At 37.7% G+C, this 285,621-nt stretch overlaps 12 protein-coding genes and 1 non-coding gene across 15 annotated transcripts; 7 read left to right on the top strand and 6 right to left on the bottom strand.

Moving 5' to 3' along the window:
• Window positions 1–2,168: 2,168 nt before the first annotated feature.
• On the top strand, window positions 2,169–46,234 carry LOC125239218. The gene is made up of 10 exons (XM_048146741.1): window positions 2,169–2,334; window positions 36,185–36,374; window positions 37,303–37,422; window positions 39,913–40,737; window positions 41,061–41,179; window positions 41,907–42,041; window positions 42,665–42,779; window positions 44,352–44,476; window positions 45,326–45,439; window positions 45,977–46,234. The coding sequence occupies exons 2-10, from the start codon at window positions 36,189–36,191 to the stop codon at window positions 46,056–46,058; spliced, it is 1,821 nt and encodes a 606-aa protein (XP_048002698.1). The 5' UTR covers window positions 2,169–2,334; window positions 36,185–36,188; the 3' UTR covers window positions 46,059–46,234.
• A 5,190-nt stretch (window positions 46,235–51,424) lies between these two features.
• On the bottom strand, window positions 51,425–52,984 carry LOC125239470. Its single transcript, XM_048147081.1, has 2 exons — window positions 52,946–52,984; window positions 51,425–52,406 (listed from the first exon to the last, which is right to left on the bottom strand). The coding sequence occupies exons 1-2, from the start codon at window positions 52,962–52,964 to the stop codon at window positions 51,487–51,489; spliced, it is 939 nt and encodes a 312-aa protein (XP_048003038.1). The 5' UTR covers window positions 52,965–52,984; the 3' UTR covers window positions 51,425–51,486.
• Window positions 52,985–56,063: 3,079 nt separating this feature from the next.
• Window positions 56,064–91,880, bottom strand: LOC125239508. Its single transcript, XM_048147121.1, has 35 exons — window positions 91,750–91,880; window positions 90,400–90,518; window positions 89,848–89,853; window positions 89,685–89,690; window positions 89,461–89,466; window positions 89,355–89,360; window positions 88,682–88,862; window positions 86,144–86,229; window positions 85,616–85,621; window positions 85,520–85,525; window positions 84,199–84,305; window positions 82,689–82,760; window positions 82,036–82,157; window positions 81,726–81,736; window positions 81,587–81,607; window positions 81,446–81,472; window positions 80,586–80,594; window positions 76,874–76,954; window positions 75,597–75,777; window positions 73,490–73,575; window positions 72,572–72,577; window positions 72,435–72,440; window positions 71,019–71,122; window positions 69,376–69,438; window positions 68,574–68,701; window positions 67,910–67,986; window positions 66,141–66,336; window positions 65,451–65,536; window positions 61,999–62,004; window positions 61,830–61,835; window positions 59,832–59,929; window positions 57,987–58,037; window positions 57,036–57,163; window positions 56,284–56,291; window positions 56,064–56,158 (listed from the first exon to the last, which is right to left on the bottom strand). The coding sequence occupies exons 1-35, from the start codon at window positions 91,878–91,880 to the stop codon at window positions 56,130–56,132; spliced, it is 2,262 nt and encodes a 753-aa protein (XP_048003078.1). The 3' UTR covers window positions 56,064–56,129.
• A 7,548-nt stretch (window positions 91,881–99,428) lies between these two features.
• Window positions 99,429–121,882, bottom strand: LOC125239410. The gene is made up of 18 exons (XM_048146981.1): window positions 121,809–121,882; window positions 119,190–119,279; window positions 118,541–118,579; window positions 116,717–116,897; window positions 114,798–114,965; window positions 109,867–110,021; window positions 108,576–108,702; window positions 106,527–106,535; window positions 105,463–105,468; window positions 105,303–105,311; window positions 105,194–105,202; window positions 105,067–105,072; window positions 104,948–104,959; window positions 104,744–104,752; window positions 103,942–104,037; window positions 102,620–102,672; window positions 100,973–101,123; window positions 99,429–99,606 (listed from the first exon to the last, which is right to left on the bottom strand). Exons 1-18 carry the CDS (start codon window positions 121,875–121,877, stop codon window positions 99,431–99,433), a joined length of 1,365 nt encoding a protein of 454 aa, XP_048002938.1. The 5' UTR covers window positions 121,878–121,882; the 3' UTR covers window positions 99,429–99,430.
• A 1,593-nt stretch (window positions 121,883–123,475) lies between these two features.
• On the top strand, window positions 123,476–148,726 carry LOC125239509 (GDNF-inducible zinc finger protein 1-like). The gene is made up of 11 exons (XM_048147123.1): window positions 123,476–123,887; window positions 125,099–125,251; window positions 125,867–125,998; window positions 128,101–128,376; window positions 130,089–130,151; window positions 132,118–132,218; window positions 133,055–133,250; window positions 139,130–139,272; window positions 139,701–139,841; window positions 141,172–141,308; window positions 148,665–148,726. The coding sequence occupies exons 1-11, from the start codon at window positions 123,711–123,713 to the stop codon at window positions 148,724–148,726; spliced, it is 1,581 nt and encodes a 526-aa protein (XP_048003080.1). The 5' UTR covers window positions 123,476–123,710.
• Window positions 148,727–149,676: 950 nt separating this feature from the next.
• Window positions 149,677–153,373, top strand: LOC125239510 (probable serine/threonine-protein kinase roco9). Its single transcript, XM_048147124.1, has 3 exons — window positions 149,677–149,692; window positions 151,089–151,216; window positions 151,619–153,373. The coding sequence occupies exons 1-3, from the start codon at window positions 149,677–149,679 to the stop codon at window positions 152,930–152,932; spliced, it is 1,458 nt and encodes a 485-aa protein (XP_048003081.1). The 3' UTR covers window positions 152,933–153,373.
• A 4,006-nt stretch (window positions 153,374–157,379) lies between these two features.
• On the bottom strand, window positions 157,380–178,335 carry LOC125239313 (general transcriptional corepressor trfA-like). Of its 3 annotated transcripts, XM_048146854.1 has the most exons (20): window positions 178,245–178,335; window positions 177,124–177,255; window positions 175,515–175,603; window positions 173,879–173,971; window positions 173,593–173,703; window positions 172,965–173,051; window positions 171,726–171,842; window positions 171,016–171,117; window positions 170,875–170,913; window positions 170,564–170,596; window positions 170,393–170,488; window positions 169,620–169,727; window positions 167,712–167,741; window positions 167,048–167,080; window positions 165,852–165,947; window positions 164,652–164,756; window positions 163,738–163,854; window positions 162,729–162,954; window positions 162,264–162,387; window positions 157,380–157,926 (listed from the first exon to the last, which is right to left on the bottom strand). In XM_048146854.1, exons 1-20 carry the CDS (start codon window positions 178,327–178,329, stop codon window positions 157,395–157,397), a joined length of 2,355 nt encoding a protein of 784 aa, XP_048002811.1. In that variant the 5' UTR covers window positions 178,330–178,335; the 3' UTR covers window positions 157,380–157,394. The 3 variants fall into 3 exon arrangements, with proteins under 3 accessions (XP_048002811.1, XP_048002814.1, XP_048002812.1); XM_048146857.1 differs by lacking the exon at window positions 172,965–173,051; XM_048146855.1 differs by lacking the exon at window positions 167,712–167,741.
• On the top strand, window positions 165,268–165,341 carry Trnas-gga. The gene has a single exon. It is a non-coding gene; the product is annotated as a tRNA-Ser (tRNA).
• A 6,519-nt stretch (window positions 178,336–184,854) lies between the features above and the next one.
• On the bottom strand, window positions 184,855–192,666 carry LOC125239312 (RNA exonuclease 4-like). Its single transcript, XM_048146853.1, has 4 exons — window positions 192,577–192,666; window positions 192,227–192,290; window positions 191,698–192,122; window positions 184,855–185,555 (listed from the first exon to the last, which is right to left on the bottom strand). The coding sequence occupies exons 2-4, from the start codon at window positions 192,255–192,257 to the stop codon at window positions 185,400–185,402; spliced, it is 612 nt and encodes a 203-aa protein (XP_048002810.1). The 5' UTR covers window positions 192,258–192,290; window positions 192,577–192,666; the 3' UTR covers window positions 184,855–185,399.
• A 1,900-nt stretch (window positions 192,667–194,566) lies between these two features.
• On the top strand, window positions 194,567–216,241 carry LOC125239311 (mitochondrial ribosome-associated GTPase 2). The gene is made up of 8 exons (XM_048146852.1): window positions 194,567–194,901; window positions 199,442–199,568; window positions 200,799–200,926; window positions 204,126–204,204; window positions 207,997–208,104; window positions 209,176–209,262; window positions 209,833–209,978; window positions 215,702–216,241. Exons 1-8 carry the CDS (start codon window positions 194,632–194,634, stop codon window positions 215,864–215,866), a joined length of 1,110 nt encoding a protein of 369 aa, XP_048002809.1. The 5' UTR covers window positions 194,567–194,631; the 3' UTR covers window positions 215,867–216,241.
• A 5,467-nt stretch (window positions 216,242–221,708) lies between these two features.
• On the bottom strand, window positions 221,709–223,602 carry LOC125239108 (RNA exonuclease 4-like). The gene is made up of 2 exons (XM_048146601.1): window positions 222,682–223,602; window positions 221,709–222,419 (listed from the first exon to the last, which is right to left on the bottom strand). Exons 1-2 carry the CDS (start codon window positions 223,510–223,512, stop codon window positions 222,237–222,239), a joined length of 1,014 nt encoding a protein of 337 aa, XP_048002558.1. The 5' UTR covers window positions 223,513–223,602; the 3' UTR covers window positions 221,709–222,236.
• Window positions 223,603–224,587: 985 nt separating this feature from the next.
• On the top strand, window positions 224,588–227,382 carry LOC125239107 (UDP-N-acetylhexosamine pyrophosphorylase-like protein 1). Its single transcript, XM_048146599.1, has one exon. It carries the CDS (start codon window positions 224,838–224,840, stop codon window positions 226,308–226,310), a length of 1,473 nt encoding a protein of 490 aa, XP_048002556.1. The 5' UTR covers window positions 224,588–224,837; the 3' UTR covers window positions 226,311–227,382.
• A 24,712-nt stretch (window positions 227,383–252,094) lies between these two features.
• On the top strand, window positions 252,095–283,917 carry LOC125239414 (regulator of G-protein signaling 7). Its single transcript, XM_048146985.1, has 17 exons — window positions 252,095–252,194; window positions 254,025–254,169; window positions 255,430–255,516; window positions 262,413–262,570; window positions 267,365–267,423; window positions 267,755–267,897; window positions 268,648–268,728; window positions 270,279–270,392; window positions 271,197–271,281; window positions 271,848–271,897; window positions 273,410–273,519; window positions 277,178–277,291; window positions 278,837–278,965; window positions 280,279–280,407; window positions 280,839–280,902; window positions 282,010–282,102; window positions 282,996–283,917. The coding sequence occupies exons 1-17, from the start codon at window positions 252,136–252,138 to the stop codon at window positions 283,056–283,058; spliced, it is 1,683 nt and encodes a 560-aa protein (XP_048002942.1). The 5' UTR covers window positions 252,095–252,135; the 3' UTR covers window positions 283,059–283,917.
• Window positions 283,918–285,621: the final 1,704 nt, after the last annotated feature.

Here is a 285,621-nt window from a genome sequence, read left to right on the forward strand (position 1 = left end):
CAAGGGGGCAATGGCATTTCGGTCAGATAAAATACATTTTTCTCAAACATGCAATGAAATATTGTCTTTACGTTCCTTAAAATGGGCTGGGAAGTATCGCTTTTTGGGCGCAACAACTCGAGAGGACTGTAAAGGGATTTCATATTATTTTTCAGGCCTAGGCCTGCAAAGTAACTTTTTTTATAAAACATTGTCCTTTAGAGCATTTTTTTTTATTTCATTGTATGTTTGAGAAAAGCACTATACATGCCTCGGCGTGAAAACGGATTCCCGGCCTCGTATCCCTATATACCCACTTGGCCGGAAATCCTCATTTTCCCGGCCTCTGATGTAATGTACTATTACTAAGAAAAACACGACCTAGTTGCACTTTTAAACGGCCCACTATCAGTTCGCCAGACGATAACGCAACAGCGACAACAACTGACATTGCCTGGCTCAAAAATAGTAGTTCTTTACAAAATAAGTGTCTAAAACTAATTCTTGGGCGATGGGATAGTAACCACCGTTATAAATGGCTATTCGGTATTTTTCTAGTCAGAAAAAGTTGCAGCATTTGACGGTAACACTTCAGTCACTTCACTTTTTTTTTGAAGCACACTTGTTTTAGTAGAGTACGGAACAAAAAACATGTAAAGTTCCAGTCCATTAATACCTGTTTGAAATGAAATGAAAATATTATTTGAAACATAATTTGTACAATATGACATTTATTAAATTGTTCCAAAAAGGATTCCACTCAGCATGTGTCACTTAGTGCCTTAGTGATTTCAATGGACCCTTAAACTTATATACTAAGAAATACCTACCTACAATAAAATAGGTATTAAATCATAAATATTACTAAGTACAATGTTAGTTAAAATTGTTGTTTGCACCCTTAACTGTTGTTTTAAAGCGCACCGCGCCACCGGGCCTTTCTAGGTCACTCGGGTCATCTTAGCAGCGCGCTAATAAGACCGTTACGGACCTAGATCTGCCGCAAACAGCCAAATTCACACATTAGCAGGTCTACTTACAGTTCTAGGGTTACTGCAAGTCAGCAGTTCTCGAAAAGTTTGCACAAAAATTAAGGAAAAAGTAAAAAAAAAAATATTCCTTTTTTTTGTTACCAAGACTTATTTCATAAATTGAGATTTGAGTAAGTTTTATTTGGTCATTAAGGTTGTCTAGTATCCTATATTCTCTTAAGTATTACAATTATCAATTACGAAAGTCGACTTATATCACTAAATATTGGTAACAAAATAGGACATATTTTTTAGAATGGATGTATGTATACATATTATGTTAATGTATAAGTTAAGGCCGGGTAACTGCTCGATCAAAATGCCGAGAGACGGTAACAGTACATTACGATACAAGTGCGTAAAAAAGGAAGATCGAAACGAGTGGCGATAAATTAAAACACGACCGAAGGGAGTGTTTTAAATCGACACGAGTTACGAATTTCCTTTTCGCACGTGTGTCGTACGACGTTTTTCAGTGCAGGTGGCCGTCCGAAGTTTCGACATGTCATATAATGAACCACTTCTCGCACTAGTGCGTAAAAATACTCCATCTATACCTACTTAAAAATAAACTTATTACCAAGTTAGCAACATTGAAAATTGCTTGCAAATATCTATGATGTTTGAAAAAACGTGACGATCGGTCTGGCTCAGTCGGTAGTGACAGTGACCCTGCCTGCTAAGCCGCGGTCCTGGGTTCGAATCCTGGTAAGGGCATTTATTTGTGTGATGAGCACAGATATTTGTTCCTGAGTCATGGATGTTTTCTATGTACATTAATATTTATATATTATATTATATATATCGTTGTCTGAGTACCCACAACACAAGCCTTCTTGAGCTTACCATGGGCCTCATGGTAAGAATGTCCTATAATATTTATTATTTATTTATTGTAATTGTTTACCTCATTCAAGTTCAAGAGCGCCATTGTGCATATAATTAGGTAATTTACGTTTGAATTTCTAACACGACTGTTAGTTTAAAATTACCCTTTCTACCTGTAAATATCACACCTAAACGTTTAGCGAAAACCACACGGAGAAACGGGCACAAATAAAATGGATAATAAACTAAAATTATTCACATAAACACAAACAGTACGACATTTCTTTACTTTCGCCATCGCGTCGCGAACTAACAGTTCTTTAGTCGGCCAAAGGCTTGCGTGCGCATCAGACGCTGACATTTCAATTCGCGCCAACCTTTATTATTTTTTAAAAAAGCGCGTTCGAAAATAAAAGTGTAGTGATGTGACAGTTATTTGCCGATTCGGTGACTTTCATTTTGTTAATCTGTTCCAGATTTCGGATTAAAAAGTTTGGTGGGTACTTTTTGTTTTTATTTAAAAGTATTGTCGTATCAAAACAAAACAATGTGATTGTTTACTTATTGCTAGTTATTCTTATTTGAATCTACTGAAATATGGAATTCAAAATGGTCTTGTGAATTCTATAAAATTATTCTGATATTTACTACCTACATAGAATGGTTATACTTATGTTACTTTTAGTACCGACACAAATTACCTAAATAATGTATAACTTCCCGGTAATTGGGCAAACTGAGGCTGTCTGTTTGCGATACATATTTACAAAAATGTTCAATAAATAAGTAGACGTGTATTACGTTTACGGGTATTTATTTGAAAGATGTTATAGTTGCACCTATGGCTATGGTTGGTTACCTACCTTGCTGTCCTGTGCTTGTCAGATTTAAGGGTTTGCCGGTCTGTCGGGTCATCCGATAACCGATATGTATTTTTACCGAGTTTTAAATAATTTATTTGTAAAAGGGCATTTTCGAGAGAAGGGATAAAAAAGCCTTTTTTTTTGAAATAGCTAAATTTAATGTTTTTCCTTTAATCACCAGGCCTTTCGATCCTATTAGGTGAAAAAAGCGTCCCAATTTTTTTTTCTACTTCGTTAACACTTGGAACAGCGGTTACAAAGTGGAAAGTATGTATGCAAAATAATAGAACATTTTGGGACCATTTCTTAGTCCCTTGTTTTTTGTTATAGATCTTAAAAAAATTACCTACCACAGAAAAAATATTATTGCTATCTCTTCTCGCGAAAATGCCCAAAAACAAATGCTTTATGCAAAATGATAATATAACATTTTGGGACCATTTCTTGGTCCCTTGTTATGACATAGATCGAAAAAAAAATTACGTATCTCAGAAAAAATATTATTGCTGTCTCTTCTCGCGAAAATGCCCAAAAACAAATGCTTTATTTAAAGTAAAATACTGACCCGTCCTACATATATAACGTAATGAAAAGACGACCGCGATGTATGTGTATTGTGTATGTATTAGCATAATTTATGACACATACTTTACATTCACGTTGTATTGACACAAGTGTGCAATGTATGCAAAGAAAACATAAGTGGTTCGATTCGTAAGACGGACAAACAAACAAACACACTCTTTCCCATTTATAATTTTAAGTATGGATTACTATTATATTCCGTGGGCCTGAATAACCCCAAGTATTTTTGATCTAAAAACAAAAAAAATATTAAAAGTATTTTTTTGTATTTTTTTTACTATTTTTGAATGTATTTTTTTATAAAAACTAAATGTTATTCATAAAATTGGCACTTAAAATGAGTTTTAAGTTTTTTTTTTCTAAAACCTCATTTGTGAAAGGTTTTACTTCTCACTTTTTGACATCTATCAATGAGGATAGTGAGTTGATAGTGAGACTATTCTCCATAATGGTATCAACGCCGTTAAAGATTTTTTTTTTCAATTGGTAATAACTCTGGAACTAGGCGATATACAGAACAGTACATTACGATACAAGTGCGAAAAAAAGGAAGTCCGATACGTGTGGCGATAAGTACAGATGGCCATCCGAAGTTTCGACCTAACATGTAATGAACCACTTCTCGCACTAGTGTGTAAAAAAACTGCCATCTGTACTGAAAAAGTTATTTATAATACCATGGATGCATTAAGTGAATATGAAAGTTTATATGATTATTCAGGCCCACGGTGTATATATCACTATGGACGCGTTGATGTCTTTTTTACTATTAATCCAGGAAGGCAGGTTGACTAACCACCAAGTCAAACCGATCGTATGCCTAAATATACCTAATTTTAGGGTTCCGTAGTCACCTAGGAGCCCTTATAATTTCGCCATGTCTGTCTGTCCGTCCGTCCGTCCGCGGATAATCTCAGTGACCGTTAGTGCGTTTTCACATTATCCGATCCGATATCGGATGTCGGACCGATATCCCATACATTACAGGCGCGATCTTGAATTTTTTCTATTGAAATCCTTCCGACATCCGATATCGGATCGGATAATGTGAAAACGGTCTTAGGACTAGAAAGCTGAAATTCGGCACCAATATGTATATCAATTACGCCGGCAAAGTGCAAAAATGAAAAGTGATGATTTTTCATTTCAACCCTAACGCGTGATATATTATTCGATATTTAAAATTGAATAGGGGTTTACTGAAATAATTTTTTGATAATGCTCATATTTTCTGAAATAATCGCTCCTAAAGTAAAAAAAAATGTGTCCCCCCCCTAACTTTTGAACCATAAGTTTAAAAAATATGACAAAAATCACAAAAGTAGAACTTTATAAAGACCTTTTAGGAAAATTATTTTGAACTTGATAGGTTAAACAGTTTTTGAAAAAAAAATACGGGAAACAGGCTAGTCCTTAGGTCCTAGTCAAATCAGCTTCTTTTTAAGAACTGTCAAAACGAATTTGAACGACTTGCTAATATGGAATTGAATATGAAATCGAATTGAGTGACGTCACGGTCAACTCAGTTACTTTATATATTTCTACCTGACTTATTAAATAGAAATTGGGGTATAAAATATTTTATTTTAACTACAGTCAAGTTCCCTACTACGGAACCCTACAATGAGCGTGGCCCGACACGCTCTTGGCCGGTTTTAACAAATAGGTATTTGCCCATGACTTCTTGTTTCGTTACGCAATCATTTGATTCACAAAAGAAAGTGGTCGCAATCGTATAAAATTATAATAAATTACATCGATTTTTACAATTCTACGCCGATTTGGTCAGGAAAAGGCCCTTTCAACCTTTCAATAGGCTACTTTCCTTTTAGTCAAATCAGCTTCTTTTTAAGAACTGTCAAAACGAATTTGAACGATTCAGTTCAGTTCAGTTTTTAAAATTAAATGGCTTCAGTCCATTGGGACTATTTCGCCAGTGTCAAGGTGATATGAGCTAATATTAGTAATTTTTGTACAGTAAGTACGACATTGTACGGTGACTTAGCACTTGTAAATTGATAGCTAGATTTTACAAGAGCACGTGGACTACCGGCCGTTTACGACAAAAAAGAGGCTAAACGCGTTTCGAGAACAATTCTTCATCAGCTTCTCACTACACCATTAGTTTACTGCATAATAAGCTATCAATATTACACTTTAAACAACATTAATGAGTAAAAGAAAAATAAATTATTCACGACACGAAACCGCTAAGATGGCGTCCCAACCGGAAGAAAATTTGAACGATTGGATTTGCTAGTATGGAATAGACTAGTTTCCTACTAGTCAAATCAGCTTCTTTTTAAGAAGTGTCAAAAAAATTTGCTAGTATGGAATTACTATGATATACGTGGAAATACTGAGGAGTGACGTTTACTAACTAGGCCGGGATTAGTCCGGTTTCCTCACGATTTCCTTCACTGAAAAGCGATTGGCAATTAGACTTATCAAATGACATTCCTCTCATAAGTTCAGAAAATCTCATCGCTTAGTACGGGGTTCGAACCCGCGACCTCCGGATTGAAAATCGCATTTTCTTCATCAACAGAAGTACCAAAGTACAGACACACCTCGGACACTGGCGATCAAATATATTGAAAGAGGCGCATTCCTAGCACACAGTCTTAGCTCGTGTAGGTGAACGCGTACCATGCTTGTATGAGTGAAATATGACAGGTCGACTGTTCGTGTTTTTGACAGGCGGTAACTGTGAGGTAACTGAGAGGGGGTGGGCTGCACTTTCAGCGGGGAGCGGGAGTGGCCATACTGTACGAGAGTACTCTTTATTATACTGTGGTACAGATGTGGTGCGAAAAGGGTTTCCTTCGGAAACGTTCGTATTTGTGATGCTAGTTCAGTCAATGTCAGTACATCTTGTACTGAGACTGACTGAAATAGCATGACACGTTCGTACGTTCCGTAACAATACGAAGGCAAATCTTTTAGCACTACATCTGTAGTCAAATCAGCTTCTTTTTAGAACTGTCAAAACGATTTGCTAATATGGAATTACTATGAAATACCAAAGACCTATGTAACTTCGTATTCGAAGACTACTCTTTTTGGAAATACTGAGGAGTGACGTCACGGTCAATTCATTTACTTTATATCTTTCTCTTTGACTTATTAAACAGAAATTATGTTTAAACATAACAACTGTCCGTATTTTTCTTCTAATTATAGGGTGATTTATTTCGTGCATTGCATAATAGTTATTTGTTATACAAGGGGGCAAAGTTGTATTTTAACGCCGAGTGTGGAATTGAAAAACGAGCAAGTGAAAGGATTCTATAGTTGAACCACGAGCGAAGCGAGTGGTTCGAAAATAGAATCCTGAACTTGCGAGTTTTTTAACACACGAGAAGTAAAATACATTTGCACCCGAGTGTAACACAAAACTTTTCCCCTCACTACAGCGAGGAAACTACAACGCAAAAAATGCGTTTATCACTGCTTCCAGTAGTTCCACAGGTGGTAAATCATCGTCATCACTAGATTAACCCACTTTTATCAATTTCAAAGCAGGAAATTTGCCTATATTGAAGGTCAAATTACTTTACCCACTAGTGGATAAAATGCGTTTTTACCCGCTGGTATTAAAGGACAAAACACGTGTTTCCGAGCTAGTGAGGGGAAAAATATTTTATTTGGCACGTATTTAACCGGTCGAACTGGATACATTATTCGCTCGTATGGAATCCACACGCTGTATATCATGAGAAACTGACACTTTATCTCAGAAGTCCTCATCATCCTCCTTGCGTTATCCCGGCATTTGCCACGGCTCATGGGAGCCTGGGGTCCGCTTTGACAACTAATCCCTAGAATTGGCGTAGGCACTAGTTTTACGAAAGCGACTGCCATCTGACCTTCCAACCTGAAGGGTAACTAGGCCTTATTGGGATTAGTCCGGAGTTTCCTTCATCGAAAAGCGACTGGCAAAAATCAAATTTAATAACATTGCTCATAAGTTCAGAAAAACTCATTACGATCCGGGATTCGAACCCGCGACCTCCGGATTGAAAGTCGTATTTTCTTTATGAACAGATGGGTCGGCAACGCGCATGTAACACCCCTTGAGGTGCAGGCGTCCATAGGTTGCGGTTATCACTTTCGATCAGGCGGGCCATATACCCGTTTGCAACCGACGTGGTATTTAAAAAAAAGTAAACAAAGTAATTTCAGCAATTCCCGTCAGCTTTGTACAATGCCACGTCAGCAAATTTTAATTGATCCTATTTTGTTACCAACATTTAGTAATATAATTCGACTTTCGTAATATATATACAGGATAATTGTTGTAATTAAGAAAATATAGATACTAGAGAACCTTAATGACGAAATAAAACTTAAAAAAATCTCAATTAATCAACAAAATCTTGGTAACAAAATAGGAATTAATAAAAACAAATTTAACTTTTCCCTTAATTTTTGTACAAAGTTGACGGGAATTGCTGATTTCATGCAAATCGTTGTAATTTCTTCACGTTGAAATGGAATTGACTTTTAAATGATGACTTGTGAATAATGTATGTTTAATAGCGATTTCGGGTTGATTTGGCAATTTTGTAATGAATTGGTTACTGTAGTATTTTCTTTGCGTTAGAGAGGGAAACATTTTTTCTCAAACATGCAATGAAATATTGTCTTTACGTTCCTTAAAATGGGCTGGGAAGTATCGCTTTTTGGGCGCAACAACTCGAGAGGACTGTAAAGGGATTTCATATTATTTTTTAGGCCTAGGCCTGCAAAGTAACTTTTTTTTTATAAAATATTTTCCTTTAGAGCATTTTTTATTTATTTCATTGTATGTTTGAGAAAAGCACTATACATGCCTCGGCGTGAAAACAGATTCCCGGCCTCGTATCTCTATCCCCACTTGGCCGGAAATCCTCATTTTCCCGGCCTCTGATGTAATGTACTATTACATCACAAGCAAGCAAAGTGGCCTTTTTTCCCTGCTAGGAGAAATCAAAGTGACAGTTTTCTGTTCTAAGATACAATTTCTGTACTTTTTTTGCAAACTATTTTTTTTATTAAAATATAATATTTAAACATAATACTTAATCTTTTCATATTAGTTAATTTTTGACGACCGGTCTGGCGTAGTTGTTAGTGACCCTGCCTGCTAAGCCGCGGTCCTGGGTTCAAATCTCGGTAAGGGCATTTATTTGTGTGATGAGCACAGATTACTTGTTCCTGAGTCATGGATGTTTTTATGTACATAAGTAAGTATTTATATATTATGTATATCGTTGTCTGAGTACCCACAACACAAGCCTTGGCTTACCGCGGGACTCAGTCAATCTGTGTAAAAATAGTAAGAATGTCCTATAATATTTAATTTATTAATTATTTCATTTATTTAATGTGAAAAGCAGCTTGTGTCTCATGTACTTAGTAAAACAGCTCGTTACGCCCATGAATTTATTTTAGAATCCTGAGCACAGTGAGAGATTAATACACAGATGTCATATATACCATAGATCAAGCAAACGTATCTACTTAGCGTGTCAAATGAACTCAGTGAAATCCACTGAGTTCTCCGTCTTTACTCGCAGCTTGCAGCTTTCGGGCGTCAATTCTTGTAAGTTGAAGTCAACCAAAACATTAAAAATGCCTCGTTACATGATATTCAATTGCAACAACACAAAAATTATGAACAATCAAGAGCCTGAGACATATTTAAAATTACAGGCAAGAATCAACTTCAGTACAAAATTTGACACGCTCGGCCCCTATACAAATATATGAATTTGTTTCTTCTATCTAAATTAAGTTCTGTGGATTAATAGAATAATTTGCTTAGATCACAATTCAATGAACGCCTTCACCGAGATTTTGTATTTTTAACCCGTGACGCAAAAACAACGGGGTGTTATAAGTTTGATGTGTCTGTCTGTGGCAGCGCAGCTTTGAAACGGTTGAACCGATTTATATACAGCGCGTAAACCTAATAAGGGCGATAAATGAAACCAGGCAAATAATTCAATATTGTTATTATTAATTAAGAGGTGTTTTTGAGTTACTCTTAATTTTCACCCCATAATGAATTTTTGAAAAAAATCCCAGCAGCAATGTACTGTAAACGTGGTTGCGATGACAATCAATGACAACTGTCAACGAGCGTTAAACTCGAGTGTGAATGCATTACGTTGCGGGCCGAATTAATTTGTATGGATAAAAAAAAATATTTCAATTTTAAGTAAAAGTTATCTAATTCCATTTTTTATGTCCTATACTCACCACCGTTAAGAGGTTCGCCCGTATTAGGTTTACACCCTGTATTTTTTTGTTTGAAAGCTGAATTAGTCGAGTGTTCTTAGCCACGTTTGATGGAAATCGGTGCACTGTGTCGGGGACATATCCCGGTTATTAGTTGAAAAAATGCCACATTTATTTAATTTTCATTATGTATCCCAAATGTGCATCCTTTATCTCTTATATAAATAAATAAATAAATATTGGGGACACCTTACACAGATCAACTTAGCCCCAAACTAAGCAAAGCTTGTACTATGGGTGCTAAGCGACGATATACATACTTAAGTAGATAAATACATAATACATAGAAAACATCCATGACTCAGGAACAAATATCAGTGCTCATCACACAAATAAATGCCCTTACCGGGATTCGAACCCAGGACCGCGGCTTAGCAGACAGGGTCACTACCGACTGAGCCAGACCGGTCGTCCGTATATCTATGTTAAATCGGTTTATTTTTAAGTTATTTTCTACTGGCCTGTGTGGTGACGGGTTAAGAATTTCACCACCCCGTTTCTTCCCGTGGGTGTCGTAGAAGGCGACTATGGGACATGGGTTAAATTGTGGCGTAGGCGAGAGGCTGGCAACCTGTCACTGCAATGTCACAGTTTCGTTTTCTTTCAACCCCTTATTTGCCAAGAGTGGCACTGAAGCTTTAGTAGTTTCATGTGTTCTACCTACCCCTTTATGGGATAGAGGCGTGAGTTATGTTATTTTCTACTGTATAGAGTATTATTTTAACTGGCTATAAGCAAGAAGTAGGTCAGAACGTTCCGTGCAAGTTTTCAAGGAAGTTACATAATGTTAGACGACGATGAACGAGTTACCATAGCTTCATCAGTGTTACCTAATCTAATAACTGCATCGTGGCAATAATTTATTACCGTATTTTGACGTAAGGCCTAGTTACCCTTCGGGTTGGAAGGTCAGATGGCAGACGCTTTCGTAAAAATATACTCCTATTTTTAATTAGCCGGAATTATTGTAAACAAAAGTGTGGCCGGTGCTATAAAAAATTTGCACTATTCGAGGTAATTACAATTGCCGATATTTTACAAGTTTAATAAAAATCTTTACATATTCCATTACACAAATAATGACTCTTTTTAAACGAAAATAAATTGAAACACTAAACGTTTTGGTATATTTATTGAAATTAAAAAGCCGCTTTTGCTGGGTAGTTTGTATATTGCACTGGTATTACTGTGGAAATGTACCTGGGCGATCAAGTAGCGGGCCGCTAAACATTATTTTTAGCAACTTTTGAGACTAGGTGGCAGTGAATTTTAATTACTAATTAAAACCGTCTTCTTCAAATGCGATGGTGGTAATAAGTTGGTTATAAATTAAATTATTGGTTTTGTGAGTATCTGATATGACAGGACATCGTCTATTTTGGACCGATTTCTATATTGACTTGCATGGGATCATAACATAATATAACAGTCATTGTGTTCGATCGCTTCACGATTTTTAAGTATGTAATAGACTGATCGTTAATAACTGGTTAAAAGTAATTTGATTTTCTCTCGGCCCTTACTTTGAGAACCCCTGACTTGAGCTGCACGTTTTACTTTGACAGTGACAGCAGTTTGTTTACGTTTATTCCGTTCAATTCGTAATGGGAATATAGTCTACGCCAAATCTTGGGATTAGTTGTCGAAGCGGACCCCATGGCCCCTGAATGAGAATGCCGGGATAACGCAAGGAGGATGATGATGATGTATTATGTAAGTAAATACGGGTACTGGAACAATAGTTCACTCGGGTCGCGATCTGAAAGTATAATGAGTATTTGTAACTTCGTAATACTTCAGGTTGCCAGCATGGTCGCGTGATAAATGATATAACGTCAGGCTGTCCTTTTCGCACTAAGTATAAATAAATAAATATCGGGGACACCTTACACAGATCAACTTAGCCCCAAACTAAGCAAAGCTTTTAGGTACTATGGGTGCTAAGCGACGATATACATACTTAAATAGATAAATACATACTTATAAACATAGAAAACATCCATGACTCAGGAACAAATATCTGTGCTCATCACACAAATAAATGCCCTTACCGGGATTCGAACCCAGCAGGGTTAGCACATGATTGCCGCGAGAGTATGTCGCCGCGATATAGACTACCCGTCCTTATGTCATTAATACAGTTAGAAGAAGACGTGTCATCTATCTCGCGGCGACATACTCTCGCGGCCATCATGTGCTAGGCCTACAGGAAGTATTTGTAGGTAAGTGCGATAGGGACGCACTGGTGCGATAAAGTTTATCCAACTAGTATTAACTGTTAGTTTAGCTGTTAACTTTTAGTTTAGAATAGTTTTAATTTGTTTTATTTGTAGTACATTTAACCCCTGTTTTATACTACGTCTTTTTTTTTATACTACGTCGGTGGCAAACAAGTATACGGTCCGCCTGATGTAAAGCGGTCACCGTAACCTATGGACGCCTGCAACTCAAACAGTGTCACATGCGCGTTGCCACCCCATTAGAAACTTGTACACTCCCTTTTGCTGTGTTAAGTATTACACAGCAAAAAGGAGTGTACAAGTTCCAAGGAGGGTTCGGGTTGCCGACGACTCAAAGGACAATAGACGGAACAAGTTAGTTCCGTAAGTCCTCCCGTCATCAGCACACCGCACCCTCGTTGAGCTCTGGCAGCCTTACTCACCGGCAGGAACACACCACTATGAGTAGGGTCTAGTGCTATTTGGCTGCGGTCTTCTGTAAGGCGGAGGCCCTGTTTTAATAAATAAAGATCTTTGTGTTTACTAGTGTGCTACGCCCGCAGGTTGCCTAGCCAAGGTGATAATCGCTTGTGCTACGGTTAGCAATGTGTCGTTCCCGAAATTTTCCCGAGATCAGAAAAAATCTATCAGAAACGTTCTCGGGTATTGTCGTTCTCTGGGACCAAAGAGGATCGAGTATTATAGAGAGTTACTGTCAAAGTAAACTGTGTAAGCACACAAGCACAGTGCATGGACTGCCTTCTTTCGACACAAGCTTAAAACTTATCTAAACACAGTTTTGACAATTTGGTCCATATTCTTAGCTTGAAATGTTAAAATGTCAAATATCGCCAAATAAACGCCATCTAGGCCACCGTACCTTTTTCTCTACGGCTTTCAGGTACGTTTTTTTTCTTAGACTTTATCCGTCTATACGGAGTTACATATAACTTTGTCTGGGACCTAGAACCTTTTTATCGTTGACGAGTATTTATGCTTCTGAGCCCTGTCAGTAAGCAAAAAAAACAGTTTTACCATTTTGTCATCACAACTAGGCCACGAAATAAGAAGTCGTCCGGGCAGTGCCCCCGGACACGACAACTGGCACGTGACGGCGACGACACGCGAAACGAGACGAGATTAGTAGCGCGGCGCGATCTTCTCTGGATATATCAATTAAATTGATTATAACTATTAAGACGATACAGGAGGGGTCAATTCTCCATACAAACGCTCTCGACTATTTCCTCCCTGGTTTTTGAAGATAGAGCAATGATTTTTTCAACACAGATGGAGATGGCGCCACTGCCACGCGCAACTACAGCTCTGTGTATTTTAATGTAAATAAAATAGTTAACCATGACTTTTAAGTGAAAAAACTGTACCGTTCGCCTGGTTAAGGTGCAATTGTGTGTGGATAGTGAATGCAAGTGTATATAACAATTAATATAAAAACAGGACAGGACCTTTTGCATGTGCTATTTATTATTAATTTGACGTGAATATAATTACTTAAATAGTGACAAGTTATGTGTTTGACAATTTATAGTATCAAGATAAAGGATTTTATGTGGTTTAACAGTGAAGAATTGCTACAAAACCAGAAATATAAGTTATCGGATTCCGTTAATCCATTCAAAAGTAAACAAAGGACAGCTGATTGCCGATTCATGGTCGTCAATTATGTGCGACATCTATCGCAATACCCGTTAAATACACACTGAGCATCGAACACTAAATAGTGCCATCTACTGGTGAGGTGACAGCTTTCATTACACAGGAAGCTACTTGGATAGTTAGAACGGGAAATTTGCGCGCCATCTAGCGGCATACTTTTGAACTTCTACGGCACCAAGATATCAAGGTGCGCGTGCGTCCATATACAGTATACCTACCTAGGTTAATTACTCTTCAAAAATTCGTAAGATGGCGCTGGCATGCAGTAAGTGCGGCGAGAATCTACAAGATAAAGACACACTTAAGTGCTTTAAATGTAAGAACTTATATGACCTAAAATGTGCAGGCAGATCTCTAAAATTATTTCAATTGATGTCTACGGAAAGCAAGAAATCATGGGTTTGTTTACAATGTCGCCCCAACACAAACACTCCTAACCAAGTGCTGACAAAAAAACTTACTGTGACTAAAAAAGCAGATGAAAGTAACTTAAAAACAAAGAACCAAACTGCAAACAGGTCATCACCCATCCCTGGCACGTCGTCAGTTTCACTCCCACCGGCACAATCATGCAGTGAAAGAACCGAGCCACCTGAAGAAGCTCCACGGAACAATGACTCTCCCGCTGGCCAGCTTTGTGTGGACACGGTCACCGAACCCACCATGCCCTGCGATCTACTAAGTGCACTCCATTGTGCTAATAGCACTCCGTCACAAAATAACATAACGCATAGGAAAAAAATTCAATTACAAGAAGTAGAGCCAAATTCATTATTAGAGCACGAATTTGATACTTCACATTCTTATGATTCTGACTATTCAAATGAACCTGAAGTTGACACATTAAAGGAATCGAATCTTCATAACAGAAGCCTGCCATATATAAAAGACAGTGCTGCAGAAATATTAGAAGAATATAAAGTTAAATTAAATAGTTTAGAACTAAGATTACAATCGGCGGAGCTTGAAATTCAAAATTTAATCTTAGAAAATGGAAGCCTGAAAAGGGTTATACACGAAAACGAGCAAACAATAAAAAAGCTGACTCAGATATGCTCATCCACTTCATCAACATCCAAAAAACATAAAAATAAGTTACCTACAAAAAGATTGAGCAGTCTAAAGTTAGATCTTAATCAGTCACAAGAAAAAGAAAGTGACAAGGAAAACTCATGTTCACAAACACAACATTCAGTGGAGCATGGCGAGGAGTTACAGGACAGGTCTTCAGCCGCAGCGGGTCAGCGCGCGAGGACTGCACCTGAGCCGGACAAAGCCACCACGACGTCCACGACTGCCATAGACAAGAAACAAATCAAACTATGTATTTTAAGTAACAAACAGAACAGTGGTATTCTGAAGGCCATGAATAATACTTTTGAAAATAATGTTAAATATTGTCACTATACCACGCCTAATACTAACATTATAGGCCTGCTTAATAACTTAGAATATAAATTGGAGAACTTCACTATGAATGATTTTTGTGTAATTTTTATAGGCGAAGAAGACCTTAGTGAAACTCAGAACAGCATTCAATTAGTAAACTCTATTCGTGAATCTCTCTTAAAAATTACTCACACAAATAAAATAATTTGTCTGCCTACATATATCTGTGGGGCACTTATACACAACTACAAAGTGGAAATGTTTGGAAATTTGTTGGCTATGGATATGCAGAGTAATAATTACGCTTATATATTTGACACAAACCGTGACTTGACTTTAGATATGTTTTCCTACCAATCAGGCAAGTTAACACAGTTTGGCATGAGAGCTGCATTTCTAAGTCTTAAGCAGTTCATGCTAGAAGTTGACGAATACTTGATAAATGTGCGAAATAAATCGACATCGCCACTTAATGTACAAGTTGATAATAGCAGAGTGGATTTATGTACTAGTAATGATCTTTTTCGTGACGAATAATATACATGTACTGCACCAAAACATTAATGGTCTTATAAGTAAGATGGACCTACTCTCCGTCCACATACAAGAGTTAATGGATTCTAGGAAACGCATGGATGTCATTTGTATCACAGAACCATAGACTAAACTAAATAAAGGAAGACGTGTAACTCAGTACATCGTTTTATATGTTTGACTCGTAAAACAATAGATGGCATTACTATACTCTCGCGACAAATGGTATTGTTCAATTCACGAAATAATTTCATTTAAATGACCTAAGTCGTATTATTTCAAAATTTGGAACATGATCGTACAACATTATCACTATATAACACCGAAATTAACAAAAACAATTAAGTCATTTTTTACCAATCGGGTACTTGAATCAGATTCAATTCATGGGAAGTGTTTTGTACGTTTGATGACTAATAGCAAACATTATAATCCGGTAGATGGCGCGTATGCAAGATGCACAACACTGCATGCTAAACAAAGTTGGCATATTGAAGATAAGTTTTAAATTCAATTTATTTATTGTTCGAATGTGAGTAGTTAAAATCGCTGTCAATAGAAATTGCCAACAATGTAAACAAACCATTATACAAAATATCAATATTTTAGCACAATTTTATTATTTCAAAGGTTGGATTTAGCCAGTATCTGATGAGTTAGAATGAAAATTAAAGACATTTTGACAACGTACAAGGTTTGTTTACATTGTTCACAAATTCTATTGACGGCGACTTTATAAATGATGAATTGATGATAGGGTTAGTATTTTGTAACATCACAATCTGCCAGAATTTGGCGTACTCTTGACTCTCAATATGCACATTCATTATCATTAGTATTTGTTTTTTTTTTTTGCACAAGTTTTAACGATTATTCTAAATTATCTTAGACGTACATCCCAGAATAGGCAAAATATGCTACGTAAAATATTACAACCCTAAGTGCGGATGTCAGGAAGGATTTCAAAGGCGAAAATCAAAAATGGCGGCTTAAATATATGGGATATCGGTCCTGCATCCGATATCGGATCGTATAATGTGAAAACGCACTAAGACGGAAGTATTACTTTCAGATTATTTTATTTTTATTACTATAAAAATGTTTTACCACAAACAGCTACATATATCAACACGACAGAGTCAGATGGCACTATTATCAGAATAAGACATAAGTTGTACGATTTGCGGCTAATTTATGATCAACATTCATCATTTCATCATCGATTTTTTTAAATATATGAATGTGGAATAAAACAATATATTTATAAGTCAATTTTATTAATTAAATTCTTTGAAAAGTTTCTTAATTATCATGCTAAGTGTTGAAATGCATTGAAATATTTATTTTCAGTACAGATGGTGTTTTTTTTTACGCACTAGTGCGAGAAGTGGTTCATTACGAGTATATGTCAGGTCTAAACTTCGGAGGGCCATCTGTACTGAAAAACGTCGTACGATACACGTGCGAAAAGGAAATTCGTAACTCGTGTCGATTTACGCACTTGTATTGTAATGCACTATTTCCAAGTAGGCATATTACAATGATATGAACGTCAAATAAAGCTACGCCGGCTTTAACCCTACGCCTCAGCCACTTTTTTTCAAAATACACATGCAAAAGTATTCATAAAGAAAATATTAACAGACTGCTCTATGGAAATTAATTTCAATAAATTATACAAAGTACAAAGCTACTATGCTTAATAAGAGATGTTAGAGATACTGTATAGAGTCTCTAAGTGTCAAGGTATATCTAAAAAAATAAAAAAAATATACATGATGAAGAAAAAAAAAAACGAACTGATACAAATAAAAAATAACTAAAATAACTTTAGAGTTTTAAAAGACTCTTGATGTCTCAACTAAAGAAAAAAATATATATAATGCCGCCGCGGGGCGGAGCGGCGGCAGGGGGCCGGCGGCCGAGGCTCAGGCTCGGCGATCAGCCACGACAGCGCCAGCTGCAAGAGGCTCGGCGGTCAGCCGCGACAGCGCCAGCTGCAGGAGGCTCGGCGGTCAGCCGCGACAGCGCCAGCTGCAGGAGGCTCGGCGGCCAGCCGCGACAGCGCCAGCTGCAGAAGGCTCGACGGCGACGGAGCCGGCGCGACGGCGCACGGGCGCGGGCTTGTGGGAGCGGGGCTAAGCCGGCTCGGGCGCGGCTCGAACAAGCGGGCGCAGGCGAGTCCATGCACACAGGGTACACGCTCGATGGATCTAGAACGTTATTCACAAAAGATGTACTCGTGTAATGCTTTACTTGTCAGTTCATACCTATTATTCAGGTCTTTTAGTTTCAATTCTAATTTGTGAAATTCATCGGAGCGATGGTTCAACTCCTGTGCTGTCAGGTCAAGTTGGTATTGACAGTTTAGAAGCTCATCGCTTAAGGCAGCTGTTACATTCTGATGTATTTTGAATTTGCTTAGCTTTAGATATTTTTTAATTTTATTGACCCTTTCAACGTCACTCTGGGATCACTGCCGCCCTCTATGTGCACAGACTGTTTTAAATCTACAGGGTCTTTCATTGGGGAGCATGATGCACTGTCATGAACCACATCTAAATCAAATATATTAAATTCAGCAAATATACTTAAATTGTTTTCAGCCAGAGCGGAGTTCCCGGAGCAATACTTGCAATACCATTTTGAATCCGACTCCTGCAGTTGCTGCTCGAGGTCCCGGATGCGTTGTAATGCCTGCTCATGTATCTCTTGGCATTGCTGGAACCGATCAATGACTGCCTAGAGGTCATCCCGTTGTCCTTGCAGGTCTTCATACTTGACATCTTGGTTGGCTGATTGCTGATTTTTGAGGCTTGTGTTACTTGACATCTTGGTTGGCTGATTGCTGATTTTTGAGGCTTGTGTTTGTTTCATTCTAGCCACCATCACATCCCGGTGTGTTGTAACCTTGCTAGTTTGTTCTGTAACATTATTCATCATGTGAGATATTGAAGCCTAAATGTATTGTTAAAATATATTAAATAGGGCTTATAACAGGATATAATGTGATTAAGATACAAGAATATGGAACCACAGCCTTGATTTTGTTAACAAGATTTCATATAACAAACTTTGTAATTCACTTTGTTGCAAGTTACACGGGATAGCAGTGAGTAAGGTTTTAATATCTCGAGTTGGTTTAACAAAGAAAATGTAAATATGGAAGTTAAAATACTATTATGTACTTCAAATGTTTACAAACAGAAAACACAAAAATAACCTATGACAGTTACTAGTTCTAGACAAATAATCTGAAAAACTACACTTAAATATTAAGTAAGCTATACCCATCTGTAAAAAACGCTAATTAATTATAATTTTAAATCTTGAACGCTACTCCGTTGACGGTTGGCGTAGTTTTTTCGTCAATATTTGGCTTCTTAGGCTGCATGAAAACTTATGATAACACTTTCTCATTTTAATTAAAATACGATACATCACTGTAATTCCTTATATTTTACATTTTTAATATTTATAACACATTATTGAAACGATATACGCACGAAGCTTGAATTTGACGTTTAACCCGGTCGGTGTTGCCAGTCCAGGCGTTGGTATCTCCTGCGAATTGCAAAGTATGCGTTAGGGCCCGCACAGACGGGTGACTCAATTTTTTTGTCTGCGGAGATCGGTCTAAGGGCTAGTATGAAAGTGCGCACACGTTGCGACGCAACCTTTTTGTCTGCGGGTTCGACGAGTGACGACAAGCCTGCGACGTAACTGTCTCATTCTCTATATGTTTCAATGCAAGTGCGCACACGGTGACAAAATAGTCGCCGGTCGGTTGTCATTTTGACAGTTATCACTCAACCGCCTGGGCGAACGTATGTTATTATTCGAAAAAAATATAATTTTAAATGCCGATTGTTGAAGTCGACATTGATACATGTCGTTTAATTTCAATTCTTCAGAAGTAGAGGTAAGACCAACTTTATATGACAAGAATTTAAAAGAATAGTCCTACAATATTGAGGAAAACGATGCCGGGTTGTAAAATTCTAACGAGTTCATCAAAACTTTTAAACACTTATTTTGAAGTACCAAAAATGTTTTTTGGGTAGGCTCTTAATTTCATGAAAAAAGAAAGTTGCGTCCGTAGTATCTTCATAGTAGTCTGTGGTTGCATCGCTGTCGTTCCCGTGTGCGCACCATTGAAATTGTCGCAAGGAGTTACGACAGAGACAAAAAAGTCGTCGAGTGACTTTGTCGCCCGTCTGCGCGGGCCCTTATAACAAATAGTTTAATGTTTTGTGAAGATTAAAGAAATATTGTTTGTTGATAACAATGATAACTATGACGGGAACTATTCCTCTCACTTCTTGTCACAGACAAAATTATGACGCGCCTTGGCTAGCTATCAATAGTGAAACAAAAACGAAAAGAGATATAAGGCTTACGGCGAAACGAAATTGTGGTCAAAAAAGCTGCACTTTATGCAAAAAGCAAGCAACTTTGTACAGTGATACTAGGGACCAATATAAATGATTTCTTCCGAGGAAACACAATTTTCATCCACTATAATTCAAGATGGCGGACATTTTCTATATTTCGTATTTTTAAAAATTTATAGAATCACAACGGCTGCACCGATTTTGATGGTTGGGGTGTCAATCAGTTTGTATTAAAACGCTTATTTTTTTTATACTACGTCGGTGGCAAACAAGCGTACGACTCGCTTGATGGAAAGCGGTCACCGTAACCTATGGACGCCTGCAACTCAAAGAGTGTCACATGAGCGTTGCCACCCCATTAGAAACTTGTACATTCCCTTTTCCTGTTTTAAGTACACAGTAAAAAGGAGTGTACAAGTTCTAAGGAGGGTTCGGTTTGCCGACGACTCAAAGGACAATAGACGAAATAAGTCAGTTCCGTAAGTCCTCCCGTCATCAGCACACCGCACCCTCATTAAGCTCTGTCAGCCTTACTCACCGACAGGAACACAACACTAAAAAAAAAAAATTAAAGATGGCGGGCGAATAATAAGAAAAATATAAAATTTTCAAACTTTTTTTTCTTTCTAGTGAAATTTTCATTTTCTATGATATGGCCACATTTTTATATATTCAAATAATAATGAAAATCCGTTAAGTAGTTTTTGATCTATATATACTCATTTCAAAGGAACGCGCGGATTTGAAAGACGTTTTTGCACGTGATGTAAAAATTTATGGAATCACGACGGCTGCACTGATTTTAATGATTGGGATGTCTATCAGTTTTCATTGAAAAGTTTATTCATATAAAAATCAAAATCATTGAAAAAATAAAAGACGGCGGCCGAAAAATGTGAAACTTAAAAAAATCAATCTCGTGAAATTGACTAGTAAATTTTCTAAGATATGGTCACATTTTTATTTATTAAAATAAAACCTGATAATGTCATCTGCAAAATAAAACAAAAATCATTTAAATCCGTTGAGTAGTTTTTGAACTATACGCAATGCAGATGAAGCGCGCGGGTTTGAAAGACGTCTTTGCACTTGATGTGATGCATCGCGTGTGATGTATCGTGGTTTTGGCTACGCAAGACGGTTTATTTATTTTGGTCACAGCTCACTGTATTAGTGTTTTTAGTATTTATACTAGTTTTTTAAAGGTGAGCGGGGCCCGAGGGCCCCGCGGTGTTCTTTTTGGGCTTTTGTGCTTTGCTTTTTTGTTTTTTTGCTTTTGCTTTTTGTTTTTGAGCTATGCTTTTTTGTTTTTTTGCTTTGCTTATTTGCTTTTTTGCTTTAGCCTTTGAGTGCTTGGGAGCACTCTCTGCCCGCAGCTCGGCCTGCGGCCTCGCGTGCTTGGGAGCTTGTAAGACACGCCCGGGCCTTCGGCCCTCCGCGTAGTTACTGTGAGGGTTGTAGGGAAGTTGGAGCTTAAACACGACCCAATCCCGTCGTTTCGCTTCTCTAAGACACTTTTACTATTGGGTCGTGTTTAAACTCCAACTTCCCGATCCGCCGGCGAGCCGATCAGCACTTTTAAGCTTTTTCCTACCGTTACGGATCTATGGGGATTAAAAAAAAAAGACCTCCATACAAATTTCAATTGGCCTTCAAAGGGCGCCATTTTGAATTTTTCAAAATTTTCTTATTGTATACTAATCTAAGGGCGGCTGTCCACCCGTGTGCAAAATTTCAGCGCGCTCAGACCGTTTTGAAATTTTTCAAAAAAAAAAGTCGGCCATTTTGATTTTTTTTAAATGCCATGCTATGGACCTTGGATGACGGTATAACATTTGTTCGAGCACCTTTCACTTCTTTGTACCGTTACGGAGCTATGGCGATTAAAAAAAAACTTCCATACAAATTTCAATTGGCCCTCAAAAGCCGCCATTTTGAATTTTTCAAAATTTTCTTTTTGAATATAAATCTTGGGACTACTTTCCACCCGTGTGCCAAATCTCAGCGCGCTAGGACCATTTTGAAATTAAAAAAAAAAAGTCGGCCATTTTGAATTTTTTTTAATGCAACTTTTTTCTACTCGGATACTTGTATGACATTTGGTCGAGCACCCCCCCGGCTATCTCTTACGGTTTAAAAGTTGCCATACAAAATAAAAGTGGCCAGTTTTCCCACATTTGTAGCATTTTTCAATTTTTTTTTATTTCATTCGAATCAAGGCCACTTGGAGATTCTATGACCAAAATTTGAGCTCTCTACGACAAACTTGAAAAATCATCAAAAAAAACAGTCGGCCATTTTGAAAAAAAAAATGGCGGCGTCAAAAACTGCCCAGGGTCCTCTATGACATTTGGTCGAACACTCCCCGGCTAACTCCAGCCGTTTGGCCAGGCCGTCCAACATTTTTTTACCCGGAACCGGTAGACCGACGGTCTGATCTATCCGGGGTCGCAGGACCAACCTCTATACGACCACACCAAACTGCCACCTGCGAAAACTCACGCATTGCCTCGGCCGAGGCACATCTACATATCACGACTGCCGCGCGAGAGAGGATTGAACATTTGCCATAATATTGGGATATACCTACTAATAAAAATACCCAGTACAGTCGAGAAATACATTTCTTACTCATCTAAGTGCGTATTCACATTATCCGATCTGATATCAAAGATATATTGAAATATTCTATTTTCTCTGCTGATATGGACAGTGGACCTATACATCTTTGACATCCTTCGTACATCCAATATATCTTTGGTACATCCGATATGGGGTCGAATAATGTGAAAATGAAAACCCAAGTGCGAAGTGTTGAAGTGTGTTTTCCCATTATCCGATCCGATATCAGATTTCGGACCGATATCCCATACATTACAGTCGCCATCTTGGATTTTTTCCATTGAAATCCTTCCGACATCCAATATCGGATCGGATAACGTGAAAACGGATTAAGGTTTAATATATGTAGTACAGAAAACTCACCATAAGATCTAGCTAGATGAAGACGTTGCTTTGATGATGTTGATGCATAAAACATTAGCAACGCTACTAAATTAGAAACACGTGTTTAGTTTCGGACGACACGCCTATAAGCAACCTACATAATTTGGTCGAGTTAATTTGAAATGTCAAAAACAGTGCTAAGTAATTTGACATTTCAATACTAGGTAAGTATAACCAAAGATATATATGGAATAAAATAAAATATTATATACGTATTTCTAACAACGATTCAATTAAATGGGCAGGGAATCAAATTCCTTGACTGTATAGCTGTAGGTGCCTAAATAAAGATTTTTAATACTTATGGGTACCGATAAATTTATATAAATACAGTAAAGGGCGATAAAACTTGCACATCGGTCTTTGGAAAGAGACAACGTCACATAAGTGATTGGAGAGTAGAGTAGGTAGATAGGTACCTCCCTATGGGCCTATGGGTTTTATAAACACACAACAAGTAGGCGCGAACAATTCATACTTACTTTTCTATGATTCAAACACACAACAAGTAGGCGCGAACAATTCATACTTACTTTTCTATGATTCAACTTCACATCATACTTATTTTTCTAATATTCAACTAGAAAAAAAAAAAAAAAAAAAAAGCGAAAAACAACAACATAATTCTTTTTAAACACATTAAAAAAAAACCGGAGCTGGGTCTCGAACCTGAGATCTCAAAAATGCAAGTCAGATACTCTAACCCCTAAGCCAAAAAACGAGGTGCCGCCGGCTCAAAATATTGAATCATATTCAGATGTGGTTACTCGGCAATGTAATTAATTATTATCTCACTAGGTGGCACTTTTCAACATTGAAAACAGCGCCATCTGTAAATAACTCGAAAACTAAGAGGTACCAGCGACGATAACTCGCGTTAAGTAGGTCGCTACACGATGTACTGAGTTACCAATCTTTCTTTATTTAATTAATCTATGCACAGAACACAATATGAAAACAGGTGACGAAACGCAACTCTCTTTGCCTAACTTTAAATTAGCTAGTCACTTTTGTCGAGAGAATAGAAATGGTGGATCGTGTATTCTGATAAGAAATATTTATAAATTTAAGCCTTTATGTGAAATTGTAAACCTGTCTATTCCTAATTTATTAGAATGTTCGGCTATTGAATTAATTGACTTAAAAATAATAATTGCTTGTATTTATAGAGTTCCTAAAAATGACAGTACAACTATGACTATATTTTTTAATAGATTGGAATTAATTTTAGATAAACTACGTAGTAAGGATATGAAAATAATTATTTGCGGGGATTTCAACATTGACATCTTAAAAAGAACAAAATTTTCAACTGAATTTCAGAATCTTCTCACTGGTTACAATCTTAGATTTAGCGTTAAAGAGCCAACGCGGTTGCATAGCAATACGTGTATAGATAACATAATCCATTGTATCCGGGGTGCCAAAACCGAAGTTATCGACTTCGCCATGTCAGACCATACTGCACAAGTTATGAATTGCCCTGTCAAAAAAATTTGTCTATTATCACACTGGTATGTAAAAAGGAGAGACACATGTATAGAAAATATAGTTAAGTTCAATGAGTGTCTACAAAATTTGAGCTTTAACTGTGTGTATATGGCGAATACTGCTAATGAAGCTTATAATCAATTCTTAGATTTGTTTCAACTGTTTTATGACTTGTGTTTTCCTCATACTAGATTAAAAATTACCTCAACAAAAAAACCAAGATGGATCTCATCAGGAATAAAAAAATGTTGTGTAAAAAAGAGAGCCTTACTTTGGAAATGTAGAGTATGCCCTGACGAAAATAACAAGAGGCGTTTTAAGCAATATTCTAAGCGTTTGAGAAAAGTGATAATGTTGACGAAAAAGTCCCAAAATGATTATTACATAAAATGTTCATCAAATAAATCTAAAGCTACTTGGAATATTATCAACAGCACCAAAGCTGTTAATCCCAAGGAAAATATAAACCATATAAGATGTAACGGCAACTTGATAACAGATCCTCAATTAATCGCACAGGAATTCAATGATCATTTCATAGATCAAGTAACATTGATTACCGATTCTAATGATTATAATACTGCTGTAATAAACAATAATTTAGATAAGCAATATAGGCATAGTACATTGACATTTAATTCATCACGTTCCTTATTTATGCAACCAACAAGTCCGCAAGAAGTTTTAAACATAATATATTCTTTGAAAAATAGCAATAGTACCGGTTATGACGGAATATGCACCAAAGTCATTAAGAGTGTTGCACCTATATTAGTATACCCAATTAGTTATATTATAAATTTATGCATAGAGCAGGGTACCTTTCCAGAAAAACTGAAAATAGCAATTGTGCGACCGCTTCATAAAAAAGGGGAGAAAGAAAATATTGATAACTACAGGCCAATTGCACTTCTTCCAGTATTTTCTAAAGTCTTTGAAAGGGTATTTTATAGTCGCATTAGTTTATATTTTGAATCTAATAACTTATTTGCGCAAGAACAAAAGGGATTCCGTAAAAATAAGTCCATAAACATGGCTATTTTTGATTTATTAAAAGTAATCGTGTCGAATATGGATAAAAGACAACCAGTTTGCGCCCTGTACATGGATTTAACTAAGGCCTTCGACTTGGTAGATCACAATATTTTAATGCACAAGTTGTACTGTTATGGTTTACGCGGAAATACCTATGATTTGATACTATCATACTTAGCTGGTAGGAGACAAATGGTTCAAATAGACTACATAAGCTTAAAAACGAAATGCGAGGTTACCTTTTCATCTAAATACAGAGATGTCACACGTGGCGTTCCACAAGGAAGCGTATTGGGGCCACTACTATTCCTCATCTATATAAATGATCTCCCACAGTCCGTTGAGCACCCAATGGTTCTCTTTGCCGACGACAGCACAGTTATATTGACTGGAGAAAATCCACAGCAATGTCAAGAGAGTATAAATCATACATTGGAATTAATAATCAATTGGTTGAATTGTAATAATCTACATATAAACTTGGAAAAGACGAAAATTATGAATTTTTACCAAAGAAAAAATGATATGATTAATAATCTTACTGTGACATATAATAATCGTTTAATTGAGGAAACCGATTGTACAAAATTTTTAGGATTAAATCTAGACAATAAGTTGACATGGGAAACCCAAATTGACATTATTTGTAAGAAGTTAAATAGTTTTTCGTATGCATTGTATAATTTGAATAAAATCGTAAATCGCACTCAAGTACTTACTGCTTATCACGCATATGTAACATCTACACTGCGCTATGGTATCATGTTCTGGGGTAACTCAACTGATAGGGAATTGGTATTTAAGGCTCAGAAAAAATGTTTGCGCTCTGCATGTGGGCTAAAGATACTTGACTCATGTAAACAATATTTTGTCAATTTGAAAATATTAACTGTACCGTGTTTATATATTTTTGAAATAGTAATGTATGTAAAATTAAATATAAATCAATTCCCTGCTTACAATAGTGCGCGGCAGCGACATAAAATTGCATATCAGCAATCCAAAACAGCCTTGCGTGCAAAGAGTGTTTACGGGATGGCGCCTAAAATTTACAATAAGTTACCTAACTCAATAAGGGAATCTGAAATGCCGCTATTTAGGAAATATTTATTGGATTTTTTGGTGAAAAATGCTTTTTACTCTATAAAAGAATATTTAAACTATATGCCACACATGTATTAATTAAGTATAAGTAATTGTAGGATGTTTATTATGCATGCTGCATGATAGTCATAAATTCTAGTCATAGTTATAAGAAACGCTGTATGAAACTAGTTTTCTATAAGATTTTGCATGCCCTCTAGCTGGCTGAATACACTGCACTTTACATTTGTTTGATACCATCTACTTGACTGTATTCTTGCAAATAAACGATTTGATTTGATTTGATTTGATTTTAGATTATTATTATTTTTATCTGTGTCGGACCGTTTTGATTTTTGTGATATTCTTATTTTTAAAGACGCTAGAGCCAATCAAAAATTTCTAAAAACGGCCTTTTTCAATATGGCTCAAAAAAAGGTGTGATACTCAAGATCGGTAACAATTAGCCAAAAAAACTAAACGGCCCGACACAGATTATTTCATTGTTATTCAGATTCTCAAATTTCGTTATGATTGATTAAGTTTTGAAGGAGGAAACAGTCGAGAGCGGAACCTCGATTTTAAAGATTTTTTCGCAATATCTTTTAACTGAGTTGTTCTGGATGGACAATTTTTTTTCGATAAATCTAGTTAATAACATTAGTATATTAAACTATAATTACCTACTTGAAAGGGTTCCTGTATCGTCATAAAGGAATATTTTTATTTTGTTGTCGAATTCACTTTTTTTATTTCTGAAATTTTTTGAACTTTTTCCATTCAGAATCATTCAGAGCTTTATCGATTCTAGTAGGAGACAAAAAAATGTCCCAACCATACATTTTTTGCCTTCCTCTGAGTTACGATTTAACTCAGTGGAAATAAAAATGTGAGACATTTTTTTTTCACCTGCGGAATCGAAAGAGCTCATATCCTGAGCAGAAAAAGTACAAAAAATTCCGCATTAAAAAAAAGTAAAACAACAAATAAAAATCTGCCCTCACTTAGTATTGTCAAAGACCTATATAACTTCGTAAAGACCGATAAAGTCTATGAAAAAAACCTACCCCAAAACCATACAGAAAAAGGTACGGTGATCTAGATGACCTTTGGGGTACGCTCGGCTAGATGGCGCTAATATTAATATTTGACATTTTAAAACATATCAAGTACCCACTTCCCTAAATTGGGGGGTGGAAGTTTGGCAAATTGGCTGGAATTTGCAGAAAATTGGCGTTTGTACTGGTCAACGTTAGATTTTTTCATGGATTGCTCCTAAACGGGAATAACTTTCTGGCACCACAAGGTGTAATAACTATTTATTAACTTTAATTAATAGGTATATGTACATAATTAGCTAGGCTGACCCAGCCTTGATGTACACAATGGTGCGGTAGCTACTGTGAGACCACACTACAATAAGATTTTAAATACGAGAGACTTAGGGCCCATTTAGACGGTACGAGAACTCGCATACGAGTTTTATTACATTGCGGTATTTGATGGCTGTGCAAAATTGTATGTACCCTCAACAGCCCGCAAATGTAACTAAAATCGCATGCGAGTTCGCACCCCATCTAAATCAGGCCTTAGGGCCCATTTAGACAGTACGAGAACTTCCATACGAGTTTTATTGCATTGCGGTATGTCATGGCTGTGCAAATTTGTGTGTTTCGGGTGTCCATGGGCGGCGGTGATCGCTTACCATCAGGCGACCTGTCTGCTCGTTGGCCTCCTATCCCATAAAAAAAAAAAAAACTGTATGTAACCTTAACAGCCCGCAGTGTAACTAAAATCGCATGCGAGTTCGCACGCCGTCTAAAACAGGCCTTAGGAATAGTTAGGTTAAATAAATAATAATAATAATAATAATAAATAAATATTATAGGACATTCTTACACAGATTGACTGAGGCCCACGGTAAGCTCAAGAAGGCTTGTGTTGTGGGTACTCAGACAACGATATATATAATATACAAATACTTATATACATAGAAAACATCCATGACTCAGGAACAAATATCTGTGCTCATCACACAAATAAATGCCCTTACCGGGATTCGAACCCGGGACCGCGGCGTAGCAGGCAGGGTCACTACCGACTGCGCCAGACCGGTCGTCAATATATAATATTATAATAATTTATTTATTTATTTATTTAATCTTTATTGTACACAAAGAAAGAAAAACTTATAGTACAAAAGGCGGACTTAATGCCAGACAGCATTCTCTACCAGTCAACCTTTAGGCAAAGCAGAGATATTGTGGGCGGTGATATTACTAAAACTTTACATACTTAGTTACCTACATAAGAAGTTACATAATAAATATACATACAGTACATACACCTAAATATATATTTCCAAAAATACATACAATACGAGTACATACATACATACATATATAAAAACAACTAGGAATCCTGACTAAATTATATAATGAACTACTTTACTTACTTTGCCCGTGTGGTGACGGGTTAAGAATTTCACCACCCCCTTTCTTCCCGTGGGTGTCGTAGAAGGCGACTATGGGATATGGGTTAAATTGCGGCGTAGGCGAGAGGCTGGCAACCTGTCACTGCATTGTCACAGTTTCGTTTTTCAACTCCTTATTTGCCAAGAGTGGCATTGAAACTTGAGTAGTTTCATGTGCTCTGCCTACCTCTTTATGGGATACAGGCGTATTGTATATGTATGTAACTACTTTAATAACTAGGCTTGAAACTTGTATACAAAAAGACCGATATTTTTGTATGGAGAGAACGCACCAGAATATATAATAACTATATACCTAGTACTACATTACGATAGAAGAGCGGAAAAGAGAAAATTTTTCAATTCCAAAAATAGTTGGCGTTTCTAGGGTTGCAAAAAACGGTTTTTTTTTCTGGCTTGAAAAAAACCGTGAAAAAAAAACAGTTTTTTTTCTGGAGTATGTTTTTTTTCTAAAATACGAAATCTCAAAATTTGCAAAGCAGTTAATACTTTTATACGGTTTTTTAGATTTAATGTTAACTATTAAACGAATTTAATCAAATAACTTTAAGTACTGGTCTTATAAAAGTAACATTTACGAAATCTATACTTGGTAGTTATCACTATTTAGGTACCTACTGTTGGCAACACCACCGCCTCTCCACGCTGCACGCAACATCGGGGATTCCTTAATAAACGTTTGTATACTGAATGTTAATCGAATTAAAATGTACGATATTGTTATTGAAACACGTTACAAGTCACGAAAAACCGTTATTGTCGAATTATTTGTTCATCTGAAAAAAAAAAAACATATTTAGAAAAAAAAACCATGGTGCTCGGTTTTTTTTTCTTAATTCTGAAAAAAAAAAACATTTGTTTTTTTTCTATTTGCAACCTGACAAGAAATGAACTACTGTGCACTAGTGCATGCAAAAAGCACCATCTAGATGCAGGTAAAAGTGCCAAGCCTAATAATTGCTACGTAGCAATGCAAGCCCAACAGAGCCAAGTTAACTGTTACTAAAGTAACTGTCATTTTAATGTCTAACTACTAATAATTAAGTACTAACTACAAAGTGTGTCGTGTGAATATCTCTTAATATTGTCATTAAAGTTGTCCTCAGACGCCATTATTTTTAATTACCACATACTTAACGTATAATGATACTTCCTATGCGTGTTAACTATGGTGATTTGTGTAAATATTATCTTTTAGCACAATGACTTTCTATCTTAGGCCGTTTTCACATTATCCGATCCGATATCGGATGTAGGAAGGATGTAAAATGTAAGATTTATGTGCTTCCAGGTTTTTATTTATGTATTTGATAGATCATTATTACTAAAAAACGATATAAAACGCAAAAATTGCGGATTTAATGCAGATGGCACTTTCCTACAACAGTTTTTGTACGAGGCACCATCGAACTGCCGATATCGGCAGGACGCTTCCGACATTTTTGGCATGCCGGACCCCCCGCCAGCTGTCGGCCAATAACATTTGTATGTGTGCTTATATAATGTAGGTATACGTTTGTAGTAGTGTGCGTGACAAAAATGGCGTCTATTAAACAGCTGTTAATGATGAATTTCTGTTGAAAAAAAAAAGATTGTAATTCATCGGTCCGAATTGCGGATACTAATTTTTCCATGTTTTAGTAGATATAGTTAAATGTAAAATTATTTATTTTACCTGCACACACTTGAGTATTTTTATGCTCGTTATTTTAATTTTACAATAAAATATTTGAAATATAGTGCTTATAATTATTAAATATAAAACTTTTTAAAAATATTTTTTGATACAAAATCATACTTCATTGATTTGGAACAATGCGTTTTATCGGACCGACATCCGACACTATCGGAAGCGTTTATCGGGTGTAGGATGTCGGTCCGACACCCGATATCGGATCGGATAATGTGAAAACGGCCTTAGGTGTTTGTCTATCTATTTCCACGTCAGTAGGCCTAACACATGATGGCCGCGGGAGTATGTCGCCGCGAGATAGATGACACGTCTTTGTCTAATTGTATTAATGACATAAGGACAGGTAGTCTATCTCGCGGCGACATACTCCCGCGGCCATCATGTGCTAGGCCTGCAGGTACCTACATATATAGTTTTGTTGTGTGACGTGGATGTTTTTAGTCAAAGGAAATAGTAAATCTGATTTACTTAGGATATGTTTAGGAAACTCCACGATAGAGGGCGTGAAAAACAATTATATGCCGTAGTGCAAATTGTTCGCTAGATATATGTCACTGTTACCCCCGCAAACTGGCTAAGGACTTGTCGTAAAATGTATAAGTATTTTTTGATGTCCAAAGTTTTCGCTAGATGTCGCTGTACTACCTGCAAATTAGCAAACAACATTCTACGGTTAGTTATATGTAATTAACTGAAATAGATACCATACACTAAAGAAAAAGCGACCAAGCCCACTGGTGGCGAAGCCGGGAATCGAACCCGGGTCTCCAGCTAACGCGGCTGACGTGATAAACCGCTACACCACCCCGACCGCCGAGGTACCCGTTGAAATTTCTCTAGTGTATGTTATCTCTGAAGGCTAGGCGCCTTTGACCAACTCTAAGGGCGAGCAACGTGTGCTTGCACCTCCTATATGAATCATTTTGCAGGATTACGATATAGCGAGAGAGATGGAGAATATTTAATAAAATAATTTGATTTGTTCCTTGTAATTAAATTGTAAATTTATTATTCTCTTTATTTATTTTCTTTCTTAGGCTAGGCTGTTTATAATATGAATATAAAAGTAAAATACAAAAACACATACAAAACAATATAAAACACATATAAACACATTATAAAAAACCTAACCTAGGGTGCCGCCAGCAGCGGGGCAGGGCCCAAGCTGCCGGTGGTTAGGGCTGCAGAGAGAGGAACCGTCGAACTATCCGTGCTGTGTCCAAGATCACCGCCTTCTGCATCTGGCCCTTGATCCAGCCACCTAGCGAGAGTCTCTTAAGATGTTGGTCGAGACTCTTCGCTATGAGACCGTTCGCTGAAACGACTATCGGAACAATGATCGTTGATTCAACATCCCACATGGCGGTTATCTCGTGAGCCAAGTCTAGGTACTTACTGGACTTGTCCTTCTCGGCTTTCACGAGATTCTCATCATGGGGGATGGTGATGTCAACGAGCACTCAAATTTATTATTGTTATCTTTTTTTCCAAATAAGTTCGTGTAGGAATAGTTATTTATGCGACTGGTTAATGGATGATTACATCAAACTTAAAATAATTAAAGATCCCGCCATAAATACGTGGCGTTCAATGTTTAAAGGGTCCACATCCTTTATGTGCTATAAGGAACCTTTAAGCATGGAAAGTCACATGAAAAGTTGTCGTAACTTAATAATAGATGGCGCTGCATTTAAAAATCTTGACTGATAACTCTATACCATACTATTTAATACACTCTATGTTTATACCCATCGTCCGTTTGAAACTTTGCTCCGTGATCGTTAGTATTAGAAAGCTGTAATTTAACATGAATGTGTAAAACTCAGGTTCATGAGGAATTTACTATGAATGTGCTACAAGGAAATACTGTTTATTCTATGGGCAATACCACTAGTACCTATTTAAAAATGCGTGATCAGGCCGATTTTTGAATCTCGGCCATTCGATTTCGTGAAATTCGTTCAATAATATCTCCACTACTAGCGATTTAAATTCTACTAACAGAATCAAAAACGAGTGGTCATTACCACTAGTTTTAAAATTACTAGCCGTCCCTTTTCAAAAAAAACATTACGTCGTTTTCCACAGACTTTCAAACGGCGAATTTGTGCCTTCGAAATTCAAAAATCGATTCTAGGAAGGCGATTTTTGAATCTCGCATACGGGATTTTGTCACTAAAATACCGGTTGAAAACGGTGACTTGCTTATTATTTTCAGAGACAATTTTCTGAATTCGAACGCGTGAGACTCAAAAATCGGCCCGCAGAGCTAGGTATTATGATTTTATGATGAATATGAGAATTAAAAATATTTACTGAAACCAAAGATTATTCATATAGGATTTACAATCTTCACACTAAGAATCGTACCTCCATTTTTAAGCGCCACCTATTAAATACTATCATTAACTACCAGTGGCGGGGCGTGAAAATTTTCGTTGTAAAGCCGGAGGGGTTTTTGGAATCTGTTTTGTATGGACTTCTACAGATACTAGAAAATTTTAGGGAACCCGTTGGGAATCGAGTTGTATCGACGCTCCGCCACTGATAACTACACTGATGATGCCCACAAATTTATTTTTTTCAAAATGTGTATTTACGTGATGTCATTATATGAAAATAAAGAAATATGTCTTTGTTTTTCAAAAAAATTAAAAACGCGTTATAGGTATTTGGGGAAAATATGATTTTGGCCACTTCCAGGCTGCGAACAGCGCCATCTAGTTTTAAGCTTAAAAAGTCCATACATTTCAGTGGTACGCTTTTTTGTATGGGCTGATGTGCTTGAAACGAGCACAACGACCCTGCCTATGTAATAAATACTTGTAATACTGTCATGGAAGCCTCTTTCCCTTTACATTCTCACGTCACTTAGCTCAAGTTAGCTCGTCACGCTCCGCTCACGATACGGAGCCGACACGGCGCTGGGCCCTAATGCTATTGCATGGGAAAACTTGAGTTCTAGTACCTAAGTGACCTAGATCACAGTATAATACAGAGTACTATTGTACAGTATGGCCACTCCCGCTCCCCGCTGAAAGTGCCACCCGCCCCCTCTCGGTTACTTCACAGCAAAGGGGATTGAGTATTATAGAGTTACTATCAAAGTAAAATGTGTAATCACAGTGCATAGACTGCCATCTCATGACACAGGCTTAAAACTTTTGAACCTCAGATTTGACAATTTGGCCCATATTCTTAACTTGATGTGTTAAAATGTCAAACATTTTTATTAGTGCCATCTAGCCGAGCGTTCCCCAAAGGTGTAACGCCATCTTCGCCACCGTACCTTTTTCATTATGGTTTTGAGGTACGTTTTTTTCTTAGACTTTATCCGTTTATCCGGAGTTACATTACATATATGTCTTTGCCTCACAGTTACCGTCTGTCAAAAACGCGAACAGTCGACCTGTCATATCATACTCATACACGCATGATACGCGTTCACCTACACGAGCTTAGACTGTGTGCTAGGAACGCGCCACTTTCATGTATTTGATCGCCAGTGTCCGAGGTGTGCCTACATTATATTTCTGAACGACTGATTGACTTCTGATTGAACGAATAAAACGTGAAGTTTTTGATCAAAAGATCCATCGATCTTATCGACTACCTATCGACAATGTGGTACCTACCTACATTATAGTTAGTATTGCAATAATACTTGTAACTAGAATTTTCCAAATTTCTGATGAAAATGCAGCTCTGAATCCAAATGGTATATTAAATTAGGTACTATCTTTTATTATTCTCTGTCAAACAAGTCTGTCAGTAAATAAGAACAAAGAAAACTATAGGTATCCTTTTCTATAGCACCCTAAAGAAAAGGATGCATATAGTTTTCTTTGTTATAGCTCGCGTTAAATTCGACAATTGCGGAATGCTCTATACATACGTCCACCCCCCCCCCATTTTAGGGTAGTGGGGGTTAGAAAGAGACAAAAAGTAGCCTATGTCGGCTATGTCACTCTCCTATCTCCATTTAAAAATCGCGTCACTTCGTCGCTCCGTTTTGCCGTGAAATACGAACAAACAGACACACACATTCCCATTTATAATATTAGTATGGATGTGTGATATTTGACATTTGCGGTATCTATGCAGTCGGCAGAAGAATTAGAGCGTGTCATTACCTACAATTGAAAACTTCCAACTGCATTCATGTCAAAATCGCTAGAAATACAATCGGCAGTGTATTTTGTATTGCAATAATAACTAGAATTTTGCAGATTTCTGCTGGAAATGCAGCCTTAATTAATGTAGGTGTCGTCTGAATACGAATGGTATATTAAATTGTACCTACTGACAGAGGTCTGATGTGACGTCTAATACAGAAATATGTCTGCGACCAGCAGTTGTATCTTTAGTTATCTAACAGTACATAAACGGTGGTAAACGAGGCAACGGTAGACACGATGGTTAGGTTCGCGAGACTAGGGCACACAGTCCAGATCTTTAGATAAGTTGTCTAGCAGTTGTTGTGTTATTTTCATGGGCAAAAAGCACTGTACGAATACCATGGGTTTAGGACTGACGTGACGTGTTGGCACAGGTCAAACTCGTGGTAAACGTGCTTATTAATGACCGCTTAGTATATAATTATGGAGAAACAACTTATATAATACTAGATTTTGCCGCGTGATATAGTCAAACTAATCTTGTTTTACCATACAAAATTTTAGACCCCCATTTTACCCCCTTAGGAGGTGAATTATGAAAAATCCATTCTTAGTGCTCCTCTACACTTTATAAGGAACCTACGTGCCAAATTTGGAATCTCTAGGACCAGGGGTTTCTGCTGTGCGTTGATATGTCAGTCAGTCATTCAGTCAGTTTCTTCTTTTATATACTGACAAAGGGGATCGAGTATTTATAGAGAATTACTGTCAAAGTAAAATGTGTAATCACAGTGCATAGACTGCCATCTCTCGACACAGGCTTAAAACTTTTGAACCTCCGTTTTGACAATTTGGCCCATATTCTTAGCTTGATATGTGTTAAAATGTCAAATATTAATATTAGTGCCATCAAGCCAAGCGTACCCCAAAGGTGTATCGCCATCTAGCTCACCGTACCTTTTTCTGTTTGGTTTTGAGGTACGTTTTTGTCTTAGACTTTATCGGTCTATACGGAGTTACATAAGTCTTTGATACTGATTAATACTATTGTAATATTAGCTAAAAATTGGTAAGCATTAGACTCTTCGTTCGTCGCGACATCTATTGACAAGTAGCAGTACTGATAATTTTCGCTATTTGACGCGTGATTGTCGCTAGATGTCACTATAAATAATCCGCATTTACTGATGTATAGAGTTACAACTCTTCCCTTACTTATTCATCTTGCTTTTAAATATGCACTGGACAATAATTTCATGCAATAATTTCCGCTTCGACATACTTTAATACGTTGTCAAACAAGTCTGTAAGTAAATAAGAACAAAGAATACTATATGCATCCTTTTCTTTAGGGTGCTAGAGAAAAGGATACCTGTAGTTTTCTTTGTTCTTATTTACTGACACACTTGTTTGACAGAGTATAGTTAGTTTATTTTGTTTTAATTCATTTCATGTATTAATTTTCTAAATATAATTTCAGCAATATGTTCCACTACGAATACGAAAAGCGTCCGCCTTCGGCGTCCTCCTGCGCCAGCCGAGCCACGACCACCACCGAATACAGCCGATCTTGCCCGAGCGAATACCGACGGGCCATGTCGAGCGCCGAGCGAGCTAGACGGCCTTTACCACCAACACCAGTCACATGTAGATTACCTGCGAAGACCTCTGTGAGTTGTTTTACCGAATACAGCCGATCTTGCCCGAGCGGTGCCGAGCGCCGAGCAAGATAGACGGCCTTTACCACCAAGGCCAGTCGCTTGTAGACTACCTGCGAAGCCCTCTGTAAGTTTTGTTTAACGAATATAGCCGATCTTGCCCGAACGAGTACCGACGAGCTATGCAGAGCGCCGAGCGAACTAGACGGCCTTTACCACCAAGGCCAGTCGCTTGTAGACTACCTGCGAAGACCTCTGTAAGTTTTTTTTAACGAATATAGCCGATCTTGCCCGAACGAGTACCGACGAGCTATGCAGAGCGCCGAGCGAACTAGACGGCCTTTACCACCAACGCCAGTGGCTTGTAGACTGCCTGCAAAGACCTCGGTGAGTTTTACTCGTATTTACCGAATATAGCCGATCTTGTCCGAGCACCGACGAGCGATGCCGAGCGCCGAGCGAGCTAGATGGCCTTTACCACCAACGCCAGTGGCTTGTAGATTACCTGCGGAGACCGCTGTGAGTTTATTTACCGAATACAGCCGATCTTAAGCAAGGTAGAATGCAAGTTATTTGTAGTGGTAACTGGCGACAAATAGCGTAAACTATCAGTACCACTACCCGACACTAGATGCCAACAGTGTTGCGTCTGCCAAAAATGTAATATTAAAACAGTTTACAACTAATATTACAAGCAAAAGGAATTGAAAACAGAGTACTGATTAATACTATTATAATATTAGCTAAAAATTGTTCAGCATTAAACATTTTGTTCGTCGCGACATCTATTGACAAGTAGCAGTACTGATAATTTACGCTAGTTGACGCGTGGATGACGTTAGATGTCACTACAAATAATTTGCATTTACATACAACTCTTCCCTTACTTATTCCTCTACGTGCATAATAGATGAACTTACTGACTTTCTTTATTCTTCAGGTTCCGTTGAAGGTGTGGATCATCGCGAGCGCCTCCTGTTTTGCTGTCTGTGCTGTGCTAGTGCTCGCCACCGTGGTCGTCACAAGATGGGGCTACAGCCACCAAGTCTATGAGGCTCCGGTACGATACAACAAAACAATAAAAGATTGTTCTTTTACATACACCCCAAAAATAACAGCAACTACAAAAAAAAAACATATTAATACTCACACAACAACACACATAAACAAACATAACACATGAAACATATGAAAGACATATGAAGAGATGCGGAATTGAACCCTGGGAGTGCAAGGCAGCGCAGCGGTCAGAATGGCGGCGTCTCATACATGAGCGAGTCAGTGATTTTGAGACCGTACGTCACACTGAGCTCGACACAAAGCGAGATGAAGTTAAGGCTCGGCCGCCAACCTCCATTCCAACTATGTTGGTGGTGTGCTCACGTGTCCTAAATGCGCGCGAGTATTCAGCAGAAAGATTATCGAGCCATCTTAGGGCACACCAGAGAGCGGAAATAGTTATTTTCCCCTCACTAGCTCGGAAACACGTGTTTTATCCTTATGCGTTTTTACCAGCGGGTAAAAACGCATTTTATCCACTAGTGGGTAAAGTAATTTGACCTTGAATAAAGTCAAATTAACTGCTTTAAAATTGATAAAAGTAGGTGAATCTAGTAATAAAGATGATTTACCACCTGTGGAACTACTGGAAGCAATGATAAACGCATTTTTTGCGTTGTAGTTTCCTCGCTATAGTGAGGGGAAAAGTTTTGTGTTACACTCGGGTGCAAATGTATTTTACTTCTCGTGTGTTAAAAAACTCGCAAGTTCAGGATTCTATTCTCGAACCACTCGCTTCGCTCGTGGTTCAACTATAGAATCCTTTCACTTGCTCGTTTTTCAATTCCACACTCGGCGTTAAAATACAACTTTGCGCCCTTGTATAACAAATAACTATTGTTTTACAAGGGGGCAAAGTTGGTGTTTAACCGCACGTGCCAATATTGATACCCGAGCAACCGAAAGATTCCAATATTGAACCGCGAGCGTAGCGAGTGGTTCAAAAAGTGGAATCTTGAGCGTTGCGAGGGTATCAAGGCACGAAGGTTAAACAAACTTTACCACCGAGTGAAACACAACATTTTTCACCACACCAACACTATGAAAATATGAACTGTGAAACATTAAAATAAATAAAGTACTTCAATTTATTTAACATTTATGATTCAAAATCATCATTTATACGTGAATTCCAACACCCCGCTTTAGACATCAAGTTAAAATTTGTATGAAATTACTTTGCACTCATGCGGATAAAATGCAATTTTGCTATCAGTTTTCGAATAGCAAAGAACGCCTTTATCAGTTGGTGTGGTGAAAATAATAATAATAACCCAAATTAAAAACTGCTAGCACCAGAACTTACAGTCTCTGTGGCCGAAATCGGTCAGGAGAATATAACAGCAACAAAAATAATAAGGGTTCCAGTGTGCTGTAATGTAAAGTAACGAAAAACGCTGAACATACTGAAGAGGTCTAAAAGTAGTACACTACACTAGTGCATACTTACTTACTATATTCTATAATTTTGCTAAGCCGTCGAGTCTAGAAACCCTATTAGCCATGCTCAAACTTCCACATTCCGAATCAATCACTACCCTGGCCGTTCAATATTGAAAATGTTCACTTCACTTGCTTTAACAAACGTAGGCTTTGTTCGCTTGAAAAACCAAGAGCCATTTTTGTTTACACTCTGGTGATATTGCATACTTGTAACTACGCTCTTGGATGAAGATAACTGAAAGAGAGTGCTTCGTGGAACGAAGTCCATTTATTTATGGAGAAAATATTTTTCTTTATAATATGTATTTTATTTAGGTAAGTACTTCTTTGTGGTCGAGATATTAATCTACACAAATTTTACCCTTACGTACCTTCGCCATGGTGTGTCTAAGGCTCAAGTTTATTTTGATTTCCTAAAGATCGCCCACCCAAGCGCAGCGTTGTTAAACAAAGCATCAATAATGGTACGTACAAAGTGGTACCCACAAATTGGTACCCACGCATAATGGTACGCATGATACCGTAATAGTCCGTCATTTGGCGACGCATATGCACCGGTGCATTCTCAGGAAACGGCTATTATTAGAAAGCACAGTCTTCCGATATTTACTTGCAATCATAGTTCTCAAGGCTGTGCAAGGCTTTTCCCATAGTTTTAAACCATGTGTGACTATTTGACTAACAAGCACACCGGCCCATGGGAACCGATTTCTATACCTAGCATTTAATTTGAAAGTATCATCCGTTCTAAAAGGGTTTGTTTTACCTGCTATGAGTGATCCATCAATGTAGACACGTTTCTATTCTAAGACACATTTTTAGGCTTCCGTTCCAAAATAATACAAAAGGAACCCTTATGGTGCAACCCTTTTCGGTCACATTACTAATTATCTCGAGAACTACTTATGCTATTGCTTTGTTTTTTTTTAGTTTCTTGCATAGCCACTTTAATGTTAAAATAAAAAGCATTAACAGAAAAAAATCTACTATTAGAACTTCTAATAATTTGCGCAGAATATTCTGACATCAATCTTTTCTATTTTCACAGGAGTCAATATATTCTCAACCAATACTGCAGCCAAGAAAGCTACCAACATCTACCGAATCAGATATTTCAGATATTTCAGACATTTCCAACATTGATAACGACAGTTCAGAAGAACAAGAAAACGAAATCCAATTCCCGATCCTAGAGAAACTATCTATATTCAAGAACATCGTTGCGAATAGAGATAAGAAGAAAAACCATAGTCTCCTAACAAAACCTCAAATGCACCCAGTGCATGATATTATTCATCACGCTGAAAGAAAAATTGAAAAGAAGGATCACGCAAAAATGCCAGAAGCAACTGAAGTTGCAGTCACAGAAAAGAAGGATATACCTGATTTTAAACCTACTCTACCTGATGTCTTCATTAACAAACAAGATATAAAACTGCCAGATGGCTACGTAGCAGTTCTAAAGAAAAACGATAATGATTTCTATGAAGAATATTACAATGATGAGAATCTATACGATGATTACATGCAAAGCAATACTATGACAAGTTATTTAATAGAAAAAGTTCAAGAGCTACACGATTGGATAGTATCAGATCCTGATTTCGAAGTTGCTGGTAATCATTCAAAGAAAATTAAGTCTGGTAATGATTTTGGACAACTTTTGAAAGCTTTAAATGAGAGTTTGATAGAAGGTAATGTAAGCATAGTGATGAATAAGCTTAAAGACATATACTTTGGTGATAATTATACTAGTACGAATCATAGTAGGAAGATCATTTTGAGTAACAGTACAGATTTGCTGTCGTTTGGGATTTTGACTCTGGATGTGATGCTCCTCCATAATATTCAGTTGATGGCGTGGGAGAATCAGGTAAGCGCAATACGCTTAGTTATTTATAGTTATAACTGTATTATTTGTGGCAGACGTGAAAAAGTTATAGCACTGTAAATTATATCGGTTCTAATGTTAAAATCTCCACATGCATCAATTTTTTTCTTGCTTACCTGTAGGCCATATAGGGCCCCGTAGATAACTAAATGACGACATGATGACCAATCACTCACGTTTCGTAGCGAATGACTCTCTCTATCGATATTCCGTATTAGTGAGACACAAAATCATACGTCCTGTTTTCTATAAATTCTGATAAAAAGATCTGAAATAAGTATTTTATTTCACGATTGTTATTACAGGAAGGAGTGAGAAACAAGATGCTGAAGGACCCAGATGTGTTCGCGTTCAACGCATTATTCCTGGACCCCAGCAAGGTGGAATCTAAACAGAATGAGATCTATAACACAGCTGCATTTTCGTAAGTTAAGAATCCATGGTGTATACATTTTAACATTGAGAACACTGATGTCATATAACTATACCATAGATCAAGGAAACGTATCTAAGTACTTAGCGTGTCAAATGAACTCAGTAAAATCCACTGCGTTATCCGTCTTTAATCACAGCTTTCGGGCGTCAATTTTTATAAGTTGAAGTCAACAAAAACATTAAAAATGCCTCGTCACGTGATATTTGATTGTAATAACACAAAAATTATGAACACTCAAGAGCCTGAGACATATTTAAAATCACAGGCAAGTAACAACTTCAGTAGAAAATCGGACACGCTCGGCCGCCATACAAATAGATGAACTTGTTTCTTCTAAGGTACAGCGGGGCAAATCTCGACTGGGGGGCAAATATACTGGTCAATTTTTTCCATATTTTACAATATTTGCATTATTAAATAGAGTGTCCACCGGTTATACATGGTAGGCTTGTTCAGTGGATATATGTAGAACTCTCAACATCATAGTGTAATAATGGAAAAAAATGATTAGTTACAATGGCCCCCCAGTCGAGATTTGCCCCGCTGTACCTTATCTAAATCTAGTTCTGTGATGGATACAACTCCCATGTGTGATTAAGTGTTTCTAACACTAACCTCCGATGTTTCAAGGACGGCATTGTTCCCGTGGTCTTAGATAAGGCGCAAATCACGCAAAGCGTTTTCGTTCCTTAACCGACGAATTCTTATTTTACAGTAAACGCCAGAACCTTCGGCAAGAGAACGTGGATGACTTTGACATTGGCAAGAATTTACTGGAGAACGTTCTGGAAGTGGGCATGAGTACCGCCCGTGCCGCCATTCATCTTGGACGAGCTTATAAGAATACCAAGTAAGTCATGAGCATCGAACTTACTGGAACTTAACCATATAGGAATAAGTAAGGAAAGAGTTGTAACTCCATACATCAGTAACTTCGAGTTTTTTGTAGTGACATCTAGCGTTTAACAGTCAAACACTACTTGTCAATAGATGTCGCGACGAACAAACAGTCTAATGCTCAACAATTTTTAGCTAAATTACAATAGCGTTCTGTTTTCAATTCCTTCTGCTTGTAATATAAGTTGTTTTAATATTATTTTTTTGGCAGACGCGACACTGTTGACACCTAGTGTCGAGTAATGGTACTGATAATTTACGCTATTTGATGCGTAAATGACGCGTGTTTGACGCTAGATGTCACTACAAATAAGTCAAATTTACTGATATATGGACTTATGGAGTTACAACTCTATTGCTTATTCCTCTATGAACTAACTTACAGTTCCCAATAAGGACTACTTACCCCTCGGGTTGGAAGGTCAGATGGCAGTCGCTTTCGTAAAACTAGAGCCTACGCCAAATCTTGGTATTAGTAGTCAAAGCCAACCCCAGGCTCCCATGAGCCGTGGCAAATGCCGGGTGACGCAATGAGGATGATGACATTGATGATGACATTTACTTTATTTTTGACAGAATCGTCCTCAACCAGATATCGAACCGCGAGACCCTGAACAGCAACATCCAGCAACAGATCTCCAGAGATATCGACGGCAACACGCATGCGCTCAATCATCTGAGCAGTCAGCAGGTACAATACTGACTAAAAAAAAACTGATTTAAACTTAAACGATTATTATTGGTAGCGGTCGCTGCTGCCCACCCGAAACACCAGAAGTATTGGAGGTGGGTTGCCGGCCTTATGGATGTACGCTATTTTTTGAAGGTTCGAAAGTCGTATCGGTCCGGAAATACCGCAGGCGATAATTTATTCTACAGTTTAGCGGTGCGGGGCAGGAAGTTTCTGGAGAAACGCACAGGTGAGGACTGGGTGATTCTTGAAAGTGTCAATTTTCCCCGTCCTGGGGAAAAAAGTACCCAAAACATTGAAATAAATCATCAAACTATTTTTTTATCATTATAGTACCACGTAATCTAACTGGGGCATGAATGCATTTTTATTTAAGGTTAGTAGAATTAACTTAAAAAAAAATCAAACACCTGAAACATCATTACCCTGGTGCGTCCATTCGTCTTTTTTGAGTAAACTACTACAAAAAGAATAAGTAAGGGATTGAAATCAACTATAGTTTTAAGTTAAAATCGTTACAGCATTAGTTTATGATTTCAATAAAAAAGTGGTTCCTGTGTTTACTGTATTTTCTTGAGCATCTATAATGAAAGGTTTGTCCGGAGCTTAGCTATCATTCCCTTGGTGCCTCACTAAACAACGTGCATACCCCTACTTAAACACTTTTCAAGACTTTGAGCCCACCGTGCCTAATAAGCGTCCGTAACGCTCCCGACACCACGGGGAGGGGACATGACAAGTCGTAAGAGTTCTGAGCTATGAAGGTAAATATATCATTTCCCTGGCTGTGGTTCACTGTGATTATCATTACTCTGTATTTTTTTATATAAAATGTATTATTTACTTACAATAAGCGTAGCGTTTTTAGTGATAATAATAGTATATGGATGACTGCATGTATTGATTATTTAGCTATTTTCATATTAATTACAGTTTCTGCAAAATTGAGAATAAACATACTTTTTTTCTCATTCCCTTGGTTCTCATTCCCTGGGATTTTAAGCAGGGTAATGATAATTTTCCTAAGCTTTTTGAACTGAATTAATGGAAAGTGATGCCTATTCGATAAATATGCTTATTATTAAATATAATTTCATATTTTATTACAACTATAAAGAAATTTGTATAAAAAATACGCCAAGGGAATGACATCAAGAATCGAATTCTCAAGAATGACACGACTACCAGCCATCTAAATGATGGAGACAGAAATGTTGTCGCGTAGGGCGATGGCGGAAAGAAGCGGCAGGGATTAATAATAATAATAAATTTAGAGAAGCCCTTTTTTATTCAGAACTAGCTTCATCTAGCGGTTTCGCTCGTGTTAGAAAGAGACAAAAAGTAGCCTATGTCACTCTCCATCCCTTCAACCATCTCCACTTAAGAATCACGTCAATTCGTCGCCCCGTTTTGCCGTGAAAGACGGACAAACCAACAGACACACACACTTTCCCATTTATAATATTAAGTATGGATTATTGATTGATCCTAGGTTCGGGTCTAGATTTTGCTAAGTACGCTGTTTGTCTTGTTTTGTCGAAAATTATGTCTTAGCATTTGTTTTGTTGCCAGGCAACGCAAACGAACGCTCACGGCACTTACACGGAGCTGGATTGCGTGTGGCTGTTGTACTGCAGAAACTTGGCAGCCACGGCCAAGCTGAATGCACCTCTTGCCACCATGGCTAGGATAAACGGGTAAGTCCTCATACCCTGTTTCACCACTTCTACTTCTGCTAGGGGCGGTTCACTCCGCGATTCTAACGCGGCGCTACAAGTACATGCCGGCGGCCGCGAGTTCGCGGCCCGTTCAGTGGTGACGGCCTTCGCACAGCGCAATAGAATTCAATGTCGGCTGCTCGCGTGCGGTCCGTTTCTTAATGTAGGTAGGGATTTAGAACGGCGGCGTTTTGTGAACATCAAAGGAGTGAGCCTTCTGTACTTGTACTATTATATATTCTGTGCTTCTTGCGAAAACCCTTAGCAGCTTTCAAAAACATCCGACGGGCTGGCTTCAAAGAGCCCCTTTGGATGTGGTCAGCTCATACCCTTTTTAGATCAGGATTTGGCATCTTCAGACACTAAAAACAGGGTTAGTGTATGGCTTAATAAATAGTAAACAAAGCAGTCCGTGTTATGTCCGAAGTCCGTTTTATGTCTGCATTATGTCCGATGTCTGTAATATGTCCGTAATATGTCTGTGGTATGTCTGAAGTCCGTGTTATGTCTCGATTAAAAAATCTGGGGTATCGCGGTTCACATCGAGGGGTTCTACACGATCACTAGACGATTATGAGGTTAAATTTTCGGGGTACAACTTAAGGGGGCGTTAGCTATATTAATGGTTAGTCAAGTAAATAAGTAATAAGTAAGTGGGTGAGTCGGTTTAGTTACATTGCATGTGGTGTGATTTAATTGGCTTGCTCAATAACTTAAAATTAGTTAAATGCTAAGTCCGGTGTAACACAGATTTTTAGCAAACCACACCTTTACCAGTAAAAATTCCCTAAAAAGCCTTGTACTCATAGAACTATTTTTATTTTATAGGATCGCGCTTCGAATGCTGACAGGCGAGCTACCAGCTGACAAGGCTTTGGACACGATGGTGTATGAAGCTCTTACTGGTTGGACAGAACTACGCTGCAACGATATGTTCCCGAGGTAAGGGGTCTGATTTTTCACTTCTGCTGCCTTTTTCGTTGCATCTGTCGTATCCATTTAGAAACAATTAGTTTATCGTTTGGCGTTTCAACGTACCTATGAACCTGCTTGATGGTAAGCGATTTTATGAAGGGTGGAACTTCTACCAATTAGGATTTGCTCCAGGACCCGTAGCCGAATGGCATTTTTGCACAAAACGCCACCGAAACGCTGCAGAAATATAGTCTGGCTCTGTCGCGCCAATACGCAAGAGCGATAGAGATAGATAGCTACAAAAGAGATATTATTGTGAGCGTTTCGTGAGCGTTTGTGCATTCTGCTACGCATACAGATCAGTTATAATCATCATCGCCAGATAGATCTTCTTATACGACGATCATGATGAGAAGATAAACATAACTTTGGCATGTAACAAATTTATAGTGTAATTTTTATCATGAAATAAAGAAATCTAAATCTAAATCTTATATACGCTTGTGTGAACTTGTTTTCTTCGTTTTATTTGTGAAATTAATTTACTGTTTTTTTGTCCAAAAGGTGCAGTAACGTAAACGCGGCGACAGTAGTGTTAGACAGTATTTTGCAGCCAGTGAGGAAATCTCAAGCCAACAGAGTATAGTTACATATATAATATTACATATTTCTAGGCAGGTACCATAAATTGTACAAGAATAGTTTATATCAAACATCATAACTTAGCTTTTGACTTTTCAGATGTGGCTAGGTAAATTAATATGATGGCTAAATCATAATACAACAACCTCAAATAAGAATTCATCATTTCATAAAGAATTATATTAAGAGGGCTTTCGTGTGAAAAACATTGAAATCGCAACCGAGCGCTTGATCATACCGTGTGTGGTATTAAATTAAAGGGCTTTGCGAGTAGTTTACAAATATATATCACATTATAGGACTTTTTCTACTTGGTCTAACAAAATATGAGAAAATGTCCAAAAGTGGTAATAATTGTACCAGTGAAGGCTCGTTTTCAAAAAATTGCCAAAAATAAATAATAGCAATTTATAATCACTAAGGCATAACAGCAATTTAAGTAAACGTTGCAGATTCATTAAATACAAAAATTATTTCGATGTGATGTAGATTTTCAAAGAAATTGTCACTTAATTTTAGGTAATTTCTGAAAAAAATTGATTTCGTCTTAGCCTCGTTTACTCTTTTTTAAAACCTTATAATAAAAATGTAGTCTGAGAAGTTTGTAGTACAGGGTACACGAATTATAAATTTACCTGTTTTAGTAATCAAAATTGTCCAAATTTTACAAATAAGATCGACTAATTCAGCTCTATACGCGAGTTTTTCTAAACGTGCTTTAGAGAAAAATTCATAATTAATTTAGTGACTTGGTTTTCAAAAATCCAGTCTTATAAAAATCAAGATAATAAGATGCTCTAACTGAAATTTGAATCAAATAAATCTATTAGATAACGGAAAGTGTAGTATTTCACCGACTAAAACGATCAATTTTACATTATTTTGATGTTTTTTTTGAAAGCAGCCTTAACACTTACAAAAAATATGTATGATAAAATAGTTAAGTTTGAACTATAAAACATCCGTGAGACCCAAACATATCCAACCTAATATTATAAATGGGAAAGGGTGTGTGTCTGTTTGTTTGTCCGTCTTTCACGGTAAAACGGAGCGACAAATTGACGTGATTTTTTTAAGGGGAGATAGCTGAAGGGATGGACTGTGACATATGCTATTTTTAGTCTCTTTCTAATCCTCCACTTCCCTAAAATGGGGGGTGGAAGCTTGTATGAAGCACACCGCAATTTTCTAATTTAACGCGAGCAAAGCCGCATGCAAAAGCTAGTTAACAATATTTTAAAAGGAAGGTACTTTAATATTTAAATAATCATGCTCAAATTACATGTAAGATATATTAATATAGACCTTGGGATGTTTTTAAAGTAGCAGACATGAAAACAGTGTATATACAGCGTGTGGATTCCATACGGGCGAATAATGTATCCAGTTATAGTATCTGATCATACGAATCGTATAGCATAATCATTTTGTTAAAAAGTGCTTAATTAAGAGTAATTATTTTTTTTAATCTGGCCAACCAGCAATGTACGCCGTCCAACTTAATTTGAGATGACATAAACGTCATGTCGTAATGACGTTTAGGTAGGTACGCTAATTGATGTGGACTTAATACATTGCGTGTTGAATTATTATGTATGAAAAAAAATATCTCATCTATTAAAAAAAAAACCATGTAGTTAGGCTCCTTGTTCGATACTAGTCGTTATTAAGATATTCGCCCGTATGGAATACACACGCTGTATACACTTAAAAATATATATAACTAATGAGAACAACCGTTGTACATTGTTATGTACAAAAGCATTTACAAAATGTAATATATTTATAGGCTAAATATATTTAGATGTAATTTTAAGCATTGACTGTTGTATAGAGGCTTATTTTAAATTTTAAGCAAAATTTTCTGACCGCAAACTTTTATTGTAATAGTTTTATAAGTTTTACTTTAAAAGTACAGTCAACCAATTGGAACCCTAGGTCACTGTAGAACTACGTCACAGTGACGTTATAAATCAGATTGTAAGAAATCTCTTGCTGCTTGTCATTTTGACATGGTTGTAGAGTGACCTAGGGCTCCAATTGGTTGACGTACATACCAGTGATTAAAATATATAGACCGTCAACCAAATCTTGTCACTAGAAATAGGCGGCAAATTTGAAAAATCGCGGGCTAGCAACACTAGTTTTGAAAATCGGTGGATATTCACGTGTCATTTGTATCTTATCTGTGGAAACCTCCACCCTACGAAAAAGAGAAATAACTACCATATATCCGTCCCTTTTTAATACATTATCTAATTCGTAAGGAAGTAAAGGATGAGTATACGCATTTCATATGCTTTTTTTATTTGGGAGGCATTCCAATGCTGCAGGCCCAATGAGCCCCTTGAAAAAAAAATATCTGTGGCTGTTCGGCGTACATTGCTGGTTTTTGTTCGTTTTATAGGGATACCATACTTTAGTTCGATGTACATTGCTACTGCCAAACTTTGGTTGACAGGCTATAGGTATGCCAGTATTTTTTATTATTTAATAATTAGCAATTCACAAAAATAGAAAAAAATGCAGGTAATTAAAACCTATTCTACAAATATTATTGTTCTCATTATCTATTTGATATGATATAAGTATGTGGTCGGATTCTATATTTGTTAAAATAATGATTGTTATAATAATAAGTGTGATGTATTCTAGTTAGAAATAAAACGAACAAATTATAAATTAGTTTTATTTATTTTAACACATATAAAATCGTTTAAATTGTCGCATCCTAATATTGATTGCAATGGGGTAGGTATTAAAAATGAACATCCGGTTCGAAGGACCATAAAATGAAAATGAGAGGCCCCGCAGCCAACACCACCGTAACGCCGCATAAATGTAGTCTGGCTCTGTCGTGCCAATACGCAAGAGCGATAGAGATAGATAACTACAAAAAGCGATAATATCGGAGCGTTTGTGCATTCGGTTTCGGTTACGCACACTGTTGCAGTTTCGGTAAAAAAAGATTTTGTTTTAAATTAATTATGTGGTTAAAAAAAATGTGAATGCATTTATATATCGCATGGCTTACAGGTTTTCTACTTAAATTCTTAAAATACTAGATTTAAAATATTCAACGGCATTTGTCGATAGTGTTTTAAGATCAGCCCTTTTTCCGCTAAACTTGGTGATGGGGCACTCGAAGACTATATGGTGCACCGTCTGATCTGGGTGGTCACACTGGCACTCCGCAGACTCGCGCCATCCCCACCACTGCAGAGATGCGCAGTTTCCGATGCCTGTTCTGATCCGGTTCAGCCGACACCAAACCTGTAGAAGCTCCTTAAATCCCACTGGTGGGACCCCAGTATCGAACTCGAACAGCTCCGTAGGTCTCTGGCTACCCAATCCATGCCTCTAAGGGGCTTACTTGTGACCCACTTTCGTGGAATTTAATTGCGAGGGGTAGTCGAGACTTCAGTCTGAGAGCCTTTAGCGCGTCGAGGTCTCGGTGGATGGGTAAACCTGTGTCTGCTTGTGAATGCATTGAATAAGACTTGGAGTCATAGGTTATTGAGTGACAGCTGTACAGTAAACGACCATAAAGAATGGACAGATGTAATGCGAAAAGGGTTTCCTTCGGAAACGTTCGTATTTGTCATGCTAGTTCAGTCAGTGTCAGTACATCTTGTACTGGACTGAAAGAGCATGACACGTTCGTACGTTTCCGTAACAATTCGAAGGCAAATCTTTTCGCAATACATCTGGACATCGGTTTTCCGTCTTCGTAGAGCGTTGTCTCTTTCTTGCTTATCGTTAATATTATTGTCTTTTTCCAAAGACTGATATGCATTTATTATGGCCGTCTACTGTAAGTCTCTCCTATATACGCTATCGGCAAAAATGTGAAAAACCTATAATTAGTTGATACCTAGAATACCTAGATGACACCTAAGTGAAGTAACCTTACGATAACTTAATCACAAAATTAAAATTTTTGAAATAAACCCCGACCGCGACATAGTGGACCGGCTTTCATGAAACATGGCTAAGAACACTCTCGACTAACTTAGCTTTCAAATAAGAAAAAAACTTAATCTAAATCGGTTCATCCGTCCGGGAACTACGATGCCACAGACAGACACACACACACACAGACAGACAGGTCAAACTTTTAACACCCCGTTGTTTTTGCCTCGGGGGTTAACAAAGTTATACAATTATGACGTTTGACGACCGGTCTGGCTCAATCGGTAGAAACCCTGCCTACTGAGCCGCGGTCCTGGGTTCGAATCCCGGTAAGGGCATTTATTTGTGTGATGATCACAGATATTTGTTCCTGAGTCATGGATGTTTTTTATGAATATAACTTATACAACGTGTTTCCGGTATCACTCAAAACCTCAGACACCCCAACAGATTTTTATTTTTTTAAACTCATCTAGAGTATTCATCTTTTAATCTGATGGTTACTTTTTTTTAAATTGAATTTTTAGATTTCTGTACAGCTCTACTTGACTTTTAGCTCTACACTCAATAAAATAATTGCTAACTACCATAATAAACCATAAAACTATTTATTTGTGTACGTCACTGCAACGACATAAGGTTTACCAATAGACAGCTAAGATGTCATTGTAAAACACTTTAAAGCTTTGTCACAGTAAACTTCAAATTGGACAGGTAATCGCAGTAAGCAAATTTAAACCTAATATTCAGAATGACTCAAGGTTGTAATTAGGTACGAGTTCAATTTGTTATGACTTATGATAAACATTAAGATTAAACTGACAAACAACGTCAAACTCGTAGCGGAAAAAATAATCGCCCAAGTAACCAGCCAGTATTAATACCCCTAAATACGGAAAAAGGTATACAACTTTTAACTTCTGATTAGCAGAAACGTCTGCAATCGATGCCACTAGGCTTAGAATAAATTTTTTTTAAAAGTGGAAAATGTCTGCCTTGGGTGAGACTTGAACTCACGGCCTCTGGAGGCCGTGAGAGGATGGAATCCAGAGGCCGTGAGTTCAAGTCTCACCCAAGGCAGACATTTTCCACTTTTAAAATTTATTCTAAGGTATACAACATCTAGCAATGCGATATACACAATGTTGTATTACGAATACAATAGAATAGGAACGTAAAAAATAACTAATCATACCAATTTAAATAAAAATATTACCCCCATCAAGATATAGCTCAATCGATTCTACTCTCGATTCTGAACAAACAGTTTTCAGGTTTTTAGTGTTAAGTGAAACACGGTGTATAAGTAAGTGTATTTATCTATTGAAGTATGTATATCGTCGCTTAGCACCCATAGTACAATCTTTGCTTAGTTGGGGCTATGGTGATTTGTGTAAGGTGTCGCCAATATAAAAAAAAAATGTATCAAATCAGCAGCAGAAAAAGACAGCATAATAAGAGTTAATACATTTATTCTAAAATAACATAATGAGATTGTGACCATATTTTCATTTCTCTATTCATTTACCATATACGCCTTGTAAATTTTCAAGAACTCCATTATTCGGCGTCGCATTAAATATCGACTTCAAAGCAGACATTAAACTTGTCATCACATTATTAGTATACTTCACTTTATCAAACACATCTAAAATGTGAGCCTCTGCCCAGTCCTTATTACTTTCATTTATCCCTTCTCTCAATTTCTTCAAATTCTTCTCTATGAGATCGATATTAGCCATTATGTATCCTATATTAAAAATGTTGTTTGTAGCGTATGCGTTCTTTACACTTTTAAGTGAATCGATTTTATTCATAGTATCGCTTATATGTTCATGGACATAAGACAGCAGTCTTGTTCGTACAACTTTAGCTATTTCCATGTCAGAGCTGAAACTTCTTCTTCCACTAACTTCTGTAGTATTACTAGCTTCTGTAGAATTATCAGAATTACTCAACCAATCATATGAATCGTCGTCAGCATCTGTTACATTATTTTTCTCGATGTTCGCTTCAGTAACATTTTCAACATTCTTTTCTTTGTCCATTTTCACATCAACATGAATCATATTACTATCATTCCGAACGCCGGTAACATTTTCTATAGCTCTTCTTTTTCTAAGAATTTTTGGAAAATAATTATAAATACTATCTTGTATAGATTGATGAGGTTTTGGTGTTGTTTTCGTTTTTTCTAAATGTTCTATTAGATTTTCAACTGTTGTCTTCAATTCTTTTATTAACGCTGTTGTGTTTTTATTGAATGATAGTATAACTTCAGAATTATTTTGATTCAGTTGTAAACTGGGCTTCTTTATTGTTTCATCATTTTGACTTGTTGCTGGTGAATTTGTATTTTTAACATTTGTATCATTTAACGTTGTCTGAGTTGTTGATTCGGCTTGAACGCTAATTCTTGAATTAGTGACAAGAGCCAAGCCTATAGAAAAGATGAAAAAACTTAAAACATGGTTCATAAGTCACGGACATGAAAAACATGTTACAAAGAAAAGGTATAAAGAGTCTTAGTCCTGTTATAAGTATTTTGACTTAGTTACGTACTCCGTTGGTTCTGTGACTCAAAATAATTATTCGCTTTCTAAGTAGCTTAAGTTTATTAAGTAACTTATTCTTCTATGCTTTCGAATCAAGCGACACTTTTATTGGTACTACGATACAATTAGCCATTTTTTTACTAGGAGTAAGAACTGTGAAGTAAATTTTTGATGTATGGGATGACAGTTCAGTATACTTAATGAAATTCCGCAAGATGGCGGGTAGTCATATATTTTTCTGTAGGGCAATCATGGTCGCCCGATAAACGATAAAACATCGGGCCGTCCCTATCGCACTTACAAATAGTGCGATAGGGACGGCCAGATGTTTTATCATTTATCGAACGACCATACTTGCCTGCCTGGTCAGGCTTTAAACTTCTTGCAAGAAATGTAACAATTTTACAGAAATTCAATAACTTACATAGTAATAATATAAACATCCTGGCTGCCTATGAGTTTCAAAATGAAACTAATATTAATTTCCTCGAATTCCTTATTGGCTGTATTCGTAATGATGTATTGGAAATTAGAAGTAGTTTGCAATGTTCCAATTAATATGTACGGTCAACAAAAAAACTTATTTACTTAAATATTTTCATGTTTGTTTCTTTCTTTATGTTAGCAAAGAGCTTCCAGACCTTCCTAATGTTGTCAATGATTTTTCCCCTCACTAGCTCGGAAACACGTGTTTTGTGCTTCAATACCAGCGGGTAAAAACGCATTTTATCCACTAGTGGGTAAAGTAATTTGACCTTGAATAAAGTCAAAATAACTGCTTTAAAATTGATAAAAGTAGGTGAATCTAGTAATAAAGATGATTTACCACCTGTAGAACTACTGAAAGTAGTAATAAACGCATTTTTTGTGATGTAGTTTCCTCGCTATAGTGAGGGGAAAAGTTTTGTGTTACACTCGGGTGCAAGTGTATTTTACTTCTCGTGTGTTAAAAAACTCGCAAGGTCAGGATTCTATTCTCGAACCACTCGCTTCGCTCGTGGTTCAACTATAGAATCCTTTCACTTGCTCGTTTTTCAATTCCACACTCGGCGTTAAAATACAACTTTGCCCCCTTGTATAACAAATAACTATTATCAAATAGGATAATGTAGAGTTACTTAATGTGTGCATATTAGTTAGTTTGGCCCGATGGCCATTTTTTTACTACAAGGTTTAAAAACATACTTAAGTACCTTCCTGCTGCTTGCTGATTTTTATATGGTAGAAAATACTGCAAGAAATTGATAATCATAATTTCCTGACCATTTCCGCCGGCCGTAACTTATATCAAACGTTTGAAATAAAGTCTCTCTAACTTACCCTAATTTCTCAAGCAGCGGTCGGCGAAAACAGTCACCCCCAACCTAACCTAAGGCAGTTTTCCAAATTAAAATTTATTCTAAGCCTAGTGGCCTCGATGGCAAATGTAGACGACAACAACGTACACTGAGAGAAATTTGGATTGTGAATTTAACAAGTTCGACTTGTTGCGGTTTATCCGTTTGAATCAGCCAAACGTATGTTTAAAACAATATGTGTCAGGTTGTTTTTATAAAATCGACTTGTTGATTCAAATATATTGCCGATTCAAATGACAAGTAGCTTGTTGTTTGAACCAAAGAGCACGTAGGCGCTATTTTAACCAAAAAACTTGTTGAACGAACATGAAAACTGGTTGTATTTTTTCTCAGTATACAAGGTTTTTCTTGTAGCAGATAGCACCTTGTACGTTGGTGGGTAAGGTGCAATTTTCTAAAAAAAATTGCAGATTGTACCCTATACGTTGTTGTCGTCGATTATTTGTTTCTGCTGGACAAAAAGTAAAATTGATACATGTTAATTACATGACACTAACTCAAACAAATTCATGATGTATTTTTGCTGTCGGTTCTTACCTTTCTAGGTGTTAATGTGAACTATGTAGGCATTCGTCTCGCGATATCGAGCTATTACTTATTTATAAACGCCCATGAAATGACTTATTGACGTTTATTCAGCGGATTAGAAGATAAAGCTAAATAAATAAATAAATATTATAGGACTTCTTACACAGATTGACTGAGCCGAGTCCCACACGATACACATAATACAAAGACATATGTAACTCCGTATAGACGGATTACGTCTAAGAAAAAAACGTACCTCAAAGCCTTAGAGAAAAAGGTACGGTGGCCTAGATGGCGTTACACCTTTGGGGAACGCTCGGCTAGATGGCGCTAATACTAATATTTGACATTTTAACACATATCAAGCTAACAATATGGGCCAAATTGTCAAAACTGAGGTTCAAAAGTTTTAAGCTTGTGTCGAGAGATGGCAGTCTATGCACTATGATTAGGTACACATTTAACTTTGACAGTAACTCTCTATAATACTCGATCCTCTTTGTCATAATATAATGTACAAGTACTTATATATATAGAAAACATCCATGACTCATAATCATCATCAAATCATGATCTTGTAATTTGAATGAATTCGGTAATTGTTATTTTGAGATTTGTCAGTCGCTTTTCGGTCAAGGAAAGCGGAAAATATTGTGAAAAAAAATCAGTTTACGCTGTAAGTTGAAAGATCAGGAGGGCGATTTTTGAATCTCGCATACAGGATTTTGTCACTAAAATACCGGTTGAAAACGGTGACTTGCTTATTATTTTCAGTGACAATTTTCTGAATTCGAACACGTGAGACTCAAAAATAGGCCCGCAGATGGCACTAGCTTTAGCCTACGGCATATTCTGGGTTTAGTTGACAATGTGGACCCCAGTCTCTTATGAGCCGTGGCAAACCTAAACAAGCAATTACTGATTAACAGGCCATGCGGCTTAGGTTGTTTCAAACCTAAGCCACATGGCCTGTTAATCAGTAATTCCACGGGACAGGCTCCGCCTAGTGTGGGACCATAGAACTAATTGTCTGTAAATCGTTATGTTAAATAATTATTTCATTTAAAATGCCGGGATATCGCAAGGAAGAAAAAAAAACACATAACCAAAATTCAGCACATTTCCTACAGTTTCAAAAATTATCAAAACTATATCAAGATGTTAGTGGCCGAACCCAATATCATCGGCGAAACGAAAGCCTTCGCTGGTTCGGTCACTAAGGGCCCATTTAGACGGTACGAGAACTCGCATACGAGTTTTATTACATTGCGGTATTTGATTACTGTGCAAAATTGTATGTAACCTCAACAGCCCGCAATGTAACTAAAATCGCATGCGAGTTCGCACGCCGTCTAAATCAGGTCTTACTTAGAATGGGAAACGATCGGGCTGTCAAGAGAGCGTTCTTGGGTCGACCGGCTGGTGGCCCTCCGGCGGGTCGACCCAGGTATCGCTGGGAGGACAGTGTGGTGGCGGATCTGCGTCGGCTTCAAGTCAGTGACTGGCAAGAGGCTGCGCAGGATCGGGACAGGTGGCGATCTCTCGTTTCTGAGGCCAAGATTAACTTTGGATCACTGAGTTTTTTTTAGATTTTATATCAAAATATTTATTGTGAATCGGCGTGCTTAATACAGAATGGACGAAATAAAAGAAATATTATATTTTAAGTTATGTTTATTTCAGAATGTAGTTTTGTTTAGATGTAGGTAGAAAGGTATTATTTTATCCTTTACGACTACGTCGCCGTTTCGCTGAAAAAAAAAATATCCGTAAATATTAATATGCTTTAGAAAATAGTTAATAATTTGATTTTATTATTCAAATTTTATGTATATTTATATTATATTATAGATAAATGAAGGATAACTGAACTTACCGGCACCTCTGCAATAATAATAAAAAATACATATTGAACATGTGTCGTAATAGAAACAGTGACTACCTATTGAAAAATTTAGTTCATTTTTATTTAATTTGGTTTGATTTTGTTGCAATATTTGCACCCGTGTCTAACACAAAAATTTTCCCCTCACTATAGCGAAGGAAAGTACAACGCAAAAAACGCCTTTATTACTGCTTCCAGTAGTTCCACAGGTGGTAATTCATTTTCATCACTAGATTCACCCACTTTTATCAATTTTAAAACAGAAAATTTGACTAAATTCAAGGTCAAATTACTTTACTGGCATTAAAGGATAAAACACGTGGTTTCGAGCTAGGGGAAATAGTTATTTGTTTTAAAAAGGGGCAAAGTTGTTGTTTAAGCGCACATGCCAATATTGATACCCGAGCAAGCGAAAGATTCCAATATTGGAATCTTGAGCGTTGCGAGGGTTTCAAGGCACGAAGGTTAAACAAACTTTGCCACCGAGTGAAACACAAAATTTTTCACCACACCAACACGAACAAAATATTAAGTATAAAACATCAAATTAAATCAAATCTATCAATTTATTCAATATTTATTTATGATTCAAAATCATCATTCATAGGTAAATTCTACCAGCCAGCTTAAGACATCAAGTTAAAATTTGTATGAAATTTGGTAATATTGTATGAATGGTATCAATTACTTAGCTGCGAAATCCCCTCCCAAGATCCTGTTAAGGTTGACAGATGAGTACTTACAGTGTGACCTCCAAAATGTTCTTGGTGATTGTGCCAGCCTCGCCCTTGAACTTGGCCTGGTAGTGACCGGCGAAGGCCGCGGACATCTTGGGAATGTTAATAGTTATCTTCTTTCCTGCCTTGTCCACCTGTGACAACATGGAACATTATTATACGGGGTGTAATTTTATAACATACAATAAACAAATAAATATTATAGGACATTCTTACACAGATTGACTCAGGCCCACGGTAAGCTCAAGAAGGCTTGTGTTGTGGGTACTCAGACAACGATATATATAATAAATAAATACTTATATACATAGAAAACATCCATGACTCAGGAACAAATATCTGTGCTCATTACACAAATAAATGCCCTTACCGGGATTCGAACCCGGGACCGCGGCGTAGCAGGCAGGGTTACTTACTACCGACTGCGCCAGACCGATCGTCAATAAATAGATACTCTAAGAACAAGATGTGGCCCGCTTTGTTTCTTGCCGGTCCCATAGTGAATATCTCCTCCTCCTCCAACTGAGGGGGGACTGAAATCTTCTCGAGGCTGAGGTTAGAATTAGAGCCGGCGTAGCTTTATTTGAGGTTCATATGCGCATTGTAATATGCCTACTTGAAAAGTAAATATTTAAATTTCATTTTCATGTCTTCATTTCATTCTCATTTCAACAATTAAAAAAAAACTAAACGTAGAAAAATTAAATTACTATTTTAGTAATGTACTTAAATTATTTCATGTTAATAGATAGATAGAAAGCTAGAATACCTTCTTTACTGGCACACCTCAGCAAAAGATACAGAAAAAAGATAAAGTGGAGACAAAACAAATGATAAATGATGATGAGAATGGTATGACAATATTTAAGGAAGTGATTATATAGACACGGAATCCAAATCGTTTAAAAAACCAAATACTCTATGCTCATACAAAACATATGCAGTTTTAAAACATACGTCAAAACCATCATCCGCTTTCTTGGCTACGACGTTTCCGTTAACATGAATCTGTAAAAAAATACATGTTAATTATTTTGTGCAAAGTATAAGTCAAATAATATTGTATTTTAAGGACAGCAGCTTCCCTACAACAGGCAGGAGGGGGGGGGGGGCAAATCTCGAATGGGGGACAATTGTAACTAATCCATTTTTTCCATTATTACACTATGATGTTGAGTTCTACATGTATCCACTGAACACACCTACCATATATAACCGGTAGACACTCTATTTAATATTGCAAACATTGTAAAACATGGAAAAATGGACCAGTAACATTTGTCCCCCAGTCGAGAATTGCCCCGCTGTACCTTAAGTAGTTTGTAAATTGTAAACTTTGGGCTTAGACATTTAGAAGCTTTTTTCTATATGAAATCTGATAGCTTGTTGACAGGCGAATCATATTTTTATTTCTCGTCTTGGCAAAATTTTACATGAAAATATTTTTGGTAGGATATTCGTTTGAAGGGCGTCCTTCCAATGTCTCTTCTTAGTCGTATACTCTTGTCAGAGTAGTCGTGGTCATTGGGGTCGTTATGCTGCCTTTTTAATGGTTTCCCGCCATTGCTCTATTTGCAGCGTTCCGCGCGCAGAGATTTAAGGGTGACCCGGTGAGAGCCCTCACTTGGTCTGTCCATCGCATTGAGGGGCGCAGTCTGGGTCTTGTACCGCCCACTCTTCCCTGAACAACAAGTCTCTCTATGGCGGAGTCTTCCCTACGTGTAACGTGACCGAAATAGCTAAGGGTGCGAGAGTGAACGACATCTGACAGTCTTTGTTTGACTTTGAGCTCCTGAAGAATAGACACATTAGTGCGCCGCTGGGTCCACGATATCCGGAGCATTCTTCTCCAGCACCACATTTCCAAAGCGTCAATGCGTTTTCGTTCACTCTCTCTTACTGTCCATGTTTCAGCCCCGTAGAGAAACACTGGGAAAACGAGAGATCTTACGAGACGAGTTTTCGTTGCCCTTGTGATGTCACGGTCTCTCCAGACCTTGAAGAGTTTCTCCATTGCGGACCGAGTGATGGCCATGCGTCGCTTGATTTCGTCTTCGGAGCCTCCGCCATCTGAGACCAGTGACCCTAGGTATATGTATGAAGATACAACTTCACAGTTCCCAATCGCTTTTGTCTTATTTTCACTATTGCGGCTCACGACCATCATCTTCCAATGTCACTAAAGTGTTAACTCGTTGACACTTGTATACTGCCTGTCCTAACCTACGGTGCCCAAACCTGGTCAGTCACCGAGAGTCAGAAGTCCCAACTAAAGGTTAGCCAGCGAGACATGGAGCGCAGCATCCTGGGTGTCACAAGGATGGACCGCATCAGAAACACTGCGCTCAAAAACTCGCGTAGCTGACGTAGGGGAAAAGACCGCCAGGCTGAAGTGGGACTGGGCAGGCCATGTCTGCCGCATGCATCAGGATAGGTGGACTATAACCACCTCCCACACCTCGGACACTGGCGATCAAATATTATGAAAGAGGCGCGTTGCTCAGCCTATGCTCGTGTACTATGCTTGTATGAGTGAGTGGGGGTCGACTGTTCGCGTTTTTGACAGGCGGTAACGGTGAGGTAACCGGGAGCGGGTGGGCGGCACTTTCAGCGGGGAGCGCGAGTGGCCATACTGCACGACAGTACTGTTTATTATACTGTAGCCTAGGTGAAGATGGCGGGACGACTTGGACACCTTTATGAGTGACTGGCCGGAAAAAGCACACCAGAGGGAGTTGTAGAAATCAAGGGCCTTTGCACATCAGTGGGACACTAAAGAGCTAAAAAAAATAAGTTAGGTACCTCTTCTACATCGAATTCCTTCTCAGCCTTAAATGTGATTTCCTCCTTGAACGCTGCGTCTGGTGCGGCACTCTTCTTTTGAACATCGACCGTTACATCTGAAAATTTAACTTGACTAAGGGCCAGTTGCATCAACTACATTTGACAGACACATCATCGTCACACAGCAGATGTCTATGGAACTCCCCATACAATATTTAACGAACGCTTTAACGGTGACAGACGTGATGCAACCGGCCCTAAATATAATAAATTACTTTTTAATGACAGTCAAGCAAACTACGGATACCTTTAACCAAAGACCTATATAACTTCGTAAAGACCGGTAAAGTCTAAGAAAAAAAAACATACCCCAAAACCATACAGAAAAAGGTACGGTGAGCTAGATGGCGATCCACCTTTGGGGTACGCTCGGCTAGATGGCGCTAATATTAATATTTGACATTTAAAAACATGTCAAGCTAAGAATATGGGCCAAATTGTCAAAACTGAGGTTCAAAAGTTTTAAGCTTGTGTCGAGACATGGCAGTCTATGCACTGTGATTACACATTTTACTTTGACAGTCATTCTCTATAATACTCGATCCTCTTTGCTTCAACACTATAGTTGGAAGTGCGTGCGTTTATTTTATTTTCTTTATTTGGTAAACAACTTCGTATATGAAAGTAGGTAAACTAGATTTTTTTTAAATTACAAATAGGTCCACTCTTGGCCACAGACTAGCCAAAGGCAAAAACGTAGCCTACAATGTTCATCTAGTCTATAAACCGGGCAATTCCACGTAAGTGTAATGTAAGTGACCACTTCATTGCATGTTTTTAGGGTTCCGTAGTCAACTAGGAACCCTTATAGTTTCGCCATGTCTGTCTGTCCGTCCGTCCGTCCGTCCGTCCGTCCGTCCGTCCGTCCGTCCGCGGATAATCTCAGTAACCGTTAGCACTAGAAAGCTGAAATTTGGTACCAATATGTATATCAATCATGCCAACAAAGTGCAAAAATAAAAAATGGAAAAAAATGTTTTATTAGGGTACCCCCCCTACATGTAAAGTGGGGGCTGATATTTTTTTTCATTCCAACCCCAACGTGTGATATATTGTTGGATAGGTATTTAAAAATGAATAAGGGTTTACTAAGATCGTTTTTTGATAATATTTATATTTTCGGAAATAATCGCTCCTAAAGGAAAAAAAAGTGCGTCCCCCCCCCTCTAACTTCTGAACCATAGGTTTAAAAAATATGAAAAAAATCACAAAAGTAGAACTTTATAAAGACTTTCTAGGAAAATTGTTTTGAACTTGATAGGTTCAGTAGTTTTTGAGAAAAATAAGGAAAACTACGGAACCCTACACTGAGCGTGGCCCGACACGCTCTTGGCCGGTTTTATTTTATTTATGATGCAAATTGAAGTCTTAATTTATCTCTAGATAAGCCTACTTTTAATCCTTAGATATATTGATATTTAAATTAGCACCATGAATAAAAAAACATGCAAATAATTGGTCACTTACATTACTCTATTACATGGAATTACCCAGCCAGTTACTCCGTAGTATCTTCTTAGTAGTTTGTGAGTTACTCGACGTCAGTTAGCTCGTCAATAGCGGTCAGTTTCCCTTTCATCCCGAAATCGACAGTAAAGTTGTTAGGGATAAGTCACTATTTCTATTAGAACGGGTCCCAACCCCCAAAATTGTAATTACAAGTGTACCCTGGGGGCCGATTTTTGAGTCTCACACTAAAATGCCGGTTGAAAACGGTGAATTGCCCATTTTGAGTGACAATTTTCTGAATTCGAACGCGTGAGACTCAAAAATCGGCCCCCTGGTACGGGGATGTGCGTAACGGTGTTGCGCAATTTATATATCTCCTAAATTGCTTTTATACTAAGAACTAAAACTAAGAAAACTTTCAAGATGTGAGTGCGCTTTTTATCCTAAAGGTATACACACATACAGTTTAAAAGGAAATATTAATATTTTTACGAAAAGGGAACTTACCCGCAGCTAAAATGAATAATCAATTGAAATCAGTCATAAAATGAAAATAAATTCGATTAAACATATGAATGAAATGAATAATTAAATTACTTATATGTATATAATTTAATTAATATTTTTTATTGTTACATTTCATGTTTTATTACTACATCAAAAGTTAGGTACTTACACTCGGCTACAAATAAAAAAAAACAATAAAACATATGATCAGATTGTAACAGAGTTGGCTAATCCGATTAAAATTAACAAAAAAACATAGTAAACCTAATCTAAAAATATTAAATAAGTATGTAAAAAGGGTTCACTATTGTCTCGCAGACACTTTTTTCGCATATATTTGATTCGTATAAGTCACGTTTGGCAGAAACACGTTACGCAGAATATGCTTTGGCATAAATAATTTCGCAGATTTTTATAAGAAGTTGAGAAAATCCGTACAACGCCCGATCTACCTATCAACGCAGACTTAAACATATTCAAATCGCCTAGACTTAAGTCTCGCAACCCTCCAGCCTTGCTTGCGCACGAATTCCCAACTGACTGGAACGTCCAAACCACCTGGATGGAGGAGTGGTCAGCAAAAGGCGTAACGTCAGATCTATTCCACATCGAGCCCCGTAAGTTTCCAAGTGGTTTTAAAGAAACGCGTCGTGTCTGGTGTTCCCTAAATCGCATACGAACCGGAATTGGTCACTGCGCCTATCTGCGGAAAAAATGGGGTTGGGCTGACACTGAGAAATGCGACTGCGGAAACCCTAAACAAACTGTGCACCACATCGTTTTCGAATGCCCCTTAATTAAGTACAAAGGGCCACCCTCGGACTTCAAAAACCTAACGAGCGACGCTATCGACTATTTACGGAATGCTAAATTTAAGTTGTGATTTGCATGTAAGATTGTAAACTTGCCATACGATAAATAAATAAATAGATTTTTATAATAGCGAATCGTATGTTGTCATAATGTTGATGAGCATAATAGTCTTCTAGTCGAATAGTACTGTCGCAGATAATATTTGTGCATAATATTTAGGCGGCATAAACTTGCAATTTGCTTTTTCATAGTGAGACGGACGTGTTAGGGATGCAACGATGCAAGATACCTAACACTCCTCGCTTCGCTCGTCGTCGTACCTAACGGTGGCTCTGGGACAGTGTTTCCTTTTTGATGGCGTGTCATAATTCTGCTCTTGTAATAGTATGCTATACGATTATTATGGTTCATAAAATTATGCTAAATCAAAATCGACCAAAGTAATGTTCTGTAAAACAATATTCTGCCAACAGTGTCGTATGCGTCGTAGTAATACTGCCAACTAAGTTTGTGTTTCTGCGAAACATGTTATGCCAGATAAGGGTAACTGGCCCCAATTTCATATAGGTGACAGGTGCGACAATTGTCACAAAATATTACATATGTAGAATTATTGGTTTCACCACGCTGACAGGTGCGACAATTGTAGAATACAATTGTCACGACTTAACCATAGGGATAAATGTATCAAATTATGAATAGTAGTTGACTCAAATGGCAATAAGTAAATTTATTTAATGGATATTTTTATGTTTATTGGCTGACTATAAATATAAATGCCTTTGTTAACTTCGATAAAACTTATTTAAAACTATTCATTACCTAAATCCTCTCCCACCATTATATAATTTTCTTCGGTAACATTATTTATGTGTATCAAGTAGGCATTGGTTATGTGTTAGTTTTTTGTTTCAAAAACAAATATTGCAGTATGGATATAATAAGAAAGATGACTATCTTAAAATTGATTTCCGACCGCAAATTCGTGTTATTTGATAAATTTTATAACAAATTAATACCCGCAATGAAAGAACAATAATTAAATATAACTATTCCTTTATATGAACGTTTAATTGAAACGGGTGTATGGCAAAGAAATAGAAATATCTAAGATATATATATACCTAACTTGGTACTATACTAAGTATTTAATAAGTTTGAATTATTAAGATATATAAAATGTATTTCTTATAAACGTGAATAAAAGAAGAAGAAGTAAAAACATTGACCATTAGGTACTACAATTAAAATATACAAATAACAAATTAAACAAATTAAAACTATTCTAAACTAATAGTTAAAATGCTTAACTAAACTAAAAATATTTGAATTTGGAATTCGGTGTTCCTAAATACGAAGGTAACTCGTTCATTTAAAAACGCTCAAATTAATTTGAGGGTATTTGTATCAAATAATATTAATGATAGCTATTTAGACATAGGTATGTAGTATTTTTTTATGATACATAAGTTTAAAAACACAATTTAGTATAATAATATGTATTAACGCAGAAAAATCTCAAAAATATACCTAAGTACTAATAATGTTACGAAGGGCCCAATAGCGTTTACTAACAGCAACACTCTTAACTAATCATCGGTAGGCTTTATGCCCTTGTAATAAGGTACTAACATTGCTGCCGATGGTACAATGATAAAAATAAATTGAGATATCCGTAGTTTTCTACAAATTTAATTTCATTCTTACGTAGCATTATTGAAACTTATATCGACGGCGAAGTAACAGGAACTCAAAACTAAGTACGAAAACCTAAGTATATAAGTAGGAATTACTGTCACTATCACTAATAGTGTCACTATACCACTCGCATGGGCAGCCATTTTGAACAACGCGTATGTCAACCACAAATTACTACAATTGTCACACAATTCGACACATCTTAATCCTCCTGTCGAGATTCACCGACAATTCTACAAATATGTCGCCTAGAAATAATAATTATTGTTTCACAACATAATTGTAATACATACAATTGTAGCAAAATGCCTGTCATGTTTGTAAGCAATTCTATAGAAAATATTTTATAAAATTGTAATTTGTCACCTGTCATCGACAATTGTCGCTCGACATATGTCACTGACAATTGTAGCCTTTTTGAAATAGGGGCCAGTAAAAAGAAGTAGAATTGTAATTGATCGACGCATCAAAGCATGTCTTAATAATGCAAACATTGTAAAACATGGAAAAAATTGACCAGTTACATTTGCCCCCCAGTCGAGATTTGCCCAGCTGTGCCTTATACCTTTTAATTTTTTTTTCTTTTGTCGTGAGATTACAGCTCCCAGGGTCTAGCTACTATTACTATACAAGGTGCTCGCGAGGAACCCATATAACTTTAACGGCATATTCTTGGTCACATTTTAAGATTAAAATGTCATATAAACTTTTCTAGATTTCGTCTAGTTTCAGAGTTATTACCAATTAAAAAAAAACATTTCGGTATTGTTACTCAGTAGAAAAGGTCTTCTTAACGGCGCTGATGCGCAATTGTGGAGCATAGTCTCACAGTAGTCATTGATAGATGTCAAAATGTGACAAGAAAAACTTCCAAAAAATTTGGTTTTTAGAAAAATTTATTAAGGAACTCATTTTAATTGCCAACTTAATGCATAAAAATTGCTTTTTATGTGAAAATACGTCCAAAAAAGTTGAAAAAAAAAAACATTTTTTTTTTGCGTAAAATTTTAAAATTCATATAACATTTTTTCTTTCTTCTTGCCTCAGAAACGCGTGGTCCAAGTTATGCGGGTTCCTCGCGAGCACCTTGTATATTAAAAGAAAACTTACTCTCTAAAATAGCCACTGGTTGGTTGTGTTCCTTGCCGCCTACGTCAAACGTTCCCATATACACACAAGCGTCTGTATCAGCGTACCTGAAAAAACAACGGGTTTATAGCATAGAGGAATAAGTAAGGAAAAGTTGTAACTCCAATGAGTAAATGCAAGTTATTTGTAGTGACATCTCGTCGAAAACAAAACGCCGCGAAAGGTAGTCTGGCTCTGTCACGCCAATACGCAAGAGCGATAGAGATAGATATCTACGAGCGTTTCGTTTCGTGAGCGTTTGTGACATTCGGGTACGTACCATGTTCTGTCACTCATAAAGTAATAACACACAGTCTTAAGTTTCATAATCTTAAAAAATCTTAATCAGATCGAGTGCACGGATTTCCATACAATTTCGCAACTGTCCACACACAGTCTTATTTTTTAAGATTATGATTTTTTTCAGATTGATCTGACAGATTGCGAATAATGTGAATTTTAAGAATGTGTGTGGCAAGGCAGTCGATCTTATTTTATAAGATTATGATTTTTTCAGATTATGAATTTTAATACTGTCTGTTGCCGGCCTAAGTGATCATAATCGCGGCATCGACCTAAACTTTACAGTCTTCGCAGTCACAAGACTTTGTATATTATGAATAGAATAGAATATAATTCATTTATATTCATTTATGCTACTCAAGTACTCACTTTTCAAACGCGAAAGTGATCTTCTTGCCCGCCGCATCGACTTTGACCTTATCCTCAGCTGCAGCGGCAGCGTTACATTTGACGGCCTTGAGCTCGCATCCTTCGCAGGTATATGGTGTTTCGGGAACATCACACTTGTCGTCTACTTTGCAAGTCTTCGCTGCGATTTCTAACTTGACGTCTGCGCCTCCGGCTGCTATAATAAAAAATAGAGCATTATAACACACGTGCGGAAAAGAGGAAATTTGAAACGAGTGGTGATATATTAAAACACGACCGTAGGTGACACGAAATTTTCAATGTCCCTAAATCGAAAACCATTTCGAGATATACGCTTGTAGATCACATCAATAATTTTTTAATTTTTTTTTCGTATTTTTAGTATAAAAAATCTAAAAATAGTTTAAAGGGGAAGTGACGTCAAATGGCTGATTTAGAGCTGCCACTATAACAAAAAAATCTTCCAGTTGGGATGTCACTTGAGTTTGACAGTAACACTTATCACAGTTCGTAGCAAAGATATTAAAAATTTCATGGCTTAGTCTAATATGGTTCGTAGTCATTCACTATTGGTTGACAGAGACACTTGACAATCAGACATACCGGACTGTTTAAGTGTTTAAGCTGACTGTTAAAACTTTTTTTTTAGGAATTATTTTGTAGTTTTCTTGGGTGTATGAAACAACACATGTGACGTCATAAAGCTGTGTCTTGACGTTTGTAACTTACGCTCTTTCTGCTCGAAGTAGTAATAAGAAGGGATTTTCTCATTAATATAGCAGTTTTTGGAAAAATAAAAAAATACGTGTATCTTTTAGTATTGAGTTCTTTCAAACCAATCAATAAAAAGTAGTACTCAAAAATATGAAATGTTGTCAAACTAAGTGCATGGTCGTAGAAAAAGTATTGTATGCTTAGACTAAATATATGTGTGCAACGGTGTTTAAATGAGTCAAAAAATACTCGTGGCGTCTTTTCCACGCCACTCGTCTTTTTTGGCCTCCTTTAAACGTCAGTTACATAAAATACTATTGTGTCTATCAGTGGCGACGCGTGAATATTTTTGTTTGTAAAGCCGGAGGGGTTTTTGGGATCTGTTTTGTATGGACTTCTACAGATATTGCAGAATCTTAGAGAACCCGTTGGGAATCGAGTTGTATCGACGCTACGCCACTGGTGTCTATAGTAAAAACCGGCCAAGAGCGTGTCGGGCCACGCTCAGTGTAGGGTTCCGTAGTTTTCCGTATTTTTCTCAAAAACTACTGAACCTATCAAGTTCAAAATAATTTTCCTAGAAAGTCTTTATAAAGTTCTACATTTGTGATTTTTTTCATATTTTTTAAACATATGGTTCAAAAGTTAGAGGGGGGGGACGCACTTTTTTTTCCTTTAGGAGCGATTATTTCCGAAAATATTAATATTATCAAAAACAATCTTAGTAAACCCTTATTCATTTTTAAATACCTATCCAACAATATATCACACGTTGGGGTTGGAATGAAAAAAAAATCAGCCCCCACTTTACATGTAGGGGGGGGTGCCCTAATAAAACATTTTTTTCCATTTTTTATTTTTTCACTTTGTTGGCGTGATTGATATACATATTGGTACCAAATTTCAGCTTTCTAGTGCTAACGGTTACTGAGATTATCCGCGGACGGACGGACGGACAGACAGACATGGCGAAACTATAAGGGTTCCTAGTTGACTACTGAACCCTAAAAATGCCGAAAGTAAGAATCAGTGTTTTATAATATAACTCAACTTACCGGGTGTCTCGCCTCCGCCTTCGCCCCCACCCTTACCCCCACCATCCGGAGCTTTCACATCAGCAGCCGCAGCTTCCCTGCAACCAAAAATGAAAAATCCATACTTATATCCACACTAATATAATAAATGGGAAAGTGTATGTCTCTGTTTGTTTGTCCGTCTGTCACGGCGAAACGGAGCAACGTATTGACGTGATTTTTTAAATGGAGATAGTTCAAGGGATAGAGAGTGACATAGGCTACTTTTTGTCTCTTCCTAAACCCCCACTTTCCTAAAATAGGAGGTGGAAGTTTGTACGGAGCATTCCGTAATTTTAGAATTGAACGCGAGCAAAGCCGCTGGCAAAAGCTAGTTTAATATAAATTGTGATATGAAGCAAAACAACATAATAATAAATAAATATTGGGGGACACCTTACACAGATCAACATAGCCCCAAACTAAGCAAAGCTTGTACTATGGGTGCTAAGCGACGATATACATACTTAAATAGATAAATACATACTTATATACATAGAAAACATCCATGACTCAGGAACAAATATCTGTGCTCATCACACAAATAAATGCTCTTACCGGGATTCGAACCTGGGACCGCGGCTCAGCAGGCAGGGTCACTACCGACTGAGCCAGACCGGTCGTCCTACTGAAGATTAGTACATACATTTCGACCTCCAGAACCGTTTTCGTGACCTCTTCTGCGTCGATCTTGAACTTGACCTGGTAGTGACCTGCGTACTGCTCCGACAGTTTGGGCACCGATATCTTTATAGTCTTCTTCTCGTCGTCTACCTATAAAAAAAAGTTTTTAAAACATCATAAATACTAGCACACAAGCACATCTCGGACACTAGCGATCAAATATATGAAAGAGGCGCGTTCCTAGCACACATTCTAAGTTCGTGTAGGTGAACGCATACCGTGCTTGTATGAGTGAGATATGACAGGTCGACTGTTCGCGTTTTTGACAGGCGGTAACTGTGAGGTAACCGAGAGGGGGTGGGCGGCGCTTTCAGCGGGGAGCGGAAGTGGCCATACTGTACGATAGTACTCTTTATTATACTGTGACACAAGCGCGGATCTAGCTTCGTGCCCAGGGGTGGGGGGGGGTCTCGTGGTAAAAGCGTCAAATATTACCGCCATTTATGCCACCGTACCTTTTCCTGTATGGTACCTACTGAGGTACGCTTTTTTCTCAGACTTTATCTGTCTAGATGGAGTTATATTTATGTCTTTGGTTATACCTACCATATAATGTTTCTGCTCGAGTATTTATGGTTTTTTTTTGTTAAATATAAACATATTTGGGCCATTTTTTTCAAAGTTGTCCACCCCACTTTTTTTGTAACATGGGTATTTTTACGCGACTCATACTCAGTGGAAGTCGAGTGGAAAACACATAAAAATTTCCAAATCCAATAAAAAAGTGGGGTGGACAATTTTGAAAAAAATGGTCCATAAATTACCTCATAAGACGGGGCTTCTGCTTTATCTCCTTTCTTTTCTACAGGCACCCCGTTAACGCGTACCTGAAGAAGAAAATAAAATAATTAGTAAGTACCTAATAATTACATTAATTGCCAGAAAAAATAATGGAATGAAAAATATCATCAGTCCTCATGTAACCGACTCCTGCATGCTCTACAAAACCTATTTTTAATCCCCGACGCAAAAACGAAGGGGTGTTATAAGTTTGACGTGTCTGTCTGTCTGTCTGTGTGTGTGTGTGTGTATGTCTGTGGCATCGTAGCTCCCGAACGGATGAACCGATTTAGATTTAGTTTTTTGTACGGGAGTGTACTTAGACTTCTTAACCATGTTTCATGAAAATCGGTCCACTATGTCGGGGCAAGCGCGGATCCAGCTTCGTGCCCAGGGGGGGGGGTCACGTGGTAAAGGCCCAGGCCCCCCGGAGGGGGGTCACGTGGTCTATTTGTATGGCCAGTCTAGGCTCCATGGGGGGGTCATGACCCCCATGACCCCCCCCTGGATCCGCGCATGTGTCGGGGGTTTTTTCTAATTTTTAATTATATCACGACCGGTCTCGCCTAGGGGATAGTAACCCTGCCTGCTACGCTGATAGTCCCGGGTTCAAACTCCCGTAAAAGCATTTATTTGTATGATGACTTGATGAGCACAGACATTTGTTTCTGAATCGTGAGTGTATTGTATAATTAATATACATCGTTGCCTGAGTATCCACAACAAAAGCCTTCTTGATGTTATGTAAAGGTTAGTCTTGTAAGAATATCCTATCCTTGTAACGCCCACCAAATAACATTTTTGCTAGGGAATTTTTATCCTAATTGTTGTTGGAATTGAGTTGAGTTTCATTTGTTTGTAAAATATTAGAAACAAGAGAAATGCTACCTTATTTGTTTACATGAAAGTTAAAATTCCATTGAATCCCAATGTACATCTGAATGCACGTTTGGCGGCAAGAGGCTATAGTATTTATTTATTTTATTTCAACTACAAATAAAATGTGGCATTCTACTGAGATATGGCCAGACGGAAGGCCCAGGTACCGATAGATCGCGATCCCGAAAGAATTAAGCGACTGTCATCAGATCGCACATGATAGGATCGCTCCTATGAATGGCGGAGTCTAGCGTCGGAGGCCAAGGTCCAATTCGGGTCGCTGAACCATCGCCGTAAGTAAGTAATTTTAACTACTAACACTCTTAACTAACCATCGGTAGACTACACCTACCAGCACACCTACTCGCAATGTACACCTGCTGGCACTCCAGATGGCGCTGAACACCGCCTCGCAATTGTGGCCGCGTTCAGGTGTTTTAGAAGGGTCGTAAGGTCGTATTTTTAAGTGGTCGTACAGTTGCGTTCGTGGCCCACAAACTGGTCTCGCCGGAAGATCAGCGCAGGGGTCAGCGTTTTTGCTGAGGCGGGACCATTTCGTGGCAAACCCGAGTTACATTTATTTTTTAAATCTCATCACTTATTAGAATTTATATAATACTTATGTGTATAATTGTGTTTACCATTGAATAAATTATTGAATCTGAATCTGATGCGCTTGTAATAAGGATTACAAATGTACAGTTATCAGTGTTGCCGATGGTACAAAGTCTATAGTTTTATTTGATACCTCCGCCACTTCAGGATTCTTTCCTTCAGCCGGTGTGAACGTGATCGTTTCCTCGACAGCCTCATCTGCTTTCGCAGTCTTCTTCTGTTTCTCCACGGTCACGTCTGAAAATTAAACACGTTAACGCTTAAATGCATAGTGACTATTGATAACTTGTCAAAATTCAAATTTGAACAAATCATTATCAAGGTCATGCATTTAAGGGTTAAGGGTAGGTTTTTATGTTTTTCCTATTCAGAAAATGTGGACAAACGATACACGACTTAAGACTTTATTACGACTACGACTTACGACTTAATTAAGACATAATTAAGACTTTATGGGAACCGATAGAGACCCGTCGAATTTGTTTTGGTTTAGAGCTTAAGTACTTACGGACGTGAACTGCCACTACACAATAGGGCATTTTCGCGAGAAGAATCACCAAAAATATTTATTCTAAGTTGGTAAATTTCATGTTATTCCAACTCAGAATTATGAGCCCTTTCGATCCAGGACAAAAAACTAGAGACAAAAACAAAAAAAATGGTCCCAAAATGTTTTATTATTTTGCAAACTTTCCTCTTTGTAACCATACAAAGTGTTTAAAAATGGTAACGAAGTGGAAAAATTAAATTTGGGAGGCTCTTTTTTCCTCCTAGTAGAACGGAAAGGGCCATGATTCTGAGTAGGAAAAACATTAAATTTGACTATTTTAGAAAAAAAAGTTTTTGAATCTTTTTTCGCGAAAATATCTACTGGGCATTATATCGTTTGACATCATAAAAGTAGGAATTTTTTATTTATTTTAGTCGGTTTGATTTCGATTAAGAATCGAAGCAAGTAATTGTTAGAAAATCATTGAATGCAAAGTTACTGACTTTTAAAAATAATTTTAAGTCTTCTCTCAGCAAAATTCCCTGTGTTCCATACTTTGGGACTTCATGTCCCATATTCTTGGGACGCCCTGTATATTTACCTATTAAATACCCTGTCTACGATATTAAAGATACCTTACTTCCCTTTCATGTGCCATATTCTTGGGACGCCCTGTATATTTATCTATTTAATACCCTGTCTACGATATTAAAGGTACCTTTTACTTCCCTTTCATGTCCCATATTCTTGGGACGCCCTGTATATTTATCTATTTAATACCCTGTCTACGATATTAAAGGTACCTTTTACTTCCCTTTCATGTCCCATATTCTTGGGACGCCCTGTATATTTATCTATTTAATACCCTGTCTACGATATTAAAGGTACCTTTTACTTCCCTTTCATGTCCCATATTCTTGGGACGCCCTGTATATTTATCAATTCAATACCCTGTCTACGATATGAAAGGTACCTTACTTCCTTTTCATGTCCCATATCCTTGGGACGCCCTGTATATTTATCTATTTTGTGGTTACAATAAATCTAAGTTTCTTTTACCTTTAGCTGAAATAAAAAATAATAAGGTATTAGTTGCACATAAAAAGTAGTAAGGATATATTTGTTGAACTTATCTCAATTATTTACGTTTCCGATATTTTTATTTAATAACGTAGCCAACGTAGGTAGGTACTTACAATCGTCTGTAAAGTGAACAAACAGTTTGTTAAAATTCAATAAAGGAAAATAAATTCATGTATGATTTTGAAATAAATTGCGCCCTAGTCAGTGACGCTGACTGGTTGAAAAAGCCGATAATTTTAGGAGAAAATTGAAAAACAAATTTTCTACGTACAGTCAACCAATTGGAACCCTAGGCCATTCTACAACCATGTCAAAATGACAAGCAGTAAGAGATCTCTTACAATCTGATTTATAACGTCCCTACGACATAGTTCTACAGTGGCTACAATTGGTTGGTTGTCTGTCCAAGCACCTTCTTAATGCGATTATTAAATGAGAATCATTGCACAGATTCTACTAGTAGGTACGATCAGTCAAGAAAGTGGTTTACCACTTTTCGATTCTATTTTTTAACACAAGGGCGAAACCACTTTTTTGGCTGACGGTATATCTTTAGGCCTGATTTAGACGGCGCGCGAACTCGCATGCGAGTTTAATTACATTGCGGGCTGTTGAGGTTACATACAATTTTGCACAGCCATCCAACACCGCAATGTAATGAAACTCATATGCAAGTTCTCGTACCGTCTAAATGGGCCCTTAACCTGCAACGTAACTTTAACTGGCCACTTTATGCTTGCAATTTTATAACCTATCTACGTAGATAGTGATAGTGACAGGGTGGCTAGCCGAATGGCACAATCGCTCACGAAACGCTCACGAAACGAAGCGCTAGTAGATATCTATCTCTATCGCGCTTGCGTATTGGCGCGACAGAGCCAGCGGCGTATCGCTTTCGTTTGGCGTCGGAGAAATGCCATTCGGCTACGGGGCCTGGTGTCTTAAGTATCCTCGTTGTTAATTAATAAAATTGGAAGCATTTACCAGGCAGGTCGATAAATTAACCATAAAATATATCGTAAGTAACTCACTGTCTATAACGGCGACAGGTAGGTTATGCGGTTTGCCGGCTAGATCGAACTCTCCCATGTACACACAAGAATCTGTGTCTGCGAACCTAGAACCAAAGATAATAAGAAACCGTGAGTTCAAATCTCATCCAAGGCAGGGGCGGCTCACTCTGCGATCCTTTCGCCGCGCTACAAGTACATGCCTGCGGCCGCGAGTTCGCGGCCCATTCAGTGGCGACGACCTTCGCGCGGCGCAATAGAATTCAATGTCGTCTGCACGCGTGCGGTCCGTTTGTTATTGTAGGTAAGAATTTAGAATGGCGGCGTTTTGTGAACATCAAAGGAGTGAGCCTTCTGTACTATTATATATTCTGTGTCGAGGGCTGCCAGTTAACGATAAATACCTAAATCACCTAAGGTTTGCCGACGACATCGTCCTGCTCTCAGAACGTTTTACGGACCTGGAATATATGATACACACTCTACAGGCTGCTAGTAGAGAGACAGGGCTAGAAATAAATCTCAGCAAATCAAGATTAATGACTAATAGTACGGAAAAACCACTGTATATCGATGATACAAAAATGGAGTACGTTAAAGACTACATATATCTCGGAAAACAAGGGCGAAACAAATAACCATATGGCCAGGACCGCAAGGAAAACGTGCTAGCGGAAAACCATACACGCGATGGTCGGACGAGATAGTTAAGGTGGCAGGAAAAAACTGGATACAAAAAGCCCAAGACAGATCCAACTGGCTTACTCTGGAGGAGGCCTTCACCCGAGAAGGGGTTCTTGCAAACAAATGACGTATGGAACTATATTTGACATAATTAATTATATGTAATAAATTAGTAATTATAATTATAATAGACCGAATTTAAATGAAATTAATATAATCAAATCTTTAAGAATTATTGACGTTGTAAGAATGCAAGAAATAAAAGGCTTTTTTATTTTTTATTTTATTTTATTTATATTCTGTGTCCAAGGCAGAAAAGTAAGACTGATTTAGCTTCATACTTCTTATTTATTATGAGCCTATTGTGTCCCACTGCTGGGCAAAGGCCTCCTCCCTCTTTTTCCATTCCTCTCGGTTTTGTGCGACAACTGACCAGTCTCTCAAAAAGGAGTCTAAGTTATCCCGCCATCGCCGACGAGGTCTGCCGGATCCTCGATTTGTCTCGAGGGGCTCCCACTGCGTACTAACTTCTTACTGCGTTATACTTCTTGTTTTTAATAAATAAATAAATAGAGGTAAATAAGCTTAGTTATTGTGACGTGGACTAGACGCCCTGCCGGCGTATTATGCTTCCAATTTTATCACTTATCCACGTGGATAAAGTATCCGTCACGCTTTGGCAAGTATGTCAGTGTGAGAGTGACAGATGTCTTATCCACGTGGATAAGTGATAAAATTGGAAGCATGATACGCCGGCTGCTAGATTTTTCTTTTGATCCTGTTACCCCTGGGGTGTAGGGCTCGATTCCATATTCTCCATTGACTCCGGTCTTTGGCAGTATGGGTAACCTCCTCCCACTCCCCTATTGTCAAAGATCTGCCCAACATGCTATTTTCAGGACATCATTTTGTGTTCCAGCAGGATTCTGCACCTGCACACTAAGCCAAGACCACTCAAGCCTGGTTTGAGCGTCAAAACCGAACCCCATCCCTAACACCCTTTTTTTTTATGGGATAGGAGGCAAACGAGCAGACAGGTCGCCTGATGGTAAGCGATCACCGCCGCCCATGGACACCCGAAACACCAGAGGTGTTGGAGGTGCGTTGCCGGCCTTTAAGATGGGTGTACGCTCTTGAAGATTTGAAGGTCGTATCGGTCCGGAAATACCGCAGGCGACAATTCATTCCACAGTTTAGCTGTGCGGGGCAGGAAGTTTCTGGAGAAACGCACAGTTGAGGACTGCCAGCCATCTCAATGATGGCGATGGAAATATTGTCGCGTAGGGCGATGGCGGAAAGAAGCGGTAGGAATTAATCATTTCGTCAGCTCTTGTTGTACATACAGACCGAGTAACCTCCTCCCACCCCATCCCTAACACCCTAAGCTCTTGCTGGACAGACCGACGCCAAGTCCATTTAGGTGATTTATACCTGCTAGACGTACCCTTTGAAGTCGAAAGTGATCTTCTTATCTGCAACCACGACTTTAGCAGCGTCGGCGGCAGCGTCGTTACATTTGACACCCTTGAGCGTACAGCCTTCGCATTCGAATGTTTTCTCTTCTTTACACTCTCCCGCTAGTGTGCAGGATGCCACGTAGGCCTCTACTTTGACGCCTGTGGCCGCTGGAAGGAAGAAAATGTATTATTTTATTGACCTTATCAATATATGTGATAACTATAGAGGAATAAGTAAGGGAAGAATTGACACTCCATACATCAGTAAATACAAGTTATTTGTAGTGACATCTAGCGACATACACGCGTCAATCACGCGTCAACTAGCGTAAATTATCAGTACTACCACTTATCAATAGATGTCGCGACGAATAAAAAGTCTAATGCTCAAAAATTTTTAGCTAATATTACAATAGTATTAATCAGTACTCTGTTTTCAATTCATTCTGCTTGTAATACAGGGTGGGGCCTGTAACAAGAGCAAAAAATCAAACTGTAGGCTACACTCCTTAAACTGACCAACATTTGTTCAGTGACTTTTAAAAATTATGAAGTCTTTAAATTTTTAATTTTTCATACAAAATAAATATTAGCTTCAATGTACGCCATTATTGTTGTCATTGACGTTGTCTGTCACACTTTAGACTTAACAGAATTCGCAATACATTACCTCTTAGAAAAAACTTTCAAGGGTGATAAAATTCAAAATACAAGTTATTTTTAAAAGTCGCTGAACAAATGTTGATCAGTATAACGAGAATAGCCTACAGTTTAATTTTTTGCTTTTGTTACAGGCCCCACTCTGTATAAGTTGGAAACTGTTTTAATATTACATTTTTGGCAGACGCAACACTGTTGGCCCCTAGTGTCAAGTAGTGGTACTGATAATTTACCTTATTTGACGCGTGATTGACGCTAGATGTCACTATTAGATAATTTTTACTTAAAATTGAAATTTTATTTTATCTATACAAATTAATTCGGCCCGCAACGTAATGCAAACACACTCGCGTTAAACGCTCGTTGACAGTTGTCATTGATTATCATCGCAACCACGTTTGCAGTACATTGCCGCTGGGAAATTTTTCAAAAATTCTCTATGGGGTGAAAATTAAGAGTAACTCAAAAACACCTCTTAATTAATGATAACAATATTGAATTATATGCCTGGTTTCATTTATCGCCCTTATTACGTTTTCGCGCTGTATTTCAATAGACGTTAAGGCCAATGATGATGATGATAGTAATGTACTATTTCCCGTACCATCACCACCACCGCCGCCACTGCCACCACCGCCGCCACCACCGCCGCCGCCACCGCCACCTTCTTCGTGTTTGCCGCCATCTGCAAACACACCCAAAAATAATTGTAAGGTCAATACGTGTGTCATATGGAGCGGAGAAGTGTGTCGTATGTCCCCGAGTATAAAAGGCTACTTAGACTCTTTTTTTTTTTTTTTTTTTTCTTTCTTTATTAAGGAAAACAAACAGCATTATATAATACATTGTAAATCGTACATTTAGGTGGATCATAAGCCAATGAAGTTTTCACTAATAGGTAACACTTATGTGTAAAAGTATGCACAAAGTTATAAATTTAAGCTAGTGTAACATAAGTTACTTTAGTACAAAACGTTACAAAATTATTATTTTTTGATACAAATGCATGCAAAAACTTAATTATAAAGTATTTCTAATCGTGTTTACATAACTATGCCGGCTGATGCGTACCATCCACCGCTAGAAATTAAGCTTGCGATACCGCGAGGACATCCGCCTCCTCCAGAGCAGACATCTTCAGTTAATGACTCGTTGAAGCCTGAATTTAATTATAGAAAAGCAGACTTTCAGCAACTTTACGCAAGCCTGTCGAGTATTGACTGGCGTGCTGTGATGGAATTGGATGATGTGGATAAGGCTACGGAAGTATTTTACTCAAAATTAGAGGAGTGCATTTCTTCATGTGTGCCTTTGAGAAAGCAAAATGGGCATAAACCTGGCAAATACAACTATCCTCCATGGTTTACTCCCATAATAATTAAAACAATCCAAGACAAATACTTTCACTTAAAGAAATACAAAGAATTGGGGTTAGAATTCAACAAAGAACTTTATAAGTACTATAGGGAATGCGCCAAAAGTCGTATCAATGTAGCTTACGAGGAATATATTCGTAACATTGAACGTAATATTAGCGAAAACCCTGCAAAGTTTTGGGATTTTGTCAAAAGTAAACGCAAAGATGGACGTCAATGTTGCGAATATCACTACAAAGATGAGACTTTCAAGGGACAAGCGGCTGCCGATGCGTTTGCTGAGTATTTTAGCTCCGTGTTCTTAAAGAAAAAACCTCTGTTGGACGCAGTGGCAGCAGCAGGTAGTTCTGGTGCTGATGCGACGCTAGTGACTATTGACAGCGTTAGTGCATCGGAGATAAGGCAGGTGGTTCGCGGCCTCAAACCACGCTCTGCTCCGGGACCGGACGGCATTCCACCATACTTAGCCAAAGACTGCATAACATCCTTCGAGAAACCACTTCAGCACATATACAATTTGGCTCTGCAGCGAGCTAAATATCCCGAGTGCTGGAAGGTGTCATGTGTCACCCCTGTTCCAAAGGGCAAAGCTGAGTCAGATATAACACAGTACAGGCCTATAGCTGTGATGTCAGTTTTTGGTAAAATATTTGAAACTGTAATAGCGTCTCGTATCAATCAGCAAATAGGCTTGAATCTCGATCAAGCCCAACATGGATTTCGTGCTGGTAGGTCTACGACCACAAATCAGGTCTGCTTTGTAGACTATGCGGCAGCAGCAATGGATCGCCGCAACCAAGTTGATGTAGCGTATTTTGATTTTCAAAAAGCGTTCGACTTGGTTGACAACGATTTGTTGCTGCGAAAATTCGCGAAGTTAGGGTTCACACCTAAACTCCTTCACTTTTTCGCTGATTATCTTCATAACCGCAGACAGTATGTTAAACTTGCAGGGTGTCAGTCGAAGCCATACTATACGCTATCGGGAGTGAGCCAAGGCAGTACACTGGGGCCCACTCAATTTCTGATAATGATAGATGATCTACCTAAAGTTGTAAGTTTTGCTGCTTGCCTTTTGTACGCGGATGACCTTAAGCTCTGCATGGAGGTTAGTTCTATGACCGACTGCAATATGCTGCAGCATGATATTGATGCCGTGGCCGAGTGGAGCGATATTAACAATTTACATTTTAATATAACCAAATGCAAGGTCATGACGTACTCCAGGAATAAGTCACCCATCCATTATACCTATAGTCTCCAAGGTGTCCAGTTAGAAAGAGTAGATGAAATTCGTGACCTGGGGCTGACCTTGGATGCTCATCTGAACTTCAGGCAGCACATTATTAACATATGTAAAAGTGCTTCTAAGACCCTAGGCTTTATCATTAGGATGAGTTCTCAATTTAGAAATGTGAAAATAGCTGTAATATTGTACAACGCATATGTCCGTAGTAAGCTTGAATTCGGTTCGGTGGCATGGGATCCCTGCGAGTGCAAATATATTGTTATGATTGAAAAATTACAAAGAAAGTTCGCACGTTATTTGTACAGCAGGTCCTACGGCTACTACCCGTATCTTTACCCTTCTCGTTTCGTTTCGGGGATGGTAGGCCTCCATTCTCTAGAACTGAGAAGAAAGCTACTTTTGTTGATACATTACCATGGTATTGTGCACAACAAAGTTAATAATTCATCCGTGCTGGAACGTATGAGTTTGCACGTGCCGGTAATGCGGACGGTGTCGGATGAGGTGAGTGCGCTGCCGCCGCGGCGCCGCCGTCGCCTGTTCGCCTGGTTGCGCGCGCGCACCCGTCAAGCCGACAATGCGCCCACGCCGCGGGCTCTAGCCCTATTCAATGTGATGGCTATCGAGGGTCACGATATTGATGTATTTGCGGACAATGTTGGTGAATTTTGCAGAAAATGTCTTTTGTTTTTAAACATATTTTGTTTTGATTAATTTATTTTATTGATTTCATTGTATCTTTTGGCATTTTATTTTTAATCTAATTACTATCAATATACGCTTAAATATTTTGGTGACATTGTTGTTTATGAACAAGATTTTATAGGATTTTATGTTAATTTGAATGTTTATTTTATTTTGTACTGTTTCTTTATTTATTTATTTTTCTTATGTGTGGTTAGTATTTTAGTTATTAATTCTTTAACTCTCATGTAAACGTTTTGGTGTTTAACTGTAAGTTTATATTGAAATAAAATAAATGAAATGAAAACTAGTATACTTTTGATGAAAGATATCGGTATGGCTATACATAGTATTATGGGTGGAGCAGGCTCTTATAGTAAAACGATTTGTTGAGTAATTATTCCTACATGGCTTTACAGCAAAGGTATTTTTGGAGCGAGTACGCAGACCGGAGCATTTAAGAGATATGTTACTTAATAGATATGGAGAATCAACAATATTATTGATAATTTTATAAAGTAAGATCTGGTCACTGTGTTCTCTACGTTTCTGCAAGGGTACAATATCGTTGAATGTAACATTCTTAAATTTAGTTTTCAGACGATTTATGAATTTCTTTTGAATGCGTTCAATTGAGTTAATATAACAATGATATTGTGGGTTCCACGTCGTAGATACATATTCTAATTGAGACCGTACAAGTGTTTTATATAAAATTTTAAGAGTATTACAGTTTTTAAAATCACTTCCTTGTCTAAATATGAATGAAATTGTTAAATTAAACCGGGACTTACAGAACACACTGCCTGTGACCACAAACGTAATGTTATAGGTACCTAGATATTTTTCTGGCAGGAACGTCAAGTTGTTAGTGCTTGACAAAATAAAAACATCGACAATCCTTTTATCGATAAATAGTCTTACTTAAGGTTAATAATTACCCCTAATAATAATCTCTAAACTCATGAATAATCATGTAAGTAGTATAGGTATAGTTCAGTAAATACCTGCTGCATCTGTAAACATCAAACATTTTTGAGAATTGTATATTAATCTATAATTATTACGTGGCTATATAGTCTACCTCAGTCCCCTCTGTTCTAGTTACAGTTCTCTACATATGTACCTACCATAGACAACATCCTTATCTTAGATTGAAGGTACACAACTATAACCATCTATTTGTACATAATTCTAAAACGGTTAACTTTCAGGGTTTTCATGAAAGTCATAGATAACCTAACCTAGGTTCGTTAGGTTTATTTTACGGCAATCCTGAAAAGTTACGCGTTTTTACGTAAAACCAAATTATGACTAACGAAAATGTGAACAAACGATACACGACTTAAGACTTTATTACGACTACGACTTACGACTTAATTACGACATAATTAAGACTTTATGGGAACCGATAGAGACCCGTAGAATTTGTTTTGGTTTAGAGCTTAAGTACTTATAGACGTGAACTGTCACTACACAATAGGGTATTTTCGCGAGAAGAATCGCCAAAAATATTTTTTCTAAGTTGGTAAATTTCATGTTATTCCAACTCAGAATCACGGCCCCTTTCGATCTAGGAAAAAAAATAAGACACAAAAAAATGATCCCAAAATTTTCTATTATTTTGCATACTTTCCACTTTGTAATCTCTGTATAAAGTGTTTGAAAATTGGTAATGAAGTGTAAAAATAAAATTGTGGACGCTTTTTTCCGCCTAGTAGGATCAAAAGGGCTCGTGTAGGAAAAACATTAAACTTACCCATTTTAGGTTTTAGGTTATTGTAGTTAGGTTTAAAAAGTTATTGTATCTTTTTTCGCGAAAATGCCCAATAGGATAATTTAAAAAAAGCAGAAGGTAAATACAAACCATGTTCAGATTTATGTGTATCGTCATCTGAATATCAAACAAAAAACGATTATTTAATATTTAATTAATAAAAAAATAATATAAAATAATACACTTCATATCATGCGTAAATTTGGACAAGCAAAAGACACAAGAACATACCCAAACTAGATCCTCCGCCACCTGAAATTGAACACAAAAAAGATAAAATTGGACACAAACATAATGCTTTAGACATACGATTTTTTCTGGCAAAAATACAACGACATAATATATGTGATGATTGTGATATTCGACCTACCGGCATCTCCCCTGAAAAAAATAGCCATATCAACATAGGTATAAAGTTTTATAATTTATAACCTCACTTAATGTTAAATTAAAACTATCTCACAAGATAAATAGGATAATGATTAAAAAAAATATTTTTATGACAGGTATAATAATTATGTCAAGCCCTTTCCGTTACAAAAAAAAGCGGATAGTAAAAAAATAAGCGACAATATTTGCATTTTTTTTAATTTCACGCCTTTTTCTTATGGCAAACTTATTTGACCGGCTATATGTTCAGTTCAAGGTATTTCTAGAAAAAGTTCTTAGACAATACTGACCATGAGACTTCCATAATATTCTTCGTGATGGTTTCCTCTCCGCAAGCAAACCTGGCTTGGTATGTACCAGCATACGCCTCAAGGAACGGACCTATGTGGATGTTTATAGTATTCTGGTTCACCTGTGGATGCAAAATATTAGGTAAGTTAAATCATAGAGGAATGAACAAGGAAAGAGTTGTAACTCCATACATCAGTAAATGCGAGTTTCTTGTAGTGACATCTAGCGTCATCCACGCGTCAATCACGCGTCAACTAGCGTAAATTATCAATACAGCGGGCCGATTTTTGAGTCTCACGCGTTCGAATTCAGAAAATTGTCACTGAAAATAATAGGCAAGTCACCGTTTTCTATCCGGTATTTTAGTGACAGTGAGACTCAAAAATCGGCCCCCTGCTACTTGTCAGATGTTGCGATGAACAAAAAGTCTAATGCTCTAATGCTCAACAGCTGAATAATATTACAATAGTATTAAACAGTAATTATTCCTTTTTCAATTCCTTCTGCTTGTAATATACCTACTTTTACCTTACTTATTCCTCTTAAGCTACGGTGCCTTCTTTCCCTTTTGTCTGCAAGTGCCACGGAGGTCTCATCGGCAAACTTGCGACTATTTCCTAAGCACTTACGCCACTCTTCAAGTTCAACTTACTTGGAACATGGCTTGGCTGGGTGAACCTGATCTTCTTGCGGATTGCTCCAAGTTGATCCCATTGACGATGACCTGAACATAATAAAGAGGAGTGAGTTATGTTGCCAGCAGTGCTCAAGAAGGGCGCAGAGTACTAGGCTCGTCACTCATCACCTAAGGTATTGCAGGTGCCTATAGGCTACGCAGTCAGCTTACCATAAGGCGGTGTTTGCCTCCGATGTCATTCTAATCAGGGGGCCGACTTTTGAATCTCTGCCATTCGATTTCGTGAAATTCGTTCAATAATATCTCCACTAAGTAAGTACTAGCGATTCTACTAACAGAATCGAAAACGAGTAGCCATTACCACTAGTTTTAAAATTACTAGCCGTTCTTTTTCAAAAATAGCATTACGTCGTTTTCCACAGACATTCGAACGGCGAATTCGTGCGTTTGAAATTCAAAAATCGATCCCCTGATGTCAAATTTGTGAGGTTAAAGTAGTATCGCTGCTTATTAGACGACCGGTCTGGCGCAGTCGGTAGTGACCCTACCTGCTACGCCGCGGTCCCGGGTTCGAATCCCGGTAAGGGCATTTATTTGTGTGATGAGCACAGATATTTGTTCCTGAGTCATGGATGTTTTCTATGTATATAAGTATTTATATATTATATATATCGTTGTCTGAGTACCCACAACACAAGCCTTCTTGAGCTTACCGTGGGCCTCAGTCAATCTGTGTAAGAATGTCCTATAATATTTATTATTTATTTATTTATTCTACCGCCAGAGTGAAGCACTAGCACAAATCGTAAAATTGGTGATTAAATTGATATTGACGCTAATTTATTTCCACATGTCAAAACAAATAACAGGAAACAGGAAATGGTAAAGGTCGTCACAGACTAGTTCAGAAATCTAATTAATTTTTTTAATAACTCGATAACAGTAAAAGTTAAGACATTACTTTCTTAGAGAAAATAATTGTATTTGATCTAAACATGTTGTTTATAACCAATGATCGGAACTATGGGAGCAAAACTTTAACAAAACTTGCAAAATGGACATTTTAGAGTACTCACAGCCATGAAAATATTAATATCCTTGTAGTAATGTATTAGAAATCTTGTATTCAGGTATAGAATCAAATTTAATACGTCAACCGGGGTGACTTTAGGAAATTTTGGGTTTACTTTGATGGTATTTGAACGGCTTTAAAATTAACATTATTCATTATTTAACTGAAACTGTTCATATAACTAGTTAGATCAAGAAATGTTCTTGTAAATGTACCATAGGAAATCTCGAATTTAGTTACAGTATGACTTTAAAACTAAATTTTCAAAGTAGCCCCTGCGTTCTAAAGTCACCCCAGTTGACCGTACTAATCTGAAAATAATAATCTTGGTCTTATTTTAAATTTATGTCAGCTCTAAGGTTTTGTTAAAGTGTTGCTCCCATAGTTCTGATCACGGTTTAAAACCACCGTGTATTTGCCCTATTTCTTGACACCCTGTATACGCTGTTTTACCTCTCTGACGTCACAGCTGTCATTGTCTGCCTCAAACATGATTTCTTGATCCAAACTGTCATCTTCTTTAGGTGCCGGGATTTTCACAACCTCAGGAATTTTTATAGCTAAACAAAACATTATGATTAATATACGAGCCAAGAATTTTTGAAGATTTACATTAAGGAACAGAGGGACAAATCTCGACTGGGGGGCAAATGTAACTGGTCAATTTTTTCATGTTTTACAATGTTTGCATTATTAAATATAGTGTCCACCATATAGGTAGGCGTGTTCAGTGTATACACATGTAGAACTCAACACCATTGTGTAATAATGAAATAAGATAATAGTTATTTGTTATACAAGGGGGCAAAGTTGTATTTTAACGCCGAGTGTGGAATTGAAAAACGAGCAAGTGAAAGGATTTTATAGAATAGAATCCTGAACTTACGAGTTTTTTAACACACGAGAAGTAAAATACATTTGCACCCGAGTGTAACACAAAACTTTTCCCCTCACTACAGCGAGGAAACTACAACGCAAGAAATGCGTTTATCACTGCTTCCAGTAGTTCCACAGGTGGTAAATCATCTTTATTACTAGATTCACCTACTTTTATCAATTTTAAAGCAGTTAATTTGACTTTATTCAAGGTCAAATTACTTTACCCACTTACACTAAACTATAACTAATTAATACATGCATAATGGAAAACATGGATCAGTTACAATGTCCCTCAGTAAAAATTTGCCCCGCTCTATGTACCTTATTTGATATTAGCGTACAGTTCATGGTCACATCATTACGTTACAGTACATTACGTCAGACTCCGGGAAAGAAGGGCTTACATGATGTAAGGTAACGTTTTAACCGTTTCATTACATTTACGGCATTATTGTCGGGCAAAAAAGAGTAAATAGAAATGAATAGGGGGCAGCACCGTCTATGTAAACCGTTTTGCATGTCTTTTCCTGATAATGGCGCTGTCGTGAGTATTACTTATTCTGTGGCGTTGTGTCAGTGGTGTTTGGAATCAAATGACTGGTGCATTGCAGGCTTAGGTATGCAATGTATTATGAAATTCCATTACATTCCACACTCTGCTCACCAGATTTAGTACTTCTCGACCTAATTTGAATTACATTATGACAACATTTCATTGCAAGTTTGAGAAAAAATATGTACCTATTTAATTTATCTCACCCCCATTCGTGCCTTTTCTTCCCATTTGTTCATAACCCAACTCTCCGCGAACCCTACTCACCCCAAACTACAGTATTGCCGCAGTGTGTGTTTAATTCAAATATTTTCAAATCAAAAGTAAAATAAAACTACTTACCGGAAGCTACAAATTATTAAAATGATTTTTTTTTAATTAATGGATACATAATTAAGTAATTTAGTATGTAATATAATTAATTAAAAAAATACTTACAGTGATCTGCAACACAAAGTGGTTTATTAATAAATAATATGTAAATAAATAATATTCTAAAAATAACAAAAAACCCACAGAACTTAATTTAGATAGAAGAAACAAATTCATATATTTGTATAGGGGCCGAGCGTGTCAAATTTTGTACTGAAGTTGATTCTTGCCTGTAATTTTAAATATGTCTCAGGCTCTTGATTGTTCATAATTTTTGTGTTGTTGCAATTGAATATCACGTAACGAGGCATTTTTTATGTTTTGGTTGACTTCAACTTACAAAAATTGACGCCCGAAAGCTGCAAGCTGCGAGTAAAGACGGACAACTCAGTGGATTTCACTGAGTTCATTTGACACGCTGAGTAGATACGTTTGCTTGATCTATGGTATATATGACATCTGTGAAAAAACCGGTGTTTCGAAGGAGAAGGCAAAGCTTGTTACGAACATTTCTATCACTAGAATAGAGTAGAAAATTATATATCAGTGTGCCTCTTTATTTCTGGAAAAAATTAATAAATATTCAGGACTCACTTTCAATGACTGCAACGACTTTTTTGTAAACTGTGTCTTTAACTTTGAAGAAACCCATGTACACGCAGGAAAACTGATCCGTGAAACTGAAAAAAAAATCTATTAAAATAAAGTGAAAAATATTCATTCAGTTTTATTCAAACAAATTCTAACCTTACAATCATTTACAATCACAAAAAGCTCTTCCATTTTGTAGCAAAATAAATAAACATTCAGGTTTAAAATTAGTCTGTAACTCCACTAACACGAAAGAAAAGAAAGAGACAAAAAATAGCCTATGTCACTTTTCATCCCTTCAACTATCTCCACTTCAAAAATCACGACAATTCGTCGCTCCGTTTTACCGTGAAGGACGGGGTAACAAACAGACACACACACTTTCCCATTTATAATATTAGTATGGATGTTACTAACAGCTATGGATTTATATCCGAAATATAATTGTTTCTTATTTATTTTATTTACATACATGCAACATACATACATACAATCACGCCTGTATCCCATAAAGGGGTAGGCAGAGCACAGGAAACTACTAAAGCTTCAGTGCCACTCTTGACAAATAAGGGGTTAAAAGAAAACGAAACTGTGGCATTGCAGTGACAGGTTGCCAGCCTCTCGCCTACGCCACAATTTAAGTGTGATACTATACAGCACGACCACGGATGATTTTATTAATTCTGATGCGGTACAAATTCACGAATAAAAATGTACTTTTTTGTACTGACATTTAAAACAAATGTACCCTTATGATTTTGGAGTTTCGACATAGGGCCCGTGGTCGTGCTAGGTAGGTACTCCCTGGCACGACCACACTATATTTAATGAGATTTTAAATTTCTGTTGCAGTACAAATTCACGAAAAAAAATGTACTTTTTTGTACTTACCTTTTAAAAAAAAATACCCTTATGGTTTCGGAGTTTTGACATGGGGTGTGGTCGTGCTGGATAGGTGGTACTTCCTGGCACGACCACACTATATTTAATGATTTTTTTAATTTCTGTAGTGGTACAAATTCACGAAAAAAAATGTACTTTTCTGTACTTACCTTTTTATAAAAAGTACCCTCATGGTTTCGGAGTTTCGACATGGGTTGTGGTCGTGCTAGATAGGTACTCCCTGGCACGACCGCACTAAGTTTTCGAAGTAATTTACATAATACAATTTCAAAACACTTGTTTAGTATTCATTTCACCATCAAATTAAACATAAATATAGTGTGGTCGTGCCAGGTAGTACCACCTACCTAGCACGACCACACCCCATGTCAAAACTCCGAAACCATGAGGGTATTTTTTTTTAAAAGGTAAGTACAAAAAAGTACATTTTTTTTCGTGAATTTGTACTGCAACAGAAATTTAAAATCTCATTAAATATAGTGTGGTCGTGCCAGGGAGTACCTACCTAGCACGACCCCGGGCCCTATGTCGAAACTCCAAAATCATAAGGGTACATTTTTTTTAAACGTCAGTACAAAAAAGTACATTTTTTTTCGTGAATTTGTACCGCATCAGAATTAATAAAATCATCCGTGGTCGTGCTGTATAGTATCACACCTAGTTAACCCATATCCCATAGTCGCCTTCTACGACACCCACGGGAAGAAAGGGGGTGGTGAAATTCTTAATCCGTCACCACACAGGCACTATTGCACTAGGCTTTATTTTATTTATGAATTTTTAATTTCGCAACGCTAGCTTGATGTACATGTCATATGTCAGTTACCTTATAACTGATTTGCTGCTACTGAGGTATGATAGTGACCCTCCCAGCTGACAGCACTGACTGCCCGTTACACAGTAAGTGCGTTTTCAGATTGTCCTATCCAATATCGGATGTCGGAAGGATTTCAAAAGCAAAAATCAAAGATGGCGGCTTCAATGTATGGGAAATCGGTCCTACATCCGATATCAGATCGGATAACCTAAGTCAGTCAGTTGGCAGCCAGCACAATAGTATTTGATAGATACCTCTACAATGATTTTTGACGTTTTAAAATACGTAGCACAGTTCATCGGCTTATCAGTTACCTTGGGAATAAATAAGTCTGCGGTTGCCGAGCATTTGCTAGAGTCAGGACCAAACCACTGGATTGAACTGCATAATCCCAAAGTCCTTTCAACTGAACGTCTTTACTATAGCAGGAAAGTACGTGAAGCGATTGAAATCAGGAAACATCGTAATTTCAATCAAAGTGAAGGGCAAGGGATTTCATCTTCGTGGAATCCAGTGATTAGCAAGTGTAAACGTGAGAAAACTTCCCGTCCCATACCATCGGATGTCGTGAGTGTTGTATGTAGGCAGAGTGGCAACCCTAGTGTAAAAGTGACTGATGACAATCAAGTGCGGGTAGTTCGAAAAACTCGTACAGCTAGAAGATGTTGATACAACTCCCAGCCAGTCTACCCGTGACCACGGACGTAATGTCATGTCTGAAACGTCGGGTTAAATATAAAACGTAAGTTTTACGCGATTAAGTCCCGTTTTAATTTAATAATATGAGTGAAGATCGTGTTAGTTTAAATCAATATATTTACCTTGGGAAGTTGTAACTGATCTGCTGCGATTGAGGTATAATAGTGACCCTCCCAGCTGCCAGCACTGACTGCCCGTTACACAGTATGTCAGTCAGTTGGCAATCAGCACACTCGTATTTGGTGATGTTGTTGTAGTTGCCTTGCAGATCACAAGCCACTTCGAAGCGGTTCAGTTGAATCACTGTAGAATTAATAACGTCGATTTTATAAATAATTGCATATAACGTCGATGAGCATACGGCGAAAAGTACTGGGTTTATTTCTCTAAACTGAAAGCTACAAGATACAAGAAGTTTCTTTCCAACTTGTCATATTAGACATTGACGACCACTTGTAAATTGTAACTTGTAGCTCCGAGAAATGGCCCCCTGGTAGCCTAGTGGTAAAGCGTGCGATGGTTGCGGGTTCAAGTGCCGGCTCGTATCTTTGGAACTTAGAAAAGCGAGCGCGCATTAGGAAAGCACAGGCGAACGAAACGCCGCAGAAATGTAGTCTGGCTCTGTCGCGCCAATACGCAAGAGTGATAGAGATAGATAGCTACGAAAGAGATATTATCGTGAGCGTTTCGTGAGCGTTTGTGCAATTCATTCGACGTTTTATCAACACACTTGAAACAGGGAAAAAAAACTTATAAGCATATTCATGAATTAATAGCATATGAGAATATACTTACAATTATCTGTAATATAAGAATGGTAAATTATTATCTATTACTTTTCTCATTTTGATTTGGTTGTAGTAAAACATTTTCATTTGGCTATTCGGAATAAAATACGTACCCAGATCTAAAAATAAATATATCACAATTTAATTATATTTTAATAATAGTTAAAAATGTGTAGGTATATACTTGTATGTACTATGTATGAAGCATGATGATTCTACTGGTAATAATATAACATAATAACGTAATTATTAGCAGCACGAGTTATTAAAAGAAACACTGAAGTCTTTATCTCACACAGGTGTCACTTAAGTACATTTAATTATTCAAGTAACTTACCGTTTTCTGAAAACAAGTATAAAACAAATCCATGAAAATTTTTAAAAATAATATACGAGATATTATAATGTATTTCTCTGCCTTAGCATATTAAATAACAGTATGAAATCTAATAAAAAGAGGGTAGGCTCAAATTACAATAACGTATTTTGTATATACAAACCAGGAGCTGGAAAAATCATTTCAAAAATTAATACTTTGTGATACTTCTTTATTCTGGCCTTAAAAGGTTCAGTACCCCCGGATCTGACAAATTTGACGACTCCGGTCTGCTTACAGTTTTTAGGTAAGAACTTACTTAAATTTATAAATGAATAATTTTAACAGCGTATTCCTCGGAATAGTAAAATATCATATAAACTTTTCTGGATTTCGCCTACTTTCAGAGTTATAAGCATTAAAAAAAATAACAATTACTTATTATTTCTCAGAACAAAACGCTATTTTGATGGCGATGATGCCGTTATACATAATCTAACTACTTATCCTCGTTGATAGATGTCACAAAATAATATTTTTTTTTTTTTAAAGTAAATATTTATTTTAACTGCAATTTTTACAGATAACTTTTTATGGGAAAATACATCCAAAATAACTAAAAAAAAATACCCATTTTTTTTGTTTTTGGTGGCTTTATCTTTATTTTGCCCTCAGAAATGCGTAGATAAAATCTTTCGATTCCCTCATGTTACACTGTATATGTAATTGTACATACCTCTAACGGTGAGCACCTTATGCCTTTCCTCCTGCCCCCGACTGTTCTCGATTAAACCGAAGTAGTCACCGAAATCCTGTGGTTGCGGGTCTTTTACGTTTATTTCTATCGTTAGTTGCCTGTAAAAATCACATAGGTACAGTCAACCAATTGGAACCCTAGGCCACTGTAGAACTATGTCGTAGGGACGTTATAAATCAGATTGTAAGAAAACTCTTACTGCTTGTCATTTTGACATGGTTGTAGAGTGGCCTAGGGTTCCAATTGGTTGACTGTACTGTCACCGGCATAAATAAGTGATGATTTCTGGGAGCCGATTTTTGAGTCTCATACATACATACATACATACTATCACGCCTGTATCCCATGAAGGGGTAAGCAGAGCATATGAAACTTCTCAAGTTTCAGTGCCACTCTTGGCAAATAAGGGACTGAAAGAAAACGAAACTGTGTGTGTGTGTGTGTGTGTGTGTGTGTGTGTGTGTGAACTGTGTGTTTTGAGTCTCACTGTCACTAAAATACCGGTTGAAAACGGTGAATTGCCTATTATATTTTCAGTGACAATATAAATCATCAGATCTTTATGCCGGTGACTGTATTTATTAAGTCATCTTTATTATACACACTGTACTTTTTTTGAACTTAGACAATGTTTTATTTGGTTATTTTTATAGCCCTTTGTACATATTTGAAAATAGTCTCATTACTTACCTATTCGGTAGTCTGAAATTTAAAAAAAAATGCATCTTAGTAGACTTATTTTAATAACTTACTGTAAAATCTTCGCTGGGCTCAGGTGTTGCAGAGGTGTTAAATGATAAGCGGACTGTAGTTTAAAGCTGGTTTACTCCGAATTATGAGAAAGAACAAAGAAAGTGGTACAGTGAATTGTCGTTGGAGAGCGGAATAACGAACAGTAACAGTAAGTTTTTTAAAAAGCTCTAAAAGCTGTCAAATTTGAATTTAAACATTGCCATAGGTAAAATTTGAATATAGAAACTTGAATTGCATATGTGATTTTAAACAATATTGATATTTTATTTAACAAATATACAAATTGAATAAATAATGAATTATTGAATTATGAATGCTAATGAATTAAAATTATAAAAATAAAACAAATGCTTTATAAAATGCGTAATGTCAACTTCGATACAATATTGAATATTTGAATTTAAAAAATATGCAAATTGAATATATTTTATTTGACAATTATTATAAATTAATTAAAATTATTAAATGAAAATTACTGAATAATTAATAAAATGAACTAAAGAAAATAGGATCAAAAACTTGAGCGTTTTTGAACGTTTCTGAACATGCTCCCGCCTTGAAGTCTATGACTTCAACCGTATGTTGATAGGGAGAGGGTAGCTGATGTTGAGAGCCCGTGTGATGCCGTCGCTGCCATGGATGCCTTCCGAAGTGTAGCTGCCACGAACCGGTGAAGACTTGAAGGCGGCAATCTGTGCATAACGCATGGAAATAGTGGATCGCCCTAGAAGGAAATGGGAAAGGAATGAAAAGGACTGAATTTACATTGAATAATAATTGCCGTTATGCGAATCAGTAGGTGAATGTGCTTGTGTGAATGTGCGTGACTAATGTGTAAATACTGTAAATAAATCGGTGAATCTCCTAGCCCCTCACGCTCTCTTGATACGTTGCCAATCAAGAGATGCACCGTTTCAATGTTCAATAGAGGCCCTGAATGCAAGAACGTGAGCCGGTAATATTTAAATATGTACACAATGATGTGATGTATGAAACTGAGCAACCCTGATCTATCAATGACATAATCGTAGACGGGGTTGCTCGGTGTTCCCGCCACACGATTGGGATTGCATCTGTGAATTATGAATGAATTATGAATTATATAGCCATCTGTCAGCGGCTCATTCAACTTGATGGATTGCTCGCCAGAATCAGCTATTGAAAACTGCTCCTCACAAGCGTTTTGTTCCGGCGCCAAGCTGTGCCTGTGAACAACTGAATTTGTGGGAATTTCAGGTGCATATGTGCACACCTGTGTGTGAAATGTAGACCGCAGATTACGTGCTTTGCTGTCTACATTATTTTTCAAATCCTGAGTGGACACTTGGATGGTAGAATTAGGCTGTGAGTATTTCTGAATTAGTACTTGAGCTGATGACATGCATGCGAAGTAGGCATCTTCAAAGAGAGCCAGCTCCTCTCCGATATCCTCTTCAACTGTGAACTCGGACAATATCCCAATATCTGTCTGAATTGAATCGAATTCATTGTATAAAGTCCTTACTCTGTGAAATCGTAACTTCAATTCAGCAAGCTGCAATTCGCTTAGCTGTTGTTCGGCCGCTAATTTAAAAACAAACTGCTGAAAGGCCGTAAGTTTGCCTCTAATAACCTCACGCTTGTAATTAAGTTTGAATAAATTTTGGTTAGAAGACATTGTGACATAATAAATTAATTTAATTGCCTAAATATATTTAAATAAAATGTCATGAGTATAATTTTGCCATTCGAAATTGTCAGGCGCTCAACCTTAAATGCAACGCTGATATGAGATGCACTGATGGTTATGTAATCACTTAATGATCTTGTTTACGTTACCGGCAAACGGCAGTTCGACATAAAATTGACCTAAAAACGTGTTCGCGTGAGATTAAAAGTGTTTAAAATTGAAATTAGACGTGTGAATTATAGAAATGACTGTATGATTAATGAATAAAAGTTAGGTATGAAGTTAAAAGTGAATTTGTGAATTTAAATGTTATGTATTGCTACGGAATGTGTTGAAAGGTTAGGATATGCCTACAAAAATGAATATTATGTGAATAAGTGTGAATATCTACTGTGTACCTACTGACCAAATTATGGCAATGAAAACAATGAATTTACTATTATGTGAATTTGATAGAATAACTGTTAATATGAATATAATTGAAATGTATGAATGGATGGAGCAGTTGCAAAAAAAAACAAAGGAATGTGAATGGAATAGAAGGAAAAGGAACGATCTCACTATTTCGTGCTTCCTCCTTCTGCGCTGACTGCTCCTGAATATGAATATGGATGGCTGCCGCTGTTCTCCACTGGATTGCTCCTGGATTGGTCTGGTTGGTGCTGGATGGGCTGGATTCCGTAACTGACTGACGGTTACGGTGAATTCCCACTGTTGTGGGATGCTCCGTGTGTCCGGTGGATGCTGTGTATGAATTCACTCGTCGCTCCTGACTGATGGGACGCGATGAGTGGCAGCTCCGGAACTGGCACGTAGCTGGATGTGCCCTACGCCAACCTGGATGACCCACGGCTTTGCTGATGAAAGTCCGTTGAATTGATGGAGCTCGACTCGGCGCCACAATCCTGCCCCCTCACAATTTCGAAGGTTCGAAGGTTATGAATGCTAATGAATTAAAATTATAAAAATAAAACAAATGCTTTATAAAATGCGTAATGTCAACTTCGATACAATATTGAATATTTGAATTTAAAAAATATGCAAATTGAATATATTATTTGACAATTATTATAAATTAATTAAAATTATTAAATGAAAATTACTGAATAATTAATAAAATGAACTAAAGAAAATAGGATCAAAAACTTGAACGTTTTTGAACGTTTCTGAACACTTACAGTTTCCTTTTAATACATATAGTACTAACTTTTGCCCGCGGCTTTGCACTTCGCAAAAAATCACGTCAATTCATCGCTCGGTTTTGCCGAGAATGACGGACAAACAAACAGACACACACACTTTGACATTTATAATATTATTATTGAAGTATGGATAACTAAAGGCAGTAGTTTAGATCCCACCGACAGCGCTAACTAGAGGTCTCCATTTTAAAGTAGAATATTTGGTGCTAAAACTTACAGTTTTAAAACTCTAGAGCGAGAAGAAGGGATATTATAAACGTTATTGTCTATCACTCGCACCATGAAGCCATGCAATTTAATCTACGGTTATCGCAGTTGACAGGTTTTACAATCATGTTACAAGTAAATTAAAAGATCTTTAAGATTTATTATTTTTGCCTTGATATCCTACCGACCGCGCCAGTTAGAAGTATATATTATATAGAATCCATACTAATATTATAAATGGGAAAGTGTGTGTGTCTGTTTGTTTGTCAGTCTTTCACGGCAAAACGGAGCGGCGAATTGATTGGTTCGTAATACGGGCAAAAGACAACGTTTATAACATCCCTTCCTCTCGCTTTAGAGTGAAACTGTAAGTTTCGCATCAAATATATTATACTAGCATTTGCCCTTGGCTTCGCTCGCGTTAGAAAGAGATAAAAAGTAGCCTATGTCACTCTCCATAATTTCAACTATCTCGTCGCTGCGTTTTGCTATAAAAGACGGACAAACAAACAGACACACACTTTCCCATTTATAATATTGGTATGGATAATATATTTGGTGCAAAACTCACAGTTTAACTTTAAAGCGAGAGGAAGGCATGTTATAAACGTTTTTGTTTCTTATCCGAATTATAAACCAATACACTACTTCATAATGTAGGCAGTGGTTTACATCCTACCGACTGTGCCAGATATAGGTCTACAGTTATCGCAGTAGAAGGATTTTGCAGAGCTGTTTTATTAAATAACTACCTTTTCAATGGAATTTTACCAAAATTTGAAAACCTTTTTTGAATATATAGTGAAACTAGACTTATAGTTTAACTCTAAAGCAAGAGAAAGGTATGTTACAAACGATTTTGTCTCTTGCCCGCATTAGGAACCAATACACTAATGTAGCCAGTGGCACGTACAGTATAATAAAGAGTATTATCGTACAGTATGGCCACTCCCGCTCCCCGCTGAAAGCCCCCCCCCCTCTTTCGGTTACCTCACAGTTACCGCCTGTCAAAAACGCGAACAGTCGACCTGTCATATCTCATTCATACAAGCATGGTACGCGTTCACCTACACGAGCTTAGACGGTGTGCTAGGAACGCGCCTCTTTCATATATTTGATCGCCAGTGTCCGAGGTGTGCCAGTGGTTTACATCCTACCGAATGTGCCAGTTAGCCTTATGTACGACAGAATATATTTGGTGCAAAATAACTTACATTAATTGAACTAAACTTACAATTTAACTTTAAAGCGAGAGGAACTCTACAGTTATCGCAGTTTACGGGTATTACTGAGCTTTTAATAACTATAGATTAAGAAATCTTTAAGTTTTATTATTTTCCCTTGATATCCTACCGACCGCGCCAGTTAGAAGTTTTTTTATAGAATATATTTGGTGCGAAACTTAGTTTGACTGTAAAGCGAGAGGAAGGTATATTGTAAACGTTGTTGTCTCTCACTCGCACCATGAGGCCATGCACTCTACAGTTATCGCAGTTGACGGATATTACTGAGCTTTTTTAACTGTAGATCAAGGACCATTTAATACTAGACTGATATAGCCCATACAAAAAAGCGTACCCCTGAAAAAAGCTTAGTTTTTGCTTTAAAACTAGATGGCGCTGTTTCGTAACCCGGGAGTGGAAAAAAACATATTTTCACCCATATTTTTACTTGTTTTTATATTATACTATGAATAACTATCAAAAAACTTTATTTTAATATCAAAATATTGGCTCAAAACACAATTTTTACAAATTATATTTTTTGGTCGGCCTCGACGTAGTTGTGATCGCTTCGCTGGCTAAGTTTGTTCGTATGTTGTCTAATTATTGCCAAATAAAATGACTAGATGACGTTGGTGGACTAGGAAAATGTCACATCCGTTTCGTTGTTCATTAATATAATATACTTAGTGATAATAAACCTATATGTTGAGCTCAAATACGTTCAACAAAACGCAATCATTGTGCCAACAGATGTGACATCCATGTCACATCACAAATGTCATTGTATGATTTATTGAATATTCATAATATGGATATTAAATATTTTAGAATCGCAGCAGCAATGCGAGTAGAGATACAGAATTAATAACTGTATAAATAAATAATAGTATGACCAATGACCTCATACATAAATTTACCAGTTTAGGTGACAGAAGGCGAATCCAATTTGTAAACATTAAATGTGCTAAGGAAATAGTTATTTGTTATACAAGGGGGCAAAGTTGTATTTTAACGCCGAGTGTGGAATTGAAAAACGAGCAAGTGAAAGGATTCTATAGTTGAACCACGAGCGAAGCGAGTGGTTTGAGAATAGAATCCTGAACTTGCGAGTTTTTTAACACACGAAAAGTAAAATACATTTGCACCCGAGTGTAACACAAAACTTTTCCCCTCACTATAGCGAGGAAACTACAACCCAAAAAATGCGTTTATCACTGCTTCCAGTAGTTCCACAGGTGGTAAATCATCTTTATTACTAGATTCACTTACTTTTATCAATTTTAAAGCAGTTAATTTTGCTTTATTCAAGGTCAAATTACTTTACCCACTAGTGGATAAAATGCGTTTTTACCCGCTGGCATTAAAGGACAAAACTAAACCTAAACTGAGATAATAAATGAATAAAAAGAAATAATTAGTGATTCCGGTTCGTTTCAACCAAAAATCATAATGCCCTTTTACATATTTGACTAAATCTCAAATTGTCTTAGTTCCATAATGCCTTAATTCCCAAATTGACTTATTTTCATTGCAATAAAATGTCATAATACCATGTACACATTACACCTAATATCCAAATTGTATAGTTGGTAAAATAAACAATTACTACAAATACCGAACTATTATTTAGACTGAAAGTCAAAATATATTAGTTTCATAATCACCAAAATTCAATTTGGTGAACGTTCCAAATGGCACTGTCACATAATACCTAAAATAAAGAAAATAAATTTTGTGGTAATAGACTAAGAGCCCAGACTATTCTCAAGGATGAAACTTTGGGATAATGTAGAGTTCGTATCGACGTTAAATGTCTGCATATTTTCTAGTTCGGCCCGACGGCCATTTTTTTGCTATCAAGTGCTGAAAGTGAAAAAACCGGCCAAGAGCGTGTCGGGCCACGCTCAGTGTAGGGTTCCGTAGTTTATGTTTTTTTTTTCAAAAACTATAAAACCTATCAAGTTCAAAATAATTTTCCTTGAAAGTTTTTATAAAGTTCTAGTTTCCAGATTTTTTCATATTTTTAAAACTTATGGTTCAAAAGTTAGAGGGGGGGGACGCATTTTTTTTTGCTTCCGAATCGATTATTTCCGAAATTATTAACATTATCAAAAAATGATCTTTGTAAACACCTATTGATTTTTAAATACCTATCCAACGATGTATCACACGTTAGGGTTGAAAGTAAAAAAATATTACCCCCCAATTTACATATAGGGGAGGTACCCTAATAAAAAAAAATCCACTTTTTATTTGTGCACTTTGTCAGCGTGATTGATATACATCCGTGTACCAAATTTCAGCTTTCTAGTGCTAACGGTTACTGAGATTAACCGCGGACGGACAAACGGACAGACAGAGCGAAACTATAAGGGTTCCTTGTTTACTACGGAACCCTAAAAAGTGCTTTTAAATACTCGTATTTTAGACATTTCGACAATGTGACGTTTTTGTATCAAGTTAATTTGAGTTTTAGACATTTTGGGAAATGGTATAATTGAAAATTCATCAAAACATGATCAAGTCAAGTTTTAGACATTTTGGGAAATGGTAGGAAAGAACATTTATCAAAACGCGATAGAGTCTTAATGAATTATAGTCATATTAAAAATACGGTAATATGAGAAGTAGGCTTAAGTCATTTCGAACTTTAGACATTATGAGAATAATCTGTTTTGACATTCTGGTATTCTAGGTACACGTTATTATGATATTTGGCTGGAACGAACCGGAATCTTTGCTTTTTCTAAGGAAGTGGGGGATATAAAAAGAGACAAAAAGTAGCCTATGTCACTTTCCATCCCTTCAACTATCTCCACTTAAAAAATTACGTCAATACGTCGCTCCGTTTTGCCGTGAAAGATGGACAAACAAACAGACACACACACTTTCCCATTTATAATAATTAGTATGGATGTTGTGTGACTTGGCCGTTGAAGTGTAGTGGTGCTGGCGACAGATTGGCGCAATGGTGTCATGGAGCACCTGGTTATAAACTTCTTTATACCCTTGTGTATAAACAAGTTTAGGTATAAGTTTCATATTCGATGGTCCGAGCTAAGGTTCGTAAAGCCGTGAAGCCAAGCTGATAATTATTGACGCTAAACGCCGATCGAAACGCAGTCTGAAGTGGGTGATAGACGTACGATACGAGCAAGTATGCGTACTTATGGCTCGACGACCTTTTTCGATTGTGTGTCACCGTAAGTACGCGTAAAAACCGCCGCGCATAGTAGTCGACCATCCAACGCGTACTTGCTCGTACGCCTATCACCCACTTGACGTCGCGCCAACACTTTATGGAAAAAGCGGGTTTTCGACAACTAGGTACTTACCAATAAGATTTTAGACATTCAAAAATCTTCAATAATACTCAACTGTTTCGGTCGCACTCGTTCAAATATAGGGGAATATATTTGTGTGAGCGAGACGGTCAGGTGATTGATTGTCAACATGATATCTATCATAAACACCGTTCGAAATGGCCTCATTAAAATCTAAATTTTAAATATACTGAAAGTAATATTACTAATCATTGACGTCACGCTCTAAATGAAAGAGATAGAAAATTTGACAGTATGGTACTCTTTTGCATGATTGTCATAATTCAAAATAAGAACGATGGCTTGCGTTGTAAACAGGGACTGAAACATGACACGGGCCCCTAGCGTCATCTATATACTTTTCACTTCATCACTTGTAATGCCGTTGAACTACCGCGTGCGTATTTAAAAAAAAAACGACATTTTTATTCAAATGACACTCTTAGTGACATCTAGTGACATAGATTTACGGCTGCCAACGGGGTACGGTATTTAGTATGGACTCTGCTGGTCCTTTATAATCGTCCTTGCTGTAGATTAAGAAATCTTTAAGTTTTATTATTTTCCCTTGATATCCTACCGACCGCACCAGTTAGAAGTTTTTTTTATAGAATATATTTGGTGCGAAACTTACAGTTTGACTCTAAAGCGAGAGGAAGGTATGTTGTAAACGTTGTTGTCTCTCGCTCGCACCATGAGGCCATGCACTCTACAGTTATCGCAGTTGACGGGTATTAAAGAGCTGTTGAGTTTCTGTCCGTGGAGGGCGTCGATGGTCTTAGCGGCTACTTCTATGTTGCTTGGTACTGAAAAAGATAGAATAGTAACATTACGATACAAGTGCGTAAAAAAGGAAGTTCGAAACGAGTGGCGATAAATTAAAACACGACTGAAGGGGGTGTTTTAAATCGACACGAGTTACGAATTTCCTTTTCGCACGTGTATCCTACGACGTTTTTCAGTACAAATGGCACTTCGAAGTGTCGACCTAGCATATAATGAACCACTTCTCGCACTAGTGCGTAAAAAAAATACCATCTATACTGAAAAATTATTTAACAGTTCAATAATGACATGTCTTAAGTATAATAAAGAGAACTATCGTACAGTATGGCCACTCCCGCTCCGCGCTGAAAGTGCCGCCCACCCCCTCTCGATTACTTCACAGTTACCGCCTGTCAAAAACGCTAACAGTCGACCTGTCATATTTCACTCATACAAGCATAGTACGCGTTCACCTACACGAGCTTAGACTGTGTGCTAGGAACGCGCCTTTTCATATATTCGATTGCCAGGTGTGTCATGTGTGAATTTATAAATTTTGTCTTCCAGGCAATTTCGAGGTAACTAAAGATTACGTAGAAACTATCTTCTGCCTGCGGCTTTGCTCGCTTTAAATTCGAAGATGCGGAATGCTAAATACAAACTTCCATCCCCCAGTTTAGGGAAGTGGGGAGTTAGAAAGACTAGCCTATGTCAATCTCTATTCCTTTCAACTATCTCCACTTAAAAAATCACGTCAATTCGTTGCTTCGTTTCGCCGAGAAAAACTGACAAAGACACTTATACACGGTGTAACATTAGGAAACCGAATAATTTTAACAGCGTATTCCTCATCATATTAGAAGAGTTAAATGTCATATAAACTTTTCTAGATTTCGCCTACTTTCTTTCTTAATAATATAGGCTACTAGACTCATTTCTAATTTGGCACAATAAATGATTGTCTTCTGTAATATTTGACATAAGAAACCAATATTTAATGATTTTCGGTATTAAAAGTGCACATTTTTGAATTAAAAATACGTAGGCATGTATTTTTAATTCAAAAATGTATTTTTTTTATTTGGCCGCCGAAAACGCTGTCGGCCGTGTAGTGACGTCATAGAATTCATGTCAAATCAATCACTGACATAATTTTATGCCTCGTACTTAAAGTGTCAGTAAGTGTTATTTTCGCACTGAATTCATTCACAGAAAATCTATAGATGAGATGGCTGATGTTGTTTTTGCTTGATTACGTGAAAGTATTCTTTAAAAATATTTTTTGCGGATAAGTCATAATAAAATATAGTGATATTTTATTCGGTTAATTGGACAGTAAGTAATAATATAAGACAAACTTTAAAAAAGGGTCAAGTAGCCTATTAGTATGGTTTTAAATGGACTCACTTAAAGCCAAAAACCTTATAGGAGTGAGTTTGTTGTTGACACTACAGATGGCGTAGAAGGTTCCGAAGAACTTCGGAGTGAATTCCTCGAAGGACAGCGTTATCGTGATGCTGGACAGGCCGATCTTCACGGAGTAGTCGTTTTGGTTGATCTGCAATAAAACAGTTTTAAGAAACCTTCTCCAAACACCCTCATACAATAGGAGTTATTTAATTTTAAAATCTAGATGATTATTTTGAAGTTGTATGCTGCCTTACTATCTGGACCGTTTTTTTTTTTCAAGGTTGTCCGCCCCACTTTTTCTGTAACATGGGTACTTTTTACGCGATTCATACTCAGAACCGCACGATCCTGATAGGAGAAAAAAAATGTAACAAGATTTTCATACATTTTTCAAACCTTCCATTCCGTTACCGCCATACAAAATGTGTGAAAAAATGGTAACGGAATGGAAAAAAAACCTTGGGGCACTTTTTTTTCTCCTATTAGGATTGAAAGAGCTCGCGATTCTAAGTGGAAACCACATAAAAATTTCCAAATCCAAAAAAAGGTGGGAAAAAAATGGCCCATCTATATCTAAATTGTTCATGGAAATATCTAAAATGTGGAACACAACACAACAGGTCTTGGGATGAGACATGAACTGAAACTCAGATGACAAAACGCGGAAATAGTGATCGAGGGAAACCCAGGGGCTGTGAATTCAAGTCGCGGCCGTGACAGTAATTTTCCAGTTTTAAATTAAGGCCCCCTTTCTTCCCGTGGGTATCGTAGAAGTCTACAGTGGGATATGGGTTAAATTGTGGCGTAGACGAGAGGCTGGCAACCTGTCACTGCAATGTCACAATTTGGATTTCTTTCAACTCCTTTTTGCCAAGAGTGGCACTGAAACTTAGTAGTTCATGTGCTCTGCCTACCCCTTTATGGGATACAGGCGTGATTATATGTATATATGTAAATTAAGGCTGGTTTTTGTGCCACGCGGACAAATCGCGCAATCCCGTCTGCTTTAGTTTAAAATGCTAGTCTGGTGTGGTTGGCTCCGCGCGGTCGGATCGTATGACATTCAAACCAGACCTCGGTCATTCTTGATGATCTGTGTAAGGAGTCCCGACAAAAAAAATGTTTAGCAGTTTTATACCTACAACGAGCTTTGCTTAGTTTGGAGCTACGTTGATCTGTGTAAGGTTTCCACCAATATTTATTTATTTATTTTATTTTAGGGGCTTTAGGCGCAGTTTTCCGATTGGCGCTTTATTGATTTTTTAATTTTAGCGTCATGATAAACTTCTCGATACCACGAAACACCAGTGTAGAGTTACTGACTTCATCGTTGTCAGAACGGTTCATACACTGCTACCTATACTGCACAGTATAATAAATAGTACTATCGTACGGTATGGCCACTCCCGCTTCCCGTTGAAAGTGCCGCCCACCCCCTCTCGGTTACCTCACAGATACCGCTTGTCAAAAACGCGAACAGTTGACCTGTCATATCTCACTCATACAAGCATGGTACGCGTTCACCTACATGAGCTTAGACTGTGTGCTAGGAACGCGCCTCTTTCATATATTTGATCGCCAGTGTCCGAGGTGTGCTGCTACTTTTGCATAGTTTCTTGTAAGTATACTAGGGAAGGAACTTACCTTTCTCGATTTACCCTTGCCGTTCTTGACTTGGATCTTCTCTACGCTTATACCTAGACAAAAAGGGTTATTAGATTTATTAGTAGGCAAACTTATAATACTCTTAATGAATATTGATTGACTTTTGTAGAACAGAATGCTCGAATTCAAGTATTTCATGTTGTCTACAAACTAGCATGTAAGTGATGTATTAAGTCATTGTCAAGTGTTTGACGGCACATGTCAAAACAAATAACTCTAGGAAGTGGTAAAGGATGCCACGCACGTGTTCAGTAATTAAATTCATTTTTTTAATAATTCGATAACCGTAAGCGCATTTTCACATTATCCGATATCGGATGACGGAAGTATTTCAATGGAAAAAATTCAAGATGGCGCCTGTAATGTATGGGATATCGGTCCGACATCCAATATCGGATCGGATAATGTCAAAACGCACTAAGAGTTAAGTTAAGAGGCTAGTTTCTTAGATAAATTGATTGTATTTGAACTAGAGAATCTTCCCTTAAAGTTAACGGAATTAAAAAAATCAGTGTGTAATTTATGAAATCGTGAAAAAAATGTGGTAGAACAACCACATTTTTTTTCACGATTTCATCATTAGTCCCATAATAAAAATTGTTCATTATGTGCTGGTCCTTTTTATTTCACCCTGTATATATATACCCCCCCCCCTATAGGTCTACATACATACCCCCCCCCCCCTGTCACACGTCGTCACACTAAACTACACCCTTCCCTCTTAGTGTGACGTCACATAGAGATATTTCAGAATTGAATGACTTAATAACACACACAGAATGTCTTAATAACAGCCACATTTCACTATCTGTAATAGGTATTGAGATTGAGATTCACCGACGTGAATTGCGTACATAGTTACGTTATTTTTAAGTGATTTGGGCTGTTCAATGTCCAGGGGGCCGATTTTTGAAACTCACTGTCACTAAAATACCGGTTGAAAACGGTGAATTGCCTATTATTTTCAGTGACAATTTTCTGAATTCGAACGCACGGCAGATTCAAAAATCGGCCCCCAGATCGGTGTTTTTTGGTGAAATGTACCTATACGATCAACATTGAAATTGAACTCAAAGAATTGAAATTGAATTTTATTTAACTTAGATTTTGCAAATATTTTGTATGTGACTCGCAAACATGGAACTCCTCCCTTCCCCCTGTCACAACATGTCACATTTTGTGGACCCCTTCACCCCCATCTAGGTGTGATGTAGTTAACGGATGACCCCTTACAAGTTTTGGATTGTTATGAAATAGGCCCTAGGGAATAATTATTAAAAAAAACTAGCATGTTTACTTACTAGGGTTGCGCCTTCCACTGTGGGGTATGGAGATAGTTCGGGGACTGCTGGTGTAGGAAGGCATGCTCGGATGTACGTATTCGTCTATACTGTCCTCTGTCAACATGCAACACATAGATTATCATACTGTGTGAAATCAGGGAAGGTTAAAGTGTCAATTTTGTTAGATATACAGTCAAGCAATTGGAACCCTAGGCCACTGTACGAGTAGAACCATGTCATAGTGACGTTGTAAATCAGATTGTAAGAAATCTCTTATTGCTTGTCGTTTTGACATGGTTGTAGAATGGCCTGGTGTTCCAATTGGTTGACTGTACTTTGACACTTAAAGACTCTATACATCTCTTATTAATCATAGTAGCTTTGTACTTTGTATAATTTATTGAAATTAATTTCCATAGAGTACCTAAGTAGTGTGTTAATATTTTTTGATGAATACTTTTGCATGTTAAATTGTATCTTGTTTTTAATGCATGTTAATTAAAAGATGTAATGTTTTGAAAAGAAGTGGCCCGCCGAGTTTCTTGCCGGTCCCATAGTGGATACCCCCCTCCAACTGAGGGGAGACTGAAATCTTCTCGAGACTGAGGCGTAGGGTTAGAGCCGGCGTAGCTTTATTTGACGTTCATATGCGCATTGTAATATGCCTACTTGGAAAATAAATATTTCATTTCATTTCAATCGTTTACAGGCAGAATTATATTCTTCAAATGAGTAAGTTCGTGATATTCTTGAGTCGGTGTGACTGTTCGTTTACTTTATTGTACCTACATTTTTTATTAATTAGGACAGTTCAACTTACCAGGTATTGCTGAAATCAGGGTAAAATAAATTATTGGTGACTTTTAGGTAGCTAGAAAAGCTTTTTTTTTTTGCTTTTTGAAAGCAGTGAGCAAAACCACATTTCATGTAAATTATTCATGTAACATTGGCAGGTTTTCGACGCGTATCAATATTGTTAATTTTGGTTTTTTTTTATTACAAAACTATTATGTTTGTAACTTACGTGGAACGATTTCTGAAAATATAACATTATAATTTGTCAATGTTGTTAAATTAAATACAAAATATTATTGACTATTGTGTACGTAATACTATTTGAGTCTTAATAATTATTGTTCTTACCGTCTTCTGCAATAAGGATTTGAAACATTTATTTAAAAAATAAAAATTTGGTACTTTTAATGATTTATTATATTAAAGTTTATTTATCGAAACGAAAAACAAAATTACACAACGTGTATTCACTTACTCTCGTAATCTAGAAGAGAGAGGAAACAATTAAAATATATTCCCAACGTAGAAAATTGAATCGAAATAAAAAAGACGGAATAAGTGGAAAATAAATCGTTTGCCCTCACCTTCAAATGCTGTAAGATATATCAAAATATTAGTTTTATACGGAACCATAATATCAATTATTTTGAGTGACGCCAAAATATAAAAAAAAATATAGGACATTTTTACACAGATTGACTGAGTCCCCATAGGAGAAAAAAAACCATAGGAATTTATACTTACTGTCAGCTAAAAAAAAAAAAAATTATAATTAGTATAGCGCAGTGGGTGGCCTAGCGGTAAGAGCATGCGACTTTCAATCCGGAGGTCGCGGGTTCGAACCCCGGCTCGTACCAATGAGTTTTTCGGAACTTATGTGCGAAATGTCATTTGATATTTGCCAGTCGCTTTTCGGTGAAGGAAAACATCGTGAGGAAACCGGACTAATTCCAATAAGGCCTAGTTACCCTTCGGGTTGGAAGGTCAGATGGCAGTCGCTTTCGTAAAACTAGTGGCTACGCCAAATCTTGGGATTAGTTGTCAAAGCGGACCCCAGGCTGAATGAGCCGTGGCAAATGCCGGGACAACGCAAGGAGGATGATGATAAATTAGTATAACGCAAAGATTTTTAAGGAATACATATAATTTAGTCTGAACAACGAAAACTCTTGCTGCAGGGAACAAATACAATTATTTTATTAAATATTTTTTGATTTGATTTTTAAGTAGTAACATATATAAATTATATACTGCAATAGATACCATACACTAAAGAAAAAGCGATCAAGCCCACTGGTGGCGAAGCCGGGAATCGAACCCGGGTCTCCAGCTAACGCGGCTGACGTGATAAACCGCTACACCACCCCGACCGCCGAGGTACCCATAGAAATTTGTCTATGTTATCTCTGAGGAAAACTCTCATTTGGAGGAAAAATATCACTTAACTAACTATGCCTATACAAACTCGCATTTACTGATGTATGGAGTTACAACTCTTCCCATTCTTAAGCCAGGAACATACTACGCGGACATCCGTCGTCGATCGACCGCGGACGGGAATCTGGACAATGAATATACACTTAACCGTGCAAACTATCGGTCGACGGACGTGGACGTGGCCTTGAGCGCATGGACGTCCGATCGAAATCTGGCTCGCTGGATGTTTTGTTCCGTGCACACTGATCGGTCGCGGTCGCGGTCGATTTACGACGGACGTCCGCGTAGTATTTTCCTAGCTTTATTCCTCTATGATTTCCATGTAGGAACGAGACGCAAACAGACGAGGTGAAATTCAGGTAGGTACTTACGAGCATCAGCTGCAATAAACAAAATATAACTTTACAAGAGGATTTATTAAAGTTTGGACGACCGGTCGCCATCTTACATTTTGTATACGCTCAAATTGAGCACTCACTAATAAAGTATGAAGATTCAGTTAATAAAATAAAAATCCCTCTAAGGGATAACTTCGCGTTTGTACTTCACATCTCAATGTATGTTATTTTTAATTTTCCCCTCACTAACTCGGAAACACGTGTTTTGTCCTTTAATACCAGCGGGTAAAAATGCATTTTATCCACTAGTGGGTAAAGTAAATTTGTCCTTGAATAAAGTCAAATTAACTGTTTTAAAATTGATAAAAGTAGGTGAATCTAGTAATAAAGATGATTTACCACCATCATAAATCATCTTTATTACTAGATTCACCTACTTTTATCAATTTTAAAACAGTTAATTTGACTTTATTCAAGGACAAATTACTTTACCCACTAGTGGGTGGAACTACTGGAAGCAGTGATAAACGCATTTTTTGCGTTGTAGTTGCCTCGCTATAGTGAGGGGAAAAGTTTTGTGTTACACTCGGGTGCAAATGTATTTTACTTCTCGTGTGTTAAAAAACTCGCAAGTTCAGGATTCTATTTTCGAACCACTCACTTCGCTCGTGGTTCAACTATAGAATCCTTTCACTTGCTCGTTTTTCAATTCCACACTCGGCGTTAAAATACAACTTTGCCCCCTTGTATAACAAATAACTATTTTGTACAATAAAGAGCCACTACTACTACTACTACTGCATACGCCACGCTACTGGCTGGGGTCGCATCATCAGGCGAGGGTAGACTGAAGATGTCAGCATGTAGCCAATCTGACAGGGACTTCAGCAGTCACAAACCTCTCGGTTCATTGTATTGTTATGTATATTGTTTTCTCACTACAACGACCAGGCCCCGTAGCCGAATGACATTTCTACGACGCGAAACGAAAACGAAACGCCGCGAAAGGTAGTCTGGCTCTGTCGCAACAATAAGCAAGTGCGATAGAGATCGATATCTACGAGCGTTTCGTGAGTGTTTGTGCATTCAGATACGTACCCAGGGGTCGTCAACTACAGTTGTAGCCGTTCTGACCAGAGGTCGCTCACTTCTCGGTGCGGAATTTATATCGTCATTTATTTTGATATATGTGTCGTTGTTGTAATACTTACGCCAAAGCTCACTGGCAGGGGTAGCCATGTCAGGCGCGGTAGACTGAAGATGTAGCCAATCTGACAGGGGTTCCAGTGGTCGCAAACCTCTCGGTTCATTGTATTGTCGCGTATACTGTTCTCTTACTACAACGAGCAGGGGTCGTCAACTACAGTTAGCCATTCTGACCAGTGGTCGCTCACGTCTCGGTCCGGATTTCATACCGTCATTTATTTTGATATATGTGTCGTTGTTGTAATACTTACGCCACAATTCGCTGGCAGGGGTAGCCATATCAGGTGACGGTAGACTGAAGATGTAGCCAATCTGACAGGGGTTCCAGTGGACGCAAACCTTTCGGTTCATTGTATTGTCGTGTATACTGTTCTCTTACTACAACGAGCAGGGGTCGTCAACTACAGTTAGCCATTCTGACCAGAGGTCGCTCACTTCTCGGTCCGGAATTTATATCGTCATTTATTTTGATATATGTGTCGTTGTTGTAATACTTACGCCAAAGCTCGCTGGCAGGGGTAGCCATATCAGGCAGACAATTATGGTCGCGCGATAAGTGATAAAATAGCAGGCCGTCCCTATCGCACTATTTGTAAGTGCGATAGGGACGGCCTGATATTTTATCGTCTATCGCGCGACCATGCTTCCCGTGCAGGTGACGGTAGACTGAAGATGTAGCCAATCTGACAGGGGTTCCAGTGGTCGCAAACCTCTCGGTTCATTGTATTGTCGTGTATACTGTTCTCTTACTACTTACAACGAGCAGGGGTCGTCAACTACAGTTAGCCATTCTGACCAGAGGTCGCTCACTTCTCGGTCCGGAATTTATATCGTCATTTATTTTGATATAACATGTGTCTTTGTTGTAATACTTACGCCAAAGTTCACTGGCAGGGGTAGCCATGTCAGGCGACGGTAGACTGAAGATGTAGCCAATCTGACAGGGGTTCCAGTGGTCGCAAACCTCTCGGTCCGGATCCAACTCCGTTACGTATTTGTACGTCTGTAACATAGATGATAGTGCGTTTTCACATTATCCGATCCGTTTCAGCTAATAGGGGCTTTAACTATTAGATTGTAACATTAATTTTGATTACATTGAGGCACTCTGTTCGGTCCTTGATTGTTTATTTTCTTTCTGACTCTTGGAGACCATATACATCTCCAAGGAAAAAAGTAGATTAAGTATATCTATTTTTTTTCTTTAGTTGTGACATCAAGAGTCTTTTACAACTCTAAAGTTATATTAGTTATCTTTTATTTGTATCAGTTCGTTTTTTTTTTGTTTTCATCATGTATATTTTTTCTTTTTTTTTATGTACTTTAACACTTAGAGACTAAACATCTCTAAAATCTCTTATTAATCATAGTAGCTTTGTACTTTGTATAATTTATTGAAATGAATTTCCATAGAGTAGTACCTAGTCTGTTAATTTAATATTTCTTTTTTTTTTGATGAATACTTTTGCTGATTAAATTGTATCTCGTTTTTTAATGCATGTTAATTATAAGATATAATGTTTTGAAAAGAAGTGGCCCGCCGAGTTTCTTGCCGGTCCCATAGTGGTTACCCCCCTCCAACTGAGGGGGGACTGAAATCTTCACGAGGCTGAGGCGTAGGGTTAGAGCCGGCGTAAGCTACTGAGCTATTTGACGTTCATAAGCGCATTGTAATATGCCTACTTGGAAAAATAAATATTTCATATTTCATATTTCATATCGGATGTCGGAAGGATTTCAAAGGCAAAAATCAAAAATGGCAGCCTAAATGTACGGGATATCGGTCCTGCATCCGATATTGGATCGGACAATGTGAAAACGCACTAAAGATAATAGTATTACTTATTTAAAAATCTTTTCGAGGTTGCATTATTTCATCTGTGTCAAATATCAAGAAATGACACAAGCCATCTTGAGCTCACCGTGGGCCTCAATCAATCTGTGTAAGAATGACTACAATTTGGATTTCAAATGTACCCAAATTATAGCAGCAATATGCGACATTCCATAGTAAATTCATGTGATTCATTCGATGCAATACATACGTATGCCCACAGGTCGACACATATATTCTAAATTAAATCCAGAAATATGAGCCCCGCCTTGCGGGGCTTCGTCGAATAAGGAACGAGACAATGATTTCCAAACTACATTTTTTTTCACTCACCCGATCTGGGTAATACCGGTAGTGCACAACAACATCCTCAGTGTCCTCCAGCGAACATTTGGTGGTGGTATAGTTGAATGAAGTCCGCTCTATGGGCGCACAGCCGTATACTGTGGTGCCGTTGCGGGGCAGATCTGGCCCTTCTATCTTGTGACCTGAGAATGTAAATACACCCTGTTTTTATTGAGTTCCGTTAACTTTAAGGGAAGATTCATTACATTAGATACAATTAGTAATGTAGAAATTGCAGAACATTCCCAAAAAGCGGAAACATTCTTGAGAATGTTCGCAGAACATTCTCGTAACATGCAATTTATTATTTAAACAAGAGAATATACTTGAAATAATGTTTAAATGGGCATAATATAAAACTATATGTTATTATAGGTATAATATTGTCTATTACAGTTAGCTATTTTGTTGATAAGTGATAAGTTACCTAAATCTCACTATACTTCAGGGAACATTTCGACTTTCAGACTTCACAGTTATAGTCCTGACTTTTTTAAATTACTTAGGTACCGAACTTTTATTTCTTGATGCCTGTTTTTGGTCATGCCTATATATGTATATACAAAAAAAACAAATAAAATAAAAACAAAAAGATCGCTGTCAGGATCGAACCTGAGAACATCGGCATACGAAGCCAGCGCACTACCACGGGACTACGTCTTGACTTGCTGAGTTCGACGAAATTATGGTTACTACGAAGTTACTAAGTTTTCTGATAAATTCTCGTTCTCGAGAACATTCTCAGAATTTACCGAAAATTCTCATGAGAAATGTTCTGCAACTTTGGAAACTTCTCGACCGTGCATTGCTAGATACAATTCATTTCTCTAAGAAACTAGCGTCTTAACTCTTGCGGTTATCGAGTTATTGAAAAAAATAAAGATAATTGCTGAACACGTGTGGCCCTTACCAATTCCTAATATTATTTGTTTTGACATGTGCCGTCAATCACTTGACACTAACTTGAATGTTATTCTTAAGGGTTTCTCACACTAATAAATTCATTTATTATGTATGAAAATGATGAAAAAATTATATTTGCGAATTTAACTAAAACTGATATACAGGGTGGTTCCTGATAATGAACCTAATGACGTGTCGAATTTAACGGAAAACAAAAAGAACACGGTGTATAGTAATTTCAGTTTCCAGTCGAGTACCTAATGTGTTGGGCCATGTAGACCATGAACATAGTGGTCAGGGGAGGGGGGAGGGTATGAGAAAAACTTAAACATGGACCATTTTTTTCAAAGTTGTCCACCCCACTTTTTTGTAACATGGGTATTTTTTACGCGATTCATACTCAGAATCGAGAACTCTTTCGATCCTGATAGGAAAAAAAAATGTCCCAAGATTTCCATACATTTTTTCGAACCTTCCATTCCGTTGCCGCCATACAAAATGTATGAAAAAGTAGTAACGGAATGGTATAAAAGCCCTGGGAAACTTTTTTTCTCCTATTATAGTAATAAATTTTTCAGCATTCATATTCATTACAACATACTAGCAGTAACGGTAGCGCGTTGATGTCTTTTCTCTTTACTTCCACGACACGTCTTTGTATTAAGTTTACTAGTACTTACGGTTACAGAAGAAGTATTTAATTTGCTCTCAGCATTATACAACTTTGTCCTCAGCGCTGAGATAGGCATCGTACATGATGAGTCGGCGTGACGTCATCCTCGCAGGAACACGAACCGTCCCGTGTATATCACTATTTCGCGACTCAAGTGACAAAGCGTCGGAATAGTAATCGATTTTTTACTTTTTTCTATAAAATAGTAGTACCTAACGATAGCGCGTTGATGTCTTTTTCCCTTTACTTTCGCGACGAGTTATTTCTTCTCTGCCTACTCTTACTGATATTGTGTAATGAAAAAATATGGATAAGATCTTCTTGACTCTATTAGCAAAGTGCTGGTAAAGTAATCAATTTAAGGTGGCTCGCTTAGGTTACCCGAAGCTCAGGCTGCGTTAGATGGCGTTAATCTTCAAATTACCAGTCTTATTTTTTTTGTGGAGTCATACAGGCATTTATATACTTTCAATTATGCTTCGCGAACATTTAATATTAAAATTGACGTATTACAACAAACATTCAACTTCTCATTGTAACGTTAATCCCCTTAATGTAGATAAATTTACTATTTTACACTATTTCTAAGTACCACTCACACATACAAACAGTGTTTTTGTATTCCTTCTAGTCGATAATTTCACGCGGCGACAGCTTGTTTAAATAGCCTTGCGGTAAATACGTGCCATCGCATGATTTGCATGGAAGTACTGGGTTCGAATCCAGGACTTTTTCTCTTTTTTTTTTTTTAATAATACGTCGGTGGCAAATAAGCATACGGTCCGCCTAATGGAAAGCGGTCACCGTAACCTATGGACGCCTGCAACTCAAAGAGTGTCGCATGCGCGTTGCCGCCCCATTAGAAACTTGTACACTCCCCTTTGCTGCGTGTGCACAGCAAAAAGGAGTGTACAAGTTCAAAGGAGGGTTTGGGTTGCCGACGACACAAAGGACAATAGACGGAACAAATTAGTTCCGTAAGTCCTCCCGTCGTCAGCACCCCACACCCTCGTTGAGCTCTGGCAGCCTTACTCACCGGCAGGAACACAACACTATGAGACACTATTTTTTGTTTTATTATTATACATAAATGTATATGTACTCGTACAGTAGTTACTGAGCGTTTTCCACAAAAAAGATTAAAAACCTATTCTCTTACATGGTAATAATTTTTGGGTTCGTCGAACTCAGAATTTCTAACATAATTATCCTAATCTGATATTTTTAAAAATTCCAAAAAAGTATAGATAAATTTTAGTTTCTTCGAATGATTTTTTTTTCTAATTGTTTATTTTCGATGGAGCAAGGGTATTCAAATCGCTTTTGAAATCTTAAATTAGTAAATGAAAATGCAATAGTTAACTGAGTAACGTAATGCTTTAAAAACTCAAGTGGACTTTTTTTATCTAAGGAGTAATTTCGATAAAATATTATATTTAGCGAGGGTATTAAAAGTTGTGTTTTATATCTCAACTTAATAAATAGAAAATCAAAATGACAATAAAAATATCAATAGGTTCTCTAAGATAAAATTGATACCTTCGGCTCTCCATTCTTGCTCGGTTAATAAAAAATACGAAATTTATATCCAAAAAAATACAAAAAGTTAATAGAATCCTGGGAATCGAACGCACCTTCACGGCGTGACAGACGACTGTACACCAACGACGCCATTACATAACACGCTGTTCCCGACGAAATTGGGCTATACATATATAATTAATTAAATATAAATAATAATGTCAAATCCATACTAATATTACAAATGGGAAAGGGTGTGTGTCTGTTTGTTTGTCCGTCTTTCACGGCAAAACCGGAGCGACGAATTGACGTGATTATTTAAGGGGATTTAGTTGAAGGGATGGAGAGTGACATAGGCTACTTTTTGTCTCTTTCTTACGTGAGCGAAGCCGCGGTCAGAAGCTAGTTTATTATAAATGGGAAAAGCTGGTTACTCTATAATCTGAAGTGGAAGAATTCGTTGTTTCACCAAAGATAATGTGTGTTTGTTTGTTTGTCCGTCTTTCACGGCCAAACGGAGCGACGGATTGACATGTTTTTTAAGTGGAGATAGTTGAAGGGATGGAGAGTGACATATGCTACTTTTGTCTCTTTCTAACGCAAGCGAAGCCGCGGGCAAAAGCTAGTACAGCACGGGTAGCATGGTCGCGCGATAGACGATAAAATATCAGGCCGTCCCTGTCGCACTATTAGTAAGTGTGATTATAGGGACGGCCAGATGTTTTATCATTTATCGCGCGACCATAATTGCCTGCCTGGACCAGATTATATTGATGATAATTATTATTTGTAACCATTTAGTTAATATTGTCTTCAGTTACCGCGATAGTTACTCATGAAATAAAAACTATGAAAACGGATTAAATCGCGTATAATGAGTTTAAAATTCATCCCGATGTTTCAAACACTTTACAGCGTTCGTGGTCAACGGGTGACTGAGGAAAAATTACAATGTGCAAAAGCTACTCGTACCCATATTATTGTATATAACCATTTAGTTGTTGAAGAAAAACATTCACACAACAATAACATAGGTCAACCAGCTCAGTAAATGCAATACTTTACTAATACTATGCCCACACTATGACCTATGTATAATGTATTATACCAGACGTGTAATATTTTATTTTATCAACAAAGGCATAATAAAGGATTGTATTGTATTTTTGTATGAAAATAAAAAATAGGAAAGCAATATAGTAATAGTCAAATATTCCATTAAAAAAATAAAAAATACTTAATAAATCCATAAAAGTTCAAATGATTAAAAAAAACTTCGGATTCGAACCCACGATCTTCTGCATCATAGTCAGTCGTTTGACCGAGACGCCATTTCGATTTACATTAGCAGTGTCGAAATACACGATATGTATCTTTGTTGACAAAATGCGTCATTATTTCTGAGTCTGCTTGAGTTAACTAAACCAATATCTTTAAATAATTACTTGTCAAGAGCCAAATGTCACTGATGACAATGTCAACTAAAAATGCGCGAAATATGACGGCTCTGTGTCTGTACACAAAATTTGGCACGCACATTTACGTAAAATTAATAAAAAATTCACAAGGATTTGTCCATGATTTCTGTATGAAACAATGTATTTCATTCACTACCGCGACGACGGATAATGTATAGTAGATGTATGCGCATATTTTTATTTAGTTGTAGTGTGCGGTGACTAAATAAATGGTAGATGTTTTTTGTATGGAAAGCGAGCCACCTTAACAGCATTCATCTTCATTAGATACTAGTAGTAACGGTAGCGCGTTGATGTCTTTTCTCTTTACGTGACGTATTTATACTCAGGTTACAAATACTTACGGTTACAGAAGAAGTATTTGTTCTCAGCATTATACAGCTCTTTATCCTCAGCGCTGAGACAGGCATCGTACATGACCTGAGTCGGCGTGATGTCATCCTCGCAGAGCAACACGCCAGAACCGTCGGGCTCTTTCGGTGCGCGGTTCGCTGGGCAGCGGTACATTAGACCTGGTTTAAGTTATTAAATTAAAACACATATTAACCGAACAGGGGACCGATTTTTGAATCGACGACGTAATGCTACGACTTTCGAACGGCGAATTCATGCGTTCGAGATTTAAATATCGGTCCCCAGCTGGCGATTTCCTCGTACAACGGTATAGCGAGTAAATGTCGCCAGCATCCTTGGTACAATGTTTCAAGGGCCTATTTTAGATATAAGCTAGCTTTTAAAAGCTTAGTATGTAAGTTATGTAAATTAAAGCATGGTCCCAGGTACCGATGGATCGATGAGGTTCAGAAAGACCTGTGTGACCTTCAAGTGACCGAGTGGCATTAGATCGCATAGGATAGGAGCGAATGGCGGAATCTTGTGTCGGAGGCCAAGATCCACTTCGGGTCGCTGAGCCGTCGCAGGAAGTAAGTAAGCAACATAAAGCATAAAATATTTAAAAACATATAGAATTATAAACTTGTTAAAACTAGTTACGCAATTGAAAGGTTGTCTGGAAAAGCTTATTAGCGATAAGACCTGTCGTTTTATTTCTTCTTGAGTGGCCGTGTATGCTTAATGTAATATTTCTGCAGGTACCCGGTGTGCAATAAAGATTATTTATAAATAGTATAAGGTAAGTATATTATTTTTATTGTCTTAAGTATCCACTAGAAAATCTGCATTTAAATAAGTATATTTTCGAATAATTTACTACTTGTTTACTACCCTTTTAATCAAATTATCTATAGAACAAAACCACATACCGATTGTAGCAATTCTTTTTCACACACCCACCATAGCTTTCTGTTTTGCCCAGTGGTTGAATGGTAGAAAACGTCTCAAAATCCGCCTTTTGTATTAATTCTTGTTGTGCAACTGTTTAAATAAATGTTTAGAAATGGAAACTCAATAATTAATGAAATAAATTTATTCATTCTAACCTACCGCCGCCGCCGCAAATACTAATACATTTTTTGAGAATATTCATGGATTATTTTCTATAAAGCTTGATGTGGTTGTACTTGGTGTAATGTAATCTTTATTTTCTTGATATTTTTGCTTGAGTACCTGAGGTGTGTGTTTCTGTTTGGTGCATTTATTTTCGCAAACGGTGGCCTGTGAAAAAATCCTCATTATTGATTCTTTCCAGCGACGAACGAGCAATGCAGTTGCTTATTTTGTTTTTTGAATGAAGAATTCATTTTATAGCATAGATATATCAGCAGATACAATCTAGCATGAAGCAAGTTTATTTAGGATGTACATTTTTGCTTATTCATAAATTATGAATAACGGAGGACATGCAACACTCCCTTGAGGCACGCCATAATGATTACCTACATTTCGAGATTCGGCGATCGGAAAATATCTTACGATCTCGATCGAGGGTCGTTTCATTATACCTATTTTAGTCAAGAATGGGTTGAAGATTCAATATTGGTACAATATAATATTAAATGAAGAGCCCCTGAGGCATACTCAATCAAAAGCTTTACTAACGTCATTAAAATACAGTGTAAGCAATCATAGTATCAACGGCGTGTTTTATACTACGTCAGTGGCAAACAAGCATACGGCCCGCCTGATGGTAAGCAATCTCCGTAGCCTATGGATGCCTACAACACTCGAATTATTGCGCGTTGCCGTCCCTAACACTCCGTTCTCTTCTTGATCCCTGGCAACCTTATGCTATGCATGTATGTGTGGTCATGTACTTTCTGACATGTTCACTACATTATAATTCCTAAATTTTAAAAAATCATACCTTTTCTAATAATAAGCGGCGGCTTATTCCTCATCTCAGCTATAGTGACTCCCTTCTCCCCATTCTGTATGGCGGTCATCACGCGTTTGTGCAGTGTTGTTCTTCGTTCCTGCTCCGCTATGATGTACGGGAGAAGCTCCTCGGATAGGACGTCCACTTTCTTCTTCGCTTCGGCGTTCATCTATAAGATTACTATCATCATCATCATCATCCTTCTTGCATTATCCCGGCATTCGCCACGGCTTATGACAGCCTGGGGCCAGTTTTTGACAACTAATCCCAATAAGATTTGGCGTAAGAACTAAGAACTAGGTTTACTAAAGCGACTGTCATGGGACCTTTCAACCCGAAGAGTAACTCGGCCTTATTGGAATTAGTCCGCCGGTTTCCTCGCGATGTTTTCCTTCGCCGAAAACCGACTGGCAAATATTAAATGACATTTCGCACATAAGTTCACATATACTTGTATCGCGGGAAGAATCTATTTCCAAAAGTTTTACTACGATCATGAATCTTACATCATTGATAGGTAAGGAGCATTAGGGTAATTCCGAATGATAAAAATGATCAGGTAATTCCGAAAGAGGAATCTTGATATGATGGAAATAATGGTGATTTTTGTTGCGACTTTCGAAATTAGACGACTTTCGGAATTACCCTAGTGCACCTTACTTATATTATGCAACACGCCACATGTGTTAGACTTCGTTATACGGAAGATTTTTCATCATAAACCCGATTCACGAATTTCACGATAAACCCTTAAATCTTTCCCCACCTTACCTTACATTACATACACATTTTTTTAAATTTAAACAGATATTCCAAATCGAATGTTATGTTATTCTCTGGTCGAAAGGTTCAACCACCACCTTGCATGGCTAACTTTCCAATGACCATGTGCGAAGAGAGTAAGTTTCTAGGGTTCCTGATCGACAATACTCTGAATTGGAAGTGCCATGTAGACAATCTTTGTGATCGGTTGGGTGGTGCGTCGTTTGCGTTGAGAAAACTGAGGCCTCTTATTTCGGCAGAAGCCTTAAAGCAGGTGTACTTTGCGCATTTCCATTCTATCATGGCATACGGCTCACTGCTCTGGGGCAATTCTACTGATGCAAAAAGAGTCCTTATAATTCAGAAACGCGCAATACGTACACTTGCCGGTGTAAAAGACAGGTACCCTTGTAGAGAGCTCTTCGGTTCTCAACGTATAATGACGCACTACTCACAATATCTGTTCGACGTACTGCTGTATGTTAGACATAATATATCCCAATTTGCACGCATAGACTTTCCGGGCAAACAGCTTCGATCTACAGGCCGTCTGAGAACAGTCCCCCGTCGCATGGCACTTTCAAGAAAGAACCCTCGAGTCATCGGCCCTACTTACTATGAGCACTTACCTGCCGATCTGAGAAATGAAGCCATGTGACGAAGCATTTAAGCGCAAATTGAGAAACCTTTTGTTAGATAACCCCATGTACTCTGTAAATGAGTACATGGATTTGAATTTTTAATGACCGATGATATAATTATACCTATATTTCTCTGTTATATAATATTTTCTTGCTCCGTGATAATTTCATGATATTGTAACTTAATTTATTAATTTTATTTAGCTTGGCATGTGTATTTTCTTTCTTTGTAAATGACGATCCTCATTTGGGAGACACAATTATTTTTATTTGGAATTTATTATGTAATTTTTGACGATCATGATGAGAAGATAAACATAATTTTGACATGTAGCAAATTTATAGTGTAATTTTTATCATGAAATAAAGAAATCTAATCTAATCTAATCTAGGTAATGTTTAAATTTACCCGATCAGCGTCCTTGTTGAATTTGATTCCAGTGCCATCCTGTAAAAAGTATTTTAAGTCAGTAAGGGCCACTTACACCAACGAAGATGAAGGGTTAACCCGAGAGTTAACCCACCTTTTTATATAGAATTTGACAGATGACAGCCCACTAACCCCGAGTTAAATGTTTGGTGCAAGTAGGCCTAAGTTTCATCATCATCATTCTCTTGCCCTTTTCCCATTATATGGGGTCGGCGCAGCAGATTTTCCTCCTCCATTCCTCTCTATCTGCCGTCATTTCCATACTAACACCTTTCACTAACTAGGCCTAAGTTTCATCCTTGTTAATATTAAGGTCTGGCGGCTCTGTGTGCGTAAATAGCCGAATGCACTAACGCTCACGAAACGAAACGATCGTAGATATATATCTCTATCGCACTTGCATATTGCCGCAACAGAGCCAGACTACATTTCGCGGAGTTTCGTTTTCGTTTTGCGCCGTAGAAATGCCATTCGGCTACGCACGCTGAGCTGGAGTCTATAAATAGAGTGTTCTCATTCTCAATGTTCTCAGTTTCAATTGTTCGTAATTTACGGAAATTTAGAATGTTTAACAACTTGTTGACTAATAGCGATCTAGTCCCACGAATGTTACGAATGATTATCTTACCACAGCTTGGCGTCGGACTATGTTGGCGAGGTACCGGCCTCTTCTTGTGGCTGGCAACAAAACGCTGCCGGGTATCACTTCATCACCCGTCTGAAATACAAATAACATATCTTAAGTGCCTTTTCACATTATTCTAGTTCAAAGTCGCGATGGTTTGTCATTTATTGACAGTGATGTTTGACCGCGACATTGTCGCGGCTCTCACGCGTAAGTTGTGCTGCAACCCCGCCACACCACATTAAGGCATGCAGTCGCGCCGATCTATCACTTCTCGCGGCTGTCGCGACAAGTTGTGCTAGAGGTGCAGATATATATATCGGATGTAGGACCGATAGACCATGCGTTTAAGCCGCCATCTTTGATTTTTACCTTTGAAACCCTTCCTACATCCGATATCGGTTCGGATAATGTGAAAACACACTAACAAACATTTGAAAAATATAGACACCCGCGGATACGTGGTAATCGGTTCATAAATAAATTCCATTACCGCTATTCGAACTCAGGACCTTCGGTATCGAAGGCAGTTGCTACTAACTGGGCTAGACATTTAGTATTCTTCTTAGGTATGTAGGTAAGTAGGTTTAGTCACTAAGGCCACATACTAACATAGCATAATTAAAATCAAAATGTTACTAACAATACCTATACCTAAGTTACTAATGAAAAAAACCCCCGACCGCGACATAGTACTTAGACCGATTTTCATAAAACATGGCTAAGAACACTCCCGACTAACTCAGCTTTCACACAAAAAAACTAAATCTAAATCGGTTCATCCGTTCGGGAGCTACGATGCCACAGACAGACACACACATAGACAGACAGACAAACAGACAGAGAGGCAGACAGACACGTCAAACTTATAACACCCCGTCGTTTTTGCGTCGGGGGTTAAAAATATGTAAAAAGAGTGTCTCTTTTCGCCTACAAATTACTATGAAGTTTGGCGAAGATTTAAATCATGATTTGTGTAATATGTTTTCTGTTCTGTAATAAATCAATCCATACTTCCATACTCCATACTTCCTTACTTACTTACTTATTAATATTATAAGTAAATGGGAAAGTGTGTGTGTCTGTTTGTTTGTCCGTCTTTCACGGCAAAACGGAGCGACGAATTGACGTGATTTTTTAAGTGGAGATAGTTGAAGGGATGGAGAGTGACATAGGCTACTTTGTCTCTTTCTAACGCGAGAAAAACCCCGGGCAAAAGTTAGTAAAAAATAAAATAAACTGCAACTGTATTTGTCACCTATGTCATGTCATATATAATGTCACTGGGGTGTTTTCAGATACCTACTGTTTTAACACAATAATAAGTACGTATGCGTTTTGTTATGTTGCTCTTTCCTCTTTTTACTGGGCCCATAACCTGATAATTATCTTAGGGTATGTTCCCACGGGCAGTTCTGTCGCCGCAATGTAGTGACGCGTTACGCAACTTTTCATAGATTCAATAGATTGGATGTGAAAAACAAAATATAGGCACCTAGACGGTCAACCAAATCTTGGCACTAAAAAGGCGCGAAATTCAAATGTCCTATGGGAATGATTTCAACAACATCAAGGTTTAGGAAGCCACGCGTTTTATGAAGACAATGAGGAGGCACACTGACATTTTATCCCGCTAGGCGGCGCCTGTGCAAGTGTCTAGGCATGTCACTGTCATTCGTATGTGAGAGAGAAAAAACATATTATCTTTTCGCTCTCACGTATGGATTAATAGGATGGCGCCATCTGTTAGTCATAACCTTTGAGTGTGCCTCCTCGTTGGCCGATGAGCACTACCTTTTCATTTTGTTGACCGTCTATATAGGTAATACACGGTAAGTTTGCAACGATTTTTACAACCTGATGAAATTATGACGTTTACTTAACAGGCAGGGCTATTAAAATCTATGCAGACTTATCGTGGGACGACTTCTATTGCGGCGTCAAGCCCATGGGCCCAGTAGATAGCAAAGAGGATAAAGTATTACAGAGAGTTACTGTCAAAGTAAAATATGTAATCACAGTGCATAGACTGCCATCTCTCGCCACAAGCTTAAAACTTTTAAGCCTCAGTTTTGACAATTTGGGCCATATTCTTAGCTTGATATATGTTAAAATGTCAAATGTTAATATTAGCGCCATCTAGCCGAGCGTCCCCCAAAGGTGTAACGCCATCTAGGCCACCGTACCTTTGTCTATGTGGTTCTGAGGTACGTTTTTTTCTTAGACTGTAGCTGTCTTTACGGAGTTACATATATCTTTGGTAGATACATTTGTCCATTCTAGCATAAATTAAATATAACAAGATCATACCATCCCATACATTAAAATGCGACCGCCTACGAACGCGCTTACACTCCACCACACATAGATGGCGCCACAAAAAATGCCCTGTTGCCACCGATTATTTGTAGATTGGCATTAAGTGTCAATTCCAAGCCGTAAATCTATGTCAAAAGTGACACTTAACGCCATCTACAAGTATAATCGAAAGCTAAAAGACATTTTTTTGTGGCGCCATCTATGTGTGGTGGAGTGTAAGCGCGGTCTTAGGCGGTCGCATTTTAATGTATGGGATGGTATGATCTTGTTATACATATTTAATCTATAATTCTAGGTACTCACCGGTGGGTATCCGCATTCTATCAAGTTCACTATACTTAAAACATATAAAACTATGTACACCGTCCCCATCGCGTTTCGCCCGATGACTAGCAGGCGGAAAAGTGTAAAACGCCAATCATAACTAATTGGAACGACGACTTGTTATTTTTTACGATATATTTTAGATATGACGGAGTAATAAAATATAGCCTACGTGTTCGTCAAGTGGGTATACAAGACTTTTCACGCAACTTTGAATAAGTACCTACATTTTAAACTACAAACAGGTGGTATTTGAAAAAGAGTGGAAGGGTTGTTGGAAGTGGAAGACCTAGGCGAACTTTTCTCTACCAAATCGGGGAAATATTGCAAAAAGGTCAGAAGTACTCGGAACCGAGTTTGAGAAACGTTATGCAAGTGTGTAATTTGTGCGAAGCGAAGGTGGTTTGTCAGGATCGTAGTAAATGGAAATCCGTGATTTCTGCCTACCCCTCTGGGGAACAGGCGTGATTGTATGTATGTATGTATGTACAAACAAGGGCGGCTCAAGTACATGCCGGCGGCCGTGAGTTCGCGGACCATTCAGTGGTGTCGACCTTCGCTCGGCGCAATAGAACTCAAAATAAATGTCGGTTGCTCGCGTGTGGTCCGTTTGTTAATGTAGGTAAGAATTTAGAATGGCGGAATTTTGAACATCAAAGGAGTGAGCCTTCTGTGTTTGTACTATTAAGTATATATTCTGTGTTATAAATTGTCTGTGTGTTACAGAATGTCTACCGATATACAATATTAGTTAGGTTGTTGTTTAACCGCACGTGCCAATATTGATACCCGAGCAAGCGAAAGATTCAAATATTGAACCCGAACGTAGCGAGTGGTTCAATAAGTGGAATCTTGAGCGTTGCGAGGGTTTCAATTCACGAACTAAATTAGGGAACAGGACAGTACAGTGGAACTATTGAAACACACCCAAATTGTTAATAGAAAAAGAAAGATGTTCGGATAATTTATTAACGATTTTTTTCATTGACAAGTTCGCTGCGCCAAACTGTATTTTGATAAAAAAGATAAAAATGTTTGTCATTAAAAAAAAACGCGAAATTTGTAATGTTCTATGGGACGATAAACATTCCCTCATACTTTTTTTTATTTTGCTACTATTTCCTTGCGCCGGAAATGGATTGACAGCTTGACGGCCCAGCCACGACATTGGTCTAAGCGCGACAGCGGTGAGCCGCCCCATACGTGGGAATGAAAAGTCCCATCGCTGTGTCTCGCTCCAATGTATGACCGCCGCTCAACGCTGTCGCGCTTAGACCAATGTCGTGGCTGAGCCGTGACAGTCTTTATTGTGCGAACACGTATTCTATCCAGTCCGCGCCAAGGTCCACCCTTCCATCCGCCTATTATCATGTAAGAGAGAGCGAGAAAGAGTTATTAGTATCTCGCTCTTACTTACGTGAAAAAGTTCCAAGGTCGCGGAGCGGTGCGGTCGTATGTTGTTTGGGTATTTGGTTTGTTTGTTACTTTATCAAAATTATAATTTAATTCAATATTTAATATAATTTTGTGTGTTCACGACCTTTCCAATACTTATAACTTTGATGTGAAACTAAACGAAACTTGCGGCGATATGAAATGACAGATGAGATGAACAATGATGGCGTCCACAGACTAATAAGAGATACTATACCATGCTTTAGTTATAAACTTCCGTGTACTATACTACGTATATTCGATGTTTGAAGATTAAAGCCCGTGGTCATTTGTAATACTAACCATTCGAAATTAAGGCTAGAATTCGATGTTTGAAGATTAAAGCCCGTGATGGCGTCGTTTCGTCGCAGCGGCATGTAGAACGTAGCAAGTTTGCTTTATGTTTTTCGTGTTATATTCTTATATGGAACTACAAAAACCGCAATAATGGAAAGGTTTACGATATCGAAGTTTGAAAAGCAGACTATTTATGAAATATACCGGGCTTGTCGGCTATGCGGCGCCGGCGGAGGCTACCGAATGCCTATCATCCAAAATATAATCGATGTAGACAGTCCTGAGCTAGAATTAAGACAGAAAATACAAGAATGCCTACAATTAGAGGTAAAGTATTGTATTTAGAATGAATAGAGAACATTTCGCTGTTAAGAACTTTACTTTTTGTGTGCTTCAGGATCATAACACGTATGCTGTAGTCATTCGAATTTTTATGTTATTTGGTCTGTAATTTCCACCCAAAACTTATTTTGGTGCTTAATAATGCCTTTTGTACTTTAACCAAATATGTTAAAGTAGGTTTTGTTACTATATTTTCCTTTTTATATAAACTGGGGTTTCAACATGCAGTGTATGTTCTCTGGAAGTTTATTTCCCTTTTCAGTTAAATTTAGCATATTTTACAATACAATACAAATTCACTTTATTGCACAACCTCAGAAATGTACATAGGAACACACACATTACAACAAATTTTATTACAGAGGTAAACAACAGGCGGCCTTATCGCTAAAGAGCGATCTCTTCCAGGCAACCTTTGGGTAGTGGAAAAATGGTATTCATAACTTTAACTAATTAGGAGGTGCAAAAAAAAAACTAAATTAAAAGTAATTAATAGTAGCTAAAAAGCATATACCTACATAATACATATAATACCTACACATACATATACATACATACTGCTTACATATTATATACCTACATACATATACTACATATATATTTTCAGTGTAGTGTTATTTATTTACATAATTATTCATCCTTCACTGAAATAATTGTTTCCTAAACTTTGTACTAAAGTTACATGTACTTTATTATTCAATTCAAGACACTATAATGAGGATTGTCTTTTCAAAAGGATGTATCCATACTAATATTATAAATGGGAAAGTATGTCTGTCTGTTTGTTTGTCCGTCTTTCATGGCAAAACCGAGCTACAAATCGTCGTGATTTTTTAAATGGTGGTACTTGAAGGGATGGAGAGTGACATAGGCTACTTTTTGTCTCTTTCTCATCAATCACCCAGGAACTTTAATATCCATATAATATGCAAATTTACTTAACATAGAAAAGATTTATGACTCAGGAACAAACATCTGTGCTCATCACACAAATTAATGCCCTTCCCGGGTTTCAAACCCAGGACCGCTCTTAGCAGGCAGGGTCACTACTGACTGAACCAGACCGGTCGTCAACAAACTTTATTGGCTTGATAACTGTAGAGTATGTTTATGAATAGGGCTGTAAGCCTACTGGCATCAAATGTAGACGTTAATGCTTGCCAAAAAGTTCAATTTAGTGTTGTTGTTACTTCCAGGTGCGTCCAGACGACAGAATGCCTCCTCTCATATGTGAGCTGTGTGTCGACAAGGTTAACGAGTTCCACCAGTTCTTGGAGCTGACTCGTCAGACCAACATCAAGACGAGGACCCGGCTCGGGCTTCCCATACAGGATACTAAGAAAGGAGAAGTGCGTATGGTCTTAATAATTAGAGATGGGCCGAATATGGACTTTGCCAAATACGAATATTCGGCCGAACATTCGGTTCAGCTCTTACCGAACCGAACATTCGGTTACGCCATATTTTTTAAGAGGATTCATTAAAACTATTAAATGATTGATAATCGTTACAAATGTTACTACAACCATCTACAACTATGTTTTTATGATTTAGTGGATAACTAAAACTTAGTTAAAACAACTCTGAATTCTTCTCAACTCTTAAACTACGGTTTTTTAACTTTTTTAAAAAACTTATATTTTGACACATAGGTTTCTCTTTTTTTAACAGTTCCGTAAAAAGCTACTAAAATAGGAGCATATTATCCAATGGAATACGGAAGATCTTCATTAGTTATTTACTTTGTTTATTCGGTAAATATTCGGCTATGCAACCGAATAATTCGGCCGAATACGAACAATTAAAAACTTGCCGAATATGCCGAATACCGAATATTTACCGAATATTCGGCCCATCTCTATTAATAATGTACCTATTAGAGATGGGCCGAATAAGGACTTTGCCGAATACGAATATTCGGCCGAACATTCGGTTTACAACTTTAAAAATTTATATTCTTCCAGCCTGAACAAAGTAACTGTATCCTGGGTGTCACGGAGCCGGTTTATACTAAGGAAAATGAGCCAGCAAAGAAGAGTAAAGCCGGTCCCAAGAGTTCTAAGATTAAGAAGGAGCCAGATGTTGTTAATGTTAAGGTAACATGTTATTTATCATGAATTTCTGACCGGCCTAGTCGGTAGTGACACCTGGGCATTATCGTGAAAAAAGATTCAAAAATGTTTTTTTCTAAAATAGGTAAATTTAATGTTTTTCTTACTCTGAATCACGAGCCCTTTCCATTCTACTAGGCAGAAAAAAGCGTCTCAAATTTATTTTTTCCACTTTGTTACCATTTTTCGAACACTTTGTCCAGCGGTTACAAAGTGGAATGTATGCAAAATGATAGAACATTTTGTTACCATTTTTTTGTCCTAGATCGAAAGGGCTCGTGATTCTGAGTAGAAAAAACATAAAATTTACCTACCATAAAAATATTTCTTTTTTGTGATTGTTCTCGCGAAAATGCCCACCTGCCGACTAAGCCAACGGGTCTGAAATATTGGGGACACCTTACACAAATCAACGTAGCCCCAAACCATAGTAAGAGGAATAAGTAAGGGAAGAGTTGTAACTCCATACATTAGTAAATGCGAGTTATTTGTAGTGACATCTAGCGTCAAACACGCGTCAAATAGCGTCAATAATAAACATACTTATACAAGGTGCTCGCGAGGAACCTATATAACTTTAACGGCATATTCTTGGTCACATTTTAAGACTAAAATGTTGTATAAACTTTTCTAGATTTCGTCTAGTTTCAGAGTTATTGCCAATTAAAAAAAAACATTTCCGTATTGTTACTCAGTAGAAAAGGTCTTCTTAACGGCGCTGATGCGCAATTGTGGAGCATAGTCTCACAGTAGTCATTGATAGATGTCAAAATGTGACAAGAAAAACTTCCAAAACATTTGGTTTTTAGAAAAATAAATTAAGGAACTCATTTTAATTATAATTTTAGAACAAAACGGGACTTAATCGCGTAAACACTTACATTTATATTTGGCCCGACGTTTCGAACATCACATTATGTTCGTGGTCACGGGTAGACTGGCGAGGAATTGCATCAACATCTTCTAGCCGCGCGAGTTTCTCGAACTACCCGCACTTGTTCTTGATTATTCACTTTTGCGCTAGGGTTGTCACTTTGCCTACACACAACACTCACGACATCAGCCGGTGTGTCCCTCGGTGTTTTTTCACGCTTACATTTGCTAATCACTGGATTCCACGAAGAAGAAATTCCCTGTCCCTCATTTTGGTTGAAATTTCGATGCTTCCTAATTTCAATCGCTTCACGTACTTTTCTGCTGTAGAACAGACGTTCCGTTGATAGAATTTTGGGACTATGGATCATTTTAATTGCCAACTTTATAGATAAAAATTACTTTTTATTAGGGATATACCGACTATTGATTTGGCCGACTAGGCCGACTACCGACTAGTCGGCGCTTGGGTGGCCGATTAGTCGGCCGACTAGGCGGCTAGTCGGTCAGAACATAATTTTCGATAAATTCACATTTTGAATTTCATTTTTGGTCCTTCGTTCGCGCTTTTCATGTTTTTTTTACAGATGTTCAAAGGTTCATGATCATGACAATATTTATATACATTTTTCATTTTTAACAACCGGCTTGGCTTAGTGGGTAGTGATCCTGCCTATGATGTCGATAATCCTAGGTAGGAAATTTATTTCTGTGTATTTCTGTGTTGATAACAGATATTTGTTGTTTTGACAAGAAAAAGGAATTACTGATAGCTACATAATACAACCATAATTTTCAGCTGGTAATTTAATTTTGTACTGTTTTTCTATCACTAATGAAGTGCCGACTAATCAGCCCTTTTTGCCGACTAGTCGCCGACTAATCGCCGACTACAAATGTGGCCGGATAGTCGGCTTTCCCGACTAGTCGGTACATCCCTACTTTTTATGTGAAAATACGTCCAAAAAAGTAAAAAAAAAAACAAAAAAAATTTTTTTTTCGCGAAGCGGTTCCTCGCGAGCACCTTGTATAGATAAATACATAGAAAACGTGCATAATTCAGAAACAAAATAAATATCTGCGTTCATCACACAAATAAATGCCCTTACCGGGATTCGAACCCGGGATCGCGGCGTCGCAGACCGGGTCACCAGACCGGTCGTCAATCTACGTTAGAATGTCCTGTATCATTAATATTTATTTATTATTTCCAGGCAGAGAATGTGTCTGACTCGTCCCGCTCGTCTAGCGTGTCGAGTCGCTCCTCCCGCCCCGCGCCCTCCCCCGCGCCCGCTACCGCTACCGCGCCCGCGCCTCGCTCGCGCCGCTCCCTACGAGACGATACTATAGTTCCACCCGTTACACGGAAGCCGGAGACAACTAACGCTAGGGAAGCTAAGAAGGCGGACACACCTAAGAGTAAAGAGGGTAAAAAGGAAACTCCTAAGAGTAAGGAGATTAAGAAGAATGAGACTCCTAAAGACGCACAGGTAAGGCCTCTAACTAATAGTGCTAACACATGATCATACCTGGATATTTTTGTGGCACGAACGAAGTGACACTAGTGACATTGTAATATTTCATTAATTATTATAATAATGTCATTAAATATGCCGTGGCACTGAATCTTGAGTAGTTTCATATGCTCAGTCTACCTCGTTTATTAAATTTAGGCTTTAATTTATATGTATATAACATCTAGACACGCGGTAGCGTGGCAAGCCAAGTTTAAGCAAAATAACTGGCGAGCAGCACCGTGTGTAATATTACACGAACCATTTGGAGCCACCTTTGACCCCCTCATAACTCCAAAACTATTTTACATAAAAGTGTCAAATTTGGCTCATATATTAACACCTGTGAGATATATATGTGCTCCAAATTTCATAAACACATCTCAAACGGTTGTTTAGATAATAAAGTCTAAAAATCGTCAATTTTTATCATATACGAATATATACCTATAGACATAAATTCTAACCCAGTTCCAGATGACCTAGAAAGTTCAAATTTTACATGAAGATAGATAATTATGTGAATACACAGAAAAAAAAATCAAAAATTGGTAATTTTTTATAATTTTCGAAAAGTGATATGTTCAGTAAAAACATGTTTAGTTCAACCAGGGCTTACTAGATGGCGCTAGTAGTCCTAGACTTTCCAGTAAACTTAGTGAATATTAATAAGCGTTCCCGTAGCCTTAAAATACCTACAAAAAGTAATGATATCCCATCGAAAACATAAATGTGAAATGAGAGCCAAGTTCAATAATATGATATATCGTCACTACTTTTAAAAAACCGGCCAAGAGCGTGTCGGGCCACGCTCAGTGTAGGGTTCCGTAGTTTTCCGTATTTTTCTCAAAAACTACTGAACCTATCAAGTTCAAAACAATTTTCCTAGAAAGTCCTTATAAAGTTCTACTTTTGTGATTATTTTTTAAACATATGGTTCAAAAGTTAGAGGGGGGGGGACGCACTTTTTTTCCTTTAGGAGCGATTATTTCTGAAAATATTAATATTATCAAAAAACGATCTTAGTAAACCCTTATTTATTTTTAAATACCTATCCAACAATATATCACACGTTGGGGTTGGAATGAAAAAAAATATCAGCCCCCACTTTACATGTAGGGGGGGTACCCTAATAAAACATTTTTTTCCATTTTTTATTTTTGCACTTTGTTGGCGTGATTGATATACATTATTGGTACCAAATTTCAGCTTTCTAGTGCTAACGGTTACTGAGATTATCCGCGGACGGACGGACGGACGGACGGACAGACAGACATGGCGAAACTATAAGGGTTCCTAGTTGACTACGGAACCCTAAAAACTTGTATCTTCGTCTGTCAATGAAAAGAAAATTGTAGTAAGTATGTATGGAATGCATATAGACTTACTGCGTTTTAACTTTGAGGAACAGCGTGAGATACGAGATTTTTTAAAAGTAGTGACGATATGCCTTGCTTGTTCACGTCAACGAAAAAATAAGTGATATCTAAATGGGTGCCAAGTTCAATGGTCAGTCCTGAAATTTATTAATAACAACATAAAATACTTTTATTTTGGAACCAATGCCGAAATTGCGAAAAAAAATTGGCTGTTCGATAGAAATGATTGGTATCAAGACAGTCGAAATGTATGAAAGAGCCAATATTTTTTTTGTGATTTCGGCATTGGTAAACTTTTTATTTTTACAGACACCGAAAGAAAAGAAAGCTCCGCCAGCGAAGAAAAAGGGAGAATTGGAATCTTTACTAGAGGCAAGTACTTTTTCATCACACTTCCACAGTAAATGCGTTTTTTAAACGCCGACGTCTCATTAACGGCCGCGCAGCGTCGACGACGCGTTTCCGCAGCGACGGGGTGGCGTTTTTCGAACGTCAACGTCACAATAATGGTCACGCAGCTAACAAGGCCCTAGCATATATCTACTAGGGATGTACCGACTAGTCGGCAAAGCCGACTATCCGGCCATTTTTGTAGTCGGCGACCAGTCGGCAAAAATGGCCGATTAGTCGGCACTTCATAGCTAAGTGATAGAAAAACAGTACAAAAATAAATCAATAGCTGATGTGATTGTATTATAAATATTATAGGACATTTTTTGCACAGATTGACTGAGCCCCACGGTAAGCTCAAGAAGGCTTGTATTGTGGGTACTCAGACAACGATATATATAATATACAAATACTTATATACATAGAAAACATCCGTGACTCAGGAACAAATATCTGTGCTCATCACACATATAAATACCCTTACCGGGATTCGAACCCGGGACCGCGGCGTAGCAGGCAGGGTCACTACCGACTACGCCAAACCGGTCGTCAAATGTACCTATTTGTTACGCCTTTCTTAGTCAAAACGACAAATATCAGTAATCACAGAAATAAATGTCCTAGTTAGGACTATCAATGTCATAGGCAGGATCATTAATCTTTCGTATGCCGGAACGTGGATCCACGTTCGTAGATATTGAATTCTAATTAATTTCGACCTCTTGCCGCCCAATTTACAATCAGATGTACATTTGGTTGCAATCTTAAACAAAGGATACTATAGACTAGACAGCCAAATAATAATACCACTACCGAACGAGATGGTCACATACAAATTATAATAAGAGTGACAGAGAGCAAAATGTTATTTTTTGTCTTTGTCATAGTTTCACTTCTCCGCCGTTGCCACAAACGAGTTTGTGGCAAACAATAAGGACGTGACTTGTCAAGCTTATTATCCGCCCAAATTACGTAGGTTGTTTATGGTAAACTGTCAGCCATTTTTAAAGTGATTCTTAAATTCGCTACATTATTCTATATCTGTCCCTTACGGGTGTACGCTTGCGTCTAGTCTATAGTATCCTTCGTCTGAGGTTGCAATGGAATTTCTACTTTCGTGTAAAGAAATAAAGTAGGATTTCTTTTGTTTCTTAAATTTTTCGAACAAATGAAACTCAACTCGATTTCAAGTATACCTAGAATCGAAATCCCTTTGCAAAAACATTGTATGGTGGACGAGGTTAAGTTAGAGTTCAATACCTACGAACGTTCCGGCACACGAGAGCTTAATTCACTACTTACTACGCCAAACCGGTTGTTAAAAATGGAAAATGTATATAAATATTCTCATAGACCTTTGAACTTGTATAAAATCATGAAAAGCGTGAACTAAGGACCAAAAATGAAATTAAAATGTGAATTTAGGCGAAAAAACTGTTCGACCGGCCGATTAGTCGGCCGACTAATCGGCCACCCCAGCGCCGACTAGTCGGTAGTCGCCCTAGTCAGCCAAATCAATAGTCGGTACATCCCTAATATCAAAGACATATGTAACTCCGTATAGACGGAAAAAGTCTAAGAAAAAAGCGTACCTCAAAGCCCTAGAGAAAAAGGTACGGTGACCTAGATGGCGTTACACCTTTGGGAAACGCTCGGCTAGATGGCGCTTATATTAATATTTGACATTTTAACACATATCATCAGCATATCATGCTAACAATCTAACAATATGGGCCAAATTGTCAAAACTGAAGTTCAAAAGTATTAAGGTTGTGTCGAGAGATGGCAGTCTATGCACTGTGATTACACATTTTACTTTGACAGTAACTCTCTATAATACTCGATCCTCTTTGCCTAATATCTATCTATACCTATCTTATAATATTTAAAAAATGAACATAGTTGCAATTAAGAATGATATGATATTGACTGTATGTTTTTTATACAGGACAGTATGAAATTCGATGACAACTCTTTGCTCTTGCCCCGAACATTGAAGAGGACGAGAGAGGAGCCCCCTAAGCCTGCGCTGCTGCCCAAGAGAGCCAAGTGAGTACAAGTCAAGAACTGAAGCAAATAGTGTATACACGGTGTTCATGAGAAAACTGAATAATCTTAACAGCGTATTCTTGAACGAAAATGGCAAAATGGTGTGCTCTTATGTTGGAGGCCAAAACTCATTTTGGGTTATCGTCCCAGCCAAGTAATATTCTTGATCCCATTTTAAGACTTAAATTTCGTATAAACTTTTCTGGATTTTGCGTAGTTTCAGAATGATTACTAATTGAAACAAAAAAAGAAATCTTCTTATTGTTACTCAGTTCAAAAGGCCTTTTTATTAGCGTTGATGCCATTATGGAGAATAGTCTCACTATCCTCATTGATATATCTCAAGAAGTAAGAAGTAAAACGTTAAAAAATAACGTTTTTAGAAAAAAACACCGTTAAAACTCATTTTAAGTGCTATTTTTTGTGAATAAAATTTACTTTTTATCTGAAAATGCATTCAATAATAGTTCAAAACTAATGCTGGGATTTTATATTTATTTTATAATATGTATTAATAAAAGTTAAATTATACAATTTTGTAACTGAAATTTGTATTGTTTACCAGTCTTGCAAGATATTTTATGGATGCAAGAATAAGGTAATATGTACATTTTAATGTTTTAAGGAAAAAATCGTTCCTTTTGTAAGTATTTAAAGTATACATATAAACTATGTCGCTCCCAATTTGTCAGTAGAAAAAATATCAAATTATAACAGTATGCATGCCAAGTTTCACATCCAACTTTATTTTTTACCATTCCCTGGTGACAGATGGGTGCGCCAGACTATGTTTTCTCAAAACTTATCAATAACACCTTTCGAAATATCCCCACCAGGCCTATACCAACCAAAGAGCTGCTAAAGGACCCATCACCGCCCCGCAGGCCCGGACCCAAATCAAGACAGCCGGTTAAAGAGCCCACTCCGCCTCCAAGACCTGGACCCAAGTCGAAGAAAGCTAGAGTTGTAGAGGAGAATATACCGGTACCGCTTAAGGTGCCTAAGTCTAAGGCTAAGCCGGAGTCAATCAAGGTAAGAACATATATCTCTCTCTCTCTCTTTAGCCTGTTTCTACCCTTCGGGTGTAGGCCTCCTTCAACATGCGCCACTCGTCACGGTTTTGTGCGATCTGGAGCCACTTTTTCCCAACTGTCCTTTTGATATAATCCGCCCAGCGCATCTGCGGTCTTTTTTAACGAAGCTCTTCTTCCCATGGTCGCCATTCAAGTAGTCTTTTATTCCAAGAGTCGTTTCTACGTGCTATATGGCCAGCCCATTCCCACTTCAATGTTGCTACCCTAAGAACATATATACAGTTGATTAAAGAGCTGATTGCCATTGAGACCTGGACCCAAGTCGAAGAAGGCTAGAGTTGAAGAGGAGAATATACCGGTACCGCTTAAGGTTCCTAAGTCTAAGGGCAAGCCGGAGTCAATCAAGGTAAGAACATATAATACAGTTGGTTAAAGAGCTGATCGCCATTGAGACCTGGACCCAAGTGGAAGAAGGCTACAGTTGAAGAGGAGAATATACCGGTACCGCTTAAGGTGCCTAAATCTAAGGCCAAGCCGGAGTCAATCAAGGTAAGAACATATAATACAGTTGGTTAAAGAGCTGATCGCCATTGAGACCTGGACCCAAGTGGAAGAAGGCTAGAGTTGAAGAGGAGAATATACCGGTACCGCTTAAGGTGCCTAAGTCTAAGGGCAAGCCGGAGTCAATCAAGGTAAGAACATATAATACAGTTGGTTAAAGAGCTGATCGCCATTGAGACCTGGACCCAAGTGGAAGAAGGCTAGAGTTGAAGAGGAGAATATACCGGTACCGCTTAAGGTGCCTAAGTCTAAGGGCAAGCCGGAGTCAATCAAGGTAAGAACATATAATACAGTTGGTTAAAGAGCTGATCGCCATTGAGACCTGGACCCAAGTCGAAGAAGGCTAGAGTTGAAAGGGGAATATATCGGTACTGCTAAGGTGCCTAAATCTAAGAACATATACTACAGTTGGTTAAAGAGCTGATCGCCATTGAGACCTGGACCCAAGTCGAACAAGGCTAGATTTGAAGAGGAAAATATACTGGTAGCACTTAAGGTCCCTAAGTCTAAGGCCAAGCCGGAGACAATCAAGGTAAGAACATATAATACAGTTGGTTAAAGAGCTGATCGCCATTGAGACCTGGACCCAAGTCGAAGAAGGCTAGAGTTAAAAGGGGAATATATCGGTACTGCTAAGGTGCCTAAATCTAAGAACATATACTACAGTTGGTTAAAGAGCTGATCGCCATTGAGACCTGGACCCAAGTCGAAGAAGGTTAGAGTTGAAGAGGAGAATATACCGGTACCGCTAAGGTGCCTAAGGCTAAGGCTAAGCCGGAGTCAATCAAGGTAAGAACATATAATACAGTTGGTTAAAGAACTGATCGCCATTGAGACCTGGACCCAAGTCGAAGAAGGCTAGAGTTGAAGAGGAGAATATACCGGTACCGCTTAAGGTGCCTAAGGCTAAGGCCAAGCCGGAGTCAATCAAGGTAAGAACTATTTATATACCTAGATATTTTTCTAGCACGAACTAAGTGACACTAGTGACTTCCTTCCGACATTTAGTTCATCGATAACTTACATTATAATATGTGATTAATTATTATAATTATGTCATTAATTATTGCCGTGGCACTGAATCTTGAGTAGTTTCCTGCCTACCCCGTTTAGGAAATATGGGTTTGAAGTCATGTGTATATAACATTAATGTTTTATACAAATGTCACATGTTTGAAAATAAATGGACAATAACAATAAAACGAACCATACTTTAATAGTTTACATAATTTCTTACATGATTATTCATGATTTTAGTGGTTATTATTAGTGGTAATTATTAACCTTATGTAAGGCTACTTCATCGATAAAAGAATTGTCGATGTTTTTATTTTGTCCAGCACTAACAACTTGACGTTCCTGCCAAAAAAAAATCTGGGTATATATTTATTTGTAATTTTGGTCAAATTCATCGTGCCACTATACTTCTAAAGCTTTGCAGTGTTATGAATATAAAAAATAGTACATTACGATACAAGTGCGTAAAAAAGGAAGTTCGAAACGAGTGGCGATAAATTAAAAGACGACCGAAGGGAGTGTTTTAAATCGACACGAGTTCCGAATTTCCTTTTCGCACGTGTATCGTACGACGTTTTTCAGTACAGATGAGCCTCCGAAGTATCGACCTGGCATATAATGAACCAATTCTCGCACTAGTGCGTAAAAAAACACCATCTGTACTGAAATATACATTTTACGTATAAACTGTCCAAATCTCAGGCGAATTGAACATTTCCGGAATAGATTTGAACCCAGAGAAATGGTCGTTCTTTTGAATTTCCTTCACAATGGTGGAGGGTCACAATAATGTTTGGCAAATAGTAGTGCGGCCAACAATAATGCGGTACCAATACCAGACCCTTTAGCACAACTTGCCTTGTCGCGCGCGAGTCCATACATCAAACACGGCTTCAAGTACGGACTCGCGCGCGATAAAGCAAGTTGTGCTTGGCTAGAGGGTTAGAAGTCAAGTCGATAATGAATTTATGGGTAATTTGCCTACAGAACATACCATGCCATTTTAACCCTTAATAGCTGTCAATAGAGTCAAAAATACATGATGCATATATACATCACTTTGCATATTGTTTTATGTTTGTTAAAAATGACAATATTTTACTTGTTTATTCATACCAAATCATTACAATATTAATGTATTATATCAGAGTGAAAATTAATGACATATCAAAGTATTAAAATACCATAAAAACATACACAGTAAATAACTTAACGAAGACGCAATTAAGGAATTCGCCTGTTTCACTAACACATGTTCCGTTTCATTTTTACATTCTTTTTCACCAAAATATTGACACACATCTGTGATATTTGAATCCTGCGTTGTGGAAAAATCGGTTGTAGTATGTTCTAAATCTGAGTACATTTCAGTCGTCTTATTCATTTCTATATAGGACATATAAATAGTTGTATTTTCAAAGTCCATATTTGAGACTGTTTCTTCAATATAAAAGGTCACTGAAGCAGGATCGGACCATAATTGTTCAGAAGAATTTTGAAGTTTCTGGTATAATTTTACTTTATAATATTGAGCGGAAAATAGATTTAATTCAGTATTGCAATATTCACTATCACAAATCACTAATGGTTTATATGTCGTTGTATCAGAATATTGTTTTTTGTAAATAAATTCGCTTGATGTAAAGTCTTCAGTACAGTAAATAACGGTTAAATTCCAACGAAGTATTGCTTTATGTAGTGTTATTTCTACTTGTAAATCTATCGGAGGTTCTAAACTAAAATCCATAATCCTACGGACCAAATTGACAAGTAAGTGTGAACAAATGTTGCCACAGTTTGGCTAGTGTCGTTCTTATCGATATTAAAATTATTATTACACCGTAAATTTAAGGTGTACCTAGACGGTACAATCAAATTGGTAATTTGATTTTTTAATCAATATGCCAACTTTTTCTGTGATTTCGACAGATCAAAAGGTCTGTAGACCCCTAATTAGATATAAAATGTTAATTTCAAACCAGCAATAATGTAAATGAAATTTATATATTTATTATGATAGTTTATTGAATCTTTACAAATGAATTATTACAATTATTGTGTTACAGCCGAAAGATTGTGTAAATCACATAATAAAAACCGAGGACAAAATGTTACAACTCGACCATTTAGTGGACAATGTCTCGGATCGTTTTATTATAAATGTAACTGATGATGATGATGATGATGATGAAGATGACGAAATAACGGACCCTGGGAATGAATAATATTTTATAATAAAGACTAGTTCTGTTATCGTCGGACAACATATTTAATTTTTTTTACCTACTGGTTCGGATACCTTTTTATGCTATAAAACTAGTGGGTAAAAACGCATTTTATCCATCCACTACCTCGAAAACCGAACAAATCAAAATGTTTACCTTTTATTTAAAAGTAACATACGTATTTTTGATTTAAACTAGTCTGTTATTTGTACTTTACAACTTGTCGATATATTGTTATCGACATATACCCTTCACTATTTTTATTTCACTGTTCCTGGTAACATTTCATCTGTCAGTCATTTGTCAATTTAGTCTGCAGGATTGTGAATTTTAGTTTAGTTTTATAATAGACTAGCTTTCGCCCGCGGCATCGCTCGCGCTAAACTCTAAAATTGCGGAATGCTCCATAAAAACTTCCACCCCCTATTTTAGGGAAGTGGGGAGTTAGAAGGAGACAAAAAGTAGGCTATGTCACTCTCCATCCCTCCAACTATCTCCACTTAAAAAATCACGTCAATCCGTCGCTCCGTTTTGCCGTGAAAGACGGACAAACAGACACACACACTTTCCCATTTATAATATTAGTATGGATTAGTATGGATAAATGGTCTATCTCAAAAGTCTGTTCAGAACAGCCAATACGATTGCAAGATTGCAATAAGAATGAAAGGATTTTAATTTAAGTAGTGTTATAATTCCAAACTCATATATTTTCTATTGTTTCACAAATAATCTTGAGATCACCTTTTTCAAGATAATATAAAGTGAAATTTTCGTTTCCGGTTATAAGCGGAAACGAAAACTATACTATACTATACTATACTACTATACTATACACTATACTATAGTCCTTAGTAGAGATGGGCCGAATATTCGGTAAATATTCGGTATTCGGCATATTCGGCAAGTTTTTCAATGTTCGTATTCGGCCGAATAATGCGGTTGCATTGCCGAATATTTACCGAATAAACAAAGTAAATAACTAATGAAGATCTTACGTATTCCATTGGATAATAAGCTCCTATTTTAGTAGCTTTCTAAGGAACTACTAATAATGCGTCAAAATATAAACACAATTGTTTTGTAAAAAAGTTAAAAAAACCGTAGTTTAAGAGTTGAGAAGAGTTCAGAGTTGTTTTAACTAAGTTTTAGTTATCCACTAAATCATAAGAACGTAGTTGTAGTATGTATAACCGAATATTTCGTAGTTTTAATCTTATCATTCGGTAAAAATATGAACCGAATGTTCGGCCGAATATTCGTATTCGGCAAAGTCCATATTCAGCCCATCTCTAGTCCTTAGTATCGTCGCTTAGCACCCATAGTACAAGCTTTGCTTCGTTTTGGGGCTAAGTTGATCTGTGTAAGGTGTCCCCAATATTTATTTAACTAGATGGACTAATATAAATTGTTTTTGTTCATGCTGCCTGACGATCTAGATACATTTTTCGATGCCACTTTTAAAAAGAAAGGTAATTTACAATGTTTTTTAAAGTATGTCTGGCTTAACTCGTTTCCCACCCTGCTAAGCCGCGGTTCTGGATTCGAATCCCGGTAAGGGCATTTGTGTGATGAGCACAGATATTTCTTCCTGAGTAGTCGATGTTTTCTATGTTTATAAGTATTTGTATATTATATATACCGTTGTCTGAGTACTCACAACACAAGCCTTCTTGAGCTTACCGTGGGACTCTGTCAATCTGTGTAAGAATGTCCTATAATATAAAAAAAATGTGTAAAATAACCTAACCACAAATTAAAATTTTGAAAAACCCCCGACTGCGACATAGTTGACCGATTTTCATGAAACATGGCTAAGAACACTCCCGACTAACTCAGCTTTCAGACAAAAAAAACTAAATCTAAATCGGTTCATCCGTTCGGGAGCTACGATGCCACAGACAGACACACACACAGACAGACAGACAGACGGACAGACAGACACGTCAAATTTATAACACCCCGTCGTTTTTGCGTCGGGGGTTAAAAATGTGCTCTAATATTTATTCTTATTCTTACATTTATATAAAAATCTCTATGATACTTACTTACCAATTTTATTTTGATTTCACAGGCTAAAGAACCGTCGAAACCCCCTGAAGAGCCGTTACCGGCCCCCCCTTCATACAAGTGCATAGTATGTGAAAATCAATGCAAGAACTCCGGTGCCTTCGCCAGGCATATGACTGTCCACGTGCCTACATTTACTAAACTTACGTAAGTATTCTAAAGAGCCTCGGTATCCTAACAAAGAGCGACCGTGTTCCGCAAAAGAGCTGATGTATACTACCAAAGAGTCGCTGTATACTAACTAAGGGTCTTTATTTATTATCTCATAGAATATTTATTTACAAAAAGATAGTTACAAATATTACAAATACGTATCAAGCATCAACAAAACAGAGAAATTTATCAAGTGGAGGAAGGATTGGGTATGCTGCGCCGTCATTTAGGCCAAAGAAGTTGAAGATTTAATGTATTCTATTCTAAAGAGCCCCTGTATCCTACCAAAGAGCCACCGTATTCCACAAAAGTTCTGATGTATACTACCAAAGATTCGCTGTATGTTACCGAAGAGATACTGTAAAAGTGTATACCTAGTTTTTTTCCGCACTTGTGTCGTAATGGTGTATTTTTTTTTTCAGAAACGCCTGCAATCCTTGTGGCCAGTGGTTTGTGACGGCAGAAGAGGCGGCGAGCCACCATCGTTTCCATTCCGCGTCCACTTTCCCGTACCACTGCCGCCGCTGCTTCGACGACTTCCGCACGCTGCGGCTTTACGACGAGTGAGTATTAATATGAAGCTAAATATGCCAAAAACAAGGGGATAATGCCAATAATGCTGCCAATTGGCACATTTGAATTGAAAAGTTGCCAAATTTGGCAGATTTGGGATTTTAACCCCCAACGCAAAAACAACGGGGCGTTATAAGTTTGACTTGTTTGTCTGTTTGTGTGTGTGTCTGTCTGTGGCATTGTAGCTCCTGAACGGATGAACCGATTTAGATTTAAACTGAAATAAATGTCATATACAAAGAAAAAAATGACCAAGGCCTCCAAGTGTCCGATGCTGGATTCGAACCAGCGTACTCCGTTATAGCCACGGATGCCTCAAACCACTCGGGCAACCGGTCACGGCGGCAAGGGTCGAAATTTGGGTGGCGCCATCTCTCTTCGCTAACTCGTAATCACATTGTTTGATTCAGTTAGGAGGTCGAACTAGTTCCGGTTCTACCTCAGAGATGGCAGGGCGCGCCTTAAGCCTTCGGTAATTGTGTCATATACTTGAAAAAATTTCGACCCTTGCCGCCGTGACCGGTTGGCCGAGTGGTTGAGGCATCCGTGGCTATAACGGAGTACGCTGGTTCGAATCCAGCATCGGACACTTGGAGGCCTTGGTCATTTTTTTCTTTGTATATGACATTTATTTCAGTTTATAGTTAAATAATAGTAGTGTGTCTACTAAAAAAACACAAATTAAAATATTTCCTATGAAATAATTTAATTTGGTCTTAGAGTCGATTTAGATTTAGTTTTTTTTGTCTGAAAGCTGAGTTAGTCGGGAGTGTTCTTAGCCATGTTTCATGAAAATCGGTCTACTATGTCGCGGTCGAGGGTTTTTTCAAAATTTTAATTTTGTGGTTAAGTTATTACTTTTATCAAAGACATGTAACTCCGTATAGACAGCTACAGTCTTAGAAAAAACTTATAGAAAAAGGTACGATGACCTAGATGGCGTTACACCTTTGAGGGACGCTCGGCTAGGTGGCGCTAATATTAATATTTGACATTTTAATAAACCATATCAAGATAAGGTTATGGGCCAAATTGTAAAAAGTGAGATTCAAAAGTTGTAAGCTTGTGTCGAGAGATGCCAGTCTATGCACTGCGATTACATATTTTACTTTGACAGTAACTCCTAATACTTGATCCTCTTTGTATTTAACTTTTTACCACTTACATAATGCCACAGTTTCTTTTTCTTTTAACCCCTTATTTGCCAAGAGTGGCCCTGAAGCTTTGGTTGTTTCATGTGCTCTGCCTACCCCTTTATGGGATACAGGCGTGATTGTATGTATGTATGTATGTATGTACATAATACCATTTTTTTTGCAGGCACATAGAATCCGGCCTTTGCGTGGGAGATGATCCGCCCAGCGTGAAGTGTGAGGACTGCCTCGCTCTGTTCGCGACGGAAGCGCTGCGTACAGGACACAAGTGTCCCGGACGCACGCAAGGCGCTAGACCCGGAGGTATTTCTTCTATAACACTTTAAGTTCTCGCGCTTTGTACACATATTTAACCCTTAAATGCATGGTGATGTATATATGCATCATATATTTGATGGCCCGTGGCTCGATATGTAGCTATCCAAAATCACATTTATTGCTTAATTATTATTTATTATTATTTAATATACAATTAAATAAATTAAATAATATAATAAATTACTATTTATTATTTAAGGATTAAGATGAAATGGCGGAAAAGTGTGAAAAAACAGGGCGATGGCGATTTTTAGTATGTGATTTAGGCTGATTTTTTCGGAGTTAGTAATCAGTTTATGTTTAAACATTTTATTATAAAGGTTTCACAAACAGTGTACCTTTTTAATAGTAGTAATTTTTTTTAAATAAAACTTACCAATTACGATATATTTATATAAATAAGATTTGGCCTATTTAACTTCTAACGCTGATTTAGTATAAAAATCGATCTTAAATATTTTTTTATTATTTTTCCCAGAGTCAGAAAACCATTGTCTATCACATATATTAATATCTCGTTAAAAGAAAAATTCATGCATTTAAGGGTTAAAGTCACATACATGTCGAACTGATAAAGATACGTAAGATAGACAAGATTAGACACTCAATAATCCGAGGCAAAACTAAGATCATTGATGCACTCAGTCAGGCCCAGAAACAGAAATGGAGATGGGCTGGCCATGTTGCTAGGCTCCAGGATGATAGATGGACCATGCGAACCACAGCTTGGAGGGGCCCAGACGGAAAAAGAAAAAGGAGCCGGCCATTAGCACGTTGGAAAGACGACCTGGTTAAAGTAGCGGGGATCAACTGGACATGGGAAGCCCAAAACCGCACGAAATGGAGCCAGCTGGAAGAGGCCTATACCTCAAATGAGGGTTCTGGTGTAACATAAAAACGGAAATGTTAGATTAGTTTAAGTTATAAACCAGAAATAAAAGGCTTTTTTATTTTTATTATTTATTTATACATGTCGAACGCGATTAATTAACATTATTTTACCTTTTTTCCCAACGTTTCGGCCAGGTTGCACTGGCCGTGGTCGCGGAAGACTGACGTCCCAGCAAAGTCTCACCGGAGATGTACAAGATTTAATATAATCGCGTTCGACCTGTATGTTACTTTAAATATAGGTTTTCTTCCCGCCTTTTTGCCACAATAGGCGTGACAACTAAAAAAAACTATTTTTCTCAAACATGCACTGAAATATTGTCTTTACGTTCCTTAAAATGGGCTGGGAAGTATCGCTTTTTGGGCGCAACAACTCGAGAGGACTGTAAAGGGATTTCATATTATTTTTTAGGCCTAGGCCTGCAAAGTAACTTTTTTTTTTATAAAATATTGTCCTTTAGAGCATTTTTTATTTTATTTCATTGTATGTTTGAGAAAAACACTATACATGCCTCGGCGTGAAAACGGATTCCCGGCCTCGTATCCCTATCCGGCCTCGCTCGCACGCTCGCTCGGCCGTATATACCCTCTTGGCCGGAAATCCTCATTTTCCCGGCCTCTGATGTAATGTACTATATTGTCCCGGTGCTGTGAGTTCACATTTTTGACACATGGCAGCGCCCACAAAACGTAATGACATTTCGCACATAAGTTCCGAAAAACTCATTGGTACGAGCCGGGGTTCGAACCCGCGACCTCCGGATCGAAAGTCGCACGCTCTTACCGCTGGGCCACCTGCACCAGCGCTTATAACATCTTGTGTTTCTAAACTAGACAAAAGTTGTGCTACTACTAAGGGCCGGTTGCATCAAATCAAACCGTCTGGCACCGTTAAAGCGTTCGCTAAATTTTATTGTATGGAACGTTCCATAGATGTCTGCTGCGTGACGATGATGTGTCTGTCAAATGTGGTTGGTGCAACCAAATACTATATAAACTCTAGAGTTAATACGTGCAGCTTCTGACGTTTCCCATACAATTGAGCGGCAACAATTTTACTAGCGCCATCTAGCGGTTCGAGTTGATCAAAGTAGTTGTTGTAGTAGTGTTGTTGTTGGTGCAACCAAATACTATGTAAACTCTACGAGTCAATACGTGCAGCTTGGTGCCAAAGTTGGCAACATGCGATACTAGCGCCCCTAGCGGCATGAGTTCATCAAAATAGTTTAGTTCATACAGTATAAAATTAAAAAAAGTCACACATTCTTATTTTTAGGGTTCCGTACCTCAAAGAGGAAAAACGGAACCCTTATAGGATCACTCGCGTGTCTGTCTGTCCCTCTGTCACAGCCGATTTCTCCGAAACTACTAGACCGATTTACTTGAAATTTGGCACACGTATGTAAACCTATGGCCCAAAGACGGACATGTAATTTAATTAAATGAAATTTAATCACAGGGGTCACTTTTGGGGGGTGAAAATGAAAATTAAAAATCAAAGTTATTAAAACTATATTGTGCTGTGATGGCTCAACAGTGGCGGCGCGCTCATACAATCCAATTCCCACCGAGTTGCCCTAGATGTTCCGCAACAAATACCAAAGTTACAAACCACCATTGAAATAAAAAAATATACTTATAATAGTTATAGTTAAAACATTACGTATTGCCTCACAAATAATAACACCATTTTCTTAAATTCAAATATGTACCTAAAATTATCAGGCGCGCGAAAGCGAAGTGAAGCTACTTATGCCTAAGCTTTCATATTCATTCATGGTCACTTCACACAGATACAAAAATCACGCACACGCTGATAAAGACAGCCCGGTCAACTAAACTCCAAAGCAACTCGGCTTCTTATCGAGTTATTCATTTGAATAAAAACCGTAAACAATGCGTTATAAGGTTTATATTTGAAAACACGCACATACACATTCACAAAGTCCGCGCGTGTGAGTGTTTGCCTATCGCGAACTCCTATGTACGTAATTTGGGCGCAACTATCTCTTTTACTCTACTCATAGCAGGATTGAGATGACAGAGAAGGGTGACCGCCATTTGCGAACACATAGACAGCCAAGCGCACAACATTCGATTGCTCGCAGTTGTTCATTTGAATTTAAAGCTTCGAGTGAAACAAATAAGATTGATATTACAGTGTAATAATTGCATGCTAAATATTGCCATATTAAAATTATAAATGTATTAATGGGTAAAATTTTATTGTGTTTTGTTATCGCACATATATTTATTTTAAGTAAAAGCCTTTAAATATTGATAGTTTCTATTAAAAAACCGAGAATCTTATTTAATTTAAGTTTAGTAATGTGATAATGAACGTTTCTTCAGATATACTTTGTTTGTATGAAAAGGTTTTTAAATTCGTGGGTGAAAATGGAATAATATCACTGCAACACTTGCGTCCCGCTTGTTACCGAGGCTTCGTGTGCTTTCAAATGTTTTGTGTTATTCTCTTTCTCTGAGTTTTTTTATTAACTTGCTCATTACGTGCAATATATCAGTGAAATTTAAATGATTTGGAGTGTTTCGGTGTCGTGTTTTAGTGACAGTGCAAGCCAGAGTTTCAAGGTTAGATACTACCTGTTTTTAAGAGATAGTTAGGACTTTCTTTGGTTTGGTTAGTAATGGCAGCGTTCATTCATTTGACTGTTGTATAATAGATTACTTACTAAATGAATCAACACGTTTTTCGACGCAAACATTCGAAATAAAGAAATGTATTGTCACGCGAGGCCGTGATCGTCCAGAGTTAAATATAAGTTATAAGCGGAGAGATGGCTTTTTTCAGCGCTTTCATAGCGGACTGTATGATAAATGCACTTGGATGGGCGCCTAAGGTACCTAATATTAAGGTAAGTTGCGTTTTTTAGGGTTCCGTAGTCAACTAGGAACCCTTATAGTTTCGCCATGTCTGTCTGTCCGTCCGTCCGTCCGTCCGTCCGCGGATAATCTCAGTAACCGTTAGCACTAGAAAGCTGAAATTAGGTACCAATATGTATATCAATCACGCCGACAAAGTGGTAAAATAAAAAGAGAAAAAAAAATGTTTTGTTAGGGTACCCCCCTACATGTAAAGTGGGGACTGTTTTTTTTTTCAATCCAACCCCAACGTGTAATTTATTGTTGGATAGGTATTTAAAAATTAATAAGGGTTTACTAAAATCGTTTTTTGATAAGATTAATATTTTCGGAAATAATCGCTCCTAAAGGAAAAAAAGTGTGCCCCCCCCCCCTCTAACTTTTGAACCATATGTTTAAAAAATATGAAAAAAATCACAAAAGTAGAACTTTATAAAGACTTTCTAGGAAAATTGTTTTGAACTTGATAAGTTCAGTAGTTTTTGAGAAAAATACGGAAAACTACGGAACCCTACACTGAGCGTGGCCCGACACGCTCTTGGCCGGCCTTCCAAATATATTTTATTTTTTGCTCTGTGTTGCCTTCCAAATATATTCACGCGCCGCCACTGCGGTATCCGCGGCAGTGGACGGCGTTCGTCGCGTTTTTAGGTGATTATCTGATTATCGATGGATTATCGCATCGATCTAAACTACCGCGCTGCAGCGCGAACTGAATTAAACTTATAGGTATGTTGATTGCAATAAGACGTAGATTTGTTTAAAAATATGCACACCTACCACCTGCGGTAATAAAATTTTATGGCTTGCGCGATGATCACATTTATTAATGTCACAACCGCCAATTGCTTGCATTTGAAATTGAACTTTAATTACTAAGAAATAACGTTGTTTTTGTAAAAAAATGAAAGTAGTTTTTACTACATTGCGAAGTTTTCGTTTGTCAACTAGACGCACACATTTGCAACTAAGCGATCGGACACTTGTGAGTGTCGAATTTGTAGGTGACAGTGTATCTAGCCTCGTGGCGCCGAATGTACTTTCTAAAGTATATAATGGTTTCAATGGAATTTTAACTTTCATGTAAACAAATAAAATATAATTTCTTTTGTTTCTAAAATTTTTCGAATAACTGAAATTGAATTCAATCTCAAGTACAATAAGAATCAAAATTCCCTAGCAAAAATTTTGTACGGTGGGCGCCACGAGGCTAGGGAAGTTTAAATCGATGTTATCGCATCGATCTACTGAGGGGGGCGGTGCCTACAGCAGTTGTAGTTGTATGCATACCTAGCTCACGCACACAGACGCGTCCACTGGCGCCGCGCCGGTGTCCGCGTGCGCTCTCTGCAATGTCTCTGCAAATTCTATGCACAGCGCAGAATATGCAGAAACCACATGGTGGTCTGTGGCAGAAACTCAATAGACATTTTTATGATTTTTAAAATAAGTACCTAGGTACGTGAAGTAACATGGTACTTAAATTAAAAATTATCATTAGATACTTATTTGCAGAGGTGTAAACAATTTCCTTCGTTTTGCCATATATCAATAATTACCTATCTATATTAAATTCATTAATCCGTATACATTACATTTTTACAATTAAGTGTATGAATTATACTTTTTATCGTACGGTCAGCTACATAAATATCTATACACCTGTATTCATTCAATTTTGAACCTTCTTCTTCAGTAATAAGTTTCGATATGTAAAGAAATTGAAGGACGATACACAGGCGGGTGGAGACACCGCGCCCCGCTGCGGGCGGGGAGGGAGGGAGGAAGAGTGTCGATGGACGATGTCACGCGGGATTCGCCGCGCGACGCGAACTCATCATTCGCGCGGTCGGCTCCCTTCGCTGCCTGCACACGTTCGCTGCTCTCGTACGATTTAATATTATACAGGGTGCCCGGTAATTAATGGACAACCTTTTAACCACCAAGAGGACACCTTATACTGGTTCAGAAAATCGACTTTAAGGTTTAGTAAGAGTCGCCTGGTTTTCGAGATTTTCACACTTTTAAAAATTTTAATGGATATTAATGGACAACCTTTTGACCACTAAGAGGGCACCTTATACAACATACATACAACAACATACAATCACGCCTGTATCCCATAAAGGGATAGGCAGAGCACATGCAACTACTAAAGCTTCAGGGCCACTCCGGCCACTCTTGGTAAATAAGCCTGGCCTGTGTGGTGACGGGTTAAGAATTTCACCACCCCCTTTCTTCCCGTGGGTGTCGTAGAAGGCGACTATGGGATATGGGTTAAATTGTGGTGTAGGCGAGAGGCTGGCAACCTGTCACTGCAATGCCATAGTTTCGTTTTCTTTTAACCCCTTATTTGCCAAGAGTGGCACCTTATACTGGTCCAGAAAATCGACTTTAAGGTTTAGTAAAAGTCGCCTGGTTTTCGAGATTTTCACACTTTTTAAAATTTTAGGTAGTAGGTATTAAAATTTTAAAAATTTAATGTCGATTTTCTGTAGGGTGCCCTCTTGGTGGTTAAAAGGTTGTCCATTAATTACCGGGCAGGGGCACCCGGTATATTTGTCAAGCAATTTCTGTCGTAAGAAAGCGCGACTCATTCGCGCAGTCGGCTCACGTCTCTCGTTGTCGTACAATTTGACATTATTCAGCTACCTTTATAGCTCGGCTTTAGTTCGCATATACAAGAGTACCTATATGTATTTACTAAATAATATTTATTTAGTAATTTCCTGCTAGAAACTTGCGTTATACTACTTGTACTATTATATATTCTGTGGTTATACATGTATACTTTTTCAGCTACCATAACCAAATTTGGATTAGATTAAAAAAACCTTTAAGTAAAACTTAGAACCTTTCAGATTGTTTTACTCACCCTTTCTGATGTTTACCATACTTACTTACCCCGTTATTCATAAACGTACACTAAAGTTATCAAGCCGATAAATTTCGTTTGTCCCTTTCCGACGTATTGGTGTGATAGAAAGGGACAAACGAACTTTATCGGCTGGATAACTTTAGTGTACGTTTATGAATAAAGGTGTTAAAATTTATAGCTACGAAATTTTATATAATATAAAACACCTACTTTAAAATAAAATAAAAAATGTTGAATTTGGTTAACATTATAAAAGACCTCACGCAAGCTGTGCTAATTAGTTTGCGAATTCGTCGAGAGGTGGCGCTAAACACAATTATGCTCATTAGAGAACCTATACTTCTAGCCTAGCCCAGTTTTTACAATTATGTGAGTAACGTAAAAGTTTTGTAGGTACGGAACCCTCGGTGGGCGAGTCCGACTCGCACTTGGCCGGTTTTTTTGTTTTATTCCGTCTAAAAATGTTAAAAGTAGATCAAGTAATCGCATTTTCTATTTTAATTTACTAAAATAAAAGTCTGATAAACTACTTCGAACAACTCGTACCGCTAGATGGCGCTAGTAAAATTGTTGCCGCTAAATTGTATGGGAAACATCAGTAGCTGCACGTATTAACTCTAGAGTTTATATAGTATTTGGTACAAGTGGCCCTAAGTTTGATAAGTAAACCATTTGTTATCTGTTTACAGGCAAGTGCTCGAAATGCTCCAGAACGTATGCAACAGCGAAGACGCTCAAGAAACATATCTAGAGATCGTTATCAAGGTGCACTTTTCGTGGCAAACGGTACGGTTGGCAAAAAAAAACAAATACTTACATTTAAATATTCACTTTGTTCTTAACTACAAAATAAATACTTACCTTCTTAGGATTACACCTCTACGGTACAAAGCCTTTTCCGATGAACTATATATTTTTAAAACAATATAGGTACGTAAATGACATTAATTATGTCATAAAAATACATTACGCGATGTGTAGACATATTATTTTAATCCAAATAATCAAATGCACTCTAGATAAGACTATCTAGAATTGTTATTCAAGTACCCAGTTCAAGTCAAAAGTAGTGCACGAAGCCAAATCTGTTGAACAAATTTTAGTTATTTATTCAATGTAATTTAGATAAATAATTATAAATATGTGTATATTTCATAATTTGTTAAGTATATAATGTTTTAAATACTTGTGTATTTGTTTTTTTGCCAACCATACTCTGCCACCAATACAGCACGCTGATAACGATCTTTATTAATATCCACCAATCAGCTTAGCCAAACAGCTTAGCGCTGGTAGGAACGGGTTCGACTAAGCTGAGCACATCTCTGGTGGAAAGGCACCCTAAGGCCCAGTGCCTTTCCACCGCGAGCTAGTAAGCTATGAGCTACCGGCTATTAAAACGAACAAAAAATAAGCGCCCCCGTGTAAATAAAAGAGACACGGCGATGTTTATAGTTACTCGGCCAGCGGTGAGCTATTATCACCGTGTCTCTTTTATTTGCACGGGAGTGATTATCTTGTGTTCGTTTTTATAGCCGATAGCTTACTAGCTCGCGGTGGGACCAGTGCCTTACGGCTCAGCCACGACATTGGTCTAAGCGCGGCAGCGGTGAGCGGCGTCCATACATTAGAGCGAGACACAGCGATGGGACTTTTCATTCGCACGTATGGCTGCCGCTCACCGCTGTCGCGCTTACACCAATGTCGTTGCTGGGCCGTTAGACGACTTAAGGCACAAAACGTGAACGCATGATTTTGAACTTTTTTATGAAGTGTTATGTTTCAAATTTAAGTAGTTTTGCGAAACAAACATTCCATCATTCTCTCACGATTTTATTGATTTCCGGCATAAAAATCAATTCATTTCCGGTACTCGAACTAAAGTCTGGCCAGAAATATATGACTACTAGCTTTGGCCCGCGGCTTCGCTCGCGTTAGAAAGAGACAAAAAGTAGCCTGTGACACTCTCCGTCCCTCCAACTATCTCCACTTAAAAAATCACGTCAATACATCGCTCCGTTTTGCCGTGAAAGACAGACAATCAGACACACACCCTTTCCCATAATATTAGAATGGCTTGTCAAGAGGGCGCTATTATACTTATGTATGGGGTGACAGTTCAAATTAGTATAATGAAAATTTCTACTGAAATGACAACATAGCGCGTAGTCATATATTGCTGCTTAACAGAATTTACTACACTCAGTTCAACCATACTTGTCCAATCATGTATACAAACACTGCTGGAAAACATTATCTCACTTTTCTCTGGAATTACACATTAACCATCATCACTAAAAATGTTATTATACACTTAAATAAACTTACAAAGTATTGAAATCAATCAAAAAACCACTGAAAAATATCATTTCTAAAACGATTTTCATCAATAATTGTAATTACGAACGGATGACATGACAAACTCCTGACATTACGAAGTCTAGATTGTCTATGACTCGTAATGTTGAGATGACAACTTATCGTTATGAACGATCGATATTAACGTTTGAGTTTGTATAGCTTGGAAAAAATGCGTTGATATTAATTACAATGATTTATCAGATTTATTAACCGTCTTTTTTAAGTTTTTATTTCCTACCTCTTTACAATAAATATTATATCAGTATTTTTTTTATTAGTGTTAATGTTAGGTACTAAGTATAAAATGAATACTGTACTAGCCTTTTCCATAGGATTGTTGCAAATGCGACGAAACCTAATCAAATTTTGGTTTTTACATAGATATTGTGTGACGTAAAATTGAAAATCCTCTGATGACGTTAGCAGCGTTTATTTACAAATTATCGTCAATACATCATTTTATCGACATTTCCAATCACTAGTAATTGTCTTTGATCATATTTGACGTTTCGTTTGTTTACATGATAGGACAAGTAAAGATGAACCGACTGTACATTTAATATGGCTCACCGACCTTGTGAGCAGAATACGCAGCAAATTAGAAGAAAAAATTACTTACACACACTTAAGAAAAAAAATCCAAGTTCTTTGTGTTTCAGTATATGAAAAATGTACAGTCGACGAAAAAGTGTCTTATAATAACTATTTTATGACCAATACTTTCTTTGTGACTGTTTATATAATAATTTCAGGAGGTGACTTGATAGCGGACCCGGATGTCCTGCGTAGATTGAAGCCCATGCAGGTTCGGATCACGAAGTGCGACGGACTGTTGGTGCGAGAGATTGGCGACCATTATGACGTCTCTAGAGTTAAACCGGTAAGTACTTACTGGGTAACAGGAACAAACAGAAAGATTTTACCCACGTAGGGTTGAAAAAAATTTTTTTTTCTGGCTTGAAAAAAAAAACCGTGAAAAAAAAACCAGTTTTTTTTCTGGTATATGGTATTTTTCATGCTTTAATTTTTTGCATAATTTCAGTAGCATAATTTTGCATAAAACCAGCGTGACTCAGGGGACCGTAACCATGCCAATAACAGGCAAGAAAAAGTAGATTCACCCATGTATATCGTTGTCTGAGTACCCACATCACAAGCCTTCTTGATCTTACCGGGGGGCTCAGTCAATTTGTGTAAAGATGTCCTATGATATTTATTTATTTTATTTAGTGCCAAGATTTAGTTGACTGTCTATAATACATTTTATCTTTTATAATTTCAGAACTACGGACTAGCGAAGAACTACATCTACCCGTACATGAAACTACCTCCAGTCAAGAGCGAACCCCTCTACCGCAACAGCATGGTCGCTATCCCTCTCGCACTCAAAGAGGAGCTCTCTTTCACACACTGGGACAGCGATAGCGACGTCGAAGAAACCATAATTAAAACCGTTCCTTCGCTCACAACTTTGACCATCAAAAAACTATTCTCCAAAAATCTTCTAGGTAAAGTACCTAGAAAAAGAAAAAAGGTCAAAAATGAAACCTTTGATAATGAAGAATTCGGTGACGTAAGTAAGGATATTAATGATATTATAAATAGTTTAGATGATAGGGGAAACGGTCGTTTAGATAGCAATTTGACAGCTAGAATTAAAGATATCATTGGGTGTTTGGACGATGATGTTGGTGAAAGTGTTGATACGGCTAATGAACAAAGTGAGCTTGATGTGAATGATAAAACTATTGATAATGATAATATTGGTGAAAAGGATAAAACTATATCTAAAAGTGAAGATCAACCTGACACTCCTAATGACATAGAAGCTGATAAAACAGTAGCGGATGAGAATCAAGCTGAAGATGAGGCAGTAACAAATGAGTATTGTAATAAAACAGACATAGATAATAATAAAAACGATGAAAGTACAAAAGGAGATGAAATGGAATCTAATAGTAACGCTGAAAAATCAAGTACTGATGTCAATGTTGGTGAAAATAATATTAATAATGTATTAGAAAGCAATCAAATAAATGACGTGGTTAATGAAAGTGAAATAATCAATAGGGTAGATAGTGGCACTAATGATCATTCAGATAATTTTAATAAAGAAGATATAAGTTTACAAAAATCAAAAGAAGATGAAAATATAGCTCTTGATTCTATGGATCTTGATAATGTGGCAATTAATGGAATTAATACTCATTCAAATGGGAATTCCTTCGATAATGACTCCAAACTAAATGAAGATGAAAGTTGTCCAGGAAAAGACTCTAAAAACAATGATGATGACACTATATTATCAAATGACAATTCCTTCGATAATGGCTCCAAACTAAATGAAGATGAAAGTTGTCCAGGAAAAGACTCTAAAAACAATGATGATGACACTAGATTATCAAATGACAATTCCTTCGATAATGGCTCCAAACTAAACGAAAATGACACTTCTCTAGAAAGTGATTCGAAAATCATTGATGATAGCAGAAAAATATCAAATGACAAGTCCTTTGATAATGACTCCAAACTAAAGGAAAATGAATGTTCTCCAGAAAAGACTCTAAAGTCAATGATGATGGCACGAGATTATTAAATGACAATTCTTTTGATATTCACTCCAAATTAAATGAAACTGAAAGTTCTCTAGAAAAAGATTCGATAATGAATGATGAAATGAATAAAACTGAGGAAGCCAATAAACAAATAAATAAGGAAAGTCCGATTAAACATAGCATCGAAAACTTAATAGGAGAATCTGACAAAAGTGCAGACAAATATATAAGCGAAGTAATGTCGAATATTGAAGAATTGAATAGATGTCAAGGACAAATTAATGGACAGAATATTCTAGAAGAAAATATCGGTGAAAAAAGACTTAGTGACCAAGATAAAATAACTTTAGAAGATCTATTGCCTAAGGAAAATAAATGTGAAGAGTTAGAAAATATATCGGACGATGATTTCAATTTTGATACTTAATGTTACAGTACATGTGGTGTAAGTTTTTAGTGCGGGAATGAGCACTAAGATATACTTGTAAATATCTTTAAACCGACTTGTAAGGGAATCCTCATACCGTTGCTCTAGCTAGTAAAATAAACTATGTTAGTCTCAGATCTTATCTTTTTTTATGAGACTGAAAAAATATTTTTCGCCTCACTAGCTCGGAAACACGTGTTTTGTCCTTTAATACCAGCGGGTAAAAACGCATTTTATCCAATAGTGGGTAAAGTAATTTGACCTTGAATAAAGTCAAATTAACTGCTTTAAAATTGATAAAAGTAGGCGAATCCAGTAATAAAGATGATTTACCATCTGTGGAAGGAACTACTGGAAGCAGTGATAAACGCTTTTTTTGCGTTGTAGTTTCCTCGTTATAGTGAGGGGAAAAGTTTTGTGTTACACTCGGGTGCAAATGTATTTTACTTCTCGTGTGTTAAAAAACTCGCAAGTTCAGGATTCTATTCTCGAACCACTCGCTTCGCTCGTGGTTCAACTATAGAATCCTTTCACTTGTTCGTTTTTCAATTCCACACTCGGCGTTAAAATACAACTTTGCCCCCTTTTTTTAACTTGTCTCGCATTGTAAAGCATGACCTGAAATATATGCGTATTGTCAGGAGGGGGCTGTTCTTCTGATCTATGGGATGACAGTTCAGTTTAGTATGAAGAAATAGTTCTTATGAAATTTTGCAACAGGGCGCGTATCACAGATTATTAATAAGTTATTAACGTAACAGGTCCTTCACTTGCCAGCAAAACGAGAAATATCTACGCTTTATTTAACTAATACTAATGAGTTACCACGTAAAACTCAGAAGAATAGTAGGCGGGATACCCCCATTTGCCAGAATTTCATTTGCCATAATTTTATTTGCCATCCTATTCAACAATCATAATATTGTTTCTCATAACATCTTATGCCATAATCATTGTTTACTATATTAATCTAGTGCCAGAAACTTTGTTTCCCATAAATTCAGTTTCCATAATGTCATTTGTCAGAATCATCGAAATCCGTAATTACCACATTCCATACCATCATTTGTCATACAAATTAGTGTCCAGAAAAGTCAATTTCCATAATGTGCTTTGGCAGAATCGAAAACTACTATAATAGGTACTAGAAGGACTAGAGAATGAAACTGCTATCAGAAAGTAGGTTAGGTTAGGTTAGAACTGTGACCCCCTGGAAAATGAAACTGCTATCAGAAAGTAGGTTAGGTTAGGTTAGAACTGTGAACCTCTGGAAAAGGAAACTGCTTGAAAAGTAGGTTAGGTTAGGTTAGAACTGTGACCCCCCGGAAAATGAAAATACTATCAGACAGTAGGTTAGGTTAGGTTAGAACTGCGACCCCCTGGAAAATGAAACTGCTATCAGAAAGTATGGTTAGGTTAGGTTAGAACTGTGACCCCCTGGAGAATGAAACTGCTGGAAAAGTAGGTTAGGTTAGGTTAGAACTGTGACCCCTGGAAAATGAAACTGCTATCAGAAAGTAGGTTAGGTTAGGTAATAATATGGGCAACAATTAATATGGCAATAATTGCTTATGGCGTTTGAATATTCTATGAAACCATATTATTGCACTTAATAATATGGCTAACAAATAGTATGGCATTGTATGATTATGGAAGGTAATATTCGGATAAACAACGAGTATGTCATATGATTTTTATGGTAAACAAATCATTCGGGCAAATGAAATTCAGGCAAGTTAGATTCGGGCAAATGAATATTATGTTAAATGACTGTCGGGCAAACAATAGACAACCATAGTAGGCACGTGACTACACAGGCGGGCATTTTAAAAATTTGGCATCCCCCAATTAGCGAAAGTTGTTAACAAAATATACTTCACTGTCAGTTTTGTGACGATATTTAAGCATGAAATTTCAATAAAAACATTGGTTTTGTGTTAATTACATAAACTTTAAGCGATAATCTACATTCAGAATGTGAAAAAAGTAAATGTTTAGACAGATTTTATGCTTAATTTGTCGTCACAAAACTGACAGTGAGTTAATTTTTGTTAACCACTTACGCTAATTTTGGATCCAAAATTCTGAAAATGCCGTTTAAAAGCAATATTTAATGCCAGTAAAGGAAACAACCTTCAGCCTCATAAAAAAAAAAGGTAAGATCTGAGACTAATATAGTTTATTTTACTTGTTAACAATTTTTTCTAATTGTGGGGGGGGGGGGGGGGGGGGCAAATTCTAGAAATGTCCGTAGGTACTTAACGCACAACCGCGACCGAGTGACGTAGGCCTCCTCGTAGTCATATATTTCTGGACAGACTTCTTTAATTAAAAAAAACCTTGATGCGCCATCTAGTTGTCCGTTTTGAAACTATTTTTTTTTTCTTATTCTTTGGTACAACATTCTTCACTCAATATATTATTGGTGCGCACAGTATCTGTATATTTTTTGTATCGCATATGATACATTCCTTTTGACATGTCGTCAATATTATTTTGATTATTCGTTGAATATTTGGCATGTATTATAATTAGATTTAAGTGGTAAAACATGTACATATTGGCACTTTGAAATATAGCTATTATGTTTATAAGAAATATTGTTTTATTTTCAATGTTGTGATTAAATTCGTCAAATCGGAAACGTCTACATACCTCTATATTTCGATTTAGAGTTGCATAGTAACTTTTGAGATCATAATGAACAAATTTTAATATGGGACCCAAAATCGCGAAAAAAAATTATGCTTGTTCCATAGAAATACATACATACAATCACGCCTGTTTCCCAGAGGGGTAGGCAGAGATCACGGATTTCCATTTACTATGATCCTGACGAACCACTTTCGCTTCACACGCTTTCATAACGTTTCTCATACACGCTCGTTGGTATCGAGTGCTTCTGACATGGCCTTTTTGCAATATTTCCCCGATTTGATCAAGAAAAGTTCGCCCAGGTCTTCCACTACCAACTGAACCTTCAACTCTTTTTTTTTTTCATTTTCTTCGTTAATCTCCTCTCATCCATCCTGTACATGCCCAAACCACCTTAACATACCCATCTCAATCTTTGTCACCACATCTACATCCACTCCACATCATGATGAAACCAAAGACCTTTACAGGGGACAGTGCAATCACATTTTTGCCATACTAAATTGAACCTTATCACTGAGTGAGGTGATCGTATCAGACTAGCGTAAACGGTCCACATGAGAGGGCATTGTTTGGGCTGGTGTCCCTCTCGCACGTGTGGCCAGTGTTAATGAGGTTACCATAGTAGTAGTAGTAGTATTATTATCTGTATATTACCTGACTTTATATTTATTTATTTGGAAAAAACATGTTTACATGGCTTGACAGAACAATCCAATGCGCCATAAAACTTAACTAAAACATAATAATTATTACAAAATGTAAATAACTTCTTATATTATTTTTAGTGTTATATTCAAACTAGGGTTTCGACATATTTTAAAGAATTGGCAAAAACAATTATAATGTAATTATTTTAATGCCAATAAATCAAAGACTTGTATAATTAAAAAATACCTTCAATTGGGTATTAGTAGATTTGGTAATAACTTTGAAAATTGACTGGTATCCCCAATGTATAACAGTGATGACGTCACTGAATAATGTTGACATTGTCAGTAAGTGCGAGAGGGACACCAGCCCAAACAATGCCCTCTCATGTGGACACACGTTTTGGCCTAACTACTCATTCTGGCTTAACTATAATTCTATGGATGAAACACCCAATTTTTTACGATTTCACAGCGATTGGTCCCATAATAAAAGTTTGTTCATTGTGAGCTCAAATTTATTCCTTTTATAGAGTTGTGTTCCAGAAACATAAGAAACTAGCTTTTGCCCGCGGCTTCGCTCGCGTCAGAAAGAGACAAGAAGTAGTTTATGTCACTCTCCATCCCTTCAACTATCTCCATTTTAAAAATAACGTCAATTCATCGCTCCGTTTTGCCGTCAAAGACGGACAAACAAACAGACACACACTTTCCCATTTATAATATTAGTAAGAAGTAAGAAATTAAAAAGTAGTATAAACCACAATAAATTTATTTTTTAATACTCTTTACAATATCTTGAACAAGCTCTCTAATTTTCTCCGATTTTTCTCCATACTTCGCCACCCCTGTACTCACATTATCATACAGAATTTTCAACGTTTCTTGAACGTTTATCGCACCTCCGTCTTTCCATATCTTTAATTGCTTCGCTACGTCGTCCCAGACCTTTCTGTTACCCTCAGTAGGTGGAATCGCGTCTTCTAACGCATCTAGAAGACCGTGGAAAGAAATAGTCCGTTTAACGGAAACCTTTTCAATTTTCTTTGACCGATCTACGATTAGAGGTAAGTGCGATTGACTTAAGACACCGAATAGCACTTCTAAGGATTTTCTCAGTTTTTTGGCGTCGAAGTCTTCTAAGGATTTTATAGCTTTTCTGACTCTGTTTTGAGTGGCGTATGAAGATATGAAATTGGATAGATCGGCGTCTTTAAATATTTCTGTGGCGGCGTCGTTGGCTTGAATGAGTTTTCTGTCCGGGAGTGCGAGCAGCGTGGATACTATGACTTGTAGCTTGTTTCTGAAATGTGAGTGAGTTTAGTAAAACGTTCCACTTTGTCGCTTGCCTTAAAGCCGATTTGGCAGTTTATTCATATAAAGAACAAAAGCAATTCTCGTCTATATGCTAAGCGACAAAGTGGGTTGTTTTACTAAGAACCAAAGACATATAATACTCCGTATAGACAGATAAAGTCTAAGAAAAAAACGTGCCTCAGTACCATACAGAAAAAGGCACGGTGGCCTAGATGGGTGGATTTCATCTCAAAAATTTCATCGTACAAAAATATCAAAACTCAAATGTGTCTCTGGATAAAGTGCACCAACGATAAACCTCACACCAAAGACCTCACACGAAAAATTCCAGATATCTTGCCTTCTATGGGCCCTATTGATTCAAAATAAACGTAATTATAATCGCAAAGAGCTACGTTGGTGGAATCATTGACCACAGCTATACCACTTAAAAATTGATTGAAATGGTTTAATGGGCTTAAGAGGGCATTCAACGAAAACGTCGTAATAATGTAAAATTGATAGTTTTAGTCGGCAAAATGCAACACTTTCCGTCATCTAAAAGACTTATTAAGTTCAGGATTCGATTAGGACATCTTCTTAACTTACATGTTGTGAGACTGGATTTTTAAAAACTAACTCACTTAATTAATTATGATTTTTTTTCTGGTGCATGTTTAGGAAAACCCGCGAAAAGTGCTGACTTAGTCCGTCTAATTTGTAAAATTTGGATAGTTTTGAATGCTTCAAGTGGTAAATTTGTATTATGTATATCCTGTACTACAATCATCTGAGACTACTTCTTTGTTATAAGGCTTTAGAATAGAGTAAATGAGGATATGATGAATCCAATTTGTTTCAGAAGTCACCTCAGAATAAGTGTCAATTTCTTCGAAAACTTACGTGTTTTTGAAGTAGTTTTAATATAAAAATAATCTGCAACGCTTACTCAAACAGATTTTATGCAAAAGTTTTCTATTAATTGCAATTTAATATTTTTGACGATTTTTTAAAAATGCCTCCTTATTACCGGTTACGCGCGCTTGCGATGTCAGTACCGCGGCAGAGCTTGTAGAGGCAGGACGTATGTTAGTCCGCTCCGCACGCGGCTCGACGATCGCGAAGTTATTTTGTCATTGTGTGCGGCACCCGCCGTGTCCAAAACCGCACTTGTGTGCGTGTTTGGCTGTACTGTTGCATGTATACTGCGACCGAAAACTTTGATCCTTGGGTTGACGACTTTGGTAACTAACTAATTAACTTGACTAATATTTTTAGTAAGTATTATTTATTATTGAATATCATTTGAGGTTACTGACTCGTCTCAACAAAATCTTTGACAATAGATGGTACTCAGGATCTGATGATGAAGTCAGATGGTAGTCATGAGTTCTCATCAACCAGGTCTTGAAACCATTTCGTGTTTGGGCTCGTTTGATTCGCCTCAACAAGATCTTTGACAAGAGGTGATGGTACCCAGGATCTGATGATGAAGCCGGAAGGTAGTCATGAGTTCTCATCAACCAGGTCTTGAAACCATTTCGTGTTTGGGCTCGTTTGATTTGCCTCAACAAGATCTTTGACAAGAGGTGATGGTACCCAGGATCTGATGATGAAGCCGGAAGGTAGTCATGAGTTCTCATCAACCAGGTCTTGAAACCATTTCGTGTTTGGGCTCGTTTGGTTCGTCTCAACAAGATCTTTGACAAGAGATGGTACCCAGGATCTGATGATGAAGCTGGAAGGTAGTCAAGAGAATTCATCAACCAGGTCTTGAAACCACTCCGTGTTTGGGCTCGTTTGGTTCGTCTCAACAAGATCTTTGACAAGAGATGGTACCCAGGATCTGATGGTGAAGCCGGAAGGTAGTCAAGAGTATTCAACAACCAGGTCTTGAAACTCTTCTGTGTTTGGGCTCGTTTGATTCGTCTCAACAAGATCTTTGACAAGAGATGGTACCCAGGATCTGATGATGAAGCTGGAAGGTAGTCAAGAGTATTCCACGACCAGGTCTTGAAACCACTTCGTGTTTGGGTTCGTTTGATTCGTCTCAACAAGATCTTTGACAAGAGATGGTAATCACTCTTTTATACTCTGGCGCATCCACTGTCTCAGTGTGTCAACAGTCAACTAAAGCAGGTAGGCGTAGCGTAGAGTTGTATTTCCTTACAAAAAACTAATACATAGATGTGGACCTTCCTGTGCTCCATGCAATTAAAACAACATAATATTTAAAAACCGGCCGAGAGCGTGTCGGGTCACGCTCAGTGCCTACACTGAGCGTGGCCCGACACGCTCTCGGCCGGTTTTTAAAGCCGCGTTGGTAAATAGCCGCTCGGCTCTTCCGTAGTTTTCCATATTTTTCAAAAACTACAGAACCTATCAAGTTCAAAACAGTTTTCCTAGAAAGTTTATAAAGTTCTACTTTTGTGATTTTTTTTTTAAATATATGGTTAAAAAGTTAGAGGGGGGGGACACACTTTTTTTTTCTTTAGGAGCGATTATTCCCGAAAATATTAATATTATCAAAAAACGATTTCAGTAATTCATTTTTAAATACCTATCCAACAATAAATCATACGTTAGGGTTGAAATGAAAAAAAAATCACTCCCTACTTTACGTGTAGGGGGGTACCCTAATAAAACATTTTTTCCACTTTTTATTTTTGCACTTTGTCGGCGTGACTGATATACATATTGGTACCAAATTTCAGCTCTCTAGTTCTAACGGTCACTGAGATTATCCGCGGACGGACGGACGGACGGAGGGACAGACAGACAGACATGGCGAAACTATAAGGGTTCCTAGTTGACTACGAAACCCTAAAAACACATTTTAAATATAAAAAAAAACTACTTAAAATTAAAGAAAACCGATCTTAGTTCCATTATATACAAAGTGGGGCCTGTAACAAAGGCGAAGAATTGAACTGTAGGCTATTCTCCTTATACTGATCAACATTTATTCAGTGACTTTTAAAAATTATGAAGTCTTTAAATTTTTAATTTTTCATACAAGATAAATATTAGCTTCAATGTACGCCATTATTGTTGTCGTTGACGTTGTCTGTCACACTTTAGACTTAACAGAATTTGCAATACATTACCTCTTAGAAAAAACTTTCAAGGGTGATAAAAATCAAAATAAAAGTTATTTTTAAAAGTCGCCGAACAAATGTTGATCAGTATAAGTGCGTTTTCACATTATCCGATCCGATATCGGATGTCGGACCGATATCCCATACATTACAGGCGCCATCTTGGATTTTTTCTATTGAATTGCTTCCGACATCCGATATCGGATCGGATAGTGTGAAAACGGCTTAAGGAGAATAGCCTAGAGTTAGTAGAGTTCAATTCTTCGCCTTTGTTACAGGCCCCACTCTGTATATGTACCTAGAAAACATCATCATCTTCCTTGCGTTATCCCGGCATTTGCCACGGCTCATGGGAGCCTGCGGTCCACTTTGACAACTAATCCCAAGATTTGGCGTAGGCACTAGTTTTTACGAAAGCGACTGCCATCTGACCTTTCAACCCAAAGGGTAAACTAGACCTTATTGGAATAAGTCCGGTTTCCTCACGATGTTTTCCTTCACCGAAAAGAACCTAGAAAACATATCATATACAAAATGAAATAAAACTAAGAAAACGGATTATATTCATTATACGCGATATAATCTGATTCCATAAATTTATTTCATGAGTAACTATCGCGGTGACAGAAGACAATATTATATACACAATTTATTATATTATAAAAGTTTTTTAATTTATTTCTTCCAAGGCTACACACGTTTTAATAAAAAAAACTGTGATAAGTTTAATAATTAAACTAAAAGGTCAAGTATTTATGCACGAAATCATGTATGCAAATATGTAATATATATGGTGGTGTTTTTACGCAAGTATCAATAATGGTTAGTCCGCAACGCCACTGATGGCGTGGCGGTACCGACCATGAATGCTATCCCTTTCGCTCTAGCCGCACGTAAGGTTGGTTCGAAGAGGATCGCACGCTATGTCTGTACCGCAGGCTACAATCGTTATGCTTCTGGTTATAGTGTGCGTCTGCACACAGGCGCACGCCAGCGCCGCCGGCGTCGAAATGCGAGCAAGCAGATTTTTTGAAAGCGCTCTTAACCGGCAAAGGCCGATCCGATCCGAAGCCCTTAGGGCTGGTTTTTCAATCGCCAGATAAATAATATCGGTCAGATAAATGTTACCTGTCATTGTCATTTATACGTGTGATGAAAAGGATACTGATAACTTTATCTGGTAGATATATTTATCTGGCGACTGAAAAACCGGCCCTTAGTAAGGTTCCAAATAGGTATTGGATACCTAAATCCATTGGCGCTGTGGCAGATCCCAAACATTTTGCACGCATGTTCATACTCCAATGATTTGACTGTGTCCAGTTCTTTTTGCATCCGCAGCGCTCCGCCTTGCCGCAACGCATTTGTACCTGTCATAATGAAAAAAAAAATAGAAAATTTGGTCGGACCGATATCCCATACATTACAGGCGCCATCAAGATCATACCATCCCATACATTGAAATGCGACCGCCTAAGAACGCGCATACACTACACCACACATAGATGGCGCCACAAAAAAATGCCTTGTTGCCATCGATTATTTGTAGATTGGCGTTGTCACTTTCGAGACATAAATCTATGTCAAAAGTGTAATCGAAAGCTACAAGACATTTTTGGCGCCATCTATGTGTGGTGTAGTGTATGCGCGTTCTTAGGCGGTCGCATTTTAAAGTATGGGATGGTATGATCTTATCTATAATGTTACACACCTTTACCAAGCATATCTGTCTTCAAAAAGCTAACAATCCTCTTCATGATCAAGTTAGAAGTGTCTATGGTATGCAGGATAACGTTCCGAGTCCCCTGGCTAGTCTTAATGTCCACATTTCTGGTATTTCTCACGAAATCCATGAATTTTTGCTTATACGTCTCTGCTAGCGCGTCGATCTTTTTCCCCGTGTACGGATCCGTTTTCTTTTTCATCGCTTCGAAAACCTGGAGATTAAAGAAACATGTCTAAAGCTCCCTCAACACTCGCGCGCGTATGCGAGTGCTGAACTTTCTACGTATCGAATCCACACGCGTTCGCAGCTTCGCGCCCCGATACGCGCGCGAGTGTGAGACGCTTAAACGCTAAACCGTCAAAATTTGCTCTTAAGAGTATGCAGTAAACTTGCTTTTCCATACAACTTGGGTACAGTCACGGACATATCTCTTGTAAAAAACCACGGGGTGTTGTAAGTTTGACGTGGCTGCCTGTCTGTTTGTCTGTCTGTCTGTGGCATCGTAGCTCGATCCCGATCGAATGAACCGATTTAGATTTCGTTTTTTTTTTTGTTTGAAAGCTGAGTTAGTCGGGAGTGTTCTTAGCCATGCTTCATGAAAATCGGTCCACTATGTCGCGAATTTTTTTTTGTAATTTTTCCCCTCACTAGCTAGGAAACACGTGTTTTGTCCTTTAATAGCAGCGGGTAAAAACGCATTTTATCCACTAGTGGGTAAAGTAATTTGACCTTGAATAAAGTCAAATTAACTGCTTTAAAACTGATAAAAGTAGGTAAATCTAGTAATAAAGATGATTTACCACCTGTGGAACTACTGGAAGCAGTGATAAACGCATTTTTGTGTTGTAGTTTCCTCGCTATAGTGAGGGGAAAAGTTTTGTGTTACACTCGGGTGCAAATGTATTTTACTTCTCGCGTGTTAATAACTTTGCCCCCTTGTATAACAAATAACTATTGTGGTTAGGAATTTTTAAAACTGATGCGATGTACTGACCTTCAAAGCTTGTTCATACACGTGCGTAGTAAATTTCTTTATCCTTTCGTCATCCTGAACTTTGTGCGGTTTGAACTTGGTCGTTCTCGGTCTTACGGCTCTGGTCGTAGGGCTAAGCTGAACATATAAGTTTTTGTGAAAAGAAAACACATTATACCGTAAAAGTTAATAAATTCAAAAGTGGAAAATTACTGCCTTGTTTGAGACTTGAACTCGCTGCCTTCCCAGGACAGTAATAATCCATTTTGTATTTCTGCTTAGCCTCTATAATTTGAATTTAACAAACTCGTCTTTTAACATAACTTTCATAAAAGCAGAATAACATAAACATAGTCGCACATACATTTTGATCATATAATCCTATTGCATCTATTTTTTGTGTATTTTGACGACCGGTCTGGCTCAATCGGTGGTGACCCTGCATGCTAAGCCGCGGTTCCGGGTTCGAATCCCGGTAAGGGCATTTATTTGAGTGATGAGCACAGATGTTTGTTCCTGTCATAAATCTTTTCTATGTTAAGTTTTGCATATTATATAATAAATATCGTATTCTGAGTACCAATAACACAAGCCTTCTTGAGCTTACCGTGAGGCTTAGTCAATCTGTGTATAAATGACACATAATGTTATTTATTTACTATGGCCACCGATTGTTCGTAAGACATTCGCTACATAGAGTATTTACGAGCTCATATAACCCGGCAACCTTCAAATGTAGAATGAACACTTGAACAGGCATGTTCTGGGCGAGCTTACTCCATCGTAGGGCCAAGATTTGCCTTTGGCTAGTCTGTGGCCAAGATTAAGTCCATTTATAATTAAAAAAAATAGAAACTTCTTAATATTATGTCGCTAATGTAAGTATTTATATAATATGTGCAGCAGTTCTTGATCAAACTCATCAAAATATTTACCGTAAGGTCAATTTTTGGCAACTGGATTTCTGGCTCCTCCGGACTGTCTTTATTTCCAAATAATTTTAGATATCGTTCCGCCGCAGATTTATTCCCACCATGCTCCTAAATAAATATCAATAGTTAGTTTATATGTAGTTAGTATACACCGTGTTTTTTTCGTTTTCCCTTAAATTCAACACGTAGCTAGGTTCATTATCAGGAACCATCCTGTATATCAATTTTAGTTAAATTCGCAAAATAAATTTGTTCATCATTTTCACGCATAACAAATTAATTTATTAGTGTGAGAGACCCTTAAGAATAACATTGAAGTTAGTTTCAAGTGTTTGACGGCACATGTCAATCAAATAACATTAGGAATTGGTAAAGGCTGTCAGTGTCACACACGTGTTCAGTAACTATCTTTATTTTTTTAATAACTCGATAACCGTAAGAGTTAAGACGCTAGTTTCTTAGAGAAATTAATTGTATTTGATTTAAAGAACCCCCCCTTAATGTTAACGGAATTCAATAAAAAATAACCTAAATGATAATGATGTAGATGGCGCTAGACGTCACCCCAAGACGTGTGTACAAAAGGAAAGGCATGGAAAGATTTGCGAAGTCCGGCGTGGCTTCCGTAGCTCAATTGGTAAGAGCATTGCACGGATTGCAAAAATGGTGCGGGTTCAAGTCCCGCCGGAAGCGTAAATTTTTCAATTTTTTCCTTTAATATAAAAATGTTTTCCTTTAATATAAAAAATAACCTTCTTGAGTTTACTCAGTCAATCTGTGTAAGAATGTCGTATAATATTTATTTAATATATAGTTGGCGCAGTCGGTAGGATTAAAATTCGCAAAAATTCTATAAGATAATGTACGCTAGTTGCCGCGTGGATGACGCTAGATGTCACTACAAATAACTTGCATTTACTGATGTATGGAGTTACAACTCTTCCCTTACTTATTTTTAACCCCCGACGCAAAAACGACGGGGTGTCATAAGTTTGACGTGTCTGTCTGTCTGTCTGTGGCATTGTAGCTCCCGAACGGATAAACCGATTTAGATTTAGTATATTTTTGTCTGAAACCTGAGTTAGTTGGGAGTGTTCTTAGCCATGTTTCATGAAAATCGGTCTATTATGCCGCGGTCGGGGGTTTTTCAAAATTGTAATTTTGTGGTTAGGTTATACAGAATGTATTAGGTGTACTACCCACCTGAGTTGCTGGCACATGGAATGGTTCATTTAGTCCAGTTTTTATTAATAGATTGTCTTCTCTTATATATGCCTCAATCTTTTTATGGGCGACAGTCTGCAACAGCAATATATCTTACAATTTTACACATTTATGATATTATCTGGGTAAAGGGACCTTGGGCGATGGCGCTTACGTCCCGCGTCGTATTTATACACGCTACATCGCTCATTTTTTTTATACTACGTCGGTGGCAAACAACCATACGGTCCGCCTGATGGAAAGCGGTCATCGTAACCTTTGGACGCCTGCAACTCAAAGAGTGTCACATGCGCGTTGCCACCCCATTAGAAACTTGTACACTCCCTTTTGCTGCGTTAAGTGTAAGTTCACAGCAAAAAGGAGTGTACAAGTTCAAAGGAGGGTTAGGATTGTCGACGACTCAAAGGACAATAGACTGAACAAATTAGTTCCGTAAGTCTTCCCGTCGTCAGCACCCCGCACCCTCGTTGAGCTCTGGCAGCCTTACTCACCGGCAGGAAGACAACGGTACTACCGTAAGCGCCATCAACAATAAGGTCCCTTTACCCAGATTATGACACATTTACCCCCTTATTCATTCACGTTTACTAAAGTCATAAAGGAATTTTTAGTTTGTAAGGGAAGAGTTGAAACTCTATACATCAGTAATTGCAAGTTATTTGCAGTGACATCTAGCGTCATCCACGCGTCAATCACGTGTCAACTAGCGTAAAATATTAGTACTACTACTTGTCAGTAGATGTCGCGACAAATAAAAAGTCTAATGCTCGACAATTTATAGCTAATATTACAATAGTATTAATCAGTACTCTGTTTTCAATTCCTTCTGCTTGTAATATAAGTTGTAAACTGTTTTAATATTACATTTTTGGCAGACGCGACACTGTTGGCACCTAGAGTCGAGTAGTAGTCCTGATAATTCACGCTATTTGACGCGAGATTGACGCTAGATGTCACTACAAATTACTCGCATTTACTGATGTATGGAGTTAAAACTCTTCTTTTACTTATTCCTCTATGATAAAGTTGATAAGCCGATAATAAAAGTTCGTCCCTTTCCGACGTATTAGTATGTTAGAAAAGGACAAACGTTTTTTATCGGCCTTTCAACTTTTGTGAACGTTTATGAATAAGGGAGTTAGTCTCGTTTTGATAAATATATTGCCCCCTCTTACCGATGCCGCATTCTTCTCATGATCGGCGTCCATCTGAAACAGAGAATAGTTATTTGTTATACAAGGGTGCAAAGTTGTATTTTAACGCCGAGTGTGGAATTGAAAAACGAGCAAGTAAAAGGGTTCTATAGTTGAACAACGAGGGAAGCGAGTGGTTCGAGAATAGAGTCCTGAACTTGCGAGTTTTTTAACACACGAGAAGTAGAATACATTTGAACCCGATTGTAACACAAAACTTTTTCCCTCACTACAGCGCGGAAACTACAAGGCAAAAAGTGCGTTTATCACTGCTTCCAGTAGTTCCACAGGTGGTAAATCATCTTTATTACTAGATTCACTTACTTTTATCAATTTTAAAGCAGTTAATTGACTTTATTCAAGGTCAAATTACTCTATCCACTAGTGGATAAAATGCGTTTTACCCGCTGGTATTAAGAGACAAAACACGTGTTTTCGAGCTAGTGAGGAGAAAATATCTTTACACATTTAGTCTCGTTTTTAACCCCCGACGCAAATACTTTGATTGATTATTTTTTGTTTGAAAGCTGAATTAGTCGAGAGTGTTCTTAGCCATGTTCGATGGAAATCGGTCCACTATGTTGGGGTTTTTTTTAAATTAATGTCTTATGGTTATTTTAGTTATCAATACATTATCATGTCTTACCGGTACCGTGTTCTTCTGATGGGTATCCGTCTGAAACCGCTTAATATCTTACAACTTTACCCAATTAACTATATTAATTATTCATTCATTCAATTCATTAAACTATTCATGATAAGTGAGACGTTTTTGGAATTATATTATTAAGTTAAAAATCGAGGTGAAATTCTTAACCCGTCACCACACGGGTCAATCCATACTAATATTATAAATGGGAAAGTGTGTGTGTCTGTTTGTTTGTCCGTCTTTCACGGCCAAACGGAGCAACGAATTGACGTGATTTTTTTAAGTGGATATATTGAAGGGATGGAGAATGACACAGGCTACTTTTTTTTTTTTATACTACGTCTGTGGCAAACAAGTATACGGCCCGCCTGATGTAAAGCGGTCACCGTAACCTATGGACGCCTGCAACTCAAACAGTGTCACATGCGCGTTGCCACCCCATTAGAAACTTGTACATTCCCTTTTGCTGTGTTAAGTACACAGTAAAAAGGAGTGTACAAGTTCTAAGGAGGGTTCGGGTTGCCGACGACTCAAAGGACAATAGACGGAACAAGTTAGTTCCGTAAGTCCTCCCGTCATCAGCACACCGCACCCTCGTTGAGCTCTGGCAGCCTTACTCACCGACAGGAACACAACACTATGAGTAGGGTCTAGTGCTATTTGGCTGCGGTCTTCTGTACTACTTTTTGTCTCTTTCTAACGCGTGCGAAGCCGCGGGTAAAAGCTTGTACCTCTATATAAATAATGTAATGTAATAATGTTGACGACCGATCTGGCCTAGTCGGTACTCGGTAGCATAAATTAAATATAACAAGACAATACCATCCCATACATTAAAATGCGACCGCCTACGAACGCGCTTACACTCCACCACACATAGATGGCGCCACAAAAAAATGCCTTGTTGCCACCGATAATTTGTAGATTGGCATTAAGTGTCAATTCCGAGCCGTAAATCTATATCAAAAGTGACACTTAACGCCATCTACAAGTATAATCGAAAGCTACAAGACATTTTTTTTGTGGCGCCATCTATGTGTGGTGGAGTGTAAGCGCGGTCTTAAGCGGTCGCATTTTAATGTATGGGATGGTATGATCTTGTTATATTTAATCTATGTCGGTAGTGACCTTGGTAAGTAGCCGAATGCACAAACGCTGACGAAACGAAACGCTCGTAGATATCTATCTCTATCGCTCTTGCGTATTGTCGCGACAGAGCAAGACTACCTTTAGCGGCGTTTCGTTTTCGTTTCGCGTCGTAGAAATGCCATTCGGATACAGGGGGGCGATTTTTGAATCTCGCATACGGGATTTTGTCACTAAAATACCGGTTGAAAACGGTGACTTGCTTATTATTTTCAGTGACAATTTTCTGAATTCGAACTAGTAAGACTCAAAAATCGGCCCCCATGGCCCTGCCTGATAAGCGGCGGTCCCGGGTTGGAATCCCGGTAGGGCATTTATTTGAGTGTCGAGCACAGATATTTGTTCCTGGGTCATGGATGTTTTCTATGTATATAAGTATGTATTTATCTATTTAAGTATCGTCGCTAAGCATGCGTATAAGCTTTGCTTAGTTGGGGGCAAAGACATATGTAACTCCGTATAGACGGATAAAGTCTAAGAAAAAAACGTACCTCAATGCCCTAGAGAAAAAGGTACGGTGGCCTAGATGGCGTTACACATAATATTTGACATTTTAACACATATCAAGCTAACAATATAGCCAAATTTTCAAAACTGAGGTTCGTTTTAAGCTTGTGTCGAGAGATGGCAGTCTGTGCACTGTGATTACACATTTTACTTTGACAGTAACTCTCTATAATACTCGATCCTCTTTGGTTTGGGGCTAGGTTGATCTGTATAAGGAGTCCCCCAATATATTTATATTTTTAATTTACTTACCTGTAATTCGAGAGAATTTGTCGATTCATTTGATTCGGCTCTTAACGCTTCATTTAAACCAAAACTTTCCGCCTCCGACGATAACTTTTCTAAACTGCCTTCGTTATTCTAAAACACAGGAAACATATTAAAGGTGCAACTTTACCCCTGGTAGGTAGGTATGGGCAAAGTTGTATTTATTCAACCTCAACACTAAGTGTGTCGCTTAACTTCAAACTCGGGTAAATCCATTCTGATATAAGGTTGATTATTTGTGAGTGTGTTTAGTAAAACGTCCCACTTTGTCGGTTACCATTAATGGCGAGATTTACTTGTATCTTTATATGAACAAACTGACAAAGCGGTTTTGTAGCAATCGACAAAGTGAGACGTTATTCCGTGCACACTCACATTTTCATACATAATAAAGCAGAATGGATTTACCCGAGTTTGAAGCTAAGCGACAAAAGTATAAAAACCTAAAAATTGGGCCATATTGCTGTCGACAGATTAGGTACCTACTGCTCACTAAGTGCCTAAAAGAATAGAATATTTTTTTTAAACATATAAACACACTAAAAATAACATAAAACATCGGCCAAGTGCATGTCGAACCATGCATATGGGAGGGTTGTATTTAATCATCATCATCATATCAGCCCTTTATCGCCCACTGCTGAGCATAGACCTCTCTTCTAGTACGCCACTTCTCCCAGTCCTGAGCTAGTCTTATCCAGTTGTGACACGCAATTGGGTTGTATTTAGGCTGCATTAAGTTAAAGTGCAATACCTACCTGAGCTGAGATATCGTCTGGCTCATTTGTTCCACTCTTTATTAATTGATTATCCCCTTTTACCGACGCCGCATTCTTCTGGTGTCCTGAGTCCATCTGAAACAGCAAAATACCTTACACCTTTGGCCATTTAGTACCGTTTTGATTAATAGATTTCTTATCCTCTCTTACCGATATCTCATTCGTCTCATGTGCGGCGTCCATCTGAAACAACAAAATATAGACGATCGAGAAATCTTTGCATTTAAAAAGGCAGCAAAGTTGAAAAATTATCGGCTCACCGGCCAACTCTCTTCATAAATGCATGCCTTCCTAAATCTTGACGTTCGACACTTTTTAATTTATTGAAAATGTAGGGGTGAAGGTTTAAGCTCAATAGAAAATTTGAATTTTGCGCCTTTTTTTAATGCCAAGATTTGGTTGATCATTTATTTTGTCTTTTTAGTCCCGTTTTGATTAGGTAATAGATTGTCCTCTCTTACCGATATCTCATTTTTTTGATGGTCGGCGCCGGCGTTCATCTGAAACAGCATAATACCTTACAACTTTGCCCACTTAATTCATTTAATTTATTTTATTCATAATAAGTGTCGCTTTTTGGAATAATATCATTAAGTATGTACCTTAGGTTTATTGTTTTTAAGTTCATCCTTTAATGGCTCGGGTAGAGGCTTGTTTTCTGTGTCTGTCGCTCTATTTTCTACACTGCTACTACTGTTGTCCATCTAAAACACAATAGAAATCAGTTTGCAACTTTGCCTGCTTTATTATTATATTTTCGTTTTGGTTTCGCAGATTTATATGGTAGGTAAATTTTGATTATTTCTTAAACAAAATAATAATTAAATATAAGAATAAGGTAACTCTATACACACATGTCTTATATACACCAAATGTGTGTGTGTGTGTGTGTGTGTGTGTGTGTGTGTGTGTGTGTGTGTGTGTGTGTGTGTGTGTGTGAAAAAAGTAAAGTAGAAGTAAATTCTATTTAAGCGAGAAATTCATATTGTCTCGGTTGAGGAGTCAGATCTAGGGGCTATGAGTTCAAGAGTCATCCTAGTCAGTATTCATACATACATACATACCTACATACACACACGCATATATGTAGTATTCCCAAACGGCCTAGGCAAGTAGGCAGGACAAATGAAACTGTAAGTTTCAGTGCCACTATTGGTAATTACGGAGTTGAAAGAAAAAATTGTGATACAGTGATAGGTGTCCAGCATCGCCCAAACCACACCACAATATTCTAGATAGTAGTATTTTTAGTTTTTTTAGCTATTATTATTTTTTTACATCCCATAACTTCTAAAATGAGCGATGTACTTACCTGTAATTCCAAAGAATTTGTCGATACATTTGATTCTGCTCTTAAGGTTTCATTGCCCACGTTTATATCAATGCTTTCCACCTCCGAGGATAACTTCTCTGCACTCCCTTCGTTATTCTTAAACACACGAAACATGATTATCTTGCAACTTTGCCTGTGATAGGTATGGGCAAAGTTGTAACTCTAAAACTTCCGTGACACTCAAACTTTTAAAATATTTAAAACGGGTTACTCAAGTTCTCTCGACGAGTGAAGGAGGCGTGGTCGTTACGAAAAAGATCTCTCTCTTGAAAAAGATCCTCGGAAATGGATCGAAACATGTCGAGCGTTACTTCAACTTAATTAAACGTGAGTAACCCGCTTAAAATATTTACAACCAGCTTTTGCCCGTGGCTTCGCTCGCTTTAAATTCGAAAATTTCGGAATGCTCCACACAAACTTCTACCCCCCCCCCCTTTTAGGCATAAGTCATAAGCATTTATTGCATACATATATTAAGTCTTAATTAGGTACATAATATGGACCCTGCAAGAGCTCAGCAATCATAACCTAGATACTTAACTAACCTACCTAGTAAGTTAGGAAAGTGGGGATTTAGAAAGAGACAGACAAAATAGCCTATGTCACTCTTCATCTCTTCAACTATGTCCACTAAAAAAATCACGGCAATTCGTCGATCCGTTTTGCAGTGAAATACGGACAAACAAACAGACACACACACTTTCCCATTTTATAATATTAGTATGACTAGCTCTTGCCCGCGGCTTCGCTCGAGTTAAATTCGGAAATGGCGGAATGCTGCATACTAACTTCCACTCCCCATTTTAGAGAAGTGGGGTGTTAGAAGGAGACAAAAAATAGCATATATTATATCACTCTCCATCCCTTCAACCATCTCCCCTTAAAAAATCACGTCAATTCGTTGCTCTGTTTTGCCGTGAAGGACGGACAAACAAACAGACGCACACACTTTCCCATTTATAATATTAGTATGGACTAGCTTTTACGCGCGGCTTAACTCGCGTGAAATTCGAATATTGCGGTATAAAGTAGCCTATGTCACTCTACTCCATCCCTTCATCTACATATTTCCACATAAAAAATCACGTCAATTGGTAACACACATAAAACATGAAGTTACAAAACAGAATAAAATAAAAAAGGAAATTTCTTTAGCTTGAAGGAAACTGCCTACCTACCTACTGTAGTTTAAAATTCTAAAATTAAGTATACCCTTACCATGAACAGTTTGTTGTCGTCTTCGAAACTATCTTCATTTTTTACTGACTCGCGAAGATTATTGTTATTTCTCTCCTGGGGTCCTAGCTACGGTGACAATAAAAATTCTCAAGAATTCTAAAAAAATATTCTTGGATAGAATGAAACGTTATTTTTGTACTGAGATTGACTGTAACAGTATACCGGAGGCCCATTTCTCAAATCTGAAAGTTACAAGTTACAAGCGGAAGTCTCTTTCCAACTTGTCATATTAGACAGTGACTACCACTTGTAAATTGTAACTTGTAGCTTCGAGAAATGGGCCCCAGGTGTCTCCAAAACGAACGCCAATGTGTAGTCAGAAGGTGAGCCCTACATTTTTCAAATTTTCCGCCTTTTTAATGACAAAATTTGGTTTGACCGTCTATAATTTATAGGTACCGTAATTTGGGGCGAGTATGGTTCGCTTCTGTTACTTTACAGCTATACTGTGATATTCTAACACTATTCTAAAACCTTCAAATCAAGAGTGAACAGGCATCTTCTGGGCGAGCTCACTCCATCGTAGGCCACGTCTTTGCCTTTGGCTAGTCTGTGGCCAAGAGTAAGCCCATTTATAATAAAAAATTAAAAAAAACTATACACTTACCGTGAACGCTCTGTTGTCCTCTTCGAAACTAGTATCTTTATTATTCACTGACTCACGGAAATGATTGTTGTCTCTCTCCAATTCACTAGTCTCCGCACTATTAAAAGGGACCTAAAACCAAAAATATACCTATAGTTTTTAAAATGTTTTTAAACAAATAATTATTATTAATCGATTCGCAGTTGTTGGAGCAAATTTAGCGGAGTTTTCAATAAAATACACATCAAGACCGTTTACCTTATTAATTCTTTCTACTGCTAAAATAAAATTCTAATATTATTCTTACCGTAAATCCCCTATTCTGCTTTTCTAAAGTATCAGTATCTTCCAATTTTTCGTACTCGGGATAATGATTGTCATCCTCCTCTCTTTCTGAATTCTGAAAACCAAAGTCGTGCAACTTTGCCCGTTTTACAACTTTACACAATACAGGGTGGCCCAAAAATGATTCGGGAACGCATAGAGGCATTGAGTTAAAATTAAAATCTAGCTTCTAGGTTATTAATGTAAAAAAATAGATCGCTTATGTTACAAATAATAATCCCATTTGAATCAAAATTTATATGCCTACTAGAAATTGAAATCAATTTCTAGAAATGTTACTAATAACAATAAGTTTCCATTAAAAGTAAATTTTATTGCAACAGTTTGTTTTTAAAAATTATAAGTTAAAAATCATTTATTCCGCAAATAGGCCACAGGGGCACTTTTACACGTCATATATACAAAACGTTTTTTTTTTATGCGGTATTAGCATTTATTAAATGTATAATTATCAAGAAACATTTAATTCAGTTGTTGAAATAAAAAACTTATATGTGTAAATACATATTAATTTGTAGCGTAAAAGCTAATATTGCACTGACATAACGACCGGCCTGGCTCAGTCGGCAGTGACACTGCCTAAACGAACCCAGGACGTTCAATCCCGGTAAGGGCAATTTGTGCGATGAGCACAGATGTTCCTGAGTCATGGATGTTTTCTATGTATATACCTACAGAGTGGGGCCTGTAACAAAGGCGAAGAATTGAACTCTAGGCTATTCTCCTTATACTGATCAACATTTGTTCGGCGACTTTTAAAAATAACTTTTATTTTGATTTTTATCACCCTTGAAAGTTTTTTCTAAGAGGTAATGTATAAAGTGTGACAGACAACATCAATGACAACAATAATGGCGTACATTGAAGCTAATACTTATTTTGTATGAAAAATTAAAAATTTAAAGACTTCATAATTTTTAAAAGTCACTGAACAAATGTTGATCAGTATAAGAAGAATAGCCTACAGTTCAATTCTTCGCCTTTGTTACAGGCCCCACTCTGTATAAGTATGTATTTATCTATCTAAGTATGTATATCGTCGCTTAGCACCCATAGTACAAGCATTGCTAAGTTTGGGGCTAAGTTGATCTGTGTAAGGTGTCCCCAATATTTATTTATTTACATAATTTGGCAATCAGAACTGTCTTGTACTATAACTACAGTAAAAAACCTTAAAAAGTCATCAAATCTTTGCCATAAATAAAGAGTTAGAATATATTATTTAGTACATATGTTGTTTATTTACCGCACTAGTTCCCAAAGTAGTACATTACTTGTCAGGCCGAAACTTCAAAGGGCCATATGTACTGAAAAACGTCGTACGATACAAGTGCGTAGAAGAAATTCGTAACTCGTGTCGAAAATATCCCCTTCGGTCGTGCTTTATTGCCACTCGTTTCGAACTTCCTATTTTCCTCACTTGTATCGTACGACCTTCAAAAAAGAGCGTACAGCCATCTTAAAGTCCGGCTACGCACCTCCAACACTTCTGGTGTTTCGGGTGTCCATGGGCGGCAGTGTCGCTTACCATCAGGCGATCTATCTGCTGTCCTCCTATTCCATAAAAAAAGTACTATTATGCTATAGAAATAATTTACCGAAAAGTAAAGTGTTTGTGAAACATCTGCAGCTCTTACTTCTCCCCTTTCACCCAATTTATCGCTGTCTCTGTCTGATACCGCACTATCTAGAATCATTAAATTAATTATTTAAATAAGAGCATTCATTTCAACATAGTAAAAATAGTAAAATTAGGTAACTTAAAGTGTTATAAGGTACAGCGGGGCAAATCTTGACGGGGGGCCAATTGTAACTAATCCATTTATTCCATTAAAATTACACTATGATGTTGAGTTCTACAGGCATCCACTGAACACGCCTACCATATATAACCCGTGGAGAATTTAATAATGCAAACATTGTAAAACATGGAAAAAATGGACCAGTTACATTTGGCCCCCTAGTCGAGATTTGCCCCGCTGTACCTTATAGTAAAAAACCGGCCAAGAGCGTGTCGGGCCACGCTCAGTGTAGGGTTCCGTAGTTTTTCGTATTTTTGTCAAAAACTACTGAACCTATCAAGTTCAAAACAATTTTCCTAGAAAGTCTTTACAAAGTTCTACTTTGGTGATTTTTTTCATATTTTTTAAACATATGGTTCAAAAGTTAGAGGGGGGGGGACGCACTTTTTTTTTCCTTTAAGAGCGATTATTTCCGAAACTATTAATATTATCAAAAAATGATCTTAGTAAACCCTTATTCATTTTTAAATACCTATCCAACAATATATCACACGTTGGGGTTGGAATGAAAAAAAATATCAGCCCCCACTTTGCATGTAGGGGGGTACCCTAATGAAACATTTTTTCCCATTTTTTATTTTTGCACTTTGTTGGCGTGATTGATATACATATTGGTACCAAATTTCAGCTTTCTAGTGCTTACGGTTACTGAGATTATCCGCGGACGGACGGACGGACGGACGGACGGACGGACGGACGGACGGACGGACAGACAGACATGGCGAAACTATAAGGGTTCCTAGTTGACTACGGAACCCTAAAAATGGGTGGACGACCGGTCTGGTAGTGGAACTGACCTTGCCTGCTAAGCCGCGGTCCTAGGTTCGAATCTCGGTAAGGGCATGTATTTGCGTGGTGCGCTATGTATATAATTCTTTGTATATTATACAAGGTGTCCCAAGACTACGGGACTTGAAGGGAAAATACCTTAAATATTGCAAATAGGATATTTTGCGGAAAAAAGACTTTTAATTGTCAGTAATTTTGCTATTGTACCTGAATCATAGATAAGTATTTTCTACGTTATTTATTTAATTATTTTGTTTGGCACTGTAACCATGTCAACGCATTATTATAACGATACTGCGCTCGTGCGCGGGAAGGCTTTGGGCAGCTGAGCTAACAGTGCCAACCTTTGCGTCAAAATACAGGAAACAGTGTGAATTTTACGAAAGGTATTCAATAAAACTATTAAAAACTAAGTGCATGGTCGTAGAAAAAGTATTATATGCAACGGTGTTTAACTGAGTCAAAAAATACTCGTGGCGTCTTAATAACAATTTTCGGCTTCGCCTCAAATTGTTACCCACGCCACTCGTCTTTTTTGACCTCCTTTAAACGCCTGTTGCATAAAATACTATTACAGTTATCCAGTCGCTAGTAATAAAATAAATAAACTGCTTACCAATTTGAATGTCATTCATGGCAGCAAGAAACGGCAAAGAATCGAGGTTTCCTGACCCATAATCCTGTTCGCTCGACTCAGATAATACTATCGAACCGTCGAATTTCAGCTTCAGGTGGTTAGGTTCGTCCACTGAAAACAAATAACTATTCCAAATTTCGAAAAACTTATCTCTTATCAACAATATAGATAACTGTAATATACAATATTATATGTATAATAACATATAGTTTTATATTATGCCCATTTAAACTTTAATTCATTTAAACAATAAATTTCATGTTGCAGGAATGTTCTGCGAACATTCTCAAGAATGTTTCCGCTTTTTGGAAATGTTCTGAAAATAGGAGACACTTTAGGTTTTCCATGTCAAGAGGACCCTTAATGCTTAAATTAGTCCTAATATCCTGCCTCGTGTAGCTAAATTGTGCAATAAACTGTGGCCTGCGGTATTTTTAGACCTATACCTACTTACAAACCTTCAAGAAAAGAGCGTACACCCATCTTAAATGTCGGCAATGCACCTCCAATCATTCTAGCGTTTCGGGCATACATTCTACATTAAATAATAGGAGCTTGATAGTGATAGCTTGGTGCATCTTTTTTTAGACTCCTTTCTAAATGCTATAAAACTAATCTTATTGCTTTTCTTCTTTCTATGCTTATAACAATTTTATTTTCATCGTCATCATGTTTGAGTCATTGCCTTTTGTTTTGACTTAGGTATCGTTTCTGAATGTATTTTTTTTCTCTTGAGTGACAAATACTTTAAATACCCATAGGTAGTTATTTTTTTACCACAAACTCACTAGATTCTAGTGCCTATGCCAAATCTTGGGATTAGTTGTCACAGCTGAGCGCGGCAAATGCCGGGATAACGCAAGGAGGATAATGAAACTCACTTGATTCTAGTTACATTATTACTGAGTGTGATGATAAAATACTGTCAGTGATAAAAAAGGGATAAATTAGATAATAAAAACTTCAATTTACTTAACTTCCTTTGGAGATTATTTTGGTTCTTGCCTCATACCTTACTCTGCAGACGTTGTGATATTTTTGGGACACCCTGTACTTTAGTTTTTCGGTTTTTACGCTAAGTATATAAATTGTATATGTACCTGAACGGTATATTGTGTAATTTATCTCACTTCTCGTTAAAAATAAACACAAAGAAAATATGTAGGCAATAACCGCTCCATACATTGTGGCTTATCAAAACTGTAACTTTATGTTAGCATAGGTTTTACCTGTGACTTCGCATGTGAACATTTAAAAGAGGGTTTCTTTTTTTGTCCATGTTTATTTTTAGCGAATTTTAGGTCAGTTTTACACAGAATAACGAGCACTTTCTATCTTAATAGGAGAAAAAAACGCTACATTTTTGTTACCCCATTTCTTTAATCGTATGGCATCAATTCAAAAATAGGCAATTATTTCTACATTTTAAATGTCAATATTCAGGGACTTTAGCCAGTCAGCTGCATCGGTTGTGAGGTGCAACAAGTCTTCTGGCAGCCCTCGATATGAACGAAGGGGGCAGCGCTGGATTAAATATGTGTTCCATGGTCTGGGCTTCTTCGCCGCAATCGCACAGGGTGGCTAGCCGAATGGCACAATCGCTCACGAAACGCTCACGAAACGAAGCGCTAGTAGATATCTATCTCTATCGCGCTTGCGTATTGGCGCGACAGAGCCAGCGGCGTATCGCTTTCGTTTGGCGTCGGAGAAATGCCATTCGGCTACGGGGCCAGGGCTGAATCCCTCCATCCCCATTTCTGCAGAAGGTAGTTGCATCGACCCTGGAGTCTATTTAGGCGACACCATTGTCTTCTCGGCAGTTCCATACAAACTTTAGACGGTCAACCGACATTGGCACTAAAAAAGGCGGCAATTTGAAAACATGTATGGCTCACAAGTGAATTGTCTTCCAAATCTTGGCACTAAAGCACGCGCGAAATTCTCTATGGGAATTAAACCTTCACCCTTATATAATATTTTCTTGCTTCGTGATAATTTCATGATATTGTAACTTAATTTATTAATTTTATTTAGCTTGGCATGTGTATTTTCTTTCTTTGTAAATGACGATCCTCATTTGGGAGACACAATTATTTTTATTTGGAATTTATTATGTAATTTTTGACGATCATGATGAGAAGATAAACATAATTTTGACATGTAGCAAATTTATAGTGTAATTTTTATCATGAAATAAAGAAATCTAATCTAATCTAATCTTACATTTTCGATCAATTTTTAAGTGCTACAGTTATAGCTACAGATGTGCCGACGGAAAGTTTCCAAAATTCTGAAATTTTCACATAGGAAAACTTCGGAAACTTTCCATACTTTGTATGGACAATTGTATGGATGGAAACTTTCCATTTATAAATTTAAATTCCCTTTATTTTTCGTGAAAGTTTCGTGAAATTTTCAAGAAATTTAAGATTTTTTGGAAAGTTTCCGCAACTTGCACATCACTAGCTATAGCTCGTCGATGATTCCGTTAACGTCAAGTCACATCTCGGACACTGGCGATCAAATATATGAAAGAGGCGCGTTCCTAGCACACAGTCTAAGCTCGTGTAGGTAAACGCGTACTATGCTTGTATGAGTGAGATATGACAGGTCGACTGTTCGCGTTTTTGACAGGCGGTAACTGTGAGGTAACCGAGAGGGGGTGGGCGGCACTTTCAGCGGGGAGCGGGAGTGGCCATACTGTACGATAGTACTCTTTATTATACTGTGGTCAAGGTTTAGAAAGGCACGCGCTTTATGAAGACAATTCTATTAGCCGGTGAGCCTTACGAGTACATTCTTCAAATTTCCCGCTCTTTTTTAAGTGCCATCATTTGATTTAAGTAACTTGACCCCTTAGCACAACTTGCCTTGTCGCGCGCGAGTCCATCATATATCAAGCGCGACTTCAAGTATGGACTCGCACGCGACAAGGCAAGTTGTGCTAGAGGGGCTGATACAAACTTACGGACGAAAAAACTTGTGTTATTTTTTATAGTAACATATTTTATTGTTGTAGTATATTTTATAGGTGAACAATTTCCTCAATGTAAAGCTATGCTATTTTATTAAAATAACTTAACTGCCTGGCTTACAATACGCCTTTAGACCACAGGTATTAGGAAGGAAGAAGATTGGACAGTCGACTAAATAGAGATGTAATGTAAGGTACAGCGGGGCAAATGTAACAGATCCATTTTTTCCATTAGGTACACTACGATGTTTAGTTCTACATATATCCATTGAACACGCCTATACCATATATAACCGGTGGACACTCTATTTAACATTGCAAACATTGTAAAACATGGAAAAAATGGACCAGTTACATTTGACCTCCAGTTGAGATTTGCCCCGCTGTACCTTATCCATTTTTTTACCTTATTACAATGAAATAAGGTAAAAAAGTGGATACATCTCTTTGTAGTCGACCGGACATAATGGAATCCACACACAGTTGTAGATTTACGCTCCTATTGCGCAGTACACACGCATCATTTCCACGTCTGTGTACATACGAAGGCCGAAGTCGTGTCATCACTCACGCACACAACGACAACTTTATGCTCAACGAGCTAACAACTGCGACACTTCCGCCGGAGGCGAGTCCACTCTATAGAACCACAGTATAATAAAGAGTACTGTCGTACAGTATGGCCAGTCCCGCTCCCCGCTGAAAGTGCCGTCCCCCTCTCGGTTATCTCACAGTTACCGCCTGTCGAAAACGCGAACAGTCGACCTGTCATATCTCACTCATACAAGCATAGTACGCGTTCACCTACACGAGCTTAGACTGTGTGCTAGGACGCACCTCTTTCATATATTTGATCGCCAGTGTCCGAAATGAGCTAGTATGTACCTCTACATGCGATGTGCGAAAAGATTTGCCTTCGTATCGTTACGGAAACGTACGAACGTGTCATGCTATTTCAGTCAGTCTCAGTACAAGATGTACTGACATTGACTGAACCAGCATGACAAATACGAACGTCTCCGGAAAAATACGAAGGAAACCCTTTTTGCACTACATCTGTATTTTAATTTTATTATGCTCGGAGCTTTTGACCAAAAGGTGCCAAAAGCTTATGCGCGCACGTTTGCCTCTCCCGAGTAAATTTGCTCGAATTTGATGATTCAAAACAGCAAAAACCACATTTTTTTTAAGTCACGGAATTATAAACTGGGAGAAATCGTGCCAATTATAAGAACAGGGTTTTAAAAAAATATGTAAAACTATAACCCTTAGGACGTTTTCACACTATCCAATCCGATATCGGATGTCGGAAGGATTTCAATAGAAAAAATCCAAGATGGCGCCTGTAATGTATGGGATATCGGTCCGACATCCGATGTCGGATCGGATAATGTGAAAACGCACTTAGGGGCATGACTGTATATGCAACCGATTGGTATAGGTGCAAACTGTCTTTACAAAAATCAGCGCCTCAATTTTATTTAATTTTCCCATAGATATTTTTTTTAGTTTGAATAGGTAGACGTTTGACCACGATCACACCTGATGGTAAGTGATGATGCGGTCTACGGTGGAGCACGCTTACCTATGAGATACCTATTTACTCTTGCTTTAAAGAGACATGGACATAAAAAAATCTTGCTCTCAGAGAATGACCCATGAATGTAATTTTCATTACGGTTACCTACGTGCAGAGTATAGTGTATTCCTACGTGAATTACTCTGTAGACCTCGTGAATACACAATTTAGGACATATGACGCAATAATTAGGTATTTTTGGGTTAGAATGATAAAAAAGTTCACTCATAAGACCTTTATTTAGAATATTATCATTATACAGATACCTTATAATTAACTAACACATAAAACTATTTTTATAAAATAAACTCATTCCAATTGAGATTTTTATATTAAAACTAGTTTTTGCTTTAGCTGCAAAAAGTAGCCTATGTCACTCTCCATCTCTTCAACTATCTCTACTTAAAAAACCACATCAATTCGTCGCTCCGTTTTGCCGTGAAAGACGGACAAACAAACAACACACACCCTCTCCCATTTATAATATTAGTATACAGAGTGGGGCCTGTAACAAAGGCGAAGAATTGAACTGTAGGCTATTCTCCTTATACTGATCAACATTTGTTCAGTGACTTTTAAAAATTATGAAGTCTTTAAATTTTTAATTTTTCATACAAAATAAATATTAGCTTCAATGTACGCCATTATTGTTGTCATTGACGTTGTCTGTCACACTTTAGACTTAACAGAATTCGCAATACATTACCTCTTAGGAAAAACTTTCAAGGGTGATAAAAATCAAAATACAAGTTATTTTTAAAAGTCGCCGAACAAATGTTGATCAGTATAAGGAGAATAGCCTAGAGTTCAATTCTTCGCCTTTGTTACAGGCCCCACTCTGTAGATAAGCATACCTACTATAACGGTATTTCATTGCACTGGCCATACTTCTTGACAGATGCAGTCCGAAAAGGGTTTCCTTCGGAAACGTTCGTATTTGTCATGCTAGTTCAGTCAATGTCAGTACATCTTGTACTGAGACTGACTGAAATAGCATGACACGTTCGTACTTTTCCGTAACAATACGAAGGCAAATCGTTTAGCACTACATCTGTATAAATTTCTAGAGTTAGGCTAAGCTAACTTAGCAGCGATTTTGATAGCCGGGGGGCTAAACACCACAGTGCAAAGGTCAACGTCAAAATGTTATATGTTATATCACTTATATCTACTTAGTTTGACATTAAAAATAACACATGTTCAGGCAGACTATTCCAAATCGACGCCAATTCAACTTGGCTCCAGAAGATTCCATTTAATTAGCAAAAAACACACAAACACACATTAGGGTTCCGTAGTCAACTAGGAACCTTTATAGTTTCACCATGTCTGTCTGTCCGTCCGCCCGTCTGTCCGCGGATAATCTGTGACCGTTAGCACTAGAAAGCTGAAATTTGGTGCCAATATGTATATATCAATCACGCCGACAAATTGCAAAAATAAAAAGTAGAAAAAAATGTTTAATTAGGGTACCCTTCTACACGTAAAGTGGGGAGTGTTTCTTTTTTCTACCCTAACGTGTGAGATATTGTTGGATAGGTATTAAAAATGAATAGGGAATTTTACTTTTAAGCCATAAGTTTAGAAAGTATAAAAACATTCACATAATTAAGTGGAACTTTATAGAGACCTTCTAGGAAAATTATTTTGAACTTGATAAGTCGAACAGTTTTTGAAAAAAATACGGGAAACTACGGAACCCTACACTGAGCGTGGCCCGACACGGTTTTTAGTGGATGTGACCTACCTATTTGTATAATCCGTATGGAATTCCATCTAAACCAAAAGGCCATTTTTTTTAAATTTCAATCAATATTATATACTTATACATATATTCACTTATAGCGATTAAACTCTATTATGTGAATTCTTACGACAGTTCCCAGTAATACCTATTCTAAGGGCCACTTGCACCAATGAAAATGGTACTTACCACACCCGAGGGTTAACCCATCATTTTACATGGAGTTTGACAGTTGACAGTCCACTAACCCCGAGTTAAGTGGTTGGTGTAAGCGCGCCTAACAAAAGTAAAACCTGACTGACCAGAAATAATACTTTTAAAAAATCTCGTATCTCACGCTGTTCCTCAAAGTTAAAACGCAGTAAGTCTATATGCATAGACCCTGACGTAAAAAGAAAGGCAGGACGACCAAGAAAACGATGGAGTGACGACAGCTACCGCCGGCCCAACATGGATGAACAAGGCAAAAGACAGGGACGAATGGAACAAATTGGAGGAGGCCTTTACCCAATAAAATGGGGTTCCTAACAACAACAAAAATATATATATATATATATATATATATATATATATATATATATATATATATATATATATAACATAAAAATTAAGTTTAAACTAACAAACAAATATATTATTATTATGTATAAAACAATAGTTACCTTTAAAACTGAAGTAAAAAAACATGAAATAAATGTTACTTGTATCATAGTGTAAGTAGTTGTTAAGGAAATAAAGTGGCTTTCTATCTATCTATCTAAGTCTATATTATATGCATGCCATACATACTTACTACAATTTTCTTTTCATTGACAGACGAAGATACAAGTTTTTTAAAAAGTAGTGACGATATGACTATTGTCAGGAGGACGCTGTTATTCTGATATATGGGATGACAGTTCAGTTTAGTATGAAGAAAATAGTTCTAAAGAAATTCCGCAAGATGGCGCGTTGTCATATACCTACTTTACTTCTGGATAGGTAGCTGAATAGCACAAACGTTCACGAAACGCTCACGAAACGGAACTCGTAGATATCTATCTCCATCGCTCGTGCGTATTGGCGTGACAGAGCCAGCCTTTCGCGGCGTTTCGTTTTCGTTTCGCGTCGCAGAAATGCCATTCGGCCACGGCACCTGGGCAGGGTATACACCGCGCGGTGTGCGAGCCGTGTACGCAAGCCTTAAACAAAGGATACTATAGACTAGACAGCCAAATAATAATACCACTACCGAACGAGATGGTCACATACAAATTATAATAAGAGTGATAAAGAGCAAAATGTTATTTTTTGTCTTTGTCATAGTTTCACTTTTCTGCCGCTGCCACAAACTCGTTTGTGGCAAACAAATAAGTACGTGACTCTTGTCAAGCTTATTATCCGCCCAAGTTACGTAGGTTGCTTATGGTAAACTGTCAGCCATTTTTAAAGTACTTCTTAAATTCGCTCCATTATTCTATATCTGTCCCTTACGGGTGAACGCTTACGTCAAGTCTATAGTATCCTTCGCCTGAGACGCAAGCACACAGGTAAGCGGATGAGATAGCTTCATCCTCGTTCATTCTCCTACGCTTACAGTTGTTGCGTGCGAACACAGCACGCACACATACGCGCGGCGTACATGTGTTAGAAGAGTTACTACTCTTAGCGGCAACCCACACACTCAGGCGACGCATGTCTTAAGACACAGAACGGACGTCAGCGCCACGCCGCCCAAGTGTAATTTAAAAACGTCTCCTCAGTACATTTTGTATATATTTACGCCTCAAGTGACGCGACGCGTTGCTTGAGGCGCGCGCCACGTCGCATGAGAGCGCGTCTTACGTCCTTCCTATACAAAGTGAATTGATAAGACGTTTTTTAAATAACACTTGGGCGGCGTGGCGCTGACGTCCGTTCCTCGTCTTAAGACATGCGTCGCCTGTGTAGATAGTCCCTTACACTGCGCCCTTCAAGTATCAATAAAAAGCCATTTCTTTCTCCCATTGTTCTTCAACCAGCTGGTAAAGATCCATGGCGGCTTGCGCGTCCTCTATCGAGCAATGTTCTCTGACTTGTATGTCCCTGTACAAGTATTTCTTCGCTAAGTACTTTAGACTTGGTTTAGTGGAACTCTGTAACAAAGTATTTTTTTAAGGTCAGGGAGGGGTAGATAGATAGATCTTTATTGTTCAACCGTGTTACACAGGTGTTAATTCGTTAAAATCAAAATCAAAATAATTTATTCAGCAAATAGGCCACAGGGGCACTTTTACACGTCACATGTACAGTATAGGTATTTAAAAAATATTTAAAATTGAGTTGAAATTACAATAAAATTGATACTATTATATACTAATTCTAAGTTCTAACTAAAGTTAACTCTATACAATTAGGGCCAGTTGCATCAACTACATTTGACAGACACATCATCGTCACGCAGCAGACGTCTATGGAACTTCCCATACAGTAAAATTTAACGAACGCTTTAACGGTGACAGAGGGTTTGATGCAACCGGTCCTTAATTAGAGATGTAGAAGGTCTCTAAATGTCGGATTACAACCAAGGACTACACTAAATTTTAATTTAAAAGTACAAATACAAAAAAAAAAGTCTAAAATTACTTTAGAGGTGCAAATGACTCTAAATGTCACAACTAAAGATAAAATGTATATCTACTTAATCTAATTCTCCTTAGAGATGTATATGGTCTCCATGAGTCAAAATCATATATTTAAAATATTCACTAAAAGAAAGGAAACAAACGACAACCGAACAAAGTGTCCTAATTTAATAAAAATTAGAATTAAAGTTACTAAGTTATAACAGCCCCAGTAAGCTTAAACAGACCGGACTTCACAGACGGCACCCGTTCACGAGTATGACGCGTATCTCAGCCATCGCCTCCCTCAACCTTTATTCGGGAAGGTGGCGACCCGATCAACGACGCCACCGCAGCAAAGACTTTTAAGTGTGCATGACATGTTCAAGCTGCTAGGCTAAATTAAATATTCAAATAATAAAACATAGCTGTAAGACACTATATTCTGTGCTCGTATGTTACAAAGGAAGGAAATATAGTTTTAGTTACATAAGTAAGTTACAATGGTGACCCAATTCGGGTATACAATGAAGACACATTACAAGGGGTAAATACAAAATAGGACCAGTCGGGCCTAACGGGGGCCCTGCCTGCTAAACCGCGGTCCTGGGTTTATAAAAAAGGGGTTTAAGGACAACTCGGGTAAAAGATAATGCGAAAAAATCTTTAAAATCGAGGTACGGCTCTCGACTGTTTCCTCCTCCAAAACTCAACCAATCGGAACGAAACTTTAATCTGAATAACAATTAAATAATAGTTATTTGTTATACAAGGGGCAAAGTTGTATTTTAACGCCGAGTGTGGAATTGAAAAACGAGCAAGTGAAAGGATTCTATAGTTGAACCACGAGCGAAGCGAGTGGTTCGAGAATAGAATCCTGAACTTAGCGAGTTTTTCAATACACGAGAAGTAAAATACATTTGCACCCGTGTGTAACACAAAACTTTTCCCCTCACTATAGCGAGGAAACTACAACACAAAAAATGCGTTTATCACTGCTTCCAGTAGTTCCACGGGTGGTAAATCATCTTCATTACTAGATTCACCTACTCAATCAAGTTAATTTGACTATATTCAAGGTCAAATTACTTTACCCACTAGTGGATAAAATGCGTTTTTACCCGCTGGTACTAAACGATAAAACACGTGTTTCCGAGCTAGTGAGGGGAAAAATAATATGCGTGGGACCGTTCAGTTTTTTTATCTAATTATTATGACATACGTATGTATGTATATACATACATACAATCACGCCTGTATCCCATAAAGGGGTAGATAGAACACATGAAACTACTAAAGCTTCAGTGCCACTCTTGGCAAATAAACTATTATGACTTTTGAACAATTACACCTTTTTTGCGGCACAATCAGGTTGGCCGTTTTTGGGAATTTTTAATGGGCCTTAGCGCCTTTAGTAATAAGAATATCAAAAAAATCGAAACGGTCCGACACAGTTAAAAATAATAATAATCTGTGTTGAAAAAATCATTGCTCTAGCTTTAAAAACCAGGGAAGAAACAGTCGAGTGTTTATTGTATGGAGAATTGACTGCTCCTGACGCTCCTGTTGCCTCTTAAGAAAGCCAGCTACAGATGTAGTGCGAAAAGGGTTTAAGCTTAATGATGAATTAGAGATCACGGAAGTAATTAATATAATTATATACGTAATTTGTTTTATAAGCTGAATCCAGATCCATTTTTTTTTGTATTTAATAAGATGAGAGGCATACTAGCAGACAGGTCGCCTGATGGTAAGCGATCACTCCCGCTTATGGACACCCAAAACACCAGAAGGATTGGAGGTGCGCTGCCAGCCTCACTGAAAAGCTTCACTGAAAAGCGACTGGCAAATATCAAATGACATTTTGCACATAAGTTCAGAAAAACAATTGAAAATGGTATATTAATAATGGTAATGGTATGATAACTAAATATGTGTAACATATTTTACACACCTAATACGTGTAACGCAATAAAATTATATTATTTTATCTTATTTCCTACATCTGCAATTTCGCATGGATGTATTTATTGGCTGTGGTTACGGATAGACGCCCCAGTAAAACGGAGGTATTAGTGAACAACACCCATTACCCCATACCCATACCCATTTTCCCTGCATTAGCTTATGTATGTTAAACAAAAATATTGGCCTACTGTTTAATGTTATATGCTGTACTGTACAATGGCAGTGACATTAAAATTGTGTCGCTTAACTTCAAGCTCGGGTAAATCCATTCTGCTTTTTTTGTATAATCATCCTTAAAACCGAATCGATTTACGCGAGTTTGAAGTCAAACGACACAATTGTATGTTTAAAGTTCGTCTAAAAAGTTAATGAAGCAATAATAGACTATATTTATGTCGTTTCGCGAGTTTAAATTATTTTATTTCGGTAACAGTAGCTTTGATTTGACGAAACCCCTATAAAAAGTGACCTTTTCAACACGGATCCGTTTTATAAGAAATATCCGGATATCCGGATCCGGCAAATCTTAAGATCCGGATCCGAAAAATCGGCGGATCTTGCAAACCCTATATACACCGCATAGTCTCATTCAGTTTGGCATCCACCTTGCCCACGTGAGCGCTTTCTGACCACACAGGGGCGCAGTATTCCGCTGCTGAGTAAACCAGTGCGATACCAGTGGTGCGCAGGCAATCCGCTGATGCTCCCCACGAGGTGCCACATAGCCTATGCAGGATATTATTACGCGTCGATAGTTTCTGCGAGAGCTTCACAAGATGTTCCTTGTACGTGAGCGATCTATCCAGAGTAATTCCAAGATATTTTGGGTGCTGGTTGTATTTGAGCTTTTTCCCTTTGAAATAAACCGTTGGTTCATAGGTAGCCATTTGGTTGCTCAGATGGAAACATGATAATTCAGTCTTGCTTTCACTGGGTATTAGGCGCCAGTGTTGGAAGTATTTTGTTAGCCTTTCTAGGTCGTTGGTAAGGGTTGCTTCTCCAGACGTGAAGGTTTTGCTCTGGGCTACTAGTGCAATGTCATCAGCGTATATGAATTTTGTAGCGTCTGTAGGCGGGAGGTCGTGGATGTATAGGTTGAAGAGCTGAGGAGCCAGAACAGACCCTGCGGCAAACCATTATTTAGTTTCCTTCTTTTGCTTTTAGCGTCTCCCAGGAAAACTTCGAACTCTCGCTCGCTCAACATACCAGTTATGAGATCCGCTATCTCCTTGCTTGGAATCACCGATAGTATTTTGTACACTAGGCCTTGTTTTCATACTGTGTCATAAGCAGCTGTCAGGTCTATGAACACTGCTGTGGACTTCAAGGCTTTTTGGTATCCAGCTTCAATATGGGTCGTAAGGGCCAGTACCTGGTCCGTGCAGCTTCTCCCACTTCTAAACCCAGCTTGTTCAGGTGGAGTAGCAGCTTCTATGTACGGTTCGACTCTAGCTAATATTAAACGTTCAAGCAGTTTAAGTGTGCAGCTTAGCAGGGCAATTGGTCTATAGCTTTCGGGTTGATCCTCGGGCTTTCCCGGTTTTAGTACTGCAACTATTTTGGACAGCTTGAACTGTTTTGGCAGTTTATTGTTCCGGAGGATATAAGTAAACAGCGCAGATAGCCAGCTCACAGCATTTGGGCCCATGTGACGGATAAACTCGTTGAACATTTTGTCAGGACCAGCAGCTTTGTTTGTTTTGAGTGTTTTAATGGCATTAACTATTTCACTAAGTTCGAAAGGTCTGGCGAGATGATGGTTTCTTGGCGCGCTATGTTTAAGTGCCTTGAGGTCCTTCTTTATTTTCTTAGTAAAAAGTTTATCACGTTTGGCTCTGGTTACTTCAACCATACGATCGGCGATAGCGTCTGGCTTGGAGTATAATGAAAGGGTTTCTTAAAATGAGAGGCGGGGAGGTTAATTCCGTGGCGGAGCTGCGAAAACGGTGGACCTGGCGACAAAGAGGTATCCTGACGTGATGGTGCAGACTCATATGAGTCGTGTTCGACGAAAAGTACGGTCCATGGCTTATTCGTCAAGAAACCTTGACTAATTATGATTTGCATTTAAATACATTAAATTTGCTCATAGTTAAATCAAACATCTTTTATTTATTTATTATACATTTTTTATAATAATCATTTATGTGTGCCCCACTTTTGGCGTGTTCAACCTTTAGTTATTATGTACCAGTGGCGGAGCGTCGATACAACTCGATTCCCAACGGGTTCCCTAAAATTCTCTAGTATCTGTAGAAGTCCATACAAAACAGATTCCAATAACCCCTCCGGCTTTACCAATGAAAATTTTCACGCCCCGCCACTGTTATGTACATAACATAGGAAACAAAATGGAGTACCTATAGTCTATCAGAGCAGAGTAGTTATGAGCAAGTTGCGGAAACTTTCCAAAAAATCTTAAATTTCATGAAACTTTCACGAAAAATAAAGGGAATTAAAATTGATGAAATGGAAAATACTAAACGCGAGCGAAGCGAGCGCGAAATTTTTTCTTGAATTGACTAAGAAAAACTATGTAAATAAAAAAAATACCTGTTATCACCCAATAAAGCATGAATACAGACAGAATTATTATTTGTAAAAAGTGTCAAATAAATACTGTAATACTACATACATACATACAATCACGCCTGTATCCCATAAAGGGGTAGGCAGAACACATGAAACTACTAAAGCTTCAGGGCCACTCTTGGCAAATAAGGGGTTAAAAGAAAACGAAACTGTGGCATTGCAGTGACAGGTTGCCAGCCTCTCGCCTACACCACAATTTAACTCATATCCCATAGTCGCCTTCTACGACACCCACGGGAAGGAAGGGGGTGGTGAAATTCTTAACCCGTCACCACACAGGTAACTAACTGTAATACTAATTATATTTAAATTAAATATATAAGTCCAAACTTTATTGTAAACAAGCCATCTCTGGCTTAGCAGTGAAGTTACATGAAACTCTGCGCATAACTTAAAATTTTGAACTTTAATAAATTAAAAAATATATGTATCCATGACTAAATTATCTGTGCTTATCACACATATGAATTTACTTACTTTACAATTACTGGGATTTGATCCCAGGACACTGGTATCCAATTGTGTGCAAAAATCTAGAAAATGTATATAGACATAGAATATTTAAATATATATAAGTATGTATTTATTTATATAAGTATGAGTATGGTATGAGCTTGCTTAGTGTGGGGCTAGGTTGATCCGTGTAAGGTGTCTGCAAAATATTTAATAAATAAATAATAAATAAATATTGGGGGATACCTTACACAGATCAACTTAGCCCCAAACTAAGCAAAGCTTGTACTATGGGTGCTAAGCGACGATATACATACTTAAATAGTGAGTGTGTTTAGTAAAACGTCCCACCTTGTCGGTTACCATTAAGGCGAAAGTTACTTGTATTTTTAAATGAATACACTGACAAAGTGGCTTTATAGCAATCGACAAAGTGGGACGTTTTTCCGCGCACACTCACAATAGATAAATACATACTTATACATATACATAGAAAACATCTATGACTCAGGAACCAATATCTGTGCTCATCACACAAATAAATGACCTTACCAGGTTCAAACCCAGGACTGCAGCTTAGCAGACAGGGTCACTACCGACTGAGCCAGACCGGTCGTCAAATTTAATTATTTATAAAGAACAATCTCCTAATAAAACTAACCATTCTAACGAAAAGGTAATCCGCAGCATCTTCTAAGTCTCCTCTACGAATTCCACTAACAAATGTCCTGTAGTCAGTCACTGGCATTGTTGGCTTCACAAACGTGTCATAAACTTGACCATTTCGGTTAACTAGGGACACTCTCGCTAACATCGATTGGCTGCCCTTAAAACCGGCGCCTACGCACTCCGTATCAATAGCTACAACTCGTTTGGTCTCCCTGGTTATGTTGGTTCCCAAATAATAATTGGGTCTATTAACATGTGTTTCTGCACGTAATGTAGGAACGTTATAATTAGGTGCTTCTGGAGGACCACTGAACAAACTAGACCATATTCTTGATACACATTCTATGAAAAAAGAAATCATTGCGACTGCTACCAAGGCTGCTATACAAATAAGTATCACATTAACTATCATGATAACTATCATGATAACTATTCTATGAAAAAAGAAATCATTCCGACTGCTACCAAGGCTGCTATACAAATAAGTATCACATTAACTATCATGATAACTATCATGATAACTAATCCGTTTTCAAATTCTTGATTTGCCATTTCGAACTAAGTGCGTATTGTAACACTGCACCTTTATTTCTTTATTAGCATTCACACACTATACAGTCTATACATAATATACAGTACAGCACATGAAACCCCTTGAGGTGTAGCAAAAGATAAAATTAGAGAATATAAGTCAAGTAAGATATAGCGATACATAGAGTCAAAAAGAAAAAAAGATATTTAAAAAATTAAAAAATTAAATTAAAAATTATGCAATGTCAAATTAATAGATAGAACTAGGGTCTTTAAATATGTCATTAATATTATAAAAGCAACCTTTTAGTAAAAACATTTTGAGGGAATTCTTGATGATTTGTTAGTATATCTTCTGAGAGTTCTGAGTACTTCACAGTTTGCTATTTTAATCAAAATTAGAGATGAACTTTACTTTCACTGGGTTGATCGGTTGATTGACAGCAACGAGCCAACGAGACGAAATATATTTTTTACTTTTAATTCAGTTCAACCATAGACACTTTTCCAGTTGCCAGGACAGTTGGGGATTCCCCATGAATTCCCACTGGTGTAAGGTTGCGTCCAGAAATAAAGATTCGGTGAATATTTTGTGATGGGTACTCTCAAAGAGCGTTGAATCCATATTGAATGACTATTGGTACTCTCCCTGTCTATTATTTTATTTATTTATTATATTATTATTTAATAAGCAGGCAGGCAGTTAAAATATTGATATAGCCTGTTATCCAGTGATCATTACGAGAAGAGAAACACCACAAACTACTAAGAAGATACTACGTATGAGCAGGGCCGGATTAAGGGTAGAGCGAGTGGAGCGGCCGCTCTAGGCGCCACGTGGTAAGGGGGCGCCAAAATCGTGCATGTGGAAAAATCCATACAAAAAAATTATACATTGCGTGGGCGCGCACATATTACAAACCGGCGAGAAGAGTCGGGAATCAATCCAGCTATTGAAAATCTAGATTTGTAATTCAATTTAAGTGGAAAGTTGCACCACATTGCCAACATATACCAACATTCATAAGGACGCTGTATAGCTAGGGCGCCGTAAAAGGAGGATTCTAGCCCATGACGAGCCACATTGTTGTGCAGCCCAACGACAAAGTTAAGTCGTTATCCAAATGCAAAATTATGAGTCTATCCAATAGTCCAAAGTGGAGTTCCTCAATCTCATAAAGCGAAAGGCGCAAACCGTCTCAGAGAGGCGCAATTTTGTGAGTCACAGTAACAGAAGATGATGAGTGAACAGTGAACATCAAAGGACTAAGATCCCGAAGGGCACTTAGTGGCAAAATATCGAAATGGGCATCCCGACGGTGACGATCGAGTTCGCAGTTATTGTCTTAATTATAAAAATAATAGTGATGGCGAAATATAAGGCGTAAAAGTCGGGAACATAGGCGCCCTGTGAAGTCAAAATATGCCAAAGACCGCAGCTCTGCAGTTGATCAAAGCTTGGAAGCTCGCTGATTTCCCGCTAGCGGGTTGAGTCTTAATAAATTGCGTCAATAGGAAAAAAAATCGCGCTCGCTTCGCTCGCGCTTACAATTTATATCGGTTCTCTTTTAGTTACTTAGGAAAAATTCCGAGCTCGCGTTTTCATGTCAAGTCTGTTTTCCTGACTTGGCCACTATAGTACTCCATTTTGTTTGTTATTTTATGTATCTGATATCACGTTCAAGCTAGGAACATACTACGCGGACGTCCGTCGTAAAACGACCGCGACCGCGACCGATCAGTGTGCACGGAACAGAACATCCGGCGAGCCAGATTTCGATCGGACGTCCACGCGCTCAAGGCCACGTCCACGTCCGTCGACCGATAGTTTGCACGGCTACGTGTATTTCCATTGTCCAGATTCCCGTCCGCGGTCGATTTACGACGGACGTCCGCGTAGTGTGTTCCTAGCTTCATTCCCACGTGGTCCCACTATACTAGGGTGCGATTGAGAAAGTTCAACCCTTTGTCCCTTTCGTACACTGTATGATGAAATCAAATAATTTTGTATTGCGTTAATCTTTAAATTACAGCATTACTATGAAAAAAACTTCTTCCCAAGGGCGCCGAAACTCAAACTCGCTCTACCCTGAATGAGTAAACGGGCCGGCGCTGGCTGCGTATGAGCACAAACTACTAAGAAGATACTACGTATCATATGAGAAACACATTCCAACACCAACTTCCATGTCGCTCGTGGTTTACGGCACCGTACTCTCGATACGGAGCAGTAATCTGTTATGGTTATGGCTTTTACTATCATCTGATATTGTCTTTGGACCTTAAGAAATTTCTAAACGTAAACTGTCAGTGTCACATTACAAGTAAAAAAAAAAACAATGACATAACCTCAAAACAAACAAAAATTGCTTTAAATTATTAAATAAACTTAAAAATGAGGCTTATAAACTTGCTGAGAACTCTACAAATAACGGCTAAAACTCCACAAAGATTGTTTTCTCAAGAGTTCATCCCCAAAGCATTGCGAAGTTTGAAAGCGAAGTCTACAAGAAACACTGTGCAGTTCTACGTCGATTCCTTCAGAATTAGGACTGTGGGTGGGAATGGGGGGAACGGGTGTATATCATTTCTAAGTGCTTGGTGTAAGGAGCACGCCGGACCGGACGGCGGGGACGGCGGTCATGGAGGACATGTTATTTTTCAGGTTAGTATTTTCTAGGGCTCGGATATCGGTTAAATTTTTAAACCGTTATCATGTACTTGCGGCAAAACCTTTAAATTTCGTTTTCGCTCGAAAAACCGCTATTTTTAAACCGGTGTTTAGGGGAACGCTTTCATAAAGGTTTCGTTCGATTAACCGGTTTAGAACAAAATAAACCGGTTTATTCCGCAGCATGGATATGTAATACTGTTCTGACCAAACGAAAAAGTTGCTGCGTGAACGTAGGTATTTACGCGGCGCCGGTGCGTTTCGCCGCTCGTCGAATAAACTGGTTTATTTTGGTTAAAATAAAGTTCTCATAACGTTCGCGTTCTTTACAAAGTTCGGAGTAAAAGCGAAATAAACCAGTTTTAACCGGTAAAAAAGAAACCGGTTCCGAGCATTGGTATTTTCTAGGCAGCGCTGATATTAAATTGAATTTCGCTTACCTCCGCTCTGTCCTCTCGTGATACAGATAGATCTCAAATTCTATGAAGACCCTCAAGGAATTCTTTGTTTTGTTATTCAGTAGCAAAGCACTAAATTTCCAAATATACCACAATACCACATAGAGCTGTAAAACTTTTAATTTAAGTAAAATTTAAAACCGCTACTATTTGAGACAGACAAAGACACAGGCTGGCACTTTTGGAAAATTGCATTCAAAGAACAGGCGGGACTAAAAAAGCGAAAAAACAGTTATTGGAAAAAATAGACTGGATACCCAATATCTCAGATAAAACAGGAAAATGCAAAACCAGTCGTCCAGAGATTATCTCTATAGCGACCACTTTCTTCAGAGATCTATACACAAAGAAGGATAACAATCACCCGACAGACACAACAGGTGAAAGCGTGGTTCCAAATATATTACCTGAAGAAGTGGAAAAAGCAATAAAAACACAAAAAAGAGATAAGGCACCCGGAGCGGATGGTATTAGTAACGAATTCCTGACTGCTAACATAGAAATCCTTGTACCACCTCTCACCACCATATTCAATGATGTGCTACAAAGAGAGATAATCCCTAATCAATGGACTACTTCGACAATCATACTATTGCACAAAAAAGGCGACAAAAACAACATTAACAACTACCGCCCTATTAGCTTGATGTCAAATATATACAAAATCTTCGCTAAAATTATCCTTAATAGAATGACCAAGATCCTAGATGAAAGCCAACCGAGGGAACAAGCAGGATTTAGGAGCGGATATTCAACCCTGGACCATATACATGTAGTTAAACAACTCTTTGAAAAAGCGAAGGAATTCAATATCACGCTACACTGCTGTTTTGTGGATTATAGCAAAGCCTTCGACTCTCTTGAACACGACAAAATCTGGCAAGCCCTAATAAATCAAGGAGTTGAAATCAAGTACATCAGAATCCTAAAAAACATCTATGAAAATAGCAAGGCCAAAATTAAGTTGGACAGAGAAGGTGAAGAAATTAAAATAGGAAGAGGAGTCCGTCAAGGCGATCCAGTGTCACCAAAACTCTTTACGGCTGTCTTAGAAGAGGTATTCCGTAAATTAAATTGGGAGGAATGCGGATTATCAATCAATGGCGAAAACCTCTCGCATTTAAGATTTGCAGACGATCTCATATTAATCTCACCATCTAAAACCAGACTAAACGAAATGATATGTGACCTAGATACAGAAAGCCAGAAAGTAGGGCTATGTATGAACACCCTGAAGACCAAAGCCATGACCAATGGAAAAGACAAAGAACCCATTTACGTCAACAACAACATGATCGAGTATGTAAATGAATACTTATATCTAGGCCAAATTATATCCCCACACGACTTGACTACGAAAGAACTAGACAGGCGTATTGGAAACGGGTGGAAGCAATATTGGAACTTAAAAGAAGTTATGAAAAATAAAGAAATGAGTATGACCATAAAAAGGAAACTGTTCGATACCTGTATACTTCCTGTCCTAACTTATGGTTGCCAAACATGGGCACTAAACAAATCCCACTACAAAAAGCTAGAGATATGTCAAAACGCTATGGAGAGAAGCATGATGGGAAAGCGGTTAGCCGATAAAGTTAGAAACATAGATATAAAGAAATGTACTAAAACAAAAGACATTACTACAACAATTAAAAAGTTAAAATGGCAATGGGCAGGTCACACAATAAGAGGGAAAGAAAAGTGGTCTAAAACGATAATGTACTGGTTCACTAAATACAAAAAGAGGAAACGTGGCAGGCCAAGAAGATGGGAAGATGAGATAAAGCGTGCAGCAGGAAGTTCCTGGACTACAATAACAAAAGACAGAGACAAATGGAAGGAGTTAGGGGAGGCCTTTGCCTACAAAAGGCATACAGACAAAAACTAGGTAATATAATATATTATGAATGTCAACAACAAAATGAAATGTAACAAAACGTCTGAAATAAAGGCTATTTTATTTATTTATTTATTTACTATTTGAGAAGAATAAAGTACAGATGTAGTCCGAAAACGGTTTTCTTCGTATTTTTCCGGAAACGATCGCATTTTTCATGTTAGTTCAGTCAATGTCAGTACATCTTGCATATAAATAGCATGACACATTCGTACGTTTCCGTAACAATACCACACCTCGGACACTAGCGTTCCAATATATGACAGAGTTGCATTCCTAGCACACAGTCTAAGCTCGTGTAGGTGAACGCGTACTATGCTTGTATGAGTGTGATATGACAGGTCGACTGTTCGCGTTTTTGACAGGCGGTAACTGTGAGGTAACCGAAAGGGGGTGGGCGGCACTTTCAGCGGGGAGCGGGAGTGGCCATACTGTACAAATTAGTACTTTTTATTATACTGTGACAATACCAAGGCAAATCTTTTCGCATTACATCTGTAGCTCAGTTAATGCACTGGCCTGAAATTTTATGTTTTCCAGCCAGGAGGCAGAAAAATAAATATAACATCACGAAAAATTAGTTTATTCGCAAAACAACAGTGGAAAATTTTCACTTATGCATGTCCCTAACTTTCTTATGTTTTGTCTAGTAGTTTTAAGTGGTACATAGTGTTTTTTTTTTTTAACAAAAAAGACAATGTACACAAGCTTATCATTAAAGTTTATTAAACATATAAAATCGGGTAACCCACGTAAACCCGCGCCGAGCCAACGGTCGCAGCGAGCTGCGGCCCGCAGTCTGCGTCGGGATACCATCGGCATCGTGCGTGCTCAATGAAAATGCTCCTCGTTACGGAGCGATACATGTCGAGCGACCTTCGACAATTTTACGTGAGTTACCCGATTTTACATGTTTAATATGTCAGTGTCTCACGGTAGTTTTATTATTATCATTAAAGTTTCGCCAAACTGAAACAGTTTGTTGGCGATGCGCTCCATCTTATCTAAAAAACCGGCCAAGAGCGTGTCGGGCCACGCTCAGTGTAGGGTTCCGTAGTTTTTCGTATTTTTCTCAAAAACTACTGAACCTATCAAGTTCAAAACAATTTTCCTAGAAAGTCTTTATAAAGTTCTACTTTTGTGATTTTTTTCATATTTTTTAAACATATGGTTCAAAAGTTAGAGGGGGGGGGACGCACTTTTTTTTCCTTTAGGAGCGATTATTTCCGAAAATATTAATATTATCGAAAAACGATCTTAGTAAACCCTTATTTATTTTTAAATACCTATCCAACAATATATCACACGTTGGGGTTGGAATGAAAAACAATATCAGCCCCCACTTTACATGTAGGGGGGGTACCCTAATAAAACATTTTTTTCCATTTTTTATTTTTGCACTTTGTTGGCGTGATTGATATACATATTAGTACCAAATTTCAGCTTTCTAGTGCTTACGGTTACTGAGATTATCCGCGGACGGACGGACGGACGGACGGACAGACAGACATGGCGAAACTATAAGGGTTCCTAGTTGACTACGGAACCCTAAAAATTACAATCTACCTATTAGCACAGAATATATAATAGTACAAGTACAGAAGGCCCACTGCTTTGATGTTCACAAAATGCCGCCTTTTTAATTGCCTACAAAATTATAACAAAGAAACGAGCCGCACGTGCGCAGCGCCGGACGATAGGGTTGCCTATGGATTAAAAGGAATACTCAGATAAAATGTTATACTATTATAGTCAAGTTTTGGGTACTCTCTAGGTATATAATACAGTATTCATATATTTTTGTCTAAGTCCCTAACATCGCAAGCCTTATTGAACTTTTCCGTGAGACAATCAATAGTAGATCTGTGTAAGATTGTCCTATTTTATTCATGATGGCTATTTAACTAAGCAATATTAGCCATTCCACACGCGGACATCCCTTATGAACCTTAAAAAAGTATTTGCGACGTAAAGTAACAACGGAAAGTACGAACGTGCGTTCCGTGAGAACGCGCGCCACCCCTGATTAGGCCGCGAACTCGCGGCCGCCAGGATGTACTTGTAGCGCGGCGATAGAATCGCGGAGTGAGCCGCCCCTGCTATTAGATACACTACCTACAGACAGTACATCTGTTTCCAATAAATCTGGTCCAATTTGAGGACTGGTGTCTGCTTTCAGGCCACCCATACGGTGAAGAGTTTGAACCATGTGAAGGCGGTGACGATAGCGCTGCATGGAGGGAGAGGAGACAATAAGGACCGGAACGGGAAGAACGCTTCGCATGTCGTGGTGCCTGTTCCACTTGGTAACATTTTATTTATTTATGTATGTTCCCTTATTCTACTGTAGTCCTATACACCGTGTTTTTATTGTTCCGTTAAAATCATAGAGGAATAACTAAGGAAAGTGTTACAATTTATAAATATGATTGCACGAAGTTTATTGTTAATTCAATATTCAAAACGTATGCACGGAATGTTATGTACCTAATATTTTATACTGAATTTTAAAATTTTATTATTGCAATGATTAGATTTTATTTTTAACATTCATGAGTTCTGTTAGATATAATAAATATTGTGTGCCGTAAGGGATCGTCCACACTCAAGAGACGCATGTCCGCCGACGCGGAACGGACGTCGGCGCCACGCCGCCTGAATGTAATTTAAAAAACATCTCCTCAGTACATGTTGTATAGGAAGGACGTAAGACGCGTCCCCAGGCGGCGCGGCGCGCGCCAAGCGACGTCCCTTGCGCGTCGGCGGACATGCGTCTCTTGAGTGTGGACGGTCCCTAACAGGGTGTCATTAATTGCTTACTTATAAATACCTGTAACACCTTATTATATTGAATTATGAATTATGAAAGAGTTGTAACTCCAGACATCAGTAAATGCGAGTTATTTGTAGTGATATGAAGCTTGACGACCGGTCTGGCTCAGTCGGTAGTGACCCTGCCTGCTGAGCCACGGTCCCAGGTTCGAATCCCGGTAAGGGCATTTATTTGTGTGGTGAGCACAGATATTTGTTCCTGAATCATGGATGTTTTCTATGTATATAAGTATGTATTTATCTATTTAAGTATGTATATCGTCGCTTAGCACCCATAGTACAAGCTTTGCTTAGTTTGGGGCTAAGTTGATCTGTGTACTTTCAGAGTTATAAGCATAGAAAAAAAAAATATTTGCCCTCTGAAATGCGTAGTTAAAAAAACAATTTCATATTGATTCTGTTAACTTTAAACGAAGGTTCCTTAGGTGTTACAATTAATTTCTCTAAGAAACTAGTGTCTTAACTCTTAATGTTACTGAGTTATGTTATTACACTATAACTTCCTAGTATTATTTACTAGCTTTTTCAAGCGGCTTCGCTCGCGTTAGAAAGAGACAAAAAGTAGCCTATGTCACTCTCCATCCCTTCAACTATCTCTACTTAGATTTCACATCTGTCGCTCCGTCTTGCCGTGAAAGACGGACAAACAGACACACACACTTTCCCATTTATAATATTAGTATGGATTAAATCTTATGTTACAGGGACAATAGTCCGTGACGAGACTGGGACCGTGGTGGGAGACCTGAGCGCTGAAGGCACCCTGTTTGTGGCGTCGCGCGGCGGCGCTGGCGGCCGGGGGAACAAGTTCTTTCTCACAGACACTGCCCAGGTATAGTCAACCAATAGATTACTAGACTCATATCTAATTTGGCACAATAATTGATTGTCTTCTGTAATATTTGACATAAGAAACCAATATTTAATGATTTTGGGTATTAAATGTGTACGGTGACTACGTATTTTTAATTCAATGTGAGTCTTTTTTTTAAATTTTGGCCACCGAAAACGCTGACGGCCGTGTAGTGACGTCATAGAATTCATGTCAAATCAATCACTGACATAATGACCTTTATGCCTCGTACAGCTCGTACTTAAAGTGTCAGAAAGTGTTGTTTTCGCACTGAACGACTTCATTCACAGAAAATCTATAGATGACATGACTGATGTTGTTTTTGCTTGATTACGTAAAATATTATATTTTATGGCCTGTGTGGTGACGGGTTAAGAATTTCACCACCCCCTTTCTTCCCGTGGGTGTCGTAGAAGGCGACTATGGGATATGGGTTAAATTGTGGCTTAGGCGAGAGGCTGGCAACCTGTCACTGCAATGTCACAGTTTCGTTTTCTTTCAACCCCTTATTTGCCAAGAGTGGCACTGAAGCTTTAGTAGTTTCATGTGTTCTGCCTACCCCTTTATGGGATACAGGCGTGATTGTATGTATGATATTTTTTTTCGGTTAATTGGACAGTAAATAATAAACTCTAAAAAAGGGTCGAGTAGCCTATTGGAACCTCCACTATGCGACCATGTCAAAATGACAAGCAGTAAGAGATTTCTTACAATCTGATTTGTAACGTCACTGTGACATAGTTCTACAGTGGCCTAGGGTTCCAATTGGTTGACTGTACATCTCGATACCACACCTCGGACACTGGCGATCAAATATATGAAGGTGGCGCGTTCCTAGCACACAGTCTAAGCTCGTGTAGGTGAACGCGTACTATGTATGAGTGAAATATGACAGGTCGACTGTTCGCGTTTTTGACAGGCTGAACTGTGAGGTAACCGAGAGGGGGTGGGCGGCACTTTCAGCGGGGAGCGGGAGTGGCCATACTGTACGATAGTACTCTTTATTATACTGTGTCGATAGTATGTATCTAAAAATTAACAAAATGGTATATTGTCGCTACTTTGAAAAAAAACTTCTTTCTTCTGTCAATGAAAAAAAAATGTAGTAAGTATGTATCATAAAGGCATAAGTGAGGAATGAGTTGTAACTCCGTACATCGGTAAGTGCAAATTATTTGTAGTGACATATAGCGTAATCCACGCGTCAACTAGCGTGAATTATCAGTACTGCTACTTGTCAATAGATGTCGCGACGAACAAAAAGTCAAATGCTCAACAATTTTTAGCTAATATTGCAATAGTATTAATCAGTACTCTGTTTTCAATTCCTTCTGCTTGTAATATAAATTGTAAACTGTTTTAATATTACATTTTTGGCAGACGCGACACTGTTGGCACCTAGTGTCGAGTAGTGATACTAATAAGTTACGCTTTTGACGCGTGATTGACGCTAGATGTCACTACAAATAACTTAATATGGTATTGTATGGAATTCATAGACATTATGTAGACTTACTGAGTATTAACTTTGAGGAACAGTGAGATACGAGATTTTTTCGAAGCAGTGACGATATTATACGTGCGGAAAAGCGGCGACCGGTCTGGCGTAGTCGGTAGTGACCCTGCCTGCTAAGCCGCGGTCCTGGGTTCGAATCCCGGCAAGGGCATTTATTTGTGTGATGAGGACAGATATTTGTTCCTGAGTAATGGATGTTTTCTAGGTATATACGAGTAAGTATGTATTTATGTATATATGTACTGGCTTTCGCCTGCGGCTTCGCTCGCGTTAGAAAGAGACAAAAAGTAGCCTATGTCACTCTCCATCCCTTCAACTATCTCCACTTAAAAAATCACGTGAACTCGTCGCACCTTTTTGCCGTGAAAGACGGACAAACAAACAGACACACACTTTCCCATTTATAATATTAGTATGGATGTATATCGTCGCCTAGCACCTATTGGCTACGTGCACGACAATTACGCCCACTACCATGTGAACCTGAAGTGGAAAATGTCAAAAACTGACATGTAAACAAACATTACATTTTAACGATTTTTCGTTAATTTTAAATAAATCGAATAACAAGAGCTATTATTTCAAGTGTAATTTAGGTAGATAGATTATAAAGACATGGATATAATACCAAAAATCAGTTTCCAAAGTCATTACTCACGGTATAAACTTCCAACCCCAGACTACAGAAAGAGTCAATAAATTGGTGCTGGCAGGGCATATAAGGAATCTTGAAGAACATAGGAGTAATGGTACAAGTTCTTCGAGCTAGTGATATGGTATTCGCTAAACCTCCGTCCCGTTAATGCCATATAAAACAAATCTAAACGTAAGTACCTAGTCATGTCCGCGGCCGCAGAAATATTCGACACGGGCCTATTCCCAGGCTAGGCCTGAATCTTTAAGCATAATCTTTTACGGTAGGAAAAATACTAACAGCGTATTGAACAATATTAGGTAAACAAAGCTTAAATATAATTTATTATAATGTTTTGTTTTGACATGTCACTTACGTTTTCTTTTCACCGTAGCCATTTAGTTCTTTGATCCAATTTCCAGTGTGCTCTAAGAAACGCATAGAACGTGCAACGACTATTTATGCCATTATTTTTACAATTAACAACGAAACAACATTGATACCCCATATCAAACATTACACCACATTGTATTATATTTTATGAGTTTTGATAGATGACAACCACAATCAGTGTCGATTTTGACCACCGTAAGCACTGCGATCGCTTTGCTTACCCCCTCCATGCACTTCGCACGAAGCCAATAGTACAAGCTTTGCTTAGTTTGGGGCAAAGACCTATATAACTTCGTATAGACAGATAAAGTCTAAGAAAAAAACGTACCCCAAAACCATACAGAAAAAGGTACGGTGAGCTAGATGGCGATACATCTTTGGGGTACGCTCGGCTAGATGGCGCTAATATTAATATTTGACATTTTAAAACATATCAAGCTCAGAATATGGGCCAAATTGTCAAAACTGAGGTTCAAAAGTTTTAAGCCTGTGTCGAGAGATGGCAGTCTATGCACTGTGATTACACATTTTACTTTGACAGTAACTCTCTTTAATACTCGATCCTCTTTGGTTTGGGGCTAGGTTGATCTGTGTAAGGGTTCCCTCGATATTTATTTATTTATTGTCTTTTCCAGGCACCGGATATAGCAGAGATCGGCGCTATTGGAGAGACCAATGTTTATACGCTCGAAGTGCGCTCTATGGCGCATATAGGTTGGTACTTACTGCCATAGAGTATATTGAATAGTATGGTATAGAGTTATCAGTCAAGATTTTCGAATGCAGCGCCATCTATTATTAAGTTACAACAACTTTTCATGTGACTTTCCTACTACCTAAAGGTTCCTTAAAGCATATAAAGAATGAGGACCCTTTAAACATGGATCGCCGCATATTTATGGCGGAATTTTTAATAGGTTTGATGTAATCATTCACCAACCAGTCACATAAATAACTATTTCTACGCGGACTTCCCAAAAAAGATGATAATAATAAATTTTTCCCCTCACTAGCTCGGAAACACGTGTGAAACCTTTGATACCAGCGGGTAAAAACGCATTTTATCCACTAGTGGGTAAAGTAATTTGACCTTGAATAGAGTCAAATTATCTGCTTTAAAATTGATAAAAGTAGGTGAAATATATTGATTTAGACTAACACGATTTGCACTCATAATTTACCCGAGTCTACCCGTGACCACGAACATAATGTGATGTTCGAAACGTCGGGCCTAATATAAATGTAAGTGTTTACGCGATTAAGTCCCGTTTTGTTCTAAAATTATTAAAAGTAGGTGAATCTGTAATAAAGATGATTTACCACCTGTGGACCTACTGGAAGCAGTGATAAACGCATTTTTTGCGTTGTAGTTTCCTCGCTAAAATGAGGGGAAAAGTTTTGTATTACACTCGGGTGCAAATGTATTTTACTTCTCGTGTGTTAAAAAACTCGCAAGTTCAGGATTCTATATCCTTTCACTTGCTCGTTTTTCAATTCCACACTCGTCGTTAAAATACAACTTTGCCCCCTTGTATAACAAATAACTATTACAATTTAATTAAATATAATTAACCATAGAATGTCGTTAGCCAGTTTGCGGGGTAACAGTGACATCTAGCGAACAACGCACTACGGCATATAATTATTTTTCACGCCCTCTATCGTTGAGTTTCCTAAACATATCTTAAGTACATCGGATTTACTATTTCCTTTGATTGAAAACACCGTGCTTACTGATTTACACCGTGATTTGAGATTTGGATAGAAGAAACAAGTTTATCTATTTGTATGGCGGCCGAGCGTGTCAGATTTTGTACTGAAGTTGTTACTTGCCTGTGATTTTAAATATGTCTCAGGCCCTTGAGTGTTCATAATTTTTGTGCGGTTGTAATTAAATAACACGTAACGAGGCATTTTTAATGTATTTGTTGACTTCAACCATCGAGGACATATCCCAATAGAGTGGTAATATGGGGCTGTCCGTCTGCGCAACGGATATGTGATTTGTCACTTATAAATGTTGGCGCTCGCTCTCAATAAAACAGTACAAAACCAGTATTGGATCCGTGCGTACGTCTCTGCGAATTACGAAATAAATTATAGTTTGTTTTACTATTATTATAATGGCGTGCTTTTCTATTCAGTTTCGTAGAAAAAACAGCAAAACATCTGACTTTAAAACATAAGGAATAACTTTTCATCGGTAAGTTACGATTTTAAATTATAAACTACTTTATATTAAATTTTGTCCGGAGATCAAGTTAAACTGGACAACAAAAGTGAAAGGTGATGACGCAGGATAGACGTATGTCGTTATCTCTTGCTTCCACGTAACTCAATTCACATCACACCATCTCTTTCCAGTCTGCACTAGTGTTGTACATGCTTAATTTATAGCATCAAGTGGTGTATCGATATTTAAGTAATGAGTAAGGAATATTATTGTGTGTACCTACTACATAATGATCACACTCTATTTAGATAAACAAACGAGAAAGTTATCTTGCACTTATGTTTGCATTAAATTAATGGTTTATGTCGAATAATTGTATATTATCGATTATGTTAAGCTTGATTGATTATATGTACTGATGTATTAGGTACCTAATTCTTATATGTTTTGGGTATATTCAGGTGACACGATTTCGTAAAATCTCTATCTGATATATGTAATAATTTAAATATCACGTTGAAGTAATTTGTAAAATAATAAATTGCTATTTAAATCGAAATAAAAACACACAACTTGAAAAAATCGAAGATACATAATTAGGGATTGGAAAATTTCATGATTTTTACTTAAAATAATTATAATCTGATTATTATACCACTTTTACTTCCAAGAAATAGTTTTCCCTTTTTGTATACCGTGTTTTATGTAACAGATTTTTGCTCCACCGTATGTGCATGTAATGTTACGGACTTTTGGGGCTTGCATAGACGGTGGTGCATAAAGCGCGTAAGGGGTTAAAATATCGTTATCGATAAACCTTACTTACGCACTACCTCATCCCTAGCACCTATCACTTGACCTTGTATCAGCCAATGGGAGCGCAGTGAGAGGGGATATGAGTAGCTGCGAGTTGGCGGAATCGTTCTCGAACAAATTAAATAACATTTCTACTCTATTAGGGTATGTACTCGATGACTTCAACATACAAAAAATGACGCCCGAAAGCAGCGATTAAAGACGGACAACTCAGTGGATTTTATTTAGTTCATTTGACACGCTAAGTAGATACGTATGCTTGTATGCTATGTATATAAGGTCCTAATTTATTAGATGCAGATATTTTTACAGCTGATAGTACTCGGTCTCTGGAGTATATTAAACCGTGAAACATTATAGCTTTTACGATGTTTTTTTGGAGAAAACGGAAAAACAAATTTGCTACGTAAAAACACCCTGTTTATGTGATTATTAAATGAAAACTCATTGAACAGATTCTAGTACCTCTTTTACGTACCACTTAACTGTAACTGGCCACTTCAATGACATGTGCAGTTTTCCCGCCGAACCTTTACGACATTTACAACAAACAATTGTTGACATGACAGACAGTGTTATTGTGACATGTGATAATGCACATGATGATTTTTTTTAGACGAAATTATAATTAATTTTTTTGTTAGGAAAATGAAATCAAAAAAGTTACATGAAAAGATTTCTTAATTCATATTTAAAGTTAATTATTTTAATGTAAAGTATAATGTGTTAAAATATCTGCAACTAATAAATTAGGACCTTATATATGACATCTGTGTGCAGACATATATTAAATATAAGAATATCATACCATCCCATACATTAAAATGCGACCTCCTAAGAACGCGCATACACTATACCACACAGATGGCGCCACAGAAAAATGCCTTGTTGCCATCGATTATTTGTAGATTGGCGTTAAGTGTCACTTTCGAGCCATAAATGTATGTCAAAAGTGACACTTAACGCCATCTACAGGTATAAACTAAAGCTACAAGACATTTTTTTTGTGGCGCCATCTATATGTGGTGTAGTGTATGCGCGTTCTTAGGAGGTCGCATTTTAATGTATGTGATAGTATGATCTTCTTATATTTAATCTATGGTGCAGACCACAGATGTCATATATACCATAGATCAAGCAAACGTATATACTTAGCGTGTCAAATGAACTCAGTGAAATCCACTGAGTTGTCCGTCTTTACTCGCAGCTTGCAGCTTTCGGGCGTCAATTTTTGTAAGTTGAAGTCAACCAAAACATAAAAAATGCCTCGTTACGTGATATTCAATTGCAACAACACAAAAATTATGAACAATCAAGAGCCTGAGACATATTTAAAATTACAGGCAAGAATCAACTTCAGTACAAAATTTGACACGCTCGGCCCCTATACAAATATATGAATTTGTTTCTTCTATCTAAATTAAGTTCTGTGGTGCAGACGTCTCTGCTGATCAAAAATTAAAACATATTTTTCATGACTGTAAAATAATGTAATTCAATATGTATAATGTTTGCAGGTTTATTAGGGTTCCCTAACGCTGGTAAAAGTACACTGCTTCGCGCGTTGACGCGCGCGCGGCCCACCGTCGCACCCTACCCTTTCACAACACTGAGACCTCACATTGGTAAGCTATTCCATTTTTACCATAGAGGAATAAGTAAGGGAAGAATTGTAACTGCATACATCAGTAAATGCAAGTTATTTGTAGTGACATCTAGCGTCAAACACGCGTCAAATATCGTAAATTATCAGTACCACTACTCTACACTAGGTGCCAACAGTGTCGCGTCTGCCAAAAATGTAATATTAAAACAGTTTACAACTTATATTACAAGCAGAAGGAATTGAAAAAAAAGAATACCGATTAATACTATTGTAAAATTTGTAATATTAGTTAAAAATTGTTGAGCATTAGATTTTTCGTTCGTCGCGACATCTATTGACAAGTAGCAGTACTGATAATTTACGCTATTTGTCGCGTGATTGACGCTAGATGTCACTACAAATAACTCACATTTACTGATGTATGGAGTTACAACTCTTTCCTTACTTATTCCTCTATGACTTTTACTTAAACATACATATCTACTTGACCGTCCGACGATAGCATATAAGAAAAATATGCTGCAGACCGTCCACTGATACCTTAGTATCCCAAGAAGGAGAAGAAAAAATAGTTGATTAAAGTGGCATCTAGCGGAATATCGCGGCATTATTTACTTATTTCTTTGATGCAACAAAGTAGCCTAACCAAATAGTTTCCTTCAAAAAGTATAAATGACAGACTGCCATTTTTAACCCCCGGCGCAAAAACGGAGGGGTGTCTGTCTGCCTGTCTGTCTGTTTGTGTCTGTCTGTGGCATCGTAGCTCCCGAACGGATGAACCGATTTAGATTTAGTTTTTTTTGTCTGAAAGCTGAGTTAGTCGGGAGTGTTCTTAGCCACGTTTCATGAAAATCGGTCTACTATATCGCAGTTGGGGGTTTTTTCAAAATTTGACAGATTTGGGGAAATCCAAAGTTATCAGCCTCACTATAGTTATGAAGCCGATAAAGTTCGTTTATGTCCCTTTCTATCACACCTATACGTAGGAAAGGGACATACGAACTTTATCGGCGTGATAACTTTAGTGTACATTTATTTTATGAATTAAGGTGGTAAGACTCTACTTAAGTGTTTGTTTTTTTTCTTCCAGGTATGGTCCCCTATGATGATTACGAGCAGGTAGCGATAGCGGACCTGCCGGGTTTGATTCCCGGCTCACACAAGAACTATGGCTTAGGTAAACATACTCGTAAATTTACTAAATTGTGACGTTCAATGAGAAAAAATTTCATTTCATTTCATTTACTCGCGTTGCAAGGGTTCCGTACACCGCAAGAAGGGCTTAAGCGCCTCCTTTTTTGAAGGCACTTAAGTCATTTTTGTGAATAATCGATGTTTTGAACAATTTCTAAAAAAAATCGGAATAGTAATAAATTTATATATAATATTCAAACGCGCTCACACGCGACATAGACTATTTCTTGTCTCTTTCTAACCCCCCACTTCCCTAAAAGGGGGGGGGGTTGAAGTTTCCGCAATGACTGGTTATAAACATACATATGTATAATCACGCCTGTATCCCATAAAGTCGTAGGCAGAGCACATTGACTACTAAGTTTCAGTGCCACTCCTGGCAAAAAGGGGTTGAAAGAAATCCAAATTGTGACATTGCAGTGACAGGTTGCCAGCCTCTCGCCTACGCCACAGTTTAACCCATATCCCACAGTCGACTTCTACGACCCCCACGGGAAGAAAGGGGGTGGTGAAATTCTTAACCCGTCTGGTTACATTTCTCTGTTTATTCCAGGTATCCAGTTTCTTCAACACGCCGAGAGATGTCGCGGGCTCATATACCTACTGGACGCTACAGACGCCCCTTTAGAACAGCTGGAGCATCTGACGCATGAACTGACGCACTACAGCGCAGAGTTGGCTAACCGGAGAAGTTGTATAGTAAGTAGTCATACAGGCAAAAATATCTGAACATAAAACTAAACCCTATACTATACAGGGTGATTCATGAGTCGTGAGCAGGAGTGAACAGGGTACTGGGGAGGGTCACGCTGAGCAACTTTCATAATGGGGCAACACTGAATTGTGATTATTTTTCTTAACCATGACTTAATTTATAAGTACTTAATTGATAGCTAATTATCAATTACGTTCTAATTATGACTTAATTGATGATTAACTATCAATTAAGTCATAGTATAGAAAAAAAAATATATCACAATTTAGTGTTGCCCCATTATGAAAGTTGCTCAGTGTGACCCTCCCCAGTACCCTGTTCACTCCTGCTCACGACTCATGAATCACCCTGTATTATCGACGACCGGTCTGGCTCAGTCGGTAGTGACCCTGCCTGCTAAACCACGGTCCCGGGTTCGAATCCCGGTAAGAGCATTTATTTGTGTGATGAGCACAGATATTTGTTTCTGAGTCACGGATGTTTTCTATGTATATAAGTATTTATATATTATATATATCGTTGTCTGAGTACCCACAACACAAGCCTTCTTGAGCTTACCGTGGGGCTCAGTCAATCTGTGTAAGAATGTCCTATAATATTTATTTATAATAATATTTATATTATATACTAGCTTTTGCCCGTGGCCTCGTTAGAAAGAGACAAAAAGTAACCTATGTCACTCTCCATCCCTTCAACTATCTCCACTTAAGGTGGCTCGCTTTCCATACAAAAAACATCTACCATTTATTTAGTCACCGCACACTACAACTAAATAAAAATATGCGCATACATCTACTATACATTATCCGTCGTCGCGGTAGTGAATGAAATACATTGTTTCATACAGAAATCATGGACAAATCCATGTGAATTTTTTATTAATTTTACGTAAATGTGCGTGCCAAATTTTGTGTACAGACACAGAGCCGTCATATTTCGCGCATTTTTAATTGACATTGTCATCAGTGACACTTGGCTCTTGACAAGTAATTATTAAAGATATTGGTTTAGTTAAGGTGGCTCGCTTTCCATACAAAAAACATCTACCATTTATTTAGTCACCGCACACTACAACTAAATAAAAATATGCGCATACATCTACTATACATTATCCGTCGTCGCGGTAGTGAATGAAATACATTGTTTCATACAGAAATCATGGACAAATCCATGTGAATTTTTTATTAATTTTACGTAAATGTGCGTGCCAAATTTTGTGTACAGACACAGAGCCGTCATATTTCGCGCATTTTTTATTGACATTGTCATCAGTGACACTTGGCTCTTGACAAGTAATTATTAAAGATATTGGTTTAGTTAACTCAAGCAGACTCAGAAATAATCACGCATTTTGTCAATAAAGATACATATCGTATATTTCGGCACTGCTAATGTAAATCGAAATGGCGTCTTGGTCAAATGCACCGATTATGAAGCAGGTGATTCTGAGTTCCATCCCGCAGTTTTTTTTTAATCATTTGAACTGTTTTTGGATTTTTTTTTATATATTTTTTAAATGGAATATTTGACTATTACTAAGGTAACGGACCCAATCATGGACAGTTTAAGGAAAATTTTCGCCTGTTTTTGATATTTCACTCATAAATGTAAAAATTCTACCGCTAAGCGTGTTAAATTTTGAATGTCCTATCCTTCTTTTACATTTCAAGCGTATTGCAGAATGGATACTCCTAATAGTTTCTTCATACTTAACAAATTAAAACTAGGTGTTTTTTCTCCAATTATGGACGGCAGTTCTCCAGTAATGGATCCCCCATTATGGACAGTGAAATAAGTTTAAAATTTTACTTTTAAAGCCAACTGATACTCAATGAGTCAATTTTATATACCATAAATACAATTAGTTTGAGTTATTTTAACATAGGATTGTTTCTTGTAAATTTTGGTTTTGTAAATTGTTACTTGTCCATCATAGGAGGTAGGCAGTTTTTCGGTTCCAGTAATGGACACTCGCAAAATAACGCCATTTCTTTATATCTTTGGAGCAACAAACTAGTATGTTTTATACCTTATCTCATGCTTAATGCAGTAAGTAAAACGCATTCAAGTTTACACCGAGTATTATTTTTTTATTATTTTATACATGAACTCAACTCTCTTAGCAACATTACTAAGAATTCGTCTTGATATTGTTTTTAGTAAACTGATGAATTTTATCTTGTCGCCAAATCCTTCAGAAATAACCGAATTAATTGAAACTTCAAAATGAAACAGCTCTACAACTCTAGTTTATGGTACATAGCCGTCAGTTTTTAGAAACTAATTTTAGATACTTATTTTTAAGGATTTGTGTTTTTTTGTCCATAATGGCATCACCGTCCATTATGGGCTATTTCACCTTATATTGCTTTCCTACTTTTTATTTTCATACAAAAATACAATACAATCCTTTATTATGCCTTTGTTGAACGCAAAGACAGACCGAAGCCCTCCTACGTATATACATACAATACCTCTGGCCAACTCTATTGTAGCACTTGCCAAAGAGTCTTTAAGACGAAGTTCGGCCTGGCCAGCTATATTAGAGCCCATAACAGGCGTAATCCATAGTTGCTGAGGTCGCCATCGCCGAAATCGGTGAGGAGGACTATATATAATATATGCCTTTGTTGATAAAATAAAATATTACACGTCTGGTATAATACATTATACATAGGTCAAAGTGTGGGCATAGTATTAGTAATGTATTGCATTTACTGAGCTGGTTGACCTATGTTATTGTTGTGTGAATGTTTTTCTTCAACAACTAAATGGTTACACATTGTCGAACACATTGTAATTTTTCCTCAGTCACCCGTTGACCACGAACGCTGTAAAAGTGTTCGAAACATCGGGATGAATTTTAAACTCATTATACGCGATTTAATCCGTTTTCATAGTTTTTATTTCATGAGTAACTATCGCGGTAACTGAAGACAATATTAACTAATTGGTTACAAATAATAATTATCATCAAATTATCATCAATATAATCTGGTCCAGGCAGGCAATTATGGTCACGCGATAAATGATAAAACATCTGGCCGTCCCTATAATCGCACTTACTAATAGTGCGACAGGGACGGCCTGATATTTTATCGTCTATCGCGCGACCATGCTTCCCGTGCTGTACTAGCTTTAGCCCGCGGCTTCGCTCGCGTTAGAAAGAGACAAAAGTAGCATATGTCACTCTCCATCCCTTCAACTATCTCCACTTAAAAAACATGTCAATCCGTCGCTCCGTTTGGCCGTGAAAGACGGACAAACAAACAAACACACATTATCTTTGGTGAAACAACGAATTCTTCCACTTCAGATTATAGAGTAACCAGCTTTTCCCATTTATAATAAACTAGCTTTTGACCGCGGCTTCGCTCGCGTAAGAAAGAGACAAAAAGTAGCCTATGTCACTCTCCATCCCTTCAACTAAATCCCCTTAAATAATCACGTCAATTCGTCGCTCCGGTTTTGCCGTGAAAGACGGACAAACAAACAGACACACACCCTTTCCCATTTGTAATATTAGTATGGATTTGACATTATTATTTATATTTAAATAATTATATATGTATAGCCCAATTTCGTCGATAACAGCGTGTTATGTAATGGCGTCGTTGGGGAACAATCGTCTGTCACGCCGTGAAGGTGCGTTCGATTCCCAGGATTCTATAAACTTTTTGTATTTTTTTGGATATAAATTTCGTTTTTTTTATTGACCGAGCAAGAATGCAGAGCCGAAGGTATCAATTTTATCTTAGAGAACATATTGATTTTTTTATTGTCATTTTGATTTTCTATTTATTAAGTTGAGATATAAAACACAACTTTTAATACCCTCGCTAAATATAATATTTTATCGAAATCATTCCTTAGATAAAAAAAGTCCACTTGAGTTTTTAAAGCATTACGTTACTCAGTTAACTATTGCATTTTCATTTACTAATTTATCTATACTTTTTGGAATTTTTTAAAATATCAGATTAGGATAATTATGTTAGAAATTCTGAGTTCGACGAACCCAAAAATTATTACCATGTAAGATAAGGTTTTTAATCTTTTTTGTGGAAAACGCTCAGTAACTACTGTACGAGTACATATACATTTATGTATAATAATAAAACAAAAAATAGTGTCACATAGTGTTGTGTTCCTGCCGGTGAGTAAGGCTGCCAGAGCTCAACGAGGGTGCGGGGTGCTGACGACGGGAGGACTTACGGAACTAATTTGTTCCGTCTATTGTCCTTTGAGTCGTCGGCAATCCAAACCCTCCTTTGAACTTGTACACTCCTTTTTGCTGTGCATACGCAGCAAAGGGGAGTGTACAAGTTTCTAATGGGGCGGCAACGCGCATACGACACTTCGAGTTGCAGGCGTCCATAGGTTACGGTGACCGCTTTCCATCAGGCGGACCGTATGCTTGTTTGCCACCGACGTAGTATTAAAAAAAAAAAAGAGAAAAAGTCCTGGATTCGAACCCAGTACTTCCATGCAAATCATGCGATGGCACGTATTTACCGCAAGGCTATTTAAACAAGCTGTCGCCGCGTGAAATTATCGACTAGAAGGAATACAAAAACACTGTTTGTATGTGTGAGTGGTACTTAAAAATAGTGTAAAATAGTAAATTTATTTACATTAAGGGGATTAACGTTACAATGAGAAGTTGAATGTTTGTTGTAATACGTCAATTTTAATACTAAATGTTCGCGAAGCATAATTGAAAGTATATAAATGCCCGTACGACTCCACAAAAAAAATAAGACTGGTAATTTGCAGATTAACGCCATCTAACGCAGCCTGAGCTTCGGGTAACCTAGGCGAGCCACCTTAAAAATCACGTCAATCCGTCCATCCGTTTTGCCGTGAAAGACGGACAAACAAACAGACACACTTACTTTCCCATTTATAATTATTAGTATGGATAACCATCACAGACGTAGTTTCCTCGCTATAGTGAGGGGAAAAGTTTTGTGTTACACTCGGGTGCAAATGTATTTTACTTCTCGTGTGTCGAAAAACTCGCAAGTTCAGGATTCTAAAACGCTGATTTAAACTTTCACGATTATTACACATCATTATTTTTAAAATCGGGACTTAATCGCGTATAACTACATATTAAACTGACCTCCAACGTTTCAAGGACGGCGTTGTTGTTGTTGTTGGCGTTGTTGTTGTTGTTGTTGGTCTTCTCCGAGACCACGGGGACAACGCCGTCCTTGAAACGTTGGAGGTCAGTTTAATATGTAGTTATACGCGGTTTCAGGATTCTATTCTCGAACCACTCGCTTCGCTCGTGGTTCAACTATAGAATCCTTTCACTTGCTCGTTTTTCAATTCCACACTCGGCATTAATATACAACTTTGCCCCCTTGTATAACAAATAACTAATATTTTTATTTCTAGGTGTATACTATAATATACAGTATGTAAACTAACGAAAACCATTTACTGTAACCCGTCAATGTCCAGGTGATACTGAGAAACTTTTACTATGGGATCAACCCCGAAATCACGAAAATATCTTCTGACAGTTTCATAGGTAGTTTTATTTTATAGTAAGTATTTCCTATGGCAGAGTAAATTTTTATTTCGCGTTTTGGGTGTTGGTCCCATAGTAAAAGTTTCTCAGTATCACCTGGACATTTACGGGTTACAGTAAATGGTTTTCGTTAGTTTACATACTGTATATTTTTATTTCTGTTTCTAGGTGTTAAATAAAATAGACCTACCAGCCGGTCGGGCCGCTCTCGAGACCATCAGCAAAGAACGAGAGGTCCTCGGTATTTCTGCTAAAACGGGACTCGGTCTACAGAGGTTGCTAACCGCCGTTAGAGAAATGTATGACGGCGGAAGTAATGAGATATTACTATAGATTTCATACATTTTGTATAGAAGATAGCGGACAACTGTTCTCCCATACAAATGGATCTGGTCCCAGCAAAAGCATAGAGGAATAAGTAAGGGAAGAGTTGTAACTCCATACATCAGTAAATGCTAGTTATTTGTAGTGACATCTAGCGACAACCACGCGTCAACTAGCGTAAATTATCAGCACTCCCGTGAAATAAAAGAGACGGGATGATAACGCGAGCGAATTATAGTTCTTCGCCGCAGGGCTCGGATGGGCACTTTTTTTCAAAGTTGTCCACCCCACTTTTTTTTGGACCTGGAAATTTTTATGTGTTTTCCACTCAGAATTGCGAGCTCTTTCAATCCTAATAGGAGAAAAAAAGTGTCCCAAGGTTTTTTTCCCATTCCGTTACCATTTTTTCATACATTTTGTATGGCGGTAACGCAGCATTATAGGTAATATACCTACTGTTCTAACCAAACAAAAAAAGTCGCTGTGTGAATGTACGTATATATGCGGCGCCGGGGCGTCTCGCCGCTCGTCGAATAAACCAGTTTATTTCGGTTAAAATAAAGTTCTCATAACGTTCGCGTTCTTTACAAAGTTCGGAGTAAAATCGAAATAAACCGGTTTTAACCGGTAAAAATAAACCAGTTCCGAGCCTTGCTTCGCCGAGCGATGGACTATAAAATCGCTCGCTCTTTTATTTACACGGGAGCGACCATCATTTCTGAGCATATCTTTTTTTTTTTGCCAATAAAATTTTTTTAATTGTTTTAGGGAATTTTAGGTCAATTGTACTCAGAATCACGAGTACTTTCAATCTAGCACACTCAATGAAGCCTATCTCGCGGGAAATAATTCGTGTATAGGCGAATTTTGGCATAATTGTAGGGAATGGTGTTCTAATCCACATACTCAAAGTACTGATGGGTAGGGGAGGAGCTAACTGGTGGAGGGGGGTGTAAAGGTCCCTTTTTTTAGTTTTTCGCGAATAACTCTTAAACTGTGGCACATAGCAAAACATGTTCTGAAACACAAGTAATCTTCATAAAATTCTCTACAAAAAAGTCTTATACACTTTTTATCTGGGACTAATCGTTCATGAGATATGGAAGGGAAAAGATGGACAATAAAGGAATAAACTCATTTGTTTATGAACAATACGTTTATTCTTATAGAGACGCGGTAGCGTGTCAAGCCAGGTTCAAGTAACAAAAGTAGCAAGCAGTACCGTGTGTAATATTACACGAACCGTTTGGAGCCACATTTGAGCCCCTTCTAACTCAAAAACGATTTCACATAAACGTGTTATAATGCAACGTAAAAAGAAACCAACGCGCGTAGTAAAAGTATGAGCTATAAGCGCTCCTCAATAAGCCCGGTACTAGCAGCCCGCCTTAGTGCGTTTTCACATTATCCGATCCGATATCGGATGTCGGAAGGATTTCAAAGGCAAAAATCCAAGACGGCGCCTTAAATGTACGGGATATCGGTCCTACTTCCGATATCGGATCGGATAATGTGAAAACGCACTTAACCCGCGTCTCTATAAGAATAAACGTATTGTTCATAAACAAATGAGTTTATTCCTTTATTGTCCATCTTTTCCCTTCCATATCTCATGAACGATTGGTCCCAGATAAAAAGTGTAGAAGACTTTTTTGTAGAGAATTTTATGAAGATTACTTGTGTTTCAGAACATTTTTTGCTATGTGCCACAGTTTAAGAGTTATTCGCGAAAAACTAAAAAAAGGGACCTTTACACCCCCCTCCACCAGTTAGCTCCTCCCCTACCCATCAGTACTTTGAGTATGTGGATTAGAACACCATTCCCTACAACTATGCCAAAATTCGCCTATACACGAATTATTTCCGCCGACGGACAGTTAAATGTCTTCGTTAGGCGTGCTAATCTCACTAGGAGACAAAAAGTGTCCCAGAATTTCCATACATTTTTGTTACCTTCCTCTTTTGTTACCCCATACAAAATGTACGGAAAATGGTAACAAAATAAGAAAAATCGTATGGGACAATTTTTTTAACTACTAGGATTGAAAAAGCTAGTAATTTTGAGAAATAGAATTTTTTTTTTCAAAAATATCACACTTCATAAAAGTGGCAAAAAAAAAAGAAATGCTCTTCTATAGCCGAAAGGTCATCGCTGCTTACTTGGGACCAGTGCCTAGAGCTTCGATATACTTAAGAGTAACTTAGATAAGACTTATTGTGACCTGTGTTATGCTTGTAAATAAATTACGTATTTAGTTTTATAGTAGTTTCATTGTCTTTTTCCAGAAAGATAGGTTAGTGAGCGCGGGCAACTGTTGGCAGCGACTTTTTTGTCGCGACCATGGCCTAGTATGAAAGTGCGCACACGAAACGACGCAACTTTTCATACAAATACGAAAGTCGCCGAGCAACTGTGTCCCCCGTGGGCGCGCACCCTTACCTACCTACCAAGATTATTCTGATCTGTAGGCGTCGGTAGGTACAGTCGACTACAAAGGTGAAAAAGTGGATACATATCTTTGTAGACGACTGTACTAAAAATAACTTAGTCAAATGTAATGTTATCTGGTTAAAAGGACCTTATTGTCACACCTCGGACACTGGCCATCAAATATATGAAAGAGGCGCGTTCTGTCTAAGCTCGTGTAGGTGAACGCGTACTATGCTTGTATGAGTGTGATATGACTGGTCGAAGTCGTTCGCGTTTTTGACAGGCGGTAACTGTGAGGTAACCGAGAGGGGGTGGGCGGCACTTTCAGCGGGGAGCCGGACTGGCCTTACTGTACGATAGTACTCTTTTCAGTACAGATGTTGTTTTTTTTACGCACTAGTGCGAGAAGTGGTTCATTATATGCCAGGTCGAAACTTCGGAGAGTCATCTGTACTGAAAAACGTCGTACGATACACGTGCGAAAACTTCCTTTTTTACGCACTTGTATCGTAATGTACTATTTTTTACTATTATACTGTGTTCTTTTCGATGGCGCTTACGTCCCGCGGCGTCGTATTTGTACACGAACATCGCTCATAACGCCGTAAGCGCCATCGCCAATAAGGTCCCTTTACCCAGATAATGTCACAAATATACTTACTAATTTTAATGACTGACTAGAATACTCTGAAAAAATCATGCAATCATTCATAAAATTGGTCTGTTTCTGGGTTTTTAAACCGGTATTTGGTTAAGAGCACTGTTAACTAGTTTCTATCAAAGACCTTTACAGGGGACAGCTCAATCACATTTTTTGCCATACGAAATTAAACCTTATTACTGAAACAGAAAGTCGATCGTATCAGACTAGCGAAAACGGTCCACATGAGAGGGCATTGTTTGGGCTGGTGTCCCTCTCGCACGTGTTGCCAGTGTTAATGAGGTTCCCATATTAGTAGTATTTTTATCTGTATATTACCTGACTTTATACTCGTAACTTCTTATTTTATTTTAATGTTATATTCAAACTAGGGTTTCGATATATTTCAAAAAATTTGAAAATAATTATAATGTAATTATTTTGATGCCAGTAAATCAAAGATTTGTATAATTAAAAAATACTTTCAATTGGGTGTTAGTAGATTTAATAGTAACTTTGAAAATTGACTGGTATCCCCAATTTATGACAGTGATGACGTCACTGAATAATGTTGACATTGTCAGCAAGTGCGAGAGGGACACCAGCCCAAACAATTACCTCTCATGTGGACACACTTTTTGACCTAACTAAACAATCTAGTTTAATAATTCTAAATCTATGGTTTCTATACAACTTCAAGTCTATGTAGGGAAGAAAAGTTTACAAAAAAACAACAATGTACGCAAAAAAAAAATTCGATTTATTCGACATAAAAACTATAATTTACACTAAGTTTTCTATTGCTCAATATTCGTTCATTTTCATAACACATTTTGGTAGATAGCAGTAATAAAATGAACCAATATTATAAAAGTTGTTTTTCATACAAAAAAAAAATTCAAGATGAAGAATGATTGATTCTTATCGATCCTTTCCACCAGATATGAAAATGAAAAATAGTACATTGTTTTTCTAGGCCCCGTAGCCGAATGGCATTTCTACGACGCGAAACGAAAACGAAACGCCGCGAAAGGTAGTCTGGCTCTGTCGCGCCAATACGCAAGAGCGATAGAGATAGATATTAACGAGCGTTTCGTGAGCGTTTGTGCATTCGGATACGTACGCAGTACTGGGCGCATATCTAGTGGAAAGGCTTCTTTAGATTTCAACAAATATTTGTTCTTATTGCAAATGGACTCTTTTTTTAAGGAAAGAGTTGTTAAAAATATAAGCTTTTTTTATTTTAAAAAATCAAGACTACTTGAGAAGACACACTGCTTGAAAATGTACACAAATTGTTCACAAAATAGAAAAAAAAACACCTTCCCAAAATATAATTTAGGAACACATGGAAAGCTCGAAATATTCATTATATTTTCTCCTAACCTGTAGGAACATACAATGAAATCTTTTTTTACAAAAATATTTAACTCCATTTTTTAACATATCGTCACTACTTTAAAAAAAAACTTGTATCTTCGTCTGTCAATGAAAAGAAAATTGTAGTAAGTATGTATGGAATGCATATAGACTTACTGCGTTTTAACTTTGAGGAGCAGCGTGAGATACGAGATTTTTTAAAAGTAGTGACGATATACTTTATCCCTTAAATTTAATATAGTTTTCACTGAATCAACACAATCCACCTGTAAACTTAATTTCTTTCATAAAGTGGGTCTGAACTTTTGCAGCTGTCTTGAAAAAAAAACATGTAATGTAAGTACAAGTATTTTCATTATTTTATCAAAAACACCACTAATATTACAATCTGTTTTAGGATAGACAAAAAAATTACAAAATATATGACTAAAATCATGCTGTTTCATTCCTTTTAGCACATACGAGGTGCGGTCCAAATGTCTCCGGCCCGACAAATATGGCGGAAGAGTTTAAAAAAGTATGGATATCATTGTGTTCGTCATTTATTCCACTTTTTTGGTGTATAGTTTCTTTAGGTGTCTGTTGGCTGTAGGTTTTTTTACGGTGTTTAGTGCTAGGTTAGTGCCCAAACTTTTATCGTGCTTACAGCGAGATGAGTGAAAAACCGTGAGTTCATGAAACTTGAGACCAGCATAGACACCGCGTAGCGAGTTTTTTGAATGCAATTGCTACTGTAGATGAAACCATGGTTATGTAAGACGATACTCTGTACAAAAGAAAATTAATGGAGTGACAACGTCATGGTGAAAAGGCGCCTAGAACAACCTCTGCCACAAAATGCACGAAAAAAGATAAAGGCTACGGTATTCTAGGGTTGTCACGAAATTCTAACGATTTACATAAAAGAAGGGTAGACTACGGTAAATAGCAGATGCTACGCAATATTTTTTGTCCAATTACGATAGCAGATTATGCAGAATAGTCTTTAAAAACTTAGCAGAGGCACAAGGGCATCTCCGCGACAATTTCCCCGTTCACGCTGCTTCATTTTACAAGGTTGCTATGACGAAATGTGTCTTCAAAAATATTCGGCACCTACCTTATATTCGAGACGTGACCCCAAGTGATTATTATTTGTTCTAAAAACTTAAGGTAGACTGAAGTAGAAAAAAAAAATCTTCGTTTGACGAAGTGACCCGTGCGGTTTAGGGCGATTTTGAGGACAAAAATCTTTATTATTTTTATTAGGTGATGGAGAAGCTTATAAAGAGATTTGAAAAGTGCGTTGTGACAGAGGAAGACTATATTTCAAAATAAAAATAAAATTGTAAAGATATGTAAGCCCTTTCTTTGTTAGGCCGGAAACTTTTGGACCGCACCTCGTATAAAACAGTTTACAACTTATATTACAAGCAGAAGGAATTGAAAACAGGGTACTGATTAATACTATTGTAATATTAGATAAAAATTGTTGAGCATTAGACTTTTTGTTTGTCGCGACATCTATTGACAAGTAGCAGTGCTGATAATTTAACACGGAGATCACGCTAGATGTCACTACAAATAACTTGCATTTACTGATGTATGGAGTTACATTATTATATGAGCCTCATCCTCAGCACATTTCAGATGGATATAGTTTTAGTATTCTAATATATCTCTCTTTCTTATCATCTGAAAGTCTGTTTGCCAGTCGGCAAAGGCCTCCTCCAGCCTCCTCCATTTGTTTCTGTCAAGTGCTACTCTGTTCCAGGTTACTCCGGCGACTAAGCAAATGTCATCATCCCATCTTTTTAGCTGTGAGCCAGCCTTCCGTTTCCCTTTCGTTTCGTTTTGTATCCAAATGGAGTTACAACACTTTCCTTACTTATTCCTCTATGATACCAAATTTGACTAAAAAACTCTTATTAAAAAAACCAATCTTAACACTAAGCCTCCTTCCTATGCCCTCTCTTCTCGCTGTTCATCCTCTCCCAGTCCTTAGCGACTGTGCAGTACAGTTGCATGGCCGCTCGGGAGTCTTCGACCGAACTATGCTCTCCGTGCTGTATCTCGATGCCGAGGATGTCTTTCGCTAGACGTTTGAGAGATGGTGTGCTGCCTTTGGTTATCTGGAAATTGGTAAATATTATATTTAGTAACACTATAGCAGTATGGAAGTCATAGTCATTCACTGCAAAATGGAGTGACAAATTGACGTGATTTTTTAAGTGGATATATTGGAAGGGATGGAAAGTGACATAGGCTACTATTTGTCTCTTTTCAACCCCCTACTAGAAACTTGTATGAAGCATTCTGAAATTTTCAAATTTAACGCTATCGAAGCTATCGAAGCCGCAAGCAAAGGCTAGTAAATTCATAATAATAACTCACCTTTCTAAATGGTTTATATCTAGATGTGTCTCTAATGCTCCTCTTAGGGTGCGAAAGGAATAAGACACTCAGATCGTGTTTCAAAGAGTGCCCGACTAGAATCTTGCCTCGAATCATCTCCGCTACTTCTTTCTGTACTGTAGCGAAGTCCTCACCATTAATAAGGTCTTCTTTCCTAACTCCGGACACACTTGTTCGGTAATCTATGATCTCTTCCCTCGGTTTAACAAACTTATCATATATACAGTCACCGAATTTGTTCACTAACGACACTCGAGCAAGCATGTGGTCATTTCCATCGTACCCAATGCCCACCATTTCACAATCTATTGCTATGAACTTTGTTAGTTTGTTTTTACCATTATTATCCTGTTTTTTAGGTACTGTCAGTTCCACTTCACCTATATCATCGATTTTACTAGCTTTAACTTTACTTTCTTTAGCTATATCAAGCGTTTTTAGCTCGTTTCGTACAAGAAACTGTGTTTTAGCTTTCTTCTTACGTGCACGTCTGAAAGTTCCTGTGAAGTGATCCTTTGAGTTTTCCTGTAAAGGCTTTTCGATTTTCTTGTCGGAAATCAGGTTACTTGATAGAAGTTTCTGCCAGTTTGCACTGATAAGGCCGCGGTTTGCAATAGTTTGGTTATTACTCGCGTCGTTGGCACGTTTGCTTTTTTTCGCCGTTTCCGTCATGTTCACATTAAACAGGCTTCTTAGTATTAGCCCTAAGATCACTAGTAATGTGTTACTCACAACGAATATTATTTTGAGCAGAAATTCAACGATAATCAGCAATAAATATATTATGTTTCCTGAGTGACCAATTGACATCTTCTTTTGACATACCTAGCGCATGGCTGCCAGTTATGAGCAATAGACAAATTATAGCTTGCGTCTAATTTTATTTCAAGTGAAAAAGATAGTACACAAATAGAATTAAAATAACATTTACATGATTTTACTGTGATAATAAGCCATATTATAAATTATTGTAACGATTGTAATTTCAGAAACTTCTCGAAAAAATCTAAATTTCCATAGACAAACTACTTTATTGTTCTTTGTTTTATGTTCGAAAACTATGTATAATAGATAATACAAGAAAAACATAAACATATAATTTTTATGTTTATACATACGTAATATTTAAGTGAACATATTTACATAATTATATAAGAAACTAAGACTAAACTTAAAAGCTAGCTAATGTCTAAAATAGGCCCTTGAGGCATTGTGCCAAGGATACTGGCGACATTTCCTCGCTGTATCGCAATGCTGATACGTTGAGCGAGGAAGTCGCCAGCTCTTCGGTCATCAGTTACCTCAACCAGACGCTTCGCGATTTCTGTGAACAACTTGTTCGCGCTGGGGCCCCATGGACCTAGAGTTTCTACACCAAAGGGTACAAAAAGGTATTCTTTGCCAAGACTTTTGTATTTATTACGTTTCAAAATTTCGGCACTTTCTGCCGCTGCGCCCGCTTTTATCTTGGTCCGTTGGAGGTGAGACGGTGCCAATGTGTCTACGCAGGTAGCATCCCACACTAACATTCGTCCCATACTCCAAGGGACCAAGGACACTCCATCAGGCCTCTTGCATATTTAAGTTAGTTTTCAAAACATATAAGTACTTTTATCAAATTTTTTCACTTATTTAAAATACACTTTTTGAAATAGAAAACTATGATTTGTATGATTATTTTACTCTAACTTCCCAGGTTTCAGAACGTTATCCCTTTGACAGCAGTTTGTCACTGTGTCAATAAAGTGTCAAATGAGTGTCAATGATTTCTATTATTGATGTTGTTCCTCTGTGAATATTTTGAATACTTTTCATACATTACGTTTTAAAATAGCCTCTGAAGTTGTTTTGCTATTGCCAAACAGCAATGTAGACTAAATTATAATTATAAACACTTTGACACCATGCAACATTTTAATAGTAGTAGTAGTACTTCATTTGTAAATATTAAAAAAATCGCGAAAATGTCAGCTGGACGCCGACGACGTGTTTCCATCAGTGGTGGGAGAACCCAGAAATGTTTCCACACGCCTTGCGGGCTGCTAGTCAGTATTCACTTTCTAATCGCGCCGATCGCACTCGATAAGATACAATAATTCCGATCGGTTCACTATAGTCCGATACTCCGAGTCGCGATGTCTTACGAAGACTTGTTTTCCCAACTTAAGTGTCACGGTCAAGAACACCTGATAAAGTACTGGCCAGAATTAAGTGAAAATGAGCGCGAACAATTGGCGGGTGAGCTTAGAAAAATCGACTTTGTGGAAACGAACGAGATTTTCCATAGAGCAATGGAGTCGTCGAAAGTTATCGCTGAGAAGCTGGACGATGATTTGAAGCCGATTCCTCAGTCCCATTACGAAGCCGTGCCTAGTTTGAGCCGGGAAAAGATAGAGGAATATGAAAACTTGGGTTTTAGAGAGATTTCTGAAGGAAAAGTTGGTGTTTTGCTGCTCGCGGGCGGGCAGGCGACGCGCCTTGGTTTCGGGCACCCCAAAGGAATGTACAACGTCGGTTTACCGTCACAAAAAACTCTGTTCCAAATTCAAGCTGAGAGGATAGTTCGGTTACAGAAAATGGCTGAGGAGAGAACAGGAAAAGAAGGCAAAATCACTTGGTATATCATGACTTCAGAACATACTATGGCTCCTACTGCTGAGTTCTTTAAGGATCACTCATTCTTCGGTTTAGAGGAGGAGAACATTGTGTTCTTTGAACAGGGAAGACTACCATGCTTTGATTTCAACGGTAAAATCCTCTTGGATGAGAAATACCAGTTAGCATCAGCCCCTGATGGAAATGGGGGTCTGTACCGTGCCTTAAAAACCCAAGGAATGCTTGATGACATTTCGAAAAGAGGTGTCGAACATTTACATGCCCATTCAGTCGACAACATCCTCATTAAAGTAGCCGATCCAGTATTCATTGGTTACTGCTTGAGCAGAAACGCAGATTGTGCAGCTAAAGTTGTCCAAAAGTCTTCACCGAGTGAAGCTGTCGGAGTTGTGTGCAGAGTCAATGGACATTACAAAGTGGTTGAATATTCCGAGCTTAGTGATGAAGCTGCTGAACGAAGGAATCCTGACGGAAGACTTACATTCTCTGCCGGTAACATCTGTAACCATTACTTCTCGTCTGAATTCTTAAAGAAAATATCAAACTTTGAAAGCAAGTTAAAGCTCCATGTCGCCAAAAAGAAGATCCCATACGTAGATGAGAATGGAATCCGACAGAAGCCAACAGAACCTAACGGTATTAAAATGGAGAAATTCATCTTCGATGTGTTTGAGTTTGCTGAGAAATTCATTTGCTTAGAAGTAGCAAGAGACGTTGAGTTCTCCGCTTTGAAGAATGCTGATGCAGCAGGAAAGGACTGCCCATCAACCGCTAGACAGGATCTTTTAAGGTTACACAGAAAATACATCAGGGAAGCCGGTGGCATCATCGAAGATAATGTAGATGTGGAGATATCTCCGCTGCTTTCTTACGGAGGTGAGAATATTGAGGATCTGGTGAAAAATGAGGTGTTCACCATAAGTCCGTTCCATTTGAAGAGCATGGAAGAGTCAGCGACCAATGGAGTCAATGGAACCAATGGGAAACATTAACTTACAATGATTTGTCAAACTTGAAGACATTTTTGTGACCATTTTGTGGGAGTTCCAAAAACGGTTCTGTACCAGGTAGGTGTTCTATAAAATAGAAAACTAAACTTAAATATTATATGTATAATATTTTTGCACCCTGCACCCTTGGCAAAAACTGCCACAATTTTTTTTGGACAAGTTTTTCCAGATGATTATTGGTACAGTTACAGTGTACCGTAATATCTTTAGTAATCAACACGGCAAATTGTTATTTGCAAATTAAAAACATTAATTAAAATAGTAATTTCATTACCTATTAAAATTACATTAGTTAATGTACATGTTTATTTATGGGCCTTAGTGCAAATAATTTAACAGTTTTAAAACATGTCTATAAATATTACATTGCTTTCTGTCAATATGATTTTTCTATAGGGTAAATGTACCGTTATTTGGCACCTTCAATAGTCTTTTTGGTAGTTTTTACTTTATTCAATTAATTATGAATTATAGACACCAAAACTACTAATAGTTTCTATTAATAGTAAACAAAACTATTAATATTTTCATAATCTATTTGTAAAGTTCTTTTATCTTAGTTTTATACAAATGTATATAATTTTTAGTACCCACTTTTCGCCCTAAAAATCAAACTGACATCACACATTGAGCACCGTGAAAATGGCAAATCATAATTTCATTATTTGCCTCTCTTGCTGAGAGAGATATAGTTTGTCAAGCCATTTTCGTCACTAGAAAAAAGCGGCAAGTTTAAAAAATATTCGTGCTAATATTTATCGCCCCATAGACAATTTTAATTTCGCGCCATTTTCTAGTGATAAACTTGTTTGACCGGCTATAGATAACATTTTTTTGCGGTAGGTCCTCTGTATCCTCATATCATTCGAAAGTGATGAATGATTCAGAATTAAAAACCAATAAGAAATGCACATTTTTATTATGTATTATAAAATTTATAAACTTCGTAATTCCAATCTATTTAAGTTATTCTTTAATGATCTCTAATTTATAACTGCCTTGGATAATAATAGAATGAGACAATTGGTAGGAAACTAGGAAGAGTCAAATGCATTGCAACTAGGGATGTACCGACTAGTCGCCGACTAGTCGGGAAAGCCGACTATCCGGCCACATTTGTAGTCGGCGATTAGTCGGCGACTAGTCGGCAAAAAGGGCCGATTAGTCGGCACTTCATTAGTCATAGAAAAACAGTACAAAATTAAATTACCAGCTGAAAATTATGGTTGTATTACATATGTAGCTATTAGTAATTCCTTTTTAGGGTTCCGTAGTCAACTAGGAACCCTTATAGTTTCACCATGTCTGTCTGTCCGTCCGTCCGTCCGTCCGTCCGTCCGCGGATAATCTCAGTAACCGTTAGCACTAGAAAGCTGAAATTTGGTACCAATATGTATATCAATCACGCCAAAGTGCAAAAATAAAAAATTGAAAAAAATGTTTTATTAGGGTACCCCCCCTACATGTAAAGTGGGGGCTGATTTTTTTTTTCATTTCAACCCCAACGTGTGATATATTGTTGGATAGGTATTTAAAAATGAATAAGGGTTTACTAAGATCGTTTTTTGATAATATTAATATTTTCGGAAATAATCGCTCCTAAAGGAAAAAAAGTGCGTCCCCCCCCCCCCCTTTAACTTTTGAACCATAAGTTTAAAAAATATGGAAAAAATCACAAAAGTAGAACTTTATAAAGACTTTCTAGGAAAATTGTTTTGAACTTGATAAGTTCAGTAGTTTTTGAGAAAAATACGGAAAACTACGGAACCCTACACTGAGCGTGGCCCGACACGCTCTTGGCCGGTTTTTTTTTGTCAAAACAACAAATATGTGTTATCACCACAGAAATAAATTTTCTACCTAGGATTATCGACTTCATAGGCAGGATCACTACCCACTAAGCCAAGCCGGTTGTTAAAAATGGAAAATGTATATAAATATTGTCATGAACCTTTGAACATCTGTAACAAAACATGAAAAGCGCGAACGAAGGCTCAAAAATGACATTTAAAACGTGAATTTATCGAAAATTATGTTCTGGCCGACTAGCCGACTAGTCGTCCGACTAATCGGCCACCCAAGCGCCGACTAGTCGGTAGTCGGCCTAGTCGGCCAAATCAATAGTCGGTACATCCCTAATTGCAACATAAATCACTTAATCAGCTTCAAGAGGATATTAAGCTAAGTCAAAAAAAAAGTTAGCAGCGATTATAACTTCACCGCGGGTGCAAATGTTATTTCAAACTTCTATGGAAATATTTTCTTAACCCTTGCGCAGGTGGGGCGAACAAAATCATTGCGAACTTAGCCTGGTCTGACTCTATCATTGTTAAAATACTTTTGTTTCTTTTGTCTATGATAATATTGATAATAACGCGATTACGTACTATAGAAGGTATATTTTCACCTATTCAATTCAAATTTCAAAGTTATAAACGCTATACCATTAGAATGTCCTCATTTTTCCGGTGTATATTGTAAAAAGGGAACAACAGCATTGTATTGTAGCTAAATTATGTCCTTTCATATAAAAAGGTTCAATTAAATAAATCATTCATATAAAGATACGAGCAAATTGTTTCCTTTTGAGCGAGAATGTGTCTACACGTCACATTTGTCAATGCCCGTAGGCGTCAATGCAAATTAGAAATAGAGCCTTCTTAATAATATGGCGAAAGTGAAACTGCCTAAAAGCGCCTTTTTATACGGAACGATGTATTGGCATGTAAATATAACGTGCGAGCGATTTGAATGTTTTGTATGTGAAGTGGTTAATGGACCTGATATAACTTAATATGATAGGTATTATAAATATAATACTGTTTGTTCTATGCTTAGCTACTTCGCGTTTAGCTTGCAGCAAAAAAATGGCGGAATTTAGGTATGCATTCAGAAAAAAATTGCGCGTTAGTACAAGGATATACCTAAGGGTATTTTAACTACTACAAAAAATAGTTTGTACAACTACAAATAAAAAGTAAACAAAAAATCAGATAACACAAAGTTTTTAGCGTAAATGGTAAAATTGCGCGTAAAAGCAATGCGTTATTATATTCCAAAAGCAATAAATTATATGTGTACATTATTCATAGGTGTAAACGTAAATTGATTGTGTCAATATTATTCAAGCTGGAGCAGAAAAAAACGAAAGATTATTTTAAATTGCTCCTTACGACGTATTCAATACAGCTAATATTTCTACATGCAAAAATTATGCAATTATTATATTGTCAAGCCACTTTGTCTCGGCGTATGTTTATGGCGTTAAATTGTAAATATATTAAAATAAAATAAGTCATATTCATAAGTCAATAAACATGCCTAAATTTTAGTTTCCTAGTTTTTTGCTGAACAATGTTAATTTGGAATTGATCCGAATGGAATAGTTTACTAAAGTAAGGACGCTAAGCACTGTGAATTTCGTACACTGACCTTCCGTTTCCTATCTCTATCGCAGGTGTACATAATTATATTGCTATTCCGCTCACAAGTACGCGCAAGTAATAGAGACAGAAATGGCAGGTCGATGTACGAAAGTATTTTGCTCAGTGTCCTTTAGGAATGTAACTTGCGTTCAGCAAAAGCATAGGATACTTTTAATATTATACCATAGAGAGCAATATAAATACTGTATTATTAAGTTAATTGCCTTTATGAAATGCCCCAAGCGCAAGTATGTCGTAAATATAAATAAGACTACCATCATTGACCATCAGACACTTTTAAATTTGCCGATTGTGACATCTCACTTAAAATTTGTGTTACAATTAAAATAAATGATTATAGGCAGGGCCCGTAATTGATTAAGGAATAATGATTAATTATTACAATAGAACTATTTGAATCATCCTATATGTAGCATGACGTCAAATTGATGTCATCGGCATGAAAGTTACGGGCCCTGATTATAGGTATACATATTTGAAATATTTCAAAATTGATTGTCTTGTTTATTTTACGCTATCCTACAGGACTATCACATGATTGATGCGACAGTATCTCGCCGCAACCACGGTATAATAAAGAGTACTATAGTACAGTATGGCCACTCTCGCTCCCCGCTGAAAGTGCCGCCCACCCTCGGTTAGCTCACTGTTACCGCCTGTCAAAAACGCGAACAGTCGACCTGTCATATTTCACTCATACAAGCATAGTACGCGTTCACCTACACGAGCTTAGACTGTGTGCTAGGAACGCGCCTCTTTCATATATTTGATCGCCAGTGTCCGAAGTGTGCCGCTACATAGATTACACGTCTTTTTCTAATTATATTAATAACATAAAGACGGGTAGCTTACTTTCCTGTGACTTGAATCTCTTGCCAATCATGTGCTAGCCCCGCTGCTAAATATGTTTGCTATGTAAATCATAAGAATTTTAATTCTATGCATATATTAAAATTTATACTATTTCATTATAAAAATGATTTTTTTAAATGTTTGTTTATTTATAATTTTTACTTTACATCACATAGATTTATTCAAAATTATGTTTTCGTTTATGTTTGCTTAAGTCATAATAAGATTTTATGTACTTAATAGATAGTCATAATAATGAGATTTTATATTTACGTTCCTTATACAATAAAGTATTTAAAGTAATTTTTATTTTTCTTTACAACCTTACCTTACCTGTAATAAACAATTAAATAATGATAATTCAAAGAAACCGAAGAAACGGTCTATTTTTTCCACATTCCCTTTTTATGATTTTCTTTCATTTTCTAAGCCAAGGTTTTCTAGTAAGTAGCATTAAAAAATACATCACAATTCTTTTATTTTATTGAAATTGCAGTTATTTAGAATTGGTACTTTAAACGATAAGACCACTTTTGTGTGCGTCTATATTTGGGTTTTTTGTTCAAAGTTATTCCTGATCTTTATTCCGTAGTGTACTTGGGGTAATTTCGAAAGGGGAATCTCGATATGATAGAATAATGGTGATTTTGATGTGACTTTCGATATTACCCCAATGCACCCTAACTATTTTTTAACAGATTTTGTATGGGGGTTACGGAACACATTCATTGCACAAAACGTGTGGAAACTTTGGGACAGTTTTTTTTTCTCATATTAGAATTAAAAGAGCGATTCTAAGTAGAAATTTCATAAAAAATACCCTTGTTAAAAACGTTTGAGCAGCTGTGATATAATGGCTCATTTGATCAATAGTTTTATTTTACAGATATCTAATTTGTGCGAACAAAGAGTATTCTATATACTTTTTCGTCAATAACACAGTCTGTTAGTTAATAGGCACGGTTACCCCGTGACTTTGACCTTTTGACAGACAAACGTCGCATGCAAAAGGTCACTCGATCACCTTTTCCTACGTTTGAGATTTGACATACTAATGATCTAATTTAGTATCAGCAAGAACGATTTAATGCTATTTATTTGATTTAATTTGGTGTCAGTAACCTTACCCCATGTTTGGCATTAAAGGCACAATATCTTCGATGTATGTCATTTTTGAATAGTCTGAAATATCGCGTCTTTTTAACAAACAATTAAATGTGCTTTATTAAACAAAAGGATCCTATTCGCATTGCACAAGAACTTATTTAATGTTTTTTTTTATTGCCGCTTTTTTCTAGTGTCGCTGCAGAAGCTTGAGGCGGCGGCATTCCGCATTATTCTTATTGTCTATGGAAGGTCAGCTCTTCGGGCCATTTTTTTTTTAATTTCACATTTTTATACATATATTTTTTCTTGCTCTCACTTACGTGAAAAGTTTCAAGGTCGCGGTACGGAGCGGTCGTGTGTTTAGATTTGATTGATAATGCCATTCAACTTAAGTTCGCGCCATTCCACGCATTCTTTCGACGGATTGCAACAGACAGGCATAGCCGTGAAATTATATTGTTGCTTCACTAGCCGGTTTCTCCTTACTATACCTACCAGCGTCGTTCGCAGGATTTCTTAGAGCGTTTTGACATTATTCGATCGATATCGGATGTAGGGAGGATATTAAAAAGATGGCGCATTAAGAGGCAACAGGATCGAAAATGGTTTAAGCCTGGCGCCATCACATGCGCGGATCCAGGGGGGGGGGTCATAGCCTAGGTTGGCCATTCAAATAGACCACGTGACCCCCCCACCTCTTGGGGTCTGGGCCTTTACCACGTGACCCCCCCCCCCCTGGGCACAAAGCTGGATCCGCGCTTGCCATCATATCTACATTTTACAGAGGTAGCCAGTTATCATCCGTATCCTACAGGTCTATAAAGCTAATTTAACCATGACACATTTGAGATTCAAATTGAGCCTTACCTTACCTCAGTTAATAAAAATGTTTTGATCAAGTCTTATCTATTGACTAAAGGAATTTACCGCCGTTAAACTTATCTCTGTATACTATCTATTAATGTATTTCATGTATAAACAACGCAAAAACTCTGATTCTGTGTGAAAAGGGCATATATTACTTTAGATTAGATCATGGGAGCTACAGCTCTAAAGTCCCTTATACACAGTAGACCTCCATATTTGTCAGCAGAACGCTGCCCGCACGTGATATGCATTTTAAAAACCAAGTTCAACGACTTAGGGCTCCATACAAGCCAAGAGAATTCTAATGGTATGAGTGTTTCTACTATTCTGTGTTGAAAATCTACAAAGAGCAGGCTTATTAATGCTCAAAATGTAGGAAGAACGGTCAAACAAAAACACTTATAATAAGAATAACTTTATTGCCCAATAAAATGTACAACAGATATGACAGAGGTCTCCGCACTAGGCTAGTTACAGTTTATTGTATCAAGTAGATTGTATTATACAAATTATAAAAATAGTTATAGTAAGTACCTATTATTTCAATATTTTGGATATTTCATCTCACAAAATTAAACCATTCCATATCTAGTGGTTTTATGTAAGTATTAGTGCGTTTCACAATATCCGATCCGATATCGGATGTAGGAAGGATTTCAAAGTCAAAAATTAAAGATGGCGGCTTAAATATATGGGATATCGGATCGGATAATGTGAAAACGCACTTAGAGGCCTTCGCTTGCTCTTAGCTCAATATCTTTCTTGCTCTTTACTTGCATAAACAGCTATTTATTATAAAATTTAATATCGTGACCGTGGTTGAGTTGCTCAAACTTTGAACTGTAGAACGTAGACAAAAAGTGAAAGGTAATGCAAAGGTCGCTCAAAGTTTAATTCTTCCGGATCCCAGCTGTGCCTAGAGCTGCATAAGATAGGTGTAAATAAGTTTCAATTGGCTCTAAGTATGCATTATTTGAAATTACGCAAAGAAGAAATGATGTCACGATGTCAAATATAGATAGATTTACCCTATATCTTTTGTGGAATTTTAAATAGATAAACAAATGACCCTAGTTACCTAACTATGATTAGTTTTTCGTAGTTTTTCGGTAAAAAAGCCCCGCGGTAAAAAAAAAACTAATTTTAAAATAGGGTTATTTTCTCATAGACAATTTTCGCGTTTTTTCTACTGACACATTGGGTGTGCCAGAGTAAAATAATAATGTCAATATCTATGAAAAAAAATGATAATATGCTATGTTCATATGTTATTCAAGTTGTGCAAAGCAAGTGCAAAGGGTAATCTTTCGTGCACAATTTGGGTAGGGTACCTATTACGTACCAACTCTTCTATTCTAAATGTTCTAACAAGTTTACAAACGAAAATGAAGGGAAATTCCACATAGCCTAGCCTAAGTACTCATAATTCCTAAACATCATTAAATTTAATGGTCCACAATTAAAAACTACTCCTACTGGTCCTGATAACCGAATTGCTGATTAAGTAAGAAACCTGTTATCGGCCGATTTTCATAATAACACAACCCAGTCTGTCAAGGTCGCGATATTCGAGTTTGCTCTACGTGAAGCTCGAATAGTGTTTCTCTTTCTTTTATCGCTTGAAGAAACAAGAGCGATAAAGAGGCAGAAAACGAAATCTCAGGTATCGCGGTTCGCGAATCGACCTGTTAGCTCGCTATTTTTATACCTATTACTTTAATACAAAATAAAAATGCGAATGTACTTGAAGTCAGGTCTTGCACATTCGTTGTCGTGATTGTTAATTTAATTCTTTAATTAGCAATTTAGAAAAACTGCATTCTACAATTTTAAGTAGTTTTCCAAGTATTAAAAGGCGGGACATTAAAATGTATACTTTTTAAACTTGCCGTGTTTTACAAATTGTCAAAAGTGTTTGGAAACTTTACTAAAAGTAGTAGGTAGTCACTACTTTAGTAAAGTTTCCGCATTGTCTATGGAACCCTAAATACTCCGAAATTACTTTCCCGCCTTTTTAAATGTCAAGCGATGTTGTCACGGCGCGTCTGCCGCCAAATGTGGCCAAATGTCAAGGCCGAAACAATCACATTTACTTTTCGAATGGAATTAAGGAAAAGGAATTGAGACGTATTGGACCTTTATTAAAAATAAAAATACTGGCTGTTTCGTATTTTTATTTTTAAATCTCAGGTTTTGGTTTTTTGGTAGCACATCGCGATTGTTTTTTTTTTTTTTAATTTAGATGTTATTCACAAACTCGCTTGTAAATTTTAATTAGAAACGTAATAAATTAGTAATTATTTAACGAACAACTACCTCTGACTCAATCAAGATCTAGTTTTGCGATTACATTAATTGCAAAACTTTGCAATTGGCACGCCTTTCATATTCATACTTGAACCGGTTTTGTTAACAAAGATCAAACATAAGTTACAGTAGGCAGTTCAAAAGTAACCAGTAGGTATTTCGAAAATAACCCTCATACCGGTACCTAAGTTACTGCGAAGGCGTCGGGCTATGACCTGATGCCAAATGGTCAATGATTCATAAAAAGGTACAGAATACCTACCTTGTTTTTTGACGACTGCGAGAATACGGGCAAAAATATTCAATAAAAACATTAGGGTGGCTAGCCGAATGGCACAAACGCTCACGAAACGCTCACGAAACGAAGCGCTAGTAGATATCTATCTCTATCGCGCTTGCGTATTGGCGCGACAGAGCCAGCGGCGTATCGCTTTCGTTTGGCGTCGGAGAAATGCCATTCGGCTACGGGGCTAGGTATCATAGATATTAGATATACCGGAAAATCCTGGGACCTGTGAAAGATGACGGCACGTGGAGGATAAGGAGGAATGCCGAAATAGAGGAGTTGGTGGGCGCTGGGCGAAGCGAACATCACCGGCGTAACCAAATCCCACAGACTTCGCTGGTTCGGGCACCTACTAAGAATGGGAGAGGATCGGGCTGCCAAGAGGGTGCATCTGGGAAGACCAACTAACTGGTGGCCGCCCGGCGGGTCGGCCCAGATACCGCCGGGGAGACAGCGTGATGGCGGATCTGTGTTAGCTACAAGCCGATAATTGGCAGGAAGCTGCGCAGGATCTGGATAAGTGGCGTGCTCTCGTTTTGGAGGCCAAGATCCTCTTTGGATCACAGAGCCATACTAGTTAGTTAGATATTAGCTACCACTTGATAGCTTGCGGCGAAATTATGGTCAAAAGCTGCACTTCATGCAGAAAGCAAGTGATGAAACTGATGAAGGATGGAAGAGGTTCTTGGCGTAAGAAAATCATATGAATACGTGCCTTTTAGTGCAAGGAAGGCCGTTTAGACCTGTCATCGGGTGGCTACATTTTCTCCGAACTGAACGGTTAGACTGCCCCGTCATGTATTATGTCTAGTTTTAAGTTAGTAGACACAACAAGCGCCTCACATCGTATTAGATACTTTGAGTTCGTACCTACCATAGGCATTAATATTAAATTAAAAGAATAGCGGGTCATAACAAGAGATCCGAGAGTCGTTCGAGTTATTCATGGCAATAAATAAAAATAATTAAGCCTAAGTATAAGTAAGTAAGTAGTTTTTTTTAATAAGCAGCATTGGCCCCATTAAAAGTTCATTAAGACCTCAAAAGTATAAAATCACTAATGTGAGTTAGAGAAAAATATAATGGAATCTAGAGGCCGATTCTGAAATTTCGAACAATCGATATCATCAGTAATCATCACTCTTAATAAAAATGCTATATTATATTTTAAATAAATATCGTTTTAGAGAATAGTATAGACTCTTGGTGCATTTTTTCTATCGTATGCATCGAATCAAACATATTTATTGAACAAACTAAGAACAATAATTACAATAAATAATTGAATAAGTGTTCAAAACTGTTTTTGCTGTTACTTATCTGGTTTCGTGGGAGTATCAGTAGGTAGTCTATCTATACTACTCGTAATATTATAAATGGGAAAGTGTATGTGTCTGTGTTTTGTCCGTCGGCAAAACGGAGCCACGAATATAGGTACTTATCCGATTTTTTTTTACTACGTCGGTGGCAAACAAGCATACGGCTCGAAGAGTTTCAAATGCGCGTTGCCAACTTGCCACCCCATTAGAAACTTGTACATTCCCGTTTGCTGTGTTAAGAAGTAAGAAGTTAAGTTGAAAAGATGGAGAGTGACATAGGGTACTTTTTGTCTCTTTCTAACCCCCCACTTCACTAAAATGGGGGGAGGAAGTTGTATCGAGCAAACCACAATGTTCGAATTCAACGCAAACGAAGCTGCGGACAAAATCTAGTATACTTATAACTGCCATCTGCCGCTGATAGTCTAAATTGATTTCAATTAATTGCATGCAACCATGTGACGTCACATCCTAAACGGAAGCGTGTTATCAGCCTAGTTTATTCATTATGCGACTCTATTGTTCCAATATTAACTGGCAGAAAAAGTTAAAATTCGGATACGTTAGGAAAAACTGAATAGGGAACTTGTATTTCAAATAATAGTATTTTATGCAACAGGCGTTTAAAGGAGGTCAACAAAGACTAGTGGCGTGGGTAACAATTTGAGGCGAAGCCGAAAATTGGTAATAAAGACGCCACGAGTATTTTTTTGACTCAGTTAAACACCGTTGCATACAATACTTTTTCCTGACTTTTTCTAAGACCATGAACTTAGTTTTAATAGCTTTCTAGAATAAGTAATTTTCGTGAAATTCACACTGTTTCTTGTATTTTGACGCAAAAGTTTGCACTGTCAGCCCAGCTGCCCAAAGCCATCCCGCGCACGCGCGCAGAATCATAAGCATGCGTTGTCATGGTTACAGAGTCAAACAATGCGTTTTAATTTTTTTTTGTTACTGCGCATGAGCGGAAAGCCGGCGGACGCTGGCTTTGGGGAATAGACTCTTGTACCTATAATAAACTTATAGGGTTTTAAGACCCTGTAAATGAATAACAGTTCGGGAGTAGGAAAAGTATTTTTCCCCTCACTAGCTCGGAAACACGTGTTTTGTCCTTTAATACCAGCGGGTAAAAACGCATTTTATCCACTAGTGGGTAAAGTAATTTGACCTTGAATAAAGTCAAATTAACTGCTTTAAAATTGATAAAAGTAGGTGAATCTAGTAATAAAGATGATTTACTTACCACATGTGGAAATACTGGAAGCAGTGATAAACGCATTTTTTGCGTTGTAGTTTCCTCGCTATAGTGAGGGGAAAAGTTTTGTGTTACACTCGGGTGCAAATGTATTTTACTTCTCGTGTGTTAAAAAACTCGCAAGTTCAGGATTCTATTCTCGAACCACTCGCTTCACTCGTGGTTCAACTATAGAATCCTTTCACTTGCTCGTTTTTCAATTCCACACTCGGCGTTAAAATACAACTTTGCCCCCTTGTATAACAAATAACTATTTCAGGTGTTAATATTTATGACTCGTTCGATGATACCGCGAACCTCAAGGTTTAGGAAGGCACGGGCTTTATGAAGACAATTGGCCCGTGACCCCTACATTTTTCAAATTTGCCGCCTATTTAACCGTCGCCTCATATCTATCAAGAAGGACGGTTATCAAGTCGTCTGTATGTTTTTTTTTATTTTTTTTATTTTTTATGTTTGTTCCTCGATATCTCCGTCATTACTGGACCGATTTTGAAAATTTTTTTTTGATTGAATGTATATGCATACCAGGCATACAGATTGGTCCCATTTTTCTCAGAACCCAGTTCTGATGATGGGATCCTGGAGAAATCGAGGGAACTCCTCGAATCTGAAAGGCATATATATGGTGATTTTTGTGTTTTTAAAGGAACAGCATGCATTTAGGTACGGAACAGTGACATTTGGTGCAGTGGAACTGCTGATGATGGCCAGAACGGAATTCTTCAAATCTGAACGGCACGCTTATAGTAACTTTGGTATTTTTATAAGAACAGCATGCACTTTCGTCCAGAACAGTGACATTTGGTGCAGTGGAATTGCTGATGATGGTCAGAACCGAACTCCTCAAATCTGAATGGCACGCTTATAGTGACTTTGGTATTTTTATAAGAACAGCATGCACTTTCGTCCAGAACAGTGGCATTTGGTGCAGTGGAACTGCTGATGATGGCCAGAACCAAACTCCTCAAATCTGAACGGCACGCTTATAGTGACTTTGCCATTTTTATAAGAACAGCATGCGCTTACGTCTAGAACAGTGATATTTGGTACAGTGGAACTACTGATGATGGTCAGAACCGAACTCCTCAAATCTGAACGGCACGCTTATAGTGACTTTGGTATTTTTATAAGAACAGCATGCACTTACGTCCAGAACAGTGACATTTAATTAGTTATGTTTGTTAAGCATATTGAGTTTTCAAGTCAAAGTTTGTCAAGCTTCGATTTCTTATAATATAATCGGATTCATGAGGAATTGAGGAAACTCCTCAAACCTTAACGTTATACGTATATTCATTTGTGTTGCCATCTAATAATTAAAGCATTAAAAGCAGTTTTAAAAAATACTTACACATTTCTACATAATCCAACATTCGCAAGTAGCTTTCACCAGAACCCGACAGGCGACGGTTTTTTTTTCTTAAAAATTATTTAGTAACAATACTTGCTTGGCCGTCTTTATAAGAAAAACATAGATGGTAGTTATTATTAAACCCAATCCCTATTTAATAAATCTGATAGAAAAGTAGTATGTACCTATAACAATATGTACAATATTCTAGATTATCGCACCCATAAAATGGTGTCAAAACACTTGATCCAAGGGTGTTCAAAGATATCGGCTGCAACGCGCACTTCATAAACGATAATTGATAATACTATTTGATCTTTGATTTGATAATAAATTGATAAACTTGTTTTGTTGTTTTTGTTTAAATATTGAATAATGCGTGCTGCGAATAGGTAAAGCTTGACCAGTAATATATGATTACGCGCCATCTTGCGGAATTTCATTAGAACTATTTTCTTCATACTAAACTGAAGTGTCATATTTCTGGTCAGGTTTTGCCTACCTTATTTATAATACCTATAGTTAGCCTATGAAAATGACAGGATAGCAGTGAACTGATCATTGATCAACTATTTCAAAAGCCAATGATTTATTTATACTTTATTGCACATAGGTACAAATGGTGGAATAATGTCTTCAATCTGTAGAAAATGCCCAGCTAGCACCAATTTATTGCCTTTATTCATCGTCTCAGGTTGGAAAATGATTTCGTGAGCGATGGCACGAAACCCTGTTTTAGTCACCAGTTTGTCAATTTCTCACTGAAAACAACGATTTTAATGTTATTGGCGATAATGTTGTAACCACCATCGTCCAAAATTGTCTAATGTAGTAAAATAGCACAAGATTTCATTAATTTTTTCACAATGTTTACTTACTTCTCGCTTGGCAGCGGTTACAATATTGTCACTGTCACGTGGCGTTGTCGTCGCGCACGATCCCAATACATCAGTCAAATTGTACACAAAAATTACCTAAAAAAACCATGTATATGAAAACAAAGATTACATGTTTTATTGAATAAAAGTTATGATTGCTTCGTAATTTGCAATAAACTGTTTTGTAATAAAATTTCCTGTGTGGTGACGGGTTAAGAATTTCACCACCCCCTTTCTGCCCGTGGGTGTCGTAGAAGGCGACTATGGGATATGGGTTAAATTGTGGTGTAGGCGAGAGGCTGGCAACCTGTCACTGCAATGCCACAGTTTCGTTTTCTTTTAACCCCTTATTTGCCAAGAGTGGCCCTGAAGCTTTAGTAGTTTCATGTGCTCTGCCTACCCCTTTATGGGATACAGGCGTGATTGTATGTATGTAATAAAAATACAAAAAAATGTCAGATTTTTTGCATTTTAGGTATTTGCAGTTTATGAAGATTTTTTTTTTTGCCTCAATATAGCATACTTACTAAAAAACCCGCTTTATTTTTTTAGGAGACCTTTGTGTAAGATTTAGTGATGCATTGTGCCTGAATGAATGCCTGTTACTCGGTTGTAAATTGTAATTTGTAAGTGGTCAATTTGCTATGATTTGCAACGAGTATTCGGCCTTGACTACCGCAATTTTTGCTTTCCAGCCTAATACGGATAAAGTGCATTCTATTTTGATTAGAGGGACCATTTTTAGGGTTCCGTAGTCAACTAGGAACCCTTATAGTTTCGCCATGTCTGTCTGTCCGTCCGTCCGTCCGTCCGTCCGTCCGTCCGTCCGTCCGCGGATAATCTCAGTAACCGTTAGCACTAGAAAGCTGAAATTTGGTACCAATATGTACTTAAATCACGCCAACAAAGTGCAAAAATAAAAAATGGAAAAAAATGTTTTATTAAGTAACCCCCCCTACATGTAAAGTGGGGGCTGAGTTTTTTTTTCATTCCAACCCCAACGTGTGATATATTGTTGGATAGGTATTTAAAAATGGACAATGAAATTACACATAACCGTGCAAACTATCGGTCGACGGACGTGGACGTGGCCTTGAGCGCATGGACGTCCGATCGAAATCTGGCTCGCTGGATGTTTTGTTCCGTGCACACTGATCGGTCGCGGTCGTGGTCGATTTACGACGGACGTCCGCGTAGTATGTTCCTAGCTTAAAGCTAGGAACATACTACGCGGACGTCCGTCGTAAATCGACCGCGGACGGGGATCTGGACAATGAATATACACTTAAGCTAGGAACATACTACGCGGACGTCCGTCGTAAAACGAGTGCGACCGCGACCTATCAGTGTGCACGGAACAAAACATCCAGAGAGCCAGATTTCGATCGGACGTCCGTGCGCTCAAGGCCACGTCCGCGTCCGTCGACCGATAGTTTGCACGGTTATGTCTATTTCCATTGTCCAGATTCCCGTCCGCGGTCGATTCACGACGGACGTCCGCGTAGTGTGTTCCTAGCTTTAACCGTGCAAACTATCGGTCGACGGACGTGGATGTGGCCTTGAGCGCATGGACGTCCGACCGAAATCTGGCTCGCTGGATGTTTTGTTCCGTGCACACTGATCGGTCGCGGTCGCGGTCGATTTACGACGGACGTCCGCGTAGTATGTTCCTAGCTTTTATGTAATTTCCGTCCGCGGTCGATTTACGACGGACGTCCGCGTAGTATGTTCCTAGCTTAATTCGCTTTCTGCATTTCTTATGAGACTGCATCCTAGCCGCGTCGAATCGCATTCAAAATGTATGAGGATTCGATTCGACGCGGCTCGATTCCGCCTAAGTGGACGCCGCTTTAGATTACCTTCGGGGGTCTACAGTGTTGAGTGTAGACTCTACACGGTCTACATCGCTCTCTTTTTAGGGTTCCGTAGTCAACTAGGAACCCTTATAGTTTCGCCATGTCTGTCTGTCCGTCCGTCCGTCCGTCCGTCCGTCCGCGGATAATCTCAGTAACCGTAAGCACTAGAAAGCTGAAATTTGGTACTAATATGTATATCAATCACGCCAATAAAGTGCAAAAATAAAAAATGGAAAAAAATGTTTTATTAGGGTACCCCCCCTACATGTAAAGTGGGGGCTGATATTTTTTTCATTCCAACCCCAACGTGTGATATATTGTTGGATAGGTATTTAAAAATGAATAAGGGTTTACTAAAATCGTTTTTAGATAATCTTAATAGTTTCGGAAATAATCGCTCCTAAAGGAAAAAAAGGTGCGTCCCCCCCCCTCTAACTTTTGAGCCATATGTTTAAAAAATATGAAAAAATCACAAAAGTAGAACTTTATAAAGACTTTCTAGGAAAATTGTTTTGAACTTGATAGGTTCAGTAGTTTTTGAGAAAAATACGGAAAACTACGGAACCCTACACTGAGCGTGGCCCGACACGCTCTTGGCCGGTTTTTTTATCATAATTTGATCTGTTGAAAACAATTTGTGAATTATAATAAATCACGATAAATGATAAGTAAATCGGATATGAAATCAAATCTGAGCGGAAAACGATTTTAAATCAATTACCTACTTTCTTATCACGTTATGAGTAGGTACTAGGTAGGTAGAAATTAGTAGGAGTGCAGCATCGTCGATGTTCAGTCCAGTTGGTAACAATATGTAATGTGTTGGCTTGACGGAGCGATTTAAAGACTCGAGTTTGACATGTTCTTAGGGTGCGCGCCCACGGGCGACACAGTTGCTCGACGACTTACGTAGTTGTATTTGTATGAAAAGTTGCGTCGCTTCGTGATCGCACTTTCATACTAGCATGGTGGCCATGGTAGCGACAAAAAAGTCGCATCGAAAAGTCGCCCGTGGGCGCACCCTCTTACGCCCCGAGCGAGTCACACAACAATTTTCATTACACTTACAATGTAAAAAAGAAAAACATAATCGTAAGTGTGTAAGGCCGCCTGTTGTTTGCGTCTATAACGAAATTTATTGCATGCACAATCACCGGCAATAAGATCGCACGAAAAACCGCAAAAATATCTAACACAATCTTATCTCTAGATCCATAAGAGTGTGTCAGATGTTTATGCATCATTATTTTTGCACGATGTTATTGTCGATGACTGTACATCTCTGAGGTTGTGCAATAAAATTAATTTGTATTATATAAAAAAGATAATAAAAAGTTAAACTATACAGTACTAGAAATTTCGTAACTCCCTAGGGAGAACGATTTTTCTATAACTCCCTGCCTGCAATGGCACAGTGTGCTAGTGTGATGAAAAATATAATAATGAACCCTATAAGTCACCGATTAATTGTAAGACAACATTGAAGTGTGAAATAAAAGCATAACAGTAAGGTCATTCACTTTCAAAACCGAGGCCGGCGGGCGCGCCAGGAAACTGCATTCTCGGCTTTTATTCTACGGTAGGTAAATGCATAGCATAATACAGTGGGTCCTTTGAACAAGGTCAAAACTCAAAATGACTCGGCGAAAAAGGGCATAAGTCCGAGGTGGGACTTGTGCCCTTTTTCACCTAGCAATTTGAGTTATGCCCTTATTCACAGGACCCTTAGTCACACCTCGGACACTGGCGATCAAAGTTCGTGTAGGTGAACGCGTACTATGCTTGTATGAGTGAAATATGACAGGTTGACTGTTCGCGTTTTTGACAGGCGGTAACTGTGAGGTAACCGAGAGGGGGTGGGCGACACTTTCAGCGGGGAGCGGGAGTGGCCATACTGTACGATAGTACTCTTTATCATACTGTGCCTTAGTACCTACATAGTTATTTAGTAGTAGTAGTAAACTCTTTATTGTACACTCTAAAAAATGAAGACCAACTAAGAGCAGTTTTCTCTTAGTTGACGTTAAGTTAATCACTACAATTACGATCTTATATAATTCAAATAAAGCTGATTACTAAAAACAACAAGGGAATGTATGATTGAACTAATTACTTAGGTGTTTTGTTATTCCTAACCATTTTACATCTTGAATCAATTATTAACTTGTTAGCCATAACTATGTAACATAGGTTGATTCAATCCTTAGTTGAACTTACTAAGGTAATTTAGTTAGCATAATTATTTTTCATGGAATTATTGTACAAGATCTTAATCGATTCAGTTACGTTGCAAAAGTAAGAGCAATCAAAATGACCTTATTTGATTTGTCTAAGATCTTATCAGGCTCGTATGGAATCAAGATGCTTGACTACGACTATCAAAATATTGATAGGAGCAACCAAATTTTTTTTAGAGTGTACGATTAATAACAAAACACACAGTAATTACAGTAAATAACAGTACTAAAGCAACCTTATCCCTTTGAGGGATTTCTTCCAGTTAACCTTTGAGTGAATGAGAGGATAAAAAGAGAATGACAAATGCAGCAACGTGTACAACAAGGTACCAGAAAGACAAATAAATAAATAAATATAGAAGGAATGGAGAAATTACACTCAATTCAATTCAATTCATTTATTTCAAGGACCAACTGAGATCATTGTTGTTAGTACGCAATTACATAATAATTAAATATATGGTTAGTATTCTTCAAAACTAAATTTTCTATCAATGTCATTACAAAATTAGAATAAATAAATTAATTGAAAACCATGGAAGCGAAATTAAATCAAATATAACTAAAATAAATGTCAGTAAAACAATATTAGTAAATTAATTCACGTAGAATAAAATAAAATATATTAAAAATAATAATAAGTTCCGAGGTATAAAAATGTAAATGTTAAATTTGATAAAATCTCACTTCCTCCTTTCATACATCACCTTACAAATTTTACGGATGTCAGTGTAGATATTTGACATCGCGGTTTAGATGTATATTACAACCTCGGTTCAGATAAACACAGTCTGTCCGTTCAGATATCATCAGAATGCTGTACACTAAAAATATGCTAACTAACCTAACCACAAAATTAAAATTTTGAAAAAACCCCCGACCGTGACATAGTGGACCGATTTTCATGAAACATGGCTAAGAACACTCCCGACTAACTCAGCTTTCAGACAAAAAAAACTAAATCAAAATCGGTTCATCCGTTCGGGAGCTACGATGCCACAGACACACACACAGACAGACAAACAGACAGACAGACAGACAGACAGACGGACAGACAGACAGACAGACAGACAGACACGTCAAACTTATAACACCCCTTCGTTTTTGCGTCGGGGGTTAAAAATGGAAAAAGAACAAATTAGAATTCGACGACCGGTCTGGCGCAGTCGGTAGTGACCCTGCCTGCTACGTCGCGGTCCCGGGTTCGAATCCCGGTAAGGGCATTTATTTGTGTGATGAGACTGATGAGCACAGATATTTGTTCCTGAGTCATGGATGTTTTCTATGTATATAAGTATTTATATATTATATCGTTGTCTGAGTACCCACAACACAAGCCTTCTTGAGCTTACCGTGGGCCTCAGCCAATCTGTGTAAGAACGTCCTATAATAAAAAAAAAAGAATTAAATAATTGAGACAATGAGACACATAACTCGTAACCGATCGCTTAGATCAGCGATCAGATAGCCACAGATTTTTCAATCTCGACTTGAGCATAAATTAAATATAATGTTATATTTAATTTATGACTTGAGCGATGCAACCGACTGTATATGACTGTGTCTGATATGTGTTTATGTCATAGAAGTAGGATGACAAGCGTAAGCGTAATGAGCATCATAAGCGTAAGCGAAATGATAGGTCTGTGGTGTATGTGACTGCATGGTGCCAAAGCCAATCGCCATCTAGGTCACTTATCTGTCTATACGGAGTTACATATGTCTTTGCTGGTGCATACTGAGATTACTGAGATATCTTTCTCATCACGGAAACCATAGGGTATTCCGGACCTTAGAGCCGAAGCCAACACGTAGATGCCCTTTTGACACTTTAATGATGATGATGATGATGTCCTCCCAGACGTATCCGTCGACGGCGACATCCTGGCAAGCTTTATTTTTTTTTTTTTTTTTTTTATTATTTACTATTATTTCTGAAAAAGAGAGGGATTTGTTTAAACTAAATCTTTGCGTGCATGAGCACGAGCGTGACTTGCAAATCCGAATTTGGTCTTGAAAGTCCGACAGCACGGAGCACAGTAGAGCTGACCAGAAGAGTTATAAGTATAGTTGTAGGAGGGCTTGGGACGAGATTTTCGGAGCTGACGTTTGGCGTCAAGGTCTTCAAGTCGGGCTTGTTCAAAGTTACTAAGTCCCGTATTGACAGCAGTTCGCCAGTCCGATCTCCGAGTAGCAAGCTCCTCCCACGACTCGCATGATATGCTATAGGCCGACAAGTGGCGTTTTAGGACATCTCTGTAACGTAGGTACTGCCCGCCAGCCTTGCGTTTGCCTGCGGCTAGCTCAGAGTAAAACACTGCCTTAGGCAGTCTCGATGGCGCCATACGTACAAGATGCCCACATCAACGCAATTGGCCTTTCATGAGCAGACACTCCATGCCCGGGATGCCCGTTCGACGAAGAACCTCCGAGTTTGGAACACGATCCTGCCACTTCACCCGTAATATTGCTCGAAGACATCGTAGGTGAAATGTGTCTAAACGTTTTATGTCACCTTTGTATAGACACCAGGTCTCCGAAGCATAGAGCAGCACAGGTAAAATAATTGCTCTATAGACGGCAAGCTTCGTGTGGAGGGCAAGATCGTGCGATTTCCAAACTCTTTGGCTCAGACCACCGAAGGCCGCAGCAGCTTTGGCAATCCTGGACGAAATTTCTGATTCGAGACGATTGTCACTCCGCAAAAGACTACCTAGATACCTAAACGTTCCCACTTCGCCCAACGCTTTGCCCCTTAAGTAAATAGTAGCATCGTTCGCAGATTTCCCCCTAGTGGGTTGTTTGACAATCTGGGTTTTCGACGCACTGATTACTAAGCCAAACTTGCGACATGATTCGTCCAAATTATCTAAATAAGTTTGTAGGGTTTCCATGTTGTCGGCCATAAGACAAACGTCGTCGGCGTATAGGATTTCCGTGACCGAGACACACTGCAATTTGCTCTTAGCCTTGAGACGTGCAAGGTCAAAAATGCTTTTATCCGAGCGGGAATTGACGGTTATCTGATGGTTGCAATTTTTAAGTGCATCACTCATTACCGCTGAGAAATAAATGGCAAATAGGGATGGGGCCATAACACAACCCTGCTTGACACCGCTTGTGACTGGAAATTGGTCTGTGAAGGCGCTTTCGTGACGTACGCGAGCAGTCATACCCTCGTGAAATTGGCGCACTAAGTTGATAAACTTCACAGAACAACCACATTTTTCTAAGACTGTCCACAGAGCTGCTCTAGGCACACGGTCAAAGGCCTTTTCGAGGTCCACGAAACATAAATAGAGGTCACGGTGTTGCTCAAGACTTTTTTCTTGCATTTGCTTTACGACGAATATAGCATCGACCGTACCTCTATTTGCCCGGAAACCACATTGGGATTCAGGAAGGAAACTTTCGGCAAATGCGTTAAGCCGCTTATTAATAATATGCGAAAGTATTTTGCCTGCCACAGAGAGCAAGGCAATGCCTCTGAATGAGCTACAATCTGAGACATCCCCTTTTCCCTTGTAGAGCTTGGTGATAGTAGCGTCCTTCCAATCCTGTGGTATTACCTCGACATCCCAGATGTACTTTATGAGGTCAAATAGCCTTGACTTGATACTTAGTCCCCCATATTTAAAGATTTCAGATGGTAGGCTATCCGACCCCGGTGATTTACCGTTTTTTAAGCGGTTTATCGCAGCAATGAATTCGGTAAATGACGGCGGGTCATCCAAGTTTGGTGCAGTTGGCAGGTTTTTAAGCGTGTTGACATAGGATAGATCCACTCCTTGGCTGCCGGGATTCAGGACTTCATTGAAGTGTTCAGCCCATCGGAGGAGGACCTCCTCGGGGTCTGTTAGTCTTTTTGTTTTGTCATGTGAATAAACTGGGGCAGTTTTCCTACGACGAGGTCCATATACGGTCTTTAGACCTTCGAAGAACTTTGCAGTTTGGCTGGTATCTGCCAACCACTGCAATTCCTTCGCTTTGCCTTGCCACCAGTTATTTTTCAGCTCCCGGATCTTCGCTTTTAATTCCTGCTGAATGATGTTTCGCTGGCCCTCGTCGATGATACCTCTTAGAGCGCGCCGAGATCTCTCTACTAACTGCCGTATAATCGCGTCAGATTCATCGAAACAATCCTGGTTTTTCTTTTGCAATCTACCTATAGTCTGTAAAGAGACCTCGTGAAGAGTTTGCGCGTACGTCTTCCATTTGGTGTCAACAGAAGCAACATCGGCACTATGAGACATCGCCGCATCGAAATTCACATCCAACTTGTGCCGCAGTTCTTCATCGTGGAGAAGCTTTGCAGAATCTAGTAGTGACGGGATCTTATGGTTTGCTCTGCGCGGTGGCTTGTACTTCAGCCTCATCTTGGATCTTATTAATCGGTGGTCGGTCCAGCCCTGAGCGCCACGCATCGCCCTTGTAATGAGTACGTCGCCTATGTCACGTTTGCGAACAATAATGTAGTCAAGGAGATGCCAATGCCCAGAGCGTGGATGCATCCAAGATGTTTTGTACTTGTCAGATTGCCTGAAAAAGGTATTCGTTATGCTCAGGTTGAATTCTGAACATAGAGTAAGTAGGGCAACACCATTGGAATTGCACTTACCCACTCCATGTTTGCCAAGCACGTCCTTCCAGGCAATATGTTCTGTACCTACACGCGCATTAAGGTCCCCGAGCAAAATCAGTTTGTCACAGGGCGGAATGTTCTGCAAAACCGTACGTAAATTTTCGATGAACGCAAGTTTGTCCTCATCAGATGCTGTCATGGTGGGAGCATAAACACTCACCAGGTGCAAATACTTCCTGCTGCCCAAGTGGAGTCGCAGAGTCATAAGTCTGTCATTGATGCCTTTGGGAGGCTTTACTAGTGTTCTGGCGATGTTGTTCTTAATCGCAAATCCGACTCCACTGGCCGCTCGTTCATTAGCAGGCTTGCCGATCCAGTAGTAGGTATAGCCACCCATGTCTTCGCAGAGCTCCCCGCTCTCGGCTAGATGTGTCTCGCTGATCGCTGCAATATCGATGTTATATCGGGATAGCTCTCGTGCTATAAGTGCTGTTTTTCTTTCAGGACACTGATTATTCTCATTGTCTTGTAGAGTTCTAACATTCCAAGCAGCAATGTTGAGATTTTTACTATTAATTTTACTTAGAATCTTTCGACCGCTGAAAATGGTGACCAGTCGACCGCGGTTAGCCGGCTGGGATAGAAAGAGACGAGCTTTGTTTAGGCCACCTTTTCTAGGCCCTTCCCCGGATTGGGGAAAGCAGTGCTATCCCTAAATAGGGCTGCTTTGCCGTCAGGCGAGCTGCCGGACCAGACCTCTCGTCTCAGTTGAGTCCCGGAACGACCATCACCGCCCAACCGCCTACGTGCAGAGAGCCAGCTAGAGATTAAACTCACCAGTTCAATCCCCACCACCAGTCCCCATCGCCGTAGGACATGCACTCGTTTTCCAAATTCATGCCAGGAGTCATCAGCGCGGGAATATATTAAAGTGGGTAAGCATTTGCGCTCACACAGACCCACTCTCTCGTCCCCTAACCCAGGATATCAATGGAGCGGAGGTCCGCTACGACTGGATTGGTTTAGAGGATGCAGTAACTGGCCGCATGTCTCTTTGAGTCCCTACATGCGCCCTTAAAGGTATGTTACGGATGCCCTGCTGTAACGCCTCGGTCACCGAAACAGGTGCCATACTGGCGGTGCCCGCCTTCCGAGCCGATACAGACTTTGTGCACTGATGGAGGGACTGTCCCATTGTACCGCATATGACGGCCCCTTCACTGGGTTTAGCCCGCGGATCGACGCGGTTTACCGGGGTGTGGCCGCTGCGTGCATGACAGCTTCTTGGAGCCACCAGTGAAGAGATTCATGGAACATTTACAGCCTAATCCTGGACCACTATCTACTTTTGTAGACCGATCAGTGTCCTGACTGTTGCTCCACATACACCCACACTTTAATGAAATGTAAGGGGTATGGGACTCACGCAGAGGCAGCACCCGCCAGGGTGTATGGACTATTTGAGTGTTTAAATGGAATCTATAATGACCTAGGCTATGAATGAAAGCGATGGACTAATAAAACTGTAGCTATTCAATTTTATTTCCGGCAGACGGTGACTCGCCATACCTACAATATGGGCCCCCACAAAAAGCGACAAGAGATATCTTATTATCATGAAACTCTCCTTTCGGCTCGTCTCTTAAAATACTCGTGTTTGCCTAAATATTACACACATAACTTTTTTAGACATCCATATTATTATAGTAACAAATAAGTATGCTACAATAATATAATTACGGATCAAATATTATAGCGCATGCAACAGGTGGTTGATTCTTTAATTTCCATACTTATAAAAAAAACTTGTAAAATACAAAGAAACAAAGTTCATCCTCACTTTCTCGACACGTGGTAAACCAAGAACTAACGGGCCTCTCGCTCATTTTTGCCCAGAACGTGCAAGTTGTGGAATAAGCTACCTTCTGAGGTGTTTCCCTTGCGCTATGACATGGGGTTCTTCAAGAAGCGGGTATTTAGGGTTCTCAAAGGTCGGCAACGCATAAGTGGCTCCCCTGATGTTGCTTATGTCCATGGGCGGCGATGACTGCTTCCCATCAGGCGGCTCGCCTGCTCGTTTGCTGCCTATTTCATAAAAAAAAATGTTCATTTCCCAATAAAAAGCTATTGCGAAAACAGTTACAAAGTTCATGGCTGAAAATATGTTTCGGCTTATGAAAACGTACAAGTATGTATTTTATCAGTAATTGCTCTTCTTACCGATAACAGGCTTTTCCGGTTGTTTACACATCGTGTTTGCGGAGCCATCTAGTGCCGAGTAGTGACACTATTGTGACACTGATGAGTATTTGAAAACACAGCGACATCTAGTAATATGAAGAAGAGTCAATTATGTTTTTGTTTTACTTTCTGTGTTTTAAACTAAGCTTACTAATTGTATATGTTAATTAATAGCTAAAGATGTGCTGTAATTAATGAGATAATCAGAGAAACTTCGAAAAATATATTCGAAAAAGGCTATATTTCACACTCGATGCTACAGCCATCTATCGGCACAAATCAAAAAATTTTGGCGCGAAAAGCATTTAAATATAACGGTTATTTTTTACTATTTTCATTACTTACCAATTATTATTTTTGTGGTAACTGATAAGTGATAGTTATTTTTAACTCTTCAAGGATTTTTTTATTTGTATTCTGTTCGCCTAAAAATAGCTCTAAAATAAGGCGTTCAATACACTCGTAAACACATGCGCCCTAGATTTCTAGCTTTATAATCGACCAAATTCAGAAGCTGATACATTATTGTGCTGCCACAGTAGGAACAATTTACATGTCAGATTAGTAGGGTTATATACAGAAGACTCTTCTATCTCTTTCTTTCTGGTTGCACCATCCTTTGTTTCTATCTCTTTTCAAAAAGGAAGATTGAAAAATAGATAAATGGCGAACGGATGACATTTGGTTCTTTATTTTAAAAATGATAAAATTTTACTAGCCCGTGTTTTTATTTACATTTCATGAATAAAACAAGTTGTTTATTGTTGTGCACGATATTTTAAATAGTGCAAGTGTGCCGTAGTGTTTGGAAACTGTACAATAATCTCCAAACAATATCTTCATATAAAAATGTTTTTTACTCGATGAAAATCTTATATCCTACTGTATTTTCAATAAAAACAAAGCTTAAATCTTTTAATAAGTTAAAAATGTGTCAAAGTTCTTGTTTATTGGTGCCAGTGCTTCTTAAATCGTACTCAAATTAAATCTTAATAAAAAATAGAGCTTCCTTCTAGTAAAACTAGTCAAAATGAATATTTAAAGTATTTTAGACTATAACAGGTATAAAGATAAGTAATAAATAGTCGTGTTATAGTAGACTACTCGTGTGTGTTATAAAAATATCACAAGAGGCACGCAAAATGAAAAATTTCGTGATGTTTACAAGTGAGTGATTTCGAGTCAGTGGCGAAAAAGTGAGTGATTATAAAATTAAAATGGTTACGATGAACTCTTCAGAGAAGGCACAGAAGGCCTGTCAGCAGGGCCCGTCTAGGTTAGTTGTTCATTTCATGTTTTTTTAAATTACTAGTAAGTCGTAGTAACCCGTACCCTAACTATTCATGATTTAGTCAACAAATTGTATACCTAAACCTTCTCAAGAATAATTTTATTCAAAAGGTGAAGATTTCGTGAAATTTTGTTAAGTAGTTTTGAGTTTTTTTTTATTGTGAATACACAGACATATGGACAGACGCTGCAGGGGACTTTGTTTTATAAAGTGTATTAGTGTAAAATTCAAAAATTCATCAAATGGGCACAAACTAGCACACTAAACTTATCATGGGACTGAAAAAAACCTTGTGTGCTTCATGCGCGGATTTTTATTTGTGTGATGAGCACAGATATTTGTTCCTGAGTTGTGGATGTTTTTTATGTATATAACTTATATAAGTCATCATCCTGCTTGCGTTATCCCGGCATTTGCCGCGGCTTATGGGAGCCTGGGGTCCGCTTTGACAACTAATCCCAAGATTTGGCGTAGGCACTAGTTTTTACGAAAGCGACTGCCATCTGACCTTCCAACCTGAAGGGTAAACTAAACCTTATTGGAATTAGTCCGGTTTCCTCACTATGTTTTCCTTCATCGAAAAGCGACTGGCAAATATTAAATGACATTTCGCACATAAATTCCGAAAAACTCATTGGTGCGAGCCAGGGTCCGAACCCGCGTCCTCCAGAACGAAAGTCGCACGTACTTGCCTCTAGGCTACCAGCAGTTTTCTATGTATTTGTATATTATATATATCATTGTCTGAGTACCCACAACACAAGCCTTCTTGAGCTTACTGTGGGACTTAGTCTTGCTGTGTAAGAACATCGTATAATATTTATTTATTTATAGATTTTGATTTCCTCCTGTCATAGTAAAAAAAAACATAATTGTGTCCATTCCATAAATGGAACAGGAAACACTTATAAGAACTTGGATGTGTCATCAATTCGCATAAATAACAGTAAGTTACATTTTTGTTGGTTTGTAGTTATTAATATTCAGAACTTATAGCGGTATGGGCTTGAACAATACAAAGTATGGGTAATTATTTGTTATTAGTTTTGATTGCTTGTTGAACTTATTATTACTATTTATTGGTAACTTTGTTTATTTTAGTTTTTGCTGGTTATTGTTAATAATATATGTTAATATGTGTTAGAAAGTATATGAAAAAAGAGTGGAAGGGTCAGTTGGTAGTGGAAGACCTAGGTGAACTTTTCTTGTTCAAATCGGGGAAATATTGCAAAACGGCCAGGTCAGAAGTACTTGAAACCGACGAGCGTGTATGAGAAACGCTATGAAAGTGTGTGAAGCGAAAGTGATTTGTCAGGATCGTAGTAAATGGAAATCCGTGATCTCTGTCTACCCCTCTGGGAAACAGGCGTGATTGTATGTATGTATGTATATATTATGTTTTTAACTCTACTTTTTTATAGTTTAATTTACTCAGACTCAGGAACAAATCTGTGCTAATAACACAAATTGATGCCCTTACCAGGATTCAAACCCAAGACCGTGGCTTAGCAGGCAGGGTCACTACTCAAAGAACAGGGTCACTACTGCAAAGAAATGTTCGAGTATAATTATGTACTTCAAAACTTTGTGTTGTTGTATCATCTATCTATAGATGTAGTGTGAGAAAAGTTTTCTTCGTATTTTTCCGGAAACCTTCGTATTTGTCATGCTAGTTCAGTCAATGTCAGTACATCTTGTACTAAGACTGACTGCAAAAAACATGACACATTCGTAAGTTTTCGTAACAATACAAAGGTAAATCTTTTTCGCACCATACATCTCTAACTGCAGTAATTTTTTCAAATCTAATTTCAGAGACAACTCAAAATGCGTGAAAGAAGACAAGGAGAAGGATAAAGATAAAAAAGACATCGTGCCAAAGATGCCTCCGAGTGTGCAAGCACTCATGTCCACCATCCCGTCTCCGGAGGAGTCTCCAAACTATCTCATCTACAAGAAGGTACACATATTGTATTAGATCTGCCAGGCAGGGACCGAAATACCACAAGAGGCTAAAGACACAGTATTAAACCAGTAATAATACTTCTAACAAATTTTGCACCGCGCGGTTTGACCTTGAGTAGCGCTCGCACGCAGCGAGGTGTAGAGAGTACATGTGAAACCAGAGAATGCCGGTCACGTCAGTACGCGCTGCGCCGCGCATGCGAGAGATTAACTACTGAGTCTCCTTATACTGTCCTAAAGAGCTGCTAGTGGTAAGGATGTCTCCGAGCGTGCAGGCACTCGTGTCCACCATCCCGTCTCGCAACTATCTCATCTACAATCTACAAGAACAAGGTACACGTATTAGGTCTGTCAGGCAAGGACTGAAATGCCACAAGAGGCTAAAGACACAGTATAAAACCAGTAATAATACTTCTAACAAATTTTGCGCCGCGCGGTTTGTCCTTGAGTAGCGCTCGCACGCAGCGAGGTGCAGAGAGTACATGCGAGACCAGAGAATGCCGGTTGCGTCAGTACGCGCTGCTCGGCGCGTGCGAGAGATTAACTACTGAGTCTCCTTATACTGTCCTAAAGAGCTGCTAGTGGTAAGGATGTCTCCGAGCGTGCAGGCACTCGTGTCCACCATCCCGTCTCCGGAGAAGTCTCCGAACTATCTCATCTACAAGAACAAGGTACACGTATTAGGTCTGTCAGGCAAGGACTGAAATGCCACAAGAGGCTAAAGACACAGTATAAAACCAGTAATAATACTTCTAACAAATTTTGCGCCGCGCGGTTTGTCCTTGAGTAGCGCTCGCACGCAGCGAGGTGCAGAGAGTACATGTGAAACAAGAGGATGCCGGTCGCGCAGTCGCGCGCGGCGCGTGCGAGAGATTGACTACTGAGTCGTCGTTATACTGCCCTAAAGAGCTGCTAGTGGCAAGGATGCCTCCGAGCATGCAGGCTCTCATGTCCATCTCATCTACAAGAAGGTACACATATTATAATCAGAGATCGGAATTTTGTGCATCATCTCATACTAAAAGTCATTAATAAGTCACTAAGAACATCGCAAATCCGTCCGATCTCTGATTATAATAGATATGTCAGGCAGGGACCGAAATACCACAAGAGGCTAAAGACACAGTATAAAACCAGTTTATTCTTCTAACAAATTTTACGCCTTACCAGTGTCATTTGTACGGCAAGATGGCGGCCCTTAGTCAGCTGTTCAAAATAGTTCTGCACAAGTGCACATATTGATATTGCATTTCAGATGGAGGCCATAATTGAAAAAATGCAAGATGAGAATACAGGAGTCCCTGTGCGAACTGTCAAGACCTTCATGACGAAGATACCTTCTGTGAGTCTCTTCTACTTATCTCCACTTTTAACCGGGTTATCTTTCCTACTTAAAGCCTGTCCAGATATATATGACTACCGCCATCTTGCGGAATTTCATTAGAACTATTTTCTTCGTACTAAACCACAGACCAACCCCTATAGACATCCATTACAAGACGACTCGCGGTCACCAGCCTTACTTGTATTTGCCATGATATCAGCGCGGGCGCTCGCCGTGCCCGATCAGTAACGACCAAGTAACCGACCCGAAAGCAGCTCGTGTTTTTCCCAATAAAAAAAATGAAAAAGGGTATTTTGATGCCTTAAAGATGTCCACCTGTAGTGTGAAATGGTGTGGAAAGGTAACAAGAAGATCAAATTTAAAAACAGACGGTATTACATTCCAAAAATAAGTCATATTTATGTAAAGAAAATATATTTCTTTAATCTATTGCTCAGTGCTGAAGGCCGGTGAGCAGTGACAGGTTGCATACAGAATAGCATAGATGGCGCTATTCATAACAGCGTTCTGCGCAGTCGTTAAAATAGAACGGTTGCTAGGTGATAGAATATAACTCGTTATGTCACGTATGTCATGGAAATGCAAATTGTACAACAATAAATAAGATAATAAATAATATAAAAAGGAATTGTAAGAAATAGACTTAAAATGTCGTTTCTCTAATTTCAGGTGAGAAAGTACCTATGTGTTTTAGTTTAAAGTGTAATTATTGCTTATTGTGTGATACTTAAAATAAAATCTCTAATTTCAGAGCAACGTCATTGTTTATTTCAAGTTCTAGTAAAATAGACACTTAACGGTCTTATAAAACGACATTTTTCGTTAAAATCAAGAATAATGGAGAAACTTCGATTTAAATTTGCGGTTTTGGGAGCGTCGGACGGAAAAACAAATGTGATCTGCATCATGTCAATTGAAACGCCGGATGGATGTATCTTTGAAATTCCAGATGAATTCAAGCCTGCAAGCAAACACACAGCTATATTTTCGTCAGACGTATTCACTAAAATAAGAGCTTCACTAAAAAAAAGGCACCAAACACGATCTATATGGATTCCGTTAACTGAGGATCTAAAGAAAACATACTTAGATGAAGGTGAAAATGTACAATTCGGGGACCAATATTTGAACGAAATTACAGAAAAAACAAATTCATTTGAAAATAACAATAGAGACACTAACCCGGAAAAAAAGAATATTGGAAAAACAGCTGAAAAGTTTTTGATAGAAAAATTTTCGAACAAAACATCAAGTGCTGACCAATGGCTTGATGAATTTGAGGGTGAATGTGACAGATTTGACATAAAAGAGGATCAAGACAAAATAGGAATTTTAAAACATCTCTTGGAAAAACAGTGCCTTGACTGGTATAGCAGTATGTTAATTAAGCTAACTGTAAACTCAGAATGGACAGAATGGAAGGCCAACTTTTGTGAAACATACGGGAAAAAGGGCTGGTCTCAAGTCAAGTATGCTTTTACATTTAGATATAAAACAGGATCATTATTGGAATATGCTACCAGAAAAGAAAGACTGTTATTGGAGGTTAACAAAAATATAGATACTCCAACTATGATAAATCTTATTGTGATTGGACTACCCGACTACATTATTGATAAAATAGACAAAGAAGAGGTAAAATCAACTTCAAATTTATACAATGAAATCGGTAGGTACGAACATACAGCAAATAAGAAGAGTTTCATAAAAAAATGGAACACCAACGAAACTAAAGGAAAATCGGATAAGATATTGCCGTGTAAGACTTGTGAGAATTTAAATAAAGGCACACGGTTCCATCCGGAAGACAAATGTTGGTTCAAACAGACAGAAGATAATAAAAATAAGACGAAGAGCTATTACAATAAAGCTGTAAATAATGCAATGATTGATGTTGAACTCAATAATGACAAAAAAAACGAATAACAACACCATTAATTAAAGTCGACCTGCTATTAAATAAAAAGTTAGAAACTCAGGGAGTATATGATACCGGCTCGAATGTTTCTTTGATACATTCGAAATTAGTAAGAGTAAAAGGAGAAGAAAATTCTAGGAATGATAATCTAACTACAATTAATGGTGTTAAAAAAGCTAAGGGTTTGACAACTATAGATATACAGTGTTTTGACACTGAAAAGAAAGCGGACGTTTATATAATTGATGGAGAAGAATTTAAACACGACTTTCTATTAGGACTTGACACTATAAAACAATTTGGACTGACTCAAGATGAAAACTTGAAAATTTCCCAAAAAAGGAAAGATATTACAGAAGTAAATGTTAAAACTACAGAAGAAAATGTTAAACCTACAGAAGAAAATGATAAAACTACAGAAGAAAATGTAAAAACTGATAAAAATAATGCTTCGGATGAAGTTAAATATGAGATGAAAAACTGCTTAATAAATTTTAATGAGCATATAAAAGAGGATGATTTCCAAATAAGTATGGGTAACTTAAATACTCATCAAAAATCTGAAATATACAAATTGATAGACACTTACAAGGCAGTTTTTGCGAAAGACAAATATGACATTGGTACAGTGAGAGAATATGAAGCACGCATTGATCTACTTGTGGACAAATACTGTAGTAAAAGGCCATATCGATGTTCATTCGAAGACAAAAAGGAAATCGAGGATCAGATAGCAAAGCTACTTGATAACAAACTTATAGAAGAGTCGTATAGTCCATTTGCGGCACCAGTAACATTAGCTTTTAAAAAAGAGGACAACAGGAAATCCAGATTGTGCATAGATTTTAGAGACCTGAATAAAATAGTGGTACCACAAGCTCAACCATTCCCGTTGATCGATGACTTGGTAGTTAAGACGAGAAATTCCGAGTATTTCACCACATTGGATGTTAATTCAGCTTTTTGGTCGATTCCATTAAGAGTTGAAGATAGAAAAAAGACGGGATTCGTCACGCAGGATGGTCACTATCAATGGACATGCTTACCATTTGGTCTGAAGACGTCATCGGCTATTTTTCAAAGAATACTGAGTAATATTTTACGCAAGTATAAGCTTACTGATTTTGCTGTTAACTATATCGACGATATTCTAATATTCTCTAAAACTTTCTCAGAACACATTGATCACTTAACAAAATTATTAGAAGCCATAAAAAAGGAGGGTTTTAGATTAAAGTTCACTAAATGCAATTTTGCTTCCGACTCGGTAAAATACCTTGGCCATATAATTAATAATAATACGGTACGCCCGATAAGAGATAATTTAATTTCAATAAAAAAATTCCCAACACCAACAACTCAAAAAAATATACGACAATTTTTGGGGAAAATTAACTTCTATCATGAATATGTACCAAATAGTTCCATAATTCTAGAACCTCTTCATAACTTACTTAGAAAAGATCAGAAATTTATTTGGTCAGAGGATTGTCAAAAATCATTTCAAAAAATAAAAGACTTATTGTGCTCTCAGCCAATCTTAGAAATATTTGATCAAAATTTGCCCATAAACATTTACACTGACGCGTCTTTACAAGGTGTCGGGGCTGTACTAAAACAAACACAACCAAACGGAAAAGAAAAACCAGTAGCATACTTTTCAAAAAAATTAAATCAATTACAAAAAGAAAAAAAAAGCTGTTTACCTAGAATGTTTGGCTGTTAAAGAAGCCATAAAATATTGGCAATATTGGCTTTTAGGTAGATCTTTTACAGTATTTTCAGATCATAAACCTTTGGAAAATTTAAATATTAAGTCTAGAACAGATGATGAATTAGGGGAATTGACATACTACTTGTCACAATACGATTTCAATATAAAGTACGCTCCAGGGAAATATAATGTAGAGGCGGATTGTCTAAGTAGAAACCCAGTATTGGAGGCAGGTGACGATACTAGAGATCAATTAAAAATAGTTAACATGATAACATTGAATGATATTGTTACAGATCAGGAAAATAATGAGGACGTACAAAAAAATAAAAGTAAATTGATATCAAAACAGAATATTTATTATAAAAAATACAATAAGCGTGATAAAATAATTTTAACTGAGGACTTTAGTAAAAATCTCATTGAATACATACACGAAAACATGTGTCATCCAGGTGTAAAACAAATGCAAAATAAAATAAGTAAATTATATACAGCAAGAAATTTAACTACAAATATAAAAACACATTGCAAAAATTGTGAAATATGTTTAAAAAATAAAACAAGACGACAAGAAAAATATGGCCTGATGTCTCATTTAGGTCCCGCTACAAAACCATTCCAAATAGTCTCAATAGACACAATTGGGGGTTTTGGAGGCTCACGATCGACAAAAAGATATCTTCATCTCCTAGTGGACCACTTTACAAGATATGCTTATATTATTACTTCTAAAACGCAAAGTGCTAATGATTTCATTAAGTTAATAAATAAAGTGGTCGATTCTGATAAAATAGAAATTTTTTTAACTGATCAATATCCAGGTATTAACTCAAAAGAGTTCAAAACATTTCTAAATGAAAAATCTATTAAAATCATCTTTACTGCTGTAAATGCTGCGTTTTCTAACGGCCTTAATGAAAGATTGAATCAAACACTTGTAAACAAAATTAGATGTCGAATAAATGAAAATAAAAGTAAAAAACTAGCATGGACCACTATAGCTCATGAGTGTGTTGAAAAATATAATAGTACAGAACATACAGTTACAGGATTTACACCCAAGTATCTCTTAGATGGTACTGATGTTTCTTTTCTGCCAAAAGAACTAAAAAAAAATAAAGTAGAAGTAGAGTGGAAAACTGATAGAAAAAGAGCGTTTGAAAACTCAATGAAATCACATAATTATAACAAACAAATCTATGATAAAAACCGATCGCAATTAAACTTAAATAAGGGTGATATGGTCTATGTCGAAAATGGCAATAAACTTAATAGAAAAAAATTGGATGAGTTGAAGATAGGACCGTACAAAATAGTTGAGAAGATATCAAATTCAATATATAGAATTGATACTGGCCATAAAAAGTCAGAATCAAATCTCTTTCATATCAGTAAACTTATACCTTCACCTGAACTAAATGAGGACTAATATGATATTAGTATTCTTATATGTACATAGTTAGTATACTTACGTATATGAGAAAATTTTTGTTAAATTTTCTTTTCGATGGAGGGAGATGTAAAGAAAATATATTTCTTTAATCTATTGCTCAGTGCTGAAGGCCGGTGAGCAGTGACAGGTTGCATACAGAATAGCATAGATGGCGCTATTCATAACAGCGTTCTGCGCAGTCGTTAAAATAGAACGGTTGCTAGGTGATAGAATATAACTCGTTATGTCACGTATGTCATGGAAATGCAAATTGTACAACAATAAATAAGATAATAAATAATATAAAAAGGAATTGTAAGAAATAGACTTAAAATGTCGTTTCTCTAATTTCAGGTGAGAAAGTACCTATGTGTTTTAGTTTAAAGTGTAATTATTGCTTATTGTGTGATACTTAAAATAAAATCTCTAATTTCAGAGCAACGTCATTGTTTATTTCAAGTTCTAGTAAAATAGACACTTAACGGTCTTATATTTATAATTTATTCAGAGCCGGCATAGGTCAACTTACACTGGCTATTTACGCGACTCCCTTTTCATCTGGCGCGACTGCCTGCCGTCCTTGAAACGACCAATCGCAGCGCGCTAAACACATTCCCCTCGCGCCCCAAGCACTGCTGATTTGTAGCGCGCACAAAATTTACAATATTGGCACTCTATAGGAGGTTCTCTGTGTACTAAACTGAACTGTCACTCCATACATCAGTAACAGCGCCCTCCTGACAATAATCATATATCAATCATAATCTGGTCAGGCTTTTCATTCATCCCCTAAACTAAATAATAGTACATTTCAGTACACATGGTACTATTTTAGCACACTAGTACGTGAAGTGGTTCATTATATGTACCTACTGAAATTCGTAACTCGCGTCGACTTGAAACACTCCCTTCGGTTGAGTTTTAATTTAAACTTTCTTGCCCAGCAGTGGGACACAATTATAGGCTAGGAAAAATAGTATTTTATAAAATCGTGATATAATACCAAGTTTTTTAGTCGAGTACCGTGTTTAGGCCACGAAGCTTGCTGAGTGGCCTAATAGTACGGTACGAGAGTGAAAAGCTTAATTATATCACTATTGTATACAATACTTTTTCTATGAGTCATCATCTTCATCATCAATGGACGAAGAATATCATCATTCAGGTTAAATTTAATGTTAACCCTTCGAGTCCCAAGCATCTATATGTATTTACTTATATTTTACTGACATCATATGATGTCGCTGGGGCTCGAAGGGTTAATAGTGTCGTTCACCGTTGTATCAACATCGAATTACCTGGCAACCAGTTGTTTGTAATAACCGACTCTGATTGGTCGATAACGCGATAGATAAAAAAAAATGTGTTTCAGATGCAGAAAAAATTGCCAGGTATCGCAAATTAGTATAGAACTTGTATGAAGTTCTATTTTGAAATTTTTTCAGTTAACTGAAGTGAAGTGTAATGAAATAAATTATTATAGTTGACTAAGTGCGTTTTCACATTATCCGATCCGATATCGGATGTCGGAAGGATTTCAAAGGAAAGAATCAAAGATGGCGGCTGAAATGTATGGGATATCGGTCCTACATCCGATATCGGATCGGATAATGTGAAAACGCACTAAGTGTCAAAGACTATCCGATACTGAAAAGTCAGCACTTATAGTTTTGGTTTGTGGTGTCCTAATTAACAGATTATAGTCGACGAGTAGAAAAAAAAGTTTAAAACTTCCTCTTCACCGCACTTATATCGTAATGTACTATTAAAGGGATTTATGATATGGATGTAGATAAATTCTTATTATAATATCGTTGTTTTTTTAGGTGTTCACCGGCACGGATTTAGTCAACTGGCTGATGCGTCATCTTACTCTGGAAGAGAGGGACGCCCTACACCTCGCTCACTTGCTCGCGGCGCACGGGTACCTGTTCCCTATAGACGACCACAACCTTACTGTGCGGAACGACAATACTTACTACAGGTACTATACTGTGCTATACAGGTACTATACTGTACTATACAGGTACTATACTGTGCTATACAGGTACTATACTGTGATATACAGGTACTATACTGTGCTATACAGGTACTATACTGTGCTATACAGGTACTATACTGTGCTATACAGGTACTATACTGTGCTCTATAGGTACTATACTGTACTGTACGGGTACTATACTCGGTACCACAGGTACCTGTTCCCTATAGACGACCACAACCTTACTGTGCGGAACGACAATACTTACTACAGGTACTATACTGTGCTATACAGGTACTATATTGTACTGTAGTGTACTATACTGAGTCAACTGGCTGATGCGTCATCTCTGCGAGAGAGGGACGCCCTACACCTCGCTCACTTGCTCGCGGCGCACGGGTACCTGTTCCCTATAGACGACCACAACCTTACTGTGCGGAACGACAATACTTACTACAGGTACTATACTGTGCTATACAGGTACTATACTGTACTGTAGTGTACTATACTGAGTCAACTGGCTGACGCGTCGTCTCTGGAAGAGAGGGACGCCCTACACCTCGCTCACTTGCTTGCGGAGCACGGCTACCTGTTCCCTATAGACGACCACAACCTTACTGTGTAGAACGATAATACTTACTACAGGTACTATACTGTGCTATACAGGTACTATACTGTGCTATACAGGTACTATACTGTGCTATACATGTACTATACTGTGCTATACAGGTACTATACTGTGCTATACAGATACTATACTGTGCTATACATGTACTATACTGTGCTATACAGGTACTATACTGTACTATACAAGTACTATACTCTGTAGTGTGTGTGTGGATTGAGTGAGCACCTTCCGAAAATAAAAAAAAATATGCTGATCATTTAGTAAAAGTTCTAAAACAATTGTAAAACGAATCTCTGAATTTGTAAAAAGATAAATCAAAAGATACAGCCATTAACATGTGCTCACTCAGTTCTCACAAACTACCAACGAAAACAGTGAATATATTCATTTAACATATAATATTTATATACTAACATTTAGTAAAAAATAGGCCAACCTACCTCTATAAATATTAGATCACCTAGTGACGTATTAAATTTTTTACAAATAGTTTCTTATGCTCACTCAATCCACACACTTTTGAAAAGCCGAATTTTGATGAAAAACATAAGATTTAGACCGCTATTATATATGTATAGTTTAGTAAAAGTGAAATGGGAATTTGTAAAATACAAAACGAACCACTAACGTGTCAGGTTTTTTTATAATAAATTTTTGTAAGTGCTCACTCAGTCCACACGTTTTGAGAAAGTTAAAAATGTAAATATCTTACGATTTGTAGCACCTAAGACACTCGAAAGTACTTCAACATTTAGTAAAAATTTTTACTAAATATCCACCATCTAATATTTTATATTCGTTGTCTGGTTTTAAATATATTCAGACATAACTTTTCTCATACAAATGTATCAAGTAGGGTGACCACACTATGTCGGCTCCTGATTTTCCCCACCTTCCCATTGTCATATTGAGATTGGGGAGTTTCGTTCGTTCAATTTTGATAATATTAAACTAATACCATATTAATTATCCATCTGCAAACTGTTTTTAGGTTATGTTCTTGGCCTAGTGATGATGTGTATTGTGTAATTTTTATCGACGTCAGGATAATAACCATATCGACATGCATGCATTAAAAAGGACATGAATGATAATTGGTAAGAAACAAAGAATATAATACTTCACTAGTAAGAAACCAGAACCTGGTAATCTAATCGCGCTAACAGATGAGCGTACCGGATTTGTAAGTGGGAGCGAGAAATAGTTATTCTTTTCTCGCTCCCACTTACAAATCCGGTAAACTATTATCAAAATTGAACGAAACTCCCCAATCTCAATATGACAATGGGAAGGTGGGGAAAATCAGGAGCCGACATAGTGTGGTCACCCTACTTGATACATTTGTATGAGAAAAGTTATGTCTGAATATCTTTAAAACCAGACAACGAATATAAAATATTAGATGGTAGATATTTAGTAAAAATTTTTACTAAATGTTGAAGTACTTTCGAGTGTCTTAGGTGCTACAAATCGTAAGATATTTACATTTTTAACTTTCTCAAAACGTGTGGACTGAGTGAGCACTTACAAAAATTTATTATAAAAAAACCTGACACGTTAGTGGTTCGTTTTGTATTTTACAAATTCCCATTTCACTTTTACTAAACTATACACATATAATAGCGGTCTAAATCTTATGTTTTTCATCAAAATTCGGCTTTTCAAAAGTGTGTGGATTAGGGTATGCAAAAACCGGTTAACTTAAAAAACCGGTTAATAACCGAGACTTTTCCTTCAAAACCGGTTAACCGGTTATTAACCGGTTTTGAGGATTTTTAGTAAATGGCCGTACTACGCAATAATTACCATTACCTTTAAAAAATCTGATGTTGATGATATCGTAGCAGGTATTACTTGCACGATGAAGATCATTTTTTTCCAGTTTTTGGAAATTTTGTAAAATGTGGAAATTGCTAAAAAAAAGGCTTGTGTGGTTTGAAATGAAATGAAATGAAATGAAATATTTATTTTTCCAAGTAGGCATATTACAATGCGCTTATGAACGTCAAATAAAGCTACGCCGGCTCTAACCCTACGCCTCAGCCTCGAGAAGATTTCAGTCCCCCCTCAGTTGGAGGGGGGTATCCACTGTGGGACCGGCAAGAAACTCGGCGGGCCACTTCTTTTCAAAACATTACATCTTATAATTAACATGCATTAAAAAACGAGATACAATTTAATCAGCAAAAGTATTCATCAAAAAAAAAGAAATATTAAATTAACAGACTAGGTACCTACTCTATGGAAATTCATTTCAATAAATTATACAAAGTACAAAGCTACTATGATTAATAAGAGATTTTAGAGATGTATAGTCTCTAAGTGTTAAAGTACATCAAAAAAAAGAAAAAATATACATGATGAAAACAAAAAAAAACGAACTGATACAAATAAAAGATAACTAAAATAACTTTAGAGTTGTAAAAGACTCTTGATGTCACAACTAAAGAAAAAAAAATAGATATACTTAATCTACTTTTTTCCTTGGAGATGTATATGGTCTCCAAGAGTCAGAAAGAAAATAAACAAACAAGGATCGAACAGAGTGCCTCAATGTAATCAAAATTAATGTTACAATCTAATAGTTATAGCCCCTATTAGCTGAAACAGACCGGTCTCTCAGCCAAGTTTGAATGTGATTCGTCAGTTTTGTGTTTTCTAGGCATGTCGCGAGGGTCTACAGCTCCCAGAGCCCCTAGTAATACAAGCAATTGATGTAAGAAAACCAAGATCTCCATTTTACCTTTCTTTTAAAAATATAGTTTGAAATATACGGTAGACTCCGGTTACAACGACGCTCAAGGGACCGCTGATATTACGTCGTATTAACCGGATGTCGTACAAAACGAATTTAATTTCTTTTAATTAAAAGTAATATCTACATCTCTATTACTAAAACATTTCAATCAAAAGGTTTATTTACAGGGTATTATTATCATAGTATTAATACCTTATTTTATTGTGAAAAAGTCATTTTTAGTATGCGTGCTTGCTTATCATTTGTAAGTAAAGCTAGTTTATACGCAATCGAAAAATACAAATTGGGTTCTATTTAGCCTATAAGATTAGATCCGAGGCGAACAAATTGTTATAAAAGCAATACTCCAAAAAGTTACATGGCCACAATGTAATCTTGCTACTTGTTGTAGGCAAGACAGGGGGCCGTGCTCGGGTGGAAGTAGTTTTGTTTCCTCAATTTACTAGTAAAACTAAAAACGTTGTCGCTCGTCGTTGCAACCGGACTTGATGGATGGATTCTGTGTAAAATGTGTCGTAAAAAGCGGCTGGTCGTTAAAATCGGAGTCGTAATAAACGGATGTACTTTCATACTATCACATACGATAACCAAATAAATACCTGTGCTTATGTCGTTGTAAGAGGTTGGACGTTAGGTCTATGCGGAGTCGTAATATACTAAACCGGACTCTACTGTATTGTATAAAATGTATACTCGGTAGTAGACTCGGGACTTATTTTTAAAATAAAATCATTACAGATAATAATTTTGTCAATGAAAAGTAATGAATAAATCTTTATTATTACAAAACATTAAATAATTACGTATTTTTGAACCTTTTTATGCTTAATTCTCCAAATTTTGAGAAATAAATACAGTTTCGGTTATTAACCGGTTAGAGACTATAAAAACCGGTTTTTAACAGAGGCCAAAAAGTCTCGGTTAACCGGTTTTTCGGTTAACCGGTTAACCGGTTTGCACACCCTAGTGTGGATTGAGTGAGCATAAGAAACTATTTGTAAAAAATTTAATACGTCACTAGGTGATCTAATATTTATAGAGGTAGGTTGGCCTATTTTTTACTAAATGTTAGTATATAAATATTATATGTTAAATGAATATATTCACTGTTTTCGTTGGTAGTTTGTGAGAACTGAGTGAGCACATGTTAATGGCTGTATCTTTTGATTTATCTTTTTACAAATTCAGAGATTCGTTTTACAATTGTTTTAGAACTTTTACTAAATGATCAGCATATTTTTTTTATTTTCGGAAGGTGCTCACTCAATCCACACACACACACTACTCTGTACTGTACAGCAAAGAGGATTGAGTATATAGAGTACTGTCAAAATAAAATGTGTAGTCACAGTCAATAGACTGTGTTTATAATAAATATTATACTATGTTTAAGTTATTATTCCAATTACAGATTCCAAACACCATATTTCTGGCCATCTAACCAATGGGAACCGGAAAACACTGATTACGGTAAGTTTAAAAAAGAACGCCGTAAAGAGTTCGAAACGTCTAGTAGAAGTATTCTTATTTAAATTTCATGAGTAACTATCGCGTTAACGAAAGGCTATTATAATGATGTTTTTTAACCTCCGACGCAAAAACGACGGGGTGTTAAAAGTTTGACGTGTCTGTCTGTCTGTCTGTCCGTCTGTCTGTCTGTCTGTTTGTCTGTCTATGTGAGTGTCTGTGGCATCATAACTCCCGAACGGATCAACCGATTTAGATTTAATTTTTTTTGTCTGAAAGCTGAGTGCGCTGAGCATGCGGCAAAAAAGTTTACTTACAGTTGATATTTTTTCAGCGGTGTATCTGTGCAAGCGGACAATGCAGAATAAAGCTCGTCTCGAGCTAGCAGACTATGAAGCTGAATCTCTTGCCAGACTCCAGAAGATGTTCAGTCGAAAATGGGAATTTATCTTCATGCAAGCTGAGGCTCAGAGCAAGGTATTTATTTATTTAAACTTTATTGCACAATTGGAAAAAAAAGTACAAATGGCGGACTTAATGCCTTAAGGCATTCTCTACCAGTCAACCATAGGACCAAACAGAAATTCGCGAATGTGGGTGCAGTGAGAAAAATAAATTTAGAAAGCATGACAACTATTGCCTATATTTTATTGTTTTTTTTTTGTTAATACTACGTCGGTGGCAAACAAGCATACGGCCCGCCTGATGGAAAGCGGTCACCGTAACCTATGGACGCCTGCAACTCAAACTGTGTCACATGCGCGTTGCCACCCCTTTAGAAACTTGTACATTCCCTTTTGCTGTGTTAAGTACACAGCAAAAAGGAGTGTACAAGTTCTAAGAAGGGTATTGTTAGGTATGCCTTTAAAAAAAACTCATATAGTGTGGTGTGAGTGACCAAAACTCATGGGATTTAAAGTTTTAAACATCTGGTTTTGTTCAGTTAGTACTGTGTACTTAACACAGCAATAGAGAGTGTACAAGTTTCTAATGGGTTGGCAACGCGCATGTGACACTGCTTGAGTTGCAGGCGTCCATAGGTTACGGTGACCGCTTTGCGTATGCTTGTTACCGACGTAGTATAAAAAAGGACGTCCTAAAACGGGAAATTCAGATAGTTGGATTTGTCTCTGAACTCAGTTTCAACACTTTCAACTTTGAGTGCCCTTACCGGGATTTGAACCCCAGACTTCATATTAGTTTTGTATTTGACTATATTTTTTGCAGGTGGACAAGAAACGTGACAAGCTCGAGAGGAAAGTCTTGGATAGCCAGGAGAGAGCCTTCTGGGACGTTCATCGTCCGATGGTAAGTCATTTTTAGGGTTCCGTAGTCAACTAGGAATCCTTATAGTTTCGCCATGTCTGTCCGTCCCTCCGTCCGTCCGCGGATAATCTCAGTGACCGTTTGCACTAGAAAGCTGAAATTTGGTACCAATATGTACCTAAATCAATCACGCCGACAAAGTGCAAAAATAAAAAGTGGAAAAAAATGTTTTATTAGGGTACCCCGCTTACACGTAAAGTGGGGAGTAATTTATTTTTCATTTCAACCCTAACGTGTGATATATTTTTGGATAGGTATTTAAAAATGAATATGGGTTTACTAAAACCATTTTTTGATAATGCTCATATTTTCGGAAATAATCGCTCCTAAAGTAAAAAAAATGTGTCCCCCCCCCTCTAACTTTTGAACCATAACTTTAAAAAATATGAAAAAAATCACAAAAGTAGAACTTTATAAAAATTTTCTAGGAAAATTGTTTTGAACTTGATAAGTTCAGTAGTTTTTGAGAAAAATACGGAAAACTACGGAACCCTACACTGAGCGTGGCCCGACACGCTCTTGGCCGGGTTTTATTAAACTTTATACACGGTGCTCGTTACGAGAGATTTTAGCCACGCATTTCTGAGGCCAAAAGACAAAAAAAAAATTAATACCAAATGAGGAAATTTTGCGATTTTTTTTTTAAACATTTTTTAATGCATTTTTACATAAAAAGTAAATGTTATCCATAAAACTGGCACTTAAAGTTAGTTATAGAAAACTCTTGAGTAATGAAATTTCTAGTACCCAAATTAATTATTAATTTTTATCTTATATTTTTATTGCAAGTATGAAAAGCATTGTGTGTTACTCGGGGCATAAAATATTGCAAACTCAAGTGTTTCGAGACTTTCGAGTCAACTAAATCTCGTTTGCAATATAGAGAACTTGACTGTAGTTAAAATAAAATATTTTGTACCATTCACGAAATAAAGCATCAGATAATTATAAGAAAAACATGGACGGAAGTTATTTTTAAATCCAATTTCTATATAATAAGTCAGGTAGAAATATATAAAGTAACTGAGTTGACCGTGACGTCACTCAATTCGTGATCATATAAATTCCATATAAGCAAGTCTCGTATTCGTTTTGACAGTTCTTAAAAAGAAGCTGATTTGAGTAGGAGGCAAGTAGCCTATTGTTTGTTCCACAGAATTAGATTTAGATAGAAGAAACGAGTTCATTTATTTGTATGGCGGCCGAGCGTGTCAGATTTTGTACTGAAGTTGTTACTTGCCTGTGATTTTAAATATGTCTCAGGCCCTTTAGTGTTGATAAGGTTTATGTTGTTGCAATTAAATATCATGTAACGAGGCATTTTTAATGTTTTTGTTGACTTCAACTTACAAAAATTGACGCCCGAAAGCTGCAAGCTGCGATTTAAGACGGACAACTCAGTGGATTTCACCGAGTTCATTTGACACGCTAAGTAGATACGTTTGCTTGATCTATGGTTTATATGACATCTGTGGTTTGGTCAGTGGCTGGTGTAACGCTGTATGAAGGCTAATTGATTACTCCTTTCGCAGCCCGGTTGCGTGAATACAACGGAGCTGGATCCCAAAAAGCTGTCCCGCATCAACGCACTCAAGGCCAAACGGATGCGGCAGTGTCAGGAGCTCATCCAGCAACATAACCTCAAGGTAACCGCAACACTAACCACAAAATTAAAATTTTGAAAAAACCTACGACCGCGACATAGTGAACCTATTTTCATGAAACTTAGCTAAGAACATTCCCGACTAACTCAGCTTTCAAAAAAAAAAAACTAAATCGAAATCGGTTCATCCGTTTGGGAGCTACGATGCCACAGACAGACACACACACAGACAGACAAACAGGCAGACGGACAGACAGACAGACACGTCAAACTTATAACACCCCGTCGTTTTTGCGTCGGGGGTTAAAAATAAGCTGGTACGGACAGACGCAGAGACAGACCCATGAGTGATCCTATAAGGTTTTTTCCTTATAATCTTTCTTTAAAACTAACTTCTATAAAATTTCTCACTTAATAATATATGGATAATATCAAAGACATAAATATATAACTGCGTATAGACAGATAAAGTCTAGGAAAAAGATGTACCTCAGTACCACTACAAATTAAAGACATTTTGACTACAAGGTTTGTTTACATTGTTCACAAATTCTATTGACGGCGACTTTATGGAGTTACAACTCTTTCCTTACTTATGGGCATGTCGAACAATAATCCTAGGAGCGGCCTTTGGAACTAATTGGGTAGTATACAATAACATCTGGAAAAGCCGACAAAATGAGGACAGCAACAGTCGTCCACGTAGAGAATACGCTCCAAAATCTGTTTAAAATCTCTTCCCGCCTACACCAAATGGTGTAGATGAAAGTTTAAACGAACGTTGTTAGAGAGATTGAAAAAGTAGACTTTGAGATCAATAACAGTTCTGTTCACTTTTTTTTTACAGAACAACCCAATAGTGACCATCACCAATCCAGAGGAGAGCGAAGAAGAGATACAGAAGAAAGCTGAAAACACTGTCAAAGAAAATGGTACGGAATCTTTTTCTTTACATCCTGTTACCCTCTGCTGGGGTGTAGGGTCCGAATCATATTTCTCCATTTACTCCGGTCTTGGGCAGTTTGGGTGACCTCCTCCCACCCCATCCCTAACAACCTGAGCTCCTGCTGAACCGAGCGACGTCTAGTCGATTTAGGGCGGCATGGTTTCCGCTTGCCGGGTACATTCCAGGTGAGGGCCATTTTGGATAGGTGGGTATCAGGTTTTCTGAGGATAAGTCCAATCCAATGCTATTTCCGCTTCTGGATACTTTATGTTAACGTAAAATACTTTTAATTAAACATTAATTTAATGCCGTCCTAGTATAAAACTTTTGTTAAGGATCTTATTAAAAGCGTTTTTTTTAATGTTTGTCTTCATCCTTCTTGCGTTATCCCGGCATTTGCCACGGCTCACGGGAGACGGGGGTCCGCTTTGACAACTAATCCCAAGATTTGGCGTAGGCACTAGTTTTACGAAAGCGACTGCCTTATTGGAATTAGTCCGGTTTCCTCACGTTTTTATTTTAATGTTTGTAATATTTAAAAATTGTTTTCAGGTGAATCATCTGAACCTGAGATAACTGTGTGCATTCCCGAGGCTAACAAGGTAAGATAGATATATATCACTACATATGTGCATTTTCGCGAACAAAGATTCAAAAACTTTTTTCGAAAGTAGGTACATTTCATTGTTTTTCCTACTCAAAATCACGAGCCCTTTCGATCCTACTAGGTGAAAAAAGCGTCCCAAATTTAATTTTTCCACTTCGTTAGCATTTTTAGGGTTCCGCACCAAAAAGGTACAACCCTTATGGTGCGACTCTGTCCGTCTGTCACATTACTAAATATCTCGAGAACTACTTATGCTATCAACTTGAAATTAGAAAAGTATATATTTTTTTAATTTATTAATTTTAATTGTAGAAAATAGCCAGAATGAAAGGGGGGGGCAAACTGTAAATTTCAAGTTACTAGGTCAAGTGGGGTATCGTTAGAAATAACGCAAATTGAACGTAAAGAAACTATTTTTTTTATTGTGAAAAAAAAAAAGAGTTGAAGGAAAATGTAAAAAAAAAATACCGTCCCTCGCACTTGGCCGGTTTTTATTCATTTTGTAGAGCGGTTAAAAAGTGGAAAGTATGCAAAATAATAGAAAATTTTGGACCATTTTTTTGTTTCTTGTTTTCTTCTGAGTAGGAAAAACATAAAATTTACCTACCTTAGAAAAAAATATTTTTGGTGATTGTTCTCGCGAAAAATTCCCAGATGTGAATATTACTTGTATTTTTTCAAGCATAAAGCAAAGTTTAACAGATTGTTCTTTATAGCAAGTGTGATGAAAAACATTGTGTGTAACTCGGGGCGTAATAATATCGCAAACTCGAGTCTTTAACTCGCTCCGGAAAGCCGTCACGATTTTACTTACTCTCGTTAGCAATATTCAACTTCCATCCCACGTTGCACAATGTATTTTTAACACCACGCAAAAACGACGGGGTGTTATAAGTTTGACGTGTCTGTATGTCTGTCTGTCTATGTGTTTGTCTGGCTGTGGCATCGTAGCTCCCGAACGGATAAACCAATTTCGATTTTTTTAGTAACCAATTTAGTTTCTTTTGTTTGAAAGCTGAGTTAATCGGGAGTGTTCTTTAGCCATGTTTCATGAAAATCGGGCCACTGCGTCGCGGTCGGGATTTTTTTTTTGTGGTTATATTATAAATGTGCTTAGAGGGTGCGCCCACGGGCGACAATGTTGATCGGCGACTTTTTTGTCGCTCACATCTAGTCTATGGACTAGTATGAGAGTGCACACACTTGCTGGTCTATCCACTTTCATACTATCCCATACACTAGATGTAAGCGACAAAAAAGTCGCCGAGCAACTTTTTCGCTCTTGGGCGCGCACCCGTAGACCTGATTTAGACGGCGTGCGAACTCGCATGCGATTTTAGTTACATTGCGAGCTATTGGAGGGTACATACAACTTTGAACAACCATCAAATACCGCAATGTAATAAAACTCGTATGCGAGTTCTCGTACCGTCTAAATGGGCCCTTACTCTTGACCACAGACTAGCCAAAGGCAAAAGCTTATTTACAATGTATTATTTTACTACAGATTTCTACGCCAAGTATAGAGCGGCAGGTGGAGGCCGCCCGACGGAATCTGGCGATGTTGCGAGCTCGCATGGAGCGGCGCAACGTTCGCGTCAGCAAGGTAGCTGAAATGTAAGTATTCAACACATATCATACATTAAGAAATCTGTATGTGCAACCGAGCAATTCCCGTTAACTTTGTACATTTGGATCACATCTCAAATCCATACTAATATTATAAATGCGCAAGTAACTCTGTCTGTCTGTCTGTCTGTCTGTCTGTTACGCTTTCCCGCTTAAACCACGCAGCCGATTTTGATGAAATTTGGAACAGACAATCTTTAGACCCTGAGACAAAACATAGGCTACTTTTTATTTCGAAAAAAAGGGATGAAGGGGTTGAAAAAGAGGTTGAAAGTTTGTATGGGATTTCTTAATTTTAAAAGATAAAACTTTGAAACTTTATATTTTAGCACTTGATAAGAAATCATTAAACATATATTTAAAGTCACATACAGGTCGAACGCGATTAATTAACATTATTTTTACCTTTAAAATAAACATGGTGGGAAATAAACATTAACTAAAAGCGGGTAGATTATATTTATTTGTCTACCCCGAACATTTATATAAATTAATATCGGGTAGTTTTGTGTTGTTTACATCTCCGGTGACATTTTGCTGGGACGTCAGTCTTCCGCGACCACGGCCAGTGCAACCTGGCCGAAACGTTGGGAAAAAAGGTAAAAATAATGTTAATTAATCGCGTTCGACCTGTATGTGACTTTAAATTTATTTATTTATTTATTTATTTATTCGAAGATAAAATTTCACAGCATTACAGCTTATACTTATAGGCCAATGCGCTGTAAGATTGAAATATTATACTAATATTATAATTAAAATAAGCAAAAAGTATAAGCACACACACAAATAAAACAAGCATTATTAAAAAGATAGCTCACAGAAGCGTATAAAATAGGAGCGAAGTTGTCTAAATCTATCATTAAACAAATCGCATTCTGGTGCAACGTTTAAAAATTGATTTAAAAGAGCCCGTGAATAAAATAAAGGAGAGTGTTGGTGCGTCACAGTTCGGGCCACGTTCTCCGCAAGAAGACGATGGTTGCGGCTACGTAAGTAGTTATCGGGAACAAATAGGCTACACGTTCTATTAACCAGGTCAGAGCAATCTGAATCTCCTCTTAAAATCTGACAAGTAAAGGACAACAAGTTAGAAATACGTCTAATCTCTAGGGAGTTGAAACCTAACATACCAAGTAAGTATTTGGTGGGGTAGAGAAAAGGGAAATAGCCATATGTTTTTTTATACAAAAAACGAAGAAATGCTTTCTGAACTTTTTCGAGGAGCAATATATATAGTTTTTCATGAGGGTTCCAGATCATCGAGGCCGATTCTATTTTACTCCTAAATATGTGTACAAAGCGCGAGAACTTAAAGTGTTATATCATTAAACATCTTGATAAGGGATAGGGATAGCGATAGGGATAGCGATAGGGATAGCGATAGCGATAGCGATAGCGATAGGGATAGGGATACGGATACGGATAATATGGGTATCGTTAGAGGGATACGGATAATCGGTCGGCGGTCTCTTACAATCAATGTGCTCTAAGACGATCGTTGTTTGCTTGCTTGAAGATTGATTACGTTTGCGATAAGTATAAGCAAAATGTAAAAAATTGTAAGGGAGAATAGAAAAAAGTACTTTTTACCCACCGATCATAGTGTCGAAATACGGGCTATGTGGGATGTTTATAAAGGTTTCCCCAGCGTATATAGAATTACCTACGCTGTGGTCGATGTGTAATATTTCTACAATCATTGCAAGCAAAAGTATTATGTGCAATCGAAATAATCGCAGATAAATATACCTACAGAGAAACCTAAGGATCCAAATGAAAATCTTAATGAATACTTTTATTATAGCACGCCTAACGAAGACATTTAACTGTCCGTCGGCGGAAATAATTCGTGTATAGGCGAATTTTGGCATAGTTGTAGGGAATGGTGTTCTAATCCACATACTCAAAGTACTGATGGGTAGGGGAGGAGCTAACTGGTGGAGGGGGGTGTAAAGGTCCCTTTTTTTAGTTTTTCGCGAATAACTCTTAAACTGTGGCACATAGCAAAAAATGTTCTGAAACACAAGTAATCTTCATAAAATTCTCTACAAAAAAGTCTTCTACACTTTTTATCTGGGACCAATCGTTCATGAGATATGGAAGGGAAAAGATGGACAATAAAGGAATAAACTCATTTGTTTATGAACAATACGTTTATTCTTATAGAGACGCGGGTTAAGTGCGTTTTCACATTATCCGATCCGATATCGGAAGTAGGACCGATATCCCGTACATTTAAGGCGCCGTCTTGGATTTTTGCCTTTGAAATCCTTCCGACATCCGATATCGGATCGGATAATGTGAAAACGCACTAAGGCGGGCTGCTAGTACCGGGCTTATTGAGGAGCGCTTATAGCTCATACTTTTACTACGCGCGTTGGTTTCTTTTTACGTTGCATTATAACACGTTTATGTGAAATCGTTTTTGAGTTAGAAGGGGCTCAAATGTGGCTCCAAACGGTTCGTGTAATATTACACACGGTACTGCTTGCTACTTTTGTTACTTGAACCTGGCTTGACACGCTACCGCGTCTCTATAAGAATAAACGTATTGTTCATAAACAAATGAGTTTATTCCTTTATTGTCCATCTTTTCCCTTCCATATCTCATGAACGATTAGTCCCAGATAAAAAGTGTATAAGACTTTTTTGTAGAGAATTTTATGAAGATTACTTGTGTTTCAGAACATGTTTTGCTATGTGCCACAGTTTAAGAGTTATTCGCGAAAAACTAAAAAAAGGGACCTTTACACCCCCCTCCACCAGTTAGCTCCTCCCCTACCCATCAGTACTTTGAGTATGTGGATTAGAACACCATTCCCTACAATTATGCCAAAATTCGCCTATACACGAATTATTTCCCGCGAGATAGGCTTCATTGAGTGTGCTATTACGCGGGCGAAGCCGCGGGTAAAAGCTAGTTTGGATATAAATTGGTAGGCTGATAGAGTCCATGATGCTGAGCAAGTTCCACTAGGTTTCCCAAAATCTTCTATGTAGTTTAAAATAAATAAATAAATAAATAAATATTATAGGACATTCTTACACAGATTGACTGAGGCCCACGGTAAGCTCAAGAAGGCTTGTGTTGTGGGTACTCAGACAACGATATATTTAATATATAAATACTTACATACATAGAAAACATCCATGACTCAGGAACAAATATCTGTGCTCATCACACAAATAAATGCCCTTACCGGGATTCCTATACATTTTCGGTAACAAAAAAGGAAAGTTTCATACAATCAACCTAGGACATTTTGGGAAACCTAGTGGATCTTGCTCAGCATCATGGACTCTATCAGCCTACCAATTTTTATCCAAATCGGAGACATGATCCAGATGTACAAACTTAACGGGAATTGCTGAACCAATACTTTGATAACATTCAAAATTAGAACGTTCTGTTCAGAAGAAAGTATCATATTTGCGATTGGAGTTCGTGGTTCAGTCATTTGTTTCACCATAGATTAAATCTAAGATCATACCATCCCGTACATTAAAATGCGACCGCCTAAGAACGCGCATACACTAGGTTGTGAGGCACTGATATTCTGCCGGTACCCAGGCTTAGTTTGGGGCTAAGTTGATCTGTGTAAGGTGTCCCCAATATTTATTTATTATTAATATTATTTTTCAGCTTCATAGCGTACTGCGAGCAATACGCCGAGTACGACATGTTCCTGACGCCACCAGAATACCCGAACCCGTGGATCCATGACACTACCGAGCTCTGGGAACAAGAAAAACAATGGTAAATAAATAAATTCTATACTTTTACACTTGTGGACTAAACAAAAAAAACGTTTTTGCCCAGAACGTGCAAGTTGTGGAATGAGCTACCTTCTGAGGTGTTTCCCTTGCGCTATGACATGGGGTTCTTCAAGAAGCGGGTATTTAGGGTTCTCAAAGGTCGGCAACGCATAAGTGGCTCCCCTGATGTTGCTTATGTCCATGGGCGGCGATGACTGCTTACCATCAGGCGGCTCGTCTGCTCGTTTGCTGCCTATTTCATTAAAAAAAAAACAACCAACTAGAGTTGTGCCTTCTCGTTCACTGAAAAGATCGCTCTCAACTAGTACGATCTCCTAAGTGTACTAATTTGTTCTTTTAGGACATTTAGTACAGTAGTACACGGAGAGAGCGAGAGACAAATTGTACATATGGCGTACAGTAACGCTCGCTCGTACTAGCCGAGAGCTGGGGGGTTACCATGACGTACTAAAGACGTTCAGTTTAGGTTGAGAGAAAGGGACACAGCTATAGCAGTTACATAGCTCCGTCCCTCTCTCTCAACCTAAACTGAACGGCTTTAGCACGTCATGGTAACCCCCCAGGGTGGCTAGCCGAATGGCACAATCGCTCACGAAACGCTCACGAAACGAAGCGCTAGTAGATATCTATCTCTATCGCGCTTGCGTATTGGCGCGACAGAGCCAGCGGCGTATCGCTTTCGTTTGGCGTCGGAGAAATGCCATTCGGCTACGGGGCCTGATCGGCCTTTTTCGCGCGCTCTCGGTCCGAGTCAGTCGGTTCTAGTTCGGTTGCGATCACAGGGATCGCTTTGCTGTCATTGCCACTTCTCAAAAATCTTAAATTTCATGAAAAATTCACGAAAGTTTCAAGAAAAATAAAAGGAATTTAAATTTATGAAATGGAAAGTTTCCGTCCATACAATTGTCCATACAAAGAATGGAAAGTTTCCGAAGTTTTCCTATGTGAAAATTTCAGAAATTTGGGAACTTAGAACTTGCACACTCCTTTTTACTGTGTACTTAACACAGCAAAAGGGAATGTACAAGTTTCTAATGGGGTGGCAACGCGTATGTGACACTGTTTGAGTTGCAGGCGTCCATAGGTTACGGTGACCGCTTTACATCAGGCGGGCCGTATACTTGTTTGCCACCGACGTAGTATTAAAAAAAAAAAAAAACTTTCCGTCGGCACATCAGTACTCTCGAATACGCCACAATTTGATCCATGCCATGCCTTACGCCCGTTGGCGTGTATGTATGTATGTATAATAGGCTAGTTTCCTACTTGTCAAATCAGCTTCTTTTTATGAACTGTCAAAACGATTTGTTAGTATGGAATTACTATGAAATACTGAGGAATGACGTCACGGTCAATTCATTTACTTTATATCATTTTCTTTGACTTATTAAATAGAAATTATGTTTAAAAATAACTACTGTCCATATTTTGCATCGAATTATGTGTTACTTTATTTCGTGCACAGCATAAAATATTTTATTTAAAGTATAGGAAACTAGCCTATTAAATGAATGTGATGTAACAGCAAGGACCCGCTGCCGCTGCGGCGCGTGCGGCGCTGGGCCTTCGGGCTCCGGGAGCTGCTCAACGACCCCGCCGGCCAGGACCACTTCGCCCGCTTCCTGTCCAAGGAGTTCAGCGGCGAGAACCTCAAGTTAGTGCCTGTTATACACTTTGAACGTCGCAATTTCAGTCACTGCGAAGTTGCGAAACTGGTACCGGTTGCTATCAAAGTTACGAACGTTGCGAAATTGGTATCAGTTGCTGTCAAAGTTGCGAAACTGGAACCAGTTGCTGTTAAAGTTACCTGGTACTAATTGCTAGTAAAGTTGCGAAACGGGTACCAGTTGCTGCTAAAGTTGCGAAACTGGTACCAGTTGCTGTCAAAGTTACGAAACGGGTACCAGTTGCTGTTAAAGTTGCGAAACGGGTACCAGTTGCTGTTAAATTTGCGAAATTCGTACAAGTTGCTGCTAAAGTTGCGAAACGGGTACCAGTGGCTGTTAAAGTTGCGAAAGGGTACCAGTGGCTGTTAAAGTTGCGAAACGGGTACCAGTTGCTGTTAAAAGTTGCGAAACTGGTACCAGTTGCTGTTAAAGTTGCGAAACGGGTGCCAGTTGCTGTTAAATTTGCGAAATTCGTACAAGTTGCTGCTAAAGTTGCGAATCGGGTACCAGATAGTATATAAGTTGCGATTGTTGCGAAACTGGTACCAGTTGCAGTCAATCCTGCGAAACCTGGTATCAGCTGCTGTCGCTGGGCCTTCGGGCTACTCAATACAAATCACCGGTCAGGCGTATTCAATAGGCTACTTGACCCTTTTTTAAAGTCTATCTTATATTATCAATCACTGTCCAATTAACCGAAAAAATATCTTACCATATTTTATTACGACTTGAAAAAAAAAAACATTTTTAAAGTATACTTTCACTTTATCAGGCAAAAACAACATTAGCCATGTTAATCTATAGATTGTCTGTGCATGACGTCAATCGAATTAAACACAAAACTTTCTGTCATTTAAGTATGAGGCATAAAGTTCATTATGTCAGTGATTGACTTGACATGAAGTTATGTTAGGTTCTGTGACGTCACTACATGGCTGACAGCGTTTTCGGTGGCCAAAGTTAAAAAAATATTACACACATGTCACTTTTAATACTCAAAATCTATAAATATTTGTTTCTTATGTCAAATACTACAGAAAACAATAATTTCTTGTGCCAAATTCGATATGAGTCTAGTAGCCTATACAAATCGGCATATCGTCACTACTTTTAAAAAATCTCGTATCTCACGCTGTTCCTCAAAGTTAAAACGCAGTAAGTCTATATGCATTCCATACATACTTACTACAATTTTCTTTTCATTGACAGACGAAGATACAAGTTTTTTTTAAAGTAGTGACGATATCCGATCTCCGTCCTTCCTATATCTGTGATTATAACCTTAATATTTTTGTGCCAGGTTCTGGCTAGCTGTGCAAGATCTTAAAGCTCAACCGATCCGGCGCGTAGCTTCAAGGGCCAAAGAAATCTGGAAGGAGTTCCTGGCTGCTGACGCTCCTTCGCCCGTCAACATTGACGCCGCTAGCAGGTGAGTTGTTTTATTTTTAGGGCCAGTTGCATCAACCACATTTGACAGACACATCATCGTCACGCAGCAGACGACTATGGAACTTCCCATACAATAAAATTTAACGAACGCTTTAACGGTGCCAGACGGTTTGATGCAACCGGCCCTTAGTCGTTTATCTTTAGCGAAAATAGTTTTTTCAGTACAGATGGTGCTTTTTTACGCACTAGTGCGAGAAGTGGTTCATTATATGCCAGGTTGAAACACGTCGTACTATACACGTGAGAAAACGAAATTCGTAATTCGTGTCGATTCAAAACACTCCCTTCGGTCGTGTTTTAATTTATCGCCACTCGTTTCGAACTTGTTCTTTTCCGCACTTGAATCGTAATGTACTTCAATTTGATATTTGACATATATATTAGTTCAATACATTACTATTATCTTTGCAGGGAACTGACCCGAGTAAAGGTGGAATCTGGGACCGCCGATAGATACTGTTTCGACCAGGCGCAGGTAATTCACTTTACAATTAATTTCATTTCTCTTTGCGTTGTCCTGGCAATAACCACAGCTCGTGAGAGCCTAGGGTCCGCTTTGACGACTACTCCCAAGACGTCGACGCTAGTTTTACGAATGCGACTAACCTTCCAATCCAATCCGAAGAGTAACTAGACCTTATTGGAAATTAATCCGGTTTCCTCACGATGCTTTCCTTCGCCGAAAAGCGACTGGCAAATATCAAATGACATTTCCGTACATAAGTTCAGAAAAACTCATTGGTACATTTGGTACGAACCGGGGTTCGAACCCGCGACTTCTGGAACGAATGTCGCACGCTCTTACCTCTGGGCCACCGACGCTTCCTATTGTCCCAGAGCTGTAAGAACCTCTTTTTGACGGGTGCGCCAAAGTTCATATAAAATTGTTATATAGATTATTGGTAGTCCGAAAATGTTTCTCATACAATTTTACATTATAACGATCATTATTTATAACAATTTTATGTTAACGCGCAACCTAATCCTGTAATAATATTTTTTTAAAAATCAAGTACTTTAAACAATATTTCGCTTACTTTAAACATAATCTAACACATGTTACATTTTTGCGGATCTTCGTTAGTGAGTATTTTACGATATTAATTTGTCACGCAGGATTTATTATGTCATTTATCATTCATTTTTATTTTTAAACTAGTGCTGTGGCAGAGCCTGTCATTTTGATTCAAATGACATTTCAGTAAGTGTATAGAAATCGTATATTTGTTTAAGCACCTCCTTGTACAGTCAACCAATTGGAACCCTAGGCCACTCTACAACCATGTCAAAATGACAAGTAGTAAGAGATTTCTTACAATCCGATTTATAACGTCACTGTGACATAGTTCTACAGTGGCCTAGGGTTCCAATTGGTTGACTATACATAGGGCCTAATCGATTCAACCAATTCGAAATTAATCGTTAGATTTGGCAAACGATACATCTTAGCCACATCGCAACATACTTCAAAACAAATGTGTCAAAAAAGTGAACTTACAGATCCGGGACAATAATGTACCTTGTACATATGTTTATGGTATGGTAATTTTGAAGTTTTTAGTATATTATTTGTGTGTTCTAGGCTCACGTATATCACCTGATGAAGTCTGATAGCTACTCACGGTACCTCCGCTCAGAGATGTACAAGGATTATCTCAACGGATCTAAGAAAAAGGTGAGATTATTTAACTTTTTCAAATAAAATTCTCGTCAAAAACTTTACTTAAGAGGCCTTATTCGCTAAATACCCCTCATGAATTTAGTACTTTTTCACTGTGTTTTCTCCCTGTTTGTTAAACAGGGCTATTGTAATCTAGTAACATACAATGATGTACCTTGGTAACTATTTTATGGAGAAATCTCAACTCAACAACTCGAAATTGGTCAAATTTTAGCAAATAAAGCGGGTTTTTCCACGTAAATATTAACTACACCACAGTATAAAACCAGTAATAATTCTTCTAACAAATTTTGCGCCGCGCGGTTTGTCCTTGAGTCGCGCTCGCACGCAGCGAGGTGCAGAGAGTACATGCGGAACTGGAGGATGCCGGTCGCGTCAGTACGCGCCGCTACGTAGCGCTGTCGTGTCGCGCGGGGCGCGTGCGAGAGAGCCAAATACCGATCGCGTCGCCGCTGCCGGAGATTAACTACTGAGTCATCCTTATATTGTGACCACACGCAATAAATTCAAGCTTTGGCTCTTTTGCTTGATCAAAGTATTATATGTAATCACTACATAGTATAAAACAAAGTCGCTTTCTCTGTCCCTATGTCCCTATGTATGCTTAAATCTTTAAAACTACGCAACGGATTTTGATGCGGTTTTTTTTTAATAGATAGAATGATTCCAGAGGAAGGTTTACATGTAGGTATAGTACCCGTGCGAAGCCGGGGCGGCTCGCTAGTAGTATATAATCAACAGTTAGTTAAAATTACCTAGACTTTCTTCATAATTTGAGTTGAAGTATTTTTCCAAGGCGTAAGGCCTCTTAATTTATCGCCACTCGTTTCGGATTCCCTTATTTCCGGACTTGTAGCGTAATGTATACTATTGTATGTTTGTTACAGACATCAGTGAAAGGGATCCGCTCCATTGTATCGTTCACCGCTCGCAAGGAAACTACAAACTAACGAACACACGCAGAAGAAAGTGTTTGAAGCACCCTGTGAAGCAGTTTCGAAGAGTTACGTAACCTTGGTAACAGCAGGTACGAGTTTCGTAACTGGCATGAACTGGTACAAGTTTCGAAACTTTGGTAACAAAGAGTTTCGAAACTTTGGTAACAAAGAGTTTCGAAACGTTGGGAACGGATGAGTTTCCAAATTATGGAAGTAACGGGAACGAGTTTCGAAACGTTGGTAAGAACGTGAAAGTTTTATTTACTTCGGGTAATAACTGGTAACAGTTTCGTAACTTTTGAATTATCGATTGGGGTGAGAGTTTAAAGCAAGCTAAGTTGGCTTAAAAACAAATATTATTTTCTAATAGTTATTTAAAAGCGTATTATACGCAAAAAACGTACTTTGTGACATTATCGTACAATTTTTAAAAATGTTGGCATTTATTAGTTATTAAAATAAAAAGAGTTTTGTCTATTGCTCTATGAATAAGATATTTTTTGCATTTATTGACACGAAAATGAAAATGTTCTTAAAAGCTTTGACTGGGATGGACAGTTATTTTGACATAAAAAGAAACAGTACAGTTATTTTTAACTTTGAAAATCTCGATAAAGAATCTATCACCGAGGATAATCCAAATAAAAAAGATCTGAAAGCATTAAGCTATTTTACTTCATAGTTATGAGACGTTATTATATTAAAATTATATCTAAAATAATAATCATTAAGATTAAAAACGTATTGTAAGGAAATAGTTAAAATATTTCCCCGACTTTTATCATGTGTTTTAAATGTAACTAGCAAATATGTGATCAACTAGATAATATAGTCAAACTGTTTATAGTCTGGCAAAAAGAGTAAAAATTAAAAGTTTTTTTTTAACTACAATCATAGAGGAATAAGAAGTAAGGGAAGAGTTGTAACTCCATACATCAGTAAATGCGAGTTATTTGTAGTGACATCTAGCGTCATCTACGCGTCAATCACGCGTCAACTAGCGTAAATTATCAGTACTGCTATTTGTCAATAGATGTCGCGACGAACAAAAAGTCTAATGCTCAACAATTTTTAGCTAATATTACAATAGTATTAATCAGTACTCTGTTTTCAATTCCTTCTGCTTGTAATATAAGTTGTAAACTGTTATAATATTACATTTTTGGCAGACGCGACACTGTTGGCACCTAGTGTCGAGTAGTGGTACTGATAATTTACTATATTTGACGCGTGATTGACGCTAGATGCCACTACCAATAACTTGCATTTACTGATGTATGGAGTCACAACTCTTCCCTTACTTATTCCTCTATGATACAATGTTGCCTTTTTTTTAATTTCTACCTAATTTTGTCAGACTATAATATGCGTGTGCATATATAGGATTAGTCGTGACTATTTAGTATAATTGATAAAATCGCCAAAAATCGTAAAAAAACTATTAATTGCTGTTACCTACTTCAAAGTTCCCTTGAGATTGTTGTGACATTTTACAATTTGACTTAAATCCTGGCCAGAAATATATAACTACCCGCCATGTTGCGGAATTTCATTCGAACTATTTCCTCCATAAGTTCATACTAAACTTAACCACAAGAGTACTATCGTACAGTATTGCCACTCCCGCTCCCCGATGAAAGTGCCGCCCACCCCCTCTCGGTTACCTCACAGTTACCGCCTGTCAAAAACTTGAACAGTCGACCTGTCATATTTCACTCATACAAGCATAGTTCGCGTTCACCTACACGAGCTTAGACTGTGTGGTTTGTGTGCTAGGAACGCGCCTCTTTCGTATATTTGAACGCCAGTGTCCGAGGTGTGACTTAACTGTCACCCCATACATCAGAATAACAGCCCTGTTGACAATCCATACCAATATTATAAATGGGAAAGTGTGTGTCTGTTTGTTTGCCCGTGTTTTACGGCAAAACGGAGCGACGAATTAACGTGATTTTTTAAGTGGAGATAGTTGAAGGGATGGAGAGTGACATAGGCTACTTTTTGTCTCTTTCTAACGCGGCCAAAAACTAGTAGTTATTTATTTCTGGTTAGGCTTCAAAAGCGCTGTAGGTTGTATCTTTGCGTTTATAACCTCGTTTTAGATACTTTTAACATCAAAGTTTAAATACACACGATTGAACCCTCGCTGCTTCTTCAGAATCTAAATCCGAGATCGTAAATCATCAGTCAAGGATGATTTATAAAGGATTGACAATGTTCATATTAAGCATCGTACCTCTATTTGTTAGCGCCATCTATTAAATAAATAAATATTGGGGACACCATACACAGATCAACTTATCCCCAAACTAAGCAAAGCTTGTACTATGGGTGCTAAGCGACGATATACATACTTATATAGATAAATACATACTATATACATAGAAAACATCCATGACTCAGGAACAAATATCTGTGCTCATCACACATATAAATGCCCTTACCGGGATTCGTACCCAGGATCGCGGCTTAGCAGGCAGGGTCACTACCAACTGAGCCAGACCGGTCGTCAATACTACCATAGCGACACTGATGAGGCCTACAAATTTCTTTTTTTTTCGAAATATGTATTGAC

This window comes from Leguminivora glycinivorella, chromosome 25, assembly GCF_023078275.1.
Source record: "Leguminivora glycinivorella isolate SPB_JAAS2020 chromosome 25, LegGlyc_1.1, whole genome shotgun sequence".
NCBI lineage: Eukaryota > Metazoa > Arthropoda > Insecta > Lepidoptera > Tortricidae > Leguminivora > Leguminivora glycinivorella.

What these genes read in the sequence shown, in the direction of transcription:
- LOC125239218 (XM_048146741.1), top strand. Translation starts at nt 36,189, where the DNA reads ATGTTCCACTACGAATACGAAAAGCGTCCGCCTTCGGCGTCCTCCTGC. An exon ending in ACCAAGTCTATGAGGCTCCG is followed by an intron (nt 37,423 to 39,912) that starts GTACGATACAAC and finishes CTATTTTCACAG; the next exon opens with GAGTCAATATATTCTCAACC. An exon ending in TATAACACAGCTGCATTTTC is followed by an intron (nt 41,180 to 41,906) that starts GTAAGTTAAGAA and finishes CTTATTTTACAG; the next exon opens with TAAACGCCAGAACCTTCGGC.
- LOC125239508 (XM_048147121.1), bottom strand. Translation starts at nt 91,880, where the DNA reads ATGCGTTATGCACAGATTGCCGCCTTCAAGTCTTCACCGGTTCGTGGC. An exon ending in AGAATCCTGAAGTGGCGGAG is followed by an intron (nt 69,439 to 71,018) that starts GTATCAAATAAA and finishes TTTCTTCTTCAG; the next exon opens with GTACGCGTTAACGGGGTGCC. An exon ending in AGGAATTCGATGTAGAAGAG is followed by an intron (nt 58,038 to 59,831) that starts GTACCTAACTTA and finishes ATTTTTTTACAG; the next exon opens with ATTCATGTTAACGGAAACGT.
- LOC125239410 (XM_048146981.1), bottom strand. Translation starts at nt 121,877, where the DNA reads ATGGGGACGGTGTACATAGTTTTATATGTTTTAAGTATAGTGAACTTG. An exon ending in GCCGCTTATTATTAGAAAAG is followed by an intron (nt 114,966 to 116,716) that starts GTATGATTTTTT and finishes AACTTAAACCAG; the next exon opens with GTCTAATGTACCGCTGCCCA. An exon ending in CAAATACTTCTTCTGTAACC is followed by an intron (nt 110,022 to 114,797) that starts GTAAGTATTTGT and finishes TTACATTCTCAG; the next exon opens with GTCACAAGATAGAAGGGCCA.
- LOC125239509 (XM_048147123.1), top strand. Translation starts at nt 123,711, where the DNA reads ATGGAAAGGTTTACGATATCGAAGTTTGAAAAGCAGACTATTTATGAA. An exon ending in AGGATACTAAGAAAGGAGAA is followed by an intron (nt 125,252 to 125,866) that starts GTGCGTATGGTC and finishes ATATTCTTCCAG; the next exon opens with CCTGAACAAAGTAACTGTAT. An exon ending in CTGCTGCCCAAGAGAGCCAA is followed by an intron (nt 132,219 to 133,054) that starts GTGAGTACAAGT and finishes TATCCCCACCAG; the next exon opens with GCCTATACCAACCAAAGAGC.
- LOC125239510 (XM_048147124.1), top strand. An exon ending in ACGTCTCTAGAGTTAAACCG is followed by an intron (nt 151,217 to 151,618) that starts GTAAGTACTTAC and finishes TTATAATTTCAG; the next exon opens with AACTACGGACTAGCGAAGAA.
- LOC125239313 (XM_048146854.1), bottom strand. Translation starts at nt 178,329, where the DNA reads ATGTATGGAGCGGTTATTGCCTACATATTTTCTTTGTGTTTATTTTTA. An exon ending in ATCAGAAGAACACGGTACCG is followed by an intron (nt 167,081 to 167,711) that starts GTAAGACATGAT and finishes TCTCTGTTTCAG; the next exon opens with ATGGACGCCGATCATGAGAA. An exon ending in TCCATGTGCCAGCAACTCAG is followed by an intron (nt 164,757 to 165,851) that starts GTGGGTAGTACA and finishes ATATTTATTTAG; the next exon opens with GAGCATGGTGGGAATAAATC.
- LOC125239312 (XM_048146853.1), bottom strand. Translation starts at nt 192,257, where the DNA reads ATGGCAAATCAAGAATTTGAAAACGGATTAG. An exon ending in AGAATTTGAAAACGGATTAG is followed by an intron (nt 192,123 to 192,226) that starts TTATCATGATAG and finishes TTATCATGATAG; the next exon opens with TTATCATGATAGTTAATGTG. An exon ending in ATTACCTTTTCGTTAGAATG is followed by an intron (nt 185,556 to 191,697) that starts GTTAGTTTTATT and finishes ACTTTGTTACAG; the next exon opens with AGTTCCACTAAACCAAGTCT.
- LOC125239311 (XM_048146852.1), top strand. Translation starts at nt 194,632, where the DNA reads ATGAGGCTTATAAACTTGCTGAGAACTCTACAAATAACGGCTAAAACT. An exon ending in GAGGACATGTTATTTTTCAG is followed by an intron (nt 194,902 to 199,441) that starts GTTAGTATTTTC and finishes GTCTGCTTTCAG; the next exon opens with GCCACCCATACGGTGAAGAG. An exon ending in TTCTCACAGACACTGCCCAG is followed by an intron (nt 200,927 to 204,125) that starts GTATAGTCAACC and finishes TGTCTTTTCCAG; the next exon opens with GCACCGGATATAGCAGAGAT.
- LOC125239108 (XM_048146601.1), bottom strand. Translation starts at nt 223,512, where the DNA reads ATGTCAATTGGTCACTCAGGAAACATAATATATTTATTGCTGATTATC. An exon ending in GATATAAACCATTTAGAAAG is followed by an intron (nt 222,420 to 222,681) that starts GTGAGTTATTAT and finishes ACCAATTTCCAG; the next exon opens with ATAACCAAAGGCAGCACACC.
- LOC125239107 (XM_048146599.1), top strand. Translation starts at nt 224,838, where the DNA reads ATGTCTTACGAAGACTTGTTTTCCCAACTTAAGTGTCACGGTCAAGAA.
- LOC125239414 (XM_048146985.1), top strand. Translation starts at nt 252,136, where the DNA reads ATGGTTACGATGAACTCTTCAGAGAAGGCACAGAAGGCCTGTCAGCAG. An exon ending in AACGACAATACTTACTACAG is followed by an intron (nt 262,571 to 267,364) that starts GTACTATACTGT and finishes TTCCAATTACAG; the next exon opens with ATTCCAAACACCATATTTCT. An exon ending in ACTGTTTCGACCAGGCGCAG is followed by an intron (nt 280,903 to 282,009) that starts GTAATTCACTTT and finishes TGTGTGTTCTAG; the next exon opens with GCTCACGTATATCACCTGAT.